Source organism: Lepidochelys olivacea (assembly GCF_965140295.1).
Source record: "Lepidochelys olivacea isolate rLepOli2 genome assembly, chromosome: 10".
Classification (NCBI taxonomy): Eukaryota; Metazoa; Chordata; order Testudines; family Cheloniidae; genus Lepidochelys; species Lepidochelys olivacea.
Window position 1 is genome coordinate 32,155,583 of NC_140420.1, and position 277,885 is coordinate 32,433,467.

A 277,885-nucleotide genomic window follows, 5' to 3' on the forward strand; every position below is an offset into this window, starting at 1 on the left:
TGGTGACAACAGTTCAAGAAAAATGCTGATGAATTGGAGAGGGTTCAGAGAAGAGCAATGAGAATGATTAAAGTATTAGAAATATAACAGAGACAAATCGGTATGGCTTCTCTAAAAGAAACTTATGTCTTTCCAATCTGTTAGAATTCATTGAGATGGCCAGTAGAATAGTGGATAAAGGGGAAGTGGTAGTATAACTTATTTGGACTTTGATAGATTTCCTCTCAGGAGGTTGTTAAGGAGAAAAATTAACAATGGGATGAAAGGTCAAGTTTGGTTGTAAGTTAGAATTGGATGAGACAGAAAACAAAGAGTAGGAATGAATGGTCCTGGAGGTTACCACTGGGATGCTGGTGTCCGTAGAGTGGTGTTGTACAATATGCTTATTAACATTCAGTAAGTGGGGCTGAGCGGTGAGATGGCAAAATGTATAGGTAACGTAAAATAATTTAGGATAGGTAGTCAAGATTAGAAAAGACTGTAAGGAACTTCAGAGGGACTGTGGCTCATATAAAAGGAGCTGCAGAGCTAGAGAGAGTCAGTTTCTGCCTGGAGTTGGAGGAGTATGAATGGTTTTCCTGGCTGACTGAGGGAGCTATGGGACCATGGACAGAGCAGTTGCTGACAGGGACTGGGGAAGCAAGAAGGAGCTCCTGGCTGGCTGCTGGGACTGAAGATAGAAGAACGGTATTGTAAGGGTGAAGCAGAAGGTGAAGGTCCTGGGGCCAGTGGAAAGTGGCCCAGGGAATTGTAGCAGTATAGTGACTGGGTAAAGGGATGCAGCGGGTGGCTGCTATTGATAGGGCTGGGATCATAGAATCATAGAATATCAGGGTTGGAAGGGACCTCAGGAGATCATCTAGTCCAACCCCCTGCTCAAAGCAGGACCAATCCCCAATTTTTGCCCCAGATCCCTAAATGGCCCCCTCAAGGATTGAACTCACAACTCTGGGTTTAGCAGGCCAATGCTCAAACCACTGAGCTATCCCTCCCAGTGGGCAGGCCCAGGTCCTCTGCACTGGCCACAGGTGGAGTGGCCTTAATCCCAGAGAGGGGAGTTGAACCAGGCCCTGGAGAGGGGATTGGAGACCCCTGAAGTGGGTTAGTGATATTGAACTGTTTGGATTCTGATATGCCCCTGGAAGAGGACCTGAATTTCTTATTAACCTAGCTGGGGCCAGAAGGGCCAGGAGAGGGTGAAACCATTGCCTCCAGGGTGGAAACTCAGGGTACAGCTCAATATGAGGGCCAGGACTATAAATATTGTGAGACTGCTTAAAGACTGAGCGGCCTTGTGATAGGCCTCTGATGGACTGTCTACCCTGGAAGGGATCTGCTTCGTTTGTGTTTCACACGGACTGTGTGTGACTTGACCGGAGGGCTGAGTCACTGAAACCACCTGAGAAACCATCACCAGGGATCACCCCAGGTTGAGAGAGGTGCAGATGCACACCCAGCCAGGGTGCGCTCATGAGAGGTGAGTGCCATCCTGGTACAAAAACCTAACAAAGTTATGTGAATGAGCAGAATGGTGGTGAATGCAATTCAATGTAATGTATGGAACAATCTGAAGGATTTATACACACAGATGGGCCCTAGAATAAAGGTAAGAACTCAGGTAAAAGATGAGCTTCTTGGGATTTGAGAGCTCAATGCATACATCTACCCAGTGCATCCTTCACCTTCTGCTTCACCCTGCTTTAATGATCTGAAAAGTTGGGGGATTAGCAGTGTGTGTGTGGGCGGGGGGGGGGGGGGAAACTTGCAGTTGGCACAACATTATTTAGGTTAATCATGAGCAGACTGGACTGTAAGGAAATTCAGGGAGACTTGACCCAGCTGGGAGAATGGGCAACACGATAGCAGATGAGGTTCAATGTCAATAAATACAAAGCAATGCACATTGGAGAGGGAAATGTAGAATCCTCATACACCTCACAGGGGTCTAAATTAACTGTATCAGCTCAGGAAAGAGACCTTGGCATTGCTGTTGTGAGCTAAATGGGGACCTCTGCTTTACGAGAAGCTGTGGTCAACAAAGCAAACACGATGTTAGGATGCATAAGGAATGGGAAGGAGAATAAAATAAGTAATACTATAATGGTTTCAGATAAATCAATGGAGCAGCCCCATATGGATACTTTGTGCAGTTCTGGTGCCCTGATCTCACACAGGAAAGAACAGAACTTGAGGGGTTCAGAGGATGGCAACAAGAATAATCACAGGCTGGAGAAACTCTAGTGAAGAGAATTTGAAACTCCTTAGAGAGGAGTCAGATAAGAGGGAACAAGATAAGTCTATAAAATTCTTACTGGATATTAGATTGGGAGCTTCTATTCTCCCTGTCTCATAACACAAGCGCAAGGGGACAGTCAATCACTCTGAAAGGTGTGAAATTCAAAATTGATAAAAGGCAATACTTTGTCACACAACGTGTGATTAAACTGTAAACCTCACCACAAAATATCATTGAGGTCAAGAACCCAGCAAGATTCCAAGGGACTATTATCTGTAGTTAGTGAATAAAACTGATTGTTTCTGGTTACCATGTCCTTTGAGATTTTAGAAGCTCATCCTCTCACACTGAGGGCTTGTTGACACTTGAAATGCTGCAGCTGCAGCTCTATAGCACTTTGGTGTGGACACTACCTACACCATCTTGAGAGGTTCTCTTGTTGGCATAGGTAATTCACCTTCTTGAGAGGTGGTAGCTAGGTTGATGGAAGAATTCTTCCATCGATCTAGTGCTATCTACACCAGGAGTTAGGTTGGCTTAACTACATCGTTCAGGTGTGGATATTTCACATCCCTGAGTGATCTAATGTTTTATCTTAGGCTAGCCCTTAGTTTTTATTCATAGATTGGAAGAGGAAAAAGCATGAAAGCTTCTTCTCAATCTCAAATTGTCTTAACTTTGAGTGAACTAGTCATTGAACTGAATAAACTGAAATGAAGAAAATCTTTCTGCACCTACAGAAGAGGCTAATGCTTTCAAAAGCTGGCTTAGCACATCAGCAAACTGTTTCCAGGTGTGTAGCCAGCGACTTTCACCAGTTATGTGGCTTGACTTTCTTTAAAAATGACAGCAAGCATGGACTGCTTAATATTATTTTTTATATTAATTTAAGTGATAATAGTTTAGACCTTAACATAAGTTGTCAATTTCAAATTGTATTTTAAATAGACTATTTAAAAAAAACTGGATTTTTTTTTAGATTAAATACACTTTTAATTAAAAAAAAATCAATGTGTTTTAACCACACTGGGTGTAGGTGAAGTTGACCAAAGCAAGTGTTGGGTTACTGCAGGTCTTGAGAGCATAATAGCTGCTTACTTCGAAGGAATATTTAATGAGTTAGGTAATCAGGAGGCCAAGAAGGTCTTGACTATCTTCCTGCTGATGGGAAAGGCCCAGGTCAGAATCACATGCTGTGCCTGTAAGGATCTGGAGATCTTCTGGGACTTCTTCATGCTTGAACAATTTGCATTCTGTGATCTGGAGAAAGGTCATGTGTGTGATCAAGAGGCCATCAGGTTCTTATCTACTCAAGCTGTGTTGTGTTCTGGGATTGTGCATGGGTGTTCCAGGTTATCACCGCTGTTCAAGACTCAGAATGGCATTACCAGATGTGCCTTTGGATACTATGGTGGAGGAGAGGAGGGATCTCTTGGCCTCGTCTGTAATTGTGGCACAGCACAAGAGGAACTCCTCACACACTATTCTCTCACATGGTTAGTAGTGTTGCTGCCACCAGTATCTGAGTTTCTGTACTTCTTGTTTCCACTGACAGTGGCTGTTGAACCCAGGTGATGTGCAGGTCTGGTGGGGACCTGTTGCTGCCAATGGCTGTGGACATGTGTAAGGTGGGGTGAGCCTGAAATGAACAGAAATTCAATGGAGCAAGCCAGAATAAAGCCCACAATCTCAGTAATGTAAGCTAGTTAAGGGGGCTTGATAGATACATGGCAGAGATGGTTTGGTTTGGTCAGTATCAGTTTGAGTTCCTGGCTCCCGTTAGTCTCTGGCTGCTGCTGTCTGAAAAGTGGCCTGCTGGTGGTTTTTCTGTGTGTGTTTATGTTCAGGTGTCATGGGTTGTGCTGTGTTGCCAGACTGCTGGGTTTTAAAGAAATGCACTGTCCAAGACACCACTTTTGCTGGAAGCCTATCCTATTAGCGGGCAAAGACACTGCCTCGGTCCAGGGCAACTCCCTGTTCCTCTGAGCGGCAGAGAAAATCAGCACAAACAGGATCATCACTGATATAGAACTGTAGAATCATTTGGCTGGGAAGGGGCCTCTCATGGGTGACACAATTCATCCCCCTGCATCTACACAGGACTTAGGCCATTATTCCTAAGACATCCCTGAGACATGTGTATCCTGTCAATCTGGAACAGCTCCCGAGTTTCCACATCCCCACTGCTAGCTCCTTCAGTACCTAAACTGTTCTGACACCCATTACATCTGCTTGCATTCTGTATCTGATACCAAAGGGCTCTTCAATACAACCTACAGAGCCCCTGGCAGGGAGCTGTTGCCAGCTATCTTCTAACTGGAAGTAAGATGCAAATATTTAACAGTGAGGGTAATTCACGATTGGAACACCTTATCTGGCTGGGGTGGGAGGGGGAGTGCAGGGTGGATTCTCCATCACTGGAAATCTTTAAATCAAGATTAGATGTGTTTCAAAAGATACATGCTAGTTCAACCAGGAGTCATTGGGTTGGAATCCCTGGGGATGTTCTGTGGCCTGTGTGATTTAGGAGCACAGACTGGCTGGTCACATAGGTCCCTTATGGCCTTGAAATCTATGAACAAACCCTCAGTAACTTCATCTGTACGTGAACCAATGACCATGAACTCCCCTTTCTGCACTTCCGGGCAGTTATCTCACTTAGCCTTGCTTTCCTCTCATCCAGACTGAGAGTACTCTTGTTTCTTCACCCTTCCTCACAACTTTTGTTTTTACAAACTTTTTATCTTTTATGCTTTTGTTATGCGTACTCTCTCTGTCTGTCTTCTTAAAAAGAGATGCCCAGCACTGCATGTAAGGCTTCAGCTCAGGTGTGACTGGATGGATGGTGAGGAGGACTCATTACTGGCATGCTCTTCCATTGCAGTGCAGTCACTGGCAGCAGGGTCTTAGTTAAACCTGACCTTCTGTGTCACACTACAGCAGCGTGGAAGATACTGTTTCACCACAACTGCAGACTGCAAGCAGGGGGCATACTTCTTAAGTTTGTTTGGGTCAAGCTGCCCATTGAGAAGATACTATGATACAACGGCACATCCCACATATAAAGGGAGGGAGCTACCACCAGAGATGGCTTGGGTTGGGTGTCACATAGTTGGGTCATCCCCGTATTGCTTCTGTCTATACCAGTTAGTTTAGGGTTTTAACTGGTAAGGGTTTAGTTCCTTTGTATTAAGTGGCCAGCAGCACTTACCCTGGCCTGCCCATGGTCAACGATGCAGTAGACCCATCCTGGGGCAGTTCAGACCCCACCCCATTGAAAATGGAGCTGCTTAGTTTCACTTGGCAAACTTCATGCGCACTAGGGAAGTGAACCTAACCTGCCCCCACCACCCATTTCTCTCGGGGAGTTTGTGCTGGGGCCCAGTGATTTTACTGGGAAAGCAAGTGCTGAGCAGCTCGTTGTCCAAGTCAGCTCTAGCAATGCCCATGAATTCTCACTTCCTTCTCTAGTCCAGCAATGCAGGCTTCTGTCCATCCCACTTCACTGCCCAGTCTGTTCCCTCTGTCCCCAGACCATCACTCTGCCTGGAACTCACTATCTGTCTGCACCCCAGAAACTCTCCTCCCTCCAACCCCTTCCCCCTCTGAGAGTTCATCACAAAGTATCACTGAGGCCAAGAGCTTAGTAAGATTCAAACAGGTTGGATCTTTCTCTGGGTAATGAGGACATCTGCAGCTACAGTGGAGAGGTTCAAACAGCATATCAGGGCATGAGCCAACCCCCAAGTGAAAGGGTGGAAAGCAAGTTGGTTATTCCTCTGAAGCCTCTGGTGCTGACCCCTGTTGGAAATAGGTACTGGGTTGCCTGGTCCTGGAGTGTCCCAGCCTGGCAATCCCTATCTTAGTGCTTTCTAGATACCCACAGGCTTAAGCAGGTAACATCCCTAGCCTTTGTGATGCACCTGCTCTCCATGCATTGTTGTCAGACTCACAGCAAAGAGGTCTTCCCTTCCTGGGCTAAATTGCCAAGCGCTGCCTCTCCTGCTTCCTCTATTACAAGCCATCTATCAACTGTGGTGTTCCAGAGGGACACAGCCAGTGGAGAGGACACTGTGGAAAAAAGCTCAAGGTACAATACAACCAGCTCACCAGCCTTGACCTCTCCAGTGCCACCAGAGTACTGAGAAGCTCTGCTAAGGCCTCTTCCATCAAACACACCCATCCCCTGGTTGGGCTTGGGCCCTAGTCAGGCCCACTCAGGTCTGTCCAGCTGAGGGCAGGGAACTTGCTGCAGCTATACATATAACTGCTGCTCAGAGGTTGGCCCTGTGGGACCTCAGGGATGTTGGGCCCCAGTTGTGTGGCTGTCTCAGGACTGGGATGGCTCCCTGCCAAGGGAGGGGCGGCACTGAGCAGACACATAGTGACTAGACAGGGTGTTGGCATGCGGGGGAGCACAGCCTAGTTCTGGGGAAGTTTTAGAGCAGGGGTCACTCACACACATCCTCTGTTGCGTGGGCAGGGAGCGCACACTGCATAATCCAGCTCAGCCAATGCATTCAGCCGCTACAAGCAATCAGTGGTCAGGTGGCATCAGGCTGAGGGGCCAGAGGCAAAGCCAGAGGCGCTTACGCTTCAGCGCTGAGCAGAACACTGGCTGCCATCCCCTATTTCCATAAATACATAACACCTCTCCGACGAGGCCACAGTCATCGGCTAATCAGCTTGTGCCTTGCCCAAGCAAAGCATGACACTGGCTTGCTAATGAGGAGCAGCAGAGTCCTGCCCCTCTGTTCCCAGAGCCACGCAGAGGGAAAGGAAGGAGCACTCGGGGATCAGCAGAGAGAAAACCCTCCACTTATGGGAAATATCCTCAGTGCAAGGACTAGGGCAACCGCCCTGAGCTGGAAAGGCAGCTGCTCTTGTATAATACAGGCTGTGGCATCTGCACTGTGGCACCAGCATGCATCTGGGAGTTGCGGGGGAGGCGCAGGTGGGTGAGGCACTAACCCTGGTGTGGGGCAGGAGCCCTCAGGCTGTAGTCGGGACACTTGCTCCCTTTTAGCAGACACTGCTGCCTGTGTTCTGTACCTGCTGGGCTCAAAGAGGATGCAGATCACAGGATAAATACATGCTCTCCTCCTCTGAGATACAGCCACCTCTGGGATGCAGTGCAGCAGCGACATCAGTTACCAGTGCACCGTGGCTTCAGCTGGGAAGGGAACCAGAGCACTGTATTCACACAGATATAGCGCGGGGACGTACGGCGGGAGAAAGCAACATCCCAAAGTGGCATTTGGCCAGGGTTCTGGAGCTAACACCCCTGCCCTGGTGAAAAGTGCTGTGGGATCTCTGACCTTAAGCATGTCTCTTAGGACAGACAGTAGCCCCTAGTGCCATGCTGAAGCATTGTGCCCAACAACACTATTTCCTGCAATTCTTGGCTTTTCCCTGGAGGTCTTCCAGGCATGTGCTGACCAGAACTGGCCAAGGTTGGGCTGTGAGAGCAGGCTGGGGTGGCACCGAGAGGAATATTCTCAGAGTCCTGCTTGCTAGCTTTCCCTGGGACACTGCATGGGGCCCTCCCACCTGAGGTATTGCCCTGCCAAACCCCACAGTATTTTCTCAGAAGAAATTCAACTTTTTACTTTTAATTTTCCCATCACCTTTTCTATGATTCTTCTTACTCCTTTCTGCACCTCTTACTGCAAGCCACTGGTCCGAGCACTGTCCAAGCTGTTAGCTCCGGGTTGCTGATTCATTAGAATCTCATCCTCCCTTTAATGGATTTGGAAGGGTGATAGTTAAAACTCTTGCCTTCACTCCTTGATATGGCAAGACTGGCGCTGTGTGTCTTTCACGTGGCTGCAGCATAGGGCAATGCTAATAGCGATGCTATATATCATACCGAGTACACATACCGAGTACACATGCTATATATCGTACCGAGTACACATACCGAGTACATATGCTATATATCGTACCGAGTACACATACCGAGTACATATGCTATATATCGTACCGAGTACACATGCTATATATCGTACCAAGTACACATACCGAGTACATATGCTATATATCATACCGAGTACATATGCTATATATCGTACCGAGTACACATACCGAGTACACATGCTATATATCGTACCGAGTACATATGTTATATATCGTACCAAGTACACATACCGAGTACACATGCTATATATCATACCGAGTACATATGCTATATATCGTACCGAGTACACATACCGAGTACACATGCTATATATCATACCGAGTACATATGCTATATATCGGACCAAGTACACATACCGAGTACACATGCTATATATCATACCGAGTACACATGCTATATATCGTACCAAGTACACATACCAAGTACACATGCTATATATTGTACCGAGTACACATGCTATATATCATACCGAGTACACATACCGAGTACACATGCTATATATCGTACCGAGTACACATGCTATATATCATACCGAGTACACATACCAAGTACACATGCTATATATCGTACCGAGTACATATGCCGAGTACACATGCTATATATCGTATCGAGTTGACACAGGTGCTGAGTTGACTCCTGAGGACGTTTGTCACTGGCTGACCATGTCTTTCCAAGAAGCAATAACGTCATCATTAGCAATTATTCATCTGCTTTAAACTTTGGGCTCAGACTGAATAAAAAGGCAGGTGCCTTTGGCTAGACTCTTCAGTTCATTGTGGCGCTCTAGGGTTGCAATGCAGGCAGCTATTCACGTTGTGTCACTGGAGAGGCCTCCAAGCGGCTGGAGCGTACCAGCAGCCCTGGCCCTTACTGCGTGAGCTATCTGAACCTCTTTCGCTTTGCAACTCTGGGTTTCCCATTTCGTGCCAAGGCAGAAATAGTGCAAGAGCTTATCTCTGAATACTCCACAGTTCTGCTCCTCAGCCTGGCCAGATGTGGGCTGTTTCCCCTGAATGGGCCTGGAATATAAGGCAAAAACCCGCTGTCAGAGCTCAGTGTTTCTGGTGGGACTGGCTGTCAGGAATGAGGGAAGATTCAGGCCAGGGCTTATCAGGCCAGATCCTCAGCTAGCATATATGAATGCAGATCTATTGCCTTGAATGGAGCAAGGCTGACTGACACTGCCTGAGAACTACAGCATAGATGTCAAAAGCCCTGAAACCAGAGTGCAGTATGGAGTGACCTATAGCAGGGGGGACTGGAATCTCACTTCTGCTCAGTCCAGCGGCCACAATGCTTGGAAGGTCTCACAAGAGCTTCTGGGATATGCAGAGCAGTGAGACATCTGGCCTCTCAGGCCATCTCTGGCACTGCCGTTAGAGTTAATTAGTCTCCTGGGCCACTTGACATTTACTCAGCAGCAACAGTCAAATGGAACAGGGGTTATTCCTCATAAGCAGACAAGGCACTTTAAAGACAAGCCAGTCCAGCCATTTTCTAAGCCCAGACTGTTCCATGGGCTATAGGGAAAGGGAGCTTTGGAAACATGCATGGGACTGAAAAGGGCAAAATCCAAAAACTGGGGAGCGGGGTTTCATTTTTTTGACAAAAAGTTAATTTCCCACAGAAAAGAGAAACCTATTTTTAAAAAATCATTTAATCCAGAGCCCAATTTTCTGTTGGAAAAAGTTTTGACAGAATTTTCAACCAGCCCTAGTTCCAATGGTTAATGACGCTCACCGTTAAAAATATGCACCTCGTTTCTAGTCCAGATTTGTCTAGCTTCAGCTGGCAGCTATTGGGTCTTGTTACACCTATGTCTGCTGTATTAAAGCATCCCCTGCTCTCAGAAATCTCCTCCTGATAAACGGCGATGAAGTCACCTCTTAGTCTCTTGGGTCTAAATCATCTGAGTGTCTTCAGTCTTCCACTGTGTGGCAGGATTTCCAGCTCTTGAATCCTTCTAAAAAAGAAAAGGAGTACTAGTGGCACCTTAGAGACTAACCAATTTATCTGAGCATAACTTTCGTGAGCTACAGCTGCTAACTAGACTAACACGGCTGCTACTCTGAAACCTGAATCCTTCTATTAGCTCTTTTCTGAATCCTTTCTTTTCTGAAGAGTGGATGCAGTGTTCCTGTAATGGCCTCACCATGCTGTATACAGTGGTAATAACACCTCCCTACTACTGCTGGGTATTCCTCTGCTTGAAAGTCCAAGTATCCATTATCGCCATAGCTGTCATATGGCTCTGGGAGCTCATGTTCAGCTGGTTTCCACCATGGCTCTTCTCAGAGTCGCTGCTTCCCAGGATACATTCTCCCATCCTGGAAGTGTGACCTGCATTCTTTATTCCAAGACGTGTGACCTTGCACTGACATGTATTTAACATGCATGTTGGTTAAATGAGCTCACCTTAACAAGCAATCCAGACAGCTCTATCGAACTGCCCTGTCCCCATCATTAGTCCCACTTCTCCACTTTGTGTCATATGCAAGGTTTACCAGGAGTGATTGTACAATTTCTTCCAGATGGTTGGTAAAGATGTTGAATAGCGCTGGGGCTGGGGGCCTGCCCTAATGAGCCAGAAGCACACTAATTATTTAGCCCTTGACAGCTAAAAATGTGCTGGGTGCCATCCAGATACCTGGTGCTCACAGGCTGACTAACACATGGTGCAACAAAGTGGGGACTGCTCAGCAGGGTAGAGCTGCGGGAGAAAGATGGACGCAGCACCAGCATCCCTGGTCACTCAGCAAAGGCACCTGCGTGGTAGGGGGAGGGGTTGGGTTTACAGCCTACATTATATCTGTACAGCAGCTGTGGCCTGGGTGGCTTCCCTCCTCCAGGCAGCATGTACAGGGGGGCCTGGAGGAGCCTGGTGAGCTGGTTTGGGGTGAGCATTCCTTGCCCAGGAGGCTGGATGGGAAAGGTGTGATTGGTTGGGAGAGAAGCAGATGGATGAAGCATCAAAGCTAGCACCATAAGCGGGGTGGGTGGGGCAGCAAAGTGGGGCACTAGGCCACAGGCAGTATATCACAGGGCCTGAAGGCAAGGAGGAGAAGCTGCCTTCAATGAGGGGGAGCCAATGGAAGGATTCCCACTGCCGCGATACACCCAGTGAATAAGGATTGTAATAGTCGGGGAGAGAAGGTGAGGGCCTGTGAAGGCCGAGGGGCTGTGCAGGATCTGGTCACAGCCTGGATGTGAGGAAGGTGGGAGAGGGAGAAGTCCACCCCTTGGCCTGACCGTGGCTACTCCAGTTTACAGCAGGCGAGATGGGAACCAGACCCTCAGGCCATGCTGGGAGTGTGGGCTGAGAGTCAAACCCAGCATCTGGCTTTTACTCACTGGAAACCCCAGTGCTGGCTTGTTTGGGGCACATCTGCCATTGCAGTCAATGGCCAGGTGTGCCCTGGGCCCCAGGATCTCAAGGCAATGCCTGTTCATAACACTCACTCATGCTGCAAGGGCAGGGCTCCTTAGGGTGGGCAGGGTAAAGGACATGGGGGTCTGGGACAGACTCTTCAGGAGGTGATTGACTAGAAAAGGGCTTCTCCACAGAGGGCCATCTGAGGAAGGGGCATGTGGGAGAGATTTCCCATGAGGTGATCATATGGGTGAGGGAGCTGTTTGCACTATCTTGGGTAACGCATGCCTGAGAGGCTGGTGAACCAGTCTGGGGGGTTCTAGGCATTGCAGGGGGAGTAGCTATTGGGAGGAAGGAGACTTGGGAAGCAGAGAGGGGGCTAGCTAGAGGGGGGGAGCACCCCAGGAGGGGGCAGATGGTGAGGGGGAGGCATCCCGACACTGGTATCTGACATGCCAGGCTCCCCATTGGGAGGGTCTAAAACTTCATAAAGGCATCCCTGCCCTGCCTGCTGCAGAGCAGAATAATGGGCAAGGTCACTGGGGATCAAATTCTTGGGAATTTAGTTGTGTGCAGCTTCCCCGTTCCGACTGGCTGGATTCGTCCAAGCACCGGGTAATTGGCTCTTCTCTATGTGACAGAATTTCTCTCCGGAGGATCCGTGACATTTAATGAAGGAATCGCAGCTTAATGTCATCCAGCTGACTGCACAGGCCACCCAGCCCTCATTTCAGTCTCTGGATTGCAAGGGGCGTTCTCCAACTGAAGCAGGAACAGCGTCCCGTGCAAATTAAACCCTGCTGACTGAGGAGCAGAGTGTGTGGAGAGAGCACTAGGCGAGGCTGAGAATGGAATGTGTGCTAATGTCCTTTCTCTTGTGTCTCCTTCCTGCACGGGCACCGCAACAAGGCCCCCCCATGTTGGGAAGCACTTAGCCAGGCTGCAAAGGGCACCTGGAGCCAGAGGATGCTGAGAACTCAGGACACTGCCCATCTTGGAACACTTTCCCCCAGCACTGAGATGCCACCTTGGGCCATGGCTATGCTACACAGACTCTATGGGCATAGCTACAGCACCATAGCTATGCTGGCATAACCCCATATTGTAGATGCCACCTACAGCGACAGAAGAGGTTTCTTTGTTGCTGTAGGAATGCCACCTCCCCAAGCAATAGTAGCTAGGTTGACAGAAGCATTCTCCAGTGACCCAACTGCCTCTACACTGGAGGTTAGGTTGGCTTACCTATAGCGCCTGGTGGAGGGGGGATTTTTCAGCCCTTCTGCCCCCCCCCGAGTGCCCTAGATATATCCACCTAAGTTTTAAGTGTAGACTAGGCCTTAAATTGGGTGCTCATGGAAATCCTGCAGACCAGCCAACCCAGAGGGAGAGCCCAGCTTTGTAACCCACTAGGATGCTGTCATTAGAGCTCCATGGCAGCAGGTCTGTGATTCTCCGATAATAGACATTTTCACTCTAAGCTGCTATTTCCAGGCTGTTCTCAGTTCTTCTGAAATGCTGGTGACTTACAGCTTCTTTGTGAGGAAGAGCAAGCTGCTTCTCATGCTCCATGGAACATCTCTGCTGCTTTCCTGACCCTGCTCTCACACAGCTATATCCATGACAGGAAGGGACCTAGCAGAGGTGTGTGCATGGCCTACAGAAGGAGAGGGACATGACTTATCGGGCTCTGGTAATGGAAGAACAAGGGGCAGCGGATTGAAATGTGAGGGGGAAAGTACTTTTTCCACTTAAAACATAATTAACGTGTGGAACCCACTGCCGCGAGATGACCTCAGGGCCAAGGGCTTAGTGGGGTTCAAAAATCTTGTAGGCACTTCTGTGGATAATGAGAACTAGTTTGGCTGCAACAGAGGGGATCGACATATATGAGAATCGGAGAGCTGTTCGCTCCAGGGCATGAACCACCCCTCCCTGGTGAGGGTGGGGAGACACTGCCCTAGTTGGCAGGTTGTATCAGAACCTTAGGGGGTTCCTGCCCTTCCTTTGCAACGTCAGGTCCTGGCCACCATCAGTGCCAGGAGACTGAGCCGGATGGCCCCTGGTCTGACCCAGCTTGGTGTTTCCCAGGATTGTCCCCTGTAATGGGAGCGTTGCTGCCCTTGAAAAATGCCAGCGGAGAAGGCAAGTTCGTAAGGAGTGAAGCAGACCCCATGCATGTGACAGAGCCCTGCTCTCCCCTCCCCTGCCCTGCACACACATGCCCATGCTGACTGTGCTGTGTGACCCCCCACTGAAGTCATGGAGATTGGGTACAGCAGGAAGCATACACTATTAGCCAGCACCTGGGCTGGAATGATACCCCACCACCTGGACTCTCGGGGTTGCTGCATGGTGTGCAGCAGGAAGCACGAGGTGCTTGGCTCCAGTGTGAGTGCAAGGAAGGCTAGATACCATGGTGACTGGTGTCTTCGAAAAACGCGGCTGGACAGTTTTGTGCAACTCCATCTTTGACATTTTGAGAAAATTAGTGAATGAACAAACTTGAACATTTGTAAATAATTGATATGACCCATCAATTTAGGCCAGAGCTACATTAGAAACTTTTGCCAGTACAGTAATGTCAGGGAGGCGGAGTTCTTACAGTCTTCCTGTACTGGCAAAAGGAAGATGATGCTAGTGTTGGAGTGTACCAGAGAGTTTTATGGACAAGTGGTGGTTGTTGAAATTGTGATGGAAATCTATGAGGGAGTTTAAGTCACCTGTCCAGAGGATGAAAATGTCTCTGATGGTTTTGTGGAGCATTTGTCCAAAATTCTTCTTCGAGGTGACCTATGAAGATAGTGGCATATTGGGGACACCACAATCAGCTGCAGCAATGGAACCCTATAGACAGCTATGTACAAGAAACTCGTGGCTTTCCGCTCCTAACCACCCCAAACACACCAAGAAATCTGTGATCTACAGCCAGGCATTCAGATACCACAGAATACATTCCGAGGAGAAAGTCCGGGATATAAACCTTAACACACTCAAAACTGCCTTCATCAAACAAGGACACCCCACCAGAGAAATAGATGGCATCATGGAAGGGCCACCCCAATACCCGGAGAGAATCTGCTTCAATACAGAAATAAAAACCCCTCCAATTGCACACCCCTAGTTATCACCTACCAGCCCACACTGGAACGCATATGCGGTTTCATCAAACAACTACAATCCATACTGGATGGTGACCCCATCCTGAAGGAAATCTTTTCTGAACCCCATCTTCTGGCCTTCAAACAACTCCCCCTGCCCACCCCCAAGATTTCCACAGACCAGGACATGGCAACTCAAAGCAGCACCAGACACTGCCAGAAAAACAGATGCAAAATCTGCAGACATATCTCCACTGCTACAATGATCAACACCCCCCACAATGCATCATTCAAGATCCATGAGTCCTACATATGCCTATCACAATGTGTGGTGTACCTCACTCACCCAGTGCACTAAATGCCCCAATAACAACTATGTGGGTGAAACCAGACCATCATTATACTCTCGAGTGAACTCCACACAGGAAAATCATAAAAGACAAACACACCCTGTCACCTCTGGGTGAACACTTTTCACAGAGCGATCACTCTGTATCTGACTGATTAGTCCTCATTCTCAAAGGAAACCAGCACAACACTTTCAAAAGACGAGCCTGGGAGCTTAAATTCACAACTCTGCTAGATGCTAACAATCACGGTCTTAATAAAGACACTGGATTTGTGGCGTATTATAGCAATCTGTAACCCACTAACCCCCTTTTTGTCCTATGACTGCAGGGGTGTTAACAGGTCAATTCATCTGGAATGGTCCCTTAGACTATGTACTATCAATTTGACCTTGCATTTAGCTGTGCCACTCTGAGTACCTTTCCCAGACCTGAAGAAGAGCTGTGTAACTCAAAAGTTTGTCTCTCTCACCAACAGAGAGAGACGTTCTTTCGAGAGAGAAGGTAGGTGAGCTAATATCTTTTACTGGACCATCTGTATTAGTGTCATCTAGTGACTCCCAGTAATGTTATGTGTGTGACATTATCCTTGTGCCCAGACTGTCTTCACTCAGGGCAGGTCTACACTTAAAATGCTGCATTGGAGCTGCACCGCTGTAGTGCTTAAGTGAAGATGCTCCTTCGCCAAGGGGAGAGCTTCTCCCATCGGTGTAGTTAGTCCACCTCTGTGAGAGGCAATAGCTATGTCCACGGGAGAAGCTCTCCTGTTGACGTAGCCCTACATTGGGGGTTAGGTTGGTTTAACTGCATTTCTCAGGGATGTCCATTTCTAGTCCTAGTTCTTGCAATCGCTTATCATAAGCAAGCATGGTTGATACCTTTGACTGTAGATTTGTAGGTTTCAGGGCCCAAAGGGACCATTCTGACCAGCCAATCTGAGTTTCTGCATAACACAGACCAGAGAACCTCTCCCAGGGACTCCTGCATCAAGCCCATAACTTCTGTTTGTGCTAAGATGGATCTTTTAGAAAGAGACCTTCAATCCTGATTTAAAGATTTCACGTGAGTGAGACTCCCCATGACCTTAGACGAGCTGTCCCAATGGTTAATTATTTCCACTTCATTTTGATCTGAATTTGCCTAGCATTAGCCCATGTCTACACTACGGGAGTTATAGTGATGTAGCTATGGGGCTGTAGCAATGCAGCATAACCTCATAGTGTAGACGCAGCCTCCAGTGATGGAAGGCATTTTCCCATCACTGGAGGAATTCCATCTCCCTGAGTGATGATAGCTAGGACAGCAGAACTCTTCTGTGGATTCAGCTGTGTCCACGCTGGGGTGGACAGGGGTCAGGGGTGCTGATTTTTCACACCCCTCAGCATCGTAACTATGTCTACCTAAGTTCTAAGTGTAGACCAGGCCTCAGCTTCCAGCCACTGGGTCTTGTTCTGCCATAGTCTTCAAAATTAAAGAGTCTTCTGTCATACTCCTCTGGGCTAGGCTCCAGCGTAAGAGTCGGGACCAGACCAAAACTGGCTCTTTAGGCAAAGACTCTTGTATGGTCTTGACGCCTTTCTCCTAGGCCTCAGACCACAGCAACCTTTTTCGTAAGGAGTTATGGAGACCAGAATGTCACTAGACCCTTTTACAAACCTCCGGTAATAATTAACCAGACCCATAAAGGCTTGGACCTGTTTCTTGGTTTGTGGGGCAGGCCAATTCCAAATGGCTTCTATCTTGAAGGCTCAGGGCAAACAAACCCACTGCCCACCCTGTGTCCTACACAAGGTACCTCTGCAGCCCCTATCTTGCATTTAGACACTTGGGCAGTGAACTTGGCTGCTTTAAGCATCTGCAATACAATTCCCACATGGTCAGCTGGTCTACCCAGGGTGTGGGGTAAGGGTCTGGCTCAGTGTCACTAGGGCCTCAGGGCCAGTGTGGAGGCCACAGGAACCCGCATTGTGAGTCACTGTGACCCTGCAGTAGCGGTCTCCAGAGCCAAGTAATTGACTGGAGAGAGAAGACTGATTCCAGCACACTTCTTCTTAGATCAGCGTCTTCTGTGGCACATAATTTGCCTTCAAAGGGCTCCCTGACACCCGTGGTTTGAGTGTGGTCCAGCGAGTCCGGCCGCTCTGGGGGATAACTCCAAGGAGGGTGCTGGGGAGTGAGGCACATATATCTCTAAGAAATGACCCCAGAGTGTCTTCTCTGAGGTGCAGGAGATTCCACATGTGCAGGATTAATTACGTTACGGAACTGAGCCTGAGGAGAGCTGAGAGCTCTCAGCAGTCTTGCAGGGCACTCAGCAATTCACATGATCAGGCCCTTGCTCGCTCATTGGCTATCATGCGGACCCACTTCCGCTCTCATTGGCTGTCATGCAGACCCCCGCTCCCCATTCCTTCCTATTGGCTGTCACACATTCCTACCTCCTCTTCCATTGGCTGTCCAGTGACATCCCTTTGGCAATCACTGGACCTGTGCGTGGGGGCTAAGGAGGCTGGGAGGGTATTTCAGGTAAGTTTAGCATCTTTTAATGCAGCCAAGCACCGGTGACCAGCCAGTGCTCCATGGGCCACTCTGCAGGAGCTAGCACTGGCTGGCCTAATTCAGTGCTACGCTCTGCAACCAACCACCTGGAGCAGCCGAAGAAGGGAACATGTTTAAAGGGCTGGGGAGAGATTGAACGGAAGGGTGATAACATGGGGCTTGTCTGGGGGCCAAAACAGCCCCGGATGTGAACTTCCCTGAATTTGGGGGGTTGCAGTTTGTGCGCTGAGTCCCCCTCCCTGCAGAGTGTCGCAGGCTCTCAGAGATCTAACAGCCTGCACCTCTTCTCTTTACAGAGCAGCAGCACTGGGAAGCAAAAGGACAGAATCCCACGCCCCCACTCGCCGAGATGAGAGGCAGATGTTACAACCCAGGGATGTGGCAGGAAGCTGCAGGACCCTGGTGGAGCTGGCATGCAGAGGGCAGGCCTGCCCCAAAGGCTGTAAGGTGGGTGGAGAGAAGGCCCGGGCCGTCACAGAAGCAGGCCTGGATTCCTGCCTTTAATGGTAGCTGGCTGCTCTGACAGCATGGCCACCTGCAGGTGGCAGCAGCCAAGAAGGTGTGTGATGATTTGGTCGGTGTGGGCATGTGCTCCTTCAGGCAGTGTGTTCCTTCCCACCCCATAAGTCCAGTGCCTTTGCAATGTGAGCAGCACAGGACTGGCTGCAACAACTGTGATGGCCAGGGAAATGGAGCCGGGAGGGGTGTCGGGGATTTTACATGCAGGCTCTGGCCTTATTATTTTGGCAGCGCCATTCAGTGCCCACCATGCTCAGGATGCTGCTTCCAGCAGAGTGTGTGAGAGCCCGGACAGATGGAGGCAGGATGGGAGGAGAACCCACTGGCTGTTCCCAGCCTAGAAACATGCTCAGAAAACTGAAAATGAGGCTTGCGGCTGAACAGGCCCCATTATCCCAGTGCAATAAAGGGGGCCCCAGCCCGCCCCAACAGCCAGTGACGCTTGGCACACACCTATGCAGCTCAGCAGGCTGACTGTGGGGAATTGCTCTGGCCTTTCACAAAGGAGGAGTGGCCAAGGCCAAACCTGGTGGAGGCCAACTAAACCACAATGTATGGTATAACTGCAGCAGGGGCTGTGGATTGGCACCCACTCGTGCCAGTCTAGCTAGTGTGCATAATAAAAGGAGCACTGACAAGGCAGCACAGACTTCAGGGTGGGCTAGCAACCCACAAGGTCCCCAGCAGGCGTGCTCTCAGGCAGCTAGCCCGCCCTGGCATCCATGCCGCCACACCTTCGCTGCTATTAGTACCCGCACTACCTAGATTAAAGCTTGTGTGAGTGCACCTAGCCTTCCTACAGTGACATGTCCATTTGCAGTGTAGCGATTCTTTTGCACTCTTCTCCAAGAGCAGGGACCATCTGGCAGTTTTCAGTTTTCTTTTGAAAAACACCTAGAAAATTCTTAATAAAAACTCTGTTGAAAGAAGAAAAGGAGTACTTGTGGCACCTTAGAGACTAACCAATTTATTTGAGAATGAGCTTTCGTGAGCTACAGCTCACTTCATCGGATGCATACTGTGGAAACTGCAGAAGACATTATATACACAGAGACCATGAAACAATACCTCCTCCCACCCCACTCTCCTGCTGGTAATAGCTTATCTAAAGTGATCATCAAGTTGGGCCATTTCCAGCACAAATCCAGGTTTTTTCTCACCCTCCGCCCCCACCCCTCCCCCAAACTCACTCTCCTGCTGGTAATAGCCCATCCAAAGTGACCACTCTCTTTAAAATGTGTATGATAATCAAGGTGGGCCATTTCCAGCACAAATCCAGGTTTTCTCAACCCCCCACCCCCCTCCAAAAACCACACACACAAACTCACTCTCCTGCTGGTAATAGCTTATCCAAAGTGACCACTCTCCTCACAATGTGTATGAAAATCAAGGTGGGCCATTTCCAGCACAAATACAGGTTTTCTCACCCCCCCCTTTTTTTTTTTTCAAAAAACACTGTTGAAAGACACATTGTTAAGGCTGCAAAGCCAAGCACTCAAATGTTAAGAAATGACAGTAATTGTGGCCCACAAACCTAATTCAGGCCCCTGGTGCCTGGCCATTATGCCCCAGCCTAACATGCTGGTTTTGCTCAGAACTCTGTCTCATGCAGTGCACAGGACACACTATTCACTATTCTTTGTACCTTCAGCAGCCAGCAGATGGCCCAGTGAATCAGGGCTCAGTAGGGACTGAGGTTGCTGCCTGCAGGACTCCAGCCTCATTCACTGCGGAAATTGGAACGTGGGACTGAGGCAGGGCCACAAAGGACAAGAGAGGACAGTTCCCTGGTTAAGTCACTGGAGTGGGTGGGGACCCAGGAAACCTGGGTTCTGACTCTGCCACTGGTCTCTTATGTGATTTAACCAATGACTTCAGAGGTGGCCACTAATTTCTATAGTGCCCAAATGAAGACACCTGAGGTCTGATTTTCAGACATGCTGAAGACTTAAGCCTGCAACTGAACTCACTGCGAGCCTCAGATGCCCAGCATCTCTAAAAAACCAGACTGTGAGGGTATGTTCACCTGCCATCAGACAGAGGAGTTAAGGTTGCTGGGTGGGCCAGTGAACTGCCGAGGCTGCACCTGGAGGAGGAGCCAGGGAGCAAGGAGGACTGAGTAAAGGGTGAAGCCAGGAACAGGTGGGGCTGGTAGAAATCCAGGTAGCTGAGGGCAGAAGGGGGCTGCATGGAGGAGGGCTGCAGTCCGTCTCTCTGAGGCTAGGGTGAGCAGGGGGTGTGGCCCGGGGGGAAGGGCATGCCCACAGGAGGCATGAGAGAGGCAGTGTAAGAAGCAGTCCAGGGAAAGAGCAGCAAGGTTTGGGACAGTGCAGACCTTAGCCTTTGGTTACAGGGTCCCCGGGCTGCAATGCAGGGGCGGGGGGGCGGGGAGGCTGAGTTCCTCATCCAGCCACTGGGGAAGTGGCACAGTCAGGGCAGTGCAATTGGAGACGGCCTGGGATAGTTCATCCTGCAGGGGAAGGAGGAAGCACACATAGTGACCTGGCTGGAGGGCCAAGTCACAACGAGGGGGTGCGCTGAGTCCCCAAGAGAGAGCGGACAGAAGGGGCTGCCAGACCAGGTGGAGCTAATCCCTGCAGCAGCCAGGAGGAGGTGCCCTAGCAGTGAGTGGGCCCCCTTATGCAGACCTAAGACTGGGCACCCAACATTAGTGGCACCTCTCAGAGCCTCGGTTCCCCGTCTGCCTTGGGGGTGGGCTGTGAGCAAGGCAGGTTGGGAATGTTCTGATGAAACACGTTTTCATTGGAAACTTCCGTGTCAAAACTGAAACTGTTCACAAGAAAGGGACCAGCTGCTGAATCTGCCAATTTGACATAAAAGAGAAAACTCTGGAGCTTTATGGCCTGGCAAATAGGTTGGGGAGAGTGTGAAACGGCAACCCCATGAAACGCACAGGCTGTAATTAGAGAAATGTCATCCAGGTCCTGGGGGGTGGCCAATGATACCCTTAAAGCCCTTTTGGAAGGAATTGCCCATAAAAACAATAAACATGGATCACAGAAGATGCTGTGCTTTCAGCAAGGGCTTTCTCCGCCTGGCATTTCATTCACTCAGCAGCTGCTAGCTCCTGGCCACTCTCAGGACGTGGGGTTTGCGACCACAAATGTGCCGTGGCACTGCTACACCGTGGCCTTATGGGACAGCTGTTGTGCAAAGGTCCTTATATACTGGAGTGTTATTAGCACACCTGCCTCTGGTGCAAGCACAACCCCTGCTGTTCTCGTGCAGGGTCCTCACACAGCTCTGCAGATGCCCCTCAGTCCCGACCCACAGCCCCCTGCTGTCCCAGCCCTGAGCTCCACACTAGGGTGACCAGATGTCCCAATTTTATAGGGACAGTCCCTATTTTGGGGCCTTTTTCTTATGTAGGCTTCTATTACCCCCCACCCCACCCGCCGTCCCGATTTTTCACACTGATCACCCTATTCCCCACACACAGCTCTGCTGGTGCGCCTCGCTTCTGACCCCAGCCTAGGCAGACCACTCTTCCAGTATTAAACTAGATAGCAAGGTCACACTGGTGGGGGTGGAGCAACGCACTCTTCAAATGGTGCTCCTCCCCCACGTGGTGTGACCTCACACACACACTGTCTGTGAGGCCACACCACATGGGAGGCACCATTTTTAAGACCTAGCACCACCTCAGGTGTGCTCCCCCATTCAACCAGCACTAGCTCCCCTCTGATCCGCTATGAGATCTCTCACTAGTGGTGTAGGAGTTGTCCCTTCTTCAGCTCCTGCCCTCTCTCCACGTCTGCCCCCTCTGGTCCGTATCTCCTCCCACCCCTGTTTGCTGTCACTAAGGTCTGCCCTGCCATGCTCTGAGAGGAGTTCTGGGGTACAGCTCATGTGAGAGACACTGTAAATATACAGGTGTCCTGAGACACCTGTAGAGAGGCCAGGTGCTTTCCAAATCCAGATCAGCCTCAGTCCCATCCTGGAGCAGCCAGTTCCACATCGTAGCTACTGTTCCTTTGTACTTATTACGAATGTGTGGCCTTTGCTACTGGCTTTCGTATTGTGAGGCAGACCTCACAGGCCATCCCAGATGTCCTCTTTCAAAGGATAGGATCTCAGACCCTTTCACCCTCCCTGCTCTGGCAGATCCCCCACCCCTCAGCTCTGCCTCTGCAGCAGGTCGCCACACTCTGTTTCCATCCCCAGGTCCGGTTCTGTTTCTGCTCTTCTCTAGGCAAGCTAGTGCATTAAAGAGAGGGGCATATCTAACAAGCCCTAACCAGAGCAATGCATCATGATGGCAAAGGGCTGGGTGGTAGGGAGGAGCTGGGCGGCGGCAGGGGTGGTTGGGGTCTGCTTTGTTCTGTCATGGCTTTGTAGTGCCCATTCCAATCCGAAGGTCACCAAGTGTCCCTCTCACTCAGGGCCACAGGAATCACCATCCTGGAACAGGGCAGCACCCTGCTTGCCCAGCCTTGTCCCTTGCCGTGCTCATTGCTAGCTATATCAGGGGAGCTGGAAGCTTAGCAAGCCCATAATGGTGTAACGGGGCAGAGAGGAAGTTTCCCCTGAACCCTTATCAGACAGTGAGTGACTTGTGCCCAGGACAGCAGGGTTATGGCCTTTTCCAAGTGTGTTTTCATCCTCTCTGATAGAACTCAAGATGGTCTTGATGCCCATTGAAACGTCCAGTGCCCGTTTGAATCCTCAACTCTTGGCCTCCATGTTCCCTAGTGGCTGTGGGTTCCACAGGCTAACTGTGTCATGGGAGAGTGGTTCCTTTGGCCAGTGTTCTGCTGCCTCTCGCTGTCCCCTCATTGGTGTGTGATTTCTGTGTTGCCTGGCAATGATGGCTGCCTACTGTCTGAGTGAAGGGCGGGGACTCGGGGCTGTCCATCTAGAACAAGGAGTCACGTATTTTCTAGTTATTAAGTTTTCATATTTTCATTTTAACTGAATTAATAATGTCTGCTGAGGGGTGCAGCATCGCATTGTCACTGATTGGCTGGAATGCCTGGCGTGTGACAATCTCTCATCAGCTGATGGCTAGAATTCAGAGGGGGCAGGGAGTGTTGACAGTTGACTGGCTAGAATGGTGGCAGAGAGGTGTCTCTGCCTGGGAGAGTTTGAAGGTGGCCTTTTCATTCCCACTGCCACAGGGTGAGTGGCTGGCTTCACTGAGACATGGGGCAGGCATCTCTTCCCTTCTTTGATGGGCTGGAACTGGCTTGTCCCTCTGCAGTGAATGTGGTACCAGAGCCTTTTCTTGAATTCGGGAGCTCTGCCCTTTAGGGTGTGTCTCTGCAGCCCGCGACAACGAGCCTCCCAGCCTGAGGCAGCAGACCCCAGCTAGTGCTAGCACTCAGAACTAGCTGTGTAGACGGTGTTTGAAGTTGTGGCTCGGGTTGGTGTTCAGGATCTGAAGCTAGAGAGCCTGCCTCCCAACACCACAGGCTGAGCCTCATCACTCCTATAAGGGAAGAACTATCATTGTTCCCATACTACCGATGGGGAAACTGAGACACAGGGAGGTTGAGTCACTTGCCCAAGATCATTCAGAGCTGAGAACAGAGCCCTGGGCTCCCTTTGCTCTGTCCTGTGCTTTCATCAACAGCCATCATGTGGAAGGTGACTGGGGCTAGCCTGCTGCTTGTCTGGATGGGGTAGACTCTCCTACCTGACACTGAAGCGCACCCCGTATCCCCGAGAGACCTCATAGCAGCTGACTCCCGGCCTCGCCCTTTCAGCCAATGCCTCCACATTTGGCATCAGAATATCCCAAATGGAATTGTTTTGCTCAGCTGATCCCAGGTGCCACATGAGGGGAATAGACTGAGGTCACAGATCTCAAACTGAGGCCTGTGTGTTCTCAGCCAGCTGTCACATCCTGGCCACCACCTGAGGTCTGTTGAAACGGGGTGGCCAAGGAGCTAGCAGAACTATAGCTTGCTATCTTTTTTTGTAATGAAATGACAAGTTTGATTAATAAAGATAATAGAGTTGATGTAATAAATTTAAGACTTTTGTAAGGCATTTAATTTGATACTGCACAACATTTTGATTAAAAATACTAGAAAGGTACAGAAGTCACATGGCCTATAATAAATGGATTAAAAAATGGCTAATTGATAGGTCTCAAAAATTAATTGTAAATGAAGAATTATCATGGAGTGGGTGTGTTTTCAGTGAGGTCCTGTAGGGATCAGTTCTTGGCCTTACACTATTTAATATTTTTATCAAAGACCTGAAAGATAACTCAAATAATCAGTGTGATGTGGTGTACCTGGGTCTTTGTGGCCCCCTGCTGGAGGCTCTATGGTCTTACCACACCCTGTCCCAGAAAGTAGCAATGAAGATGAGTCCTCCAGGCCCGCCTAGAAAGGCTGCACAGAAGCAGCCAATCAGAACACAGTAGGCTCAGATAAAAGGCGCTGTAGGGACTGAGCCTGGCTGGGATCAGAGCAGCAGGGATGGGGACTTTTGGCTGGTCACAGGAGTGTGAGAGTGCTAAAGTGATGGGTTCTAGTGGTATTCTGCACATAGTGAGGAAGAGGATCTGAGAACTTCAGCCCTGAGGTCAGGGGGAAGAGAAGATGGGGCCTTGGGAAAAACCTCAGGGATTAGCAGCTGTGAACTGGAGGCAGCAGTATGTGGCTGCTGTATGTAGGGTCCTGGGGTAGTGGGTGGGCCTGGGTTCTGCCACTGATGAAGTGGCCTAAGCTCCAAGAAGGGGACAAGGCTTGTTTAGAAGCCAGAGTGAAGGGTAGGATTTAAATGGCCCAGAGATGGGACTGAAGATCCTGGTGAGGGCTGACAGTTTGTTGAACTCTTTGATACCCTGGAAGGGATTCATTCATTTTGACTGTGTGACTTGGCTGGAGGACTGAGCCACCAAAGACCTACCTAGTGAGGTTGGCAACCTACAGGGGGTGCCAGGAATAGGGGAAAAAAGATTGCAGCACCACACCCAGCTGATAGGAGGCACTCATGAGAGGTGAGTTTCCCCCATTACAATCACTGATAAAGTTTGCAGATGACCCAAAAATTGGGAGTGGTAAATAATTACAAGGACTGGAGAGCAATATGCATTTTAATATGGCTAAATGTATACATATAAGAACAAAAAGTGGAGCCCTACTTACAGGATGGGAGATGCTATCCTGGGAAGCAGTGACTCCGGAAAAGATTTGCGGCTCATGGTGGATTAATCAGCTGAACATGAGCTCCCATTGCGGCACTATGGCCAAAAGGGGCTAATGTGAACCTTTGATGCATAAACAGAGGAATCTTGGGTAGGAGCAGAGAGGTTATTTTACCACTGTATGTGGCACGGGTGCAACTGCTCCTGGAATACTGCATCCAGTGCTGGTGTCCACAATTCCAGTTAATAAACTGGAGAGGGCTCAGAGAAGAGCCATGAGAATGATTAAAGGATTAGAAAGCCTGCCTTATATAGTGGTAGACTCAAGTTGATCAGTCTATTTAGCTTAACAATGAGAAGGTTAAGAAGTGACTTAATTACAGTCTATAAGTACGTACATGAGGAACAAATATGTAATAGACTCCTTTATCTAGCAGAGATGATCCAATGGCTGGAAGTTGAAGACAGACAAATTCAGACTGGAAATAAAGCGTACATGTTTTTTTAACAGTGAGAGTAATTAATCATTGGAACAATTTATCAATGGTGGTGGTGGATTCTCTGTCACCTGAAATTTTTAAATCGAGACTGGATATTTTTCCAAAGATTTGCTCTAAGAATTATTTTGAGGAAGTTCTCCAGCCTGTGCTGTACAGGAGGTCAGACTAAATTATCACAGTCATCCCTTCTGGCTTTGGAATCTATGAATAAGAAGGGTTTTTTAATGTATATCAGGAACCTAAGAAATCCTAGCAGTGGCCTAGGCCTATTACTAAATGGAGATGGTAAAATTGTTAATGATGCAGAAAAAGTGGACGTGTACAATAAATATTTCTGCTCTGTATTTAGAAAGAAGCAGGATCATGTATCACATGAGAATGAGTACGTACTTTCCAGTCCATTAGTAACAGGAGGGTGCTAGACAACGTCTACTAGGACTAAACATTTTTAAATCGGCAGGACCAGATAACTTGCACCCAAGAGTCCTAAAAGAGTTGGCTACGGAGATCTCCAGCCCACTGATGTTAAGGTTTAATAAATCTTGGAATACCAGAGAAATTCCAGAACACTGGAAGAGTGCTAATGCTGTGCCAATATTCAGAAAGGTAGCAGGATGACCTGGTAACTATAGGCTAGTTAGGCTCAAAAATCTCAGGCAAAATAATGGAAAAGCTCATATGGGATTCAATCAATGAAGAACAGTAATCATTAATGCGAATCAATGTGGTTTTATGAAAAATAAGTCTTGTCAAATGAACCTGATTTCATTCTTTGAGATTACCAGTTTGGTTGATGAAAGGTAACTGAAGAGATGTAATGGACATGGTTTTTTGGTGAGGCATTTGACTTAGCAGTGCACAACATTCTGAATAATTTAGCACTGTACAGTATCCGTAAAGTGCATATTAAATGGCTAAACTGGCTAACAATGATCTCAAACTAGTTATCAGTGGGAATCATCATGGAATGGAGATGTTTTTAGTGGGGTTCTGCAGGGATCAGTAGTAGACCCTATGCCATTCAAAACTTTTATTCATGATCTGGAAGTAAATATAAAATTTACAGATGGCATGAAGACTGGCAGAATGATAAATATAATGATGGGAGGACAAGGCAGTCAGAGAGAGCAATTGGGATCAATTGGTTACCTGGGCCCATTCAAACAAAAACATGTTTTAATACCAACAAATGCAAAGTTATACATTCAGGAGCAAAGAATACAGGCCAGGCCTACAGAATTGGGGGCTGCATCCTGGAAGCACTGACTCTGAAAAGGATTTAGAGCTCAGTAGGGACAAGCAACTGAACATGAGCTCCCAGTGCGATGCTGTGGTGAAAAGGGTTAATACGATCCTTGGATGGCTAAAGTGGGGAGTAAGGAGGTGATTTTTACCTCTGTGTACAGCATTCTGAGACCAATACTGGAATAGTGTATCCAGTTCTGACATCAACCTTTTAAAAAGAATGTTGAAAAATGGGAGACATGCAGAAAAGAGCCACAAAAAATTATTCAAGAACTGGCGAAAATGTCCTAGAGCAGGGGTAACTAATTATTCTTTGTCAAGGTCCACATTTCTTGGTTTAGGAGTAGTCAAGGTCCAGACTCCAGAGGAAATAACATAAAACATGATGATGATGATGATAATAAAAAGATTTCAAGGTCTGTTCAAAAGCATCCGGCAGTCCAGCTTTGGCCCGCAGTCTGCTTATTGAACAACCCTGGCTCTTGAGTGATCTGTTGAGTTTATCAAACCAGAGATTGAGAAGTGACTTGATTAAAGTGATAAGTACCTTCATTGGGAGAAAATACCAGGTACAAAAGGGCTCCTCAGTCTAGTGGAGAAAGGCAGAACAAGAACCAATGGCTGGAAGACAAAGCCAAATAAATTCAAGTTAGAAATTAGGCACAATTTTTACATGGTGCAAGTGATTAATCCCAAGAACAATCTACCAGGGGAAGCAGTGAATTTTCCATTACACGATCACATCAAGACCAGATGCATTTCTGGAAAATATGCTTTAGATAAACACGAGTTATTAGTATCAAGGCTGATTTCCCCACTCCGGCACTTCAAGTGCAGAAGGTGGGGGCCCGCAGGGATTCTAAAAATTAATACTGGCCACTCGAGCCCCCAATTCTGTAGGCCTGGCCTGTATTAAACTCCCAGGGTTACAGCTTTTCTCTGACCTTGGATGGGTAGATGCTGCTACCACCCAAGTGCAAAAACCCCTTTGAGAACCCAGGAAGGCGCACTTGGGAATTCCTTCCTGTGGGGTACTTGCAAGCCCTTTCACCACCATCCCTCCGGGGAAGAGCTGAGAAAGAAAACAAAGGAAATCATCTGTTGCCACCAGCTAATTAAACAACGTGCACAAATCTCTTAGGACACAAAATCCAATCCTGTTCTTAAAAAAGGAAAGAAATACATTTGAACTCTCAGGCTAGTGCTAGATTTAAAAAACTCACTTACAAAAATTAAGCATCAAGAATAACCTTCTTGAGGTCCAGCTTAAAGGTTACAAGCAAAACAAAAGCATTTGGGATTAGCACAGAGGAGTCTACACGCCATAAAGAAATAAAAGAGAGAAACCTAATTGCGTTTTCCTAGACACTTCCTGATCTACTTACATATCTGGGGTTTAAAATGAGTAGTTTCTAGGTATGATCTGATGATTTTTCATACCTGGCCCAAGCTCTTACAGCCCTGTCTCTGCTCTCTAGGAGAACACAGACAGACAAAGGGGAAGTTCTTTCACAATTTTAAAAAAGTTCTAGCCTTCCCATTGGCTCTTTTGGCAGGTGCCCACTCCCTTCCTTTTACCTATGGACTTTTTAACCCTTTACAGGTAAAGCAAGTAGAGAACAGCTTACTAAGAGGATTTTATAGCTAGCTAGCTGGCTGGCTGGGTGTCCATAAAAGGGAGCTCGCCACACCCCCTTTCATTTATTACAGTTGGGGTCAATACAATAGTAGGCATAACTGGGTGAAATGCAAGGGCCCTGTGGTATACAGGAGGTCAGACTAGATGATCTAATGGTCCCTTCTGGCTTTATACTCTCAGGATATCTGAACTGAGTCATTAGATTCAATCTCTTCTCTTCCCCCCCCCCCCCCGCCACTATTTTTTTTTTTTAATGTACAAGCAATAAAAGCATCACCCAACCCCAAGGCACTACAGTTTTGTAGCTGAAATGTGCAAAGTTCAGGGCTCATTTCTTTAGGCTTGGAAAATGAAAATTGACAGGTCAGTTTCACGATTTTTAGTCAGTTTCTAGTCAACTTCACATTCTTATGAGCTAGCACAGTGCAGCAATACTGGGTTGCAGATGCTGCCAGGCAATGTTCGTTTAAAATAGCTGTTACAATTAGACTTCTTTTACAATAGCATGAAAGTCTGACAGGTTTTTTAATTTTTTTTTATTATTATTTATAAAACCTACATTTGGGACCAAATTTGACCTGAAAGTTCCCTTTAAACTATTACCAAAGGTTGCATCTGAGCAAAACTACTCCACAGCACCATCTAGTGACGCTGCGATGCACATCAGAATGAAAGTTCCAGAGCCTGCAATGTCACATTACATTCATTTGTATAGTCAAATGTAGCATCTCTGTAATTAAGAGTAAATGGGCATTTCTGTCATAAACCTGTTTTTATATTCCGCTATCAATCTAATCCTAGAACAGTACCTCATTAACCCACACTTCATTAATCCTCATACTCAGGGAGCAGTTAAAACAGGATCCACAGACCAGGGCTTGGGCTGTGGGGAGGTCCATGAACCCACAAAATTTGGATCCAGAGAAAGCTGGTATTTTCGCTCTTCCCCGACTGCATGATTTGTGCAACTACCCAGCACAGCATGAATTGCTAGTATTACAATCAAATGTATGCATCAAGACTCACTTGCAGTATATGTCAGCCCTCAAGCTTCATTTACGTCTCTGGAGTCTTTGTGCCAGTGAGGCTTGAGTGGCTGGATGGATCTGGAAAGCAAACCTGGAAGGGATACAAACACTTGCCAAGAAAATTCATGTTCAAACTCATGCAGATGTTTGCATACAGTTTTATAATCTAGCTACAGTAATCTCCTGACACACATAGGCTTTGCATGTGTTCACTATGTGCACAGGGTCAGGATGCTTGGATGCAATCTTAAGGCAAGTTAAACTAGGACAGTGATGTGAAATGCTTGTTGGCTGATCATTAGTATTCACCACAGGTGAAACTGACAGCACAATGCCCACACACCACTTATGTCCCATTTAAATCCTAAAAATAAGCCTTAAGTGGGCCTTGAGTGGCTCATAGAGCTTTGTAGGAGTGAATTTCACCCCAAGGCAGAAATTAACATGTATTAGAATTGGGCAGAAAATGTATACAATCACTTTTGTTGGCTTAGCATATAAAGGGGGGGCACTTGGGTTTGGTAGGGCCCTTGGTAGGTTGGATCCAAGCCTTAGTTAGTCTTAAACCAGACCTGCTCACACTCAGGATATGTCAACACAGTACACCGCAATACGAGGTGTGACAGCAGCAGTTGTAGACATACCCAAGCTACTTCTGATCTAGCTAGCTGGAGTAACAATAGCGCTGAAGCCTTGACAGCATGGGCTAACTGCTTGAGTATATACCCAGGGTTCCAGGCAGGCTTGTATGGTCTGCACTGCCATGGTTTCCCTCTATTGTTGTTGCAGCTAGTTAGATCAAAGCTACATATGCTGCAGTCACACCTCTGGTTGCAGTGTAGACCTACCCTATAATTCATCCAAAAAATCGGTGGCCTCTTTCTATTCCTTCACAAAGCTGCACTCTGCACATGCTGAAGTGAGATCTTATATTAATCATGAAGATGTCATTATCTTTAAAACCTGACTATTCCCCAGTATTTACTGTGGGTGTAATGAGTAATGTTATATGTAATTCAAACAAACTGCAAGTGTCTAATTAACTGAAGAAAGTACATTCTGGGATGCACCGTCCCTTCTCTTGTGGTATTTTGTCACCTATACCCTAATCCTGCAAACACTTAAACACATGCTTAATTTTACTCACAGGACTAGCTGCATTTAACTCAGTGGGGTTATTCATATGAATAAAGTTACATACATTCTAAGTGTTTGCAGGATCAGGAGCTTACTAACTTGCAAAATTCAGTAATTCACAAGGGATCTCCATGTCATTCACATGAATTAGTAAGCAGGTGTTGTAATATACATTTAGGAAACCCTGATTTTAATTGCAAACTTCAAGGAGAAAAGAATAAAATATCAAGGAAAAGTCCATTGATTTTAGAATGCAAATTTAGCTTTTGTTTCAAAGGGTAGAAAATCTAACCAGAATAGCTATGGTTTAAAGATTTATCTGCAAATGGTCTGGGTTTTTGTTTTTGTTTTTCTGTAAGTAACCTCCTGCCATATAACAACTGAGCTTGAGCTGGAGACCTAGATTGTGAAACTGACTAAAAACAGAAAGGGAAACTGACCAGTTTGACATTACTGTCTATACCTCTGAAGGGTAAAAGCAAAGGAACAGCTTTCTGAGTGAGATTTTGAAAGTTCTTTGTCTGAATCCTTTCAGGAGTTATCAATGAGACAGGGAGGGAAGACTCCAGTTTTTACAATTGGTTATTTTTATATTGACAGGTCTACCTTTTTAAGTGTGACACCCCCGAAGTATCCTGCGAAGCAGGTTCTCCCACTCAGATGTATTGATTTGTGAAAGGCAGCTGCCTCCAGCAAGAGCCAGTGAGACTTTTGCTTTATTCTTTGCCTCTGATCTGGGTTATAGCACTTAAAGTTGAAAGAGGAAGAGGCAAAGACGGTCTCCAATGAAGTGTTTGGCTTGAGTTTGTATTGAATTTGCCCTCCAGTGCAGAAAGAGAAGGCTGTGTGACTTTAATATTGGCTGCCTGTTTAGGGTCTGATACTACAGCTGCCCAGTGCTGACATGTATCAAAGATCCCCAAACTGGCTGGTGCTCATAACTTCCCCTCTGAACATCTCTATTTGCTTTCAGAAGTGAAACCTCTTGACAAGCTGTGCAGTCTCCCCCTTGTATATTTTAGTTGTGCTCAGGATGCCCAGACCTTTGTGCTTGCATTAGCAGAGGTTGCTTTTGCCTAAGAGACATGGGAGTCCTCACTGGGAAAGGGTCTAAAGGAAGGGATTCAGTTAGGCGTCAGGTGTATTTCTGCCAGAGAATAGTGACCAGTACTAATGTAACACTGACAGACCCCAGTCATCAGCGGGTGGGCTTGAACCTGGGACCTCTGGAGCTTAGTGTATGAATCTCTACTGCATGAGCTAAAAGGCACATGGCCCTTAGTTAAGGCTGTAGCAGCCTCATTAATCTCGAAGTGGTCTCCGTGCCACCAGAGGGGATAGAACACCTCACCCAGGAGGCGTATGGGTTACACTAAGATCAATGATACAGCAAATGGCCCCAGAATAATGCAGTCTCCAATGTGCAAGACCAGTACCCTGGGATGAGCAAACCTCTTGCTTGTAATGTTTAAGCATTAAAAAGGGAATCGATACAGTGCAGAGAAATTTCTGGCCCTTGGGCAGTTTGAGAATGATTGATTTCCCCTGGCCCTTTCATCTCCTTTACTGCACACAGAAAGGGGCATGCTGGTTTTTGCCAAGAAGCATGTTGTCCGCAGGTGTGTTTGCAGCTGGAGCCGCTCTGTGGGGGAGGGGAGCTGTTTTGGCTTTTGAGAAACCCAGCACAATATGGCTGCTCTAGCTGAACAAGAAACTGCAGCTGCAAATGTTGTAGCATGAGTTCTAGTGCACAGAAAGCTTTGCAAGCGTGCGTTTCAGCACACAGCAGCGCCTGGCTTCGGAGAGGATTCAGCCTGGAGCGAGTGTGTGATCAGAAGGGAAGCACTGCATTTTCTACCCACCTCACAGACAGGGCTCCTTATTAGGAGCAGGGCAGGCCGGGTGCCATGTGTAGGAGCCAACAGCAAGGAGACTGGGAACACAAAGCAGGCCGGGGGGCCCTATAGGAACCAGAGTGGCAAACATTGGATGGTAAGTGTGAACAAAAGGCCTTATGCACCACTATAGCCTCACTATTCCCCCAGCTTCTCTGGGGTTCAAGCAATAAGATCCTGCCTCTGCTCCCACTGCCTGGGGGGGACAGGGGGGGAATTAGTGATGTCTTGTCACCAATGAAAAATGTCACTCTTTCAGCTGTAAGGAGCTGGCAGCTATGAACATGCCCTCTGCCACCCCATGCAGTTGCCAGTTGCACAGGCGTTGCTGCCCAAACATCACCAAGCCATTCTCACAGTGGATGAGGGTGGGTAGGAAACTGTAGTGAGTTACTCCTGAGTGAATATCAGCAACTCCGCCTCACCACTGGCAACTCTCATGATACCGTCATGAGTCCCACAATAGTGCAGCACTCTCTTGGCAGCTGGCGATCTCCAGAGCAGCTCCTGGCAGCTCAGGATTCCTGCGGGACACTGCAGTTCTATTCTAGTCACTGGATGCCATTGGCATTGGCCTGCAGTTCCGGATGCTGTCCGCAGAGGCTGCTGCAGGGCTGGCTCCTGCTGGTGCTGCTCCCCAGCAGCAAGCTGCCTGTGCAGGACATGTCTCTGCTGCTGCCTCCATGGCCAGCTGCTACCTGCATGGCCCCATATAGCCCTGCCCTGGAGAGGAGAAAAGTGTGAGCCAGGAGCTTGTGCCTTCTCCATACCCCCAGCCCACTGTGCTGCCCAGCATCTACCTCACATGGCACTCCGATGTGGAAGCCCACCTGCAACCTCACCACCTGTCTGAGCAGTGGGCAGGCCAGGCAGTTGAACCTGCTGGCCAGCAGGGATTGCTGTCTCACCTCTTCTCTCACTGCTCCCTCTGCTCGGTCCCAGGCAGGAAGGACCCGCAGGGCAAGGGGTGGCAGTGGGGACAGGGCAAGGGGAGAGGCCCAATTTAGTGCCAGGCTCTCTGCCCTCCCATCTACAGCCAGTTACAACCAATTGCCCCAAGCAAAGATGCCCCTCTCAGCCACTACCCCCGTACTGCCTCCCTCAACACCCAAACCAGCACTAAAGCAGCTGCCGCTCCACACACCCCAACATTAGCATCAACCCAGGCCCCAGCCACCACCAACCCAGGCTCCAGCAGCCCCTCCCCCCATTCCAGCTGCAATCTCTGTGCCCAGCACCCCTTACCTGGAGTGACATTAACCTTCAACGCTTACCGGTACAGGGGCTGGCGCCTCGGGCGGAAGGGGTGGGGCTGAGGGTCAGCATCCCCCAGCCAGCCCATCCGCGCTGCCTGGCCAGTGTTGCCCGGGGCTCCAGCAGCAATTTAAAGGGCCCGGGCTTTGGCCACTGCTGTGGTAGCGGTGGCTGGAGCCCTGGACCCTTTTAAATCGCGGTCCCGGGGCAGCTGCTCCTTTTGCCCCCCCGCCCCCCCCAGTCAGTGGCCCGGGGGGGAGCAAAAGGGGCAACAGTGTTAAAGGGCTGCCACAGCGGTGCTTTAAGCAGGGTCCTTAAAGTGCTGCTGCGGCAGCACTTTAACGTCAGCTGAGTACGGGCCGGTACCAGCGGCCACTTTTTAGTGGTACACCGAACCGGCCCGTACCGGCTTACTTTCACCCCTGCCCTTACTGTCCCTCAGTGCATGCAAACAAGCACATCTGCCGCAGTCAGCTGATGAACACCCACCCCATCGCTGCCAGCCATCCAAGCATCTCCCTTCTCAGCTACCCCATCAGACACCGGCTTTCCCCAGCCACCACAGCCAAGGTCTGTGTAGCTCCATGCCCTGCCCCTACCACTGCTTTGGGCTGAGTGTGGTGACCTTAAACCAGAATTGTACATAATAAATTCATAGAGCTTAGGGCCAGATGTGACCATCAGATCATCTAGCCTGGCCTTCCGGATAGCGCAGGCCAGAGAACCTCGCACGCTTACCCCTGCCTAGAGCCCAATGACTTGTGTTGGGCCAAAGCCTCTTCCAGAAAGTCATCCAGTCTTGATCTGAAGCCATCCAGAGACCGAGAATTCGCCACCTCCCTTGGTAGCTTGTTCCAGTGCATAATCCCCTCACTATTAACATGTGTTAACATGGCCAGTTAATACTCTAAATAAAATTGCTTCACTTTTCCTATCCATCCCCTGAAGTATGTCATAATCCTCAACTCTGGGGCACAATTCAAAAAAATGTCTTTCTTTTTTTCATTAATCCAATATTTTTTGATATTCCTCTTTTAAAATTTTATGTATTACACTTTTGAATTCCTGATTACTCAAGAGTATTTCTGTGTCAATCTTTTCATTTCTTACAGCATTTTCAACTGCTTTGTCTGTCATTTCTCTTTAGGACCCATTTGTGTATATTTGACAAAAACAACTCGACTTTTCATCTATATACACTTCACTTTTAATACCTACTGTCTCTTTTTTTTACCCTTAAGTTTATAAAATGAATCTAAATCCTCATTTGGATATGTAACTTTCCATGTACAACTAATTATCCCATAACCAAGAGTTTTGATGTCATTTACTTTTTCCTTGTCTTTCAGCTACTGCCTCCACACTTGAACTTGAATGGTATGTGACATTCTAACATAGTGTGCTATAGTTCACCTATCAAATTCCCAGTAGTCCTGATATATTTGTTTGGTACTTTCATCATTGCAATTCTCATTAACTTTGGCCCAGAAAGTTAGGTCCTGTAATTTCATTGGTAATGTAACTGGCATTTCACTAGAAGTTAGCTGTAGCATGCATATAGGTGCTGTAATAAATGCACCACATGCAATTCAAAGTGACTGGGCTTTTATTAAATCTGATTTTTTTTAAGTTCCAGTTTTGATGCTAACCCAAAGGCGTGGCAGCTATAGTTAATAACCAGTTTGATTCAGGTTCTGTGTACTATCAGAAGCATTTTCTTATCCACCCCCCAATTGGTCCTAGCAAGACTTGTATGCAGATTAATACTTGTGCATTTATCTTTAACATAGTTTATATGATCTTTCCAAAGCAATTTAGTATCAGATATTACCCCCTAGGAATTTAAACCTTTGAACTATATCTATTCTCCATACAGATACAGTTTACATTCCTTTGTAATTTTCCTTTTTGTAAAGATAAATCCTTTGGATTTGGCAATGGAGAACTTGAACCCCCATGCATTGCCCCAATCAAAGGTCTCTCCTAACTTTTGTTTGATTCGCTTTTCTGCCACCTCAGTATTCCTGTTCCTAACCCGCACAGCACAATCATCTGCGAATAGGGTGACACCTGCCTCTGGCACTTACTCATTTTGAGAGATCATTTATCAAAATAAATAAGGTTGGGCTGATAACACTTCCCTGTATTATATATCGTCAATATAACTTTCCCAGCTCTGACCTGCATGGTCCTTTTACTCAAAAAGTCTCTACCCATACATTTCCCCCCCCCCCTTATCCATAGTGTACCTACTTTGTACAACAAGCCTTCCCTCCAGAGCATGTCATACACCTTTTCAATATCTAGAAAGACAGCTATCCTGTAACCTTCGTGCCTCATGTATTTCATCTTCTAATTTAGCAGTGTGATCAATAGTGCATGTTCCTCTCCTAAAACCACCTTGTATCTTATCTATAATGCCATTTTTTCCCAAGGGCAACCAATCTTCCATTCACCATTCTCTCCGCAGTTCTACCCAGACAGAACATAAGGGCAATAGGTCTATAAGCATCCACTTGTTTGCCTGGTGCTCATATTGGAATTACTTCTGCATGTTTCTATCCTACCAGTATCACTCTTCCCCCCCACCCTTCCATATAGTATTATATAATTACAAGAGAAGCTTCAAACTGCCTTCAGAGAGAGATTTAAACATTACTGTGCATATATTATTTTAGCTGGGGATGTATTCTGGCTAATGTCAATAGCTCATCTCAAATTCTCACATAAAAATCCATTCATTCAGGACAGTATCTTTACCTCCCCTAAATAATAGTTCATGACTCCCTTCAATGAATTGTCTTTTACTCTAGCAAAAACCTGCACTTTGATTTTCATCATTACTCACCTTTCGGAAAGTTTCTGTTAAAACTTCTGCTTTCTTGTTATCAGAACTTCTAAGAATTTTATTGGTGCCAATAAGAACTAGGATGTGACTATTCTTAGTCTGAATTCCATTCCTTTTTTTCTAATTTGCCTGTATATTTCTGTTGTCTGGTTATCTTTCTTTATCTACCCACAGTACTTTCTCCAACTGTTTTTGTTTTTTGTTTGGTAAATCTTTGTGCTATTGCCTTATCTTTAGATTTTTAGTATTTTCCATTTGCAATGTCTGCTGTTATAAATCCCAGGTCTAAGAAAGAAAAACTACCATCAGTTGCATTAAATTTAGTTGACATGCCATTGTTTAAAACCACTAGATTGTTTTCATCAGTGAACTTCTCTAAGCATGTGCCATTGTTATCAGTTGCCTTATTGCCCCATCATTTATTATTATTGTGGTTAGATGTTAATAGATGTTTGTCTGTGCGTGTGTGTTCCCTCTGTGTGCCGCCGCAGCCCTGCACAGACAGCTGGCATGGCAGACCTTGAGCGAACCGCCCAATGACTGCAAAATCTGTTAAGGGATGAAGGCACCCGGCCAGGTTTATTGTTGACGAAGCACGGTACTAGTATCCCGCAGACTCTACCGGACCACTAATACATGTATGCCTGTAACAATGGACCAGCTCAGTGAACAGTGGGACTTTCTGTTCCTCCCTAGGCTAGACAAAGATACTCCCTCTGAGATAAATCTTTATACCCTGATACAAACAAAGTTACTGCCCCCGATGTAGCTAGTTATCACTTATCACCTTGTACATGTTGGTTCAATCAAAACAAATCTATTAAGTACTTTCATCCTGACCTTATCTTTTAGGAGGGGTCAGTGTGTTCCTGTTATTCTTGGGGAATGTTTTTGTAACATTCTTGGTATCGGGATGATCTGTTACCACTTGATATGCGGATGTGTGTGCGAGTGCTCCATGACTAATGCTACTTAGGAATATGTATTGCTGCAATATCAGCCCTGTTCTTGCCAGATTCTGTGAGCAGGTCTTGCCTCATACAAGGCCTCTAATAGAAAAGCTTATGTCTCAAGCTCTCTTCCTACCACTATTATTATTATTATTACTATATCACATATAATATAAGATCTTTTAGCATTCTGCACTATTTCTTGTAGCTCTGAACTTTCTAATTTCCCACATAGGTTATAGATATTATTAATCCTTAAAGAAAATATGATGTCTGCATTGGGATCTCAACAGCATTATATGCTAGGTTTGCTTCTTCATTCTCTATTGCAGTGGTCACCAACGATCGTGGTCGACTGGTCAATCCAGGAGACTCTCCCAGTCGATTGCGATCTCCGGTGGTGCAGCGGGGCTGCTGCTAAGACAGACTTCCTGCCTGCCCTGGTCCCACGCTGCTCCAGAAAGCTCCCAGCATGCCCCCCATGGCCTGGAGGGAGGGCAGGACTCCCTGTGAGCTGCTCCTGCCTGCAAGCACCGCTCCTGCAGCTCCTATTGGCCAGGAATGGGGAACTGTGGCTAATGGGAGCTGCGGGAGCGGTGCCTTCAGACAGGGACAGTGTGCAGAGCCATGTGCCCCCCACCCCCAGGGAATTACAGGGTCATGTTGGCCCCCTCCAGGAGTGGTGTGGGCCCAGGGCAGGCAGGGAGCCTGTCTTAACCCCGCTGCGCCACTGACCGGGAGCCACCTGAAGTGAGTGCTGACTGGTGGGAGCCCTCACCCCAACCCCCTTCCCGGAGCCAGCACCCCATATCCCCTCCTGCACCCCAACACTCTGCCCCAGAGCCCCTTCCTGCAACCAAACTCCCTCCCAGAGCTTGCACCCTTCACCCCCTCCTGCACCCCAACCCCCTGCCCCAGACTCAGTCCGGAATCCCCTCCCATACTGCAAACCTCTAGGCCCCAGCCCAGAGCCTGCACCCCTCCCCAACCCCAACCCCCTGCTCCAGCCCAGTGAGGGTGGGGAGAGCGAGCAACGGAGTGGGGGATGGAGTGAGTAGGGCAGGGCCTCGGGGAAGGGGGTAGATCCTGGGTTGCCCTTAAATTCAAAAAGTGATCTTGGGCCTAAAAAGGTTGGAGAGCTCTGCTCTGTGGCTATGTAGTTTAATCTTTCCCTTGCGAAACTACAAACCTCTTCCTGGTTTTTGGTTCGCCTAAAGGCGATGTTCCCTGGAATTTGAAAAGCTTGCTTTTCAAACACCCATGTTTCCTGGATACATATGACATTTGGTTTAGTTTTCATTTCCAGGATATTTGCTTTTAGTTCTTGACCACGTGCTATCAAACTCTGTGCACTCCAACAAAAGATTCAGATTCCCACACTAGTCATATTTTACCATTAACCTCACTGAAAACCACATGAATACAGTCCATTGCCAGATTGCGAACATACAGGTATTTTTTGGCTCCCATCACTATAATTTGCATGTTTGCTGATTTTTTTCCCCCATTTGTGATGTGCAATTTATCACTTCTATCATAAATGTGATAAACTTTTTTATTTTACGACTAGTAGATCATCCTTTTGCGGTATTTATCGTATTTTTATAGGGTGAGGCTCTATCCAAAGTTCCTCTTTTTTCTGTGCTGATTTTCTCTTCCTTCTCCACCTGATGCTTTTAGAGTCTCCTTACAGCTGTAGCATAAGATATGTTATTAATATTCTTTATCTCTTTAGCTTGCCCTGTTGCAATACACCCGTGCATGATGACTACTGCAGTTACTATATTTGAACTCTATCCTTTTCTATGAAATGTTCATAGGAATGCTCTCCCACACAGTTACAGCATCTTGTTTTCCCTTTACAAACGGCTGCTACATGCCCATATCATTGGCACTTACAACACCTGAGTGGGGGCAGGGGGAGATAGTGTAACTTTCTCAGCATCCCTCACTTACATGTAATCAGCTCTGCTGTTGGTGGCTTGCTTTCTCTTCCTCATTTACTAATTACTGTAGTCACCGATTTACTAACAATTTATCTTCTCCTATGCTTTTTGTTCTCTCATCATTGGGCAGTTCTAATGGCAGTCCATCGACTACCCCCTTTGTTTCAGTCAAATACTTTGGTAGCTGGCAACTTATTTTAACTTTCCCTAGTATTTTCATTGTTAGCAGTTTATCAGCTTTCTCTTTTTATTTTTATATTCAACTAAAAGAACCGCATGGTGCAACCTAGTGGCTTTTACTGTATTCTCTTTGCTTTTTTCCAATCCAGTCAGCTACTTTCACAGGGTTAACATCGCTGTCTTTTATTTCTTTGGCTTGGCTAGGGATCTTACAGTTATAACACTTTGGTTTATTTCCTTTCTCAGCTTTGCTTTTTTGCCAATATTGTCATCTGCTTCTACTCTTTTATTATTTGTTTCTCCTCCTCTCCAATAGACTCTTCTTCAGTTTCCAGAGTGACTTCGCTTGGAGGTCTGACATTAGCCCGGCCCCTTTCTGTTACAAACTTCCAGGCTTTATAATCACTACCCACCCCCTCCCCAGCTGGGCTTCAATATGGATTCAGCCTGGCTTTCTCTCTCTTGCAGGTGCTGCCAGGTATGTTAATTGGCCTCTCAGGCCCACATAAACCCCTTCAGGGCTTTTGTGGTGTACACACCCTATCCTATCTCCCCACAAAGGTTCTTATACACTGTAATCAAGTCCCCTTTCAATCTTCTTTTTGACAAGCTTTCACTGTAAGGCATTTTCTCCAGCTCTCCTGCAATTTTTCAACCGCATTTTAAAATGTGAACCAAATCCCTCCAGATCCTCCTCATTATTTTCCACACTGCCAATCTTTATGTCATCTGCAAACTTGATCAGCAGTGATTTCGTATTTATTTCCAGATCATAGATGAAAAGTGGAACAGCATCAGGTCTAGTACTGACCCCTGTCAAACCCCACTATCAACACCCACATTGCATGCTGACCCCTTTCACAACTACTTTTTGAGCTCTGTCAGTTAGCTGCCAGTTCTTAATCTGTTTAACATGTGCATACTGATACTGTATACTTTTTAAATCAGAATGCCATGTGGTGCTAAGTCAAATGCCTTACAAAAGTCTAAGTTATTTGTATCGATGTTACCTTTATCATCCAAACTTGTAATAGCTCGTCAAAGAATGAAATCAGAATTGTTAGACAAGACCTAGTTTTGATAAAGCCATGTTGACGGGCATTAATTCTATTCGTATCCTGTAATTCTTTATCAATTTAATCCCATATCAGTTTTTCTATTCTTTTTTTCACCATTGTTACATGCAAATTATCTAATTATGTAATTTATACTGAATGGCACACAGGCAGTTGCCCTAAACACCACATTTATGCACTCCATCCCTTTGCATCTCTTCATCTCCTAAAAGGAGAGGAAGCAGGGGCACTGTCCTGTGAGGGAGCTGGGCAGGGACCAGAGATGCTGTCCATTAGGAGGGAGAGTGCTGGAAAGGGAACTGAGCCCATTGGTGGGAAGGCAGTAACTGCAAGGCTTGGGATGGGGGGCAGAAGGGAGAGGTGAACAGGGCCAGTGGCCTGGTGGGGAGCAAGCTGTAGAAAGGGAAACTTCTCTGGGTAGAGAGGAAGTGGGGGGCAGTACTTGGGGGAAAGAGCTCCTGAAAGTCTCTGGAAGAGAGCAGGGAAAGGTGTAGGGTGTCTGCTCAAGAAGGGCCCTTCCTGCCAGTGAGAAATGCTGGATGAGGGGCCTGCCAGTTCTGTGTGTAGTTCTTGTATTTCAGATTACGTTTCCTGAAATGTGTGTACACACACACACACACACACACACTCATGCATGCACACTTATGCCCACACATACCTATACATGTGCACTCCCAGGCACACACATTTGCATACACACAAAAGGGGCGATTCCTCTGGGGAATTCAAACATCAGAAAACAGACCCTACACATCAAATCTCTCTGTTTCTAAGCCACTCATGATTTTTGAACTTTTGGGTTTGGCAGCACTGGAATGTGCCCAGACAGCTGGTTTGCGGAGTCAGAATGTGACTTTTGTATAGTCACTTTTCAGAGAAGAGTCACATTTTAAACAGGAAAAGCTTTATTCACCCTAGGGTTGCCAACTTTCTAAAGGCACAAAACCAAACACACCTGCCCTGCCCCTTCCCGAGGCCCCACCCCTTCTCCAAGGCCCTGCCCTCACTTGCTCTATCCCCCCTCCCTCCATGCTCACTCTCCCCCACCCTCTCTCACTTTCATCAGGCTGGGGCATGGGGTTGGGGTGTGGGAGGGGGATCAGGGTTCAGAATCCCAGCAGTGCTTACCGCAGCTCCCAGGAAGCAGCCACCAGATCCCTGCGGCCCATGGGCGTCCAGGGAGACTCCACATGTTGCCCTCATGTCCACAGGTTCCGCCCCTACAGCTCCCATTGGCTGGGAACCATGACCAGTGGGAGCTGTGAGGGCGGCATCTGCGGGCATGAGGGCAGCGCATGGAGCCTCTCTGGCTGCCCATGGGCCCAGGGGCTTCAGGGACCTTGTGGCCACTTCCAGGAGGCATGCGCACCTAGGGCAGACAGGGAGCCTGCCTTAGCCTCGACCCCCCCACTGTGCTGCCGATCGGACTTTTAACGACCTGGTTGGCAGTGCTGCCCGGAGCTACCAGGGTCCCTTTACAACCAGGTGTTCCAGCTGAAAACCTGATGCCTGGCAACCCTAATTCAGCCATGAGCACATGGTAACCAACAGAGACTTTACCTAATACCCTCAGCCCCCACGAATGAGTGATGGGCACATTCTGTACTTTTACAGAATGTGGTGCAGAACTCTTCCTGAGCCTGGAAACCTTACAAATTTAGCTGTGGTAACATATATTTAACCAATTGTTTTTTAAAAACTGTCTATATCTAGCTAGGACCTGGTTCCCATCATGCCTTTCTCAGAGTTATAGTTCAGGTTGTTTTTTCACATTGTACTCCCTATAGCGCCACCTCTTGGTGAGCTCACATGTTGACTCTGGCTACAGAATTTATTTCAACTGAGTAGGGAAATCAGAGACAATACCAGTCATGTTTTTTCAACCAGTTCTAGCTGGTTGACCTGAAAAGAGCGACTCCTAAAGCAAGTATCTACACCCCTTCATCCACTGACACACATGTAAGGCTTGGAATATTTTTCAAGCAAATACATGGCATTAAATCCTGTTGCCTACTGAACTTTGGGAACCACACCAGTATTTCAGTTTCAAACTAAGACATCCTTTCCCAGATTCAGCTCTGCAGACAGAGAAGTCTCTGAAGCGTGAGCCTTTCCTGGGCATTGTTCTGACCAGAACCTTTCCAAGGGTTTATTCCTGGTTTGGGTTACTCTGTTCAGAATAAATGGGAGAAAAAGGACAGACTATTTTACCCCCCTCACCCTTGGAATTTGAGTCACCCAACAAGCCAGCATTTCAGTCGAGTCACTTATACCCCTTTCAGTAGGGGAACAGAACCCACCTGCTTTCTGGACCAGTCACAGCTACTGATTGCTTCATTTCCACCTGTGTTCCCATCATGTTGAGCAGTGTACTGCATTGAGGCTCTGAGTGTTAAGGTGCTGTGTGAGAATTTTGACCCACTTGGGAGCAGCAGCTTGATAAGGCAGGTTGTGGTGGTGGAGGGAAGGCATGCAGCATGTCTGGCCCTACCTTTGTTGTGGTCGTTATGGAGAGAGGGGTGTATCTAGCGTTGGGTCCCAAAAGGGCTGAACAATTGATTTTGCTTATTAATATCGCTTTATAGGCATCAGTGGTGATAGTTATTCACATGACTGTGTGTGCTAGTTCCTGCAGGGGTCTGGTGCCTCCCAGGCCAGCTTCCCCTCCTGTCCATGGGCACAGCATCACTCCTTAAGGGGGGCATGGATAACACAGATTGGCAGCAGGGCAGGGCTGAGTAGTGGTGCTCTTGGATGACAGCCGGGCCCCTGTCACCAACTGGTTCCCATCTCCCTGGCAGATTCCAGCTCTCCAAGCCTCAGTGGGTAGCTGGCACCCCCATTCCAAGTTGTGTTGAGTTTGGGTTTTTTTGAGTTTTATGATTGTTCCTACAATCTAAACTATCATAAAAATAAAAGTGGGGAGAAAAGGAAAAACTAGTGTGGTTGGGGTTAGAGCTGATGGAATCAGGAGCCAGGCTGTCCACTGGGGCCATAGAACTGGCTCTGCTATGGGGATAAGGATCTCTTCCCCTATCCACTCCATCCAAACCCCCAGCCTCTTTCTCTCTCATTTGTGAAGCCCAACAGCTGAGTCTCAACCCAACTGACTTCCTCAGGTCTAGGAGGACCACTTCTCCTTTATTTTAACATGTACTGAAATGTATTAAAACTGATAAGTACCATTTTACACATTGAAGCTTACACTAATTGCATGATATGCTTGAGGGCAGTAGAAATGTGCACGAGAGAAAAATACATATGCTCAGGGAAATGGTGTTTTCTTAAAATGTCCCTTAAAATAAAGTGGTGTTCCTTATTTTTCACATAGTTTCCCCTTATTTCCATCCAGCAAAGGTGGATACTCTAGTCAGGTCCCCCAGAAGGGCTGGGCTGGATGAAGGGAATCTGGGCCTTTAGGAATGGCACCACATCAGGCCCTGTCTCCCCACTTGCAGTGACAGGGTTCCCCCAATTCTGCCCCCAGAGAGGCAGCAGCATGGGGCCCACTTCTCCATGCCTAGAAGCAGCAGCAGGTTCCCCTTCCCTTTGGGAGCAGCAGAGGTGGCAGCAGGGATGCCCCTGTTCTTGTCCCAGCACCTGAGGTGGGTGGGCTAAGCCGCTCAGAGCAGTGGGTCTTAGAGATAATATGGTGTATGGAGCAGTTCTTCCTCAGAGTTACTAGGTCAGGCTCTCAGCAGAGTCAGGCAGGTAACACCACATCAGTTACGCTTGCGTCCTGTTTACAAACTGTTCTACTGAACTAGGAGGGCTAGAAGTTAACTTTTTGTGTTTATGACATCTGAGAGTCTGATGTAATCACAGGTTTCAGAGTAGCAGCCGTGTTCGTATGTATTCGCAAAAAGGAGGATTTGTGGCATCTTAGAGACCAACACATTTATTTGAGCACAAGCTTTCGTGAGCTACAGCTCACTTCATCGGATGCATTCAATGGAAAATACAGTGGGGAGATTTATTTTCCACTGAATGCATCTGATGAAGTGAGCTGTAGCTCACGAAAGCTTATGCTCAAATAAATGTGTTAGTCTCTAAGGTGCCACAAATCCTCCTTTTTGCGAATACATACGAACACATTTATTTGAGCATAAGCTTTCGTGAGCTACAGCTCACTTCATCAGATGCATTCAGTGGAAAATAAATCTCCCCACTGTATTTTCCATTGAATGCATCCGATGAAGTGAGCTGTAGCTCACGAAAGCTTGTGCTCAAATAAATGTGTTGGTCTCTAAGGTGCCACAAGTCCTCCTTTTCTTGATGTAATCACATGACTCTAGGAGCTAAAGCCCTAGGTACTGGCCTTTTGTGCGTTAATCCAGCCCTGTAGACAAGGGCTTCCATCTGGCAAACCACAGAGGTACACCAGAGGGATGTTTGCTGTTGGAGAGTAAAGGTACAAACTGGGGCCTCTGATGATGTGACCTTCACTTTCCTGGTCCCTTCTTACTCATAGGGCCTAGGCTTGGAGGCGGGAGAAAAGGGTTGGACTTGGAGGCAGTTCCTTATTAGAAACAGGGAGTTTGCAGCTGCTGTAGGGGTAACTGTCCCTGTAGCATAGCAAATGGGAAGACAGTGATGGGGCTTTTCTGACTGGAGCCTGATGAGGTTACAAGGAATAAGGGGAGAAGCTCTTTGGGGCTTGTGGCGGCGACGTTACCAGAGTGCGGGGTTGTTTATTTAGCTTAGAAGAACCCCGCAAGGTTAGGTTAGCCTGTCCAGGACCACGGTTCAGAAAGGAGCAGCTGTATACGTTTGTCTTGCCAAGTTGGTAAATATCCTCTTTTAAAAATGACCCGGGAAACTGAGCTGGCCTCTGCAGAGGGCTGCTGCCAAATTTGGAAACGGCTTCGTTCCCTGCAGCTGGAAAGGGACAGGAGGCGTGCAGCCCGGCCTGCACGGAGGGCACGGTCAGCAGCTCTGGAGGCTCCAGGTTGCCTCTCTCCTCTCCTCACCACGGCGCTGCCCGCCCGCGGGGCGGGGGCCTGGGCCCTCCTGCGCCCCCTGGCTCGGGCTCTCCCGGCGCGGCGCGCTCCCCGCAGTACCGGGCGGAGGCGCGGGGGGCGCGGCGGAGCCGGTCTCTCCCGGCAGCGGCTGGGCTGGAGCCGCGGCGCAGGCTGAGCCGTGCGGGGCTCGCTGCTCTCCGTGTCGCCGCCAGACCGAGCGGCTGCGGCCATGGGGGTCCCGGGCCGCCTGCCTTGTGCTGCTTCCCCGCGGCCGCCGCCTGCGGCCTCTGGCCGCCGCCGCTGCTGAGCCGCATGGGCCGGGCCCCGCGCCGCGGCTGCTCCGAGCGGGTGAGCGAACGGGAGCGGCCGGAGCCAGGCCCCAGCCGTGCTGCGCTGAGGCCGCCGGGCCGAGCCGGGGAGGCCGCCGCATTGTGGGGCCGCCGGGACGGGCCGGCTCCGAGCCGGCGCTAGGCCGCCGCCGCTGGCGGGGGAGCGGGCCGGGCGTGCGGGATCCGCCCGCGGGCGCTGGGCTGCGGCCGGGCCGGCGGGAGGAGGGGGTCGGGGTCCCCGGCGGGTGGGAGCAGCCAGGCTTCCCGCGGAGCTCCCGCGAGGGTCCCGGCCCCGCGTCCTGCTCGCTCAGTTGGAGCCATGGTTCCTGTCAGTGCCGCAGCGCCCGACCGGAGCTGCCGGGCTGGCTGGCCCAGGGCTGCGGGAGCCTCCGAGCCCGGGGCACTGGCCAGCAGCAGGGAGAAGGAGCAGCCCACTCGGGAGCCCCTGGGCAGCGCGGGGGAGGATCATTATCCGGCCAGTTAGGAGGGATTATAGGGAGAAAATCCAGGGTCTGGGCACCAAGGCCTCGATCCGCCCCGGAACAGCACGTAGCCGTCGGGATCGGGGCCTCAGACTGTGCATGTGTCTCCGCACTATGTACCTGGGCTGTGCCCAGAGTCACCAGGCATGGCGATTTACAGCAGTGCCTTCAAGCTTTCCCCGGAGCTGAAATGCTCAGGGCTTCTCAGGGCTTGAGAAATGGAGCCTTGCTTGCAACTGGGAGCAAAATGGCTCGTGTGTCAGTTTCGGAGTGTGAGGTTCAACTCAATGAAAAGGTTAAAATGTTATGTTGGATGTTTAGGTGCTGGAAATCTTTATTGTGAAGATCAGATTATTTCCATGACTTCATTGCTCTAGTGATGGAAGAGAAACATACTGTAAACGGGGCATAGTATGAAATAAGAATACACTAAATTACAGGTGTTCAGGCAAACCTCAGAATAGCAACTGAATGTTTTGCCTGTTTTGATCCAGTAGTTGTAATGAGAAACTATCTCTTGGTCTCATGATCACAAAAAACAGTTGAAACACACAGTTATCTAGGAATTAAAATCAGTTAACCTAATTGTTTACCACTTTATTTTGTTTTGTGATGAGGTACAAACTGTTTGGTATCTTGAAGGCCAGCCCGGGCACCTTCTAGCTGTATTTTTTCAGCTCAGTTGGGAGCAACAGAAGTGGGAAAGTTGTCTGAAAGATGTATTCATTTGTGTGGGGTAAGCTTTGTGAGAGAGGCTTTTATTTCATAATTATTTTTCTTGGTATATTTTCACATGAAATTGAATAAGTCCATCTAAAGAAGTTATTTGTAAGACAGCTGCAGCTTTACAGCATTCAGGTCTTTGAGTTCACCAGTATTATTTTGTAACACAAAACTTTTGTTAGTGTCTTTAAAGAATTTAAGTCGTATTGATTTATTACAAAAGTAGGTACTAGAGGTAGTACATTTCTACTCCTGCCTCCATAAATAAACACCTTCTGCACCATGTTGATTCAAATTACTTTTAAAAATATTGTTTACTTCTCATCGTCAGGTGGTGACTAGAAATGTTCTCAGGGCCAGTAGCAAATAATGGTTGTTAGCTTACATGAAATGTCAGTAAATACCCTCCATTCCATGAAGTATAATGGTATATTTAGTAATACTGTACCATACACGCCATTTTTACATTATGCACATTTATTACAGGAGTGTAATTGAGAAATAATGCAAAATATCCTGGGAATGACAGTATATTATGATTATCTGTACATTATGATTTTAATTTCACTAAAGTATATTGTTCTCTTAACCTAATGAATGCTCAAAATGCTTGTCTGTTAAAAGTGCTAAGGCACTGTCAAAATGTCTCCAGAACTGGAGGGGAATTTCATGACAGTTGATTGTATTGAAAGTTGTCTATTCTTGATTTTAATGCTAATTGGAAGTTTTTTCAGAATATTTTCACATGCCCTGAAAGAAATTCCAAAACTATTATGGAGATGTGACTTTACCTAGTGGTTAGCTATGTTAAAATACTGTATATTTTATGACTTAAGTCTGGTATACAAATATACACATTAAAAAATTCAAGTAAATCCCCTATTAAAGACATTTGTATAAATCCTCTTCTAGGATTGGTCATCAGTTTGTTTAGCTACCTCAGTATTAGGAAGCTTAAAAATACTGGAGTACTCTTAAAAATAGTCCTGTGTTAGAATTTTTACCTGCAATATTTCTTAATGTTGTTCTCATTTGTTTCAGCAGAACAAACACATTCACTCTGGAACTACTGATACTGGTGTTTTGAGACGAAGCCTGTTCCGTCATTGTTCCTGTGCAAGCAGGCACCATAAAAATGAATATCCAGGGGAAAGGCTTCCCTTTGGATCTTGGGGGAAGCTTCACCGAAGATGCTCCAAGGCCACCGGTCCCTGGTGAGGAGGGTGAGCTAGTTTCTACAGATTCAAGGCCAATCAGCCACGGCTTCTACTCTGGTAAAAGTGACGTTATTAAAAATGAGACTTCCACAGCAACACCGAGGCGCTCTGATCTGGATTTGGGGTATGAACCTGAGGGGAGTGCTTCTCCAACTCCACCCTACCTGAAATGGGCTGAGTCGTTGCACTCCTTGTTGGATGATCAAGATGGGATAAATCTGTTCAGGACTTTCCTGAAGCAGGAGGACTGTGCAGATTTGCTGGACTTCTGGTTTGCCTGCAGTGGCTTCAGGAAGCTAGAGCCCTGCGTCTCCAATGAGGAAAAGAGGCTCAAATTGGCTAAAGCTATTTACAAAAAGTACATTCTGGACAATAATGGGATAGTATCCCGGCAAATCAAACCAGCCACAAAAAGCTTCATAAAAGATTGTGTCATGAAACTGCAAATTGATCCTGACATGTTTGACCAGGCCCAAACTGAGATTCAGTGCATGATCGAAGATAATACCTATCCTTTGTTCCTTAAGTCAGATATTTATTTGGAATATACAAGGACAGGAGGGGAAAGTCCTAAAATTTATAGCGATCAGAGCTCAGGATCTGGGACAGGTAAAGGACTGCCTGGATATTTGCCTACTCTTAATGAGGATGAGGAGTGGAAGTGTGACCAAGACACCGAAGAGGAAACCAGCCGAGATTCAGCCCCATCCAGCAGGCTTACTCAGAAGCTGCTTTTGGAGACAGCAACCCAGCGTGCCACATCAACCAGGCGATATAGCGAGGGAAGAGAGTTCAGGTACATTAGCCTGATAGAATAAAATTTCTAGCGTCTTGTGTCTGTAGAACTTTCATGAAAGCCGTTTGGGCTTCTTGAGGCTGTTGTAAATTTGGGGATGCATGTGGGACTGCGTAAGTGTCAGTTCTGGGGATGAATGTTACCTTTTCATTTGGAAATTTTGTTTGGAATGCAAGCTTTTTTGTTTTTGTTTTTTGAGGAGAGTCAGTCTGAAGTATCTGTAGAAACTGAGAACTGCGCTTGATAGATTCTCTATGATTTCTATTAATCACACCTGAAGTATGTTTCCATCAGCTCCTTAAGATGAGAGAGTGTCATTTGAAAGATGGAGGGCTAATGCATCAATCATGGCCATGGGTGGTCCTCTCATGTGCATTGAAGAATGATTCAAATGAGCTGCATTTCCAGGTTTGCATTTGGCCTGTAGGAGAGAAATGACAGTATTTAGTGGTTGAACTGTAGATTTTATATACTCATAATTAGGGTCCTACCAAATTCATGGCCATGAAAAACGCGTCACGGATGGTGAAATCTGGTCTCCCTCTGTGAAATCTGGTCTTTTATATGCTTTTACCCGATACTGTATGGAGACCAGCGTTTCTCAGATTGGGGGTCCTGACCCAAAAGGGAGTTGCAGGGAAGTCTCAAGGTTATTTTAGGGGGGTTGCGCTATTGCCACCCTTATTTCTGCACTGCCTTCACCGCCGGAGAGCAGTGGCTGTTGGCCGGGTGCTCAGTCCTGAAGGCAGTGCCCTACCAGCAGCGCAGAAGTCAGGGTGGCAATACCACACCATGCCACCCTGACTTCTGCACTGCTGCTTTCAGAGCTGAGCAGCTGGAGAGTGGCGGCTGCTGACCAAGGGCCCAGCTCTGCAGGCAGCGGTGCAGAAGTCAGGGTGGCAATACCACACCATGCCATCCTTACTTCTGTGCTGTTACTGGCAGCGGCTCTGCCTTCAGAACTGGGCTCCCAGCCAGCAGCCGGCTGCCCAGCTTTGAAGGCACCACTACCGTCAGCAGCAGCACAGGAGTAAGGGTAGCAGAACCGCAGCCCTCCTACAATAACCTTGCAACCACCCTACAACTCCTTTTTTGGGTCGGGCCCCCACAATTACAACACTGTGAAATTTCAGATTTACATATCTGAAATCATGAAATTTGCAGTTTTTAAAATCCTATGACCGTGAAATTGACCAAAATGGACCGTGAATTTGGTAGGGCCTTACTCATAATAGGGCTTTGCTGTGTGAATATGTAAGGGAATACTCAGTGTGACTGGTGACTACAAGTTCTTTGTCACTGGAGCGATGGCACCCATCATATTCCTCTCTACCAAATGGAATGCATAGCAATCCCTGGAAGTGATTTTTGATTTGGTCTTAAAGGCTTCTTGACAGTGGATTCTACCAGTGCCATCCAAAAGTAGGAGTTGCCAAATTTAGCTATTTATTTTTCCCTTATGGCCTTTCCTTTCATCCAAATCATTGTTTTTCATAAATAAGATACTCTATTTCCTGTCATTCCTCCCACGTCCTTCCAGCTAACACAGAGTTGTAAGTTCAGTTAAAATGCCAAATATTTATCAGGGAGTTCTCCAGGTTCAGTAACATGTCCAGAATGCGTTCTTATTTCTTTAAAATAAAATCACCTTGTTTTAGTACATCTTAGGCTAAAATTTGGCCACTTTGTGAAGGTTATAAAATGAAGCAGCTAAAAGTTTCCTGATCAAAGCTGCCCCAGCCTTAGGAGAAGGTATTTATGGATTTAATCTCACTCAGCAGTCCTTTAGTCTGGCAGCTGGAAATTCATCCCTCCCTCTGCAAAGCCTCAGCCCATTGCAGATGCTGAAGCATTTTCATTTTGATCCTTGTTTTCGTACAGATTTTGAGGAGGGAATGTTGAATGTGAAACTTTGAAAAAAGAGGGAATTCATGTGACTCCCTGCTGGTTTAATCAAGAATCTAAAAAACAAAATCCCACATCCTGGGACTTTCCTGTGGAGTTAATAAAAACCTTGAACATTTCTTGAAGTGGATTTTGATTGACCAGTTGGGTACCTACTATAAGGGAAGATTAGAACATTTTAAGATTTAAGTATCTTTTTATCTAAGTGATAAATAGCTTTTAAGATTGGAAATAACTGGTTTGAGGTAGAGTTTTCTCATTTCTAGAACAGGTAACAAAAGAGTATTTAGCAGTTCTGCACTTCTCAGATCTAATTTATGGAAAATACCGTGAATGTATTGGTTGAATACTTATTTTAAAACACCATGAAATAGTGGCACTGTGTAATAAGGTTTATAAAGTTCAGAGCTTTCATACTAAATCGGAGCAATATGAGATGGGATTAAACACAGGTTGTGCATCTGAGAAAAAATAAACAGGGATATTCATCTTTTGTAAAACTTTGTGCCCAACAGTCCGTCACTACGGCTACAGATTTTTCACTGTCAGGTGCCTCTTGGAAATTCTTGCCATCAGTGGGCACTTCAGTGAGATGCATTTCCATACCAGGAATTACTGAATGGGAATAACATTTTAAAAAACATTAATATATGTATTACTGTAGGTCCAGAGGATCCATTGTGCAAAGGGGATGTACAAATATATATGTAGACGTGATCCACTCTCCCAAAAAGCTCATAAGCTAAAAGTAATTTGATATCTTAATTGCCAATCCATCCTTGTAGAACAGGTCATCTAACCAAAGTCCTCCAGGGGTACAGCGTACCAACCGTTGTTTTGAGCGGTATTGTAAACATTAAGACCTTGCTCCTGCAAACACTTAAGTGCCTGAGTACTTTTCTCATCATTAAATTATTTATTTTTTTATCTGATTTTTTTTATTAAATCTGGATTTTTTAAATTTAAATAGGTTTATTTTTTAAAAAAAAAATCACAAGTATAATTAGGACAACCTATATTAAGGCCTAAACACATTATAATCCATAAAAATAATTTAAATGCTCTTTTTTAAATAAAGCAGTACGTGTTTGCTGCCGAGCTTTAAAGAAAGTCAAACCACTGAACTGGTGGAAGTCACTGGCTAAGCTCTACTGCCTAACAAACTGGAGTTTGTTAAAGTGATAAGTCAGCTTTTGACAGCAGTAGCCTCTTCTGCAAATGGAGAGAGACTATTTTCTTCATTTTAGTTTATTCAGCTAGTTCAGTTTGAGCAGTTCATTCTGGGATAAGAAACCAGTTGTGAGTTGTGAAAAACCTGGAAAGCTTGTTTTCCCCTTCCAATCTATGAATAAAAACTAGGAATGAGAGGATGAGATCTACTAGTTCTAAAATCTTGAAGGACAGGTTGAACAGAAACAGTCAGTTCAATTCACTAACTACAGATGAGACTGCCTACATTTAATAAATCAGTTTGTTTTAAAAAACTATTTTGATAAACTTTCTGATACACCATTTTGTTCTTAGGTATCCAGCACACTTAAGACACTCTTATTTAACTTATAACCCCCCCCCCAACCATTTTAAAATGTTTTTGTGTATTTTCAAGTGAATTTGAATTTCCATCCAAATAGAACTTGACACAAATAACAAGTAAAAAATTATCTACTAGATAAAAAAAGTATCATTCACTGTTTTTCTAACATAATAAAAATGTGAAAATTAAGAATCTGAATAAATTTTAAATTAAGCTATAGAATTACTTAAATGAGTACAGATATATTATTCTTTTGGTTAACAACATTTTTTTTTAAAACCAACAAATTTAGGGGAAAAGGGTATATTTAACTGCAAGATAACAAGTTTTAATGGTACCAACTAATGAGAAACAACTTTTCTTTAGGAAAATAACTGAAAAGTAGAAATGCAAAACAAGATTAAAATTGATGATTTAAATCATGATTAAAATCACTTCAATTTAAATTAGTCCACTTTGCTTTTCTCATGTGAGCAGTGCCTTTGAAGCCAAGTGGACTACTTACATATGTACATTGTTGTTGTATATAAAAAGCATGTGCAGATCAGGGCCTTTGGTTGTCTTCAACATTTTCACAATTCTTCTGGTTTTGTATGTAGGATAATTTCCAATTTGTTATTGAAAGAGCACTGATATTAGCTTTTTTTCTTTCAACCTCCTACATCTATAGGTCTGTTTAATCTTCCCCAAGTTTAACCTCTGCATATTGCTTGACTTCCATGGAAATTGAATAAAGAAGAATTTGTACAGTTAGAACTTAAACTATTTGTTTTTGTGAACATGCATTTTTAGTCAGATTCAAATCTTTGCAGCATAAGAGGCTTAAAGTGTTAAATTCCCCATCTCATGAAAATAAAACAAATATAAATATTTGCTCAGACCATTTCAATTAAGCCTGTTATTAGTGTGATATATTCCTGAAGGTGAGGGTTCACTCATGCGTAGTATGGAGAGCATTGTTTAAAATAAAAGTGTCATATTACCTACTGTGTTTTTGTATAGGAAGGAAAAGGCAAATAGTCATTGCACGTAGGCTACTGCAAATTAATTGGACATTGGTTATGGATCAGTGAACTTCAAAGAAGGTAACCTCAGAAGATCTCGTGCATTAATGCACAGCTTCCAAAACTGACACTAGCATGGTAGTGAGTGTGACTAAATCTTTTATTAACCTTCTTTTGAGATCCACTGATGGGATTTTTCTGAGTTATGAAGAACAGAAATTAAACTTTTGCCTTGCAGATTTATTTTGAAGTATTCTAATTAAAACCTGCACATTTTAAAGATTCAGAACTCTATTGCTAGTCATTAAGTTGCCAGGTTACATGTCACATTCTTCTTTTATGTGTGCAGGTTTCTTCTACTAATTACTTTATTTATCTAAATTTGGTCTAAGATCTCCCCAACTATAGATGCCCATCCAGAGCTCTGGGTGTCCTTGACTTGCACCATAAACTAGGAGTTACAAACTCCTCTGTTGAACAGTGAGGTGATACTTGCTTTACTAAATCATAAACTTCCAGCTACTGTTTTGTTTTGTTAAAGAATAATTAACTTTGTTTTAGAAGATACCTTACACACATTCACTTGGCTTTGTTTTGGCAGAGGTAATCAAGGGCGCAGCATTGTGTAACAACTGTTTTGGGTTTTTTTCGGAAAAAACAATCTAGTGGTGTTTGGTTTCTCCATTTTTTTAAATTTATTGAAAATTTATGTCACTCTGAAATGTTTCCATGAACATGACATGCATTAGAGAGGGAAAATAGGTGGAGTGATTGGTGAATGGAGGGAACATGGTTAAAGGTGAAATCTGCTGTCAATGGATATTGGAGAGTGGAAAGTTTAACTTGAGGGGGCTTGAATTGCTAGAACTGGAAAACTTGTGGAAGGTGGGCTCGATGTCTGATAACATGAAGTAGTTTTTATATGAAGCTGGCTAGCTAATCTTATTTTTCAGTCTTTGCAGAGTTGAATGCACTGGGGGGTGGTATTTCATTTCAAGTATAGTAAATGTGAAAGCTGCTATTTAATAGTGAAAACAATTGTGTGTACTGATTATCAAACTTCAGCATGTGAATTTATGTGACTCATCATAATCAAAGTTGAAGGAAATAATGGGAAACAAATGATTTGAGTGGATGGAAGTACTTATCTTTAACTCTTTAAAAGTAAATGTAAACATTGTCAAGTTAAGTGGTAGAATTGGACAGATCTGTGCTCATCTCAAAACATAGGAAAAAATTGGTTTCTTTAGGTTGTTCAAGAACAAATGTTCATTGAATAAAACTGTTGTTGAAGTGGAAGCGTAGTACAATGATTTGAAGAAGTTTGGTGATCTTGCAAGTAAGACTTTAAAATAGATATGTGATAATGTAAGTCTCTGCTCCGGGCCTTCCAGCAGCAATTCAATACCAGGTAAATTCAGAGCGGTCTCTGTTTACCTTCAACATCCAACAAATGGCAAAGATCAGTGGGTGATATGCCATAACAATAACTGAAAATCAAAGATGTTAACTTGATAAGTTGCAACCTTCTTCATTCTAACAACATTGCCTTAATTGTAGCACAAAATGATCAGTTTAAAGGAATAAATGAAGCACTTATCTTGGATATATCCTGCTGCAGGGTGACTTTATTAAAATAATCAATTTTAATCTTGTTTTGCATTTATATTTCATTTTCCTAATTTTTTTTTAAAAAGTTGATTCTCTTTAGTATAATTTGGCACTACTTATTATATTATAATATATTATAATATATTATCTATTATTATTATTATTATAATATATTATCTATTATAATATATTATCTATACACACTATTTAAGCAATTATATTTCTTAACATACATTTAGTCAGAGTTTTAATGTTTACTTATCACTTATTTCAAACTGCATTTGGATGGAAATTAGAATTCAATTAAAATGCACAAAACCAGCATTTTAAAATTGTTTTTTTATAAAAACGACCTTAAATGTGCTGGATTCTTTTCTTTTATACAGTTATCAAAGCACGTTCTTCTTATAAAACTGAGTTCTTAAGCAAAACAACTGTCTGTAGTTAGTGAAATGAATTGATTGTTTGTTTCTGGACCCCATGTCCTTAAAGATTTTAGAACTAGTAGATCTCATCTTTCCACGCTTTATTTTTAGTCCTAGATTGGAAGAGAAAAATAAACTTCCTTGCTTTTTCTCAACTCCCAATTGTTTTTTCAACTTTGTATGAGTTAGTTATTGAATTGAATTAGTTGAATAAACTGAAATGAAGAAAATAACTCTCTCTGCACCTGCACAAGAGGAGGCTCCTGCTGTCAAGAGCTGGCTTAGCACTTCAGCCAACTCTGGTTCCAGGTGCTTAGCCACTGATGCCCACCAGTTCTATAGTTTGACTTTTTTTTGAGACTTTGGCAGCAAACGTACTGCTTGAATATTATTTGTTTACATTAATTTAAATGATTTTAGTAGATTATAGTAAATGTAGACTTTAACATAGTTTGTCAAATCTCAATTTTAATTTTATGTAGGAGTTCTAAAGAGGAAAAATATAATTATTAAATAAAAACCTGAAATAAATAATCTAATTTTTTTTTTAAATCATTGATTTCTTTATTCATCCTGCTCCACTAGATAGATTTGAACTCTCAGGTCCATTGCTTGATGCTGCAAGTGAAGAAAGAGTACAAGTTAAATGAAGAACTAAAAACCAAAAATCAGCACTTAAATTAATGAAAAAATGTTTGGCTAATCATAAGAAAGAATGGTTTCAAGAATCCATACTAGGAAAATTTGATTTGATGTCTAAAAAGAAAACCACAGATTATGTTAAATTGGTGAAGATGCTATCCCGGAGCCTAGAGGAAATTATGACAGCCATTTGCTCAGACAATAAACATAAAAGTTTAAAAAATGAGAACTGCTCCGATATAAAGATCCTAAACTTCTGATTTATGGGTACAAAGTTTATTATTTAAACCACATTGTGAAATAAACAACACAGTTCTAAAAGCACTTACATAGAATATCAGGGTTGGAAGGGACTTCAGGAGGTCATCTAGTTCAACCCCCTGCTCAAAGCAGGACTAATCCCCAATTTTTGCCCCAGATCCCTAAATGGCCCCCTCAAGGATTGAACTCACAACCCTGGGTTTAGCAGGCCACACTCAAACCACTGAGTTATCCCCTTTACAGAAGGTCAAAAATGCTTTAAATCACCATTAACTTCAGAGTTGGTTGGTTTGTTGAAAAAGGAGGATAGATGCCATGGCTCCCCAAGGACTCTTTAGAAGATTCTGTATATTTGTATTCAAATGTTATCAGTGTTGAAATTTTCAACAAGCATGAGGTGGACTCTGATCAAAACAGCCCATTTTTTTTCATAACATGGTACTCTACTGATCGATATGAGACTTACAGAAACAATTGAAGGAGGTTTCAGAAGGACATAACAATTTAGTCTGACACTTCTCTTGCAGTTTTAGTCATAATCTGACTTGATTTAACCAACAGTGAAAAACTGCAGCTACACAGAGAGAAAGTTGAAAAATAATTCAGTGAAGCTTAGGCAACATAACTGATCCCAAATAAAAATGTCATAAGTTGAGCCCATATCAAGAAGAAGCTGAAGCGTGGCTGATGGAAGGTGATCTTGATGATTCTTCTCTGTTAGCGTTTACATTTTGAGACCCACATTTCTACCTCGACCTCCGTTGGCGAAGGAGTTTGTGTCATGGTTCATTGCACTGAAGTGGTGGGAAATTGTGGAAGTAAAAACCTAGGACAGTTGAAGTCAGAATTTTGACCATTTTTATAACCTGGATTGTGGTGCAGCCAGCTCAACGTTAATTTAACTTTTTTTTTTTTAGTATGTTTGGGTTGGTCTGGTTGAAACTTTATAATAGACTGGTTACTGAAAGAGCAAATAGTTACTAAAGGTATACCTGTATGTAATGGCAGATACAAAAAAGTGTTAGACCTCACGAGGGGAGCTGGTTTGTTCTATTCACAGAAGTACAAGTTTTTTCTTGGACAAGATGTTCCTTCTTTTACTTGGGGAAATAATATGCTTTGAAAGAGAATCACTTGGGGCCCTCTGCTTTGTGGTGTTTTTTGCAAAACCTTAATGGGTATTTTCCCAGGGAAAAAAATGTTTTGTTTGATTTGAGGAAAATCACAACCTTGACTTGTAGCCAATAATAGGCCACAACCTATGCATCAGAATCAAGGCCTTCCTGGCTGGTGAAGGCCAGTACAGTCAATTATTGCTGGAGATAGTCAGTGTCTCTGTTAGGGAGAGCATGGAAGCTAGCATGCTTCCTTTCTTCAAAAAAATCATCTTTTGACATAGACAGTCTAGGCAGCCATAGTCCAGTGTGGTGCCTTCCCTTTTGGAGTAAGGTTTTGACAAGGTTGTGGCACATTGGTTCTCATAGCATCTGGTTGTGTTTGATTATCTTAACCCTTGTACCCAGTCTGGGTACAGATCTAGGTTTGGTACAGCTCTTGTTGTTTGGTTGATGTTTTCTTAGCAATTAACAACAATCAGGGGTCACTGCTGATATAGCAGATATACCAGCTGCTCTCCATACTGGTGATCATGAGGCATTAGTGATTTGTCTGCAGTCTCGAGCAGGAGTGTATGGTGCTACCTGGTTTTGTTCTCTCATAGCTGAAAGGCCCCAAAGGGTTGTGTTGGGTAATTGCTTGTCAACTCCATGGGCACTCTCACGGGGTAGCATAGGATACTAATTTATCCTCCTTTATATTCAGTGTATATGTGGGATCAGTAGGGAGGTTAATGAGGAGACTTGGGCAGCAGTGCTTTCAATCTGCTGATGACAACCAGTTTAGTTTTTCTCAGTTGCTCCAGCATGTGGTGGCGATTGGGTCATGGAGCTGGCTGAGGCTCCACTGGACAAGATTGGGGTGATGCTGGTAGGTTAGGAGAAACAACTGCAAGTGAAGGTGGAGACTGTCTGTCTCCAGCATTGGGAGCATTCAACCACCATTGTTAAGCTGAAGGCATAATTTGGGGATCTGACTAGATCAATGGCTGGGTTTAGAAAATCATATAGGAGCTGTGCTCAAGAAAGACTTGTGCCATCTACACCTGGCTAGAAGAGTATCTCCTCCCAGTTGAGACGCCCGTCTGTACAATCAAGTTGTACTGATTGAACTAAAACCCATTTTTAAATTGATGTAGTTAAACTGATGTGAGCGCCTGCGTGGACACGCTTATATCAACAATTCAAAGTGTGTTGTTACAAGGTTTTGCTCAGGTTTGATGTTATGTAAACCTGAGCAGTGTTTATGTGTAGACATGGCCTTATTTATCAACTGAATTGAGGAAATAGTTCACCCGTTGTGTTTGGATGTGGATTGATATTTGGGTTTCTTTTTAGAGAGAGACACTGCAAACCTCTGGCCGTCTGTTTTGATAAGCAATAACAATGTTATCTCTCTCCCCCCAATGTGTACATTTTCTTGCAAGGATTGAATTGAATCTTATTCAGATCACAAAACTTACATTTTTAAAAACAAGTATTTTAAATAGAATTAAATTCTTAGTCTTCCAAAGAGTTTTTAGACTGGCTTCTTCATGTCTAGTATCCTTCACGCACTGAAGCTCAGAAATTGGCAATAAATTGATAAAGGATGTCTTACCTTTCATGGAGAAGCTTTGCCTGATTTGATACCTAGCTTCATGCACATTTCTAAGTGGTGTACATTTCTAGTGATCTGTCCACCCCAGCTTTCCCACAATTCTGTTGACATAAGTCCCATGGAATCCATTTGGGAAACATAGTTGGAGTAATTTTGAATTCTGTGCAATTTCCAAAAAAGATGGGTACTGAAAAGCTAAATGAAAATTGATCCAATCCCAGAAATCTGTGCTGAATATACCCAATAAGTGGGCCATATGGTACATTTACGTGCCTTGCAGTTCAACCTTAACTTCGGTTTATCTGTGTGGAGATGTTCTTTGTTGTGGCTCTATGGGGCTAATTTTCCCTGTGTAATTTCAGAATGCAGGACGTTCGTGCAGTTTTTGCATCTGTAACTCACTTCCTTAATCGGTTGGTTGGACTCTGGATGTATTAACTATCAAGTTGTGCTGCAAAGCCATAATTCACTAGGTTGAATAGGTTGTTGGGAGAGTCCTAAATCTCCTTGCTGCAATGGCTCTGCTCTTACCCAGCACCACCAAAGTCAGTGGAGATCCACCTGCGCACAGAGGCTTGCCTGCGTGGATCATCTTGCAGAACAGTGATTTCAGTGGGGATGAGTGGAGTTAATTTTGGACAGTTCTAATTTGCTTGGATTTTATTATTATACACATGTGTCCACCACTACAGATGAATGCATAAATAAATGGCATGGCAGTGACTAGAGGCCATTGCTCGTGTTTTGACATCTTCAGGGCAGATACAGATAGATAAATTTTGGGCTAAATACCCAAAAGCTTTCACCTTGTTGCTGTTTTGATTGCAGTTTATGTAGATTGCCATAGCTAAGAGAGGTAAAATCAGGGTGATTCATTTGTATCAAGCAATTGCTGTATATTTTATTTAAAAAAAAAACCTAAATATTTAGTGGGAAAAGAAAACTCTGGTTTGAAAAGTGGCCATTCATTTAGTGTAGAAAAGTGACATTTTAAGAAGACTCTTAACAGAGGTATCAGCACCTGAATTAGTTTATAGAAATATAATCACTGGATTATTAGGTTCATCCTCAAATCTTTTAAGAAATTACAATTAGTCATTGAAAAGAAGGAACCCCATGTTTTTTAAGCTACAGATAGGAGCTGTAGTAATGATTTAATTTGCAATCTGCCACTGAGTGCACTGGATTAGTTGGTTTCTCTATGTGGAAAGATTTGAAATTAGGTAGAAACTGAGGTTAATTATGTGTTCTAAATGGAATATGTGAAGACGACAAAGCAAGAACCCATACGATTTGATATGGTCTGTGAAGCTAAGCATAATGTTTCAGTACGGAGATATTTTTTTCTTTTGTTCAGCTATAAGGGTTTTAGTCACAGAAATTGAAATGATTAAAAAGCCAAATTGGTTGTATGTGCAATTCGGAACATCTCTCTGAAAGGATTTGACACTTATTTGGTGAGTGCAGACATACTAACTATACTTCAAACTAAAACAGCAATTTGGTTTTTCCCCTGCCCTGATGGACAGTATAAAGTGTGTTCTCTGTGTGCAAGTATTTCTCTGCTGTTGGTTGAGGGTAGTTACAATCAGTGGCTTATTATGAAACTCTTCAGTGACAACGGACTGTAAGAACTTTTCCAGTTTATTTTAATGGTGGTAATTTGGCAGTTAACCCATGTTTGGAGGAGCAGCTGCACTATTGCCTGTATAGGATATTAAACAAGTCCAACGTCATCAAGCCTAATGCCAGTAATTAAGCAATTACAGTCTACCTAGCATGAACATGCAGTTCTGTAGCCTGGGAAACTACAAAATAGGTACCTCTGCTGTAGCACCAAGCCCCCAACAGTATACAGCTATTTTAGTGGCAATTTGTTGACCAAAAAAGCATTTTTTGTTCTAAAAATGCAATATTTATATGTTATGACTTCAAAAATCATATCTCCAATAGTAGTAATTTAACAGACACATTTCTATTGCTATCCTAGCGTTAATATGACAAACCTACAGTTGCCAAAATTGGTGAAGTGAATTTTTTGAAATAAAGAACAGTAAATTTCTTCGTTTAAAGAGTCTGTCAACCCCCTTACACTTAATTGTTTGTTAGATGCTTAAAAAGCAAAAGTGTTAAAAAGACTCGTATAACGTTATTTTAAAACATGCTTTTACATTCAAGAGGATAAACTGCCTCACTTCCTGCTGTAAGCAGAATTTGCTCCTTGTCCGGCTAGACCGGGGCAGGCAAACTTTTTGGCCTGAGGGCCACGTCGGGTTTCCAAAATTGTATGGAGGGCTGGTTAGGGGAGACTGTGCCTCCGCAAACAACTAGGCGTGGCCCGGCCCCCAACCCCTATCCAACCCCCACTGCTTCTCGCCCCCTGATGGCTCCCCCAGGACTCCTACCCCATCCAACCCCAATCCCTGTCCCCTGATGCCCCCGCCCCTCCCCGAGGACTCCTGCCCCATCCACCACTCCCTGTCCCCTGACTGTCCCTGGATTTCCCGCCCCTGCCGGCCCCCTGCTGCCCCATCCAACCCCTCCTATCATTCCTGACTGCCCTCCCCCGGGACCCCTGCCCCCATTCAACCCCCCTGTTCCCTGCCCTCTGACCGCCACAACCCCTATCCACACCCCCGAACTCCCCTGCCCTCTATCCAACTCTCCCCCACCACTCCCTGCCCCCTTACCACGCTGCCTGGAGCACCGATGGCTGGCGCCCAGCTGGAGCAGGTCAGGCTGGGCTCTGCAGCTGCGCTGCCCCAGGAGCTCTCAGCCCAGAGCATTGCACCGGCAGCACAGTGAGCTGAAGCTGTGAAGGGGAGAGGGGCCGGGGGCTAGCCTCCCAGGCCAGGAGCTCAGGGGCCGGGCAGGAGGGTCCTGCGGGCCTTATTTTGTCCACCTCTGGGCTAGACATGTGAGAATCTTGGTCTCTGTCAACTACAATAGGAAAAAATGTTCTCTTAATTGAGGTCCTATATTTATCCTTCTTGAATCTTTCTTTGTCCACTACAGAGCAAGGGTCTCTCCAGTACTACAGTGAAACCTCGTGGACATTTCTGAACCTCCCTTTGCCAAGTCTGTATGTTTTAACAACGTTACAGTTATGTTCTGAGATAAATCTGTCTTATTCATCTTTCTGCCAGGATGAAACTTACCATGGTCCATTTTCCAGTAAGTCGTCACTCAGAAGTTCTGTAAAATGCTACCATCTTCTGCATAAAGCAATATGTCATAACTACAGCAGACCCTCTCTAGAACGCGCATTGCTAGAACGCAGATTCGCACATAGCGTGGTCGCGGCGACGGATCCCAAATTTAAATATTTAAATTGGGATCCATGGTAATGCTATCACGTGGCCCCCACTATAACGTGGCACCGCGCATGAATCCCAAATCCCGCGTTCCAGTGAGGGTCTGGTGAAAGTATTACTACTTACCATGTTGTCCCAAGTCTCTCTCTATTATGAGGCAATGAGTAGTTAAGGCTGCAAAGGTTTCTGTGTAAAGTTGAATTTGGAAAGTTCTTTAAAATACATATATGTAGTCAAATTGACTTGATATCAAGTCAGAGCCCAGAGCAGAGTTTGTGGTGCAAATTTAGGGGCATTTGGTTAAGGGGTTCCCGAGACGTAACCCTTTCTTTAGAATACCTGCTTTCTTAATACTTTTTGTTGCAGAGATTGGGAGCCTTTGGAACTATAGGTGGTATCTCAGAAAACTTGTATCATTGAACTGCCCAGCTGAAATCTGTTAGGCCTCAAAACACAATAATTCAAAAGTTATTAGACTTTGTTTCTGAATCTACGGAGTGGTGCACTGGGTTGCTGTGAGCAATGTATGGAACAGCAGCGCTGTGTGCAGACATATGGCTGGGAAGCACAGAGGGAAGAGAGCAAAGGGAGAGACTCTTCCCCCCCCCCCCCCCCCCACCATATCCTTTATACTCGGAGGTGTATAGGCCTGAGAGTCAGAAGACATACAATCAAATTGTCTCATCTTCCATTACGTTTACATCCTCCTTGTGTCAATGTTGGTGTAAAGGGTAGAAATTAACCTCTTCTGTTCCTCTCTGTCATCTGCTCCTGCTTCCATCTGCTCCATGGTGTTGAGATCAACTGTTCTGCCCTACCAATAAAGAGTTCTTCTTAAAATTTCTCTTGGTCTCCCATGTTTCTTCACACCAGTTGGTTTCCATTTGATGACTCCATGTGGGGGTCTGTATCTGGAGTACATGCCCCAAATATGACCAGCACTTCCTTCTGTTTCTAGTGGAGACAAGCAGTTGGATGGTGATTTCTCTGATCTCTTCATTGGTGTTTAAGTCTTTCCATCCAACACCCAGAATCTCTCATAGGCGCTTATTTTGGAAGATGTCTAGTTTTCTGTCTAGTGCTTTGGCACATCTTCTGCTATCATGCCCGTATGTTAGCACTGAGATTCTTGGGTTTTTTTCTGGTGCTGAATACCTGTCATTTCCATATCTTTTTTGAGTTTAGTGAATGCTGTGGATGCCATTCCTATCCTTGATGTCACTCCTTTCTTGAGGTCTCCATTGACTAGTCTGGTGCTGTCTGGGTAGATGAGCTTTTCTACTTTATTGATGTTTTTGCCTTCTAACATGATGTTGCTGCTTGATTTTCTCCTCTTACAACTTCTGTTAATATTTGTGCAATTCAGAAGCTCTTATTATTGACCAAAGCCTTATATCCCTATCCTAGAGGGAGGCAACTATCCTTCCCCACAATTTTACAGACAAGATAACTGAGAAGTTTCACAAGGTCACTTATAGCAGAGCTGGGGATAAAACCTAGGTCTCTGATATGGCAGAGGATCAAACCTCATCCACTTAGCCTTTTGAAATGAACCTGCCAAAGCTGAATTGCTCCAGGCAGTAATCACGTTTTTTATGATAGTCACTGTATTTAAATTCCATCATGTCAAGTGCTGGAAGAAAGATGAAGACAAAGATGTCGTGTGCTTTGGGCAATGGCCTGGGGTCCAGGAGGACTGGGCTCTGTCCAGCGCTTTACCATAGACTTCATACATCATGATGAACAAATCATTTAAACCAGATTATTTGGAGGTGGAGAGCTTAGGGGAGGGAGCTGCTTTTCCACCTGTTGCAGTGGCAACATATGAAGCCCCCTAAACAGGTTCCAGAGACAGATTTGGTAGAAATCCAAAAAACAGAGATGTGGAGATTGGGTTTCACTATCTTAGGTAGTTATAGGGCTCTCATCGTTGACACCTCATAATCATTAATGGGTGTTCTCCTCAGAAATATCACCACACTTTAGAAGTGGAGAACTGAGGCAGAGAGGGAGTAATTGACTTGCCCATGATCACACAGGAAGTTTGTGGCTGAGCCAGGAATCAAAGTTAGGTCTCCTACCTGCTAGGACTGTCTTTCCACCCCTATGTGTTACAGACGCAGTCTGCCTCACTCAATTTCCATTCTTGGGTCCTCTTCCCGTGTGAATAGCTGAGATTTCATGGCTAGGAAGAATAATTTTTTGTGGTAATGTCCTCAGAACTATTCCAATGTGTACTTCAGCCTGGCAGTCTCTGGCAGCTGGGGAATGCCCTGTCCCCTGAAGATCCCACCAGTTTTCTTTGCTGTCCCTCCCTGCTGCAGAGCTTTTCAGAGGGGAATCTCCAAACTTCACTTCAAATGTTCAGAAGAACAACTGGGCTCAGTCCTATTTCCGTCTAATTCCCAGCCGTGTCCCAGGGCTGCATTTTGATTTTTTGGGGTGATTGTCCCCTCAGCTCTGCTTCCCCTTCTGAAGTGTTTGCAGTGACTGTTGCCCCTGGAGGCTTGAGGGAGTGAGCTAAGCCAAGAAAAACCAGAGCCCGAAGAAAGAGTCTGTGTCTCCTGTTGTCCCCTTATTGAGTTTCTCGCTGGGGAGTTTGGCTGGCCCTGTGGGAAGAGTACAATTTCCCTCACAGCCCAGGACAGGTGGGGTTGCCTCAGACCCTCTCCCCTAGGCAGTCGGGGATTGGAAAAGCACAAGTCCATGGGGCTGGGTACGCTGCATCCGAGGGTGCTAAAGTAGTTGGCTGATGTGACTGCAGAGCCATTGGCCATTATCTTTGAAAACTCATGGCGATTTGGGGAGGTCCCAGATGACTGGAAAAAGGCTGATGCAGTGCCCATCTTTAAAAAAGGGAAGAACTACTACAGGCCAGTCAGCCTCACCTCAGTCCCTGGAAAAATCATGGAGCAGGTCCTCAAGGAATCAATTCTGAAGCACTTAGAGGAGAGGAAAGTGATCAGGAACAGTCAGCATGGATTCACCAATGGCAAGTCATGCCTGACAAATCTAATTGCATTCTATGATGAGATAACTGGGTCTGTGGATGAGGGGAAAGCGGTGGACTTGTTATTCCTGGACTTTAGCAAAGCTTTTGATATGGTCTCCCACAGTATTCTTGCCAGCAAGTTAAAGAAGTATGGGCCGGATGAATGGACTATAAGGTGAATAGAAAGCTGGCTAGATCATCGGGCTCAACAGATAGTGATCGATGGCTCGATGTCTAGTTGGCAGCCGGTATCAAGCGGAGTGCCCCAAGGGTCGGTCCTGGGGCCGGTTTTGTTCAATATCTTCATTAACGATCTGGAGGATGGCGTGGATTACACCCTCAGCAAGTTTGCAGATGACACTAAACTGGGAGGAGTGGTAGATATGCTGGAAGGTAGGGATAGGATACAGAGGGATCTGGACAAATTAGAGAATTGGGCCAAAAGAAATCTGATGACTTTCAACAAGGACAAGTGCAGAGTCCTGCACTTAAGACAGAAGAATCACATGCACTAATACAGAATAGGGACCGAGTGGCTAGGCAGCAGTTCTGCAGAAAGGGACTTGGGGGTTACAGTGGACGAGAAGCTGGATATGAGTCAACAGTGTGCCCTTGTTGCCAAGATGGCTAACGGCATTACGGGCTGTATAAGTAGGAGCACTGCAAGCAGATCAAGGGACGTGATCATTCCCCTCTATTTGGCATTGGTGAGGCCTCATCTGGAGTACTGTGTCCAGTTTTGGGCCCCCCACTACAAGAAGGATGTGGAAAAATTGGAAAGAGTCCAGAGGAGGGCAACAAAAATGATAGGGGGCTGGAGCATGTGACTTATGAGGAGAGACTGAGGGAACTGGGATTATTTAGTCTGCAGAAGAGAAGAATGAGGGGGGATTTGATAGCTGCTTTCAACTACCTGAAAGGGGGTTCCAGAGAGGATGGAGCTAGGCTGTTCTCAGTGGTACCAGATGACCGACCGAGGAGTAATGGTCTCAAGTTGCAGTGGGGGAGGTTGGATATTAGGAAAAACTTTTTTCACTAGGAGGGTGGTGAAGCACTGGAATGGGTTACCTAGGGAGGTGGTGGAATCTCCTTCCTTAGAGGTTTTTAAGATCAGGCTTGACAAAGCCCTGGCTGGGATGATTTAGTTGGGGATTGGTCCTGCTTTGAGCAGAGGATTGGACTCGATGACCTTCTGGGGTCCCTTCCAACCCTGATATTCTATGATTCCCTCGGCCCTTCTCTATGAGAGGAAAGAAGCCAGAAAAGGTTGCCCCCTCCTCTTCCCCGTGGGCTCTGGACGCTGCCAATGCCCATACAGAAAGGTGCCTCCAGCCCAGCTCCCTCCCCCATTGCTACTTGTATAGCAAGCCCCGCCCCCGCCCCATCCCTTTCCTCAAGGATCCCTGCTCGTATACCAGACTGAGAACTCCAGGGGAAACACCGATCCACCTGACTCACGTGGATCCCCTGCAGCAGAGGGGGTAGAGCTTCTGGGAACCCAGGCTTGAGACCCAGAAGGGCTGATGTGTGGGAGGAGAGACAAATAAGCCCAGTATCTTTGAGGCCAGGGAGATTGCTAGCCATTGGACATATTTTCAGAGCAGTCTCTGACCCCCTATTCTGAAACAGGGTTATAGGGACAAACTCTGGAAAGGGGAATAAATGAAATCAGCACTGCTTCCCCTGCTCACCTTTATGAAGTGCGTGTGGCACAGGGGGTAATCCTCAGTGCCTGGTTCCCATGCTCCCCCGCACAGACAGCAGTGTACCAGAGGGGTGCAAGAAAGACCAGGCCATAAACATGGTCCAATTCCTCTAGGTATGCCCCCAACCCCGTTCCCCACACACAAAGGGGGAAAGAAGGCCAGTATTCAAATCAGAGTTAGGGAATCAAGTAGCAAAATATATTTGTATGCATGCACACCCACCCCTTTCAGACCTTTCTGCCTGAATTGTGTGTGTAGGTTTGGACTCTGAAGAATCCCCACACCCAGGGGCGATGGACCAGCAGAGAGCCCCAGATGGGTAGAACCTTCAGCATAGCACCAAAGAGGTATGTGCTGCAGAGTTTCCAGCTACCCTCTGGCTTGGGTACACCTTCCCAGGTCACAGGCCCCACAATGCCTCCTGCTCAGGGAATAGGAGGAAGAGAGCAGATGCAGGCACAGCCCTGCCCCTTAGGCCAATTGTCAGCCCATAGAGGGAATCAAAAGAATGGCCTTCCTGCGCATGCCCTAGAGTGGGGAGGGAGAATAAGGCATGTGGAATCTGCTTGGGAACTGGCCCTGGTGCCAGCAAACTGCTTCCCTCTTCCCTAGCAGAGTGGCTGTAGCCCTCCATGGTTTCTGTGTGCAGGAGATTCCCACTTGCAGCACTACAGCCCAGGCTTGGAAGGGGAGGAATACTGCAACTCCCTGCACCAGATCAAACACAGAAGCAGCTCTGTGAGAGGTGGTAGCCAAGGCAGCTATGCATTTCCTCACAAATAGACCCACCCCAGGGAAGCACAGGAGACAGGCAGGGTCCAATGTACATGGAAGGATGCAGAAAGGAAGCTCAGGGTAGGTGTAAAGTGTCTCCCCTCACACCAGTTGTTATATGGCCATCTTTACATGGGCTCCTTGTACATATGGTCTGGGAAAGAGGTGCCTCCTAGGGGAGGACAGAGGTGGAGGGACATCTCAAGCTCCCTTCTCAGCCTCATTCAGTGACAAGCTCCCTGCTCGGACTCTTGGGGCAGCCCAACCCAGCGGAGCTCTTAGACTCTTTCGCAAGCCCTCAAGGAGAAGCAGAAGGGAAAGCAACCACCTGTCCAGCACACACACAGTGAAAGGGCAATGTTCCCCATCCCAGCTGTTGGGATGAGGCGTAAGAAGAGGAGAAAGCAGTGTGGGAAGAGGAGAATTCACCCAAGGAAGGGACATCCCAGATTGGCAGTCCCAGGAGACGGGTGAGTTGTGTGTACTGAAAAAAGGAGGATTCTTTTACCTCGCAACTTAGATGACCTAGACACTGTAATTGGAGGTAGAAATGCCAGCAGAGCAGGAGCTCAGGCTTGCTGCTTTCCCCGTATGAGCTGTTGCAACAGTTGCTTGGTCACCCTCCCACAGAGAAAAAGATACATAACGAGTAGTGCATTTCAAACAGAGATTCGCCCCCCTCAAGACAGTCAAGGCTTTGCATCACCCACCCTGCCTGACCTGCAAATGCAGAGGTTTTGCTAGGGAACCCCAGGGGCAATATTCCCATCTTCATGGTTGCTAGAACAATGACAATCCTGGCAGAAGGGAGCAGCCCTGAAGGAGCCTTTGGAGAGAAAAATTGCAGGGTCTCTGAAGATACTGTTAAAATCTTCTGGCTTTTCCCTGTAAATGTCTGTTTAGAGTGCCTATGCCTCCAGGAAAAAGAAAAGGAGTACTTGTGGCACCTTAGAGACTAACCAATTTATTAGAGCATAAGCTTTTGTGAGCTACAGCTCACTTCATCGGATGCATACAGTGGAAAATATAGCGGGGAGTTTTTATATACACAGAGAACATGAAAGAATGGGTGTTACCATACAGACTGTAACAAGAGTGATCAGGAAAGGTGAGCTATTACCGGGGGTGGGACGACGACACGACATACCTTTTGTAGTGATAATCAAGGTGGGCCATTTCCAGCAGTTTACAAGAACAGTGGGAGGGGAAATAAACAAGGGGAAATAGTTTTACTTTGTGTAATGATACATCCACTCCCAGTCTTTATTCAAGCCTAAGTTAATTGTATCCAGTTTGCAAATTAATTCCAATTCAGCAGTCTCTAGTTGGAGTCTGTTTTTGAAGTTTTTTTGTTGAACAATTGCCGTCGTCCCGTTCCCCCCTCCCCCCCCCGCCCGACCTGCTCTCCTGCTGGTAATAGCTCACCTTTCCTGATCACTCTTGTTACAGTCTGTATGGTAACACCCATTGTTTCATGTTCTCTGTGTATATAAAATCTCCCCACTGTATTTTCCACTGTATGCATCCGATGAAGTGAGCTGTAGCTCACAAAAGCTTATGCTCTAATAAATTTGTTAGTCTCTGAGGTGCCACAAGTACTCCTGTTCTTTTGACGGATACAGACTAACACGGCTGCTACTCTGAAACCTATGCATCCAGAGTGGCAGTAAGATGGCGTCGGAGATTCTGGAGTCCCCAGGAATGTAAGGACAAGCAGTCTGAACTAGCTAGGGTGCTCTGGCTGTTTGGTTAGGCATGCCCTTTCATCTGCAAGGTCATATTCAGTGTGATCAAAAATAGCTCATGCTGTATTGCCTTGTTGATCTTAGCCCAGGAGGGTCCAGTGGCTGAAGCAATGAGTGATAGAGCAGATATGTGCCCTAAAGTGAAATGATCTACTCTACCTTTCCAGGCAGGCTCCTACTTGTGGAGATGCTAGAAAAGTTCTAACAATTCCAAATAATCTGGTTCCGCCATGGGAGTGGCCTATGGGATGAGCCACAGGCACATAGTTTAGCAGCACATTCAGAAGAGCGAAGTCCTACTGCCCACTCCAGTGGCCCCAGATCAGTATAACAGAAAAGGAAGGTTTAACTGCTACAGAGCCTTGTATCCTTGGAGAAGATGTGACTTTTATCTTCAGTCACCCTGCTGCAAGGTGTCTAAACAGGAAGGCATACAGGAAACACTGAGCCATCTACTTTGGGTTATAGTCATCATACTGGTCCTGGAGCAGCAGAGGGGCTAAGGAATTCAGTCTGTTGCCATCCCAGTGACAAAATGAGGACGGCATTTGAAAAGGGTCAGTGCCTCTTTTAGCATCTCAAGTTTCAATATGGAGCTCTTGAAATCAGTCAGTAGTTGCTGAATTAAGGCCAATTTCTGTGATCCTGGGGACCCCAGGATTCATTATGCTTCTGCATACTCAGCCTCCACTCCTATCAGAAGTACCTGCTGTTTGCTATAGTGGGCTTAATAGGTTAGTATTAGGTACTATCCCTAGGGCTGGCTGCAACCATGGGGACTCTTGCTTTTGTTTGCAGCTGAGTATATGAAGAGATGTGCCCTCCTGTTCTTGAATGACTGACTCATCAGAGCCAGATTGGAATAGACAAATCAACCTGCTGGTCATGGAAATCTGCAACATCTTTGAATCACATGGAGGGATAATAAAGAGGACGAAGAGCAGTCTTCCCAAGATCCTCTAATCCTGGAAGCAAGGTTAAACGCCAGGAATGGGCATGAATCTCTTACTTACAAGAAACTGATCAAGCTGTGACACTGGATGCAAGCTTCATCACACCACAAGAAGTGCATTGTTTGCCACTGTCTTGAAGTTGTTCTTTATCCCCATGTTTCACAAGATGGTTGCAACTGTTTCTGTTAGCACAATAGAAAACAGAATCAAACTGCTGCAAATGACTAGTGTCTCAAGAAAAGTATGATGGTGTCTGATCACAGGAAACCTGGGGAAGGAGGTATCCCCTGAGCCATTGAGAATGGAAAGTGTTTATTCTAGATTTTTGGCTTAGAGTTGGGGCGCCCACTAAGGCAAGTCAGGTGGTCCCTGGCAAAGAGAAAGTGATCCACAAACAGAATGGATACCAAAGTCCTCAGATTTGTACTATTGCACTTTCACAACAAAATAAGAACACCTCTGCAAGAGTGAAGTCAGACATTGCTACAGGGCAAGGGGGTCTGGGAACCAAGATATGACCAAGGGAAATACAGCTACTGGTTTCTTGGACAGAGTGAAATCTCTCAGCCTGTTGGCTGTTCCTGTGAGAGGAAAGCTGAAGTGTATGAAAGACTGGATGAACAGGATGCAACTGAGTACAGCATGTACAGGCAGCATACAGACAGACGTGATGGTTTCCGGGAGAAACAAAACACTAACAAAATCCTCCAGCAGGTTCAAGGAGCCCAGATCAAGAGTAACAGATGCATTTGTACTCCCTTGGAACTTTGGGATGGTATATCATCCTTCCTCCCTGGCCCATGCTAGACAGTATTGCAGAAGATTGCCCAATCTCCAGGAATCTTCTTCCTTGTAGCCTTGGACTGGCAATGGAGGCTGTAGTTCCCAGAACTAGTGACCGTGTCCATTGCTAGGCTAATCAGCTTCTGGCAGTAGAGGACCCACTGTGATAGGTTCCAGTGTCCTGCAAAGACTTGGAGCGTTTCAGATGATACTGACTACGCTACATTCTGGAAAGGCCTCCATGACTCCATGTACCATTTGTGGGGAAATAGAGAAAATTCTCTGCTTGCTGCAGATTGACTGCATTCAACAGTTAAAGAAATTCTTGAATTCTCTCAGAATGCTTGGAGATGGGCCTTAGTGCCAACTTTAGCCTCCCAGGGCCTGGTAGATTGCCTTTCTCAGAACAATTCTATCTTGTCCCCTGACCTGACCTAACCTATCAATTTTGATTCCAGTATTCTTTTGTTTGTAGATTTCAGTGCAGAGACCAAAATTAGGCTTGCAATGGAAATTTGGTTGTGATCTGTATTCTTTTTCCATAATAATAAACTCTACTGTGCTAACCACTGTGCTCACACTCGTATACACCATAGTGAATTTTACACATACAATCTGTAGCTCAGAAACTGGGCTTCCTGCTGCCTGAATTACTTAGCTAGTTATAGCTTTGAGGGCGTCCTCTCTACAGTGTGTACGTAGGTGGGCACGGGTAATTTAGTAACAGCTGCACAGTTGGTGTCAGTAACTGAAGGTAAAGTGTAGAAAGTTTTCAGAATGATTCATCCATAATTTTAAAACATTTGAATTTATTCTTAAGCTTTGGGGGGGAAATTCTTGCAAGCCTGGCACTTACAGCTTGGGATGTTTATACACTTGAGAAAATGGCTGTCTCAGCAGTTTAAGGTTGAGTGCTCCAGATATAAATCCCTTCTAAGGTAAATCTTACCCACATTTGTCTTCACTAGCTTTTTCCTTTAAAATTTCCACTGGTGCGGCTCCACCAGCCAAAGCAACAGTGGAAGCGCTATGGTAGACAGGGGCTCTGCAGCATTTTAACCAATGTTCCATCTAAGCCAGCTCTGTGTGGAGTTAGGTAAAGGGATGGTAAAAATGCCAGTAGGTGACCTACACAAGTGACCTTGTTCGTACTGCTGGAGAAACTGCAGTTGTGGTGGGACAAGCCTAGTGTAGCCAGAGTCCACTGTGGCTGAGTTACCTGTTGCGTTATGATCTCCTAGTTTTATTTCATTCCTATTTTCTGAGACTACACTAGGATCTGTCTTTGTATGAGCTATAGTGGCAGTGGGCAAGGGAAGAGCATTAAGGATATTAGAGGAGTCTACTTAGAACCTGACAGTTTCAGAACTCCCTCCCACCCACCCTTCTTGCCCCTTTCAAGGATATAGAGAGTGATGCAACATCTTTCCTCTCATTTATCCAGGCGTTGAAGTACTGTCTAACACAGAGATGGGCAAACTATGGCCCGCGGGCCCCTGAGCTCCTGGCCTGGGAGGCTAGCCCCCGCCCCCCTACGGCTGTTCCCCTTCCCCCGCAGCCTCAGCTCATTGCGCCGCCAGCACAATGCTCTGGGCGGCGGGGCTGCAGAGCCCCAGCCTGACCCGGTGCTCTGTGCTGCACGGTGGCGTGGCTGGCTCCAGCCGGGCAGCACAGCTACCTGTCCTTGTGCGCTGGGCGGCGCGGCTGTATCGCTGCCAGCCACCGGTGCTCCAGGCAGGGCGGTAAGGGCTCAGGGAGCAGGGAGGTGGTTGGATAGAGGGCAGGGGAGTTCGGGGTGGTGGTCAGGGGGCAGGGGTGTGGATGGGGGCAGGACGGTCAGAGGGCAGGGAACAGGGGGGTTGAAATGGGGTGGAGTCCTGGGGGGAGTAGTCAGGAAGCGGGGGGGGGGGGTTGGATGGGGCCGTGGAGGCAGTCAGGGGCAGGGGTTCCCTGGGCAGTCAGGGAGAAGGGGTGGTTGAATGGGGCAGGGGTCCTGGGAGGGAGGGGTGGAGTCAGGAATGAGAGGAGGGGGCAGTCAGGGGACAGGGAGGAATGGATGGGGCAGCGGTTCCAGGGGGGCCATCAGGGGACAGGGAATGGGGGGGGTTGGATAGGGGTCAGGGCTGGGCCACGCCTGGCAGTTTGGGGAGGCACAGTCTCCCCTAACCGGTCCTCCATACAATTTCGGAAACCCGATGTGTCCCTCAGGCCAAAAAGTTTGCCTGCCCCTGGTCTAACACCTAGCAAAGTGAGATTCAGTGTCTTGATTTTTAATTCTCTAAAATAGTCAGAGGCACGAATCCACATTGTATCAGGGTGGATTGAGTTAAGTCAGTGATTTTAATCACAACTTAAATCAATAATCAGGCAGCCCTGATTTTAAAGAATTGATTTTAATTATGTTTTGCATTTGCACTTTTTAGTTCTTTTCCTAAAGAAAGGTTGATTCTCACTGGTTGGTAACCAGTGAAACATGTTGATTTGCGAATCATAGGTCTGGAAGAGACCTCGAGAGGTCCTCTAGTTCAGTCCCCTGCACTCACAGCAGGACTAAGTATTATCTCCTAGACCATCCCTGACAAGTGTTTGTCTAACTTACTCTTAAAAATCTCCAGTGATGGCGATTTCACAACCTCCCTAGGCAATTTATTCCAGTGTTTAACCACCCTGACTAGTTAGGAAGTTTTTCCTAATGTCCAATCTAAATATCCCTTGCTGCATTTTATGCCCATTGCTTCTTGTCCTGTCCTCAGAGGTTAAGAAGAACAATTTTTCTTCCTCCTCCTTGTAACAACCTTTTACGTACCTGAAAACTGTTATCATGTCCCCTCTGTCTTCTTTTCTCCAGACTAAACAAATGTAATTTTTTCAATCTGCCCTCATAGGTCATGTTTTCTAGACCTTTAATCATTTTGATCACTCTTCTCTGGACTTTCTCCAATTTGTCCACATCTTTCCTGAAACATGGTGCCCAGAACTGGACACAATACTCCAGGTGAGGCCTAATCAGCGCAGAGTAGAGCAGAAGAATTAGTTATTGTGTCTTGCTTACAACACTCCTGCTAATACATCGTAGAATAAGGTTAGCTTTTTTTTTTTTTTGCAACAGTGTTACACTATTGACTCATAATTAGCTTATGGTCCACTATGACCCCCAGATCCCTTTCTGCAGTACTCCTTACTAGGCAGTCATTTCCCATTTTGTATATGTGCAACTGATTGTTCCTTCCTAAGTGGAGTACTTTGCATTTGTCCTCATTAAATTTCATCTTCTGTACTTCAGACCATTCCTCCAGTTTGTCTAGATCATTTTGAATTATAATTCTATCCTCCAAAGCATTTGCAACCCCTTCCCAGCTTGGTATCGTTCATAAACTTTATAAGTGTACTCTCTATACCGTTATCGAAATCATTGATGAAGATATTGAACAGAACCCAGAACTGATCCATGCAGGACCTCACTCGTTATGCTCTTCCAGCATGACTGTGAACCACTGATGATTACTCTCTGGGAATGGTTTTCCAACCAGTTTTATACCCACCTAGTAGCTCCATCTAGATTGCGTTTCCCTAGTTTGTTTATGAGAAGGTCATGTGGGACAGTATCAAAACTAGATAGAGCCTTTACACTAAATTTGGTGCTTTTTGTTATTCATAGAATATTGGGGTTGGAAGGGACCTCAGGAGGTCATCTAGTCCAACCCCCTGCTTAAAGCAGGGCCAATCCCCAATTTTTGCCCCAGATTCCTAAATGGCCCCCTCAAGGATTGAACTCACAACCTTGGGTTTAGCAGGCCAATGCTCAAACCACTGAGCTATCGCTCTGCCCTAGGCTAACCAGGAGGCTATGCTATATCTGTACACATTTATTTAGCAATTATATAGCTTAATATCCATTTATTCAGATTCTTCAAGTTTACATTGTTTATTATGTTAGAAAACCATGAATGATGCATTTGTTATTTACTAGCTGATTCTTTTTTTTTCTTGTGGTTTGTGTCAAGCTGTATTTGGATAGAAATTGGAATTCAATTAAAATGCACAAAACCAACATTTTAATTTTTTAATTAAATAAAACTGTCTTAAATATGCTGGATATGGAAGGAAAAAAGTTTAACAAAACTGCTTTGCATTTAAGACTAATTGATTTATTAAACTTAGGAAGTATTATTTGTAGTTAGTGAATTCAACTCATTTCTGGTCAGGATGTGTTCTTCATGATTTTAGAACTAGTAGATCTCACCCTCTGACACCTATTTTTATTCATAGACTGGAAAGAGGAAAACAAGCTTTTCTGCTTTTTCAACTCTCAACTGTTTTCTTACCTTTGTATGAATTAATCATTGAAGTGAATGAGTTGAATAAACTGAAATGAAGAAAATATTCTCTTTGGACCTTCAGAAGAGGCTACTGCTGTCAAAAGCTTGTTTAGCACTGCACCAAACTTTGATTCCAGGTATACTACCAGCTCGGGGGTTGGACATTTTTTTTAAAACTTGGCAACAAATATGTGCTGTTTAGTATTATTTTGTGTTTAATTTAAATGATTGTAATAGACTATAAGATGTTTAAGCCTTAATGTAGGTTGTCAGTTTTAAATTTGATTTGAAATAGGTTTCCTGTATTTAATTTAAATTTAAAAAATCTGATTTAAATAAAAAATCCAATTTTGTATTTCAAAACTGGTTTTCGTTCACTCTGCAAGGCTTTTGCAAATTCTTCTATCCATGTGCAATTGGCAGCTTTTTCTCTGGGGAAGGGACTGATGTGCCTGTTGCCTCCTGACTGAGCTCCAACAGTGCCATTCTGTATGTGGCTGCATCTGACGGAACACTCAGCAGCTTCATCTGGGGCAGAATGCAGCTGTCTGCCCTCTTTGTGGGGTTTCCCATAGGGGACATATTGCTTGTGTGCCATATAGCCTGCTGACACTTTTGGTTCCCAATTCAGGGGTGAGGTGTTGACCTGTAAAGTTCTGAATGGTTAGGATCTGCCTCTTTCCCAGTGATTCTGCAGAAGTTCTCATAAGTTGAGCTGCTTGAGCTATCTGCTCCCAGTGTAAGAGGGAGGAGCCAGTAAAGGGCTGGGGGCTTGGAAACATATCATGTCCCAAACCCAGTGTCTTTCAGGGCACATGGCAAAGCCCATCTACTTTCCTGGAGAGGAGGGAGCTGACGGGAGAAGTGGTTCAGTTTGGATCAGTCAGGTGGGTTTTAATACAGACATTTCTTTGTCCTGGCAACATCAGTGTGGAGATGAACTATGCTTTTCTCCGCTGCGCATCAGGCAGGTGGTATCTCACTAGGAAAAAGAATTCTGGCTCCAGTTCCACCTCCTTCATCTCTCTCTCAGTTGTTTTCTGCTTGTCCAGGAAGAAGCAGGTGGCAACTCTTGCTTAAGGCACCATTTAGTTCTGGGGTTGTGTAGGTTCCAACTTTTCTTCAGGATCAAGAAGCTCAGAGAATTGGCCTAGAACAACAGTAACAGCCTAAGTAACAGTAGCACCAGTAACTTCTGGCCAGGAAATTGGAGTGGTGTACCTACTGCAGTGACCTTCTCCAATCCAGGCATCGGCCTATGTTTTGACAATGCCCTTTTTCTTTCCCCATAGTGATCTACTGGGGACCAGTGTAAGCCAGCATCCAGTCTCGATTGCCCAGTCAAAACTTTGGACTTGCTGCACTGGAGCAGTTGATGCTTCTAAGCTGAATGAAGTGAAGCTTCGGAGGGTATGTCTACACTGCAATCAGACATCCATGGCTGACCTGTGCCAGCTGACTTGGGCTCGCAAGGCTCGGGCTAAAAGGCTGTTAAATTGTGGTAAGACGTTAGGGCTTGGGCTGGAGCCCAGGCTCTAGGACTGTGGGAGGGCCCAGAGCTCAGGCTGCAGCCCAAACCCAAACATTTACCCTGCAATTAAACAGTCCCTTAGCCCAGGTCCCACAAGCCCAAGTCAGCTGGCATGAGCCAGCTGGGGGTGTCTGATTGCAATATAGACATACCCTGTGAGTGAACTCTGAGGGAAGTCACTTGATGATTCTCCATCCACGCTTTGGCTAGGCAGTACTGCCTAGACTTGACCCCTTTAGCTAAGATTGCAGAGTTGAGGGCAGTCCTTCTGCCTTAGCCTTGGAGCAATCTTTGGGGAAAAGCCAGGATATCCCCCCCACACACACTTGAGACATACTCTCTCCTCCCCAGTCTGCCATGGGTCTGCTGCAGAGTTTACTTAGGTGTTGCCTCTGACTCCACACACACAAACCTGTGACCCAAGTTTGGTGGTGCTTGGTGGTGGACCCAAGCTAGCTGCCTCATCGGTGGCTATAGGCTAAAACCTGAATGAGCCTTCCACTTGGGCTGGTACCCTGCCAGCTTTGCAGTGAGGTTGCAGACTAAACCTGTTGAGTGCTGATAGGCCTCCAGTGCTTTCCCACAATTCCCCCACGTGCCCAGAAGAACAGACAAGTTCTCCTACAATTTGCTGGGACAGAATCAGAGCAGCTCAGCTTCTGATGCACAAAGAATTGTAGGATATATGTCAGCAGTCCTGCAGACACGAGTGAGTGCATTACCAACAAGAGTGCACAGTAGCTCAGGCATGGATTTGCTGTGTGGCTGCTCACACGCAAGCTAGGCTGACCCAGGTGCTGATCACTCAAGTGAACTGCAGTGAAGACCTACCGTGTGATGGCTTGCTTTCTCATCCTCTGGTGATTCTGCTAGTCAGAGCCATCAGCCAAGCTACAGGCAAACCCGACTTCCCTGTTGTTTGCCGTCTGTGGCTTGGCAACAGCCAAGCCCTCTCAAGTAGCCCATCCTGGGTGTAGATTTGGGTGTAGCATGTAGCCTCAGGTAGTGCAGAGTAGGCTAATCCTTTGATTTCACAGCCTTGGAAGTCATCCTGGGAGCTGAGCCTAAGGAGTGAGCTAGGAAAGAGCGTGGGACTGGAGCCAAACCACTTTTTCCTGATGGGACAGCAGAAGCAGGAACACCCTATTGTCCACATTGGTGTTGCCAAGCCACAGAAAGCAATTAACTGGGAAGAAAAATTTGCCTCTTCTAAAATCTGAATGTTATATGTATTTTTGGGGAGCACTGTGGGTAAGCAAAAACAGGACTAGAAGAGCAAGCACCTGAAATCATAAACCTTCTATAGTTACCTTGCTAACTACAGATCAGCCAAATTGTTTTGTCATATGACATTACATTGTCTACAGATAGACTTTATGTTCCATTATCAAGCCCAAAGTTCATTTTTACCACCATCAAGATATCGAGCCTTCAGCATAGAAGACCAGTAGCTCTAAAGTCAGACATCATTCTACTTAAAGTTGTAGGAAGGAACGCTGTTTCTAGGAAGTTGCTTATTATATATACAGTGGTTGTGGGAACAGAATTTGTAAAGTATCATTTTCCTCCTTTGGAGGGGTCAGTGTATAGAGTACTGGATCCAGAGTGTAAATTTAGATTGCAAGGATTGGTCTCCAAGTGTCTTCCCAAGTTGTTCATCCTCTACAGAAAATCCTTTTGCCTTCTGCTTTCTTTCCCTTCCTCCCCTCCCCACAGACTGTCATTCCCAGGCAATGGGTTATATTGTTAATAATCCAGTGATTTTTCACCTGCCGATGGCTTAAATTTTAGTTTACAAATTCCAAATAGGACGTGTGCAGAGGGGGAATATGGAAACGAAAGGCAGGACTTGGCAAAAGCAGCTATAGAAAAATACGTTGTTAAAGATGGTTTGTCTCAGCTTCCCAGCCACTTCTCTGCATTACTACTGTTGGTGCTTGAGGCTTCTGCAACTGATACTTAGGCCCCCTCTTTAGAACGTGTAATGAGGAGAACCTTTGAATTGGGGTTTGGAACATAGTGTGCAAATACTGGATAGCTCCCCAGAATGCATTAATGCTTCACGGACGATATAGAGCAACTTGTTCCCTGTCTGAAAGAGCATACAGGCTACATTTGAGATGTGATAAATTGAGAAAGTAGGGTGGGGATGGGTGCCAGAAGGACAATGGCTGATAGCAACATGATCAAATGATGCCTTAATTTATGCCACTCCACTCCATCCCTTCCCTACTTCCCCATCATCTCACATCTACTGTTTAGACTGTGCCCCCTTTGGGACAGGGAACTTGGTGTTCTACACCTTCCGTGATATACCACTACACCTTCCGTGATATACCAGCCCACTTCTGTGCCATGGTTACCAAGTGAACTGCACCTCTGCCTCCTCCTGGTCTCTGAGCACACTGCCTGTCAGGTCTCAGGCTCCTAGCTGCCACCTGTCTCTTGGGGTGGAATCACACGATTCTCCCACTCTCACACAGGGCCCTGACACTAATGGGGAATGCCTCAGCAGGTCTGAGTTAGGCCCTGAGCCTGCAGTTTGGTTCCCTCCAGGGCAATGACAATGGTAATCACCAGTGACCAAACAGCCTCCTTAAAGCTTTCTCCTTAGAAGACAGTGTCTGATAAGTGAACTCACCTTCTCCTTAAAAGCGCCTTTTAACTCTCTAGTGATGAAGTGAGCTGTAGCTCTCACAAGCTTATGCTCAAATAAATTTGTTAGGCTCTAAGGTGCCACAAGTCCTCCTTTTCTTTTTGGGAATACAGACTAACATGGCTGCTACTCTGAAACTTTTGATCTCAAGTTCCCAGCCTGAGAAAACAAGCTTGCATGTTCCTTGGAGGGATCCCTTAAACTAATAGCTTGCCCTGTTGTTTTTCAAGCAATGATTTATCTAGAGCTATTGTGTTGCTTTACTGTTTGCTCTTCCCTTTTGTTAAACTAGATCAATACAATCATAAGTGCATTCTAATAACCCACCATGTAACTTTAGCACACTAACCAGGTCACTTACAATACTCATAGCATTATTACATATTAGTATTCATACATTAATACATAGCAGCTTCTCATCTGTCACATGCACATCTTGGTGTTTCTGTCAGATTCTCTCTGTGTCACTGTTGTTGACTCACAGTGGACATGGTAGAAAGTTGCAAGTTGGAATGCACACAAATGAAGTGGACACACGTGAAATACTAGCTGGTGCAGTGATAGGAGAAAGGGTGCCATTGCCTGTAAGGGCTGAGAAGCAACAATTGATATCTCAAAGGGACGCTGTCAGATTTTAAAATAATATTTTAAAATTATTTCCTTCCCTGTGACAAATTAAACTATTAAAAAAAATTGAAGATATAAATGTCCTTTAAACACTACTGTTTATGCTTTTTGTTCACAATTTGAATTTCTCACTTCTTGGACAGTGAAAACAGATATTTAATGTTTTGCTTTTCTAGTATGTTTTTAGTACATTTACTTCCAGTTTTCATGCATTAGCTGGGTGCTACCGTATTGCGGGTTACAAACACAGCACGTAAATGTTTGTTAAATAACATTTCCATTGGAATTTATAAAAACCATAGAAATATTTCTCTTGCTAGTTGTTTTATAAAAAGCTGTTGATTAACAAAACCCAATTTTGGGGCTAAATTTGACTGCATACCATTCCTTTAAAATCATTGGGGCTAATGTAGAAACTGGGTACTATCGAAATGAGTGGTTTCCCATTAATATGGATGGATTCATGTTAGGGGACAATTTTTGGCTTGGTGCATGAATTAACAGCTTTTCAAATCTTAAATATCTGATATAAAATCTGGCAGCCCTATTGCAGAACAAAAATTCACTTCTATGAGAACAAAGTCACTATGACTCTCACCTCCCAGGAGAATGGTGGTATGATTCAGGGATTATGAGTTGACTGAATAAATACAACACCCCATTTTGAAACTGACAAAGTTACATGCCAAGATTCCCATGCGGCGTTCTAAAGGGCAGTGTTTGAAGGCTTGTGTAAATGACTCTAAATTACCTGCAATTTGTTGGGAGTTGCCATTTCTAAGTGCTTATTGCCGCTGTGGATATCTGAGGAAGCACTTGAATATCCTGAGCTTGTAAAGTATAATTGGCCATTTTTTAATTGTTGTCCTCCGTGGAAACAATATAATTACCTGTAGTGTATAGCTTTTTGTTTGCTAGCGCCACAGACAGGAAACCAGGAGAGTCTGCTTGGGATGAGTTTGGGCACTCAGTTATGAAAGGCCGTTTATAAGCGCCTCATCTTATTAACACTGGGCCATTACATAGTGCTTTGCAGCTTTCAAAGTCCTTTACATAACTTAAATGTCTGTCAATGTCAGTGCATGGATAACTGTCTCATGCTTGATTAAAACATTCACTGTTGACACGAGTGAAATCTTTCAAGATGGCGGCATCTCCTTTTCTTACTTCTCCTGTAATGGGTGAGGCATCGTGCAAAGAGAGCAGTTCTGGCACAGGCTGGAGAAAGGCTATAGTGTGATTGGTCAGACCCTCTTACTGATGTTCACTAAAATTGTAGAGGGAAATAAAGTAATGCAGAAATCAGCAGCTTCAAGGGAGCCAGGGAGTCCAGGAATCTCTCCATGGTACCAGGGTGGGGAGAGGGCACAGTTTGGGGCCTGAAAAGGGGCTGCGGAGAAGGAATCTGAAAGCCGTACTGCAGTTTCACAGAAGGGACTTCCCTGCCTCTCCCTACAGCCATTGCAGCACTATTAGCCGTACTACTATTGACCAAAAGCTGTCAGCGGTGCTCTGGGAGTTACTGCTATTTGAGGCAGTGCTAACTTCTCAGGTCTTTTCCTGTGGCTTGCCGGCAGTCTGGAGGTGGGATGAGCATGCTAGTCAGTGTGGTGGCTCCTCTTATCTCTGGCCTTGTCTGCTGCTTTGGCCCCGTGGGTATTATTCTGCAGGCAGGACCATCCTGCTTTAGTTACTTTCCCCTCAGTTTAGGCTCACTTGCCTTTTCCTTCGGCTTTGCACCCATCCTGCATGCAGCAGTAAGACGCATGTGTGCCATGATTAGCTAATATGCCCTAAAGAAGGGGATGTGCATGTTATTTTAATTGAATTCCCAGACCTATATGTTACTTTTAAAACACTTTTGGAACGAATACCTCCTGGTTTTGTATCAACCGCTGCTTGTGAAGGTTTAATGCAATTTCTGTTTCACTCTGGCCTTACTTACACAACATTTCTCTTGAGCTTTCCTCTGGTAGCGAGGGTGAAAGTGCTGGTGTAGACTGGCTGCTCGCATTGTATCCTGCATGTCCTCTAGATTGGATCTGACCGGCACAGTTACTGGAGAAACTATAGGGGAAATATGGAGGGGGTGGGGGGAAGAATACGCTCGTGTAGACAGCCTGTGTGGTAAACTGTCAGGGCTTAATGTTCTGAGGTAATGAGTAAATAAAAGGGAAGGTAAATAAAAAATGAAAGTTAAAAGCTGTCTCATTCTCTGCTGAAGCAGTACTGGACGCTGTGCCAAGAAAGGCCGTTTTATGAATGGCTCTGCTACCAAGCCTGTGGATTTCCGGAACATTTCAGTTGAGTTTTTCTTCTAACTTATATTTTTTCTTAAACTAAGTGAGTAGGTTTAAACATCCCTCTGTTTCTTTTGTCACTAGAACATGTGTTAAAAGTCACGGCCACATGGCAGCATCTGCTGAAGTGTGTGGATGACACGGATACCAAGTTGGAAGGGAGCAAATGGAGAGCAGTAAAAGAAGTCCCCTTTGAGGAATTTTTTTAAACAAAAACTTGAAAGTAAAAAAAAAAAAATCCCCTTTTACTAAACGAAAGACATGTAAACATGCAGTCGCTTTGGCTTTAGTTTTATTTCTGGTCTGTTACGCCATAGCTAGGGAATGGTGTGGAATAGCTCATGGGGAAGGGAGTGAGTCAGCTCACTCAACAGTGAATCTATTGAAAGATTTAAGGAGCGGTATTGATGTCTGTCTGGTCATTGCTGGGGCTTAGCTAGAAGGCTATAGGCTTCAGGAGGGGAAGGTTAAAATACCTTGTGGGGCAGAGGGTTAAAATGGAGACTCAAGTCCCAGAGCATTTTACTTTGGTCCATAAAATGTTAAATGTAAGAGTGCCGCACACTTTGATACCCCAGGCCATGCTGCCCTGAGCCTTCTCCAGGAAGCATACGCCATTCACCTCCTGTCTCACTTCACACTAGAGGCCAGCCAATTTTCAGCATAACACACAATCTTAACAATTTTATTGCTTAATTTAGGCCATAAAGTGCCTTTGATGTGTTGTGCAATGCAAAGTTCATTCTGGGTGGAGTAGCTTTTATACAGTGTTATAAAAATAAATAAAGTGCCTGGCAGGAGTTTGAAACCCCATGGCCAGTCCTCTTCTATCCACAGATAAGTTGATTGTTGAGAGAGAAATCTTGCTTAATATCTAACTTTGGGTAATTTATTTCTTCAGCAGCCTTTCATCTCCAGTACATACTGGGTTATCTGGGATTTCTAATCTGATTGTTTTAAACTGATCAAAGAAACCCAGAGAATACAGTTTATTTTCCCACTGTTTGAATAGAATGATGTTTGTACAGTGCATTACATCACCTGTTCCTGCTGCTCCTGAATTGTACACCAAATGTTTGTGGTATAAATAGAATGCATAATAGACTTGTAGGGGGCCATGAAATTTGTCCCACTTATGCAGTAAAACAGAGGTAACTAAATGAATACTTTCTTCAAAACCTGGCATGCACTAACATAGACTGGGAATAATTTAAATAATTGGTTTGTGAGCAACATTTAGCTGAAATTAGGCCTTGTAGAGGGACTGTCCTAACAATGTGCCAGAATTTGCAGCAGGGAGGGAGGCAGATTCTTGTAGTTTAAATTGCTGAGATTCTTTCCAGGCTCTGCCGAGAAAGATTTCAACGTTCTGAGCTTTGAATACAAAATGAAAGCCCTGTGCTCTACTAGCCGTAGTATCTATGCAAACACAAATTGCTTACTCCTGGACAGTCACAGGGAAATTGTGTACATTTCAAACCATTGGCATTACATCTTTAGGGTGGGATTTTCAAAAATGCCTAAGGGGATTAGACCCACAACTCTCATTGTCGTACAGTAGGACTTGGGCTCCCAACTTCTTAATTGGTTGTCTACACTATAGCCTGTATAAACGTGTTAAAAAGGTAGAGTGGAAATTCCCCAGATATTTGCTCCAGGACGGAAATATTTGTTCTTTACCCTTGGCACATCCTTAGTTAAACCACAAATGTTGTACCCTGGAACAAGCATCTGGGGAGTGTCCACACTAGACTAGCCTTTGCAAATGTGTTCAGTGCTGTGAGTTAATTGGCAAGGTAAAACCCTCCAGTGCAGACACACTGTACATAGGCACCTTGCACATCCCCTCCTTAGCAAATATGTTGCATTTTATTTAGAAGAGATCTGAAGTATGCCAGAGGGTTGAGTTAAACAATTTAAATGACAAATGGCAGTTTTATCTTTAATAATTGGCACAGAGTACTTTTTAATTTTGAAGTGCTTTGGAGACCCTCTCTAATAGTGTATACTTATAGTCAGAAATATTGAACATGCAGAAATAGGGCTTGACAAATTTCCCCAAACATCCAGTAGCAGAGCACTGAACATTCTAATTAAAGGTAAACATGCTGAAGATGGGACACCACACCAAGGAAGTCCGGGGTAACAACCTAGTGAGAAGCCCTGTCCCCTGCCATCTTAGTTCCTGGGAGGGGGGAGGATACTGGAATTTCTACCACTGTGTTGTCCCTGGCCCGTCAGTGTCACAGTCTCTCTGGTGGGCCTCTGCCAGTTTACCAGCTGGAACGAAAGCACCATTTAAACTCTAGTGTATATCCCCAGCCAGGGTAGCGAGCCAACGTTTAAAGCACCACCAAAACAACTAAATGAGTTGCAATTAACACCTTTGGTTATTCTGGTGAAAGTCTGCATGTGAACACCCGTATTTCAGAACAGCCATGTCCTATTTCAATTTTGCTTAAGATGGTTAAAAGAAAAAAGGATGTCCAATTGAACTAGGGCATCTATTCTGAAATGTCTGTCCACACACAGACTTGTACGGGAATAACCAAAGGCGTGAATAATAGCTGAGTTAGTTATTTCAGTGCCCTCAGAGATTCCAGGTGGGATGTGCACAATTAGAAAAAACAGAGTTCTAAGCTGAGCAAACTTAGTCTGGAATTCTTTGACACATGATAAGCAGGGACTCCCCATTTTTCCAGACCATTCTTAGTCACTTCTGATGGCACAACCATACTTTTAGCCTTTAACAATATTCAGAGGGGCTGCCAAGCACAAATTTAAAGAGATATCACCTCCCTGCATTATCCTCCTGGTTTGCAAGACTACAGTTTAGCGCATGGGCATAAATCCTGCTCCAGCAGTACTTGGGAGCCCTTGGGTCCAAGAGGCTGTGCAGGAATAGCACCTGCTGTGGGAAGAAGTCCCTCTTTCTGACAGCCTGTCCCAAGTTGTGGGGGAGGGATAGCTCAGTGGTTTGAGCATTGGCCTGCTAAACCCAGGGTTGTAAGTTCAATCTTTGAGGGGGCCATTTAGGGATCTGGGGCAAAAATTGGGGATTGGTCCTGCTTTGAGCAGGGGGTTGGACTAGATGACCTCCTGAGGTCCCTTCCAACCCTGATATTCTATGATTTTAAGTGTTCTCCACTAACCCACAAATCCCACTCCCATGCAGTCCTTGATAGAAGCTCTGCCCCTTTGCTCACGTCTCTTCCACTTTGGGGTAGCTGTGTTCTTGGAAGTGCTGCTTTCTCAGCCAGCTGCTGCAAAGGCTGCTAGGAATTAAAAAGGGAGGCAGAGCAGGTAAACAGAAGGACAAGAAAAGAAAGTGGCTTCAAAAGAAGCCGGGGAGTAGTCACAGGAGTCTGACTTTTTCCGGCAACAGGCGTGATTCCTACAGAGCTGCCTGCACACACCGGCCTGCAGGTAAAAACTGCATCAGGATTTATACCCATGCACACCTTAAGTCTCTGCATTGCAAAGCAGCGGGGTAAGGCCAGTTTCCCTGAAGGAGCAACGTTCCCTTTTCTTCTTTGGTTACACGTATTGTTTTATTAGTTTTGGGGTCGGAATCGAAAAGTGTTAGAGGATGTCTACACAGCCACGTTAAAGCGCTGCCGCAGCTCTCCCAGCACTGTAATAAAACCACCTCTGCAAGGGGAATAGCTGCGAGCGCTGGGAGCACGGCTGCATAGACAAGGCCTTAGACTCTGATGCAATGTGCTGTATGTCTCCGTCACGTCGGTTGGTCTGAATGTCGTGTAATGTGCCTCAGGTATGAATTGGAACACTAGTGATATATATATTTTTTTACACGTATGCATTCCTGCTATGTTCAGCTTATAAACAGTCACGGGGGTGCCCCACTGCCTAAAAAGCAGATTTGGGTTGTAGCAGGGGTGGTCAACCTGAGCCTGAGAAGGAGCCAGAATTTACCAATGTACATTCCTGAAGAGCCACAGTAATACGTCAGCAGCCCCCCTCATCAGCTCCCCCATGCCTATCAGCACCTCCCCCTCCCTCTCTGCACCTCCTGATCAGCTGTTTCGCGGGGTGCAAGAGGCTCGGGGGGGGGGGGTTGTGGGGAGGAGTAAGGGCACGGCAGGCTCAGGGGAGGGGGGCAGGAAGGGGTAGAGTGCAGGTAGGGCCTGTGGCAGAGCCAGGGGTTGAGCAGTGAGCACCCCCGGCACACTGGAAAGTTGGCACCTGAAGCTCCAGCCCCGGAGTCGGTGCCTATACAAGGAGCCACGTTTCTGAAGAGCTGCATGTGGCTCCGGAACCACAGGTTGGCCACCCCTGGGTTGTGGGAAAAATGAATGCTTTACATAGGGTTACTCTGTTTGAGTTCCAATAGGAACTGTAAAGCAGAGGCTTGGGCTAATTCAGGCAAGTGCTACAGGATCACACTAAGCTTCTTATAGGTGGGTATTGGAGTTAAGATGTCTTAAAATTAGCCATTTTATTGCTGTCATCAATAAACAGCATCATAAATAAACGCTGGATGTAAACTTTTACAAATTCTTGTGGTTTTAATCTAAAATGTTAACAAAGGAAAAATTTTAAATAAATATAATTTGAATCTGAAAGTGGTGCTCTAAACACAAAGTATTTGCTGATATAATAAGCTGAAGACATACCTATAATATTAAGGACATTTGGTTAATTGCTGCTATTCCCTTAATTCAGCTCGCTCCATTTGGGCCACTCTGCCCAAATGAGGTTGCACTTTTTGTAATGTGTACATGGTGCGTGTACTCATGTTAGTCAGAGATTTAGAGATTTATAACCCTGACCTACCTGTTGTTGTGACCCTTTAATAGAGAGAGGACCTAATGTTTTTCAGTGGGTGGGCTCAGCAGGGCCCACCTGAGTATGCTGTGGCAGCTTCAAGGGGTGCCTGAACCCTACATTTCAGCATGCAGCTGTCTGTGTTCTTTTAACAAGTCCTGTTGTATTTTGTAACTTTACACAGTGTACTTCACTGTGGCCCTGGATGGGGCCCAAATTAAGAAGGAAATGTGCATTTGAAGACGAATTGAAAATGGATTTCTTGAGCTACATACTGCAGCTAAACTGAAGTGTGTGTACCAGCCCATCGCTGCAGGGCAGTCAGGAGAGCCCAGCCAGGAGAGCCGCCTCCCCAGCTGTCCCTTGAAGTACTACTCCAGGAGTTGTTCTGAGGACCCTGGGCTGCTTCCCTGCTGGGTCCTGGGAGCCCAGGGAGCACTGAGCAGGAGTTCAGCTGGCTCTGCCTGAGCCTGGCAGGGCTCCTAGCAAGGAATGGGCGGAGTGCTGAAACAGACTAACCTGACTTAACCACATGAGGGGAATCCCCAGAAGAGGATTTATGGGTGGTTCTTGTTAGCACACAGAAGCAGAACAGGGCAGAGAATATGCCCCTTATACTGATTGGGGCCTCTTGACCTTTGGGAACATGTTTGTCAGGATGAAAGGTTTGGAGATCACTGGTCTGTATTTACATTACTTAATTTCCCTTAGACAAGGACTTCCCGAGTGGGGATGGGAGTTCAAACACTTGTGGTTGTGTAACCAAAGAAATCAAAATAAATATATAGGGAGGCTTTAGTGTTTGACATTCCGAAAAAATGTTCTAATGGAATGAAGGCTTTTATTGGAAGGGTGGGAAGCCCAGTTGAAGACCCACAGAGATGTGCATGGATTTGCATTGGCACATCTTCAGAATTTTTGGGATTCAAATGAATTGTGCAACAGCAGTGTAGTGGCCTGCAAAATTGGATCATTTAAACTTCAGCTGCTTTTGCTTAGATGTTGGTTTAAAAGAAATCTGAAACTGGATCAAAATAATTTTTTTGCTCTAGAAGTAAAAATAATTTAACATTTCATTTTGTGTAACTAAAGTCCTTCCAGCCAGACCCAACTTCTTCCTGATCTACTGTCAACCAGCTCTCCCAGTGGCAGGCTGAGTTTTACCTGTAGCTGGCTGAACCTATAACTGGGCAAGTGATGTTGACAGAAATAGGAAAAGATTTTGAGGATCTAACTGTGACAGATATGGCAAGTTCCTGCAATAGCTTTGGGAGATGTCACTTTATTAAGTTTCTGTACCATTGTGGGCCACAGATGGTCTGTAATTCCATGCAGGAGGCTGACCACAGCTTGTCCAGGAACTAAGAACATTTTGGGGGTGATCAGGCAAATTCCCTCAGGTTGTAACACCTCAAGAGAAGTACCACCACCCGAAGAGGTTCTCGTATACTGGTTCAGACTGGATTCTCCAGAGACTAACGGACAAAGAAAGGACTTTTGGATACATAGACCGAGTTTAAGCTGACTCGGGCTTCTTTCTGATCCAGCAAATGAATAGGATCTCAGGTCCAAGGCCCCAGTCCTCCCTGGGAAGGGTGGGAAAGACTTTGGCTCACTGAGGCCCTATAAGACTTTTATGTGTGACATCTGGTAAGCTTTTTGGCATACATATAGAAACTCTTATTTTTGTGTGTGTCTTTTCTGTAATGCTTTCACCGTAAGAATAAATATGCTTGCATACAAAGAGCTATGTAATAACTTGTGACTGTAAGCAATTATAGCTGTTCATAGCCTTTGAAGAGAAAACACAGTACAGACACTGGCCTGTTTAGACCAGGGGTCTCAAACTCAAATGACCACGAGGGCCACATGACGACTAGTACATTGGCCCGAGGGCCACGCCATTGACATGACCCCCTCCCCGCTGTTCCCAGCCCCGCCCCCACTCTACCCCTTCCATGAGGCCCTGCCCCAACCCTGCCTCTTCCCATCCCTTCTCTGCCCCCATTCCAAACCCTTCCCTAAAATCCCCACTCCAGCTCCGCCCCCTCCCTGCCCCCAGGGGTTGCAGGAGATGTGCAGGGTGCGGCAGGGGGTTGGGGTACAGGAGCGGTGTGGGGTGCGGCAGGGGGTTGGGGTGCAGGCGGTGTGGGGTGCGGCAGGGGGTTGGGGTGCAGGAGGGGTGCGGGGTGTGGCAGGGGGCTTGGCAGGGGGTTGGGGTGCAGGAGGGATGCGGGATGCGGCAGGGGACTCGGCAGGGTTTCGGCTGCAGGAGGGGTTCGGGGGGCAGGCTGCAACCCGGCACGCACCGGGGGGAGGGCAGGCTCCCTGCCTGCCTGTCCGCCCTGCCTGCGCGCCACTCCGGGAAGCGGCCAGAACCCGGGGGAGAGGGGGCAAAGGGCTCTATGTGTTGCCCTGGCCGCTCCTCCAGGTACCACCCCCGAAGCTCCCATTGGCCGTGGTTCCTTGTTCACGGCCAATGGGAGCTGCGGGGGGGTGGTGCCTGGAAGCAAGGGCAACACACAGCCCTCTGTGCTCCTCCTTCCCCAAGTTCCGTCTGCTTCCCGGAGCGGTGCAGAGGCAGGGCAGGGAACCAGCCCTGCTGCCGGTGTGCGCCAGGCCGGAGCTGCTCTAGGTAAGCGCTGGGGGGGAAGGGTGCGCTCAGGGAGCTGGCAAGCCGCAGAAAATAAGCCTGCGGGCCGCGTGTTTGAGACTCCTGGTTTAGACCATCTGGCTTGCTGGGGATATCAAGGTATAGGTAGAGAACTGTGCAGCCTGGCAAAACGCTAGTCAGGGGAGAGAGATAAGGGTCTCTGCTTAAGACAGGTGACGCCTCAGGAGCCGGGAGCCTAGAGCAGGTGTATTTAATGGACCACAGAAGGGAAATGCAGTTGCAGTTGCCCTGAACTCTGACGCTAGCTACCACCTAGTATCACCCAGTATGGAGGGATCTGCCCTCCAATAATCAAGATAATTCCAAGCCTGTGGGTCCTTCTGGGTTCTCAAATTGTGATGACTTTTTTCCATCTCAGGATGGCTGGGAGGTTGCACCCCTGTCCTTTTTACAGTGATCCACACCTTCATCGCTTCCGGGTTGAATGTGTGACGCATCATAGTTTGGAACGAGCACATCAACCTTAACAAAACTTCAGTTTGGCCCCGAATACAGCAGTCTGCCCACTCAGCAAGACTAGCTAGCTGCTGAGAGTACATTGTGCAGGTGGTATATTCACTACTGTCGCTCCTCTTAAAATTCTGACTCAGATTCAAGGTCAGAGTTCCCTTCTCTAAGGCCTTATACAATATTGGCCCCAGTACTGAATAGACTGCCTCTCCATGGTCACAGTTTCCAGGGATAGCAATGTCCTTCCAGAATGATGAAACTCTCAGTCTTAGGGTCAAAGTCATAAGAGTTGAGGACAGAGCTTTCCTGGCAGCTCTTCCAAAGGGAGTTAGAATAGTCTTAGGATCTCCTTGTGCTCAGAGCAAAGCCTTCTTTAGCTTGGCTTTCCTGCAGTGCTAACAGACAACGAGGGAGAGGAAAATGGGAGGAGAAGGGAGGGGATGGCGGTAATGGTGGGCAGGACACTAGACTAGGAGAGGGACTTTATACTTTTCTTATGTTAACTGTTGCAAGGTTTTCACCATAAATGTGTAGACAGAGTATTGGCTTAACACCCATCTGGTTCTATGTCCCCACTTTTTACATGGCTTTAAAAGCTTTTTCCAAAGGTGTTTGCTACTGTGACTGCTGTTGGCATCATGTTTGCTACCTCACACTGATTACTTGTAGCCAGCTTTTCATTCTTTCTCTGAGCTGATCTAGCATTCCTCCCAGCCAGCAGATAAGAGACAGCTCAGAATCTTTTGGTGACATTCCTTCATCAGTAAGGTTCTAGCCATCCCTCTGACTGTGGTAGTTTCTCTCTTTAGCAAGTGAAGGAAATGTTGCCCTTGCAGGCTGACTGTTTTAGAAGAGAAAAGAAGTAGGGCTTGGAGACCTAGAGACAACCCTAGTCACATTTGTGTGCAGCTGCCACTGCAGTAATACAGGGGGCCCTTGGTGCCATATGCATCGATTCCCTTCACTGGTGCCAAGAACTGGAAATGACAGTAGTATCAAAGGGAATGAGGGTGTATCTAAAGAAGCAGCTTGACACTTCGGTTCTTGTATGCCCTGAAGAGATCATTGCAGTAGTTGTGCCATCTTCATACTGCACCCAGGTCTAAACCCAGTTTGATCAAGGCTAAGGAAATGAGGAGTCCAGGTATTGCCACATCCTTTCCCCTAACCTTGAGCAGAAAAGGGAGATTAGAGACTGGGTGATGATTAGTAAGTTTATCAGTGTCAAGAGATGGTTTCCTGGGCCTAAGTAGTACTACTTTAAAGAGGCCTGTTCTGCTTAATCAGACTGATGCGGCACGGGGAGAGTTAGAGGGTTAATTCAACAAATGGACTCTGGGATTCAACTCACAATGAATGAGGATGGATGGCTGTCGGTTTAGCCTCTGGACACTCATGTTGCAGAACCACCACCCAGTCTGGCACAACTGGCAGCCAAATCAGGGAGGCTCAGAACTGGAACAGCAGGGAATGCTGCAGGTCAGGACTGAGGAGTGCTGTGAGAGCTTTGTGGAGAAAGCATGTGCAGCCCCTGGCCTTGGCTACTGCTACAGCTTGTCTCCTCCCATTTCCTGGTGCAACCACACCGATGTGTCACTGGTACCGGAGAGGTTTCCGTTGCGGGTAACTGGCAGCAATTATGAACTTACAGACTTTGGGTCAAAAATTCTGGTAAGCAGGGTCTGTTCCTGCATCAGGGAACATGTTCTGTGCCCAGTTTAATTCCCTTTCTCTCAAGGGAGAGCATCCTGTATGCAGAGAAGCTGTGTAAAGTGCAGCTACCTTGTCCGCCGCCTTACGAACACGCTCATTTATTAATGTTTGTTTAAAGTTATGTAGTGACTGGACAAATGAAAACTCTACAGGCAGATCTGTTTTGTTACCTGAGAAACAATGCTGACATTTAAGAGCTGCTGGTTTTAGTTGCAGTGATTACAAATGAAACTAATAAATATATTTTTCAGTTCTGTTGTTCAATATGTGAATTTTATATTTTCTTGGAGACGTAAACATAAATGTAAAAGGAAGAATTCTATTGTCCTAGAGATGAGAAAGACAAGAGATACTGGGTGTGTTCCGTGTTGAGGTATGCGAGTATCTCTTCTGTCATGTCATAGCAAGATGTTTCACAGTCACACACTCATGCATGGGTTTTTTATTTGTCTGTTTGCTCACTCAAATCCATGGGCTGACTCAAGACAATAATTTTGCAGGCTGCTGCATTTCTTGAGTCACACAATGACGTTTTTCACACACGTTTATGGATGGATATTTTCATCACCTTTGCCCTTATTCTGTCTGGGAAAAGGTTGCGACTCAAGTTACGGGCTCGACTCTATTTTTTTCACTCCACATTTTTTTTCCTATTAGCAAGAAATCTTAAAATCTCCCCCATTTATTATATAGGCAGAGTTGGCAGCAATACCTGTGGTTAAGGTTGCCTAACACTTCCCATTATATACAAACCCTGTTTTCAATTGCTTGTAACTTTACCATACTGTAACTGATCAGGCTGCAGTTTTCCATGCTAGGTCTCTGGCTCAGACTGAAATATTTTGGAAAATTTCAGCAAAAACAGAAGTTATGGGAAAATATATTGTTTGCCAATGGTTAAAAAAACAAAACCAAAACCTTACAACTGTGGAGAAGCTTCAATTCCTCCACGCTTTGAAGCAGGCACTAGTAATTTGCCAAGTTGAGTTGCCCTGGGGTCAGAGAGGTGCCTTTTGGTGTCCCTATGAAAATTTACTCAAATTTAGCTTGTAAGCCTCTGGGAACTGCTGTTTGCACATATTTACTAGAGACTCGTTAGCGTGTTGCAGTCAACATCTCTGAAAGTTCCATTTTTACTGAGCATGCTCTAACAAGGGCTGAACAGCACTTTCTCTGCAGTTATTCTTCCCATATACTGAGTGCTGCTGTGGGACCCAGCACTGGCACTGAGAGCAAGGAGATTCTCTCTTCTGCTCTCAGTGCTTCCTCTACTGGTGCCCATGCAGCAAGGAGGCGAAAGCAGCAGCCTGAGTTGAATGGAAACTGGGAATAGGGACAGGTTGAGTGGGCGGATGGGAAGAATAGGAGTGGAGGAGAACAGCAACACTGGGGGCAGGGTCAGAATGGGACAGTCTGGGAGTGGGACAGAGGCAAAAGTCTATAACTACTAAAGAACATTCCCCTCCACAACCAGGAATAGAACCCAGGATTCCTGAGTTCCAAAATTCTTTTGTCCAGCAAATAGCAGTAAACCTCCTGGTACAGGGTATGTTATTCCCTTCCAATGACTGGTCCACATAGAGGATAACAGCCTACTATTACTACTCTGTAAGCCTAAATGGTAGAAGTCTGGACTGTGGATCTGAAAGTCCTAATCTTGCTGATGACCAATGTGGGAATCACTCTAGTTCCACATCATGGAATTTGTGTTATTAGGGTTTTTGTGGATTTTTTTCAAACGGAAATTGCATACAAAAATATTTAAAGCACGTTAAAGTTGGCAAGTCAAGCACTCAAAAGTTTAAAAATATGAGAATTAAGGTTGCCCGTTCAATCTTAATTTGGCCACCTTTGTGCCTATGCATTGTGATACAGTCTTTAATTACACAATCATGTATTATTTTTTCCACAGAACCCCTGCCTCAATCAGTATGCAGGGTGGATGGTGCTGAAGGAATGAATCAGGGTTGTGTAGTGGCTGAGGCTGTTGTCTATAGGACCTCAGCCTTGGTTGTAGAAGTTGGAAGTTGTGTACTGAATGGGGCAGAGGACTGCAGGAAGAGAAAGGATGACCCTGTGGTTAAGGCAGGTGATTGTCATCCTGGAGAACTGAATTCTGTCCCCGCTTCTGCTGCAGAGTTCCTGTGTGATGTAGGACAAGTCACTTAAACCAAAACTTTTCACACTTATTGTGTGTTCCTCCTCTTCTGGGAGCTCAACTTGAGAAGCACTGTGTGTGCACAGCTATGGCTGAAGTCAATGTGAGCTGTGCTTTATAAAAGGCTATATAGAATTAGACCGTAAGCATCTCAAGTTGGGCACCCAAAATTAGTGGACACTACTGACAATTTTAGCCTTACAATGTGTGCGCCTTGGATCCCCATGTGTAAAATGGGGAATAATAAAACCTCCCTGCCTTACAGGGATGTTGTCAAGGAAAATACATTAATGCTTGTGACGTACTCAGGATCTATTGTGGTAAGTGCCGTAAAAAAGCCCGAAAGGAATTGAGTAATTCTGTGTTCAGTGCAGGCTTTGGATGATGTATGGTGACCAAGGTGTGGAGCCACCCACTGAATGAAATGTATTAAAAAAATATCGAATACTTGCCTGTTCAGGGAGCATCATTCATCCTGTACCCTGAATGAGGCAGGGGTTCTATGGAAAAAATAGTATGTGATCATGTAATTAAATAGGGTACCATAATGTATGTCCACAAGGGGGTCAAATTAAGGTTGAAGGGGAACGAGAAATCAGCACTTCCTAACTCTGGATTGCTTGATTTTGCAACCGTGATATTATTTTAACATAGTTTTTGTATATAGTATCTAAAATTAATATTTTACAAGTAAATATTCAAAAGTACAAAGAATAAGCAGAAGAGTATTTCTTCCACCACTGCTTTTCCCTAAAATACTCAACAAAAAGAACGCCTGTATGTATCACACACACATACATGAATCAGTTGTGATTTCTTGTTTTCTGCACATGTGGCATTCAGTTATCCATAGTTCTTGTGCTCCAGGCCTTGCTTAGTCATAGCTATTTCTATATCTTTTCTCCCTCCCACAGTATTTCACTGCTAGTTATGATCACCTGGATTGGACTTCGGTGTATGTCAGTGGGTCTGCCTGGCTGTGAAAATTTGGTTTCCCGATCTCTCTCCTCCAGTGTCTAGGGATTGTTGTTCAGAATCCAATTGTCTGTACGGGGGCAATCAACTCACAAGGAAGAATGATCAGTAAAGCTTCACTTTAAATTCACTGCATTACATGACACATCCCCTGCCCTTCAGATTGTAGAACCAGACAAAAATCCTTCCATCAGAACAATGGCTAATGCAGTGGTCCCCAACCTTTCTTGTGGGAATAGCGTATTGCTATTCCCAGAAGATTGTGGCGGGTGCCCGACACCCCATCGCCGAAATGCCGCCGAGAAATGGCAACGCTTCTCGGCGGTATTTCAGTGGCAGGGTGTCCTGCGGGCGCACAAAAATGCCCTGGCGAGCACCATGGAGCCCACGGGCACCGTGTTGGGGACCCTTGGCTAATGTATTTGGAACAAATAGTATGTTTGTTGTACTGTCACTTCTTTCCTTAAATTGTGGCATCAAACGGCTTATTTTAATCACATAAAGATAGATAGGAAGAAAAAGCTCACATATCAACCTGGTTTACTATGTGAGAACCAAACTAGGAAAGCCCAAGAGTGGAGAGAAATGAGGGTAGCTGTCAAAATAGTTCATTAAAGCATGGAAGCTACAAAGTGTGTGAAGGGCCTGAGAAAATAACAGTAGGGAACACAGAACCTGCTTAGTTAGTGAACCATTGACAATAAGCCCAATGCTGGACCAACACAGAAGGGACGTTAGCTGTATGACTGCCTTCATTTGAGATAAGTGCACTGGCTTCATAATGTTGTGACATAAACATAGAAGGAACTTCATCTCCTTACATGACTATTCCCCCCATATCCCTTCGGAGAGTCCTGGGTGTTGTAATGTACTGGCATTCTATCTTTACTGTTGTTTTAACTGCTGAAGGAATTGTGTGTGGACAGTCATTATTTTCCTCACTTAGTTATTTTGGTCTTTTTCCAGTTTATTTTCATATCCATTTACATGAGGTGAGTTAGTTCTAGGTACCTTGAACTGCTTAATGAATGCCTGTGCAGATGTGGTCAAGTTCAAAAACTAGGCATTTTTTCTAAAGTTCCTCCTGTTTTGTAGAGGTTTATAACTGTTACGTGCTCTATTTTCATACTTTGATGGGCTAAGGATTTGGATCTCTTGCAGTGTAGAATTCTTTACAGAGATCATATTTATATGTTCCAGGTATACCAGGGAGCTGTTGAGCATTGTGCACCATTGATAAATGTGGAATATTCTGATGTCATTGGAATCAGTTTAATTTTTATAATTTTTCATATATATTTTACTATGTGTTTTTGCTGGCATTGGTGATTGTGTTGTGAAGTGTCCTGCAAGAAACCTGCAATTACAACCAGTGCTGGGATTTTCGTTTGTGAATTGAATTTAGAGTGTTCCTGCTATGCAGAAAGCATGTATTCGTTTTCTTCCAGCAAGGATGTTTGTGTTAATGCTTGGGCACCTTTGCAAACTGGCTGGAAGAACATTGCAGCTACCTCAAGAGTTCTCCTGTCTTGTACTTCTAGATGGAAGGTGAGACTAAGCAGAGCTAACTGAGGGTAGGGCCAGGGTATGTATTGGGATAAAAGGCATGGGTGAGATGGACAAAGGTTTGGACTCAGATGCTTGAGGCCTTGCACCATCTAAAGAGAGAATATTCTTGTATTTTTCTCCTTTTTGGAATGAGATCTGTTGTTGATATCCTTGCCAGAATAACTTCCATATGCACAGTTACTACTTTGGGGTGTCTCTTTTGAGGTTGTCTGCCATTAACATGAGCTGAAATTGGAAAACATTTTCAGCCCACGATATTTCTTCCAGATCCGTTTTTGCCATATTTGTCTCCAGTGAATACTGCTTCTACTACTTCTCCTGTGGTTACTCGTCATTCCACTCTCTTTCCAGGGGCCTGTAATTATTGCCAGTCCCTAATAGACCTTTTCAACAGGAGACTCCTTAGCACCAAGGATAAGTCTGTTGAAATTTGAAAAGGGAGTGTCAGATTCCCAGCCCCCAGCAGAGACCAGAAAGACACTTGACTATGGTCTGTGTTCAGTGTGGGCACTGAGATATCTTAAGAGTTGGGCTCTAAACGCCATAGTAATTAAAAGCTTTGTGTAGCTTGAAGGTGTTTTCAATTGATCTCCATCACCACTAATTAATTAATTACCTGACCCCAATATCGTCGGATGATTCAGTGTTGGGAACGTGTGGAGTTCTAGAAGACTACTCGGAAAAGCCTGGTCTGTGATACCAGCTTAGGGTTCATTTACACAGCCCGCAGCAGTGAGCCTCCTGGCCCAGGGCAACAGACTCACACTGGCAAAGCTTGTGCTCTAGAAATAGCTCCATAGACGGCTCTTTGAAGTCACAGCTCGGGCTATGAACCTTATCCCCTCCCTAGGCTTCAGAGCCTGAGTTGCAATTTCAAACCACTGTCCCCACAGCTATTTTTAAAACGCTAGTACAAGCCCCCCTAGCCCAAGTCTATTGACCGGGGCTGGGAGGCTTGCAACCATAAGCTGTGTAGATGTATCCTGAGAGACCCTGCATCTCTCCTTGAATGAAATCCAACAGTTGCAATCAGCTGAGATGCTTGATCTAACACTGTGTGGCTGGAGGCAGGGAATTCTCTGGACTCTGAAATTTCCTTACCTGATCTCTCAGAGCCTGGATTTGGGGTGACCCTAAGGCATCCTGCAGAGCTTATCAGTTTACTAGGCTTTTTTGGAGCTGGGAGTGAGGTTGAATTAGGCTTTGAAGACCAGTTTAATGCAGTGGTTTGGAATGTATTTTAGGGGGGAGAGAGAGGTCATTTGACCAACTGAGATTTTAATTATTGCACACGGCCTGGAACCTGGACTCATAATAAATAATATAAAGGGCATCCAGCAGTTCTGCATCTCTTAAAAGAAACCTGATGGTTAAAACGGTACCAAAAGTCTACTAGCAGTTTTTTATTTCTTTAATGTTAAAGCACTTCAAAGATTTTGGTGTGGAAGTAGCAGTGAAGTACATGTGTTCTCATTACTCCTGCGAGTCCTTCATAGAATGTGTGAGCTGCGTGTTACCTTGTTCATACCATAATAAAAGTGAAGACAGTGCAGTATCTTTCTTAATCAGATTCATTTGGACCGCGAATCTCCTAAAATCATTTTCTCTTTGAAGAGATTGTATAAATAGGACTATCCGTGCTATGCTGAGTTCCCCAAGAGTCAAAGTCAAGCAGGGCATTCAGCATTTAATTTACTTCAGACCTATCCTCTTTACCTTTCATATTCCCTGAAAATTGCAGGTCACTAGCTCGTGCTCTTTGCCAAGAATGTCTCTTCTACCATGGAAGCCTGCAAGTCCATGGAGCTAATCTGGCAGAGGAAAGAGGTTGGATAAGTGCTCTTTAAAGTTTTCCCAAAATCATACAATATTATAGCGGAGCGACAGCAGTTTAGACTGAGTGTTGCTTACTCTTTAAAAGGCAATTGTTCTAAGGTCCCTAAAATCCATATGTTCACACAGATTGTCTTAACTTGTATTGTGCCTCATGGGGGTGCAGGATAGGATTAGTGGTCCAGTTTCTTTTGCTACCTCTGGCATTCAAAGTATGGCTCTGATCTTCCTCAAACTGATATTGCCCTTCAGGATATGTCTGAGCTAGTGCACGCAATATTGGAAAAGGTAGTGTTGATAACATTTGGAACTCTTAAGTCAATGCAGGCTAAATGGAGGTGCCTTAAAGAGTGCAAATGCAGCAAGACATGGGTCAGAGGGTTTGTGGGCACTTTGTTGTCACAGTAACTGTGTGGCTCAAGGGGACATGCTGTGATCATTGAACCTGAGCTGCACCCATGCACTGAGAGTTGGAGCCCTTCCCTTGGCAGTTCTCAGAGAATGTTTTGTGCGCATATTAGATGCTCTTGCCTCCGTGCTGCTGTGGAACCAGCATTTCTGGTGTAAGAGTGATAATGTAAAGTGCCCTGAAATCCACATGCAGACCTGGTTTTACTTTAGAAGTATTGTCAAGGAAGTTAGCATGAATTACGTAGCAGGAAGATGAAAGATATTAACAAGCAGTGAGGATAATGGAATCCTGTTTCATGTCCTTCAGCTTTTTTATGAACAATGGGAGTGAGTGCGATTGAAGCAAAGCAAGTTGCTGGGTCATTTGGTCAAGAGGCTCCTGACATACAGCCGTCTTAACGTGAGCTGCTAATAATATTTTCAGATTCTTATGACCTACCACCGTAAAGGCAGTGGGAATGCGTGCTGGAATTCAAATCCTTGGAACACAACACACAAATAAAGGCACATTCTCTTAGGACTTCTTCGTGTCTGCTTATACTGTATTGAATGATTCCCAGTGGCTATTCCCAACTCCAGGGGCAGAGTTAGTGCAGGAATGGCCTGTACCTTAGCTTTGTATTTCCTGGTTTTCAGAAATTTAATTTTGTATTACCTTAACTCTTAATTTTCAGAGGTTTGAATATAGCTGAACTTAGAACAATCATAGAATATCAGGGTTGGAAGGGACCTCAGGAGATCATCTAGTCCAACCCCCTGCTCAAAGCAGGACCAATCCCCAATTTTTGCCCCAGATCCTTAAATGGCCCCCTCAAGGATTGAACTCACAACCCTGGGTTTAGCAGGCCAATGCTCAAACCACTGAGCTATCCCTCCTTGATGTTCTGGAAAAGTACAAGGCACAACCAGGCAACTTAATGGTATTGATAGATCAATGAAAGGATGAATTAAACTTAAACTCTGCATTAATGAAGATTGTGGACATTTAAAAGGCACTTACCTGACCCTCTTTGACTGCTTCATTCTCTAGCAGACTTGTATGGTACTGGTAGGTGCAATGAGATGACCCCAAGGTCATGTGTGCTTGACCCATTATAAGAGAGTTGGTAATCAGTGTCTTAAATTCAATGCTGAATGTTTCTATTGCACATGCTATTTAGGGAACACAATATATTATTCTGTTTTCTCAATGTTATTTGCCAAAATTGATTTTTAACAGTATTCTCACAGTGCTCTGACTTCTGTTGGATTAAATCATTTAGGGCAGGTCTACTCTTAGAACGGTGCAGCGGTGCAGTTTTAGTGCTTTGGTGAAGATGCTATTACGCCAACAGGAGAGTCTCTTCTGTTGGTATAGTTAATATACCTCCCCGAGAGGAGGTAGCTATGTTGACAGGAGAAGCTTTCACTGTCAACTTAACACCATCTACACTGGGGGCTATTTGTGTATAATTGCATCCCTCAGGGGCGTGGATTTTCACACCCTTGAGAGACGTAGTTATACCAATGGAAATTTATAGTGTAGACCTGGCCTTATATGTAATTACTTTTCTGTTCCCAAAACAACTGTTAAAATTGAGCGAAGGTTAAGAATATGTATCAGTAATTTAGAGAACAATACATTACCCAAATGTTGTAATTATCCCTAAAATAAGCATTATAAACCAAAGCGATTCAGAGTTCAGGTTAAATTTATAAGAAATCCAACATGTTAACATTTGGAAGTGCACACTTAGTGCACACAAACAACCTTAAGTTTGTCCTACACTAAAACCACTGGAACAGATTACCAAGGAATATGGTCTCTTGAAGTCTTTAAATCAAGACTCGATGCTTTTCTAGAAGGTTTGCGTCATATATCCATAGATTAATAGATTCCAAGGCTAGAAGGTACCCTTGTGATCATCTAGTCTGACTTCTGTGTAACACAAGCCAGAGAAAAAAGAAAAGGAGTACTTGTGGCACCTTAGAGACTAACCAATTTATTTGAGCATAAGCTTTCGTGAGCTACAGCTCACTTCATCGGATGAAGTGAGCTGTAGCTCACGAAAGCTTATGCTCAAATAAATTGGTTAGTCTTTAAGGTGCCACAAGTACTCCTTTTCTTTTTGCGAATACAGACTAACACGGCTGTTACTCTGAAACAGGCCAGAGAATCTCCCTGAAATAATTCCTAGAGCAGATCTTTTAGAAAAACATCCTGTCTTGATTTAAAAATTGTCAGTGATGAAGAATCCACTGTGACCCTTGCTAAATTATTCCAGTGGTTAATTATTCTCACTGGTAAAAATATACAGCTTATTTCCGGTCTGAATTTGACTAGCTTTAACTTCTAGGCATCGGATGTGTTATACTTTTCTCTGCTAGATTGAAGAGCCCATTATTAAGTTTTTGTTTGCCAAGTAGGTATTTATAGACTGTAATCAAATCATCCCTTAAGCTTATCTTTGTTAAACTAAAGAGATTGAGCAGTTTGAGTCTATCATTATAAGGTAGGCTTTTTAATCCTTTAATCATTCTCATGGCTCTTCTCTGAACCTTCTCCAATTTATCAACATCCTTCTTGAACTGTGGACACCAGAACTGGACGCAGTTTCCAGCAGTTGCACCAGTGCTAAATACAAAGGTAAAATAGCCTCTCTACTCCTTAAAATTCCCCTGTTTATGCATCCAAGGATTGCGTTCTCCCTTTTGGTCACAGTGTCGCTCTGGGAGCTCGATGTACCTGATTATCCACCAGGACCCCCAAATCTTTTTCAGAGTCACTGCTTCATAGGATAGAGTCGCCCATTGTGTAAGTATAGCCTACATTTTTTGTTCCTAGCTTTAGACATTTACATTTAGCCATATTAAAGCACTTACTTTTTGCTTGCACCAAGCTTACCAAGTATTCCAGATTGCTCTACATCAGTGACCTGTTCTCTTCATTATTTACCACTCCCCCAATTTTTGTGTCATCTGCAAACTTTCTCAGTGATTATTTTATGTTTGCTTCCAGGTCATTGATAAAGGTGTTAAATAGAGTAGGGCTAAGAACTGATCCCTGCAGAACTCCGCTGGAAACACACTTGCTCAATTGTGATTCCTTGCTTACAGCTACATTTTGAGACTGATCAGTCAGCTAGCTTCTAATTCATTTAATATGAGTCATATCAACTTTATATTTTTCTAGTTTTTTAATCAAAATGTAATTTGGTATTAAGTCAAACACCTCAGAAATCTAAATATATTACATCAACACTATTTCCTTTATCAAACAAACTTGTAATCTCATTAAAAAAATCAAATTAGTTCGTTTCTCATAAACCCATGTTGATTGTCATTAATTATATTAGTATCCTTGAATTTTTTTTAATTGAATCCAGTATCATCCTCTCTCTTATCTTGCCCAGGATCAATGTCAGACTGACAGGCCTGTAACTACCCACATCATCCCATTTACTCTTTTAAAATATTGATACGTTGGCTTTCTTCCAGTCTTCTGGAACTTCCCTAGTGTTCCAGAACTTATTGATAATCGACATTAATGGTCCAGCAAGCTCCTCATCCAGTTCATTTAAAACTCTTAGCTGCAAGTTATCCAAACTTGCTGATTTTAAAAAGTCTAACTTAGGTAACTGCTGATTAACATTCTCCTGAGATATAATTGCAATGGAGAGAGTATTATCATCATCATATGATGAGACTATGTCATGTTTTTTCCCAAATACACAACAGAAATGTTTATTGAACAGTTCTGCCTTTCTGCATAATTGTTGATAATTCTGCCACTTCCATCTAGTAATGGAGCAGGACCATTGTCAGTATTCTTTTTGTTCCTAATATACTTATAAACTCCTTCTTAACTCTGCTGGTCATAGATTTCTCCTTGTGTCCCTTGGCTTCCCTGATCAAATTCCTACAATTCATAGCTTCTGATTTATATTTATTACTATCAACTTCTCTTTCTTCCATTTGTTATTTGTTATTTTTTTGTTATTTTTTAAAGCTGCCTTCACTTCCCCTCTAAACCAGGTTGTTTTTTTAACCAGCACTGCCTTTTTCCTTGATTGTGGCTTTTGGGGTGTATTTAGTGAGGTGTTCTCAAACAATTCCCAATTATCATTCATATTTTTCTAATTAAATTATTCCTCCACACTGATTTGGCTCATAATTGTTTTCTTTGTGAAATTGACTCTTCTAAAGCACAAAGTATATATATTGCTGGTCTCAGTTTTATTGTGAGACCATTGCACATTATAAATGTGATGAAGTCATGATCACTTGTACCTCAGTTACCATTCATTTTTATTTTTGTGATCCGTTCCAGTTTATCTGTCAAGATGAGGGCTAATAGTTGGATGCAGCACTTTTTGAGGTAGGAAACTGTCATCTATAATGTTTAGAAATTCCAGGTATATTGAAGTTCTCCATTATCATGCAGCTTTTGTTTCTACACACTATAGGTAGGTGCATAAGGAGCCAGTCATCCTGTTCCCTAGTGTGATTTGGTGGTCTGTAGCCGACACCAACTAGTACCCCATTTTGTGCTTTATCTATTAGGACATTGATCCATAAGCATTTAAGAGCATTTTCTCTTGAGTTGTCAGAGTCTCAGAAACAGGTAATCATAGAATCATAGAATATCAGGGTTGGAAGGGACCTCAGGAGGTCATCTAGTCCAACCCCCTGCTCAAAATAGGACCAATCCCCAAGTATGCCATTTCCTACATAGAGTGCCTCTCCTCCTTGCCTTTTGCCCGCTCAATCCTTCCTAAATAGGTTTTAACCATTCATTTTAACATGGAACAGGTCCTTCCCATTTTCAGATATGTAGGCAATAATTTTGTCACCATTTACAAAGTTCCTCAGTTTCATAACTGCAATGCACCAGACTTCCCCAGGAGACTGGTTCAAAAGCTGGAGAAGAAACTAGTACAGGGTAGAACTTAAAACTAAACTGAAAATGTAAAGTGAAAAATCCTGGGGATTAGTGGAGGAACTGCAAATAATTAGAAACAAAGAGCAACTGGGATGTAGGTGTGTGTGATGTGCATGAAGAGCTCTGTGTAGCTCAAAAGCTTGTCCCTCTAACCCACAGAAGTTGGTCCAATAACAGATATTACCTCCCCCACCTTGTCTCGCTAATATCCTGGGACAGACGCAGCTACAACAATGAGGCATCCTTCCTTTTGAACAGTATTAGTATCTTCCAACACTACTCTTCACACTGATGCCAGCTCTCCCCGCCAATTTTCTTCTCTGCCTCCCTAGTTCACAGCAGCTACTTAGACAATTTTTGTATTATTCCTCAGTTCTGACTCTCAAATGGCAGAATGTAGCAACCCAAGACAATGTCTGCATTGCAGAATTCTCCAGTGAACAAACATCCATCCCTGTTGTAACTGCTGAACTTTACAGTGCTCATGTGCAAATCAGCAGACCTTGAGACATATTTTTGGTATCCAGTTGCTGGCACTCTGAGTCTCAGTAGGGTGACCAGATAGTAAGTATGAAAAATGGGGACGGGGGTGGGAGGGTAATAGGTGCCTATATAAGAAAATGCCCCAAATATTGGGACCATCCCTATAAAATCAGGACATCTGGTCACCCTAAGTCTCAGCGACTGCCCTAGCCCCACTCTGCTGGCTCTGCAGGAGGAGTTGCAGATCTTTTTTGCTTTTCCCTTCTCTTGCCCTCATCACCTGGCTTCCTGAGGGTCTTGAGGACCATACCTATGTGCCTAGCAGTTCCACATGGAAACAAGTCTTTATTCTTTTGCTTCCCCTCTGCTCTCTGCTGCCCTGCTCACATACTCCTCCAAGGGTAGGATACCACTCCAGTGTCCCCATCCAGGGCTTTTTGTGTTCTGCCCTATGGTCCAGGCAACCTAGCTTGTCCACCTGTGACCAGGATGTCATGCACCAACACTGACCACTCCCATGGTTCTTGGGCCATTTCATCTCTGCTGGCTCTCTTCTATCTTTGCTCCATAGACAGGTGGATCATGACCAAGACATTCTGACAGAACAGTTAACCTCTTAATTTCTATATATTCCACTCTATGCCTGAGGTCCTCATGTTTCCAAATGAGGAGCTATTCCCAAGGTTGTGGCCTCTTGTTTGGATCCAGAGCTCCTGTTTGATCATCCACTTCTACTACCACCACTTCTGGGCCTGCTGGTGCCAATTTGAAATGAAGGGTTGCTGGTGCTGGTGTACATCAGCCTCATTCACGGATGGCTGAAATTGTTTCTTCCAATCTGGTTTGGTTCTGCTGTGGGCAGGTGGGTACTAGAAGCTGTCCGTTGGTGATATTCAGCAGAGTTTTGTTCTTTTTCAGTGTTTACCAGATAGCTCCTCCAATCCTCCCTCCTTCCCATCATCAAGTCGATTAGAGACAAGTTTTTGCTCCAAGCAGTGCACATCTTATTCAGTATTGGGGCAGTTCAACTTGTTTCCTGAGAGGAATGGCGCTGGGGAACGTGTTCACGGTAGAAAAGGGGAAAATGTATTTTTTCTACTATCTTGGACTTCTCCCTTCTTAATACTTTTGTACAAAAGGCCAGTTTCAGAATGGAGATGCTCACCTTTCCATTATCGCCCAACAACTGACTGTGCCCAGTGGGTTTGAAACAACCTATATGTGCCTATTTAGCTACAGCAGCATTGGGGCCTTCATTTTCTCCTGGGCTGAAAATTTGCAGCATTTGACTCCAACCTGTTAGCGTCCCATCTGCACCATGGGACACGTGTGAGAAGATTCGGAGCATTGTCAATGGCACGTGAGAGAGGAGGAGATTCAGATTTTTATTCTCTGGATGAGCTGTTGATGAAGGTAAGGTCCTTCAGATTCACCCAGCTGGATCCTGGGCAAGTCCCAACAATCCTCAGTGCTCCTGGTTTCATCATGAATTGAGGTAGGAGCTTTCTTGTCCCTTCCCAAGACCTTGTCCATCTGGGGACTCATTTCTTCAACAGCCAGGTTCTCTTTCTTGAAGCTAAGGCAAAGAAGTTTGTCCCTTGGACTCAAGGCCATCTGGACCCTCACCAAGGTGAAGAAAGCCAAGTTGAATGTTGAGGCAGACTGACTCAGTGTATACACCATTTTCCAGAGAGAACATATTAATAGATTCCAAGGCCAGGAGGAACAGTGTGGTCATCTAGTCCAGTGGTTCTCAACCAGGAGTACGCGTACCTCTGTGGGTACACAGAGCCCTTTCGGGAATACATCAACTCATCTAGATATTTGCCTTGTTATACAACAGGCTATATAAAAAGCACCGGCGAAGTCAATACAAACTAAAATGTCATACAGACAACTTTTTTATACTGCTCTATATTCTATACAATGAAATGTAAGTACAATATTTTCATTTCAGTTTATTTATTTTATAATTTATATGTTAAAAATGAGAGAGTCAGCAATTTGTCAGTAGTAGTGGCTGTGATACTTTTCTATTTTTATGTCTAATTTTTGTAAGCAAGTAGTTTTGAAGTGAGAGTTTTTAAGGGAGCACAGGCAGCAGCCCCAGTTGGGAGTGGGGACCTGTGCCTCTCCTGGAGATGGAGTTATTAGGCTGGCATAGAAGGACACTTACATCGGTGGGAACAAGGCTGTAGTGTGTACACTGACTTAATTAGGTTGATGTAAGCTGCCTTACGTCAACCTAACTCTGCAGTGTAGACCAAACCATACTTACCAATTTTTTCCCTAAGCCCTTATTTTGTTAAACAGAACTTTGGCAAGCAATAACTAAGGATTGGACAATCACTGACTGGCTATGCCAGGCCTCTCCATATCTTCCCTTGGAATAGATGGGGGAAGGGAAATACTTGCCATTTCAGAGAAGGCAGGGCAATCAACAATACTGAAGGCAGAGTGTTACAAGGTGTCAGACTGAAGTTATAGCATTGAATGTTCTTGCTAGAGTCCAAGAGACTATTCAAATGACTTCCAGAAGAGAGTGTTCTTTTTATTGTATCCCACTTGATTTGTATCTGAGCTGGTAAGCTGGGTCCTGAATCCAATGAGGCACTGATTTGCTCTGCTTAGGGTATGTCTACACTACGGAATAAGGTCGAATTTATAGAAGTCGTTTTTTTAGAAATCGGTTTTATATATTCGAGTGTGTGTGTCCCCACAGAAAATGCTCTAAGTGCATTAAGTGCATTAACTCGGCGGAGTGCTTCCACAGTACCGAGGCTAGCATTGGCTTCCGGAGCGTTGCACTGTGGATAGCTATCCCATAGTTCCCGCAGTCTCCACTGCCCATTGGAATTCTGGGTTGAGATCCCAATGCCTGATGGGGCTAAAACATTGTCACGGGTGGTTCTGGGTACATATCGTCAGGCTCCCTCCGTGAAAGCAAGGGCAGACAATCGTTTCGTGCCTTTTTTCCTGAGTTACCTGTGCAGGCACCATACCACGGCAAGCATGGAGCCCGCTCAGGTTACTGTCACCATATGTCTCCTGGGTGCTGGCAGACGCGGTACGGCATTGCTACACAGTAGCAGCAACCCATTGCCTTCTGGCAGCAGACGGTGCAGTACGACTGGTAGCCGTCCTCGTCGTGTCCGAGGTGCTCCTGGCCACGTCGGCTGGGAGCGCCTGGGCAGACATGGGCGCAGGGACTAAATTTGGAGTGACTTGACCAGGTCATTCTCTTTAGTCCTGCAGTCAGTCCTATTGAACCGTCTTATGGTGAGTGGGCAGGCGATACGGACTGCTAGCTGTCGTACTGTACCATCTTCTGCCAGGCAGGCAAGAGATGAGGATGGCTAGCAGTCGTACTGTACCATCTTCTGCCGAGCAGCCATGAGATGTGGATGGCATGCAGTCCTTCTGCACCGTCTGCTGCCAGCCAAAGATGTAAAAGATAGATGGAGTGGATCAAAACAAGAAATAGACCAGATTTGTTTTGTACTCATTTGCTTCCCCCCCTCCCCTGTCTAGGGGACTCATTCCTCTAGGTCACACTGCAGTCACTCACAGAGAAGGTGCAGCGAGGAAAATCTATCCATGTATCAATCAGAGGCCAGACTAACCTCCTTGTTCCAATAAGAACAATAACTTAGGTGCACCATTTCTTATTGGAACCTCCGTGAAGTCCTGCCTGAAATATTCCTTGATGTAAAGCCACCCCCTTTGTTGATTTTAGCTCCCTGAAGCCAACCCTGTAAGCCGTGTTGTCAGTCGCCCCTCCCTGCGTCAGAGCAACGGCAAACAATCGTGCATCTGAGTTGAGACTGCTGTCCAGAGCAGTCACAATGGAGCACTCTGATGGGGCTAAAACATTGTCGCAGGTGGTTCTGGGTACATATTGTCAGGCCCCCGTTCCCTCCCTCCCTCCGTGAAAGCAAGGGCAGACAATCGTTTCGCGCCTTTTTTCCTGAGTTACCTGTGCAGACGCCATACCACGGCAAGCATGGAGCCCGCTCAGGTAACCGTCACCCTATGTCTCCTGGGTGCTGGCAGACGCGGTACGGCATTGCTACACAGTAGCAGCAACCCATTGCCTTGTGGCAGCAGATGGTACAATACGACTGGTAGCCGTCCTCGTCATGTCCGAGGTGCTCCTGGCCACGTTGGCTGGGAGCGCCTGGGCAGACATGGGTGCAGGGACTAAATTTGGAGTGACTTGACCAGGTCGTTCTCTTTAGTCCTGCAGTCAGTCCTCTTGAACTGTCTTATGGTGAGCAGGCAGGCGATACGGATTGCTAGCAGTCCTATTGCATCATCTTCTGCCGGGCAGGCAAGAGATGAGGATGGCTAGCAGTCCTACTGCACCATCTTCTGCTGAGCAGCCATGAGATGTGGATGGCATGCAGTCCTTCTGCACCGTCTGCTGCCAGCCAAAGATGTAAAAGATAGATGGAGTGGATCAAAACAAGAAATAGACCAGATTTGTTTTGTACTCATTTGCCTCCTACCCCGTCTAGGGGACTCATTCCTCTAGGTCACACTGCAGTCACTCACAGAGAAGGAGCAGCGAGGTAAATCTAGCCATGTATCAATCAGAGGCCAGGCTAACCTCCTTGTTTCAATAAGAACAATAACTTAGGTGCACCATTTCTTATTGGAACCTCCGTGAAGTCCTGCCTGAAATACTCCTTGATGTAAAGCCACCCCCTTTGTTGATTTTAGCTCCCTGAAGCCAACCCTGTAAGCCGTGTCGTCAGTCGCCCCTCCCTCCGTCAGAGCAACGGCAGACAATCGTTCCGCGCCTTTTTTCTGTGCGGACGCCATACCAAGGCAAGCATGGAGGCCGCTCAGCTCACTTTGGCAATTAGGAGCACATTAAACACCACACGCATTATCCAGCAGTATATGCAGCACCAGAACCTGGCAAAGCGATACCGGGCGAGGAGGCGATGTCAGCGCGGTCACGTGAGTGATCAGGACATGGACACAGATTTCTCTGAAAGCATGGGCCCTGCCAATGCATCATGGTGCTAATGGGGCAGGTTCATGCTGTGGAACGCCGATTCTGGGCTCGGGAAACAAGCACAGACTGGTGGGACTGCATAGTGTTGCAGGTCTGGGACGATTCCCAGTGGCTGCGAAACTTTCGCATGCGTAAGGGCACTTTCATGGAACTTTGTGACTTGCTTTCCCCTGCCCTGAGGCGCATGAATACCAAGATGAGAGTAGCCCTCACAGTTGAGAAGTGAGTGGCGATAGCCCTGTGGAAGCTTGCAACGCCAGACAGCTACTGGTCAGTTGGGAATCAATTTGGAGTGGGCAAATCTACTGTCGGGGCTGCTGTGATGCAAGTAGCCCACGCAATCAAAGATCTGCTGATATCAAGGGTAGTGACCCTGGGAAATGTGCAGGTCATAGTGGATGGCTTTGCTGCAATGGGATTCCCTAACTGTGGTGAGGCTATAGACAGAACCCATAACCCTATCTTGGCACCGGAGCACCATAAGTACATAAACCGCAAGGGGTACTTTTCAATAGTGCTACAAGCTCTGGTGGATCACAAGGGACGTTTCACCAACGTCAGCGTGGGATGGCCGGGAAAGGTACATGACGCTCGCATCTTCAGGAACTCTGGTCTGTTTCAAAAGCTGCAGGAAGAGACTTTATTCCCAGACCAGAAAATAACTGTTGGGGATGTTGAAATGCCTATATGTATCCTTGGGGACCCAGCCTACCCCTTAATGCCATGGCTCATGAAGCCGTACACAGGCAGCCTGGACAGTAGTCAGGAGCTGTTCAACTACAGGCTGAGCAAGTGCAGAATGGTGGTAGAATGTGCATTTGGACGTTTAAAGGCACGCTGGCGCAGTTTACTGACTCGCTTAGACCTCAGCGAAACCAATATTCCCACTGTTATTACTGCTTGCTGTGTGCTCCACAATATCTGTGAGAGTAAGGGGAAGACGTTTATGGCGGGGTGGGAGGTTGAGGCAAATCGCCTAGGCTGCTGGTTACGCGCAGCCAGACACCAGGGCAGTTAGAAGAGCACAGGAGGGCGTGGTACGCATCAGAGAAGCTTTGAAAACCAGTTTCATGACTGGCCAGGCTACGGTGTGAAAGTTCTGTTTGTTTCTCCTTGATGAAACCCCCCGCCCCTTGGTTCACTCTACTTCCCTGTAAGCTAACCACCCTCCCCTCCTCCCTTCGATCACCGCTTGCAGAGGCAATAAAGTCATTGTTGCTTCACATTCATGCATTCTTTATTCATTCATCACACAAATAGGGGGATGACTACCAAGGTAGCCCAGAAGGGGTGGTGGAGGAGGGAAGGAAAATGCCACACAGCACATTAAAAGTTTACAACTTTAAAATTTATTGAATGCCAGCCTTCTTCTTTTGGGGCAATCCTCTGTGGTGGAGTGGCTGGTTGGCCGGTGGCCCCCCCACCGCGTTCTTGGGCGTCTGGGTGTGGAGGCTATGGAACTTGGGGAGGAGGGTGGTTGGTTACACAGGGGCTGTAGTGGCAGTCTGTGCTCCAGCTGCCTTTGCTGCAGCTCAACCATACACTGGAGCATAGTGGTTTGGTCCTCCAGCAGCCTCAGCATTGAATCCTGCCTCCTCTCATCACGCTGCCGCCACATTTGAGCTTCAGCCCTGTCTTCAGCCCGTCACTTACTCTTTTCAGCCCGTCACTTACTCTCTTCAGCCCGCCACCTCTCCTCCCGGTCATTTTGTGCTTTCCTGCACTCTGACATTATTTGCCTCCACGCATTCGTCTTTGCTCTGTCAGTGTGGGAGGACAGCATGAGCTCGGAGAACATTTCATCTCGAGTGCGTTTTTTTTTCTTTCTAAGCTTCACTAGCCTCTGGGAAGGAGAAGATCCTGTGATCATTGAAACACATGCAGCTGGTGGAGAAAAAAAAAGGGACAGCGGTATTTAAAAAGACACATTTTATAAAACAGTCGCTACACTCTTTCAGGGTAAACCTTGCTGTTAACATTACATACATAGCACATGTGCTTTCGTTACAAGGTCGCATTTTGCCTCCCCCCACCTTGTGGCTACCCCCTCCCCCCTCCCTGTGGCTAACAGCGGGGAACTTTTCTGTTTAGCCACAGGCAAACAGCCCAGCAGGAATGGGCTCCTCTGATGTCCCCTGAAGAAAAGCACTCTATTTCAACCAGGTGACCATGAATTATATCTCACTCTCCTGACGATAACACAGAGAGATAAAGAACGGATGTTGTTTGAACGCCAGCAAACATACACTGCAATGCTTTGTTGTACAATGATTCCCGAGTACGTGTTACTGGCCTGGAGTGGTAAAGTGTCCTACCATGAAGGACGCAATAAGGCTGCCCTCCCCAGAAACCTTTTGCAAAGGCTTTGGGAGTACATCCAGGAGAATGCCAGGGCAAAGTAATCCTTTCACATGCTTGCTTTTAAACCATGTATAGTATTTTAAAAGGTACACTCACCGGAGGTCCCTTCTCCGCCTGCTGGGTCCAGGAGGCAGTCTTGGGTGGGTTCGGGGGGGGTACTGGCTCCAGGTCCAGGGTGAGAAACAGTTCCTGGCTGTCGGGAAAACCGGTTTCTCCGCTTGCTTGCTGTGAGCTATCTACAACCTCATCATCATCATCATTTTCTTCATCCCCAAAACCTGCTTCCGTATTGCCTCCATCTCCATTGAAGGAGTCAAACAACACGGCTGGGGTAGTGGTGGCTGAACCCCCTAAAATGGCATGCAGCTCATCATAGAAGCGGCATGTTTGGGGCTTTGACCCGGAGTGGCCGTTCACCTCTCTGGTTTTTTGGTAGGCTTGCCTCAGCTCCTTCAGTTTCACGCAGCACTGCTTTGGGTCCCTGTTATGGTCTCTGTCCTTCATGCCCTGGGAGATTTTGACAAAGGTTTTGGCATTTCGAAAACTGGAACGGAGTTCTGATGGCATGGATTCCTCTCCCCATACAGCGATCAGATCCCGTACCTCCCGTTCGGTCCATGCTGGAGCTCTTTTGCGATTCTGGGACTCCATCATGGTCACCTCTGCTGATGAGCTCTGCATGGTCACCTGCAGCTTTCCACGCTGGCCAAACAGGAAATGAGATTCAAAAGTTCACGGTTCTTTTCCTGTCTTCCTGGCCAGTGCATCTGAGTTGAGAGTGCTGTCCAGAGCAGTCAGAATGGAGCACTCTGGGAAAGCTCCCGGAGGCCAATACCGTTGAATTGTGTCCACAGTACCCCAAATTCGAGCCAGCAAGGCCGATTTAAGCGCTAATCCACTTGTAAGGGGTGGAGTAAGGAAATCGATTTTAAGAGCCCTTTTGGTCGAAATAAAGGGCTTCATCGTGTGGACGGGTGCACGTTTACATCGATTTAATGCTGCTAAATTCGACCTAAAGTCCTAGTGTAGACCAGGGTTTAGTGTATATCCTCCTTCTTTTTACTGTTTTGTTGCCTGCTTGTAGAGGTTTGCCTGCCTCTCCTAATGTATAATGCTGGTGATTTCAGAAGTTAGTGAGAAACAAGGTTAAGAAACACTCTCATCATCATGACTTTAGGTAAATATATTATCTGAAAACCTGGATCCTGTTAGAAAGGTTCCTTGCTGTCTGGAAAACAAAGTGCTTGCTTGCCTGGTTTAGTCATTAAATGAATCTGTGGCTTGGTTGAGACTAGCAGTAATCACGAAAAGCTGTTGAAATCCCAGGACCAATTTGATAGTTTGCAGGCATCTGTATTTGTAAACAGAGTGGCTGCTTTCTTTAGAATGTGAGCAGACCATGTATAGCCCTGTGCTTCCTTCCCTGTCCCTCTGTAGTGCCTCAGTGACAGGCATTTGGAACTAATTTGTTTCAGGGAGCCTCTTTCACCCATCAGCCCTCACTGAGCCTGCAGACCAGACAAGGGGGATGGTCTCTTCTTGAGGGCTGTGCTCTGCAAAATTCTGTGAAGATTTTCCAGAGCTGGAGATCAGGGAGCTGCTTCCAGCTGTTTATTCATCTGCATTTCTTCAAGTGCCTTTCCTGAAATCAATACAGAGAAGAGTGAAGGGTTTAATTGCAGCATTTGCTTGCTCGGCATGTTTTCTGGAGGCTTTTAACACTTGGTTTTTCTTGGATGTATTTGTATGTTTTCAACTTAAAAACTATAACTGGATATAAGGACATTCCGATATCATACTCTCTTTTTTCCTGGATGGCAGGAACCTTTCTGTTTGGATCCTTAGTCCTGGGAGTGGTTCCTGGGTGGGTTTGAATCTTATCTCCCCCCGCAGCCCTATATGTACACACACCCAACCCCCAGAAATATAAGCCTTTCAACTAAATGCCCGATACAAAGACTCCTGTACTTTTTGTGAAGGTGTCACCAGGAGGTGCCATTTTATCTGCCAGCTGTAATTTAGGGGATGGGGGACTGGGAGGAAGGTGCTGTCTCATCTGCCCCGTGGGGAGGTGTCATTCCCATGTGTTCTCTTGAAGGGCTGACTAGGTTTGCGTGTTGAAATTCTAATGCAATACCAGCCGCACTAATTACATGTAATTTCCCTTTGATAAGCTACTTACCAAGCAAAGGGGAAACATTTCTCCTGGATGAATCTGTTTAAAAGCTCTGCTCGGTATCACAATTTATTTTAAGGCAAACATCATTGATGTGAGGCAGGAAGGCTGGCCACAACGTTAGTCTTTGGTTTTCTGCAGGTTGAATTGATTTGCATTTAGTTCTTGTTTACAGTGTTTTTACGGGTAGTGAATTTATAGTTAAGGGCCTTCTGAGATGTCTTGTACTACTGCCTTTTTATATACTTGTAATAACTGTAAAACCGTTTTCTGCAGTCTGTGTCAGAGGGAAGCTGACCTGGTGCCTCTGCATGTCCTGCAGGCAAGGAGAAGCAGTTGCAGGCAACTATAAGTGATATCTGTCTGCCCTTGGGTTCATATACCGCCCCTCAGAAACATGTTATGGCTATCTAGCTTTTCTAAGGTATCTCTCGCTGTGGTTTCTGATAGTCAGTCATGTGTTCAGGTATTGAAATGTCTTTTCATGGCAGCCTGACCTTATATTTTGCTGTTGCAGTGGGTCTCTTTGCCAGTTGCATGGCCTTCATCAAACAATGTCCCTAGAGGGGCTAGGAGATATTTTTAATACCACTGTTGGTATAAGAGACCTACAGTGGTGGATCCTGGGAATTCCTTCTGTGACAGTTGTGAAGACCCTGTTGGCCAGTTCCTCTGTGTAGTAATCTTAGAGGTCACTGTGACGTTTCTTTTGTATGACACCTTCCCCTGGTGCTGGTAGGTACGGTGAGTACTGCTTCCAGAATGGGGGACACTGGCAAACCTCACGTTTCCTTTTTTCATTATGTTAGCATTTTAAACTGTTGCTCTCAGTTAACTGTGTGGTAGATGTTACAGGAGACATTTAATGTAAACATTTTTAATCTCTCACAGAGATTACACAGAAGCTATGTTTTTAAAATGGCCAAGTGTTCCTTGCAAATCCAACCTAACTTGTCCAAATGAGTGTGAACAGATGCCATATATCTCAACTTTAGTAAGGCTTCTGATACCATCTCGCATCACCTTCTCATAAGTAAACTAGGAAATACAGTCTAGATGAACCTGCTATAAGGTGGGTGCACAACTGGTTAGAAAACCGTACTCAGAGAGTAGTTGACAATGGTTCACAGTCAAGCTGGAAGGGCATATCAAGTGGGCTTCCACAGGGATGTGTCATGGGTCCGGTTCTATTCACTGTCTTCATAAATGGTTTGGATAATGACATACAGAGTACACTTATGAAGCTTGTGGACAATACCAAGCTGGGAGGGGTTGCAAGTGATTTGGAGGACTGGGTTAGAATTCAGTGTGATCTTAAAAAACTGGATAACCAGTCTGAAATAAATAGGATGAAATTAAATAAGGACAAGTGCAAAGTACTACATTTAGGAAGAAATAATTGCACACATACAAAATGGGAAATGACTGCCTAGGAGGGAGTACTGCAGAAAAGGATCTGTGGATTATAGTATAGATTACAAATTAAATATAAATCAACAATGTAATACTGTTTCAAAAAAAGCGAACATCATTCTGGGATGTATTAGCAGGAGTGTTGTAGGCAAGACCCGAGAAGTAATTCTTCCACTCTAGTCAGCACTGATAAAGCCTCAACTGAAGTACTGTGTCTAGTTCTGGGCACCACACTTCACGAAGGATGTCGCCAAATTGGAAAAAAGTCCAGAGGAGAGCAACAAACATTATTAAAGGTCTAGAAAACATGACCTGTGAGGAGCTATTGAAAAAACTGGGCTTGTTTAGTCTAGAAAAGAGGAGACTGAGGGACACATGGTAACAGTTTTCAGTTTGTAGAAGGTTGTGATAAAGAGGAAGGTGATAAATTATTCTCCTTATCCACTGAGGACAGGACAAGAAGTAATTGGCTTAAATTGCAAAAAGCAAGATTTAGGTTAGACATTAGGGAAAAACTTCCTAATTGTAAGGATAGTTAAGCACTAGAACATTACCTAGAGAGGTTGTGGAATCTCTGTCTTTGGAGGATTGTAAGAACAGGTTAGACAAATACCTGTCAAGGATGGTCTAGATAATACTTAATCCTGCCCCAGTGCCGGGGACTGGACTAGATAACCAATCAAGGTCCCTTCCAGGCCTACATTTCTATGATTCTGTGATTGTCGGAGGCCGTAAATTCAGAGACATAGAACAAAATGTTATGCTGCTTTGATTTGAAACCCTTTTCCTAAGACCAGTGTTGCAGTTGATAGACGGCCAAAAATACATGTATTCTATCTGTTTTGGGTTTTTACTGTAACTCATTTATTTTGCATTTAAGTATTAAACATATGAGATTTTTGATCCTAAGCATACAAGGGAAAGGTGTGCAATCTTTCAGAGGAAAAGCTGAATTTATATTCTGTAGTAGCAAGATTAGGTTTATACAATTCTGAATTAAAACCTGTATCTGGGTAAGTAAGATGCAAACAGTCTCACTTCTGATGATCAAAAGGACTTGGAGTTAGTATGTATAGGGACATAGTCAGTTGAAATCTCTGGAAAGTTTTTTTCCAATTTCTTTGCAACTTTGTAGTCATATCCTGTTTTCTAAAATTCTCATTTATGAGTAGGTTAGGGATATATCAGCCATCCCTGAAATATTTGGGATAATCAGGTCTTTAAAGGAAATTGCCAACTTTAATGGACAAATAAATGTTAAGTGCTGTAAGTCAAATTATGCCATTTGTATTTTAAGAAAAAATATTTTATTATAGGTTAGATGAAAAGTGAAATACTCAGCCCAAAGTTCCATTTCAAAGGAGAATTTCCAACATGCTTCTAAGTATTTTCAGTTTTTCTCTCCTGCACTGCAGTGTCTTTCCAGCTCTTTTACAAAATCCATGCCACTCTTTTCACATGCACTTCTGTGCACAATGAGGCATTTATGATGCATGTTGCAATTGCAGTTTGCAACCTAGTGTGCATGAATGGATGCATCATCTGTGATGTGGGTCTTCAAAACTGCCATAGTCACAGCAGTACACAGGAGTCAAAAGACCTAGAAACGCAGATTGCTAGAGCCCTGTGTCTAGGTTCTTTAACTCTATTTTAATACCTGCCAGCAGCAACTAACACTCCTTATGTGCTAGTTCACGCTACAAAGTCTTGGTCAGGACAGCTCTACCAGCAAAGTCTCCTAGTGGAGATGCAGTTTGTACCAACCAAAGCAGTTCTTTTGGCAGGATAGTTAAACCACCTCCCCGAATGACATTAGCTTTCTAAGCCCTGGTCTACCATACGAGTTTAGGTCGAATTTAGCAGCGTTAGATCGATTTAATCCTGCACCCGTCCACACAATGAAGCCATTTTTGTCGACTTAATGGGCTCTTAAAATCGATTTCTGTACTCCTCCCCGATGAGGGGATTAGCGCTGAAATCGACATCGCCTGGTCAAATTTGGGTTAGTATGGACGCAATTTGATGGTATTGGCCTCTGGGAGCTATCCCACAGTGCACCATTGTGACCACTCTGGACACCACTCTGAACTCAGATGCACTGGCTAGATAGACAGGAAAAGCCCCACGAACTTTTGAATTCCATTTCCTGTTTGGCCAGTATGGCGCGCTCATCAGCAGATGTGACCATGGAGTCCTAGAATCGCAAAAGAGCTCCAGCATGGACCGAACGGGAGGTAGTGGATCTGATCACTGTATGGGGAGACGAATCCGTGCTATCAGAACTCCGTTCCAAAAGACGAAATGCCAAAATATTCTAAAAACTCTCCAAGGGCATGAAGGACAGAGGCTATCACAGGGACCCGCAGCAGTGCCACATGAAACTTAAGGAGCTTAGGCAAGCCTACCAAAAAGAGGCAAGCGCCCGCTCGGGATCAGAGCCCCAGACATGTCACTTCTATGATGAGCTGCATGCAATTCTAGGGGGTGCCCCTACCACTGCCCCACCCCTGTACATGGATTCCTGCAAGGGGGGTGTCTCACGCAACAGGGATGAGGATTTTGGGGACGAGGAAGATGATGAGGAGGGGGAGGTTGAAGATAGCGCACACCAGGCAAGCGGAGAAACGGTTCTCCCTGACAGCCGGGAACTGTTTATCACCCTGGAGCCAATACCCTCCCAACCTGGGCTCCCAGACCTTGAAGGTGGAGAAGGCAGCTCTGGTGAGTGTAACTTTGTAAATATAATACATGGTTTAAGAGCAAGCTTGTTTAATGATTATTTTGCCCTGAAGACTTGGGGTGCATTCGTGGCCAGTACAGCTACTGGAAAAGTCTGTTAACGTGTCTGGGGATGGGGCAGAAATCCTCCAGGGACATCTCAATGAAGTTGTCCTGGAGGTACTCCCAAAGCCTTTGCAAAAGATTTCTGGGGAGGGCAGCCTTATTGCGTCCTCCATGGAAGGACACTTTACCCCACAGCAGGCCAGTAGCTTGTAGTCTGGAATCATTGCATAAGAAAGCATGGCAGTGTGTGGTCCCAATGTTTGCTGGCATTCAAGCAACATCTGTTCTTTATCTCTCTGTGTTATCCTCAGGAGAGTCATAGCATTCATGGTCACCTGGTTGAAATAGTGGAATTTTATTCAGGGGACGTTCAGAGGTGGCCGTTCCTGCTGGGCTGTTTGCCTGTGGCTGAAAAGAAATCATCCCTGCTGTTAGCCACGTGGTGAGGGGAGGGGTGAAGCGATCATCCCAGAGAATTGGGGTGGTGTGTGTATGCGGGCTGTGGGGGAGGGTTAGTTGGGGTTGTGCTGCACGTTAACCCGAAAACATCAGCCCCTCCTTTTAAATGGCCAGTGTGTCTTTTTCAATTTTAATCTCCCTTTTTTTCCTCCCACAGCTGCAAATGTTTCAACGCTGTGACTAGCATCTCCGTCCCAGAGGCTAGCGCAGATAAGAAGGCGAAAAAAACGCACTCGCGATGAAATGTTCTCTGAGCTCATGCAGTCCACCCAAACTGAAAGAGCCCAGCAGAATGCGTGGAGGCAGACAATGGCAGAGTCCAGGAAAGCACAAAATGAATGTGAGGACAGATGGCTGGAGCAAGAGGAGAGGTGGCAGCAGGATGCAATGCTGAGGCTACTGGAGGATCAAACTGATATGCTCCAGCTTATGGTTGAGGTGCAGGAAAGGCACAGACCACCACTGCAGCCCCTGTGTAACTAACCAACTGCCCTCCTCCCCAAGTTCCATAGCCTCCTCACCCAGATGCCCAAGAACTCGGGGGGGCACTCCGGGCACCCAACCACTCCACCCCAGAGGACTGCCCAAGCAACGGAAGGCTGGCATTCAATAAGTTTTGAAGTGCACTGTGGCCTTGTCCTTCCCTCCTCCCCTCTGGGAATCATCCCAGACCTGCAACACTGTGCGGTCCCACCAGTCTGTGCTTGTTTCCCGGGCCTAGAATCAGCGTTCCACAGCATGAGCCTGCCCCATTGCCACCAGGATGGCCAAATTGCCGGGGCCCGTGCTTTGAGAGAAGTCTGTGTCCATGTCCTCATCACTCTCATCACCGCGCTGCCGTCGCCTCCTCCCCTGCTTTTGCAGGTTCTGGTTCTGCATATACTGCATGATAATGCGCGAGGTGTTTACAATGCTCATAACTGCCGCGGTGATCCGAGCGGGCTCCATGCTTGCCGTGGTATGGACTCTGCAGGAGAGCAGAGTGGCAGCAGAAGCGGCCCTGCAAGATCACCAAGAGAGCAGGAGAGTGGCAGCGGAAGCGGTGGCTGATGAACTGCGAGGTGGATTCAGGAGAGCAGGAGAGCAGACTTTCAGCGGAAGCAGGAGCCCATGAGAGACAACATGGAGAAATTCGCTATCGAGACAAGACCGGGCAAGCAGAGTGGCAGCAGAAGCGGTAGTTCGATGACGACGGTTAGCAGTCCTACTGCACCATCTGCTGAAAGCAGTATGGTGCCCGCATGGAAAAAAGGCGCAAAACGTTTGTCTGCTGTTGCTTTCACAGAGGGAGGGGCGACTGACGACATGTACCCAAAACCACCAGCGACAATGTTTTTGCCCCATCAGGCATTGGGAGCTTAACCCAGAATTCCAATGGGCAGCGGAGCCTGCGGGAACTGTGGGATAGCTACCCACCGTGAAAATCGACGCTAGCCTCGGTACTGTGGATGCACTCCGCCGACTTAATGCACTTAATGGGGACTGTATAAATTGCTGTATAAATTGACTGTATAAAATCACTTTCTAAAAATCAACTTCTATAGATTTGACCTAATTTCGTAGTTTAGACATACCCTTAGCAAAAGGGCTCTTACCAGAGTGAGCTGTGTAGAGACTGGGGGCGGGGGGGAAGGTTGCTGGCATGACTGTTGGCTGGGTGTGATTTGCTTTTCACACTCCTAGCCAACAAAGCCATGCCAGCAAAACTTTTTAGTGTATACCTGGTCCATGCAACAGTTACAAGTGTACCGCCAATGGGAGTTGACAGCTTTGTTTAGATTATTGGAATATAGGAGGAAGAGAGCGCTCATCTGTGTGCTGCTTTTTTTGTTCATAGCAGAATATATAAATGTGCAAACGGGGGGAATGTCTTTTTATTAGCTTTTTAAAATAACAGTCTGTAAACTTAAATTCCCTGACATCTGCAGAATGTGAAGAATCCTGCTTATACCTATGGATGACAGTCTGCTGTTCCCTTTCAAACTTTCTAGGTATTTTATTTTTTTGGAGGATAAAATTTTGATTGGATGCCTTTTTAGTGTTGTGTGGAGTGATTTTATTGTTTTCCTTACATGCGACACTTTAAGTTAACTTTTCGATTTCCACAGAGACCAGAATAACCTGTCCAAAGATGATCTGCTCTTCTAAGGAAGCCACTTCTGCCTAAAACCGCTGCTTTTAGCCTGACACAGTGATAAAGTTCACACACACACACTGACATCTGACCACACAGTCTATTGAGAAGAACTGTGGATTGAGCAACTCTGAGGATTTGCTGTCAGATTATCAAATCAATCCCCAATTTCAGCCTTTTGATTAGACTCTTTGAAACACAAGTGTAGGTTAAATCCAGGTGGGAGGAAAGTTAGTTAGCTTTGCTTCTTTGTAATCTGTTTCACTTTCAGCTGCAAAAGATACTGGTGCAGTTCTTGTGAGTTCTGTAGTGCTAGTCTCTCAGCACTCAACACAACGAGGCACAACATTTAGTGCCTGAGAGACCAGCCTTTGTTTTATAATATATTTGAATACTAAACCTTTCTGTTCACCTGATAAATAAGTAACCTTTTTCACTCTTTAATGCCAAAACATCCTTGTAGATTTTATTCTAATCTCTTGCTTAAAGGCAACTCCACCATTTGGGCGTTATTGTCAGATAATTCACAGCACATTATATTTAAATATGCCTAGGGAATTGCTCAAGGTCATGTAGCATAGGGTAATGAGTGCACATTTTTATCTGGCTGACTATGACAGTAAAATTTAGCACCACATGAAGGATTATTATATGCTGTCCTGGCTTCTTAATGTATCTAGCAAGGAGCTTGCTGGGTTTGATACCTCAGTACAGAACTAAGACTGCTGTGAAAATCTGACTACATGGGACAATTACCCACATGCTTGGTGGATGTAAATATCGTAAACAAGAGAACTCTGTTTTAATATTTGTTGTCAGCCCAAGAATCAGCAAGCTGTCATTTCTAAAGGCACCCTTTTTCAGGAAGGAGGGAGGCACATGACAATGTGTTCATCTAAAGCTTAATTTTTCACAAAATTACAATTATATGGGGTTAGAACAGCTTTCTCTGAAGGGTTAGCTGGAGAATTATTTCAATATGGGCCACATTTTCCCAATTGTGAAGGCAGTCATTACATTTCTTTAAGCTGCTGCTTTTTGAGGGGGAGGGTAGGAGGAGAGTGGAATCTATCTGTCTATCTAAGGAGAACCAAACCATGTGTAGAGCTGTTGTATCTTTCTCCCAAAAGACAGTCAATTAAGGTATCCCCTTGAGAAATTGGAATGAAGAAGGGGTAGACCACTGGTCCCTTTAGAGCAGGGGTCTCAAACATGCAGCCCACGGAGTTATTTCCTGCAGCCCGCCATAGCTCCCCTCACCCCCCGCCTCCGCTTCCCCCGAGCGTACTGCGTCCCCACTCCTCCGCCTACCTCCCAGAGCTTCCTGCCACCAAACAGCTGTTTGGAGGCACTTAGGACTTTCCAGGAGGGAGTGGGGAGGAGCAGGGATGCAGCATGCTCAGGGGAGGAGGCGGAGAAAAGGCGGGGCTGGGGCGGACCTCATGGAAGGGGTGGAGTGGGGGCAGGGCTCGGGGCAGGCTTTTGTATCTTAGTATGAAAAGGTGTCAGTGATGTGCTTTACAAATAAATGGGTAATGAACTATGAATCAAAAATGTAACATGCTCTTCAAACAGACTGAAGTATTGGTGTTTCACAAATATGACAGACTGTGTCATTAGTGTTTTGAAGTGGAAAAGGCAATTATGTGCTGAAAATCTTTAGCACAGGGCTTGAAACATTTACTAGTCAGAAGGTTTAACCAACTAGCCAGAGGCTGATATGAAAGGTAGATAGGAAACATCGAGATTCAGGGTAGATTGCAAGGATTCTAACTCATGTGTTGTTCCTAGACCCTGCTCAGGGGTTCTGTTTTTTATATTAATCTCTATCAAGTAGGTGACAGCAACTATGAAGTTCTCTCTTCTATCCTTTGACCGTTAAAAGAGAGAAGGAATGTTATTCTCCCACCCTCAAGTTCCTAATTGCTGTGAAGGGAAGAGAGGTGTCTGAGCTATTTTGCCTGGTCCTCCTCCTCGTGTCTGCTGAAAGTGAAGGGGACAGGAGAGGTCTCTGTTACTTTGCACCTTTGCCAGCTCCCATTTTTGGAGTGTCCTTCCCTGTTGCTTGCTCCAGTGCCTGGCTCTGCTGTGTTAGGATATAGATATTTAGGCCTGTTTGTAAAGGCCTATACTCTAATTTTGGTGTATCCTTATCACTTAGCTAGTTATAGAGGTATAAAAGAAAGAATCAAAATCACTGTCTGCCGGTGTAAGGTCCTTCTCTTACTGTGACAGTCTGAGGCCCTGTTCTTAGGCTAAGGCCTTTGGCTAAGCAGCAGAGGCAGCCATAAACTGGGAAGCGAATGCTCACATCCTCACATTCCAAACTAGTCACATTGAAAGAAGGTGCTATTGGGCTGTTAGGAATACAATCCTGTCCTGATAATGCCTGTCGCCTCCAGAGAAAGGAAAGTGCCTAGAAGATGTAAAAGGAACCTTAGTTTGATAGCATCCTGTCTGGCAAGAACTCACTTATCAATAGCTGGGATGTGAAATCTTCATTTCTGTGTTCTATCACTGTAGTCCCCACTTCCCTATTGTTTGTCTGTGTAATCTCTGTCTGGTTCTGTGATTGTTTCTGTCTGCTGTATAATTAATTTTGCTGGGTGTAAACTAATTAAGGTGGTGGGATATAATTGGTTGGCTAATCATGTGACAATATGTTAGGATTGGTTAATTAAATTTCAGTAAAATGATTGGTTAAGGTATAGCTAAGTAGAACTCAAGTTTTACTATATAGTCTGCAGTCAATCAGGAAGTGAGCGGGGGAAATTGGAATAATGTTTTGCTAAGGTGGGGAATGGGAACAGGGAATGGGGGTGGGGGAATTGAAATCATGTTTTGCTAAGGGGGGGGAATGGGAACAGGGACACAGGTAAGGCTCTGTGGTGTCAGAGCTGGGAAGGGGGACACTAAGGAAGGAAACTGGAATCATGCTTGCTGGAAGTTCACCCCAATAAACATCGAATTGTTTGCACCTTTGGACTTCGGGTATTGTTGCTCTCTATTCATGCGAGAAGAACCAGGGAAGTAAGTGGGTGAAGCAATAAGCCCCCTAACATGCTGCTCCTCAGTGCTTTCCAAGACAGCCACAGCCACATGAAGCTGGTTGTTTTTCTTGATAGTTTCACAGCTGCCCATAGAGGGTTCTCAAGTGTAGCCATGAAACAGGCTAGAGGCTAGTCAGTTTCTCTTCTGATTCTAGGGTAAATTATGAGCAACAGTAGAGGCACAGGGACTGCTTGCAGGCTTGGGTAGACAGTACTGCATTGGTCCACAGATGGAACGTTATCTTTGCAGCCTAATGTTGGGAAACGTCTTTTTTAAAAAGAAAGCTTAAATTCTGCAGAAATTGGTAGCATAGAGGCCCCTCATCTTCAGGGGAAATTTCTGACTTGCCTATAGCAAGTGAGTTGTTTCAAACCTTGGTTAGAAATAAGAGGTGTTATAAACGGAAGCAAAGAGGATAAACAGGTATTTCATGTGGGCTAATAGAGCCCTTGAGTGACATTGCAGCAAGGAGCTGTGAAATCTGGTTGTGCTGTGTCACCTGTTTGGAAAATATTGTCTTTATTTTGCTGCCTTCTCTTTCCACCAGTGTCCTCCTGTGTTAGGCATATTAGGTTCTTTGCGATTAGAACAGCATTGTCTGGTTAGGAACAGGGTCTTCAGGTGAAGGTGGCATACACCAGCCCTTCAGGATCTACATCCCTGGACTGTGATGTTAGAAGGGCCTTCCAGGGTGTTGCCTGCCAATGCTAGAAGAGACTAGCCCTCGGAAATGCAGCCAGCCTTACCAGCATGTTCCAGAATGTATTTGGCTGACACTGTGTTTACAAACACTTCCTGCTGGGTTACAGAAAATGTAAATGTTTCCAAAGCACCCTACTTGGTAGATCATTTGGGGCTAGAAGGAATTCTTTTCCAAATTGTGTTCTCTTACTCTTTTTATTAAAAGCGATAGCAGTGTGTTTGGTAGAAATCAGCAGAGGACCAGGAGAGGCCCGGAACTCAGTAGCAGGGCATTCTGCAAGTCAGCCCTGAGATGCACTGACAGAGCTATGAGAGGCCAGGACTGGAATAGAGTAGAGGATGTGATTGCAGTGCTTCGGTGAAAGTGAATTGGCAGAGGTCCTACAACTAAATATCAAGTGGTAGAGGTGTTGGGAAGTCCTGGATAGTTCTGAGTAGTCAGGACTCCACAGCCATGTCTACACTGGAAAATTATGTTGACCTAAGTGATGTCAGCAATACAGCTGCTGCAGTTAGTACATTGCTTGTGCATGTGCATACTTTGTTCCTTGTGCCGGCGATGCGTCTCTCCCCAGGAGCACTTGTATCGATGCAGAATGCAGCATATCCCACTGTGCAACTCGCCATCATCCAGCGCAGGGTGTTTTGGGAAGTTTTTGCAATGCTTGATGGGGCCAAAACGAGTCACGCAGGGGTGACAGGGAGTCAGCTTCCCGTAATACAGTGTTCTCCATCCCCTAATTTTATATGCATCCCATAATATTTTGTGCTTTCTTTTCAAAATCCCCACAAACCTGGGCGTCCCTCCTCGCTCTCCGCCATCTCAGTCAGCAGCATGGTACGTGCACATCTCTGCACTATTGTCATGAGTGTTGTAAGCACAGGGTGCATGACCCTGCAGAATTTGCAGAGCTACAAGAGGAGCAGATGGGAACATGACAATTCCTTGGAGGCTAGATTGCTGTGGGACATAGTAAGAAGCAATTAAGAATTGTTGGTGACATTCATGGAGCAGCTGCAGATGGTGAAGCGCTGTTCTAGGCCTGAGAAACAAGCACTGATTGGTGGGATTGTGTTGTCATGCAGGTTTGGGATGATGAGCAGTGGCTGCAGAACTTTTGGATGCCCAAGGCCATGTTCCTGGATCTGTAGTGCCAAACTCACCCCAGTCCTCCAATACAGAGACACCAAAATAAGATCCACACTGACAAAGGAGAAGTGAGTGGTAATCGCACTGTGGATAATTGCAACTCCAGATTGCTACCGGTCAGTCGGAAATCAATTTGGAGTTGGGAAATTCCCCACAGGGGCAGAGCCATTAATTGCCTCCTGCTGCAGGACATAGTGGATGGATGTGCAGCAGTGGAGTTCCTGAACAGTGGGGGGTGATAGATGGCACACGTATCCCTATTTTAGCACCAGCACACCCTGCCATAGAATACATCAACAGAAAGGGCTATGTTTCTGTGGTGGATCACCAGGGACGTCTTACTGACATCAGTGTGGGCTGGTCAGGGAAGGTGCATAATGCACGCATCTTTAAGAACACAGGACTGTTTAGAAAGCTGCAAGCAGGGAGTTTCTTTCCCAACCAGCGGATTACCGTTGGTGATATTTAAATGCTAATAGTGATCCTGGGAGACCCAGCCTACCCCTTACTCCCATGGCTCATGAAGTCGTACACAGGCCATTTCAACAGCACCAAGGTTCGCTTCAGCTACAGGCTCACCAGATGAATGTGCCTTGAGTCATTTGAAAGGTCTCTGGAATTGTTTACTTACAAGATTGGACCTCAGTGAGAAAAATATCCCAATGGTTATAGCTGCCTGCTGTGTCCTGTATAATGTCTGACGCTAAGGGGGAGAAGTTTCTGCTGGGGTGGAGGTGGAGTGACTGTCAGCTAAATTTGAACAGCCAGATATCAGGGATATAAGAAGAACTCAATGCACAGCTATACCGCTCAGGGAGTCTTTGAAAGACCCTGTTAATAGTGAGTTAGACTAGCGTGTGGTGGTGTAATGTATTCTCCCTGGCCTTGCTCTTTTGCAACCCGGTATAAATCTTGTAGCGTTTGCTCTGTATGCAGGAATATGACACTGTCAGTGCACGTATAAATATTGTCTGTGAATGGTGTTCTGGGTTCTGTGAAAAAGTGAAGTGGCAGGTAATAGGTGGGTGTCAGACCTGCTCAGCACCAGACAGCACATGTTGTGAACTAATAAAGGTGAATTTTGTTCCAAAAAATAGAATCTTATTCTGTAACATGAATCAGGCAATTAAAAAAAATATGAAAACTTCCTAAATTCTGTTCCCTTCATTTATTAAGGGGAAAGTACACTTAATTTCAGGTACATGTACGCCAACTGTGGCTTTCACGGGTCAGTGTATGTTGTGAAGCTGTGATTGTCTTTAATGTCCCCCCCGGGTGGAGCGGTAAGGGAGGTGCACGGACTCCTGAGGCCACATGGAATGTTGAGGGGAGTGTAGGGAGGTTCCAATATTGAGTTCTCTAATGGCTGCAGAGGGAGGTGAGGCTGGGATTGTTGAACCTGCAGGTCTGCCAGAGTCTGCAGCATCTCTGTTAGCTCTCTGAGAAGCACAAGCATTTTCCGCTGCACGTCCCTCTCCTTTTCCTGCGCCTTTCTCCTCTCTGCTCTGTCCTTCTCCATGCTGTCTGAGGGGTGATCCTCCAGGCCCTAGGCTCATTCTCTGATGCAGGATTGCAGGATCTCCTGGAACATGTCCTCCCGAGTCCTCTTCTTTCTCCTCCTTATCTGGCTCAGGCGTTCTGCAGGTGTGGAGGGGGAGACCCTAAAGGCCACAATGGCAGCAGCTGAAGATATATCACACATAGGTACCACTGTCAGTGTATTCACGACAGAAATCAAAACTTAAGATACTGAATTCACTCCCCTTGTTCCCCCAAACTTGTAAGCACTACAGTATCACTTCTTCTTGGGATTGATAGAGCACGCGCCAGTCACAGCACCAGCTGTGGTATTATGTCCCTTGCGGGGGGTTGGGGAATAGCTCACTGGCATGATTCTAGTAATATAGGCCAATGGCACTGAGTACTGGCAGTGTTCCACAGACGGTGGTGATTTTAGCTGATATCTCACCCCGAGGGTAACAGAGGCAGAGAGAGCACAGCTGTTGCTGGCATCCCGATGCTGCCTGGACCCGTATGCTTCTAGCCTGCATACTGCAGTGGTGCCTGCTGAAGTAATCGCTGAGTGGCGTGGGGAAGTGTCCTTCTGTGGCAGAAGAAATCAGGCAGAAACCTTTGGCAGAGGATTGCTGAGTACCTCCATGAAAGTGTCCTCGAGATCTCTATGGAGGATTCACAGGACATCCCAGTGCACATAAACAAACTGCTCCACGTGGCCCCCTCTGCCTTGCTCTAAAGGGAATGAAAAGCAGACAGCAACTCTGCCTCTCTTGCAACTCCACTGCCTCTTTGAGCACAAGTAAAATAGAGTAAATCAGCAGATGTGTCCTGCTACTTTGGGGGTTCCAGCCCTGTAATTTCAAAGCAAACAGCACCCTTACGAGAGGTTCCTTCCCCTGCATCAGGCTCACCCATGCTGGATTGTGGGGACTGCCTGGACTGTGGTGGAGTCAAAAACATGTCCTGGTTTGCTATGCAGCTGGATGCCCTGGTCGCCTGCCCCCCATACTCCTCCTCCTCACTGTTCCCAACAGAGGCCTGTGACTTGGAAATATCCACAGAGCTCTTGGGGGGCAGGGGGAGGTCTTCACTGAGGATGAGCGTGGAGCTCTTTGTAAAAGCGGCAGGTGTGTGGCTCAGCACCATATCGATCATTGGCCTCCTTGGCCTACTGGTTCACCGGGCGCAGCTTTCACGCGGCACTGCTGCAGATCCCTGTCGTCGTCCTTCTCCTGCATCCCCTGAGCAGCCTGTTCATAGGTGTCCACATTTCTAAGGTTGGATCAGACCTGTGCCTGTGCAGCCTCTTCACTCAACAGACCCAGGAGATCCATCACTTCCCGTGTTCTCCACGCAGGAGCATGCCTGCAGTGTGTAGCTGGCATGGTCAGCTGGGCAGTTACATTCAATAATGGAGAGCTGCTAGGTGCACTCACCAAGCTGGCCAACCAGGAAAAGAATTTCAAAAATTTTCAGGCTTTCAAGGGGAGTGGCAGCTTCCTGTCTAACTGACCACTGGGCAATGGAGTTCTCAACAGTGACCAGAATGGTCAGTGTGGTGCATTGTGGGACAGCTCCTGGAGGCCAGTAACAGTCTGCGTAAGTAATGCAGTGTCTACACTATCGCTGCATCGACCTAACTACACCGACCATGACTCTGTGCTGCTTGGTGAGGTGCATTATTAACTCAGTGTAGCGGGGCACTTACGTTGCCGGGAGCCAAATTTAAGTGAAGACACATCGACAGCTAAGTCAATGTAAGCTGCCTTGCATCGACCTGACCATGTAGTGTAGACCAGGGTTTAGCCACTCACATTTAAGCTCCAAAGTTTAGCAAAACTGAAGTAGTGAGAGCATTGTACACTTAGTTTGCACTATTTTTGTCTCTGCTCTAGGAGTGGAAAATAAGTGATATTTGGAGAGTGGAGAATGGCTACAGGAACACACAAATATTTTTCTTCTCCGTGAATATTGCTGTCATATAAGCAAATGCATTTGATAATATCAAGATCCTGCATTCGTTGCCTAGAGTGAGAGGTCTCTCTCATGATCATCTTAATCCAAAGAAATACAGTTTCTGTCTAGTTCAGTTTAATATTTAGAAGTAGAATATGCATTTAATCAAGGTGAGGGTGAGGGCTGCCCTAGGGAGATGTTTACTGATTTCCCAAGATGTCTTTGGCACATGCAAATATTCTGTGACCATCAACCGTTGGAGAGGGGAGAGACTTGATCCAGATGTCATAATAGCCACTGCAGCAATCTCCCGAAGCAGAGACACTCGGCCAAAACTGACTGCCTCCTACATCTCAACTGTGTGCCTAGAAGAGCATATGGGCCAGAAGCATCCCCATTGCTGAGTCCTACCACCTTCATTCCTGCCATGCCATCACAGCTTGAATTAAGGATGGTATTCTCTGCTTTGCAAAGTTTGGTTCATTGGATCCTTAATCTTGTTTTAATTGTTCAGTATGTGACTGTTTTAGAAATTGAACAGTGGAAAGATTGAAGTTTAAGTGTTTGGTATGTCCTTATGAAATTGTTGCAGTGTTTTCCTTGTGCTGCGGAGATAAAAGTAATTTCAGAAATCAAGAGAAACTTTTTGTTTGAATCCTCTTCCTTCACTCTCCTGTCAGAGGGGTAGTATAAGTTTGCATTTGGTGCATAGGTGTCTTTAACAGAAATTTAAAATCAGTGTGAGTGAGTTTGTACTCCTTAGGTAGCAGTATCTCCTTGAATGAGAAGAGGATCAGTTCCTCATTGTTAGACTGCATGGGTTTTTTAGTTGTGGTTGTTTTTTTTAATTCGTATCTGTTCCAAGTGTTCTTCAGAGGCACAGCATGAACTGTTCAACCAGTGATATGGTCCAGCTGAAGAGAGTTGTCAGGGCAAGAGAACGTTTAGAGAAGGATGGAGTGCAGATGAATTCCTCAAAAGTAACGTCACCTGTTATGATTGCTTTGAAATCCTATACTCTTTACTTATGCTTACCCAGAGTTTACATTCACGTTTGAGTATTATAGGCCAGAGCTAAGTTGTAAGTAATCCCTCCTGTATACATGCTTAAGTGCATAATTTTAACTAAACATAACAGTTGGGACTAACCCCTTTTCTGTATTCTCAATGGAAAGTTCACAGCTGTGTACATTTTAATAGGAGGTTGCTTATCTTCTTCAGTCCTCTGGAACTGAGTGGAATCAAAGACACCCATCTGTTTGGCGTCATCCTTTTGGAATTCCTTCCACCATCTCAAATGGATACCCAAAGAATTCCTCTTAAGTGTTCTGCGGGGCTGCAGAGGTGCGGACTGCCTTTTGTCTTTCTGTATCAGTGCCAAGCAACTCTTTAATTTTACTTTTATTTGGGTGTTGTTCTACTGAAAGAAGAGGGAGGGAGAGTGGTGTTGGTTCTCTCCTTGCCCAGTACAGGGACCTCTCTACTTTCAAACAGTGGGGCTCCAGGGGCCATGAGAGAAATGTTAGGAGTTTTTTTTCTTTTGACTTTCACACTAACTGTGTGACTAAGAGAGGGAGCTGAGAGTTTGTATCAAGCGAATGAATGAATGCAGTGATTGATGTATCTCTCCAAGGCAGACTGGAACCGTCCCTTCTGCAGCTTGCAGACGTGGCTTCCTTGCTCAACTAGAGGAGTTGCTAGGAGCATGGAGAGAGACTGAGTGGCACTCTCTGTTCTTATTGACTCTGCGGGTGGTACATTGAAATGGATCCCAAATTCCTGCAATGCTGCTAGCGTGCTGGATGGAAAGCCCACATTAATGTTAAGTGTTGTTATTGGTCCAGCAACCCTCTTCTGCCAGTCTCCTACTCCTGCTTTTTGCCTCCTCTCTCCTTAAACGCTTTTATTCCTTTTTGTTTTCTGCCTCCTTAAACCTTTTCCTCCACCCCAGAAACCTGCTTGTGTTCTTGCTCCTGCAGGTAGTGCTCTCCTAGCATCAGCCATCAGACGAAATGATGCCTTTAGGTCGCTGCAGGAGTGATATCTCAAGCTGAACCTCTGCTGTTTCTGGAAGTGCAGGGAGTATGGGAGCTGAAGGAAAGAGAGACTAACTTCTCTCTTTCCCACTACTCTTCCCCAAGTAGTGGTGGCAGAGAATTATTATTCCTGTGTTACTTCCGCACAATGCCTACGCAGCCATATCAGAATGTGTCATGATGAAGCTGGTGAATATTGCTGAGTTGCTTTTCCCGAGGATGTACTCTGTGCAGGAACAGCAGGGTAGCTGCGATCCTTCCCCTATAGGGGAATTGTGTGAACCTGTGTGGGGAATATGGGGTTCCTACAACAAATTCAGCCCCTGCCATTTGCAAGCAATGGACAAAATTGAGCATTTTAACTATAAAAATAAGTTAAGGGCTTTGTTTCTCTCTTGCAAGCTAGTATGTGGCAATTATTGTAGTATCCATAGGATTAATCTGGGAGGTTTATTCTTTTCCTTCTCTTGGGCCCATTTTACATGACCAGCTGATGTGAAAGAGGAATCGATTAATCAAATTGTCTTTTATAAGGCATACTGTCTGTAGTAGTCCCCAAATGCATTATAAACGGCTGCACTATGTTTAAATGTATTGCTGGAAAATTCTGATGGCAGCCAAGGGAGTACCTGGCAAGAGAGTCCACTAGAAGGTGGTGATACATTTTAATTGGGTTACCCAAAAAAAGCATCCATCTCTTTGCCCGTGGGGAAGGCCTGACCTATCCATCGTTCTCACTCCAGTGTAAGAAGTTATTTCTGCCTCCATAGTGCCAACTGTCATTTCAAACTTGACAGAAGGATTATTCTCCGTGGTGTTTCTTTACTATTCAAAACTGACCATTATTCAGGGGGCAAAAATGGAAAATGTGAGTTGTGACATTGTGACTTACTATGTCTTGCTGTTTAGGACAAACTTGTTCAAATTATTTCCTTGCCCTAGAAACCTGTTCTGAGACCTAATGGAATATAGAACTAAGGTTTTGCCAGCGCACATTTAAACTGACAACCGGAAAGGTTGCTTGCTAGGGAAAGAGCAAGATGGCCTGCCATCTCAAGGGAGGGCTTAGAGTGAGAGAACTCATGCCTATGGATTGCCAGACTCCTGGAGAGGACTCACAGGACTCTCTCTACATAAAATAGCTTACTGAGAACTGAAAAACTCTGGGACTAAAAACTTTGATACCAGCCTTAAAAATTCTTCACAGCCTACTTGCTTGAGAGAGGCTATTTTTTGACAGATGAGGGAAATATTAGTTTTTCATTATCATAGTAACAGATAAATAGATCTTTATCAAGCATTCTTAAAACTACAATACACATCTGGGGAAGTGAGGAAACTGGTTGACAGAGCGAGACAGGTACCCAGAAGTCACCTACTACAGGACGAGTATCAGAGAGGTAGTCATATTAGTCTGTATCCACAAAAGCAACGAAGAGTCCGGTGGCACCTTAAAGACTAACAGATTTATTTGGGCATAAGCTTTCGTGGGTAAAAAACCCACTTCTTCAGATGCATGGACAGGCCCAACAAGGAAAATAACAGAACACCACTGGCTATCACGTACAGCCCCCAGCTAAAACCTCTCCAGCACATCATCAGTGATCTACAACCTATCCTGGAAAATGATCCCTCACTCTCACAGACATTGGGAGGCAGGCCAGTCCTTGCTTACAGGCAGCCCCCCAACCTGAAGCAAATACTCACCAGCAACTACACACCACACCACAGAAACACTAACCCAGGAACCAATCAGTGTAACAAACCCTGTTGCCTACTCTGTCCTCATATTTACTCTAGTGACACTACCAGAGGACCCAACCACATCAGCCACACCATCAGGGGCTCATTCACCTGCACACCTACTAATGTGATATATGCCATTGTGTGCCAGCAGTTCCCCTCTGCTATGTACATTGGCCAGTGTCTACGCAAAAGAATAAATGGACACAAATCAGACATCAGGAATGGTAACATACAAAAGCCAGTCGGAGAACACTTCAATCTCCCTGGACATTCAATAACAGCTTTAAAAGTAGCCATTCTTCAACAAAAAAACTTCAAAAACAGACTTCAAAGAGAAACTGCAGAGCTACAATTCATTTGCAAACTTAACACCATTAATTTGGGCTTGAATAGGGACTGAGAGTGGCTGGCTCATATAAAAGCAATTTTCCCTCTCTTGGTATTGACACATCCTCATCAATTATTGGGAGTGGACCACATCCACCCTGACTGAATTGGCCTTGTAAACACTGGTTCTCCACTTGTAAGGTAACTCCCTTCGCTTCATGTGCCAGTATATTTATGCCTGTATCTGTAACTTTCACTCCATGCATCTGAAGAAGTGGGGTTTTTACCTGCAAAAGCTTATGCCCAAATAAATCTGTTAGTCTTTAAGGTGCCACCGGACCTCCTTGTTGTTTTTGTAGATAGAAAGATCTTGTGTCTTGGCTGGTAAATTTGCATGACAGTTTGTTACTAATTCCAGAATAGTCCTAGAATTCATGCAGTGCCATCACTTTGTTTTAGTTGCCTGTAAATAAAATGGCCTTTTTTAAACAATACATTACCACTTGAAATGGAAGCTTTCTAGTTCTGAGATGTATAAACAATCTGAGATGCCATGTTTAGATGTACGTGCATGGTTTATCTGCCAAATACCATTGCTTTCAGCATATATGTCAGCAGTAAAAGAGAAAATACAGGTTATACTAGTTATACCCTACTCTGTAGAAAACTCAAAGGAGTTTAGTAAACTGGGATGACACAAAACATATGTCATAGGAGAAGAAAACTTTATGAAATCGCTCTCAGATACGATACTTAGTGTTTCTTTGTGCTATTTTATGTGTAGAACTAGGGACACAATCATATAGTCATGGATTTTTGGGGGGACCCCCTGTATGGGAGGAAATGGGGGGCACACACAACCCCTGGCAGGGGCAAGATTAGGGGGAGTTGCAGGGAGTCCCTGCAATAGAGGGGAATGGGAGGGTGGCCCACAGGAAACTGGAGGGAGTGGGATGCAAGGAGCCCCTGGAGAGTACAGTTGGCTCAGCTGACACACGCTGTGCATGTGTGACCTCTGTAGGTGCAGTTCAGATTTTCCAGTTTTGGCTACTCCAGTGATACTCAAACCTCAGTGGTCCAGGAGCCAAATTAGCAACAAACATTACCCAAAAGAGCCATGGTAGTGTGAATTCATTGTTTCATTTACTATAGTGCTATTCATATTTAAACAGCATGACAGGAGAAATACTGAGTTTATATATATTTTCATATTCATTCGCACAGCAAAGAAGTTAATAACAGTGGAAGTTGGTAATAGAATTGGTTAATAACATAGTAAAAGCATCCTGATTGGTTAATAAACTTTGGTTAATAATTAAATGACACAGTGTTTTAATATCATGTGCTGCAAGGAGCCACAGGAGTCACATTAAAGAGACACACACAGCTCACAAGCTGCAGTCTGAGTCTCACTGGGCTACACTTTTGGAAATAAGAGCACTTGTTTGGGTGCCTAAATATGGATGTAGGAGCCGATGGTTAATGACAAATGTCCTGTGAAGCCCAATCTTGGGCAGAGCCCTGGTCTGTTACATCTACATCTGACAGACTCCATTAAGTCTGTGAGACGTTGGCAGCACCTGTCTTGTCATGCTAATGAACTGAGCAGAGGTGCAACACAGACAACTTAAATTGCACACTGTTGGTACTGAAGTGATAGTTGCCAGTGCCCATTGGCCCCTCACCAGGCAGGCAGAGCTGCCTTTCCCTTTTTTTTGCCTTAGTGCTCCATGCTGTCAGTGCTAGTCGCATGTGACTATGACTCCAAACTGCTGGCATGTCTGTGGAGATCAAAATGTGAACATAAGAACGGCCATACTGGGTCAGACCAAAGGTCCATCCAGCCCAGTATCCTGTTTACCGACAGCGGCCAATGCCAGGTGCCCCAGAAGGAGTGAACCTAACAGGTAATGATCAAGTGATCTCTCTCCTGCCATCCATCTCCACCCTCTGACAAACAGAGGCTAGGGACACCATTCCTTACCCATCCTGGCTAATAGCCATTCATGAACTTAAACTCCATGAATTTATCCAGCTCTCTTTTAAACCCTGTTATAGTCCTGCCTTCACAACCTCCTCAGGCAAGGAGTTCCACAGGTTGACTGTGCGCTGAGTGAAGAACTTCCTTTTATTTGTTTTAAACCTGCTACCCATTAATTTCATTTGGTGGCCCCTAGTTCTTATATTATGGGAACAAGTAAATAACTTTTCCTTATTCACTTTCTCCACACCGCTCATGATTTTGTAGACCTCTATCATATCCCCCCTTAGTCTCCTCTTTTCCAAGCTGAAAAGTACTAGCCTCTTTAATCTCTCCTCATATGGGACCCATTCCAAACCCCTAATCATTTTAGTTACCCTTTTCTAAACCTTTTCTAATGCCAGTATATCTTTTTTGAGATGAGAGGACCACATCTGTACTCAGTATTCAAGATGTGGGCGTACCATGGATTTATATAAGGGCAATAAGAGATTCTCCGTCTTATTCTCTATCCCTTTTTTAATGATTCCTAATATCCCGTTTGCTTTTTTGACTGCCGCTGCACACTGTGTGAACATCTTCAGAGAGCTATCCACGATGACTCCAAGATCTTTCTCCTGATTAGTTGTAGCTAAACTAGCCCCCATCATATTGTATGTATAGTTGGGGTTATTTTTTGCAATGTGCATTACTTTACATTTATCCATATTAAATTTCATTTGCCATTTTGTTGCCCAATCACTTAGTTTTGTGAGATCTTTTTGAAGTTCTTCACAGTCTGCTTTGGTCTTAACTATCTTGAGCAGTTTAGTATCATCTGCAAACTTTGCCACCTCGCTGTTTACCCCTTTCTCCAGATCATTTATGAATAGGTTGAATAAGATTGTTCCTAGGACTGACCCTTGGGGAACACCACTAGTTAACCCTCTCCATGCTGAAAATTTACCATTTATTCCTACCCTTTGTTCCCTGTCTTTTAACCAGTTCTCTGTCCATGAAAGGATCTTCCCTCTTATCTCGTGACAACTTAATTTACATAAGAGCCTTTGGTGAGGGACCTTACCTGGATTTGTGCTGGAAATGGCCCACCTGATGATCACTTTAGATAAGCTATTACCAGCAGGACAGTGGGGTGGGAGGAGGTATTGTTTCATATTCTCTGTGTATATATAAAGCCTGCTGCAGTTTCCACGATATGCATCTGAGGAAGTGAGCTGTAGCTCACGAAAGCTTATGCTCTAATAAATTGGTTAGTCTCTAAGGTGCCACAAGTACTCCTTTTCTTTTTGTTTCTACTTATTAACCTATGTTCTTTGCAGCTCACCTCTCATTGCTACCTCTGCTGCCATTACTAGAAGATCCTTTATTGTATTTAATATGAAGAAAACCAATAAAATAGCTGCAGATTCTTGCTGGTTCAGACTTAATAACCTGAGGTAGTAGCAGAAATTAAGATTGTCATCTGAATTGTATTGTATTTTATTTTTTTCAGGCATGGGCCGTGGAGAGAGCCAGTTAACCCTTACTATGTCAACACAGGGTATGCTCTGGCACCAGCCACCAGTGCGAATGACAGTGAGCAGCAGAGCATGTCTAGCGATGCAGACACCATGTCGCTGACCGACAGCAGTGTGTAAGTAACTTACCTGGGACGGAGACTGAGCATGACATGGAGTAAAGTGGGACATTGTGTATCTATTTCCTGGCTGCTGGAATTGACTGCAGATTTAATTTCTCGGATTCCAGGCTGTGGCTTTGGTTACATAAAGAGATCAGTGCCCTAGATGCTGGAATGACTCATTCTGGGAAGGAATATCTAACTGTTAAGTAGCTGACACGGGATATACCAGGCATGTGACCAATCTAGCTCCAATGCATTCCTGTTACGGTTTCCTTTTTAGCTGTATTGCTTTGTTGTTACCTGTGGAGACATGGACTATTCTGGTCTGATGGACTGGGAATGTTTGTAATCTAAACCAAGTAATGACCAGCAGGTGTTTCTGGTTTTAACAGCCAGCGACTGCAGGTGGGTTTGCGAAGTGAAAAACAGAGATCAGCTTCTGGTAAGATGCTCCCCTCATGGACAGAATCAAACAGGCTTCCAGCTATGCTGTTTGCCACTTGTTTTATCTTCTGAAGATTCCCAGGTTTATTGCAAATACAGTCCTTTTAGACATCTGATTACCGAGATAATGGCACCGGCGTGTCACCCAGTGATCACTTTGTTGGAGTACAATTCAGGGAACTTCTTGGGCTTTTTGTCAGAAGCTTGGGGGGAATTCATTTATCTGTAATCATACCTTCCATGTTTAATAATATTCATTTACATTTGGCTCACAAGAGGGAGGAAGGATCATGCAAAAGCAGTTAGGACACTAGTCTGGGACATGGGAAATTTGGGTTCAAGTCCCTGTTCCACCACAGACCTCCTGGGCAAATCAGTTATCTGCTCTGTGCCTCAGTTTCCCCACCTGTAAAATGGGGGTGATAGCCCTGCCCTCCCTCCCAGGGGGGTTGGGAAAATAGATACATTAAAGATTGTGAAGTGCTTATGTAGATACATAGCTGGTACTTACTCCAGACCAGGCCATTTGATTGATACTGGGTCATATTTATTCATGTGTTCTCATTCCAGTCCCCAAATTGTCAGTAGAAAATGACATTGTGTTACATGTACACCCTGTCATGCCCTGAATGTCACCTCTCTGCTAAATATGCAGACAGTTGTTTTTGACACACTATGAAAATTATGAAAACAACGAGGAGTCCAGTGGCACCTTAATTTAACAGATTTATTTGGGCATAAGCTTTCGTGGGTAAAAAAAAAATCCCACTTCTTCAGATGCATGAAGTGAAAATTATGAATAGTCAAGTTCCAGGTTTGTTCCTTCCGTTTATTTTTAATAAGGAAAAGGGATACGTCACTTTGGAAAATAATTGGATTAAGCCACCACAAGTACTCCGTAAGAGACTGGCGAAGGGATACTCAGAAAAACTAACCAGTTAATGGGTGTTACTTAAAATGGTGTGCACATCCAAGGGTTCTTCAGAGGATACTATAGAACTGTAAACAATTGTTCTTCTATGAGTATGTGTCTGTGTGACAATTCACTGGTCACAATTTTGGCTTGTCACCCACCATTGCAGTCATACTTGGTCTTCTCACTCCTGACAGTATCTAAGTTTCTCAAAAGCCCACGTTATAGTTTCCCACTAGCAAGAGAACTGATGCTCACGTGGGACCTTAAATTAGTTCTTCTAAACCTCATGGAGTTTCCTTTTGAGTCACTTTTAGACTGCTCCTTGTACGTTCTTGCTTTCAGAATTGTCATCAGCTAGGAGAGTCAGTAAGCTCCAAGTACTTAAGGTTGAACTTCCACAGAGGCAGAGTGGTACTGAGACCTCATCCTAAAGTCAGCTCCAAGGTGGTCTTGAAATTCACTTGGCTTCCTGTTTTCTTGCCAAAATCCCATTCTGCACCAGGAGAAAAGAAACTTCACACGCTGGATATTTCAAGAGCCTTACTTTATTATTACTGATAAAACTAAGCTTTTCAGACTTTTGTCAACAAAACTGTCGTGTAGATGAGGCCTTAGAGAAAAGCACATTAACAAGGGTTAAAAGTGTGTGGCAAATTGCAAATAAAACCTCTACATTCAGATATACTTTTTAAATTGAGTGAGGTAGGGTAAGAGAGAGTAAGGAGGAGGGGGGATTAGAAATGAGTGGGTTTGCTGTCTGGTGCACTAGAAGAGGAATGTAATACAATGGAATACTAAAGTCCCTAACCCCCAATAAGGAAAACCTCTACCTTTCTTCTCTCCTAATAAGGAAAGTAAAAAAATCTTGTTCTAATAAAATGTGTGGAGTCTCCAACAGGAAACAATGGCTTTAAAAGCTGTGATTTGGCATACTGTGCAAAGGGAGGAGAGGGTAGAGCAGCCAGAATATCGGTTTAAGTTTTTGAAGTATCCTTTTTCCATAAATGGCTTCTGGGATTCTATCAAAGCGAAAGTGTCTCCTGAATTGCTAGAGAGAAAAAATCTGAATCAACATGATGACTGAGAATGCGTAGCTAAAGATATAGGCCATGAAAAACAACACGTGAGTGTAGGTTACAAAAGAGAACTGGCTGTACAGTAACAGAGAACATTGGGCATGTGCAAGCTGTCATTCCAATCCATCATTCAGATGAAATGGAGGGACCCTGAAAGGTGTCAGTTGCAGCAATCTTCTTACCAAATGCCTGACACTGCTCAGAGGATGCGTGGAAGGTGGTGAATTGGAGGATTGAGACCTTCATGTCTTACGAAAGCTGCTCTGGTGGGTGGAATGTCAGACAGATATCAGTCTGGCCAAGTCAGCTCAAGGAGAGGGAAGCATTCAACTTTACATTGATTCCAAATGACTAAGACTGAGTGAAAGCGTAGCAACGAGGTAACTGAGTGTAGTTTTGAGTGTAATCTTTCAGTACACAAAACAAAGAGGAGAAATGCACAAATAATGAGAATTCCAGGCTGGGAAACATAAGTATTTCTTTACTAGCATCGGCTTAGTGGACAAATCTGCATGGACAGCGTAAGGGACTAGGAGCAAATAGATGTGCATTCTTATAGGACTGGCTGCTTGAACAGTCCAATAATAACTGTAGGCTCCCGTGACAATGACTGAAAAGAAACTTGTATCTAAGCAAGTGCCTCCACGTGCATGAGTCTGATGCATGGACTGCCTGAAGGGTCACTTTCCAGCAAGGAGAATAAGTTAGACTTCCAGTCCATTGTGTGGAGGACTGGACCTTGTGTCCCTGAGTCATAGGGATAGATTTTAAGTCCAGGCATTATGATCATTCTGTCTGACTTTCTGCATCCCACAGGCCAAAGAACTGCTCCCAGCAGTTTCTGCATCAAACCTGTCATTGAGCTAGAGCAGATTTTTTGAAGACATCCCATATTGATTTAAAGTCTCCAGGTGAAGGAGACTCCACAATGTTCATAGGTAAAACTTGCAGGGCTCATTCCAATCCCCCATATTCCTCAATTGTAGAACCCCTGGAAGAGATTGTTGGAAACCACAGACTTCTTTTTCATGAGTGGTTAAAGTGAACTTAGAAACCATCAGTGTTTTAAAGAGCTTTCATTTTTTTTCTCCAAATGTGTATTACCATGCATGTGTTTATGTTAAATTTCAACTGCCATTATATGGCCTCATCACCTAGCTTCGTTTTAGGTTCTTATGAGTTCAATATAGTTTAGTCCTGATTAACCTAAATAACCTAAGTAAATAACCTATATAATCCTATCTCTTCTAATTTTGCCACCTTGCTGTGCTCACCCTCTTTGAGATGATTCTAAATTAGTAAATTATGCCAGTTCTTGTTCAAATAGATAAACCACATCCACTACACTGTTATACTCCTTCCCTGCAGAAAATTCTAAGTCTTTTTTTGTCTCTTCCAGTTTCTAACCTCATGAGGGAACTTTACCTCTCACCTTCAGACCACTTAATTCCCTGAAAGATGATTTGTAAAATAAAATAAAAAATTCGGCTTGTGCTCTTTTTTGCTTCCCAGTAATGGATAAAGAAGAATAAAAGCATTTTTCAAAACATTGGTTTTATGCTTTTTCTATATTAGAAATGCAAAGCCTCCATCTTAGAAAAAAGAAAAGGAGTACTTGTGGCACCTTAGAGACTAACCAATTTATTTGAGCATAAGCTTTCGTGAGCTATAGCTCACTTCATCGGATGCATACTGTGGAAAGTGTAGAAGATCTTTTATACACACAAAGCATGAAAAAATACCTCCCCCACTGAGGTATTTTTTCATGCTTTGTGTGTATAAAAGATCTTCTACACTTTCCACAGTATGCATCCGGGTGGGGGGAGGTATTTTTTCATGCTTTGTGTGTATAAAAGATCTTCTACACTTTCCACAGTATGCATCCGATGAAGTGAGCTGTAGCTCACGAAAGCTTATGCTCAAATAAATTGGTTAGTCTCTAAGGTGCCACAAGTACTCCTTTTCTTTTTGCGAATACAGACTAACACGGCTGTTACTCTGAAACCCATCTTAGAAAAGAAACCCTGGGAATTCTCAAGCAAAAGAGGGTTTACGAAATCAATCATTGTGTTAGTAAATGACAGTACTGTAAACGTGAAAGTCGTCTGAGCAGTTTACTTGGTGTCACTGTGAATGCTGAAAACTGCTAAGCCTCACAGAGGAAGTACTGATTTCACCTGATGTCTGGGGTGTCATTAATGTTCTGTGGGATCTGATGCTGCCAGTTGCGTCAAAGCAGTTCCCTTCTCCTGTGGTACAGTGAGACAATGGATTCATGCCACGGCTGCACATGTATAGGAACAACTGTTTGAGGGTTCAAGAGAACAATTTCTTTCAATACAACTGATGAAACTCTGTAGATGTGTGGTCTCTTCTGCCCAACTTTTAACATTGCTGCAATGAGCGGGAAGGATCCATGCATGAGGTCTGCCTGTTTTGCTTTCCCCTGACGGTGTGTGCTCCAGGTTGGGGGGGGGGGGGATTTAGCAGCTTTTCAACAATCAGGTCTTGCAGCAGGGTTGAATCGGCAGCACTGTGCTGATGCCTGAGCTGTGACAAAAAAAATACTGTGGCCTTGTGCTTAGAATCCAACCTATTGCACCCCAAGCCGCTTGGACTCGTCGTTCAACTCAGTGGGAAGCTTTTGTAGCAAAGAGGTTGCCAGTGAGACTGAAAGAGGAACTTACTGAAGCTGTGAAAGTTGTGAACTTTATTATAGGTGAGCCTAATGCCTAGGGTGACCCAGATGTCCCAATTTTATGGGGACAATCCTGATTTTTGGGTATTTTTCTTATATAGGCTCCTATTACCCTCACATCCCCGGTCCCATTTTTCACACTTGCTGTCTGATCATCCTACTACTACCTAATGGACTATCTGATGAGAAGAAAGGAGCATTCTTCTTTGAATAGTGTCCCTATGGGTGTTCCACTTCAGGGTGCGAGTGCGCCTCTCGAGCCTTTGAGAGGAGATTGTCATTCAGCAGTGTCCATTCGGCCTGCCCTGTGCCGTCTCAGGCTGGAGACCAAGGCTATATAGGGATGTTGAGGTGAACCACCCTCCGTTCCTTCTCAACTGCCACAGCCTGAGATGGAGACGTAGTGTAGCCACCTTTGAGGAGACCTCAGCTTTCTATTTTTCTATAGTTGTTAAGATACTAACTATAGTATAGTTAGTTGTTAGTGTAATTATAGTCAGTTAAGGAGTGAGAAGATTGATTTTCTCATCTCTCCCCACTCTGGGAGACTTACTTTTCCTGGCAGGGTATGCCTGGCTACCCAGGTTTCAAACTCTGCCTCTTCTGCTGAGCGGCTATCCCTGTGAGCGATGGGCACTCTGTGTATCCATTGGTTGGGAGAGTCTAACTTCCTGCAGGTTGATGTGGTAAATGAGGGGGTAGACAGCACTGTGCTGTCCACCCCTTGGACAAAGATCAGAAAAGACAATGGCTTTGGACTAAAGTTCCTCTTCATCAGGAAACCTGCAATTCAGGATGGCAAACTATCAGGTGCTCATGGCCAAATACGATTTTACAAATGGTAACAGATTCACGGCCTTTATTGAGCATCTGCTGTAGCAGCATAGGGAGCAATTCCAGTCTATCACCTCTGAGTGTCAATTATTGGCCAGAACTGCTCTTCAAGGCTGTGGATGCTGTTGCCAGGTCCATTTCCACGGTGATGGTTATGCGCAGGGCATCATGACTCAAACTCTTGATGTTTCCGAGAGAAGTACAGAATGCTGTTGAGGACCTCCCTTTTGATGATTGTAAGCTTTTCTCAGAGACCACTGATGAGTTCTTGCACACACTGAAGGACTCTGGGACTACTTTACAATCCCTGGGCATAGCTACACCTACACATAAGAAAAGGTTTAGTAGGTCACCTACCGCCCAGAGATCACACCCTGCTCACTTTTCTGGATTCCATAGACCCTCTGAACCCCCCCTAGGAAATACATAGATTTCAGAGAAAGAGGTCCACCCAGCTGCCCTCCACAAGCACAAGCACCCAGCCATCTTCTAAGCAAATTTTGATGGCTTGGTCAAGGGTTCGAATTCTCCCACACCTCTGGCTTTACAGCTGCACCCATTGGCCCACCTCCCCATCTTTGGAGACCACCTTTCCCATTTCCAACATGCGTGGAGGTGGATCACTACAGACAAGCGGGTCATAGAGGTCACAACATCAGGCTATACTATCAGTTTTATATCACTCCTTCCTTTCTACCCCCCTTCCCTGTCCTTATTCAGGGACCCCTCTCACGAGCTTTCACTGAGACAAGAAGTGAACTCTCTCCTTTAGATTAGGCGCAATAGAGTCGGTCCTTCCTTCTAATACGGGCAAGAGGTTTTACTCCGAGTATTTCCTTATGCCAGAAAAGAACAGAGAATGGAAACTGATCTTAGATCTAAGACTTCTAAAAAAGTTCATAAAGTCTCAGAAGTTCAGGATAGTGACTCTTGCAGCCATAATTGCTTCACTGGAGAAAGGGGAATGGTTTTCAGCCCTTGACCTACAAGATACCTATTTCCAGTGTAATGATACACCCATTGCACAGGAAATTCCTATGCTTCACTATAGGCCAGGATTATTTCCAATTCCAATTGCTTCCCTTTGGCCTTTCCTCAGCCCCAAGGGTGTTCTCAAAGGTCCTGGCAGTAATGACTGCTTATGTCTGACAAGAAGTGATCCCAGTCTTCCTGTACCTCAATGACTTGCTACTCAAGGGCTGCCCCTACATCTATCTGTTGGAGCTCAGGGCTGTCAGGAAGGCTTGCCTTCATTTCCAGCCCCTCCTCAGGGGCAAATCAATCAGGGTCCTGACGGACAACATATCCTCTGTGTTCTAGATCAACAAGCAGGGAGAAGCAAGATCCCCCCTCCCTGTGTGCCGAACCCAGGAAAATAGGGAAGTGGTTCATAGTTCATAAATTCAAAATTTCAACAGTCTGCTTCCAGATATTCAGAACACCACAGCCAATGTCCTCATCAGACACTTCTCACAGGACTATGAATGGAAGCTAGACGTTTAAGTTCTCCACAGCATGTTCCAAAATAAGGTGGGGGGGGTCTCTTGGCCACCTCCAGAAACAGGAAGTGCCATTTTTTCTAGTCAAGAGTGGGTCTGGGCCACCACTCCTTGGGAGAGGCCTTTCTTCGATCTTGGAAGAAGGGTCTGTTCTGTATGTTTTCCCCAGTGCTCCTGGTAGTAAGAATGATGAACAAAATCCAGCTGGTCAGGGCTAAATTATCCTTATAGTGCCAATCTGGCTGAGGAAAGCTTGGTAGCCATACCTGCTTCATCTGTGTGTCCATCCACTGCTCAAGCTCCCAACTTCTTCTCTCCTCTCCCAGGATGCCTCAGGGTATTGTTCCATGATGGTTTAAGGGGTTAGAATCCTCCTGCTCCACAGAAGTATAGCATGTATTCCTGAATAGTAGGAAGAGGTCAACCCATACTACTTACCTGCCAAAATGGAAAAGATTCTTGTAGCCGCTGCCAGAATCTGTGCCCCTTTCACTCATCCTGGATTCCTTGTTGATCTGAAAAAATTCGGGTTATCAGTTAGTTTGATCATGATCCATTTGGCTGCAGTATCACCCTTTCCTCCTCCAGGAGAAGGATTCTCCATTTTTCCTCTCCTGGTATCCTCTAGGTTTGTTAAGGGTTTGGAAGATCTCAAACTCCAGATTAGAGACCCCATCCCAACCTGGAACCTTAGCTTGATACTTAGTTACCTTCTGAGACCTCCATTTGAACCTATGGCAACCTTCCCTCTGCTCCATTTATTTAAGAAGACAACCTCGTTAGTAGCCATCACATCAGCCCGGGGAGATTGCAGCCTGGATGGCAGATTTCCCCCTTAACAGTATTCTTCAAGGGCAAAGTGTCATTACATCCACACCCTAAATTTGTGCTTAAGGTTCTGTGAGAGTTCCACCTTAAGCAATCCCTTCATCTACCTGTGTTTTTTGTTTCCCCCCCTCCCTTCCCCTTCCCCCCCCCCCCACAAGCTACATAGCTCTCTACAGGAATCCTGTTTTTATAGCCAGGATGTTAGAAGGGTGTTGGCTTTCTACTTAGATAGGACCAAGCTATTTTGAAAATCAACTAGACTTTTAATCTTCATGTATAGATCCAAGGATCTCCGATCTCTGCTCAGAGGCTGTTAGATGAATATCTGGATTTATTATCATGTGTTATGATGCTGCAAGGCGTTCATCCCCCCGGAGGATGATAGTGCATTCAACCAGATCAAAAGCCACATCTGTGGTGTGTGACGGGGCAAGGCCAGATGGCTATAGAAAAGTAGTGGGAGATAGATATATTAGCTCCAGGCTAAACAAATCCCTGGTACCAGGATAAGTGAAATGGAAGCTGCTCCAGGTCAGTTAAGACACCTGGGGCCAATTAAGAACTTTCCAGAAGGCAGGGAGAATGCTAGGTTGATTGGGACACCTGAAGCCAATCAGGGGCTGGCTGAAACTAGTTAAAAGCCTCCCAGTTAGTCAGGTGGGTGCGTATGTCAGGAGCTGTGGGAGGAAGCTGCGCTGTTGGAGAGACTGTGTAGTACATACCATATCAGGCACAAGGAAGGAGGCCCTGAGGTAAGGGTGAAGTGGAGCTTGAGGAAGTGATGGCTGCTGTGGGGGAAGTAGCCCAGGGAATTGTACATGTCATGTTTCTAAAAGGTCAGCTACCATAGGTGATACTATTAGGGTCCCTGGGCTGAAGCCCAGAGTAGAGGGTGGGCCCGGGCTCTCCCCCCCAACCTTTGCCCCTGATTAATCACTGAGATTGGGAGACAACAGAGACTGTGCAAGGAAGGGTAACTTCTCCTCACCTCCCTTGCTGGCTTATGATGAAAATGGCTCAGTAGACTGTGACCCTTGTCTCTAGAGAGAGAAGGGTTACGTGGAGGGTCACTGTGAGCCTCTGAGGCTAGCGAAATCCGCCAGGAAACGCGGGACCCACAGAGGCAAGGACAGAGCTTTGTCACAGGTGTTAGTTAAAAATATGCCGGTATCTGAGATATATAGGATGGCTACGTGGGCCTCGGCACATACATTTTCAAAACATTACACTTTAATCCATGCTGCCAAATCTGATGTAGCACTTGGTTCTGCAGTACTGTCTTCAGTTCTAGACTCAGTTCCAAAGCTCCCTTCTTCCTCTGGGGATGCTGTTTGGAAGTCACCTGAAGTGGAGCAGCCAGAGGGACACTGCATGAAGAAGAAGAGGCAGTTACACACTTTGTTCAGTAATTGTAGTTCTTCGAGATGTATGCCCCTATGCGTGCTCCACTACCTGTCCTCCATCCCCTCTGCATCAGACTGTTCTCTATCGGACTTTTGGGTGGAGAAGTAACCTCAGGGTGGTTTGCCCACACACCACTATGTAGTCTCGGTGTCCAGCACGAGGAGGTGAGAGTGCATGTACAGTCCGAACCGACACGGCTAACTGAAAATCCCTGATCAAGGGTTTGAGAGGTGCATGCATGCCTGAAGTGGAGTGTATAGTGACACACATCTCAAAGAACTGCAGTTACTGCACAGAGTAACGCACTGGCAGTCCTCTTCTACACTGAAGTTTACTGGCTTTCACGTGGCAGAATTTTGAATGAAGTGTCTGAGCTCAGATGCACAAAGATTTTCATTGCCGAATTTGGCTCTGCCCTTTCTTAATATAGCAGTGATCAGTACTTGCTTACTCTGAATGCATCTGTCCAGGAATGGGATATGTCATGGGTTCTCAACCTGGCAGTCACGAACAGGTTGCAACCACCTTCCCCTTCCCATATTGCTAAATGGGAAAAGAGGTCCTTTGGTGGTCCTACTATGGAAAAGGTTGAGAGCCACTCGCTTAAGGAATAAGTTTGGTACAAATCCTCCTCTCTTGATACCTCCATCTCCAACAGCACCTCATTTGGCCAAAGCACAATTGGAGTTGCAGCTAACAAGGAAAGTGAAGGGTAACAAGAAGGGTTTCTACAGGTATGTTAGCAACAAGAAGAAGGTCAGGGAAAGGGTGGGACCCTTACTGAATGGGAGAGGCAGCCTAGTGACAGATGGTGTGGAAAAAGCTGAAGTACTCAATGCTTTTTTTGCCTCGGTCTTCACAGACAAGGTCAGCTCCCAGACTGCTGCACTGGGCAGCACAGTATTGGGAGGTGAGCAGCACCCAGTGATGAAAGACCAGGTTAAGGACTATTTAGAAAAGTAAGTCCATGGGGCCGGATCTAATGCATCTGAGGGTGCCGAGGGAGTTGGCTGATGTGATTGCAGAGCCATTGGCCATTATCTTTGAAAATTCATGGTGATCGGGGGAGGGTTCTGGGCGATTGGAAAAAGGCAAATATGGTACCAATCTTTAAAAAAGGGGAAGGAGGAGAATCTGGGGAACTACAAACCAATCAGCCTCATCTCAGTCCCTGGAAAAATTAGGGAGCAGGTCCTCAAGGAATCCATTTTGAAGCACTTGGAGGAAAGGAAGGTGATCAGGACAAGTCAACATGGATTCACCAAGGGCAAGTCATGCCTGACCAACCTGATTGCCTTCTATGATGAGATAACTGGCTCTGTGGATATGGGAAAAGCGGTGGACGTGATATATCTTGACTTTAGCAAAGCTTTTGATATGGTCTCCCACAGTATTCTTGCCAGCAAGTAAAAATGTATGGATTGGATGAATGAACTATAAGGTGGATAGAAAGCTGGCTAGATTGTCAGGCTCAACAGGTAGTGATCAACAGCTTAATGTCTAGTTGGCAGCCGATATCAAGCGGAGTGCCCCAAGGGTCGGTCCTGGGGCCCGTTTTGTTCAACATGTTCATTAACAATCTGAATGGTGGGATAGATTGCACCCTCAGCAAGTTTGCGGATTACACTAAAATGGCGGGAGAGGTAGATACGCTGGAGGGTAGGGATGAGGTTCAACAATGACAAGTGCAGAATTCTGCACTTAGGATGGAAGAATCCCATGTGCTGCTACAGGCTGGGGACCAACTAGCTAAGCAGCAGTTCTACAGAAAAGGACCTGGGGATTACAGTGGACAAGAAGCTGGATATGAGTCAACAGTGTGCCGTTGTTGCCAAGATGGCTAACGGCATATTGGACCACATTAGTAGGAGCATTGCCAGCAGATCGAGGGAAGCGATTTTTCCCCTCTATTCGGTACTGGTGAGGCCACATCTGGAGTATTGCACCCAGTGTTGAGCCCCCCACTAGAGAAAGAATATGGACAAATTGGAGAGAGTCCAGCAGAGGACATAAAAAATTATTAGGGGTCTGGGGCACATGGTTTACAAGGAAAGATTGAGGGAATTGGGCTTATTTAATCTGCAGAAGAGAAGAGTGAGGGAGGATTTGATAGCAGCCTTCAACTACCTGAAGGGGGGGTTCCAAAGAGGATGGACCTTGGCTGTTCTCAGTGGTGGCAGATGACAGAACAAGAAGCAATCGTCTCAAGTTGCAGTGGGGGAGGTCTAGGTTGGATATTAGGAAAAACTATTTCACTAGGAGGGTGGTGAAGCACTGGAATGAGTTACCTAGGGAGATGGTGGAATCTCCATCCTTAGAGATTTTTAAAGCGTGGCTTGACAAAGTCCTGGCTGGGATTATTTAGCTGGGGTTGGTCCTGCTTTGAGCAGTGGGTTGGACTAGATGACCTCCTGAGGTCTCTTCCAACCCTAATATTCTATGATATTATGATTTGCACTGTCTGCAAAGAGCAGGTGCCATATTGCTCCATCGTCCTTCATGGAGAAGACCGAGTGAAGAATTCTTGGCAGTATTCTCACCTCCTTATTGGTTCCATTTACTCTCTGGTAGTGTAGTGGTCCTACTGACTCTCACTGGTTTCCTACTTTCAGGATACTTGTTTTAAAGCACATGTGTTTTATGTAGTTGACTATTCGCTCTTCAAGTTCTCTCTTAGCCTTTCTAATTTCCATTTTAGCTGCCACAATGTGTTCCATCTGCTGGATGGATTGTTTTTATATTTGAGTAATCTCTTCCCATTTAACCATCCTGTATTTTCTTGACTTCCCATTCCCCTTTTCTTTCAGTTTATGCGTCCCTTCTGTGACTCTGTTATGACATGCTAATGCTGAGTTTCAGGATTTTAATTGCTATCAAGACTTGGTACTTGCTACATTTCATGTTAGGAACTGGTATAATTTCTATGGCTCATTTTAAATAAACAGACATGACTACATGGATTTAAAATGTTTTCATTCAATTAGTGTTCTTCAAATTGGGCCGCATGCATTATTATCCCAAACATGAACTACAGAGACAAAATTTTGACCTTTGGCTTACAAAATACCCAATATAGATTCAACATTTGTTTTTCATTATGTAGTTCCGAAGTCTTGCTGGCTATCATTACCTTTTATATGGAATTCCAAGCTATATACCTTCTGAGTTTCAAAGGAGTTTCTGCTGAATTGCGAAAGACAGCCAAAAATGAAACTCAACCAAAAGCAGCCTCTGAAAAAGGGGCTTCTGCTACTGGACTTCCATGTATGAATACTTTGAATTCAGGCCTACCCTAAACAAAACTCTGCAGTGAAAAACTCAGGTGCTGATTGGGGAGATTTGTAGTGCACTGCAATTTGTAGTATTAACCAAGCGCTCTAATCGAGAAATCTAACATCTTATTGAAGGCAATAGCTAAACTGGATATAATGCTTGGATAGAAATCTCCACAGCCTGGATCCCAATGGAGAATGCATGCCTGGGATAATCCAAGAGAGCCCCAGAGTGCTAATAACAAACTAATAGAAGTGTGCAGTCAGGGAGAACACCACCTAGTGCAAGACAAAATCTTGAGTAGTGTCAGCCAATTGTCCACAACTCAATTGTAAGCTTTAACAGTCTAAGGAACAATCATGGAAGACCATTCTGGAAACCCCTTTGTATGCTTTCCCCTCACAGGCTGCACACACAAGCCAGTTATAGGAAACTGACAGCAAAAAGCTAAGTAATTTTATTAGATTCAGCCTTCGGAGTTAAGTAGTAGCAGTATTATAGTGCTTTGAAAATTTTGCCCATGGTCTCTTAGTACAAACCCCATCGCTGCTGACCATCTTTCAGATTCAGGATGTAATTGCAGACTTTGTCAAATATTCTTGTGCTATGCTGGGATGTGCTTACTGTATATATAACATATACTTCTGCAGTCTTTTTGCTTCTTTTAGGGAGTTCCCTTTCACTTGGCTGTAAATGCATTGCTCCCAAATGGATGCAGCACTGCTGATGGCTTTTTAGCTCACCTTTGTCATATGAATTCCTACATCCTTCTAGGCAAGACAGCTTCAGACCTTTCTAATCAAAATTGCTTTTATAAGCTGATCAGTAGCTATGTTATTTTAAATGCTTGATGTGGTGAGTAGGTGCAGAGGAGGCATCATGTAAAGATAATAGCTAACAATAGACTTGGCAATAGGCACAGGCCATTGAAGCTAAGATTCTCCCCCATTGGCTTCTCTTGAGCTTTCCCCTTAAACTACTCTGACTTTCCTCAACGCAGCATTTTGATATGGCCAGCTCCTAACCTGGTTATTGTGATAACCTTGGTTTGGGCCTGTTTAATAAAGACTTCACTTGAAGAGTTTCACATCCTCCCCGAGAGCCCTTTCTCCTCTTCATAGAATCATAAACCACAACAGGGGAGCTCACCAGTTGATGTGGCCTCCATTGTGCCTTTGCAGCAAATCCACAAGCTGCTGTTTAGTTGCCTGGCATGGTGTCTGCTTGTATAACACAGAGGAGAGGACTGTTACATCTAAGAGTGTTAAGAATGGCCATACTGGGTGAGACCAATGGTCCATCTAACTCAGTATCCTGTCTTCTGACAGTGGCCATTACCAGGTGCTTCAGAGGGAATGAACAGACAATCATCAAGTGAGCTATCCCCTGTCATCCAATCCCAGCTTCTGGCAATCAGAAGTTTAGGGACTCCCAGAGTAAGGGGTTGCATCCCTGACCATCTTGGCTAATAGCCATCGATGGACCTATTCTCCTTGAACTTACCTAATTTTTTTGAACCCCGCTATAGTTTTGGCCTTCACAACAATTTAACCCTGGCAACAGATTCCACAGGTTGGCTGTGCATTGCATGAAGAAGTACTTCCTCATGTTCGTTTTAAACCTGCTGCCTATCCATTTTATTGGGTGACCCCCTGGTTCTTGCATTATGTGAAGGGGTAAATAATATCTATTTCAGGTTGTATGATCTGCAAGCTTTGACACCTCACGGTTTTCCTGATCATTTGTTAATACGTTGAACAGCAGAGGTCTCGGCCCAGCTCCTTTTGGGACCCCAATATTTACCTCTTTACGTTGTGACCTTTTAGCCCTACCCTTTATTTTTCTTGTTTTAACCAGTTACCAATCCATGAGAGGACCCTTGCTCTTATCCTGCTTACTTTGCTTAACAGCCTTTTGGTGAGGGACCTTGTCAAAGGCTTTCTGAATTCCAAATATACTATATCCACTGGGTCACCCTTGTCCACATGTTTGTTGATTGCCTCAAAGAATTCTAACAGATTGGTGAGGCATGATTTCCCTTTACAAAAGCTGTTGACTTTTCCTCAACCTATAGTGTTCATCTGTGTCTGATAATTCTTTTCTTAACTCTTGTTGCAACCAATTTGCCTGTTACTGACTTACAGTAGACTTGCAGACCTGTCATTGAGACCCATTTTTTAAAAAATTGGTGTTGTCTATCTGCCTGTTGTCTGGTACAGAGGCTGATTTAAGCAGTAGGTCACATACCAGTTAGCAGTTCTGCAATTTCATGTTTGAGTTCCTTCAGAACTCTCGGGTGAATCCCATCGGGCTCTAGTGACTTACTACTGTTTAATATATCAATTTGTTCCAAAACCTCCGCTAATTCCCCCAATCTAGGACAGGTCCTCAGATTTGTCACCTTAAAAGACTGGCATATGTGTGAGAATCTCCTTCACATCCTCTGCAGTGAAAACTGATGCAAATAATTCATATAGCTTCTCCGCAATGGCCTTGTTCTTAGTGAAATTTTTGTTAATTGTTCTTCGACATATATCTGTTCTGGAAGGGAGCAGTCCCTTATTTTGTTGTTGCTTTGCCTCAAGGTTTTGATCGTATTCTCCTTACAACATCTGTGTTGAGTTTACACCGTACAGACTGGAGTTTAATTTACCCTGATTCCACATTAGCAAAAGAAATCTGCCACCAGTAGCCATTCCAGAAGTTGATGCCTGTATCTATGATCCCCGAAGGGTGGAGTGAAGCATACAGGATATAGCTTTGTACATACGGAATACACATCCATTTCATGTTTCCTCAGCTGAACTGTTCATGGCTTTCACAGTATTTGATGTGTGAAATATCTTTGGTAATGGTGCTAATTATGTCACCTACAGGGTATATAATCTAATTGGAATTTATCTGCACTAATATAAACCTCCTCAAAGTATGCATGAAGTAATATTCTCTGGAATATTAGGAACACAGTGGCAGCATGCAGCAAGCAGTAAACTTGATAATGACTGTGTCTGAACTGGGCATGAAGACAGTTGCATGAGGTATCATTATCTTGGACTGTGTTAGATAACAAGCATGGTCAGATGCTGGCCCACATGTATGTAAATGTTAAATAACAGTCATAATATATGTGGCATCAGAAATAAGACTCCTGGGTTAAAATCATGCCCTCTACCTAGTGAGCTGGAGGAGCAGCTCCACAGGCTTGACAGAGAGGAAAATGTGATTTTTATTCTTATAATTTGGAGCTCAGTTTAGGTCCCTGGGTACCACACAATATTTCCCTCGCTATTTAAATATTGTCCAGGGACAATAGAGTCTTATGTGATCATCTCTTAGCTTTTGCTTACATCCAAAGCCTTGACCTTCATCATCATAATCAGACCATATTTTCTACATTTAGGTAATCAGTTCCACTCTGGTCAAAGTTAGTAGCAACTGAAGTTGTTGCCATCTGGTGGCGGTTCAGTGAACAGAAGCTGATTTTCCTAATCCATTTCCTAGTGTGCAAGTGACTGGAAACACATTATCAAAATTAGCCCCTTTGCTGGCAACCTCAGGAGAGAGGCCATGACGTGGACTTGGTGTTAATAGATTTATTCATGAGCCCCTTCCCTTTAGTTCAGGATCAGTGGCCTACTTTCCCTACACACTATGATTACATAATGCTATAGCAGCTGTTTACACAGAAAAGTCATATTTGGCAAAGGGTTTGCAGTGTATTTAGCTGCTTCTAATAAAATGTAGTGACTCGGAACAAGGAGGAACCAGTGACCAGCTAGCTCTTTGGCTAAGTACTGCACTAAGGGTCTCTGCGCCCTTCTCGTCTTGTCCTGGCATAGATCCATAAATAAGGCCATTCTGATAATCTAGTCTGACCACTTCCTGTGCCTGTGTATTACAGGCCAGAGAGCCCTACCCGATAATTTCTGCATCTTTAAGGCCATAAAGCCTTAAAGGTGGTCCCTTCAGGTGAAAGGGATGAGGCCCGTGGATGGAGTGGGCAGAGTGCAGGGGAAACTTTAGAGGTGGAACTTTCTCTTTCCTTGATCCTCCCCTCGGTCTCCCTCTTGGCCCCCTGCCCCTCACAGTTCCTCTGCAAAGGTTGGTGAGAATGCTGCCTGTTGTGGGAGATTGAGAAGGCATTTTAATGTTTGTTTTTTTTTAACCCAAACTTAAACAATTGTCTAGTGATAACATTCTACATAGTGACAAGTCTGATGCCATCTTCCTCACCTGTTGGTTATGTAGCAGCACCTACTATTTGGTCATCAGCAGGGCAGAATGCAAGACTGTCAGCATAAAAACTGCAGGTCGTCTTCACCTGAACTAAAGGAGTAATTCCATTTACTGGTGGCAGGCTCTTATCCTCTATATGGAGTAGGCACAAAGAGGAACAGGGTTCACTTAGCCACTGTATTATAATAAGACCACATCAGCCCCATATTAGAGTCCCTTTGCTGGAGTTCTTCTTTAGCATATTAAATTTACACTCCTCTGCAAGTTCCTGCCTAGTTCTGCCTTGGTCCTCAAGTCGGATATTCTCTGTTTCTGTTTTCCGTCTTGCCTCTCTTGCTCCTCCATGCCTCAATGCTCATTCGTTTCCTTCTTGCATTTCCCATGCCTCCTTCGATGTTGTTTCCTTCAGAAGGAATGACCTCCCAGCCTCCATAGATGCCAAACCACCACCCTCTCATTAAATTCCTCTTAGACTCGCAGTTTTGCAAAGCCTACAAATTCTAACCAAGAGTGAATGTGCCCTTCCCAGCCCTTTGTCGCATTAAAAAAGGAATGTAATTCTCTTCTCTGGGCCTTGTTGCGTGTGCAGGTTTATCTGTGGGCTTGTCTACAGCATAATTTCCACATCCGCCAGATGTACATGCACTAGCTTTGATTGAGCTACTCGCTAAAAATAGCAGTGTCGCTGTCATGACCTGGGTAGCGGGAAGGGCTAGCAGCCCAAGTATGTACCTAGGGTCTCGGATATGATTGTGCCAGGGAGGCTAGCCCATGTCGGTGCCACGGCTACACTTAGGGTGACCAGACAGCAAGTGTGAAAAATCGGGACGGGGTGGGGGGTAATAGTCGCCTATAGAAGAAAATGCCCCAAATATCGGGACTGTCCCTATAAAATAGGGACATCTGGTCATCCTAGCTACACTGCTATTTTTAGCACACTTCCTCTGATCAAAGCTAGTGCATGTATGTCTTCCCAAACTGGAGTTAGGCCTCCAGATGCGGTGTAGATATGCCCTGAGTCAGTGGTTTCATTTGTAAGGTCCCTTCCTGGAAAGGGAAAAGGACAGGCATTTGTTAGAGGTCAGGAGTATGGCTCTGTTTCTAACCAGAAAGTACTTGAATTTAGGCCAGCAGATACGTTGCTTATGTTGCCAGGTGGATGTCCAGCGCCACTGTTGCAAAGGTGGATGAGATACCATTCCACTGAAATATGGAAGGCAGAGCAACGTTCTTGCCTAACCAAGGTAAAAGCTGTCACTGCACTTGAGTCATTGTTTCCATCGGTGAGAGGAAGAGAAACTGCACATGAATAACTGAGTTTAGGGTAGCAGTTTTGTCCTCTGGTCACCCTTGAAAACATGACATGCTAGATTCCATTTCCTCACCTGAGGGCGTTTAACCAAAAGGTTTGTAAGAAGTTCCCACCCCTCTGCTTGCTTCTGTGAATGAGGGCTGACAAGTCAAATATTCATAGTTGTGCATTGGTAGAAGTGATGGTTCAGAAAATGGCATCTTACCTGCTGATTTGCTTCCTGCCTCTCTCATGGCCAGTGATCCAAAATGGTCTTAAATTCTTATCCTGGAAATTTGTTAGCAGTTTTAATTTAAAAACCCCAAATAATTATCCCAAGTGTATAGTTAATGGATTGGACTTGGAAGCTATCTACTTGGGAGAAAAGGAAAATAACCTGGGAGCCCTGGCTACAGGCCAACAAAAGAATCCATCGTTACCAGTTGTGGCTGCCTGTCCGTCTTGAAAGGAGAGGAAGCCCCAGCGTTTCCAGACTAGCAGATTAGAAATGTATCATTAAATAATTATCATTGAAAAAAAAGAAAAGATAGTCACAAACCCTCTCACCAGCTCTCCTCCCTGTTAGTCCAACAGCAGTTCTTTTTGGTACCAGCAAAGATCATCCAGTCAAACATGTCAATTCAGTTTTATAAAGTTACTTAAAAGCAAACTTGCTGCAAAAGAAAATCATGGACTACTTTTTAACATCTCTAGCTATTGAAAATATCTCCAATAAAGTTACCTGACAAAAGGAAAACAAAAGTATGGTGTTGGTTTTCATTGCTTTCCCCATCTATTGAATGAGGTTTTGTTGGGATAAAATTAAAGTGCTTATCTTTTGAATTTGCTTCCTCTGGTTGAGTTGGCATAGTGCATTGAATGAAGGAATGTTCCGAGTTCAGAGGTGGCACTGGGGAATCTAGTTAAAGTGACATCAAAGGCAGCACAGCAGGGCTGAACATGTGTTTGAAGCTGGATAGATTAGAGGCCATTATCAGCCTTTCACTACTGTGCTCTGAACAAAAGTCTGCTCTTTCCTCTGGGACTGGTGTTGCAGAGAATTTAAAAAAAAAAAAATCCTTGTAGCACCCTACCTGCCAACATAATGCTACGTTTACCATGAAGGTTTAAGCTGCTTAGAATACACGAGTTGTACTCTGCTACAGTGTTTGGTGTTTAGCCATGGGCTCACCACTGTTACATATTTACCCGACCTTGACTTTATAACAGAAATAGATAAAACGATTCCATACAGAAAGCATCTTCTGTAAAATTGTCAGTATTTCTATTGTCATTTTGTCTGGAGAGAGCTACATTTTGAATGGACATTGATGAAACTGGTTTATTTAACTAGAGTGGTTCTAAATTTATTTTCCACTTGAACATTCACCATTAAAGAAAAGGATGCCCTACAATGAAAGCCATCACAATAGCCTGTTGTTATAGCAACACTTCCATGTTATAAGTCTCAGAAAAACACTTGGCTCTTTGGATGATGTTTCTGACTTGGTGCAGTATAGGTAGTGTTCTGAGATTTGTGTTTTTCTTCTATTACATTACTTGCAACCAATAAGCAGAGTCATAATTAGCCTAAGTTTCTGTTTTGTCAGTTGTCTTCATATTAAAAAGCACTTGTCATTAATCATGTCTGTTTAATCGAATTTCATTTTGAGTTTTTTGGTTACTCAATAAAATTCCATTCACATGAGGTAATTGAGTCACACTAGCAAATCTGTAGCAATCCTGTATGCCCACAGTAATAAGGAAAGAGAAGAATCCTCTGAGGACAATGTGAATTTTAGTCACTAACATTTGAAAAAGATAGGTTTCAGAGTAGCAGCTGTGTTAGTCTGTATCCGCAAAAAGAACAGGAGGACTTGTGGAACCTTAGAGACTAACAAATTTATTAGAGCATAAGCTTTCGTGGGCTACAGCCCACTTCATCGGATGCATAGAATGGAACATATAGTAAGAAGATATAATCCATGTTAGTCTGTATCCACAAAATTAGCTGGTATATGATCTTCTTACTATATGTTCCATTCTATGCATCTGATGAAGTGGGCTGTAGCCCATGAAAGCTTATGCTCTAATAAATTTGTTAGTCTCTAAGGTGCCACAAGTCCTCCTGTTTTATTTGAAACAGAGAGCAACTGAATTAAGTGCCTATTGCAATAACTGTTTGGTAGCAAACATAAGTTGTAATACAAGTCTGCTCTTTTATTGTTCCTTGAACAGTTTGGTAGTTGTAATTCTTTGGTTGTTCAGGCTTAGTGTACAGTAAGCAGTCTGTTCTCATTGTCAAATAGTGTGTGAAGGGAATGCAGGAATTGGTAATGTGACAGTTTTAAACAGCTTTGTTTTATGCAATACTTGGAAGCAACTATAAAGAATATATTTAGCAATTTTATTTAACCCAATAATAAATACAGCTGGCCAGTGTAAATGTGAATTATCGAAACATTGCGAGTTGCATTGTGACTGGATTACTTGTGCTGCTTTTCAGAATGAAGCCGTGGTTATTTGTTGTTAGAGTTGCATAGTATAACAGTTGTAAAGAGAAGTTGTGTGTGTCTAACAAAACAGTGTCTAAGAACTAAAAACACTACCTCAGCGAGTTTAATCTGTATTTCAAAGATTTCAAATTCATTGCTCTTGCTGTGTCAGGAGAAACTATAATAACCTGCAAAAATTAAAACTCCAACATTCCTAAATGGGTATTTGTTTTTTCCCCTTGATTTCTTTCTAAAGAATCCAATTACATTAGGCTATAAACCTGTTTTCTGTGTTTTATAATACAGTCTCCGTGGGTTGGTGTCCTCTCTGAGCACCACTTTTATTGTGTTTTGTATTTGTATATTTGTCAAACTAGGAATAGTAAATAAGCCTCTGAAATAGTATGGATGTGTCTTGGTGAAAATGAGAGTACAATTCTTGGGGGATTTTTTACAGTTGGGCAACCGCCTTGGGCCCATCTGTACTAAACCAAAAATGATTTACCACCAGCAGTGGTAGCAATGGTTGTTTTCACACAACACACAGTCAACCTGTGGAAGTCTTTGCCAGAGGATGATGTGAAGGCCAAGACTATAAAAGGGTTCAAAAAAGCTAGATAAGTTCATGGAGGATAGGTCCATCAGTGGCTTTTAGCCAGGATGGGCAGGGATGGTATCCCTCGCCTCTGTTTGCCAGAAGCTGGGAATGGGCGATAGGGGATGGATCACTTAATGATTACCTATTGTGTTCATTCCCTCTGGGGCACCTGGCATTGGCCCCTGTCAGAAGACAGGATACTGGGCTACATGGACATTTGGTCTGACCCAGTATGGCCATTCTTATGTTCTTATTATGGTCTTAAAACGTGGTGCCCGCAACGCATGTAAAAGATACTGTGTCAGCACTCAGTATGCCCCCAAGTATGATGCCAGCAGCAGGAGTAGAGTCAGTGTGTGACAGGTATGACAATTTCCTGTAAGACCTTTAAAAACCTCATTGGATTAAATTTAAGTATCTTTGGAATCCATTGTATTAAATACAAAACTTATGTATTATTTTGAGTCCAGGGAAGTGTTCGGAACTTCAAAGGATTATATTGAACAATGAACCAGACAAGAATGGACTTTTGGACATCATCAAGTGGTTTGCCTGGGGGCCTCTAGGTAGAGGTGAAACCAACTCCCCACCTCTGATTATGCAGAAGCCCAGCTTTTTCAAGCTACACCCTGAGGAGGGGACCATTATCTACCAATTACGTGTTGCCAGAATCTGAAGATCAAAGGCCCAAGCTTTGATCAAAAGGAAAGACTAAACTAATCATGGGTGTGCTCATTCTGACCTAAGGCTGTTATGAACTTGTAACCACAGAAAAACTCGTTGGCTTGGTTTGAAGGACTAACTCCTACGAGAGCCCCTGCTTAAGCTTATTATAAGTGTGTAGGTTCTTGTATTGTTTTCTCTGTAATTTACTGAGGAAATCTTGGAGCCACTGGCAATAATATTTGCTAACTCATGGATGATAGTAGAGGTCCCGGAAGACTGGAGAAGGGCTAATGTAGTGCCCATCTTTAAAAAGGAGGAGATGGAGAATTATAGACCAGTCAGCCTGACTTCGATACCTGAGAAGCTACTAAAGCAATGTATAAAACTCAATTTGTGAATACCTGGAGGATGAAGGGGTAATCACTAGAAACCAGCATGGATTTACTAAGAGCACATCATGCCAAAGCATCTTGATTTCCTTCTTTGACAGGGTAACTGGTTTGGTGAATACAGGGAATGTGGTGGACATAATATACCTGGACTTCAGCAGGACTTTTGACACAGTGCCACATGACATTCTGATAAGCAAGCTGGAGAAGTGTGGGGTTGGCAGAACTGCCATTAAGTGGATACATAATTGGTTAAACAGCCACAAACAAAGAGTAACTACTAATGGAATGATGCCAGACTGGAGGGAGGTCTCAAGTGAGGTTCCACAGGGATCTGTTCTGAGTCCGGTGCTGTTTAACATCTTTATTAATGACCTGGATGTGGGAATAGACAGCAGACTGATCAGTTTTGCAAATGACACAAAGCTGGGGGATAGGGGAGGTTGCCAACACTTTGGAGGATAGAGCTAAAATTCAGAGGGATCTTGATAAATTGGGGAACTAGATACCAAAATGAAATTCAACAAAGACAAGTGTAAGGTGCTACACTTAGGGGAATTAAAACAAATGCATACAAATACAGAATAGGGAATAACTGGCTTGGCAGCAGCACTGCTGTGAAGGATCTGGGAGTTGTGACGGATCCCAACCTCAACATGAGTCAGCAAAAAAAAGCAAATGCAATTTTAGGTTGCATTAATAGAAGCATAGCATGCAAGTCACAGTGCTATCACAGGAGGCGATAGTACTGCTCTACTCAGCACTGGTTAGGCTTCAGCTGGAGTACTGTGTCCAATTTTGGTCACCAGTTTATAGAAAGGATGTAGAAAAACTGGAAAGGATCCAGAGGCGAGCGACAAAAATGATCAAAGGGATGGAATGTAAGCCATATGAGCAAGGGCTGAAGGAACTGGGTATGTTTAGTTTGGAAAAGAGGAGATTGAGCGGGGGACATGATAGCAGTCTTCAAATATTTGAAAGGCTGCCATAAAAAAGATGGAGAAAAGTTGTTCTCTCCTGCCACAGAGGGCAGGACAAGAGGCAATGGGTTCAAACTACAGTATAGCAGATTTAGATTAAATCTCAGGAAAAACTTCCTAACTCTAAGAAGAGAAGGACAATGGAACAGACTGCCTAGGGAGCTTGTGGAAGCTCCTTCACTGGAAGTTTTCACAAGGAGGCTGGATAGCCATCTCTCTTGAATGGTTTAGACCCAACAAATCCTGCATCTTGAGGGGTTTAGACTAGGTGACTCTTGCAGTCCCTACTCACCCTATGATTCTCTGATGCTAATGCTTTTTTTCTTATGAATAAATGTGCTTGCTTAGACAAGCTGGGTAGTAACTTATGACAGTGGAAAAATATGCTCTTTATAGTCTCTGAGGAGAGAGCAAAACACAGACACTGGCCTGCTTAGGCAGTCTGGCTTGAAGGAAATAACACAGTATAGGCAGGGAACTGTACAGCCTGGATAAACCCCAGTCAGGAGGGAGTGAGATGTGGTTCTCTGTCCAAGGAGGTGATGGCTTGGAGATGAAAGCTTACAGTGGATGCCCTTGGTGGCCCATAGAGGGGGAATACAGGTGCAGCTGCCCTGAACTTTGTGACGGAGTTCACCACCACAGAGCTAGCTGTGCATTGCCCCTCCTGCACTGGGACTCACAGTGCAAGTGTGGATCAAAGCCTCTGCCTAGCTCTGTTACATAGTGCTTTGCCCTGCCTTTCAGCAAATTCTCTGTGCTCTGTATGCTGCTGCTTCTCTCTCAGTGGCAGCCAAGGCATCTACTTGGCTCCTCTTGACTCTGCCTCAGATGTGCAAAGCCCCAGTGCAACCAAGGTATCAGCTAGGCTGGTCTCCGCCGTGTTGGAGAAACATCTTGTGTAATGAGCAGAACACGCTGAATTAGATATAAACTAGCTCTGTGTGCTACATTATTCACAGCTTAAATTACAAAACATTTATTAAACATTAACAAATATTAGGATCAAGGGCCAGACATTTTCTGAGTAAATGAGTCATATACACTAACATTATAACCATTCAAAAATAATTGGGAAAATAACCAAATATACTTAATTGCAGCCACTGACTCTTTCTTTATTGTGCTCTGCATTTCCCCTGCTCATCCATGAGCTGAAGGAGAAAACAGAAGGGAATTAGTGAAATGACACAGAAACTCTTTAAGTAGCTAGACCAGTCCCCTCTTAAACACTGAACAACAAATTTACAGCCACCTGTCTGAACAAATGGCTAACCTCCTGAGCATTGGCACAGTATGGGTGCAAAAATGGAAACACATGCAAATAATTATTTGATGGAAAAACTAAACATTCACAATGGCTGTTTACTTGCAGTGGATGAGTGGACCAGCTCTAGTCACCACCCACATGTGGCAGTGTCCTCAGAGCAGATGGGTGGGTTCAGAGGCCACTGGGCAAGGGGAAAGGAGGAACACACTTACTGTCATGCACCATAGCACCTGAATGTGGGAGATGAGGCTCCTCAGATGCATGGTAACAGAGCTAATTAGAAACTGTTCTTTGGAACTTTCAGCAGAACCCAACCATGCAGTAACAATCCATAAATTTTAAGGCCAGAAGGGAACATGGCAATCATCTTGCCTGACCTCCTGCATAGCACAGGTCATAAATTTTCATCCAGTGATTCCTGGGTCAAGCCCATAACTTCTGGTTGAGTTAGAGTATCTTTTAGAAAGATATCAGTGATAGGGAATTCACCACATCCCTTTGGAAGCTGCTCCAGTGGTTAACTACCCTCAGTATTTAAAAATGTGTCCCTGATTTCCAGGCTAAGTTTTCCTCACTGTAGTTATCCTTGTACTGCCTTTTCTTCCTCCTCCTCCTCCTCTCCCAGACCAATCTGTGGTCTACTCACTGTATTACAGCAGAGCATCAGCTGTGCTACGCTGAAGGTTAAGACTGGCTGTTTAAAGCACAACTCTTCTAAGTGCTCTAAGATCCACCTGGTTACTCAGATTGCCTTGAAATTTGGTGTGCCTCCTAGCGGCATGGGGTTTGGTTACTGATGCAAATTTGGAGCCATATGACCAAGGGATTTCCAAATTATAGTCCCCTTTCTCCCCCCCAAAAAGCCACCCCAGTTTTTCTCTAAGTTCACTTGTTTTAGCAATCTCTATTTTTTGTACATAGATAGCAAACCAGGGCTGAGATAATTACACCAGGAACTCAAACGCTCAAGAGTTACCCTAAAAGAGTGCATGCCACCCACTAGCCCTTCGAGGGAAATCAAATTATAGAGTTGTTAGCCAAAGAGTTTGGTTCTCTAGTTAAGCATGCACGAAGCAGTTCTAAAGCTCCCTCCCCAAACAGATTACACTGTGCATGTGCAGAGATGGAGGCTAAGGCAGTTGGAAGCTATCTATGAATCATGGGAACTGAATAGTTCAAGGAGGAATGTTACAGCCATTGAGCCTGAGCAACGCCCGGTCACTGTGAGCTCAAATCCAGCCATAGGCAGAAATCTGAAATACAGAAAAGAGGCTTCTTGCTACCACCTGCCTCTGTCCAAGGGTTTTTGTATTTTGGGGAGATGTAATCGGACGACAGCAGAGTATTCAGAAGGCACAGACATTATTTTTTAAAAGAAAATAAATTACCCATGCAGATGTTCTGTGGGAGGGGAAGGTGATCAGGGCTGTCAGAGGTGGCAAAGAGCTTTGGGGTGCAACAAGGAGATGGATGATTATGAGAGGGGAAGAAATAGGGATGAGTTGGTAGGAGAGCAGTTGTGGATCAAGGGATGGAAAGGAGTGGGGCATAGGTGAAGTTGGAGGAGTGGGATGGGATACTGGAAAGGGAGACATGGAGGTGAGTGACAGGAGAAGGGCAGGGAGAATAGGGGCAGTACTGCCTGTCAGCCCTACATTTTCTTCATAGATTCCGAGCCAGAAGGACCATCGTGATCATCTAGTCTGAACCCTTCATAGCACAGGCTAGAGAACTGCCCCGAAATCTGGAGCAGAGCTTTTAGAAAAAATCCTGTCTTGATTTAAAAATGCCAGGGATGGAGAATCTCCCTCCCCCCCGACCCCGCCCATGGTAGTGTGTTCCAATGGTTAATTACGCCTTATTTCCAGTCTGAATTTGTCTAGCTTCAGTTTCCAGCCATTGGATCATGTTAGACCTTTCTCCACTAGATTGAAGAGCTCATCATTAAGTATTTGTTCCCCATGTAGGTACTTATAGACTATAAACAAGCCACCCCTTAACCTTCTCTTTGTTAAGCTAAATAGATTGAGCTCCTTGAGTCTACCACTACAGGCAGATATTCTAATCCTTTAATCATTCTCATAGCTTTCCTCTGAACCCTCTCCAGTTCATCAGCATACTTCCTGAATTGAGGACGCAAGACCTGGACACGGTATTCTAGCAGTAGTTGCACCAACTGCCAAATACAGAGGTAAAATAACCTCTCTATTTCTGCTTGTGATTCCCTTGATTATGCATCCAAGGATCACATTCGTCCTTTTGGCCACAGCATTGCACTGGGAGCTCATGTTCAGCTGATTTTCCACCATGACCCTCAATCTTTTTTAGAGTCGCTGCTTCCCAGGATATGGTCCCCCATCATGTAAGAATGGCCTACATTCATGGTTCCTGGTTATATATATTTACATTTAGCCGTATTAAAACACACATTGTTTGCTTGCACCACAGGCACCGGCTTCCTCCTTTCCCTGGGGGTGCTCAACTCCCACTCAGCTCCAGACCCTGCCCCTACTCCACCCCTTCCCTCAAGCCCCCACCCCACCCCTTCCCTCAAGCCCCCACCCCACCTCTTCCCTCCCCCCACCCTCCCCCTTCCCACCCAGTTCCGCCCCTTCCCACAAGTGCACCCCATCGCGCTCCTCCCCGCCCCGTGCCTCCTGCACGCTGTGGAACAGCTGATCGCGGAGGGCAGGATGTGCTGAGAGGGAGGAGTTGATTGGCAGGGCCATCAGTGGCCGGGAGGCGTGGGGGGGTACTGGTTGTTGGTGGGTGCTAAGCACCCGCTAAGTTTTTTCCATGGGTGCTCCACCTAGACCAAAACAGAACCAGATCGCTGGCGTGTAAAATTAAAAGAGTTTATAGAGAAATTTTTAAACCAAGTGCTGGGGGAAAGCTAGCAAATGTGGATGAGCACATGGTTTGGTTGGAAACATCTCTTGGGGTGAATTTATTAAAGGGGGAATTCTATATCCTGGGAAAGATGATAGGAAAGGAGTGAATTTTGCTGAACTTGACATTCTGGAAGGGCAATAGATACAGCCAGGGAACCTGAACACTGCATTAATGAAATTTTCTCATTTAATTTCTAGTGTTTTGAACAGAAAGAGAAATGTTGGTAGGAGTTCGTGGTCATATAGGCAGATATAGTTATAAGAACATAAGAATGGCCATACAGGGTCAGACCAATGGTCCATCTAGCTCGGTATCCTGTCTTCCAACTGTGGCCAGTGCCAGATGCTTCAGAGGGAATGAACAGAACAGGGCAATTTTGAGTGATCCATCTCCTGTCGCCCAGTCCCAGCTTCAGCCAGTTGGAGGTTTAGGGAAACCTAGAGCATGGGGTTGCATCCCTACCATCTTGACTAACAGCCAGTGATGGAGTATCCTCCATCAAACTTATCTAATCCTTTTTTGAATCCAGCTATACTTTTGGCCTTCACAGTACCCCATGGCAACTAGTTCTCCAGGTTGGCTGTGCATTTTGTGTGAATAAGTACTGCCTTTTACTTGTTTTAAACTGCTGTCTATAAATTTCTTAGGTGAGCGCTAGTTCTTGTGTTGTGTAAATAACACTTCCCTATTCACATTCTCCACACAAGTCATGATTATATAGACCTCTGTCGTCTCTTTTCTAAGCTGAGCAGTCCCAGTCATTTTAACTTTTCCTCACATGGAAGTTATTTCATACCCTGATTCATTTTTGTTGCCCTATTCTGTACCTTTTCCAATTCCAATATATCTTCTTTGAGATGGGGCAACCAGAATTGCACACAGTATTCAAGGTGTAGAAGTACCATTGATGTATATAGTGGCATTATGATATAGGGGCATTATGATTGTTTTATTATCTATTCCTTTCCTAATGGTTCCTAGCATTCTGTTAGTTTTTTGACTGCCACTGCACACTAAACAGATGACTCTTCGATCTTTTTATGTTATTAACTTGTTTTTTTGTTTGTTTGGTTGAAGAGCACTCCTTGGGCCTACCCTGAGACCCACCTTGTAAACACTGAAAAATAAAACCTGAGTGAGGAATAAAATCTCTCTGGAATGAAACTGATTTACTCCAGGCCCCCTGTACTGCCTGGAGAGGTGAAGGAGGCGCCTTGCCATAATACCCAGCCAATATGAAGATACCTGAAATCCTCCATTATTATTGTGTTTTTTGCCTTTTCAGCCTCTCTAATCTGCCTGAGTATTTCACAGTCACTGTCACCATCCTCCGTCAGATGGTCAGTAGTATAATGCTACTGCTGTACACATATTGTTCAAGTATGGAATTTCTATCCATAGAGATCCTATGGTAGAGTTTGAGTCATTTAAGATTTTTACTTTATTTGACTCAATGCTTTCTTTCACAGGTAGTACCACTCCCCCACCAGTGCAACCTACTCTCTTATTCTTAGATATGTTGTACCCTAGTATTACTGTGTCCCATTGATTATCTTCATTCCACCAAGTTTCCATGTTGCCTGTTATATCAATATCCTCCTTTAATGCACTCAAGTTCACCCATCTTAGTATGTAGACTTCTAGAGAGAAGAGGTGGTATCTTTTATTGGACCAGCTTCTGTTGGTGAAAGAGACAGGTTTTTGAAAGCTCAAAAGCTTGTCTCTTTCATCAACAGAAGCAGGTCCAATAAATGATATTACCTCACCCACATTGTCTGTCCAATATCCTGGGATCAGCATGGGTACAACACCACTGCAAACAATGATGGAAAATGTTTAGACTTCTAGCATTTGTATATAAGCACATATACATTTTGTCACTATTCAGTTGCTTGTCTTCATATGTTATATTTAAGTGGCACTCTCTTACATTTGACTGCTCCTCACTAGCTCCTATCTTCCATAACCAGCTCACTTGACAAGTGTACAAGGAACCTTTCTCCTTCAGTTTCCTCATCTATGAAACAGAGATATACCTGCTTCAGAAGGGAGTTATGACGCTTAAATGAAGGTAGTGTGCTTTGAGATCAGCTCATGGAAGGCACTAAAGTGGCGCATATTGTCGTTTTGTCCTGGCAGAGATGGGATCCCACCGTACAGACTCCGAAAGCAGCATCGCCGAGAGATGCAGGAAAGTGCCAAAGCAAATGGACGTGTGCCACTACCTCACATTCCTGTAAGTAGCAATACTCTGCCTGTCGAGAAGTTTATCTCCCAGTACGAGAGACTGAAGGTGCACACTTAGTCAGCAAAAGATCAGGTCTCCAGGTGGTATGGGAGTATAGTATGGGAGTCACAGGGGAGTGCATTGCTTTTTAAAATGGTGGTCCAGTGGGCTCTCGAGAGGCAAAGTTGAATAGTCCACTTCAAAACTGTTACGCCTACTCAACACTGGATTTTAAAATGCACAGCCCTTTAAGGTAATTGGTGAATAGTTGCCTGTTTGAGGATCCAGGACAGGGGTTGGGTTGTTGGGTAAGATGGCTGGGCTAGCTACAGTTGCAAGCTCACATATATTGTGGTGGCAGGCACCTCACAGTAAGCACTTTGGAGCTAATTTTGGATATAGTTCTGTAACATGTAGCTCCTACCCATCTAGCACAAAGTAAAGCTGAGCAGAGAAATAATGTAAATTTAGGGGCAATTTAGGGATCTGGATTGGTGGCTATTTGACAAATGTCATGTCTCCAACTGGTGTTTCTGTCCAGGCAGCCCATCCTGATGCAGAGGACCACTATTTTGGGATATAAGATAGAAAGGTGGGCTCCTTTCTTGTCTCTAGTTTTTCCCCGGTTTCATCAGGCAAAGAGCGTGGTCTTAGACCCTTAGCATAACCCTTTGGATTCTGTAGCAACTTCTGCACATTTGCTGATCCCTGTAAGCTTTTTTTCCCCTGAGCGAGAAGTTACATGTGACATGTCATGTTTAGCAGAAAATAAAGATACTACTTTCGTCCTTGGGCAGCTGTGCTCTAGCACAAATCAAATTGAGAAAATGTCCCTGTCCTCCGAGAAATTATTTCACTTAGCATAGTCACTCTCATCCTGCCTGTTCAGAAGCAGTGCAATGCAGGCAAAATCCACGCTTGTTTTAATCTTGTGTTTTAAATCTTTGTTTTGCCTTTTAAATTAGATTATTTTCCTGATGATTTAAGAGGGTCTCCTGAGCTTTGATCATTGGGTTGAAAATAAAAGCCCTGGCTATGGAAGCTTACTAGCCACCGTTGTTCAGCCTCTTCTCCTTTCACATATTTGCTTTCACAGTGTGGTTGCTGTCGAAAAGACTGGCTGGGTGCCTTTTTATTTCCCGCTGCTGCCGTTTTTACTGTAAGCATTGCTTTGTTAGAGTTGAAATTTGAAGGCTTGGCCTTTTTTTTTTTTTTTCAATTGCCGAACAGCGGGAACCACTGAGTGAATATTCTTTGACTTCAAAGCCTGTCAGCAGCTTTACCTTTTGGATAAAAATAATAGTGGCTTTCTATTGATCAAGTGTACTGGCAACGCTTCAGTGAACCGCAGGTTATAAATTCTGAGTGTGGCGCATAAAATATGTATGGCAAACTCTGCCTTAACGAACTTCCATCTGCCAGATATTTCTTTTGTTGAGATGAATAAGTGTCATTCCAGCAGTGGTTACTCGCAAGCTAATTAGTTTTACTTAGCATGAAATTTTATTGACTTTTTTGGGAAACAGGTTTTTTTTTAAAAAGGCAAGGTTTAAATTGGACACCTGCTGCTTGTAAACGTTTCTACTGTAGTGCTTATCAGCATGTTCTTTGAGAATTACCTGCTCCTTGTAAATTTCACACAGACACTCCACAAGGAAAGATACAGTTTTCCTATTAAGTTTTGTGCTTTAATTTTAAGTCCCAGGGGAGAAGATATTTCATTGCATATTTATATTTGAGAGGACTGAGGAAGCAAGTTAGTTCTAGTCTCTCTCCAGGGAATAAGAGTTTAGTTCAGACACTGTGGCACCTCCTGCCTGCCAATTACTGGCATGGAATTGGCATAGACTTCAGAGAGGCACTGCTCTGCCCTCACTTTATCCATCCACTGTGAAACGAGAAGGTAATTAGACAATATGTTTTAGCACACACCAGTGTGGCATTTTATAAAGTTCGGTTTTTAAAATTAAAATTAAATGCAGGTGTGTCGAATTAAATCTACCCAATTAACTTCTAAGTGGATACATTTTTCCATTGTTGCTTTCCAAAATCAGTCACTGCTATGTAGTATGACCTATAGTTAAAGTAATCCCTGCACCTGTCTAGACCTGATCTGTAGCACACTCTCGGACAGGCAGTAATAACCCATTGACTTCGGTGGAGGATTTCACAACAGGACACAAACCTTATCAGAATAGCCAATTGCTATAATGTAACTAATTCAGATAGTTCTTGCAGAATGCATTGCGTAATTCCCTTATTATGGTATAGTCGCCTTTACCAGGAAGGAAGCTGTGTTCACAAAGTCCGCTAGGGACCTCACCATTCATTTACCAGTGAAGAGTTTAGCTCAGGGGTGGGCAAACTTTTTGGCCCGAGGGCCACATCTGGCTGGTGAAATTGTATGCAGGGCCATGAATGTAGGGCTGGGGCACAGCGGGTTCAGGTGCAGGAGGGGTGCGGAGTGAAGAAGGGGGCTCAGGGCAGGGGGTTGGGCCGCAGGAGGGGTGTGGGGTGCGGCAGGGGGTTGGGGTGCAGGAGGTGTGTGGCAGGGGGCTCAAGGCAGGGAGTTAGAGGCCTCAGAGCAAGAGGTTGGGGTACACGGTGCAGCGGGGGCTCAGGGCAGGGGGTTGGGTGCTCAGGTCAGGGGGTGCGGAGTGCGAGAGGGAGCTCAGGATTGGGATGCAGGGTGCAGGAGGGGTTCAGGGCATAGGCGCTGACTTCCCCTCTGCCCCCTGGGTGCTCAATGCCCCCCTGGCCCCGCCCCCACCCATCCTTGCCCCTCCCCAATTCCACCCTTTTCCCCCAAGTCCCCACCCCTGCCCCGCCTCTTTACCGCCTCCTCCCCCGAGCTCGCTGTGTCCCCACTCTTCCCCCTCCCTCCCGGAAAGTCCTAAGCGCCGCCAAACTGCTGTTCTGTGGCGGGCGGGAAGCGCTGGGACGGGGAGGAGCGGGGACTTGGTGTACTTAGGGGAGAAAGAGGAGAGGAGGGGGTTCCTGCCCTGGCCCCGCACCGCTCCCGGCCCTGCACCGCTCCTGGAAGTGGCCAGCATGTCCAGCAGTGGCTCATGGGGGTGGGTTGGGGCATGCAGCTCCCCATTGCGCTCCCCTCACCTCTGGGTATCATCTCTGAAGCTCCCATTGGCTGTGGTTCCACGTTCCTGGCCAATGGGAGCTGCATGGGGTGGGGCCTGCAGGTGAGGGCAGCACAGGGAGCCCTTTCCCCACCCCCGCCAGGGGCCGCAGGGATGTGGTGCTGGCCGCTTCTGGGAACGGTGCGGGACAAGAGCAGTCAGGGAGCCTGCCTTAGCCCTGCTGCACCACGGGGCTGGCAATCCTGCGGGCCGGATTGAAAGCCCTGACAGGCCAGATCCAGCCTGTGGGTCATAGTTTGCCCCCCCACCCCCACCCCCCGTTTAGCAGCTTCTCTGATGGGTGCTACACAAATGTGAAATTGATTATAGAGCCTTTTATAGAATCATAGGACTGGAAGAGACCTTGAAAGGTCATCTAGCCGAGTCCCCTGCACTCATGGCAGGACTAAGTATTATCTAGACCTCCCTGGCAGGTGTTTGTCTAACCTGCTTTTAAAAATCTCCAGTGATGGCGATTCCACAACCTCCCTTGGCAATTTATTCCAGTGCTTAACCACGCTGACAGTTAGGAAGTTTTTCCTAATGTCCAACCTAAACCTCCCTTGCTGCAATTTAAGCCCATTGCTTCTTGTCCTATCCTCTGAGGTTAAGAAGAACAATTTTTCTCCCTCCTCCTTGTAACAACCTTTTACGTACTTGAAAACTTTATCATGTCCCCTCTCAGTCTTCTCTTTTCCGGACTAAACAAACCCAGTTTTTTCAATCTTCCCTCATAGGTTATGTTTTCTAGACCTTTAATCATTTTGGTCACTCTTCTCTGGACTTTCTCCAATTTGTCCACATCTTTCCTGAAACGTGGCGCCCAGAACTGGACACAATACTCCAGTTGAGGCCTAATCAGCGCAGAGTAGAGCAGAAGAATTAGTTCTTGTGTCTTGCTTACAACACTCCTGCTAATACATCGTAGAATGAGGTTTGTTTTTCTTTTGTTTTGTTTTTTGCAACAGTGTTACACTGTTGATTCATTTAGCTTGTGGTCCACTATGACCCCCAGATCCCTTTCCATAGTACTCCTTCCTAGGCCGTCATTTCCCATTTTGTATGTGTGCAACTGATTGTTCCTTCCTAAATGGAGTACTTTGCATTTGTCCTTATTGAATTTAATCCTGTGTACTTCAGACCATTTTTCCAGTTTGTCCGGATCATTTTGAATTTTAATCCTGTTCTCCAAAGCACTTGCAACCCCTCCCAACTTCGTATCATCCACAAACTTTATAAGTGTACTCTCCATGCCATTATCTAAATCATTGATGAAGATATTGAACAGAATCGGTCCCAGAACTGTTCCTTGTGGGACCCCACTCATTATGCCCTTCCAGCATGACTGTGAACCACTGATAACTACTCTCTGGGAACAGTTTTCCAACCAGTTGTGCACCATATAGGTTGCATATAGTAGCTCCATATAGGATGCATTTCCTCAGTTTGTTTATAAGAAGGTCATGCTAGACAATATCAAAAGCTTTACTAAAGTCAAGATATACCACATCTACTGCTTTCCCCCATCCACAGGGCTTGTTACCCTGTCAAAGAAAGCTATCAAGTTGATTTAACACAATTTGTTCTTGACAAATCTATGCTGTTACTTATCACCTTATTATCTTCTAGATGTATGCAAATTGATTCCTTAATTATTTGCTCCATTGTCTTTCTGAAGTTAAGCTGACTGGTCTGTAATTCCCCAGGTTGTCCTTATTTCCCTGTTTATAGATTGGCATTATATATTTGCCTTTTTCCAATCTTCTGGAATCTCTCCCGTCTTCCATGACTTTTCACAGATAATCGCTAATGGCTCAGATATCACCTTAGTCAGCTCCTTGAGTATTCTAGGATGCATTTCATCAGGACCTTGTGACTTGAAGACATCTAACTTGTCTAAGTAATGTTTAACTTGTTCTTTCCCTATTTTAGCCTCTGATCCTACCTCATTTTCACTGGCATTCACTATGTTAGCCATCCAATCACCACCAACTTTCAAACCAAAACAAAGAAGTCATTAAGCACCTCTGCCATTTCCACATGTTCTGTTATTGTTTCTCCCCTCTTTCTTCTCCCCCCCTCCCCTCCCCCAGCCCATTGAGTAATGGGCCTAGCCTGTCCTTGGTCTTCCTCTTGCTTCTAATATATTTGTAGAATGTTTTCTTGTTACCCATTTTCTCTAGTTAGTTTGATCTCATTTTGTGTCTTGGCCTTTCTAATTTTGTCCCTACATACTTGTGTTGTTTGTTTATATTCAGTCTTTATAATTTGACCTAGTTTCCACTTTTTGTAGGACTCTTTTTTGATTTTTAGATCATTGAAGATCTCCTGGTTAAGTCAGGGTGGTCTCTTGCAATACTTCCTATCTTTCCTACCCAGTGGGATAGTTTGCTCTTGTGCCCTTAATAATGTCTCCTGGAAAAACTGACAATTGTCTTCAATTGTTTTTCTTAGACTTGCTTCCCATGGGATCTTACCTACCAAATCCCTGAGTTTGGTAAAATCTGCCTTCTTGAAATCCATTGTCTTTATTTTGCTGTTCTCCCTCCTACCATTCCTTAGAATCATGAACTCTATCATTTCATGATCACTTCCACCCAGGCTGCCTTCCACTTTCAAATTTGCAACCAGTTCCTCCCTATTTGTCAAAATCAAATCTAGAACAGCCTCTCCCATAGTAGCTTTCTCCACCTTTTGAAATAAAAAATTATCTCCAGTACATTCCAAGAACTTGTTGGATAATCTGTGCCTTGCTGTGTTATTTTCCCAACAGATGTCTGAGTAGTTGAAGTCCCCAATCACCACCAAGTCCTGTGCTTTGGATGATCTTGTTAGTTGTTTAAAAAAGGCCTCATCCACCTCTTCTTCCTGGTTTGGTGGTCTGTAGTAGACCCCCTACCATGACATCACCCTTGTTTTTTACTCCTTTTATCCTTACCCAGTGACTTTCAACAAGTCTGTCTCCTATTTCCATCTCAACCTCAGTCCAAGTATATACATTTTTAATATATAAGGCAACACCTCCTCCCTTTTTTCCCTGCCTGTCCTTTCTGAGCAAGCTGTACCCTTCTATACCAATATTTCAGTCATACGTATTATCCTACTAGTTGTGTTAGTTTACTAGCATTTTGAGTTCTTCCTGTTTATTCCTCATACTTCTTGCATTAGTATACAGACATCTAAGACACTGATTTGATTTCTCCCCCCCAATCCCCGTTCTGTCTTGTCTTTCCCTTATCCCTGCTATAACAGGCCATGCTCACCCAAATTCCGACCCTTCTCCCAGGTCTCCATGTTTTTGACTTACCTGGGGGCTTTGGTCACCTGCTCCCTTCAAACCTAGTTTAAAGCTCTCCTCACTAGGTTAGCCAGTCTGTATCCAAATATGCTCTTCCCCTTCCTCGATAGGTGGACCCAATCTCTGCTTAGCAGTCCTTCCTGGAACAGCATCCTGTGGTCAAGGAAGCTGAAGCCCTCCTGGCGACACCATCCTCTCAGCCAGGCATTCATCTCCAGGATGCATCTGTCTCTGCCTGGGCCCCTACACTTGACCAGAAGGATTGAAGAGAACACCACCTGCATTCCCAACTCCTTCACCCTTACTCCCAGGGCCACTTCTGATCTGCTGAGGGTCATACCTTGTAGTATCATTAGTGCCCACATGGATGAGTAGCAGGGGGTAGTAGTCAGAGGGCTGGATGATCCTCAACAATCCCTCTGTAATGTCTCGGATACGGGGCCCTGACAGGCAGCATACCTCCCGGGATCCCAAGTCAGGGCGACAGATGGGTGCCTCCATCCCCCTCAGAAGAGAGTCACCAACCACCACTATCCTACATTTCCTCCTGGGAGTGGTGGCTACGATCTTCCCAGCCTTGGGGGTTCATGGCTTCTCCTCCTCCACCTTTGGGGGTGGTTCCTCGTCACTCATTGCCGGGGCAGCATAACAGTTTTCCATCACCATGGTGGGTGGGTTGGGAGTAGGAATAGAGCACTGCCTGCTGCCAGAAGTAACCAGCTGCCAGTGTCCTCCCTGTGACAGAGCCTTATCCTCCTCCCCGGGTGGTGTGACAGCAGTCCTCAGCCTTGCATGTCTCCATATGAATACTCTCAAGGAATTCCTCATGGGCATGGATGCTCCTCAGCCTAGCCACCTCCTCCTGTAGCTCTCCCACCTGCTTCCTGGTGGATGATGGTCCCCCCAGCCTGCCTTTCTGTGAATGGGAAAGGCAGGCCACAGACTGCAAACGCACACCAGGATCTGGGTAGTGGCATCCGTGGTTAGGTTGTCTATCTGAACACAGGCACAGGTGGAGACAGGAGCAGCGTTATGACAGCACCTTTGTGATAAGGTGTATAAAGTACAACCTATTAAGATTACCTGATGATGCTAGAGAGTCAGTTTACCAGCATGAGCTTAGAAATGGCCAAGCTAATCAGAAATGGTGAATCCGCACAAGGGAGTTTTATAGGGCACTTGAAATGAGCTCCAGTAAAACATTCAGTCCAACCCATGCCATCCTGTGTTCTACCTAGTCCACACATTTTACAGTGTCTAGAAATGCTTTAGGAGTTTAGTGTTTTCTTCTGTCAACCAGCTTCTTGCCACTAGAACGGGCAGTGGGTTTGTGTCTCACCTGCCTCTCAGGCAGGCAGTGATCCATGAGATAGAATCTTTGGGCCCAGTTCCTCCTCTCTCCAGCAAGTGCGAAGACATTTTTCAGTTCTCCTGTTTCTCAGGGAAACAGCTGCAGCTGTTATGTCTCTGAAGACGCTCCATCTCATTCTTGGACTCAAGTGGAGCCCTGGAGCAACATGGAGAATGAGAAGGGCAAGTGTATTCCCAGAAGAAATGAGGAAACACACAGGGAATGCACTGCCCATGCCGGTGCATTGCAGGCCCCCGTAGCAGGCCTGTTCTGTGTGAAGGGCCTGGCCACCAGCCCACGGCCAAGTAGATCCACTGCAGCCAGGTCACAGCGGGAGCAGCCCTGCGTCAGACAGACATCTCTGTCAGGTGTCGACACTCAGAGTGGGAATTCACCAGAATACATTTGGGGAACCAGCACTCCGACAGGAACTTCCAGGAGGACAATTCCATGGACGTGTAAGGGACCCTTTCCTTCCAGAGCCCCCCAGAAAACCCTCAACTCAGGGGCCTTTACCTGGGTCCACAAGTCCTTGGCAGTCTTTTTGTATGCACCTGTGAAAGACCGTTCCATGATATTCTCCAGGAGAGCTTGCTGCAGCCTCACCAGTCCCTTCCTCAGTCATCTCTAGGGACCTCTTTGCAGCTCCCCACAAGCAGGAAATTACAGCTCTTCACAGCATGCCCCTGAGAGACCGGGATCACCCAGGCAAAGGAAGAGAGGATCTGATCCTGACCTTCCTCCAGTTGCCAACTCCCCAGAAAACCCTCACAGGACGGCCCATACATATTGGAAGTAACGGCTTCCATACAGTTCCACTGTGGAGCAGAAAATGCGGGATGTTGAGAAGGGGTCACTCATCTTTGAAGCATGTCCTCCCAGTTCACCCTGCAGTTGCAGAAATGTTCACCTTGGGATGTGTCTCCATTACCTCCGAATTCTATATCTTCAGAGCCCTGAGAAGGGACAAAGTGTCAGGACTGGATTCTGCGTGTCCCACCCACCACCCGAATGTCCAGAGGATCTACAAACATCCATCTACAGTCTCTAGCGATCCCCTCCTAATACACTGTCACCCATGGCTTCATGATCCAAGCCATCAGACCTTCCCCTGGAATCCAGTGTCAATCTTCAGGTTCTCTTCAACCAGTAGGTAGAAGGACAGTCTGGAAAACCCTTGAGCTGAAGGTATCCAGATGGCCACAGCCATCTAATCTTCCTGTGCTTTGTTGTTGCTTACAGATATTCAGTCAGAAACAGCTATCTGCTCAGAACCCCTCAGAGTCTTTTGGTTGCCCTGCTTGGCGGCCCCCCTGAAACCTGCTTGTGGCCCCTCAGGGGGCCCCAGACCCCTGGTTGAGAACCACTGCCTTACAGCAGTGAGACTCGACTATATGGCACAGGATTCCATTAGTGCAAGTGCTAAAATCCTGGGATTCTTCGGGCCTGCCTGCAGATGGAGGGGGCACATCTGACCTTGCTCTCCTCTCTAAGGACCCCACATTGTTGTGAGACTCCTTACAGAGATCTCTGAGAAGATAAACCCTTTTCCCACTCTGCCAGCCCAAATCATCCTCATCTTCCTCCTCCCCCTTAGGACCAAACGAGTCCCACTTCTTCACCAGAAATCCCAGGTGAGGCAGAAGCACAGTTTGAATAAATCCAGCTGTATTTCTTTCACAAGTCAGAATGCAAGCTGAAGGACTTTGTGATAGGAGCTCGGAGGACTGGTGGCCTAGAGGTTAGTGCACCTGGCTTCTGGCCTCTCTGTCAGGTGGTAGGGGTGCCTGCTCCTGACCTTCAAGCCAGAACTCCTCAGCCTGCCACCCACCTCCAGGCCTAGGCCCTTAAGGGGGTGTGGTAGGGGACCTGGGCCCTCCCTTTCCACTGGGTCCCAGCCCAGGCTCCTGTGGGAAGCGACTCCAGTAGCATGCTCCCTGCAGCAAGTCTGTGTTCACCTGCCTTCCTACTTACAGTCTCTTCAGGTTGGGGTGTGGCCCCTCTAGTCCGCAGTCACCTTATGTCCTGTGTTGTCACCAGTCCAGACCTGCCTCCCAAAGGCATTTGGAGAACAGCACCCCATTGCATCACTCCTTCCGTTGGTTCATGTAGATCAGGCACTTTCTTCCAGGAATCCCTTTGGGTAAGAATTACATGCTGGCTGCAGAAATCCTTCAGGAGCATTGGGTCTACATGCTATTGCAAACCTACAGTGCAAGAGAAGGGAGGGGGATAGGAAAGCTGTAATGGGCCAGAATACTTGTAGCCCATGTCATTTAGCCATTGATCAGCTGTACTTTCCAGCACAGTTTCAGTCACTGAGGCCAATGAGCAAAGCCCATTGCTTCAATCTTTGACATGGGTTTTTATGTAATAAAAGGTGTTCTCAACTTGTTGCTTCCATAAGAGGAGCTCTGGCCTCCTGTAAGGGCTATGTTAAATATAACCTTCCTTTTCCTGACTCCCACCCCAGCCTGTGCTGGGGCAGAGCAGAAGCAGAGTTTGGATGCACTTGTAAGTCTTGCAGATATGCATTATTTCTATCATCCTTACTGAACTGTAGATTAACTCTCGTGTTCTGCATGAGAAAGAAACATGAAGATTTCACAGAGATTTGCATTATTTCTATCATCCTTATTGAACTGTAGATTAATTCTCGTGTTCTGCATGAGAAAGAAATGTGAAGAGTTCACAGAGATTTGGTCTCTGCTCCTCAGTCAGTAGGATTCCCAGGGAGAAGTGTATTTCTGGTATCCTAGCCATTCTTTATATACGTTATCCTGCATATGACAGTGTCTATCCGGCCTTCTCACATTTTGGGGGAAGCACTGGTGCCTCGACATTCCCCTGCCTAAGAAGAACCTTCACAGGACTTAGCCCTCATGGGGCGTAGAAAGGCCAGAAAGAGACGCTAACCAATCAGGAGCCAGCAGGTACTACTTCATCACTGGGGCTGGGACAGGAGAGGAGCTCCTTGGTCCTAGCCCGGAGCCCTGGCTCAGGTCAGGGTCCTTGTTTAAACATGGGGATCAAGTGGTTACTGTGTTTATTTACAAATTTAAAGGTGCAGACTGCCAAATTTTGGAGTTTACCTGTTAAAGGGCTGGTGCCGAGTATACTGCATAAGTCCTCCTGCTCCAGTGGGCCAACACACCTGCTGTTTTGCTTCCTTGTTTCCTTGTGTTGTCTCTGGTTGTAGAAAATGTACATCTCCCTCTTCCTTTTTCATGTAACAACATATTCTGTCTCCATGTGACTGTACTTTCCGTCTTGTTTTCAGCATTCGTGAAATCTTTGGTTGGGATAAGTCATTTCACATGGTCATCAGAGCAATAGAATAAAGGGTAATGGAGAAAATGCAGCAAATGCAATTGTTGTCAGTTTGATAGCTCGGTACGGGGCATATCACTGTTCCATCGTTCAGCTCCCCAGGTGCAGCATATTTTGGCATAGGGAAAAGTAGAAAAAGTAGCCCTCTTCTACTCCCTGTGGATAGGCGTCTCTCTGCCCCATGGAACAAGCAGCAAATCATTCTTTTACCTGTCTTGTTTCCTTAGCAAAATGCTCCTTTAGTCTTTCTTCCCCATCCTTGTCTTACCATCTGGCCAGCTCAGGACAGCATGCTGCCTTTTAGAGTTATCAGAAAATGTAAGGCTGGAGCTGTTTTCTCTAGTTAATATCAAATTATATCTATCTTTTTGCACTTTATAAAATGACAAAATATGACTTTTTTGAGGAGACTAAAACAGCAGCCTTTGCGTGACTTTGAAGAGAACTAGTTGCAGTTGTGTTGTGTCATTATTCCAGTTAGAGAGGATGCTTCATGGGAAACAGTTGCATTTTGTGCTTGGGTTAAGTAGCACAAACTCTGTGGGATGTAACTGAAAGGAAGATCCCAGCAGGCGAGAGGCCAAAAGAGTTCACCCTTTTTGGCCTCATTGGGCCAGGCTTACATGGATAAGTAACCTTCACCAGCCTAGATTGGTGGGTCTGGGACAGAAGCCAGGTATGCATGTTAGAATCCCCTGGTCTGTTAAATGAAAAGATGGTAACTTTTCTGCTACAAATTCCTGATGTTTCAGCCCTTTCGTAAGAGTAGTATTACATTTAACTTGTATAAGCAGCAAGGACTGAGCACTGGCATGCCTGCAACAGAGTTTGGTTATTCAATGATAACCACATCCCTGGAGTTTTCATTCTAGAAAATCACTTCATCATTAAGGAGCTGTGTAGATGGGGTGCGGAAGGAGGTCCCAGAAAGCAGAGCAGAACTCTGGTTTCATCAGTGGAATGCTGTTGGCATGGACCAAACTATCCCTTTGGGTTGTTCACCAGCCAACCCAAATTCTACCCTCCTAGCACAGCCTGATCACTGGTAGGACAATGGCATGCCAAGCTGAGATAGGATTCCCTTTAAGATTTTAAAGTTTTGGCTTCAGTTTATTGCTCCTTTTGCTAACCGATGGTGTGTTCTTCCTTCAGCGTACATACCGAATGCCAAAGGATATCCATGTTGAACCACAGAAGTTTGCTGCAGAGCTGATCAATCGCCTGGAGGAAGTACAAAGGGAACGTGAAGCAGAGGAGAAATTAGAGGAGCGCCTTAAACGTGTTCGAGCGGTTAGTAGTAGCCTCAGAATCTCTGGAAAATGGGAAATACAGGTTGTCTGAATAACTTGCACTGTGGGAATCCTTCAGCAGCAGGTGTATTGAGTAACACTACATTGTCATAGGTCATGATGCTGCTGAGCCGTATGATGTTTCACGAGAGCTTAAATGACCAGGTGGGACACCTGGGAATGTTTTTTTAGTGATGAGCCCTGGATTAGCCAAAAAATCATAGCAGGCTCTTAGCTCCATGGCAGGCTGGGAATGGGAGAAAGTCGGGTCAGTCCTATGTGAGACATTTTGTCAGAAAGCTCAGAGAGTTCACGGAGCCCCTTTATACTTCTGGTGTTCTGTGTTCCTAGATAAGTGTAAATACTATTTTGTAAGTACAGGATGTTTGGCTGAGTGCATCAGTGTGTTACTTAAAATCACAGTCTGCAACTGTATAGCTAGAGTCCTAAGCAAAATTAGTTTGTGCATCTCAGTTCCTAGAGGATGACTGTCCACATACTAAAATCACCACCCCTCAAAACCAAAGGGCTCCCCTGTTGGCTGCCTCAGCTGAGTGTCCAAGGACTCAATGGCATCTGAAACTATCATTTTACCCCTAAGGGTGGCATGTTGGCATCAGGACAAAGAATGATGCCAGCTGGTGTGGGGCAGGCTTGAAGTACCACTGCTCGCACTGTGGTTCTGTAGTCGGGTTAAGTGTCCAGGGCTGTCAATCAAAGATGTTTCACCAGCATAAATATGAATTTTATGAATTTGTCAGAAATTTCTTTTTGAGATGCTAGTGTAGTGGATTGGAATGTCTGATGTACATTGTAACTGATCCAGACGTAGATGGGTAGGGGATTTGAATGTCAACACAAGCGTCTATCCCCATATCTACTCCATGCTTAAATAGCTTGCTTTAGTACCTGTGAGTTGGCAGAGAGGAGTTGATGATGGTGACTTACCTGGTCTTTTCTGCCTAGATTCTAGGTGCTAACTTCTGTGCTAACTTCTGCTCTTCCTGACCTGCCCCCGACAGCTCTTTACCACTGGCTGATGCCCCTCAGTCCTGACTTGTGGTACTCTCTGTTTGTATAGTCCTGGACCTCTCTGCTCTCTCCCACATCCACACCATTGCCCAATGCCTTCACTTGCCACTCTGGTGTATTAATTTAGATGGAGTAAAGGGACCAAAGCGTCAAAAGTGCTAATGTGACCCTGAAACTGTCCAACATTACCTGTAATAAACAAGGCTCAGGGTTTGGTATACAGAGCCCTAAGCCTGCTTAGTGCCATGGCAAAAATGCCATTAAAAATCCTTTACCCCTTTATTAGGGTAGAGAAAAGAAGGAAACATTAAATCAGTTGAAATGTAAGGCTTTCATTTTAACCACATTCCATCTTCCCTTTCCCTTTAGCAGGAGAGAGTCTTTAAGGGGGAAAACCTGGTCTGACAGTCTCTTCAATTATATTAAACATGGTAATAACTGTCCTTTTTAGAAAAAAGAGCACTTAGATGAGATGGGCTGGAGCTTTTGTCGTTGCTGCTGTTGTGAAAAGTCCAGTCACATTTCCTAGAAGACAAAATGAGACCCATATGAGAACGGCAAAGATTAAAAATGCAGCTTCTGTCTCTGGTGTTGACTTTCACTTGCAACCTCACTGCTGGAGAAACACAAGGCTAGCGCACTGTTTGGACAATTGGTTACCTTTTCCAGTCCTGCAGAAGGGCTCAGTGAAGCTCAAAAGGTAGTTTCTTATACCAAGAGAAGTTGGCTCAGTAAAAGATGCTCCTCACCCACCCTGTCTCACTGCAAGACCTGGCAAACTTGTACCAGCCCCCGGCTATTTAGGGCATTGCTTTTAGCTGTGACTGGTCACAGCCTACAGCAGTGCTGCAAAAATGCAGTCTTGGCCAGCTAAACCTGACTCTTATGAAACAGAAGGCAAAAGGAGAGGGATAGGAAAGAGAAGAAATAAGGTGGGGAAGGAAAAGAACACCTGGGGGGTACAAGAGTGACAAGGCCTCACTTCCCAGATGGTGGTTGGGATTCAGCTGGAGCCAGTGAAGGTGGCGATGTCATTTGGCTCCCTCTGTCCTGCCTGGTCTGGTCAGGGTCTCTCTCAGGATTAGGATGAAGAAGGACAAACAGTGTCACCATAGATCCCAAGAGTTAGTGGGGCAGCAGCCAGAATGGTGAAGATTGCTCCTTCTCCTGTTCTCTTGTCTTTCATGCCCTCAGCGTCATAGTAGCCAGCTCCCCTTCAAGTCTCTGTGTGAGGGCGCCAAAGGGAGTGATGGGCAGAATAACCTATCTTCTCCTTATTTGGTTCACCAGTTAGGCCTAATTTCCCACGTGCCAATTCTGGTTCACTGATTTGTGGTCCCACATGTTCACCAAACATGATTTTAACACAATCCTTGAATTATATGAGAGGGCCGTTTTGTTTGGACTAATTCAGTCTTTCTGACTCCCTTTTGCACCTTTTCCCATTCATTATAGGTTATTGTGGCAGTTTGTTATAGGTTATTGTGGCAGTTTATTAACTTTAATTTACAGTTCCACAGTTAGGCTCACAAGTGGGGTAAATCTGTGGTCCCAATTACTACATGTTGTCCCAGCCCTCTGCCTCTGCTAGCAAACGCTGCCAGCAGCAGTATCAAAATCAGCAGATACCTATCTGCTAGAGCAGTGGTTCTCCAACTTTAGCAACCCAAGGACCGCCATTTTGATTTAAAATTTGTTGTGGATCCCCAAGTGCCCTGCTGCGCCCCAGGCCTTGCCCCCACTCCACCTCTTCCCCCAAGACCCCATCCCTGCCCGGCCTCTTTCTGTCCCCTCCCCCGAGCGTGCCCCGTTCCCGCTCTTCCCCCTCCCTCCCAGCGCCTCCTGCACACCGCTGAACAGCTGTTCCCCGGCATGCAGGAGGTGCTTGGGGGGAGGGGAGGAGTTGATCAGCAGCACCTGCAAACCCCCTGGAGTACTCTTGCAGACCCCTATTTGAGAAATGCTGTGCTAGAGAACAGACTGAAGTCTGTTTAAGCAAATTTTCTTTTTGACTTAATCCACATTTGAGCCCAGGTCTCGAGGTAATGCTGTGTAGTAAAATCGGTGGTACTCATATAGAACAATGTATCAGATGGTCAGTGCGTGGCATTAGGGATACAGAATAACTAAATATAAGCCTTTTTAGGTTAGTACTTAAAGTGCAGGGACTGCTGGTATCTTCAAAAGGAGAGCTTGAACCCTGATGCACCACAGTTTTTGGGGGCAGGGATGTCAGAACTGGAGGCCTCCTCTCAGTGCAGATCTCTGGGGTGGCTCGCTGAACGGGGCCAAAATTCAAAAAACAAATTGCAAAGCCTCAAGCACAGTCATTGGTTCAGCACAGGGCTTAGAAACATTTCAAAAGGTACTGAAACAAAAATAACTTTTCAGACCCTTCACCAAACTGCCTGCCGTTCCCTTTCCAAAGCAGCGTCAGTCAATGAATACAGGAGAAAGGAAAGTGAATTTAGAGTCACGTGATTTTGTTAAGGGAGCACAACCAGGTAATTTATATCCACCATTTATGGGTTTTTCTTAACATTTAGAAAAACCAAGCACTGGACAGTCTTCATCAATCCCTTTAAATCCCCAAGAAAGCGTTCTTTGGATTGTGCATTCCCCTGTGTCAGAGGCACTGAACCTTTCCAGAGCCACTGTACCCCCTTCAGGAGTCTTATTTGTCTCGTGTACCCCAAGTTTCACCTCACTGAAAAAACTACTTGCTTACAAAATCAGATATAAAAATACAAGTGTCACAGCACGCTGTTACTGAAAAAGTGCTGTCTTCCTCATTTTTACCATATACTTATAAAATAAATCAATGGGAATATAAATATTGTACTTACATTTCAGTGTATAGTATATAGAGCAGTATAAACAAGTCATTGTCTGAAATTTTAGTTTGTACTGCCTTTGCTAGTGCTTTTTATGTAGCCTGTTGTAAAACTAGGCAAATATCTAGATGAGTTGATGTACCTCCTGGAAGACCTCTGCGTACCGCCGGGGTACATGTACCCTCGGATGAGAACCACTGCCCTATGGTATTTCCAGCCCAAGTATTTCAGTGTTGTGCTGCTGAATGGCATCTAGAAAGTCAAATGCGCTATTGACAGACTGATCTAGCTTCGCTGTCTGACCTGAGTGAAATGTGGAAAGCAACCAGCCACATCACCAGTGAGAAGCATATCTGTGTTTACAGTTCTTTCCATGTTAATGTAAAGCATTGCTAGGAAGGGAACTTCCTTTAGCATCATTTTGCTCAGTGGCATCCCCGATTAAAACAAAAAGCACAAATACATCAGGGGAATCCTTTCAGCTCAATCTGTGGTCATTTGATAGGTAAAAAGGAGAGGAAATGAGATATTGCTAGTTCTACAGATTGTCAGTGTGTGTTTCTGCTCCTAGATCAATGGACAGGGCTGTGCAGACTTCCCTGGGTTGTAATGTCATTGCAGATGTGTTTTTTAAATGACTTGTAGCATTCTAAACCTGATTAAAGGAGCCTCTGAAAATATTGTAACCACCAGGCCCCATCTAGTGGGCACACCAGACCTGATTTGCATTATTCTGTGTTTTGGAAAGTGTAGTCTGCAGAGGCTGTGCTGTCTCCGAGCTTCATTCCCAGCAGCACTGAAATACCTGCTTTAGAGCTCACACAAAGAAAGGGCTTGGGCGTGTGCCTCCCAGAACTGTTTTCCTTTCATGCACCAAGACTCCATCACATCAGCTGCTTGCTGAACCCTAGATTGTTTCTGTGCAAAATCCAGCTGTTATCCTAAGCAGATAAGAAGACACGTTTTTATAATTTTATCTTGCAGCTAGTGAAGTCAAAATTAACTTGGGAGTAAAAATGTCCCAAATAAAATATAGGGATAATTTTTCAAAAGTAGGCACTTACATTGTGTAGACAAAACCATAGAAAATCATTTGGTGTTGGCGTCCGGCTGTGTATTTTCATGATGTATTTAACTACTTGCTTTTTGTGCCTGCTGTTGAAAATGTGGCTCTTAGTTTATAGAGGTTTCGATGCATAAACTATTGTGTGTGTACATTCACATGCATGACATTTTTTTACCATGGAGCGAAGGTCACTGGCACTCAGCCCTGCCCTGTGTTCCTTGCCGCCCTCCCAAAACTCAAGTGCTGGCAAACCGGGAAATTCAGCCAGGGAACAGCAACAATGTTAACTCAGCCCCTGTGATCCTGCCCTAAGAACTCCTCACCACTCCCTCAGTGTCTGCCAAGCAGCAGCAAGTCCCAACCAGGTCACTGGTGCCACCCAGAGCTCAGTTGGGGGCTATGAATGGGAGTGCTGCTGGGAGCTGTGCCAGGCACAGATACAATGGTAGGTTTGCTTAGGCACGGTCAATTGCTGTTACACTCCCAGTGTCTATAGCAGAGGTGGGCAAACTACAGCCCCTGGGCCGCATCCGGCCCACGGGACCCTGCTGCCCAGCCCCTGAGCTCCTGGCCTGGGAGGCTAGCCCCCAGCCCCTCCCCTGCTGTTCCCCTTCCCCCGCAGCCTCAGCTCACTGCGCCGCTGGTGCAATGCTCTGGGTGGCGGGGCTGCAAGCTCTTGTCAGGCAGCGCAGATGCAGAGCTGCGGCCTGACCCGGTGCTCTGTGCCGTGCAGTGGCATGGCTGGCTCCAGCCAGGCGGCACAGCTGCCTGTCCTGGTGCTCTGGGCGGCACGGCTGTAGCGCCACCAGCCACCGGTGCTTCAGGCAGTGTGGTAAGGGGGCAGGGAGCGGGGGGGTTGGATAGAGGGCAGGGGAGTTCGGGGTGGTGGTCAAGGGGCGGGGGTATGGATAGGGGTCAGGGCGGTCAGAGGGCAGGGAACGGGGGGGTTGAATGGGGGCAAGGGTCCCGGGGGAGGGGGCAGTCAGGAAGAAGTGGAGGGGTGGATGGGGCGGAGGGGGCAGTCAGGAGCAGGGGTTCCAGGGGCGGTCAGGGAGAGGGGGTGGTTGGAAGGGGCAGGTGTCCTGGGAGGGGGCAGTTAGGAGTGAGAGGAGGGGTTGGATGGGGCAGCGGGAGGCAGTCAGGGGCAGGAGGGCTGGGGGCCGTCAGGTCAGGGAGGGGTGGATGGGACAGGAGTCCGGGGGGGCCATCAGGGGGCAAGAAGCAGGGGGGGTCGGATAAGGGGGCGGGGACCGGGCCACGTCTGGCTGTTTGGGGAGGCACAGCCTCTCCTAACTGGCCCTCCATACAATTTCAGAAATCTGATGTGGCCCTCAGGCCAAAAAGTTTGCCCACCCCTGGTCTGTAGCCATCTCCACAGGGACAGCGTTAAGGCTGCGGCTGTGTTGGGTGGGAAGGGTCCCTCTCATTCAGTGTTTGAACTTTGAGAATGACTCTCTCCTGCAGTGGAAGGGGGTGAGGCACACAGGGCAGGGCTGAGCGCCAGCCACCTTCACTCCATGTCAATGTAGCTTTCTTGTGTGTGACTTCCTGTTGTTTTGGAAAATGGTAGTGGTGTGGGGGCCGTGATTGAGGGACAGGTGTGGATGTGTTCCTGGGTACCCCTCCCAGCCCCTCATCTCCCAGCTAAAGTCAACACCAGGGCATAAGGGGAGCCCCAATCTGCCTACCACCCGTATAGGGGAAGCGGGTTCCCCCTCAGAATTCCAGCCCCCCATGAGCAGCACGATTGAGGGAACAGAGAGAGCCCCATAATCCTTTCCCCACATTGGAACATGTGGAGACTCATACCATGTTCCGGGAGCATTACCCATCATCAGCTCCACCCAGTCTTGTGCTTTTTTCCACGTGACATGCACCAAGCTTGCTTGTTCTCAGCTTCCCATGTTCCAAGCACTATGAAACTCGTTGCCGGAGGATGTTGTGAGGGCCAAACCTATAACAGGCTTCAAAAAAGAATTAGATAAATTCATGGAGGATAGATCCATCAATGGCTATTAGCCAGGATGGGCAGGGATAGTGTCCCTAGCCTCCATTTGCCAGAAGCTGGAAATGGGCGACAGGGGATGGATCACTTCCTGATTACCTGTTCTGTTCATTCCCTCTGGAGCACCTGGCACTGGCCACTGTCGGAAGACAGGATACTGGGCTAGATGGACTTTTGGTCTGACCCAGTATGGCCGTTTTTATGTTCTTTGTTCTTATGATACACCCATTGCACAGGTAAATTCCTATGCTTCACTATAGGCCAGCATCATTTCCAATTCCAAGTGCTTCCCTTCTGCCTTTCCTTGGACCCATGGTCGTTCTCAAAGGTAAGTGGTGGCTTACCTCTGACAAGAAGTGATCCTAATCTTCCCGTACCTCAACAACTTGCTACTCAAGGGCTGCTCCTACCAAGCAGTGCTATCTTCCACCCAGATGACACTCCCTCTATTACAGAGGTTTGGTCTGCAGCTGAATTTAAAAGAAAAATCTATGTAAACCTCTAAAGTTTATAGGGGCACATATAGGCTCATTGACAGTCAGAGCCTGACTTCCCTTAGGCAGATTTGTAACATCCGGTCTAGTATGGGCAATTCAGGGGAGCCCTGGGACCACAATAAGAAACTGTCTACAGCTGCTGGGACATATGGCAGTTTGCAACTTTTTTGACCAGTCACGCAAGGCTATGCCTCCGCTGCTTCCAGGGCTGGCTCAGAACGATCTATTCCCCTGTCAGACGGCACCTTGGAGGGACAGGGGACAGAGGGAGGAACTCCCTAGACTCAGGGCAGATGGACAACTCAGGAAACCAGTCTCCACATCTATTTCAGGGCTATCTCCACGGTCTCCACATCTATCACAAGGAGCTCAGGGCTGTCAGGAATGCTTGCCTTCATTTTCAGCCCCTCACCAGGGGCAAATCAATCAGGGTCATGACAGACAACGTACCCTCTATGTTCTCGATCAATAAGCAGGGAGAAGCAAGATCCCGCTCCCTGTGTGCCGAACCCATGAAGCTAGGGAACTGGTTCATAGTTCATCAGATCCAAATTTCAGCAGTCTGCTTCCAGATATTCAGAACACCACAGCCAGTGTCCTCAGGAGCAGCACTTCTCTCAGGACTACGAATAGAAGCTAGACGCTCAAGTTCTCTACAGCATATTCCAAAGATGGGGACTGGCAGATGTAGGTCTCTTGGCCGCCTCTAGAAACAGGAAGTGTCCTCTTTTTTGAAGAAGGGTCTATTCTGTGCATTTTCCGCAGTGTCGCTGATACCAGGGGTGATGAACAAAATCAGACAGGAGACAGACAACATTATCCTGTTCTCTGCTCCATTTATCTGTGAAGACGACGTTTTTAGTAGTCATCACGTCGGCTCATAGGGTCGGGAGATTGGAACCCTGATGGCAGATCCCCTCCGTGATGGTATTCTTCAAGGGCAAAGTGTCTTTACATCCACACCCTAAATTCATGCCTAAGGTTCTGTGGCAGTTCCACGTTGACCAATCTGTTTATCTACCTGTGCTCTTTCCAAAGCTGCACAGCTCTCTGTAGGAATCCTGTTTCCATACCCTGCATGTTAGAAGGGTGTTGGCTTTTTATTATGTAGATTGGACCAAGCAATTTAGAAAGTCATCAAGGCTCTTCATCTTCTTTGCATATAGATCCAAGGGGTCCATGATCTCTGCTCAGACTATCAAGGTGAATATCTGGATGTATTATCACATGTTATGATATCAGGCGTTCATCCTCCCAAAGAGTGGTAGCACATTTGATCAGATTACAAGCAACATTCACAGCATTACATAAGAATATGCTGGTATCTGAGATATGTAGGGCTCTACGTGAGCCTCAGTACATACGTTTTTAAAACATTACACTTTAATCCATGCCACCAGATTCGATGTGGCACTTGGTTTTGCAGTACTGTCTTCAGTTCTAGTCTCAGTTCCAAGGCTCCCTCCTCCCTCGGGGGATACTGCTTGGAAGTCACCTGAAGTGGAGCACCCAAGGGACACATGAAAAAGAAAAGGAGGTTACTCCCTTTGTGCAGTAATTACGGCTCTTTGAGACGTGTCCCCCTTTGGGTGCTCCACTACCTGGTTCGGCTGAAGGTGGTTCCACCCACACACTCCTATGTAGCCTTGGTGTACGGCACAGGGAGCACGCATGGTCTGAACCGACACTGCCAACTGAAAATCTCTGATCGAGAGCTCAAGAGGCGCATGCGTGCCTGAAATGGAGCATCCATAAGGGGACACATCTTGAAGAACTGCAGTTACTGCACAAAGGGAGTAATCTCTTCTTCTCAGCTTCCCTGTATGCCTCTTACATGCATTGAGTCTGCCTGTTCTCAGCTTCCCCATGCCTTTCTCAGGGAAATTCCTGATGGGGAGGGGAAGGGATCACAGGCTCCCCTCCTCCTACCCCACTCCTGCTGCTCAGCAGGCTCAGAGCTACTGTCTACAAATATGTAACATCAAACACAGCACTTGCCTCCACAACCCTTGTGTCCCCCTCCTGATGCCTCCTCACCCCAAACAGAGTGTGATTGTGAACAGGGCATCCCCATAGTTCTTAGATCAGGTCCCTGGAGATGCCAGATATACTACAGATGAGGAAACTGAAGCACAGAGAGAGAGCTCAAGCAACTCGAGCCAAGAGATGCAAAGCAAGGAGAAGAAGGGTAAACAGGATGACCCACGTAATTATAGGCCTGTCAATCTGACATCAGTCCCGGGCAAGATAATGGCGCAAGTGATACAGGAGTCAACTGATAATGAATCAAAGAAGGGTTATATAATTAATGCCAATCAGCATGGATTGATAGAAAATAGATGCTGTCAAACTAACTTGATATCTTTTTTTGATGAGATTGCAAGTTTGGTTGATAAAAGTAATAGCACTGATGTCATATACTTAGACTTCTGTAAAACGTTTGAGTTGGTACTGCATGACATTTTGATTAAACATGTAGAAAGTTATAAAATTATCATGGCACAAGTTACATAGATTAAAAGCTGGCTAACTGATAGATCTCAAAATGTAACTGTTAAAGGGGAATCCTGATTGAACTGGTGTGTTTCAAGTGGGGTCCTACAGGATCTGGTTCTTGGCCCTATGCTATTTAACATTTTTATCAATGACCTGGAAGACAAAACCGTCATTGGTAAAATTTGCAGTTGACACAAAAATTGGGGGAGTGGTAAATAATGAAGAAGACAGGTCACGGGTAGAGAATGATCTGGATCACTTGGAAATTGGGGCACAAGCAAACAAATGTATTTTAATACATCTAAATGTGATATACACATCAAGGAACAAAGAATGTTGGCCAACCTTATAGAATGGGGGACTCTGTCCTGGGAAGCAGTGACTCTGAAAAAGACTTTTTGTGAGTCCAGGGATAGATAATCAGTTGAACTTGACTCCCAGTGCAACACTGTGGCCAAAAGGACTAATATACAATCCTTGGATCCATAAACATAGGAATCTCAAGTAGGAGTAGAGAGGTTATTTTACGTTTGTATTTGGCACTTGTGCGACTGCTGCTGGAATACTGTGTCCAGTTCTGGGGTCTACAATTCAAAGGGATGTTGATAAATTGGAGAGAGTTCAGAGAATATCCACAAGAATGATTACAGGATTAGAAAACCTGCCTTATAGTGTTAGACTTGAGGATCAAAGGGTATGTCTACACTACGAAATTAGGTCGAATTTATAGAAGTCGGTTTTTTTGAAATCGGTTTTATATATTCGAGTGTGTGTGTGTCCCCACAGAAAATGCTCTAAGTGCATTAAGTGCATTAACTCGGCGGAGCGCTTCCACAGTACCGAGGCAAGCGTCGACTTCCGGAGCGTTGCACTGTGGGTAGCTATCCCACAGTTCCCGCAGTCTCCGCTGCCCATTGGAATTCTGGGTTGATATCCCAATGCCTGATGGGGCTAAAACATTGTTGCGGGTGGTTCTGGGTACATATCGTCAGGACCCCGTTCCCACCCTCCCTCCCCCCGTGAAAGCAAGGGCAGACAATCATTTCGCGCCTTTTTTGTCTGCTGCCAGCCAAAGATGTAAAGGATAGATGGAGTGGGTCAGAACAAGAAATAGACCAGATTTGTTTTGTACTCATTTTCCTCCTCCCCTGTCTAGATCACACGGCAGTCAGTCACAGAGAAGGCGCAGCGAGGTTAATCTAGCCATGTATCAATCAGAGGCCAGGCTAACCTCCTTGTTCCAATAACAACGATAACTTTGGTGCACCATTTCTTATTGGAACCCTCCGTGCAGTCCTGCCTGAAATACTCCTTGATGTACAGGCACACCCTTTGTTGATTTTAGCTCCCTGAAGCCAACCCTGTAAGCGGTGTCGTCAGTCGCCCCTCCCTCCGTCAGAGCAACGGCAGACAATCGTTCCGCGCCTTTTTTCTGTGCGGACGCCATACCAAGGCAAGCATGGAGGCCGCTGAGCTCATTTTGGCAATTAGGAGCACATCAACCACCACACGCATTATCCAGCAGTATATGCAGCACCAGAACATGGCAACGCGATACCGGGCGAGGAGGCGACGTCAGCGCGGTCCCGTGAGTGATCAGGACATGGACACAGATTTCTCTGAAATCATGGGCCCTGCCAATGCATGCATCATGGTGCTAATGGGGCAGGTTCATGCTGTGGAACGCCGATTCTGGGCTCGGGAAACAAGCACAGACTGGTGGGACCGCATAGTGTTGCAGGTCTGGGACGATTCCCAGTGGCTGCGAAACTTTCGCATGCGTAAGGGCACTTTCATGGAACTTTGTGACTTGCTTTCCCCTGCCCTGAAACACATGAATACCAGGATGAGAGCAGCCCTCACAGTTGAGAAGCGAGTGGCGATAGCCCTGTGGAAGCTTGCAACGCCAGACAGCTACCGGTCAGTTGGGAATCAATTTGGAGTGGGCAAATCTACTGTGGGGGCTGCTGTGATGCAAGTAGCTCACGCAATCAAAGATCTGCTGATATCAAGGGTAGTGACCCTGGGAAATGTGCAGGTCATAGTGGATGACTTTGCTGCAATGGGATTCCCTAACTGTGGTGGGGCTATAGACGGAACCCATATCCCTATCTTGGCACCAGAGCACCAAGCCGGTGAGTACATAAACCGCAAGGGGTACTTTTCGATAGTGCTGCAAGCTCTGGTGGATCACAAGGGACGTTTCACCAACATCAACGTGGGATGGCCGGGAAAGGTGCATGACGCTCGCATCTTCAGGAACTCTGGTCTGTTTCAAAAGCTGCAGGAAGGGACTTTCTTCCCAGACCAGAAAATAACTGTTGGGGATGTTGAAATGCCTATATGTATCCTTGGGGACCCAGCCTACCCCTTAATGCCATGGCTCATGAAGCCGTACACAGGCAGCCTGGACAGTGGTCAGGAGCTGTTCAACTACAGGCTGAGCAAGTGCAGAATGGTGGTAGAATGTGCATTTGGACGTTTAAAGGCGCGCTGGCGCAGTTTACTGACTCGCTTAGACCTCAGCGAAACCAATATTCCCACTGTTATTACTGCTTGCTGTGTGCTCCACAATATCTGTGAGAGTAAGGGGGAGACGTTTATGGTGGGGTGGGAGGTTGAGGCAAATCGCCTAGCTGCTGGTTACGCGCAGCCAGACACCAGGGCGGTTAGAAGAGCTCAGGAGGGCGCAGTACGCATCAGAGAAGCTTTGAAAACCAGTTTCATGACTGGCCAGGCTACAGTGTGAAAGTTCTGTTTGTTTCTCCTTGATGAAACCCCCCGCCCCTTGGTTCACTCTACTTCCCTGTAAGCTAACCACCCTCCCCTCCTCCCTTTAATCACCGCTTGCAGAGGCAATAAAGTCATTGCTGCTTCACAGTCATGCATTCGTTATTCATTCATCACACAAATAGGGAGATGACTACCAAGGTATCCCAGGAGGGGTGGTGGAGGAGGGAAGGAAAATGCCACACAGCACTTTAAGCACAGCACTTTAAAAGTTTACAACTTTAAAATTTATTGAATGACAGCCTTCTTTTTTTTGGGCAATCCTCTGTTGTGGAGTGGCTGGTTGGCTGGAGGCCCCCCCACCGCGTTCTTGGGCGTCTGGGTGTGGAGGCTATGGAACTTGGGGAGGAGGGCGGTTGGTTACAGAGGGGCAGCAGTGGCAGTCTGTGCTCCAGCTGCCTTTGCTGCAGCTCAACCATACACTGGAGCATTCTGGTTTGGTCCTGCAGCAGCCTCAGCATTGAATCCTGCCTCCTCTCATCACGCTGCCGCCACATTTGAGCTTCAGCCCTGTCTTCAGCCCGCCACTTACTCTCTTCAGCCCGCCACTTACTCTCTTCAGCCCTCCACCTCTCCTCCCGGTCATTTTGTGCTTTCCTGCACTCTGACATTATTTGCCTCCACGCATTCGTCTGTGCTCTGTCAGTGTGGGAGGACAGCATGAGCTCGGAGAACATTTCATCGCGAGTGCGTTTTTTTTTCTTTCTAAGCTTCACTAGCCTCTGGGAAGGAGAAGATCCTGTGATCATTGAAACACATGCAGCTGGTGGAGAAAAAAAAAGGGACAGCGGTATTTAAAAAGACACATTTTATAAAACAGTCGCTACACTCTTTCAGGGTAAACCTTGCTGTTAACATTACATACATAGCACATGTGCTTTCGTTACAAGGTCGCATTTTGCCTCCTCCCACCGCGTGACTACCCCCTCAACCTTCCCCCCTCCCTGTGGCTAACAGCGGGGAACATTTCTGTTCAGCCACAGGCAAACAGCCCAGCAGGAATGGGCTATACTGAGTGTCCCTGAAGAAAAGCACCCTATTTCAACCAGGTGACCATGAATTATATCTCACTCTCCTGAGGATAACACAGAGAGAGAAAGAACGGATTTTGGTTGAATGCCAGCAAACATACACTGCAATGCTTTGTTCTACAGTGATTCCCGAGTATGTGTTACTGGCCTGGAGTGATAAAGTGTCCTACCATGAAGGACGAAATAAGGCTGCCCTCCCCAGAAACCTTTTGCAAAGGCTTTAGGACTACATCTAGGAGAACCGCAAATGCCAGGGCAAAGTAATCCTTTCACATGCTTGCTTTTAAACCATGTATAGCATTTTAAAAGGTGCACTCACCAGAGGTCCCTTCTCCGCCTGCTGGGTCCAGGAGGCAGCCTTGGGTGGGTTCGGGGGGTACTGGCTCCAGGTCTAGGGTGAGAAACAGTTCCTGGCTGTCGGGAAAACCGGTTTCTCCGCTTGCTTGCTGTGAGCTATCTACAACCTCATCATCATCATCATCTTCTTCGTCCCCAAAACCTGCTTCCGTATTGCCTCCATCTCCATTGAAGGAGTCAAACAACACGGCTGGGGTAGTGGTGGCTGAACCCCCTAAAATGGCATGCAGCTCATCATAGAAGCGGCATGTTTGGGGCTCTGACCCAGAGCGGCTGTTCGCCTCTCTGGTTTTCTGGTAGGCTTGCCTCAGCTCCTTCAGTTTCACGCGGCACTGCTTCGGGTCCCTGTTATGGCCTCTGTCCTTCATGCCCTGGGAGATTTTCACAAAGGTTTTGGCATTTCGAAAACTGGAACGGAGTTCTGATAGCACGGATTCCTCTCCCCAAACAGCGATCAGATCCCGTACCTCCCGTTCGGTCCATGCTGGAGCTCTTTTGCGATTCTGGGACTCCATCATGGTCACCTGTGCTGATGAGCTCTGCATGGTCACCTGCAGCTTGCCACGCTGGCCAAACAGGAAATGAGATTCAAAAGTTCGCGGTTCTTTTCCTGTCTACCTGGCCAGTGCATCTGAGTTGAGAGTGCTGTCCAGAGCGGTCAGAATGGAGCACTCTGGGATAGCTCCCGGAGGCCAATACCATCGAATTGTGTCCACAGTACCCCAAATTCGAGCTGGGAACGTCGATTTAAGCGCTAATCCACTTGTCAGGGGTGGAGTAAGGAAATCGATTTTAAGAGCCCTTTAAGTCGAAATAAAGGGCTTCACTGTGTGGACGGGTGCAGGTTTAAATCGATTTAACGTTGCTAAATTCGACCTAAAGTCCTAGTGTAGACCAGGGCTCAGTCTATTTATCTTAACAAAGATATTATTAAGGGGTATGTTGATTACAATCTGTAAGTACATACACAGGGAACAAATATTTACTAATGGGCGCTTCAGTCTAACAGATAAAGGTTTAACATGATCCAGTTGCTGGAAGTTGAAGCTAGACAAATTCAGGTTGGAAATAAGGTGTAAATTAACCACTGGAACAATTTACCGGAGGTGGAGAGGGATGGATTCTCCATCACTGGCGATTTTTAAATCACTTTTGGATGTTTTTCTTAAAGATCTGCTCTAGTAATGATTTTGGGCCAGTTCTCTGGCCTGTGTTATACAGGAGGTCAGATTAGATCATCAAATGTTCCCTTCTGGCCTTGGAATCTGTGAAGTCTGCACTCGAGTCCTGGGCAGAACCTGAGTCTCCTGGTCCCTAGTCCATTCCAGTAACCAGAGCCCCATTCTCCTTCCTTATGCAGCCCCTTCCTCGCACACTGCACTGATGTACTGTCAGGTGACCATTTCACTTCGCAGATGCATTGCCAAGGGCAGAGTGGCCCAGTGAATGAGATTTGGTCTGCTGTATTATACACCGGGGTCCTGATTTGATCTTGTGCAACCTCAGTCATTTTAGCTGCAAACTAATACCAAGAGCCGTGAGGTGCAGAGGAATATTAACAGCTGTCAGCAGAAGACAAGACTTGAATTCATAGTCTTTGGGTACCCTGGCCAATATACCTTCCACCAGGCCACAGAATAATTTGTAAGCCATTCACGTTATTTCAATGGCTGAACTGGCATTTGCTCATATCTGTGATGAGCCTGCTCCTAACTGGGACTAGCCTGAGCCTGCACAGGCCACCATCGGGCCAATCTCCACTTGCTCCGCAGAACCAAACAGACCAGCTAATAATCTTGTCTGGTTGTTTGGGGCCAGGACTGGGTGGTGTACACTGACTACAGGAGAGCTCAGGGACAGTGGCATCTGTTTGATTCTCCCCTCTGATCTCAATATGGGCATGAAAGGTTATAAGAACCTGTCATTTTTTAAAAGCTGGTTCTTGGCCGAGTGAGCTGAGATTTGCACTGCATGCTCTCGTGCTGCTCATGGTGGCACGGCAGCACTTACACTGCTTCAGCCATAACTGCAGAGTCGCTCCCTGGGAACGTGTGTTCGAGTGTAAATGTAATCCTAAACGGCTATTGCTGTTAGGCTTTCAGTGCTGCCTCTTCCGGCTGAGCTCCTCTGGGAAGGAACCATCCCATCATGAATGTCAGAGAAGCAGCTCATGAGTTGTGAGGTTTCCATAAGCCAGTAACAGCTGTGGTATCCCCATGCTAGTGCTTTATGCATTGTCTCCCTCTCATAGGATGTATTTTTAATAACCTGCATTAGCTACCTCAAGTGTCGCACTTCCCTGTTAGGGTTATTGTAAATGTAGAGGAAGGACCCCTTTTCTTCCTGTGAACTACCAGTGTGAACGCAGCATAGCTCATCAGGACATGTATGTCCCATTGCGCCACCTCCAAGGTCGGGCATGGTATTCTGTGTGTTAATGTTCTGCATGTGGTCACTGTCCTCACTAGCTAGGCCTTGTTCTATGACCCTTACAAATTAGACTTGTTTGGCGTTCAGTCTTGCCAAGCCCTACAGTGGGTGTGTCTGTATTGAAATGGCCCTTCCCTGACCCAGCTGCAGAGTGCAGGCTGGGACTGTCTTGGAGAGGGAGTCAGGGACCTGCAGCTCAAGGGGAGCTCAAGGGAAAGGAGGGTTTGAATTCTCTCCTGTGCTGACAGCCCCTCCTACTCTGCTTAGCTCACACATTTGGTACATGACTCCACAGTCAGTGGAGACCTATTTTCCTAGGTTGCTTTCAAACACAAGCGTGTTAGTGATGATTGCAGGATATGTGAATGGAGTCGTGGGGGAGGACTTAGTGCAGGATGGAATGAATTCCCAGGTATTCAAGAGCAGGTGCAGCAGAGGCAAGGGTGATGTGGGCGCTGGGCTGGAGTAGGTGGCTTACCAGCCTTTTCCCCTCTCTAATTAATGGGATGCGCTTCCTTGCCTCCGTTGTGAAGAGCGCCCGTGTGACATAAATGCCTGACACTAGTGAGGTCGGTTAGGTTTTATACTCTCAGGTATGGTGTGGCAAAGAAATCTTGTATTTCTTCCCTTGTTATATGCCAAGCACTTGTGACTTTGAAGCTAATTAATTGGGGGCGGCGGATGTCATCTGCAAGTGGGCAGTTAAAGCAGATGTGAGCCAATGTGCTCTGGCAGATAAAGCTCATGCTATGTTTGGCAGGCCAGACAGCTTCACTGAGCATCCTGCTCTGCAACTCATGGCTTACTGTCCCTGATAGGAGAGGGGAGGGGCAGATAAAGAAATTGTTTAATTCTCCTGAGTAAGTAATAAAATAAAGGCAAGATCCTGACTTCCCTATAAAGCAACTTCATAAGCATCTCAGTGCATCTTGGAGAATCAAACCATTTATCAGCTTCAAAATTCCTGGCTGCCAGCAGTGGAAAGTTTTCCTTCTTACTGGCATGCTCATGGGTTCAAATGGAATTTGGTGTTTTAAAATACAGTTATCAACTGCTCTCCATGATCCACTCGCAGACTGGCACAGTGAGTATTTGAGTTATAATCCCGTTTCTTCAGACATGTGAAGTATTTTGCCTTAGGCCTCAGAGGTCATGCATTTGGAAGGTAGAGCCTTGATTTCTGAAACCTCTCACGCTGCTGTCATCATTAAATTATCTCTCGTATCCTCTGCTTTTGTGTGATCAGCACTGCTTTTCTTACATTTTGAAATAATCATCTGAATGGTAAGTCCCGAATCTCTCCTGTGGATAGCCCTGCCATTTCTTTCCATTTTCCATCACTTGTTCCTATAATTTTTTTTTTCCTATTCAACAAACGCTTTTATTGTCTATCCTAGAACTCTTCCATTTTATCCAGTTTGCTTTGATTTGATACTTTATTAAATGCTCTTTGGGAACTATGCGTAAAAGATGTAGCTGCCTTTCCTTTGTTGGTCATTACAGTCATTTCTCCAAGGTACTCAGCAGTTTAAGCAGGAACTGTCTTCTCCTAAATATAATCAAATTATGGTTTTCAAGGATTTCCTTCTGTACATCCCAGCTGTTTGTTTATGATATGGTCAGAGAAACACACACACGCTGATAGTTGTTTGAAACAAGCCTATCTTCCTGTCTGCCCCTAATATGATAGACGACCTATACTTGAAGTTTCTCCTCTCTTTCCATTTTCCTGCAGGAAGAAGAAGGTGAGGACGCAGACATCTCTTCTGGTCCTTCAGTCATTAGCCACAAGCTGCCTTCTGCCCAGGCCTTGCATCACTTCACTCCTCGTTACTCCGAGATGGGTTGTGCTGGGATGCAGCTGCGAGATGCTCATGAAGAAAATCCAGAGAGCATTCTCGATGAACATGTACAGCGAGTAATGAAAACGCCAGGTTGTCAGTCCCCTGGACCAGGCCGCCATTCACCTAAGCCCCGGTCACCGGAAAGTGGCCATGCTGGAAAGATGCAAGGGACAATACCTCCAGGGCATGGCAAGCATGCAACAAAATCAGGAATGAAACTGGATGCAGCTAACTTATACCACCATAAACATATCTACCACCACATTCATCACCACAGCGTGATGAAACCGAAGGAGCAGATTGAGGCTGAAGCCACTCAGAGAGTGCAAAACAGCTTTGCTTGGAATGTAGATTCACATAACTATGCAACAAAATCCCGGAACTACACTGAAAGCATGGGCCTGGCTCCCAACCCTGCAGATTCCTTGGGCTACAGGTGAGTGCAGGACCAGTGGGAGTCCTATAGCCATTGCTTTGTAGAAAGGTCACTTGGGAATGGACTGCATCATGCAAATAAATGCGCAAAATGGGCTTGGGTCCCCGCTTGTAGCAGAGGTGTGGAATTCAGGAGTCACTCTGGGCTGTTCTCTGAGCATGGCAGTCCATGTTGGGACAGGGTGGAGTGCCGCTCTTCTCCTTGGCAGTCCGTTTCCTTCAGCAGTGGATCTCTCCACAGTCGTTCATGCCATCCCTTATCAGTTCTGGGGTATGTTGCTGCAAAGACTCCCTTTAAAGTTGCCCTGGAACTGCAGCAGCTATAGTGCACGGGTGCTGTTTTGCTCCTTTACTAGTGGTGATATTAATGTTGTATCTAGGCGCTCTCTGTGTGCTGTACCTAGGATCTCTGTGTGCTGTACCTAGGCTCTCTCAATGTGCTGAAGGTGCCTAAAAGTTGGCTTCTCCTCACCTCCTGCATTCACAGCCCCCAAACTAATGGCTTTGTTTCAGGGCCTTGTTAATGGGGAGTGTCAATGCAAGTGCGTAAGAGCCCTTCATAATTCAGGACCAAAGGGACTTGCTGGAACTTCCTGTCCCTGTCTTGCAAAAGTAACCAAGATTAGCTAGGTTGACCTAGCCCTCCATCCCAGCGTTCAGTCTGATAGGGTCAGGGCCGCCGTTTCTCAGTGACGGGGCCATTTCTTGGGACCATCTGCCTGAGGACGATCACTGGAGGATCTAAAATTTCTTCCTGTTCCCACCTCTCTTTCTGCTCAGGTGCAGGGGAGAATGCAGTGATGAGAGTTTGTTACTGTTCCATTGGGCCGGGTTTTGTTAGTTACATTATTGTATTATTCTTGTAGGCATCATCCAGATTTCATTCTGACCCCGCTGATGGGTGCTCAGTAAATCCCCTGTACTAATAAATGTCACAGTGTGGAACTAATTGAGAGGGCTGGCTGCAAGCCCCAGGTAGTAGGAGCTTTGGTGGGCAAACTGGCTGAGTGGGCCTGGAGAGTCACTAACTCCTCCCTAGGATGGGAGGTGTGGGGCACAGAATAGAGCAGCCTAAGCAACACAGCTCCTTTGATAGGAGGAGGAGCAGAGAGGCTGAAGCTGCTGCATTTTCCCCAGGAGGAAGGGGAGGAGAGCAGTTGTGCTTCCCCTTTAAGGGTAGGGTAGTGGGGGCCAGAGAGCAGAGGGATCGGGGCAGAAGCGCAGAGGAGCCCACAAAGCAGAAGTGGGGGAGGGAGACCAGAACTGATTCATTTGGAGGAGGGGGAGGGGGTGGGAGGGTGGAGGTTGATGATGGGCTGGCATGAGCTAGTTCTGCAGGACTCTGGAAGAGGGCTGCTCGAATACTCCACCAGGACAGGTTGGTATATAGTCCTTGGGGGGAGTAGGTGTTGAAGAGTCTAAAAGCCCTGCACTGTTCACATTGCAGCCTGGCAGCATCCTACAGGCACGGGCTCTCAGGGATTGCTGCGTTTCCTGGAATCTAGCCCTGATGTAAAATAAAGAGTGAGCTCTTTTGGTTGCAGAGAAGCTTCACAGTGTACTCAAGACATAAGCAGAGAGCCTATGGGGAGACCAGGAAGGAGTTTCCCCTCTGGGGTATTACTCAGTCATTTGCCCTATTCTGAAGCATCAAGGAGAACACTGGACTTGGTAGGCCTGGGGTATCAGACTCTCGATGAGTCCGCAGTCTGATCTTGTGTGGAAGGAAGAAGAGACCCAGACTTGGAGCAATGCTCCGATCTGGAGTGGCAAATCCTATTCTGGGTGGTATATTTCAGATCCAGAACTGGCCGGATGGTCTAAGATTGGGCTATGTTGCCATGTTGAGGCTAAGAGTTTGGCATTTAGCCCAGTCTTTCACTCCCTCACCAGGATGATCTGCCAAGCATTGCATCTAGGGCTGTCAAGTGATTCAATCGCGATGAATCGCACTGTTAATAATAGAAATCCAAAAATATTCAAATAAATGGTAGTTTTCTACATTTTCAAATATATTGATTTCAATTACCACACAGAATACAAAGTGTACAGTGCTCATTTTATATTATTATTTTTAATTACAAATAGTTGCACAGTAAAAAACAAAAGAAATAGTATTTTTCAATTCACCTAATAAAAATAATGTAATGCAATCACCTTATCATGAAAGTTGAACTTACAAATGTAGAATTATGTACAAAAAAATAACTGGACTCAAAAATAAAAATAAAACAATGTAAAACTTTAGTGCCCACAAGTCCACTCAGTCCTACTTCTTGTTCAGCCAGGAGTGCTGTAGCTATTTTTAGAAATCTCACATTGGTACCTTCTTTGCATTTTGTCAAATCTGCAGTGAAAGTGTTCTTAAAACTAACAACATGTGCTAGGTCAACATCCAAGACTGCTATAACAAGAAATATATGGCAGAATGTGGGTAAAATAGAACAGGAGACCTACAATTCTCCTCCAAGGAGTTCAGTCAAAATGTAATTAACACATTTTTTTGTAACGAGCATCATCAGCATGGAAGCATGTCCTCTGGAATGGTGGCCGAAGCATGAAGGGGCATACGAATGTTTAGCATATCTGGCACATAAATGCCTTATAATGCCGGCTACAAATGTGAACACATGTGAACGCCTGTTCTCACTTTTAGGTGACTGTAAATAAGAAGTGGGCAGCATTATGTCCCATAAATGTAAACAAACTTGTTTGCCTTAGTGATTGGCTGAACAAGAAGTACAACTGAGTGGACTTGTAGGCTCTAAAATTTTACATCGTTTTGTTTTTTGAGTGCAGTCATGTAACAAAAAAAATATGAATTTGTAAGTTGCACTTTCACGACAAAGAGATTGCACTATGGTACTTGTATGAGGTGAATTGAAAAATATTCTTTCTTTATCATATTTACAGTGCAAATATTTGTAATCAAAAATAATATTAAGTGAGCACTGTACACTTTGTATTCTGTGTTGTAACTGAAATCAATACAGTATATTTTAAAATGTAGAAAAACATCCAAAAATATTTAATAAATTTCAATTGGTATTCTATTGTTTAACAATGCGATTAACTTTATTAATCACAATTAATTTTTTGAGTTAATCTCGTGAGTTAACTGCTATTAATTGACAGCTGTAATTGTGTCACATTGCTGTGATCCCTTTGGCAATGGAAAGTCCCCTGGCTCCAGAGGGCAGCCATGCGCAGCCTTCCTTGCGTGACAAGATAATCATCACAGTGTAGAACGGGTGAGAGGCCTGGCATCCTTGCGACTTAAACAGGCATATACACTGCCTCAGCCCTTCCTAGTTTCATGGCATTTAAGACCAGAAGGGACCATTAGATTATCTAGTCTGATGATCCAGGCCAGCCAATTTCACCCAGTTAGTTATCCCTGCTTTGAGCCAATAACTTGGGTAGACTAAAGTATTTCAGTCCTCTGGAGACTAAACTGTTGTGTTGCACAGGCAGATGACAGGCAAGACCAAGATGCCACCAATGCCCAAGGCCCCTGCAGTGGTAGCGAATTGGTTAGGTGGGATATATCCGGGTGATCCAGGCTCCAGGCAACTTTCAGCCTAAAGCACAGCCTAGTCTTTGATTTAAACTACTGAAAACTGGTGGGTTGGATCACAGGGCAGAGGTAATTCCACGTATCACTGGGATATCCCCAAGCTGTGTTGCTGAGCTTCTGTAAACCAGTTCAGATTGTGGGGCTGTCATTCAGGGGCATTGAGCTGCCACCTGAGTGTAGCTAGAAAGCAGAAGTGTCCCAAGTCTGCCACTTCTCTGCTGTCTGGGAGTTCAGATGAGTAGCTAATGTCTCAAGCCTTCTTCTTGCAGTGGCAAAGCGAGTCTACTTTCAAAAAGAAATGTCAAGAAGACCGATTCAGGGAAAAGTGATGGTGCCAGCTATGAGGTGCCCGGATCTCCTGAGGACATGGAGAGGAACCAGAAAATCCTGCAGTGGATCATTGAAGGAGAGAAGGAGATCAGCAGGCATAAGAAAACAAGCCATGGGTAAGGGCTTGGCAGAGTAGAGCCTGCATACCATTGTACAGCAGCATTCCTGGGGGCAGTGGGAAGAGGTGTGAGAGCACAGTTATGAGGGCTCAGCTCTTCGGGAGCCCTGCATCTTGTTCGGGCACCCCATGTGGGGATGGCCGGAGTCTGTATTGAGATGCCACAAGTTCATGACAGGTGTGTGGGGTTTGGTTGTACAGACAGGGTGTTTTGACTCCGAATAAAATTACTAAACGCGTTCTCATGTGCCTAGCTGTATCGAAGCGCCAACAGCCCTAGCTGAGCCTGGTTACAGGGGTTCTCAAGAACCACTCCTCAGACATGGAGGGCTGGAAGCAGGCGCCCTGGCAGTGCCAGCAGGTGGCTGTGTTCAGTTCCATGCCCTCCAGAGTCCCAAGAGCTCTGGCTTACCAGGATGCACTAGCCCTGGAATATATTCAGCCCTTTAATGTGTGGGCAGAAAAGAGACTTTCCCAGAAGACCCTTTCTAACTCAGCAGATCTGCTCCCTGTCTGGCTGGATTCAGAGTTGTGGCTGCTTGGCTTGCTGGCAGCACTCAGCCGTGACTTCTCCAGCCAGCCCTGACAGCCAGCAGTTTCGGGAGCTGGATACTAGTCCGGCTGCACACGATCAACAGAATTATGAACTAAGTGCTGACTGCACATGTGGCCAACTTAAGCTGCACCCTGGCAGTGCAGGATTGGATGTTCTGGGTGTCTACTGTACCTGCAAGAAATTCCAGCACTTGGCTTTACCATGCTAGTCTCCTTTTTGCTCATTGATAGTCTCTTGTTTTCCTCTCTCCCCCTGTAGTGGTGCCCACAATTGTCTGGCTGCATAGCATGTTAATGAGACTCGAAGTGCCAGGCCATGGCAAGTTTGAGCTACTGATTATGAGTCACCCTGTGCCACTGGTTCTGCTTGAGAAGGACCCTCACTGTGCTGCAGCGCTGACTGCACATGGATATGCCAAAAAATAGTGACAGACACAAGGCAGAGGAGATAATATCTTCTACTGGACCAACTTTTGCCAGTGAAGGAGATATGCTTTCGAGCGAGAGAGCTCTGTGTCAGCTCGACAACTTGTCTCTCTCACCAACAGAAGTTGGTCCAATAAAAGCTATTACCTCACTCACCTTGTCTCTCTAATATCCTGGGACCGACACAGCTACGACAACATTGCAAAATATAGTGAGCAAATGGGATACATAGCCTGGAAATGGAGCCATCACTTACCAGTGCATGCTCTATGGAAGTCTATTAGGAGAATTTTGAAAGAGAATATTCTTTGAGTAGTGTCCCCGTGGGTGCCCCACTCGCCTACCATTAGAGACTTTCATTAGTGGTGTCCGTTCATCCCACACACTCGCTGCTGATATCCTCATGCCCCCTCCCGCCCCCCAGCTATCTCAGGCTGTATGGGCAAACTGTCCCCAGTTCCTTCTGACCCACCACAGCCTGAGACAGAGCTGAGCATGTCTTCATTGTGCGTGCCTCAGCTGCTTGCTGACTTAGTTCTGAGTTTGTTTTACTTTAGCTGCTTAGTTTGGTAGTTAGTTACTGGTTATTTGAGAGAGTGTTTTATTTCCTCCAAGGAAATCCTCCATGCAAGGGGCATACCCCTTCTCCAGGGTTTAAACATTGCCTCTCACTTAGAGAGGCTATCCCAGTTAATGACAGACACTCTAAGTGCATTCGCAGTCTAGGAGAGTCTCACATCTTACAGAAGTGTAACTTCTGTTTAGCCTTCAAATCCAGGGCACTGAAGAACCGGAAAATCAAGTCCCATGTAAAACTAAGCCCCCATCTACAGCAGCACCACCTGTGAAGTACTCAAAACCCTCAGTACCATCCTACAGGGACAAGCGTGCTGGGCCGTCAATACTGCAACGCCACTCGGCACCACAAGACTTTTGGTACCCGAAGGACTTACCGGTGACTGCTGAACGAGAGTCTCTGTTTCGTGCAGGTAACAAGCATCTCTTGGTACCAAGAACCACTTTGTCTCCGGACCCTTATACGTCCCGGTACCATCACTTCCTCTTTCGCTCAGTGCTCCCCCGTTAGAGGAAGAAGAGATCGATGATGGAGACCTACCTTCAGTATTATTGATATGTCTCCAGGGTTCTGGGTACCCATATAAGAACCCCCTTTTTCTTGAGCTGTCTGGTTTCTCCAGAGAATTCCAGAATATGGTAGAGGATTTCCCATTTGATGGTCTGAAGTTGTTCACAGAGAATACCAACGAATCGTTGCATACCCTGAAAGACTCCAGGGTCACATTACATTTGTTAGTTATCTACACTCTGCAAACAAAAGAAAATTCAGTAGATGACAAACGACTCGAATATTCCACCCGATGCAATTCTCTGGTTTTCAGAGATCAACGGAACCTCCAAAAAGAGACGTAGCCTCCAGAGATCCTCTAACCCACCCGGCACAAATTCATAGCAGGCTTCATCTTCAAAGCACCAGTTTTGACAGGATGATGTAGGGTTTGGACCCTCCCCTCTCTTTAGCCTGTCAGCTCCAGTGATTTGCCCACCTCCCCCCATTTGGAGACCAACTCTCCCATTTCCGACAAGCATGGGGGTGTATCACCTTGGGCAAACGGGTGCTGGAGATAATATCATCAGGCTACACCATCCATTTTATCTACCTCTCTCCTCCTCATTCCCCTTCCACATCCCTCTTCAGGGACGCGTCTCATGAGCTCTTAACAAGACAGGAAATAAACTCCCTCCTTTGTTCAGGAGTGATAGAGCTGGTCCCCACTCAACACAGGGGAAGGGGCTTCTATCTGAGGTACTTCCTCATGCCAAAGAAAAATGGACTTCAGTCAAAAACTGTCTACATCAACTTCTACATCACATAGCAACTTGCACTTTTGTGGCAGAACATGCAAGATTACTCTTCACTGTTTCCAGGGGTGCCTTAGATCAGTTTACTCACCAACCAGACAGCCTAGATCAGTGGTTTTCAATCTATGGCCATGGATCCCAGGGGATCCACAGACATGTCTAAGATTTCCAAAGAGGTTCACACTTCCATTTGAAATTTTTAGGGGTCCACAAATAAAAAAGGTTGAAAGGTTGAAAACCACTGTCAACAAACAGGTTCAGTTCCTCAGTGGGTGAAATGCTCCCTAGACTGGTGGCAGGCTCATTGCAATATAGGCACAGGAGTTCCCTTCCTACAGCTGACACCAATGGTAACCACAACCATGGATGCATCTCTGTTAGGATGGGGCACGCACCTCAATGCTGTCACAGTATAGGGCAGATGGCTACCCCAAGAAACCACCCTCCACACCAGCCTGTTGGAGCTCAGAGCAGTTAGAAATACCTGCCTTCATTTTCTGCCTCTCATCAGACACAGGTCTATCGGAGTCATGAGAGACAATGGGGCCTGCATGTTCTGTATCAACCAGCAGGGAGGCGTGAGATCGCCTTCCCTGTGCACCAAAGCAATAAGGTTATGAAACATTGCATAAGAATTCTAGCAGTATATCTCCTGGGCAGGGAAATGTCACAGCCGATGCTCTCAGCAGGTATTTTTCCCAAGACTACGAATGGGAGTTGTATTCCCAGTTTCTTGTTGGCATAGTTCAGGCTTTGGGGTTTCCAGAAACGGGACAGCTGCAGACAAAAAATGCCATCTGCTCTGTTCAAGAGGGGATTAGGTCGCAATTTCTTAGGGGATGCCTTTCTCCTCACTTGGATGATAAAGCTGTTTCATGCTTTTAGGACTATTTAGAAAAGCTGGATGAGCACAAGTCCATGGAGCCGGATGCGCTGCATCTGAGAGTGCTAAAGGAGTTGGCAGGTGTGATTGCAGAGCCATTGGCCATTATCTTTGAAAACTCATGGAGATCGGGGGAAGTCCCGGATGACTGGAAAAAGGCTAATGTAGTGCCAATCTTTAAAAAAGGGAAGGAGGAGGATCCTGGGAACTACAGGCCAGTCAGCCTCACCTCAGTCCCTGGAAAAATCATGGAGCAGGTCCTCAAGGAATCAATCCTGAAGCACTTAGAGGAGAGGAAAGTGATCAGAAATAGTCAGCATGGATTCACAAAGAACAAGTCATGCCTGACTAATCTAATTGCCTTCTATGACAAGATAACTGGCTCTGTGGATGAGGAGAAAGCAGTGGACATGTTGTTCCTTGACTTTAGCAAAGCTTTTGGCACTGTCTCCCACAGTATTCTTGCCAGCAAGTTAAAGAAGTATGGGCTGGATGAATGGACTATAAGGTGGATAGAAAGTTGGCTAGATTGTCGGACTCAACAGGCAGTGATCAATGGCTCCATGTCTAGTTGGCAGCCAGTATCAAGTGGAGTGCCCCAAGGGTCGGTCCTGGGGCCGGTTTTGTTCAATATCTTCATAAATGATCTGGAAGATGGTGTGGATTGCATCCTCAGCAAGGTTGCAGATGACACTAAACTGGAAGGAGAGGTAGATACGCTGGAGGGTAGGGATAGGATACAGAGGGACCTAGACAAATTAGAGGATTGGGCCAAAAGAAATCTGATGAGGTTCAACAAGGACAAGTGCAGAGTCCTGCACTTAGGACGGAAGAATCCCATGCACCGCTACAGACTAGGGACCGAATGGCTAGGCAGCAGTTCTGCAGAAAAGGACCTAGGGGTTACAGTGGACGAGAAGCTGGATATGAGTTAACAGTGTGCCGTTGTTGCCAAGAAGGCCAATGGCATTTTGGGATGTATAAGTAGGGGCATTGCCAGCAGATTGAGGGATGTGATCATTCCCCTCTATTCGACATTGGTGGGGCCTCACCGTGTCCAGTTTTGGGCCCCACACTACAAGAAGGATGTGGAAAAATTGGAAAATGTCCAGCGGAGGGCAACAAAAATGATTAGGGGACTGGAACACATGACTTATGAGGAGAGGCTGAGGGAACTTATGAGGAGAGGCTGAGGGATTGTTTAGTCTGTGGAAGAGAACAATGAGGGGGGATTTGATAGCTGCTTTCAACTACCTGAAAGGGAGTTCCAAAGAGGATGGAGCTAGGCTGTTCTCAGTGGTAGCAGATGATAGACAAGGAGTAATGGTCTCAAGTTGCAGTGGGGGAGGTTTAGGTCCGATATTAGGAAAAACTTTTTCACTAGGAGGGTGGTGAAACACTGGAACGCGTTACCTAGGGAGGTGGTGGAATCTCCTTCCTTAGAAGTTTTTAAGGTCAGGCTTGACAAGCCCTGGCTGGGATGATTTAGTTGGGGATTGGTCCTGCTTTGAGCAGGGGGTTGGACTAGATGACCTCCTGAGGTCCCTTCCAACCCTGATATTCTATGATATTCTATGCTTTTCCCCTGGTGCCTCTGATTCTCAGAGTTGTGAACAAAATCAGACAGGACAAGGCCAGAATTATCCTAATAGCCCCATGGTTGAGGCAGGCATGGTTTTTTTACCTGCTTCACCTAGACACTCCTCTACTGCTCTCCCAGGATGACGATCCACTGCTGCATCCCAATCTGAGCATTCTTCGCCTCAAGGCATGACTCCTTGATGGTTCATGGGGTTAGTCAGCTTGTTCTGCAGAGGTACAACAGATATTTCTAAATGGTAGGAAGGAGTCTACCAGAAATGCTTACTTTCAAAAGGCGGAGATGATTTAGTGACTGGTGTGAACTCCAGGGAGCTGTTCCCAAATCCACCTCTCTTCCGCTTGTTCTGGGTTACCTGCTGCAATGAAAGCAATCTGGACTGTCAGTTAGTTCTCTCAAGGTTCGTTTGGCCACCTTACAGCTTTTCATGCCACCATTGTGGAGTTCTCGCTGTTTCCTCACCCTACAACTGTAAGGTTCATGAAAGGTCTGGAAAACCTTTCTCCACAGATGAAAGTCCCCACCCCAGTTTGGGACCTTAATTTTGTTCTTAATAATGTCATGAAACCCCCTTTTGAGCTGCTGGCAACCTGCCCTTTACTGTATTTGTCTATCAAGACTGCCTTTTTAGTGGTTATTACATCAGCCCTCCGAGTCGGAGGGATCAGGGCCTTCATGGCAGACCCTCCTTTAACAGGGTTCTACAAGGACAGGGTTTCCTTACTGCCACACTCCAGGTTTCCTCCTAAAGTGTCTTCTGAGTTTCATCTCAATCAGATCATTTACCCACCAGTATTCTTCCAAAACCCCAGAATTCCCATCTGGAGACTGCTTTCCGTGCTGTAGATGTTAGCCATCAATCTGGATATGACTAAATCATTTGTAAATCTAGACTGTTTGTTTCATTTGCAGACAGATCTAAAAGGCGTGCTGTTTCTGCCCAAAGGCTATCAAAATGGATTTCTGGGGGTATTACTGCTTGTACGCTGCTGCCAGCATTCCACCCTGTTCTGGTGTGGCAGCTCACCCTGCGAGGTCTCAGTCTAGATGTAGGCTTTACTTCAAAATGTCCCGGCATCTGAGATCTGCAGACCTGCTCCGTGATGGTCCAGGCACTACGCCTGAGTCGGTGCCTCTAGGTCTGATGCAGCAGTTGGCAATGCAGTTCCAAAGCTGCCTCCATCTTATGGGGATGCTGCTCGGGAGTCACCTGAATTGGAGCACCCATGGGGCACTACTCGGAGAATAATAACCTGTGCATTGACTGTAGTTCTTCGAGATGTGCCCCCTATGGGTGCTGCACTGCCCGCCCTCCTTTCTCCTCTGCTTCGAAGTTTCCTTCGGAGGCTCAGCAGTGGAGAAGGAGCTAAGGGCAGTTCGCCCATGCAGCAAGGGGCATGAGGATATCTGCAGCGTGTGCATGGGCTGAATGGACACTGCTAATGACAGTCTCCAATCGAGAGCACGCGAGGCACCCAGAGGGGCACATCTCGAACACCTTACTGCACAGGGGAGTGACCGCTCTTTTTTATCTAACTCCTATTAGTTTTATTTACATGGATTGGATGTCTCATATGACTCATAAAATAGGTCCCAACCATACGTGACCCCAGGTCCCATTTTGTAGGAAGCTGGTTGCTCTCCCCAGTGGCCTTGAAAAATTCCATCTCAGACGGTTCCTTGGTACCCCCCTAAATCCTCCCTAGTGCTGGAGCTGGATGTATAGTATTCTCCATTCCCTCCTAGCGGGGTGACAGTGCAGAAAGTGCCCAGGGTGGCTGGGCGATCGCTGTGTCTAGTCGGTGAAGCACTGAGAGCCATCAGGGGACATGCCTGCATGGGTCAAATGTTGTTGTGTTTGTGTGTGAAGCTCCTCAGGTGCCAAGAAGCAGCTGGCCCATGATATGCCCAGACCTCTCTCCATCGAGCGCCCTGTCGCTGTGCACCCCTGGGTCAGTGCCCAGCTCAGGAACATCGCCCAGCCTTCTCACCCGTTCATTCAAGATCCTACCATGCCGCCCAACCCAGCCCCCAACCCTCTGACGCAGCTGGAAGAAGCACGCAGGCGACTGGAGGAAGAGGAGAAGAGGGCTGGCAAACTGCCCCCCAAACAGAGGTGAGATGATTTAGTCTGGTCGGGTGGAGAGGGGAGGGGAGGCTGTTCTGAAGCAGAACCTAGAGGCGAGGAGGGAAGGACACGGTGACCCACTCAGCTGGTCCTGCTGCAGTTATCAGGATCTACCAGACAAAGGCGAGTGGCAGGTGGTTAGAAAAGAGCACGTTTTGGAAGCCATAGGACACTGCATGTTCTGTAACACCTCATCCTTTCAACAGCAGGGAGCATCCCAGGGGCCTAGGAGCAAAAGCCAAAAACTGCCTCGAGAATGGGGAGCAGGGCCTTTAGATGGTGGGGCTGGAAGGGATCCCCTTGCTCTAGGCACAAGGCAAAGTCCTGTTTTAGTTCCTGGAAAGGAGCTGTGTGAGCAGTTCCTAGAGCAGTGCCTGGGATGGGGGCTCTACAGGGTTGACCTCTCTCACTGCCCCAGCAGTGTGTACGTGGCTTCTGGCGGGGAGGAGCTCACTTGTTTTCATGAGGTCTGCAGTGCTTAGTTGATTTAAATGGGGGTGTGATTTTTAATGGCCTTTATTTTCTGTGGTGCAATGAAGGGACTTCCTGAAGTTGGCAACTGTAAAACGATCACTTTTTGTTGGTGTCCTTAAAAGTCGAAATGGCAGGTGGTTCTCGTGGCAGGAACAGAGAAGGGAGAGGCAGAAACACTTGGTTCTACCTGGTAGAACCTGGTAGAACATGGTAGAACCATGGTAGAACCTCAGAGTTACAAACACCTTGGGAATAGAGGTTGTTCGTAACTCTGAACAAAATGTTATAGTTCTTTCAAAAGTTTACAACTGAACATTGACTGAATGCAGCTTTGAAACTTTACTATGCAGAAGAAAAATGCTGCTTTTAACCATCTGAATTTAAGTGAAACCAGCTCAGGTTCCTTACCTGGTCAAATCTTTTTTTTTAAACTTTCCCTTTATTTTTTAGTTGTTTACGTTTAACGCAGTACTGTACTGTACTCCCCACTTTTTTTGGTCTCTGCTGCTGTCTGCATACTTCTGGTTCCAAACGAGGTGTGTGGTTGACTGGTCACTCTGAGGTTCTACCGTAGTTCTGTTCTGGCACTGATTCACTGTACAGCCATGTTCAAGTCACTTTGCCTCTCTGTGACTCAGTTTCCTCATCTATCAAGCAGGGGTAATAGTCCTGTCCCTAATGTACCTTGCAAGAGAGGTGTGGGATTAATCAGCATTTACGTAAACATGTTGAGCTCCTGAGATGAAAGGCATTTGAGAAGTACAAGATAATTAATGCTAGTGTCTGAAAGCCTTTCATTGCCATGAAATACCTTTTTAAATGGCAATTGCAAACAGCCGCTCATGCAGTGTTCCAGAGACATGAAACTTCAGTGTCTGCCTACTTAGAAACTTAGACATAATTTTTCAAAGGCAACCTCTAATTGCCTGGTTTCAATTATTTTCTCATGTAACTGCCCTATGGCCGACTCAGAGCAATGTTTACATGAGGTTTAGATTGACAAGTTGTAATTAAAGGGCATTCCCAAGTAGGCTAAGCCCCAAATATCCAGCCTGCCTATAAACTGGTGTGATCAGATAGGGATTGTCCTCTTGGCTCTGAAGAGCATTTCAAAGAAGCACCCACCCTCCCAGAAATGTATAGACACAGACACATGGCCTATATACAGATTCCCATGCTACCTGCAGAATTAAAATAATATAGCAAGTATAGTAAACAACATTCTCTGTAGAACCTACATGGTGGTGTGTGGTGTTTGTTATTGTGGTACTCTAGGACAGGAGAATAGGCTGCATAATCAGCTGCATTCTCAGGGCTGTGCTGCTGAGCTTAGTCGGGCAGATGCTCACACACAACAAGCAACCTCCCCAAATGGGTGGGCATATTGCCCCTCTGTTGAGGACACAGGAATGAAACAAACCTGTCTATTGCATGGAATGTGCCAATAAGGATGGTTTCATTTCTGGTTTCTGAGAGAGTCTTGGAAACTGGAGAGAATAATACAGCTGTCATAAAAGGCAAAGGTGCCTGTGTCCTTTGTGGGTAGCCTGTTTAGTGACCTACGAGAATGCATGCAGGAGTCCTTGGAGGAGCTAAGAGTTCCTATCAGTAGAAATGTCCCTGCTGAATTGTATTGCCTGGAGAAACCCTGATGCTCACATGGAAACATGTTTGGGCCAGTGTCCCCTTTAGAGTCCATGCCCTTGTAGGACTAGCAATCCAGGGGACTTGAAAATAAGATCTCTGGGTAATGGGGTGTCCTCATTCTCTGAGGGCGGGAAGGTGAGATACAAAGGCTGAGATTCAAGCATATGGAGAAAGTCCCAAGAAACCAAGTTAGTAAAGGATAGCTGTTGGCTAGGGACAGCTAGCTCTAACAGGAGGTTGTTTCCATGCAGCATTGTACACCCCTTCAGGGACGCTGGCCCAGCCTCATGGCATAGAATCATAGATGTATAGGACTGAAAGGGACCTTGAGAGGTCATCTAGTCCAGTCTCCTGCACTCAGGGCAAGACTATGTAATAACTAGACCATTCCTGGAAGGTGTTTGTCTAACCTGTTCTTAAAATCCTCCAATGACAGAAACAATTGTGTATTAACTATATTGATTACCTAAGAATTCCCAGCTAACACTCTAAGGTTTGGTAGGTTCTTGTCCCAAGATCAGGCCCAGTATTACTAGAATCACTTGGGATCCCTGGCGTCCACAGTTGCAACATTTGCACTTAGCAAAAACGTTCTGGATTTGCAATAGTTTTATTAAAAAAAGAAAAGGAGTACTTGTGGCACCTTAGAGACAAACCAATTTATTAGAGCATAAGCTTTCGTGAGCTACAGCTCACTTCCTCAGAAGCTTATGCTCTAATAAATTGGTTAGTCTCTAAGGTGCCACAAGTACTCCTTTTCTTTTTGCGAATACAGACTAACACGGCTGTTACTCTGAAACCAATAGTTTTATTAACACAGATAGCAAAGGTACAAACACTCCAACCCAACGAGATAGAGAGAACATAGAATGAGCATCTGAGCAGCCATATACTCACTCCATCCATTGCAGAACAACCTGAAGTGTTAATCATTATTTTCCATGTCACCATCACCCGTGGTCATTGTCTTGGCCTGTCCCAGGCATGCAGGCTGTGATACAGCTTTGATAATGTGTTATACTGACTCCACTAAGTCTAATGCGTATTCAGTAGCATTTCAGCCCCTCTTCCTTATTTGAACTTCCACACCCCACTAATGTTGGGGTGCCCTTCTCCCATAGATTACTAGACCTTTTACCTCAAGCTTATTAGCACATATGTCAATTAGTTACCATGGTGTTTTTGTGGTTGGACTGACATCTGATGTCCGCAGAATCCCCAGAATGCTCGAACCAGCTTTATCTGGCACATTGCAGTATCTATTTTCTAAATATCCAAAGTTTTATCGCACTTCTTATATCCTGAGGTGTTGGGCCATGGCTATCTTGTGATAACCTAATCTGGGGTCATTTTATTGGTTAGCTGCTTACATCAAATTGTTCTTTGCCCCTGAGGCCTTGTTTGGCTACATTAAAAATCTTACCGGCCTGAGGCTTGTAGGCTTTTGCATTACTTCCTTAATCCATGCCTATATCACACCTGCCTGTACCTGTAGACTACGCCTTTTAAAATGCCATTCACTTCAGCGGGGAGCCACTGCAATGGAACCAAAAGCCCAAAGAAACAGTGGAGTTTGGTAGAGACTCATTCTTTGCTTTGGGAAAGCAGAGAGAGCTTCCCTACAGAGACCCTGCCTCGGGGGACTCCAGGGTCCGCCTTTGAAGCAGGAGGGAGGGCACAAGGAACAAGTTGGCCCTGACCATTCTAAGAGAGCAAAACTCTTTGACCCCTTCTAGGAAGGTTAATTTCCCTGTCAAATTGACCGTATTCTTCACATGTTTACCTTCTCTGTAAGCTGTCCCCTCCTTCCTAAGGGACCCTCCAGAAGCCTCACAATCTCTTATGCTGTCTCCTAAAAAAACCTGGCTGCTCTAGAGAAAGGTGAGCAATGTCACTCGGCAGCATTCTAGCCACCACTGTGTTCTGGCTCTGGATGTGAAGCGTGTGTCTGTACCCAACTGTAATGACAGCCAAACCTTCCCGCAACAGAGATTAAACTCTTATAGCTGGACAGGCCCTGCTCTCCCTATGCGGAGCCCTGCTGCGGGAGGTGCAGGCTTCCTTGGGAGCTGTTCTGAAGCTGTTAGGTGTTGGGTGCACAATGATCCCTCCCCCTCCTCCCCAGTTATTAAAGACCCCAGACCCAGGGACGCTCTTCTCTTTCTGCCTGTACTGATGTCTCTGAACCATTTCTCTCACCTCCGGTGCACAGCCAGTTTCTTTAGCTTGGTCCCAGTGAGATGTAGGCAGCCCTTAGGCAGGTGGTGGTGTGTATCAGCTGTTCAGACTGACAGCTTCTGCAAGTGGCACACTAGTTTATGCCCAGCCCAAGCTCCCCATCCAGCAGACGTTCTAACGTGCATTTGATGTGTAATGAATGCGGCCATGGCAAGGGCAGACACTCAGACCTCAGGCTAGTCCATTTGCTCTGCCTCTGCCCAGGAGTAACACAGCCCTTATAACGCTACCCAGGCACAGAGTCCAGTGCAGAGTAGCAACAGCCTTGGTGCCATGGGCCTTCCTTCCTTCCCTGTCGAAACGGCACCTCTTTCACGTGTGGCTCCAGCATGATGCAACTAGGCCGCTCATCATAATAGCCTGTTAGATAGTCACAAGGGATGGGGAACAGGTAATAATGAAGTGCAACTGCAATGAATCATCTTAGTGCAGCATTAAGACATCCTCTTTGCTCTCAAATAGCATTTCATGTTCAGAACAGAAGTAACACTCGACCACTTGGAGCTGTGTACATGGAGTGTAACTCAGCGTCACATTTCCAAAGCTGACAGTACTGAAAAACCACTAGCTCAGTGGGGCTGGGAGCCCTATAGATGCATCCGCTGGGGAGGAGGATGGAGCATTGTGATGGAGTATTTATACATTGTCCTTTTGAACAGTCCAAGCCAGCAGGACAGTCAATAATGGCACATTGGACAAAGGTGGGGCTCGGGAACCTTCCTTGGAATGGTGAAGGGCTGGTGCAAAGGGTTCGTGAGAAGAAGTCTGGTTTATTATAGGGGTCAGAGATTACAGTACTTACAAACAGCAGCCCCTGAGCTGCAGTTTCAGGAGGAAAGCGTATGTTGGGTACGTTGATCACCCCAATAAAATGTTCTGCTCCCAAAAGCAGCAGCTCTGAGACTTTTGATCTTGTTCCACAAACAACAGGGTTCCTCACATGCTAGACGTTCTGATCATGGCTCCTGGAGTGTTTGCGAAGAAGCACCTTGTGCTGCAGTCTTTCTGGTTTGTTGCCTGCTCTTTGTGGTCCTGGAGCAGGCGTGTCACAAGGAGCTGCTTCTCTATCAGGGTTGCTGCCCCAGAGATGAGAGCGCCTTCTGTGCCCAGCCAGTTTGGTCAAGCCATCTTTTCTTTTTGTAAGCTGTTACATTTTGGATGGATGTTCAGTCAGGACACCAATCTGTTTTTTTTTTTCAGAAGGTCTGTATTTAAGGCTTGTTTATAGCTTTTAAAATCAATTAAGGTTGAGGCAGAGAGATTCTGCATAGCTGGACCAAACCCTGTCCTGTTAAAGGGTACAGAGAGGAGGGGTGCACAGCTGACTTCAGCAATTCAAGCAGTGTTTCCAGCATTCATTTTTCTCTTGGAAATCAAGTCAGAGAGCGGGCGAGACACATTGCACAGGCAGGTCTCTTGCTGTGTGTAGCAGAGGTAGATCTCATGTGGAGTTTAGGAGCGTTCTTGTGGGGAGGGGGAATGATTGACTACTCCAGCAATCTATCTGCCTGGCTGTGAGTAAGGGCTGGGCAAGTGCTTTGGCAGCGTGTGCTGGGATGCCCTGATGCAAAGAGCTGGTGTGTGAGTTCCTGACCTTCGCACCACCAAGGAGTTCGGGAAAATGGTCCTTGCTCGTACCCTGGAATGCCCCATTGAGTGAGCTCCTTGTGCCGGTGCCATACTGTACTGTAATCTTTAGCAGCAATGGAGGGTAGCCACGTGTTTCTAGTTTGAGATTGTTCTTTAGATCCAGTGTGGTTGCACTTCTGTTAGGCCAGCTTGTATTCCAGTGCTGAATGCGGTACCCACTGTCCCTGACCTGTATCTTGCCAAGTCTGAGTAGGTGTCACTGCTCTTCCTGTGTTCTCTGTAAACCGTTGTCTGTTTGTCCCAGTGCTGGCCGCCCACACTGCTTTGATTTATGGCAAAAGTTGGGGGGGGGGGTTGGTGGTTTCTAGGCCCATAAAAAGTACCAGAGTCAGCGTTCCTAGGCATTAGCAACCCGTGCCTGTGCTTTGGAAAGGAACAGACGCTCTCCTAGCCGTGCCTAGAACCCAAGCCTGTTTTCCATGGCGTTGGCATTTCTTCCTCCCTTCTGTTTTGAGAGGTCCTTGGAGTAAGGGAGGCACCAAAGACGTGCTCCAGCAGGGCACAGCATAACTGTCGGATTCTGTTGCTTCTCCAAGTGGGAACATGGTTTACAGGCGACTCAGATGGGCCGAGAAGGGTTTTAGCCAGCGGTCATTCCCCTCCCCTGCATTCCCCCCAGCAGAACTGCAGCAGCCCCTTTCTCAGCTCTAGGAAGAGGGGACGTAGGATCTCTTGAGTTTCCCCGCTCTTAGCATGTTCAGTTAACAGCCATTTGTGAGAGAGCCGTGGCCACCTGCGTCAAGCTGCTGCCATCTCTCCCATACTCACGCTGCCCTGATGGAGCAGGGCCCTGGTGGGCTAGCAAGGCTGCCGGCGTTTGTCTGTGTTCCTCGGCGTTCTCGTTCCCAGAACAGACTGAGCGCTCTCTGTCTCACAGGATGAACAAGAGCTTCTTTACCCATCACTATTGTGGGCAACATGGATTAAGCCTGTGGATGGCATCTGTAACTTGCATAATCTGTAGCACACAAATGCACAGCCCAGGCCTCCGAGGCACACATCTCAGCCATCCCTGGAGCTAGGAGAGTTGGGAGACACCTAAGGAGTGGGAGGTTTTCCACACCTCTTTGATTAACTTTTGGCTCAGAATTTGCCTGACGGTATGAACTGTTTTTACTTTCATTGGAATGCGTGTTTTTCCCAAGGATGGTTCCATTTTTGAATGCTCTCCTAGCTACCGGGCAGCCTATGCTTTGTGATGCGGCTTGGAGAGGCTGTGAAGCTGTGCTGGCAGTGGGGGGCCCCGGGTGCTTAGAAACCCTGCACTCTTTTTCACAGGCTCTTCTGAGCAGAACGTGTACCAACAACAGTTGAGCTGCACTTCACACCTCAGGGCTTTGAAAGGAGGCAAGAAGTGTTTCCCCTGCCCAGGTTTTCCATGTCGATCTTTACATAGGCATGTCATAAAAAAGTCACTCTGCATGTGAGCCAATATTTAAAGGTTAAGGTCTCGGTTATTTCCAAAATAGCAAAACTGGGGTTAACTCATGTGCTTGGCAAATTCTGTTTTTATAGTGAGTTTCCAGTTATATAAATATAAAACCATCCTTTAATCCAGTCCACTGTATTGTAATTTTCAAAGCTGCCAAACTTATATGGATTTCAGAGCAAAAGCTGCCTCTGGCTAAGCCCACACATGCCAAGTGGTGAATTTGTCTAAACTTTATGAATGAGAAGAGCACAGCTGAAAGGCGTTATAGAAGTGCAAAGCGCTATTATTGCCCGGCGTATCCACCTTTGAAAATAGAGTTCTTTGAGTTGTGATGCGACAGCCAGAACCATAGCACCAGCTAACTCAGTACCCTGGCTTGTGCGTAGTGAACACTTTAAGAGGTTCCAAAAATAATAAGATTGAAAATGTGCCCCCCACGCCGGGAGCATGACCACCTGCTTTCACTCCCTGCTTTCACTTTCACTGGCATGCGGGCTTTTGGGGGGACTGTTAACAAAATGCTACCTAGGATTTGTCACACAGCTCCCAGGGGCCTTGCCCTGATTGTGTAGCCTCCAAACCTCCAGAAGTGCATTCATACACACAGCTGCTTTGCGGATTCAGGGGAGCATGTGCTCCTCCCCCTGAAACCTTTTACCAGCTCCCAGATTGTGTAAATTCAAAACCACTTGCTAAATTAGCTGCTGATAGCAAGGGGGTGCCCCTCTATAATAATGGACTGAGTTATCTCTTTGATTTGCTTCTTTTGAGGATGTTAAAACATCCGAAAAGTTGTCTTGGCAATAAGAAAACAAGTCCTGCCCTCAATAAGTCAGTCTGCCTTATGCATTTCTGTATGTAAGAGTAAGAGAAATGATCCGGTTTGTGTAGACTAATGAAACACCATCCTGATCTGGAGCAGACAGGCTGGCAGTGGCCGTGTGTTTATATTGTAACTGTGGATTCAGGGCTGTCCAGGGAGCATTCCCCACGGACTTACACGGCTAGCGCCAGGACCCAAGAGAGAGGGATTCTGCAGATTGCTCAGAAATCATTGCTGTCTCTCATATGGAAAGGAAATTTCTCTTCTTGCTTTTTATTGCGCTGGAGGGGGAATGCACAGCAGATTACAAACTACGGCAGCACTAGATTCCCTCTTAGCAGACTCTGAATGCCCTGCTGTGCTGATGCGCCGCGTGGCCAGTCCATGATTTGTAGGAGGGTGTAGAAGCGTGCCACCTGGGCTCTGCAGACACAGATTGCCTCTGGAGGCGGCGCAGTCATCAGGAATCACGCACCTGTCTGTCTGTACAGGTGTCCCGTGCTAGCAGCGCTCCCGCTGGCTCCTGCAAAGGGACACTGAGCTCCTGCCCTGAGAGCCGAGAAGGGCTTGTTAGCACAGCCCCCTCCCTCTCATGCTTGTGGGAGCCCATGAGCCCTCTTCCTCAAACGGAGTGGTGGGGAGTGATTGAAATATGCCACAGCTGAAGTAGAACCTGCATCCTCTCTCCCTAGCAGGAGCCCCATAGGGTCTGTCTGTCAGCCTGACCCTCCGTACCTGTATCTGGGACTAGCAAGCTGTGCTAGCAACCCCATACTGCCCTGATGGGCTAAGCATGCTCATGCAGGTGAGCTCAAGCTCACCTTTGGAGAGGATGCTCCTCATAATACTTCACTGGTGACTAGCCCCTGTCATCCAGGAGTCAACATGACTTTACAAATATGAATCAGTATTAAACCTCAGCACCCCCTCCTGGCAGGCAAGCATTATCTCCCACTCTCTGGAGAGCCAGGGGCTGAGACGCGGAGAGCTCCAGTGGGTTACCAAGGTCACATTGCACCGTGAGTCACTGACAGAGCCAGGGATCAGCCCCCCAGGCTCCTGGCGCCCAGCCCCACTCCTCATTAGACCCCGTTCCCTCTGTTACTAGGGCTAGGGTTCTGCAGCATGGGTCCCTCTCCGTCTGTATACAGACAGTCACTGGGAGACTGGGAGTCTGCTGGGAGAACTGGGGCATGGGCTCTCTTAGATAAAGCCAGCCACTGGTTACAGCAAAGGGGCTCTTCTTCCCAGGGCAGTTCTTGTGTGTTCTCGTGTGCAGTGGCAGAGGGCGCATCCCGCCCTGGCCCCATGACTGATTCCTGTGCTGTCAGGGAGGATTCTGTGTTTCGGTTCCCAGTGCCTATCCGTGCTCTGCTTTGCTATCACCCTGGCAGAGCTGGAGCTGCCTCAGGGCCAGTGGCTGGGCTCCAAACACCTACATTTCACAGCAGGGCAGCCTCTGCCCACTGGTGGGCAAATGAGGAGCTAGAGACAGTGGCTGTGCGCTTGTGGGGCTGGGCTCCGGGCCAAGCCAGCTACCAGAGGGGAACGAAACCTGCATCCCCACTTTATCCATCCTCCTCTCAGGCAGCCAGTGTCAAACTTCTCCACAGCCCAGGCCCTTGGAGGGCGCCCCCCTCCCCAGCTCTGGGAGGGACAGGACCAGCTGATGGAGTGTCCTGAAGAAGGACCCCAGTTTTAAAAAACCAAACGCCATCCACCCCACAAGACAGAACGGCTCTGAGTGAGGGTGTTCCCTCCAGGGCCTGCTCCGTGCTGTCCAGGCCTCTGTGGGCATCGGTTCTTCCCTGACTGACTGTCGTGGGCCGGGCTGCTGAGTTTCTGCTTCCTCCAGGGCAGTCCAGGAGGCAAAGGTCGGACCTAGGATGTGCCTTTTGGCCCTGGCTGATGCTGGAAATGAAGAAATCAGTCCAGAGGGGGAGAGGCATTCCCCCAGCAGGCCAGCAGTCAGCAGAGTCCCCCTGTGGCCTTCCTCAGTTCCTTTGCACATGTGACGGCTCAGTGGAGCAGGAGACTCCTAATGGGACATGTCTCCCATTTCACTGGGGAGCTGGGAACCAATTCCCTGACCATGGGACTCCAGGAGCCCACCAGTCCCGTGTCAGCTGGTCCCCAGGAGCCTGCAGTGAGCACTAACTAAGGCATACTGATGTCTTCCATTAACCCACATCTCATGTTCCCCTGTGGCAGCCAAACTCCTTGGAGCCTCCAGCAGCGTCTGCCAGAACGAGCCACCAGGCCCGATGTCATTACTTAGTGGGAATGTTCTTGTTTTTCATGGCAGGTTGAAGCCCCAGAAGAGACCAGGCAATGGCGCTTCCCAGCCATGTGAGAATATCGTGGTCGCGTACTACTTCTGTGGAGAGCCCATCCCTTACCGCACCTTGGTCAAGGGGCGCGTGGTGACGCTGGGACAGTTTAAGGAGCTGCTCACCAAGAAAGGGAATTACAGGTAAGACAGAGGAGAGACCTATGGTAAAGTCCATTCAGCTCAGCCTGCTCCTAGGTCTCTGCTGTCCACACACGGCCACGTTCACCTTTTGGCTCTTCCTCCCCTTTGCCCCTAAGGCGGGTGTCAGGGCCTCCCTCTGAGACTGCAGCACTAGCTCTTTACTGTCTACGTTCCTTAGTACCGTGGATGTCATGGGATCTTGGCTCGCAGTGATTCTCCAGAGACGGAGCCATGCAAAGTAGACGAGGCAAGGGACTGCCCTGGGGAGGTGGTGTTTCTGAATCAGCCGGGGACGCTGTCTCGCTGCAATGCCAGGATGCTAAACCTAAAGCAGCAGGTGTCAGTGGGAATCATGGGGGTGCGAAGGAGACTAAGGGGACAAGGCCCCTCCTATCCCAGAGCAACCTCCTCCCCCCCAGGCCCTCTGCATATGGTGGGGTTCTCAGGTATGTGCTCCCAGTATTTCAACAAGGGCCCTTCTCTGAGCCTGTACTGAACCCCATGTTCCAGCAAGGCAGGGACTGCTGGGGGGTGGGGAGGAGCTGGGAAATCTTTCCCAATTTTAAAAAGAACAGTTTTCTCAACCCTTAAGCAAGGAGGGAGGCAGGATCATCGGGCAGAGAGCTTGCGGTTCAGAAAAATAAGCAGGCTCAGTCTCTGAGAAGCATACGGCTAGTCCAGCGCAGGGCCGTTGGAGGGGAGAGCGAGTGCCACGGCAGTGTAGGCTAACTCAGGGCAGGGGCAGAAGTATCGTTGAGTCCTAGGAATATGGCATCCCAGGCAGAGATGTGCTAGCAGGATCCAGAGAGAGCTGAAGTCATCCATGCTACCAGCGAGCAGGCAGTGGTGTGAGTGCTTTGCCCATTTGTCTCTCCCAGCAGAGACAGATTAATGAGACAACTGCAGGTGATGCGGTCAGAGGTGCTCTCCCTGGGGCTCTGTTCTGTGGCACTTCCTCCTGCAGTGCTGCAGCTGTCATTAGCCGTGAAGCACAAGTGAGAACACCCAGTGGCTAAGGAGGTTTCTTGTGTGTGTATTCTTTAAGAGGCAGGTAAAATGGCCTGCCAGGAGCTAATTTAAAGAAGGGTGGATCAGGGCAGGAATTCGGCCTTGGCCCTGAACATGTGCGTACTGTGTGTTATTGAAGTGACGAGTTACGGGTATTTTAGGGGTTTGGTTCCAAGCTACGCTTGTGCCGTGCTGCAGTCCAGATGGGACAGTTCAGCTGCTGAACTCTTTGCAGCCACGTGATCAGGGCAGACAGGGCAGTTTGGCCTGAGCGTGTTTTTTCGAGAGCAGGGTCTGGCTTTGAAGAGTGTTACAACAGCAATTGCTGCAAGCAAAAACCTGCTTGTGTACCAAGCCAGCAGCCCCCACCAGGCCCCAGACTCTGCTCAATGGAGGGCTGCCTGGGCTGCACGCCAGTTGCATAGAGGCCAGTTGCATTGTAGGACCTGTAGCCTCTCCGAGCCATAGCTCTAGCCTCAATAGGAGAGCAACTTTGGTCCGTACTGTGGGACTGTTTATGGGGTGGGCTGAAGGACCCAGCTGGTCAGCCTCTGATGCTGGGAGTATAGTTGGTGTAAGGGCCACTCCCACTGTATTTGTACTAGGATTGGCGATGCCTGCCTTGGTGAGCCAGCCATCACCTGCAAAGCTTATCAAAGGAACATATGGCTGGTCCTTGAGTCCAGTCCCTGCTATCGCAGGCACCTGTTATCTCTGCTGCCATGCTGCTTCTGTAGGGGAGGGTTTGGTGGGAGGGCAAGAGAGAGGCTTTTAGTTCTGGCTCTGGAGCCAATTTGGGTGTTATGGACATTTATTCCTGTTTATCACATCCACCCCCCAGGGCACTATCACATAGGAATTAGGTGTACGGCATGCTTGGGTTTGAGTCAGTGTGTGGCTTCCGAAGCCTATTAGGGCCCATGGCTGGGGCTGGTGCAGCCCCTGGTGGGTGGGACCCTGCAGGGTTCTGGGCTGCTGCCAAGTGGGTGATCCGTTCACGTGGCCACCTCTGCTCTGCAGGTATTACTTTAAAAAAGTGAGCCATGAGTTTGACTGCGGAGTGGTGTTTGAGGAGGTGCGCGAGGACGAGGCCACCCTGCCCATCTTTGAGGAGAAGATCATTGGGAAGGTCGAGAAGATTGACTAACAGGAGAGCCAAGAGGCCTGGGAAAGATTTTGGAAGTCTCAACAGTCTAGAGCAGATCCAGAGTTGGTGCTCTGGGAGGCACAGATCCCTCGGTGCTGGGCTGACCCAGGCTGAGGGAGGCACCTCGATCCCTCCCAAGGACTTCCAGGAGCTACACGTTGCCAGTGGGAGGAGTTCCACCACACAGACTTGCCGGTGGGATCCCCGCCGGGCTCCCTCTCCAGACAGAATATTACGTGTATTGTAGCATTGTACAGTTGAATTAGAAAGTGTAATATGACTTGTTTACTAAAGCTGCATATTTTTGATATATTGTAATAAAAGGAAAATCTTTTCAATGTCACAGTGCTCTTATGTAAATGTAAGACGTACAGGTACTTCGGAGCTCACCCAGCGTGTACAGCCATCTGTCCAGCTCGGCATGGAGCCTTGCCTTCATCCGACCCTCCCCGTACCCTGACAGTGGATGGCTTTTAGTTGATGCTACTGTGTGTGTGAGGTGGAGAACTCCCTCGGGGAAGTCCACACAAGCTGCTATCTCAGATGCTGATATGGAAGCCGACACTTTGGCTGGCTCACACTGACAATACGAAGGCCAGAGTAGTGCGGGGTTGAAAACCTGGGTTTATGACCTATTAACAAGCCACTTTTAATCTGTTTACCTTGCCCATGTTTTAAGCTACCAGATCTCCTAGGAGTTTTTTCTCCAAGCGTTCTTGTGACTGAGTAAGCATTGGAGGAGAGGGCTTGTATTTAGGAGCTCTTAACACCGTGATCTTTTGTTAGAGCACCTACTGCGGCTGGTTGTTGCTGGAGTCCATGAGTGTCTGGTTCCTGCAACTCGGATGCATCCCAGTGAGTGTTAGCTACAGTCCAGCCAGGAGGGGGCACCCTGGAGCACGGAGCACCAGGATTAGGGATGGGATCGGCGGGTTCCGTTTTAGTGAGAGCCTTCTTTGTGAACTGCCGTCTCCTGCTCTTTTCTCTGCAGATAAGAGGTGATAGTTGGAGAAGTCTGATGACACCTGCTCCCAGCCATAAGCCTTTCCCAAGCACATGCTTTGCCGGAGGTCTCTCATCATATGTAATTAGCAATCAGAGAGCCCTCCATTCACGCCTCTTAGAAAGTTGCACCCCGCCATAGGGGTTGTTGGCTGTAGATCATAATAATTTGTTGTGCTGTGGCCATGGCATGTCGGCCCTGCCAATGCTGAGACCTGACGTGGAGACTTAGCCAGAGCGAATGTAGTGCAGAGAGAAAACCACTTGGAAACTTGCAGTTTCTGTTCCACGCGGCCAGGAAAGGAGAGAAATCTCACCATGGACTCTGCAGGTCGATCTCTTCTGGTAGCACTGCTGCTAATACCTGAATCCTCTGAGAAAGGGCGCTCTGGAGAGACTGATGAAGGCGCTAATCCCCAGGAGCCGAAGGCAGCCTTTGGCTGTATTTGTGGCCACGCGGTAAAATAGAGCTGTTTCTGCATGTTTCCCCCTCGATGGGCACATGTGGGACCATTTATCATCAGTAGAGCTGCCCAGGAATCTCCTGGGAGGTTACACCCCCTAAGGAGAGCAGTCACCCTGGCTGCAGAGAAGACAGGACCCTCAGGGAAGGGTCCCAAAGGGCCAGTGTTTATTCAAAAGCAAGAATGCTGGGGGCTAAGAATCTAAAGCGATTGTTGTTTAAATGTGCTCCCCACGGAGCACGCCAGACGGTCCAGGACATAGCCCTGAGTCTGCTGCTTCTGCCAGCAGCTGTCTTGTCCCTGCACCATTCTGCAGGCCTCTCTTCACCGACCCACTGAGCTCCCTTAATCCGCCACACTGCAGATCATCCCTTCACCTGAGTCAAGTGTAAATATTTGTCAATTAAATCACCCAGTGACCCAGACCCCCTTCAGATACCAGCCCATGCCCCACCTGCAGATCAGTGGGCCTCTGTGCTGGTCCATTTCTGCCCCACAGTAAGGATGTGAGGACTTTCACATCAGCACTGACTCTGGCCATGGTTGTTCTTCTGTTGTGTTCTCAGCTCTACTCTTTCTGTTGGCTGCAGCGTTGCTAGACGCAGGCGTGGTGATGACAGTAAGAGGTGATATAGTGGGATAGGCCTGCGTGATTGTGTATCCACACAGGTAGGTTTGCCTCTCAGTATATTGTATATGTCACAGAGTGCCTTTTGAACACGGTTCTGTAACTTGCCTATCACTATGTGAAGTCCAGCAAATGAGAAGTTGTTTTCATCCAGGGAACTGCATTACAAACATTTTTCTTCTTCTTTTTTTAAGTTCAGCTCATATTCTGTGTCTGGTGAAATTGTTAATGTACCCAACAGCCACAGGTTTTCCATTTGCCCTTGTTTCTGAAGGGTTCCACTGTAAATATGTACATTTTCTAACCACAGCGTCAGCCGCCAGCAGCATGCCTACAAACGGTGTCTCCTGAGCATTTTCATGTGCTGACTTGTACAATTATCTTTTAAAAGGTACTTGGATAATAATGAAATAAAAAACCCAACATCCAACTGGCTGCTGTTTTCCTTCCTTCTCTGGAGAGCTGAGGTATGCGAGGCTCAGCAAGATCTGCCCCAAGGGACACAAGCTGAAGTAGGTAGCTGGGATGGTGGCCGTGCTGGTAAGAGTCAATGCAGGTAGCAGCAAATGGACAGGACTCAGAGAGGGCGTATGCCTCAGGACCTGTCTGTGAAATGCAAGCTATCTAATCTAGGAGGGCCCCATTTTGCAAGCTGCTTTTTTACCCCTCCCTGGTATGCAGCCCTTCACAGGCGCTTGGTCCAGGTGCATAGCATACCTTAGTCAGTTCAAATGGCGGAGGGAGTTTAAAGCAGGCATAATTGGAATTCGGCCAAGACCCCGGGGTTGGCGGGCCTGCCATTTATGCAGAGTGTCAAGGACTTTTTTTAAGAAAAGAAAATGAGCACAAAGTGTCACTGCAAATGGACTGCTGCCCTATCTGGGTTCCTATTGCCCTGATCTCCCTGTGTTCAGCAGTGCTCTCCATTCCTAGAGAGACCCCTTCCTGACCTGCGAAGTTTATAATCCCACCCCCGGGGTGACAGGGTGGGTGCAGTCAGAGCACCGTCTCGTGGGGGGGTGGGGTGGCTGGGGATTGCAGGTCACAGCGAGGAGGGAGCACTATTGCTCCTGGGGTTGTGAAAAGAGAGTGAGTTTCAACGAGGAGTTTGAAAGGAGAGGCTGAGCCCTGCTGGGATGGGGCGGTTGTGCGGGGTGCTGGGGCAGCAGGGAGAAGTGAGGCTGGTGGTGGGAGCAGGTCAAAGGGGAGGAATGGTGGGAAAGGACACCAGAGATGCAAGTCAGGCCGCATGTTGAAAGCAAAGACCAACTCGAAGCTGGTACGGAGGGTGAGAGGAGGCAATGACATGTCCAAGCAGCGGGTAAGAGGCTTTTCACTGCTGTGGGCTGGAGGGAGGCAAGATGGGATGGTTGAGAAGGGGAGAAGCATAGAGCCATTAGGACAGAGAGGGAGGGTGGATGCACAGCAGGATTAAATCTGTTACAGCAAACATGGTGCATGCAGGCAGCTCCCTAGGACCCCTTGTCCTGGGCTGCTGGAGAGATGGTCCGTGCTAAATGGGAAAAGCAGCAAATGGCAGGTACGAAGAAACCTTTACAACGGAGCGTAACCGTTGCAGAGATGACTGCCTGAGTCTGAAGAGAGCCTGGAACAATCGCTTGACGAGGTGTGGCCAGCTCCACTCACCTCACTGCAATAGTAACTCGATTGCCTAGTGATGATTTAAACATTAACTGTTTCATTCCACATCTAAGGAAGGAGCCGCAAGGGGGTGGGGGGCTACACAGATCTACATAACTCATGGAGAGCAGCATCTGAGCTGATGCCACCACTTATCTCCTCCCCGTCAAGGAGCTGAGCCCACAGGCACAATGAAGCCCCACCAAGGAGAGCCCAGTGGTGCTCAGAGACCAAGTGCTCATAGCAGGGGCAGCTGCACAATCTGCAGTGAGTGGTGTCCCGGGTGGGTGGAGTTTATTTTGTGGGTGGGGCCTGGAAGAGAACAGACCCTTGGCCCCTCCCTCATCTGCTTCTGGGTGAGAGTAGCCATGGCGAGGCAGTCAGGAGAGGGGAGTGGCTGGCTGGGGTGCGACCAAGCAAGCTCCAGCCCCCTGCACTCATCCCCAGAGGCTCCTTTGCAGTAACCACCTGGGAGTGGCCTTGTTTATGAGATCTAGCCCACAGAAAGCCAAGGACTCCTGGCCCAAAGCCCTTGCCTTGGGCTGGCTACTCAACGAAAGCAAGGGATCCATGCTGCAGAGTGTGGTGTCCAGGACCTGCCTGGGCGTGTGGAGAGCAGTTCCTCCTGCAGTCCTGACTCAGGAGTGGTGCCCCTCTCGACTCGCCAGGGCTAGAAGAGGAATGGGCTGGGGCCTTGTCCCTCCCCAGTCCCTAGGCTGATGTTACGGGAACAGGGGGCGTGCATCCAGGCAAGCTGGGCCCCAGCGGCTCTGGGACACCCTCTCCCCAGGCCAGGTTCCCTCTGGTGGAATGTGTCTGGCGGAATCCACCAGGCAGGAGCCTTGCAAGCACTTTTCTCCACTGGGGGCTGTGGAGGGGTCAGCTGGACTCAAGCTGTTTCTGGACTGAGGCTGGGGTGATGAAACATTTTGGTCCTGAGATGCCACACTCTGCCAGGCTTCCTGTGGGTAGGGGGACCAGAGTAAGCGGGGATTGGCACATTCCCAGAAGGCTAGAGCCACAAAGGGAGTCAGACGCAGCATTGCAGCCCCACACCCCGGGGCCCTGTCACCTAGGAGATTCACAGCGTGAGCTGGATGTCTAGGCTCCCTGTACCATGCACAGGGGGGAGAGAGGGGCCTAAGAATGGGAGTCACAGAAACCAGCGGGCAGCACAGGGAGCTGCCAAAGCTAGCCAGCGGGAAATGCTGAGGAGAGGGACCCCGGAGAGACAGTCAGGTGCCTCTCCACTTGGATTCTCAGCCATGACCCTTCCTAGAGCTGGGCACCTGAGCTGGTTTTCATGAAAAATCAGAGGTAGACCTCACCACCTTGTCTGCCCAATAGCCTAGTGGTTAGAGCACTCGGCTGGGGTGTGGGAGACCTGGGTTTGAATCCCTGCTCTGCCTGTTTTGGAGCAAGGACTTGATGCCTGATCTCCCACTTCGCAGCTGACCACTGGCTACTCGGTGGTGGAAGCTATACACACATCCATGTGCTCGCTGGGGGCAAGATGGGCAGGGGAACTTAGTTTGGGAATCCTGCCAGGGCTCAGGTAGGAGCAAGGGCAGCAGGCAGCTTGTTAGCTGAGGTCACTAGGTCTTCAGCAGCTTCGCACCTGCTGGCTGCCATAAACAGAGACACCGTCTGGGTTTCAGTGTCAGCTGAGAGGGGGGTTGTGAATGTCAGTGGTGCCTAAATGTTGGACTCAGGCACATAAGCAGTGCTAAATATGTGCTAAGGCTGAGCCCCTGCGCCTCTGGGCTTGGCCGTTCAGAACACTGGCACCTCTGGGCTTGCCGCATCTGTTTTGAAAGTAAATACATTGCTTGACCCCCAGCACTAATTAAGCACCACACCTAAGTCCCTTTGTGGCTCTAGCTTGTTTTGGCACAAGCAGAGGGTAGGTGCCAAGGATTAGGATGAATCTGAGGAGCCAAATCCTTGCCCAGTTCTGCAGCCCCGAGCAGGTTCAGGTTTGCAGTTGGTGATTAACCCATGCTGGCATTAGCCCTCAAGCTGCCAGCCATGCGGGCTGAGCTTTGGGTGGGAGGCCAGCCATATGCCTGCTGAAAGAGTGTGTGCTGTTGGGGGGGGCGGGGATAGCATTGGTCTGACCCAGCAGCTGGCGTGGAGCGAGCACCTCTGCACAGAGGAGCCATGGCCCAAAGTTGGCTAGTCCACCTTGCCCATGTAATGCTATGATTAGACTTAGTCAGGGCACATGCTTAGCTAGAACCCTCCTGAATCATCAAAATCCTCACACATCCTTAGCCAGTGCCCAGTTCAGCCCTGCCGAGCGTGAGAGCCGGCTAGATCACAAGCTGAGAGCATGGCCCTCCATCCCATCCGTTTCCCTCCATCCCACTAAGATGACTCCTTAGCAAGCATCGTGCCTGGGACCATGCCTTGAGGACAAGCTCTGGGCTGAAGTCCTTGGGCACAGCCTGTGCCAGGCTCTGCCCCCTTTGGGAAATGGTTAGGAAGGATGGGCCATTGGAGAGGGAACATTCTCAGTCTATTCAGAGCACTGCAGACTGAGCAGCAGCATCCCTGGGCTTCCAGGCGTGGGCTTTTGGACCACACTGCCGGGAGGTTGCTAACTGGGGAGATGGCGGGGACCCACCTACCCCTTCCAGGTGATAGCTGAGCCTGGAGTCTGGTTGGTTCTAGAGCCGTGCTGCGAGGCACTTACCGGGCTGGCACTCCGCTCAGTGCACAGAGCCCATGTGTGTGCTTAGGAGCAGGTCTGGGAGCTGGGCTGGAGTCAGCTGCTTTGTTCCCTGAGCTGGTCACTGAATAGGCCGGTCTGGGGTGGGATGCGCGGCTCTGCGAGTGAAAGCTGCAGCACTTATGGCCTCTTGTGAACCATGATTGAAGCTGGTGCTTGTCACAGAGACTGAAGCCAGTGGCCTGGCTGAGTTGGTGGCTCCATCCCTGCAGTCTGAAGGCACTCATGCTCCTTCCCTGGGACACTTCCACCTGAACTCCTGCTGGCTTTAGAACATCTGTTGAAGCAAAGGCCGCTCCTCTCTGAGGGACTGTGATCCCTGAGGGTGCTTGGGGTGGCAGGAGAGACCTAAGCAGCCCAGAAAGGACTGAGTCATGGAGCATGCTGGCGTGAGGGGGCGAGCAATGAGGGCACCCCGCACAGGTGAGAAATTCCTCTTAATCCTGGCAGAACTGGGGGGCTCCTTGTAACCCTTCTCCGCCCTGCAAGCTGTCTCACAAAGCACTAGCCACAGCCTCTTGACTGCCTACTTGTGTTTCTGGAAACAGAGCCCCATCTAGTGCTCAGAGCGGCAAGTGCTCTTTCTCTGCACTGGGAATCTGATCTCTCCCCAAGGCCCCAGGCTCCTCCAAAGGGAGCCTGGTCACTGCAAGGGCTTCTGGTGCCCATGTTGATTTGTGGGATAAGATGGAAGGAGTTTCAGTCACGTGTTGGACTGTTAGGCTCAGCTATAAATGCAGAAAACTCAGTAATGGGGGATTTCACCTATCCCCATACTGAGGTGTCACCTCAGGACAGGATTCAGAGAGAAAATTTCTAGACACCATTAATGACTGCTTCTTGGAGCAGATAGTCCTGGCACCTACCAGGGAAGAGGCAGGTCTTGTTTAAGTCCTCAGTGGGGCACAGGATCTGGTCCAAGAGGTGCCTATAGCTGAACCACTCAGTAATAGTGACGATAATGTAATTAAATTTAACGTCCTTCGGGGGGGAAATGAGGGGGGACCATATACCAGAAAAACCCACCATAGGAGTATTTAATTTCAAGAAGGGGAACTACACAAAAATGAGGAGGCTAATTAAATGGAAATGGAAATGAAAAAGGAACAGTCACAAGAGTGAAATCCCAGCAAGCTGCATGGAAACTTTTTAAAAACACCATAATAGAGGCTCAAATTAAATGTATGCCCCAAATTAAAAAGAATAATAAAAGGACCAAAAAATGCCACTATGGCTAAACAGCAGAGTAGATGAGGCAATTAGAGGCAAAAAAGCATCCTTTAAAAATTGGAAGTCAAATCCTACTGAGGAAAACAGAAAGGAGCATAAACTCTAGCAAATCAAGTATAGTTAGACAGGCCAAAAAAGAATATGAAGAGCAACTAGCAAAAGACACAAAAACTAATGGCAAAAAAATTCTTTAAGTATATCAGAAGCAGTTGGGCCAATGGACCATCAAGGTGCTAAAGGAGCACTCAAGGAAGACAAGACTGTTGTGGGAGAAACTAAATGAATTCTTTGCATCAGGCTTCACTACGGAGTCTGTGAGGGAGATTCCTACACCTGAGCCATTCTTTTTAGGTGACAAATCTGAGGACCTGTCCCAGATTGAGGTGTCAATAGAGGAGGTTTTGGAACAAATTGATAAATTAAAGAATAATAAGTTACCAGGACAAGATGGTATTCACCCAAGAGTTCTGGAGGAACTCCGATATGAATTTGCAGAACTACTAACTCTGGTATGTATCTTATCGTTTAAAACAGCCTCTGTACCAGATGACTGGAGGATAGCTAATGTGATGTACATTTATTAAAAAGGCTTTAGAGGTGATCCCGGCAATTACAGGCCAGTAAGCCTAACTTCAGTATCAGGCAAATTGGTTGAAACTAGGGTTCTCAAGTGATTAAAAAAATTAATTGTGATTAATCGCACTGTTAAACAATAATAGAATACCATTTATTTAAATATTTTTTGATGTTTTCTACATTTTAAAATATATTGCTTTCAATTACAATACAGAATACAAAGTGTACAGTGCTCACTTTGTATTTATTTGTTACAAATATTTGCACTGTAAAAAAAAAAAATCTTATTTTTCAATTCACCTCATATAAGTACTATAGTGCAATCTCTTTATCATGAAAGTTGAACTTACAAATGTGGAATTATGTGCAAAAAATAACTGAATTCAAAAATAAAACAATGTAAAACTTTAGAACCTACAAGTCCACTCAGTCCTACTTCAGCCAATCGCTCAGACAAACAAGTGTAGTTACAATTTGCAGGAGATAACACTGCCCACATCTTGTTTACAATGTCACCTGAAAGTGAGAACAGGCGTTTGCATGGCACTGTTGTAGCCGGCATCGCAAGATATTTACGTGCCAGATGCGCTAAAGATTCATATGTCCCTTCATGCTTCAACAATACTTGCATCCATGCTGATGATGGGTTCTACTAGATAATGATCCAAAGCAGTGCGGATCGACACATGTTAATTTTCATCATCTGAGTCAGATGCCACCAGCAAAAGGTTAATTTTCTTTTTTTGCTGGTTCTTGTTCTGTAGTTTCCACATTGGAGTGTTGCTCTTTTAAGACATCTAAAAGCATTCTCCACCTCTTGTCCCTCTCAGATTTTGGAAGGCACTTCAGATTCTTAAATCTTGGGTCGAGTGCTGTAGCTATCTTTAGAAATCTCACATTGGTATCTTTGCATTTTGTCAAATCTGCTGTGAAAGTGTTCTTAAAACGAACATGTGCTGGGTCATCATCTGAGACTGCTAGAACATGAAATATATGGCAGCATGCAGATAAAACAGAACAGGAGACATAAAATTCTCCCCCAAGGAGTTCAGTTACAAATTTAATTAATGCATTATTTTTTTAATAAGCTTCATGAGCATGGAAGCATGTCCTCTGGAATGGTGGCCGAAACATGAAGGGGCAAATGAATGTTTAGCATATCTGGCACATAAATACCTTGCAATGCCAGCTACAAAAGGGCCATGCAAATGCCTGTTCTCATTTTCAGGTGATATTGTAAATAAGAAGCAGTCAGCAGTATCTCCCGTAAATGTAAACAAACTTGTTTGTCTTAGCAATTGGCTGAACAAGAAGTAGGACTGAGTAGACTTGTAGGCTCTAAAGTTTTACACTGTTTTGTTTTTGAGTGTAGTTATGTAACAAAAAAAATCTACATTTGTAAGTTACACTTTCATGATAAAGAGATTGCACTACAGTACTTGTAGGAGGTGAATTGAAAAATATTATTTCTTTTATTATTTTTACAGTGCAAATATTTGTAATAAAAAAAATAACATAAAGTGAGCACTGTACACTTTGTATTCTGTGTTGTAATAGAAATATGCAGGAGGTCAGATGAGATGATCATGACGGTCCCTTCTGACCTTAAAGTCTATGAGTCTATGAACAAATGGTCAGTTTTCAGAATGAAGAGAGGTAAATAGTGGTGTCTGCCACAGGTCTAGGCCCAGTCCTGTTCAACATATTCATAAATGATCTGGGAAAAGGGGTAAACAGTGAGGTGGCCAAGTTTGCAGATGATACAAAATTACTCGATAGTTAAGTTCAAAGCACACTGCGAAGAGTTACAAAAGGATCTTGCAAAATTGGGTGACTGGGCAACAAAATGGCAGATGAAATTCAATGTTGATAAATGCAAAGCTAATGCACATTGGAAAACATAATCCCAAATATACATACAAAATGATGGGGTCTAAATTAGCTTTTACCACTCAGGAAAGAGATCTTGGCATCACTGTGCATAGTTCTCTGAAAACATCCACTCAACGTGCAGCAGCAGTCAAAAAAGCAAACAGAATGTTAGAAACCATAAAGAAAGGGATAGGTAAGACAGTAAATATCATAATGCCACTATTGAAATCCATGGTACGTCTACACCTTGAATACTACATGCAGTTCTGGTTGCCCCAGCTCCAAACAGATATTAGAAATGGAAAAGGTACAGAGAAGGGCAACAAAAGTGATTAGGGGTATGGAACAGCTTCCGTATGAGAGATTAAAAAGCTTTGGTACTGTTCAGCTTGGAAAAGAGATAACTAAGAGAAGGGGCTATGATAGAGGTCTATAAAATCATGACTGGGGTGGAGAAAGTGAATAAGGAAGTGTTATTTGCTCCTTCACATAAGACAAGAACCAGGGGTCACCCAATGAAATTAAGAAGCAAATTAAAACAAAAGGAAGTCCATCTTCACACAACACGCAGTGAACCTGTGGAACTTGTTGCCAGGGGATGCTGTGAAGGCCAAAAGTATAACTGAGTTCAGAAAAAAAATAGATAAATTCATGGTGATCCATCAGTGGCTATTAGCCAGCATGGCCAGGGATGCAACCCCATGCTCTGGGTGGTCCTAGCATCTGACTGCCAGAAGCTGGGACTGGAGGACAGGGGCTGGATTACTTAATAATTGCTCTGTTCTGTGCATTCCTTTTGAAGCATCTGGGACTGGCCACTTTTGGAAGACAGGATACAGGACTAGATGGACCAGTATGGCTGTTCTTATGTTCTAAGAGCCCAGACCAGCTCTTCTCAGGGCTCCGCAAGGAAGGGTATAGCTCAGCTGGGCTTAGGGGCCCCTGAGAGGGCAGGGCCTGCACTGTGGACCGCATCAGGCAGCCTGTGCAGGAGGACATCGCTACGTGGGGAGCTGGAAGCAGAGGCCTGAAGAATCCATGAGAGCTGCACACCTCTCGCTGCTCCTTGGCTCTACACCCACTGCCCCCCCAGCCTTGTGCCAAAGGGCTATGCCTTGCCATGGGGTTCAGCCTCCTCGCTGCCCCGGGCTGAGAAGCACATATTCTGGGAGTGTCTTCAAGCCAATTGTGCCTCCCCAGGGCTGGCTCAGCCCATTCCGCATCCCCCAGCCTGGGCTTGGCCTCCTGGCAGCATCTCTCTGGGCTTTGCTGTGGTGGTGCTGGGCACTGGTCTGGCGCTGTCCCTGTGATCTCATGGCCCACCTGGGGCTGGGGGTTCTTCCCATAGCACATGGACAGGAACCATGGCTGCTGTTCAGATAATATGGGGCTCCTGATCTCCCCTCCCCACCGACTCCCTCCAGCCTGAGCCCTCCCTTGACTTTTGCCCGCCTTTCTGACTCCCCATGCTCCACTGACCCTTGGGCTCCCCCTCAGCTAGATGCCAAGCCCTTGGGCAAATCAGCTGCCTGCCCCAGCTCAGCTCCTCCTGCAGGGCCTGCCCCCCACCAGGCCCCCTGCTTGCACTACTGAGCTGGGCTGCAAGGGCCCTGCCTCCATGGAGGGAGAAGGAGGGCTTGGGGCCAGAGAAACAGCTGGGCAACTTTACATTAACTGGCCCTGGAGTCCCTTGAGGACGGGGCGGAGGGCATATGTGGTTACAGCACCTGGGAACATGAACAGAAAGGCCACGCTGGCTGCCGCTGGAAAAAAAAATCCTGCCACCTGGGAGTTCTATGCCGAGGTTGAGTGAGGCTTAATTTTACTTAGAAATCGCTGTAAGCCCTGGGAGATGGGGTCCCGCTGCCAGCCTTGAGCGTGGCAGGACTCGTGCTCTCAGCCCCGGGTGGCTGATCCACTGCTAGCATGGGATGTGGGCGGGGGACCCCACTGCAGCCCCCCCCCCCAGGCCTGCGGAGGGTGAAGAACCCTAAGAGGAGCAGAGGTGAGGCTGGGAGGGCTGAACTATGGCCGGGGGACTGACGTGAGGAGGGTGAGGGCTGTGCGGATGGTGGGTTCTGAGTAGATGGGTGGGAAGATGAACTGAGGGTGGTGGGGGTCGATAGGGTAGCGGGGGCTGAACTGTTGGGGTGGTGATGGGGGCTGGGGAACTGAACTGAGGAGGGGGCTGAATTGAGGGGGGGTTGGGTGGGGACAGAACTGATGAGGGTCTGGGGGACAGCATTCATTGCTGGGCAGGAGAGGGGTAGATGTGGGGGTGAGAGCTCCTGCTGCAGGGGCCAAAATCACCGTATCCAGCACATTGGGAGAATGGGTAACACTAATGTCACACGCGCATGCCCTGCAAACGGGCAGCGGGGCAGGGGTTCAAACAGCAAGAGACTGACCTAAAACACACACTAGGATCTTTTAAAAAAAATCTCATGATTTTTGGGGGTCCGACTCATGGGGCTGTGGGGACCTGCTGGGAGACCAGCATGGTACCCAGGCGAGAGCTCATGCTGCAGGCTACAGGGGGATAAGCCCCAATCTTACTGCAGCTGATGGAGGCCCACCCTTAGCCCAGGGGCCCTCCCTGCTGTAGGGCTGAGGAAGGCCCTGTGGGCCACGGGACAGCAGACACATTTCTCACAGTGCCAGCGTGCCATCCATGCATTGTCCCATTTTCTTCCCCTGTGGGAGATGTGCTGGGAAAGTATGCAGCTGGGGTTGAAGCTGGAGACTCACACAGGTTTTCATGTTCCTGGTTCTGCCACGTGCCCATCCCCCACTCGCCCAACCCCTGCTGTTGCCCTTGCTTGAGATTCATCAGGAGGTTCATGGTATCTGAGGGGTTCTTCAAGCCCCAGCTCCAGGAGGCAGGTGATGCCATAGGCCTCAGCTTTCAATAGCACCATCCAGTGCTACCCTCCTGGCTGCAGGGCTGGGACCCCACACCTGCACCCGGCAGCGGAGACAAAGAACCACCACAGCTGGTTGTCAGGTCTCATGACGTTTATGCCAATCTCACGATTTTGGGGCACAGGTGTTTGGTGTTGGTGTCACTGCCTGAGGGAGCTGTGGGCGACCCTTGGCATGCTGGGCCTGGCTTCTTGGCCATCAGTGCTGCAGGATGGGGTGGAGGCTGGAGCATGTAGGGGGCATGGAGGATGGCCCTGTTCCTGGCTGGGGCTGCTCTGCAAAAGGAGGAGGTGCCAGGCCGCACCCGCCATAGGCCTTGCCACAGTTTGGAGAGCAGCTGCTGCCTGAGGCAGGGCCCGAGAGGCCAGGCCAGCCCAGTGCAGGGTCAGTCCATGCCCCAGGTGCCCGCTCTCAGGGGTCCCAGGGGTAGGTGCAGGGCGGGTCTCATAACTCGTCTCTGCTTTCAGGGGCATCTGCCGGGCGTGTCCCATTTGTGTCCTTGGGCTCCTCTGGGCTCTCAGGAACCTGGGGAACAGCAGGGTGGTTACCATAGAAGCCACTGCCCCCAGCAGGCCCAGCATGCATCAGAGGCAAGGCCAGGACCCCATGGAGAGGGGCAGGAGAGACATAGCTTGCTCCAAAGTGGGGAAGGGCATGAGGAACCGTGGGGGAGAGGGTGTGAGGGACCCTGATCTCCCCGGTGGGGGAGGGGTACGAGGGACCCAGCCCTCTGCCCCATGGGGAAAGGGTGTAAGGGACCATGTGGGAGGGACATGAGGGACACATCTCTTTCCATGGTGGGAGAGTCACTGGGGCTGGGCGGAGCCGGCTGCTGCAGGCTGACGGGCTAATGGAAGGTTGGTGGGTTGGGTTGGTCCAAGTGGCCTCCTTGCTAAAGCAACAGCCTGAGTCAGCAGGCTTCCAGCTTCAAGGGGTGGCAGGGTGGAGCCCTGAGACTCTACTAACCACAGGCTGCGTGTCCTCCGCAGGCAGCGTCCCACCGTTCTCCAGGAACTTGGAGAAGGTCTCCAGGTCTCTGGCACTCTTGTACTCAATCATCTGGTGCAGGCAAAGGAGAAACATGAGACACTGATGTTGCAGGGTTGTCTCTTTGCAGGCTGAACTCCTAGGACCTCCCTGCAGGCAGCCTAGCCTGCCTCTACCCACCACCCTCCATGCTTGGCCTGGGCCAGCCCAATCTCCTGCCTCTGACATTGCCAGCACCAGCTTCTCCTGAGAAGTGCAAGAACCCCCAGCAGAGAATTTGGGGCTAGCCCAGCCCAGGAAAGTCTCCTCCTGACCCCATCGGCGAGTGGCTCCTGCCCAGAAGCAGGAGGGGTTGGAGCTCTGCCAAAGCACTATTATTTTAGTCTGTCTTCTTATAACCCTGGAGGGTCCCGTTACCCAGAGAAACACCCAGGCCCTGTTGGAATCCTACAGAGCTCTTGGCCTCAATAGCATCTTGTGGCAGTGAGTTCCACAGGCTGTGTTGTGTGAAAGAATATTTCCTTTGATCACTGTTGGATTTGTTCCCTTCTGGGATCATTGATTGTCTCTTTCTTCTTGTGTTACGAGACAGGGAGCCCAGACGCTCCCAATCTACCATATCTAGAGCAGTCAGTATCTGATAGTCTGTTACTCTGTCCCCTCTTATCCACCCTCTCTCTAAGGGAACAATCCCAGTCATTTCAATTGCTCCTCACTTTCTCCAGCCTCTGATCCTTCTCATCGCCCTTCTCTGCACCCCTTGAGCTCGGCCATATCCTGTGTGAGTCGGGGGACCAGTGCTGCATGCGGTATCCAGATGAGACCCTAGAATGGGTCCTTGCTGTCACCCAGCACAGGTCCAGGAGTGACCCACCTCCTGCACCCCCATCCCAGTGGGCCCTTCCCATCCCATCCAGACAACCTACCTTCCTGTCTGGCCCAGCAGGGAAATAGTGCAGCGTAGGGTAGCCATGGATGGTGAGATTCATGATTTCATTGGCTGTTGCATCCAGCTTGGCGATGATGATGTTCTCATGATCTTTATACTTCTCACCCAGCTCCTCCCAGACAGGTGCCATCTCCTTGCAATGTGTGCACCAGGGGGCATCTGTCATGACAGAGAGGGGTTGCTTGTCTGCTCTGCAGGGAGCATCCTGGGGGCAGAGCACTGGGGCTGGGAAAGCAGCTCCAGCAACCGGGCCAGGAAACTGGCAAAGTCAGCAGGGCAGGGGCACACAGCACAATCTGGCTGGACCAGCTGGAGTCTTTGCCCACCACACACAGCAATGCTGTAGATGCTTGGGAGTGACCCAGGTGCTTCAAATGATTTCTCTCAGTGCGTGGGGTCATGGCTCCTCAGGGACAGAAGGGCTTGGAGGAGACCAACAAAGGAGCTGGATGGCCTGAGTAAGGGAGGTTGGCCAGGGCAGGGTGGAACACACTCTGCAAACACCTGCCAGGTGCCACTCCCCTTCCCCCCGGGACGAGGGGATTTCCCTGGAGGTGAGACGGCGCAGACAGGGAATCGCCTCCCCAGGGAAGAGAAGGTCACCTGAGACAGTGAGCTCTACCCTTGACACACGCTAGGAATGTCCCCTCTGCCCTGAGGAGCTGGACTGAGTTGCCCGGATCCTCCAGCTCCCATGTCTAGGCAGTCTCTTGCCAGTACAGCTTTGTCTGGTGGCATACGGAGTTGGTGCTTGTGTCTGCACCGGGCCCTGGCCGAGGGCATCAGGCAGGCCTGGGGGCAGGGGAGGCTCAGACTCGCTCTTGCTGATACTTACAGAACTTCACAAAAACATTCTTGGTCTCGTCGTAAGCCACTTGCTCAAAGTTCTTGCCCACGAGGACTTTAACTGGATGCTTATCCCAGTCCTCGGGGACCTCCTCGCTCATGAGATGGGGCTGCGGAGAGAGGGAGAGGCTGTGTGGGCTGTTTGGTAACTCAATTCCGGAGAGTGCTGCGAAGAGATGCTACAGCTGCAAACGTCTGGGCCGTGGGTGTGTGTGAGCCACACGGGCTTGCACAGGCCTCACACCCAGTTCCCCGCACCTGGCCCTGCAGCGCTCACGCGGCACTCAGAGGGGGGGCGCTCAGCATGCCTAATACAGTAGACACCGCTCGCTGCCCTCCAGGCTGAGCATTTCTGTGCAAACTTCACATAAAGGGGAACGTCTGCATGAATGGTCAAGAAGGGTCCTTTTGATTGATCCAGCTGCATCGCTCAAGGGGGGTCTAAGAACCAACCCCCTGGAGCCAAAGATTCAGATCTTGGCATGGGCAACTCAGCTCTCGTCCTCCTCTGGGAAGTCAGGGGAGTCCCCTGGTATTTGCTGGCTGGGAAACCAAGATCTGCTCTGCAGGGCTGGGTGAGAGCCCAGCAAGGACTCTCTGTAGGGGACGGGGTGCAGTCTTCCCCCAATCTTCTCCCCTGCTCAGGTGCCCCTCTCCCCCCAGAGGTGGCTATATCTCAGTGGGCACTACACAGCAGCTGGGAAGTGCTCTGCATTAAAGGAGCTAGGGCTGGGATGGCAGCAGGTTGGGGGCACAGGAGGAATGTGGCCAGGGCCCCCAGGTTGCCCTCACTTAATCTGGTGGTGGCACGTGGCCTTCAGCTCTCCCAACCCCCACAAATGGCAGTGCTCCCCTTCCTGCTGTCAGGAGGGGTGGGCTGGGCCTGAGCCCTGGGCATGGCTGCTGTGCGCACCTGGATCTTGCCATCAAGCACGGCCTGGGCAAAAGAGCCCACGGCCTGGGTGGTGAATTCATCTGTGGCCATGCGGTACTTCTTATTGGTCTCAGTGTTGATGAAGCGCAGGGTGGGGGCCTCATGGCTCTTGAGGCCAAAGTACTGCAGCACTTGGGCGCCTTCCCCATTCACGTCGATTAGCACGAAGAGAACCTACAGTGGGGCACAGACGTAGGGCAGCCGCACCCCAGACCAGCCCGACCATGGCCTCCCCAGCCCTGGGACTGAGCCCCAACCCAGACCAGCCCGATCGGGCCCTCCCCAGCCCTGGGACTGACAGTCCCCACCAGGCTCCCTCACTGCTCCCCAGTGCCTGTGCTGGGACTGAGAGACCCCCCCCCCCATGCTCTCCCACAGCCCCGTGCTGGGAGCGAGAGCTCCCACACACCCCCTCGCTGCGCCACAGAGCCTAGGCTGGGACTAGGAGCCCCCCGAAGGGCCCCTCACTGCCCCCAGTGCCTGCGCTGGGACTGAGGGACCCCCCCAAGCCTCCTCACTGTCCCACAGAGCCTGTGCTGGGACTGTGCGCATCTGAGCCTGTCCTTTCCCTGACACCCTCACTCCCCCTCTTGGCCACTCTGGGCCAGGATAGGAGCCAGTGCTCCAGCCTCTGCAAGGCATAGGGCCCCTCCTGAGCCAGCCTGGCCCAGAAAACGAGCCACTCCCATTCCCAGTGCTGGGGCTGCGAGACAGTGGACGCCAGGGCTGGGATGAGGCTCTCAGGCTTAAGGAACTCGACCACACGCCCAGCCAGGCTAGCCCACAGTGCATGCATGTGATGCCAGCCACGTGTTGGTGTCCCACAGCCCTGGCAAGAGACCTGCCAGCTGGGAGCAGCCTGCCTGGCCTGGCCAGGCCAGGTGAGTGGGGCATGCTGGGCTCAGAGGCTGCAGCTCATAGGGTCAACGCCCCACTGCCAGGGACATGACTAGCTGGTTACCTGGCCCCTGAACAGGGGTGCGGCAGCCCGGAAGCTGCCCAGGATCTCCAGGTGGGGCTCCAGGGTCTTGTTAATAAACAGCAGCAGATGGTTGAGGATTTTTGCCCCAAATATCTTTGGTGAGTTCTAGGGAGAGAAAGAGGGTTTGCTGGCCAGTGGAGCGGGTGGGAAGGGTCCCCACACACATGCTCCTGCAGCAACTACCGCACAGATCCAGGGCAACAGCTGCAGCCCCAGGGTCCTGGGAAGGGCTGGCGGGAAAGGCCTAGTTGTCTAGACACTCTCCATGAGTGTTTGTCTGCCCATGCCAGTGTCCCGCAATCCACACACACACACACACACCCATCCCGGCTGAGCAGTGAGCAGTGTGCCCTATGCCAGCCCTGCCCAGTGCCCTGGCTGCAATCCACACAGAAACCCCTAGATGTGAGCCCCTCATTTCCCACCACACACCCCAGCTGTGATTCCCCCTCCACATCCGGCTGTGCAGCACGCCATGTGCCCTAGGCCAGCCCTACCCAGTCAGGGCCGGCTCTAGGTTTTTTTGCCGCCCCAAGCAAAAAAATGTTTGGCTTCCCCCCACCCCAGCCCTGGGATCCCCCCCGCACCCTCCTGCCACCCCAGCCCTGGGCTCTCACCCCCCCCCAATGCCTTCCCCCATCCGCACCCCCTGCTGCCCCAGCACTGGGCTCTCCCCCCACCCGCACCCCCTGCCGCCCCCAACCCTGGGCTCCCCCTGACCAGTGCTGACTCCGCCCACTCCCCCCTCACCTCCAGCCGGTCCGGCACTGGCAGGGTTGGGGTAAGCAGCCAGGCTCCCAGGCCGTGCCTCAGCCCAGGGTCCCTCCAGCCGGGGCTCCCGCCCCCAGGACAGGCCGGGACTGGGGAGGGCAGAGCCGGGGGGACCACCCTGGCGGGGGCTGAGGAGCCGGGGCAGGGTAGGCCCAGAGGGAGCGGAGCCCCAGAGAGCGGGATGCGGGCTCCGCATGACAGTGCCCTGGGAACCGGTCCCCGCTATGGCCCCATGGCTGCTGCTGCTCCTGGCCGCCCTGCTGCAGCCCCTGGGTGGCTCGGGCTGTTTCGCCCAGCCCCGGCTGTGGCACTGGGGGGCGGCCGCCCTGTGGCACCTGCAGGCGGCTCCGTGCGCCCCGCGGGGCAGCCCCCAGCCCAAGTGTCCCGCCCTCGGAGCCCACCCTGCCCAGCCACAAGGTGCGGGCGCTGGTCCCCGATGCGAACCGCAGCAGCCCCAGGGCACCCACCGCGCAGGACACACTGCTGCTGCCAGGGCTGGCTCTAGGCTTTTGCCACCCCAAGCAAAAAAAAATGGCCAGGATGCCGCACCTGAAAACGTGCCACCCCCAAGCACGTGCTTGGTTTGCTGGTGCCTAGAGCCAGCCCTGTTCCCCAGCTATAATCCCCCCCACGCATACACAAACACCCCCACCCTCCCCCACTGTTCAGAGAGCAATGTGCCCTAGGCCAGCCCTGCTCACACACATCAGAGGGCTGTAATCCCTCCACCAGCCCTGCCCTGCAGTGCACTGTCCGTGTAAAGCCCTCTGGGATACAGCCTGCTGGGTCTCTCTGGGGCTGTTCTCATTGGGGGGGGGGGTGTCTCACCTGACTGGTGAACTCCATCACCAGCTCCAGGCTGTGCAGGACAATGAAGCGGGAGAGCTCCTCCTTGTTCAGGCCCAGCTCCGCATCCAGAGGGAAATCCACCCGCTTTTCATCAAACTGCAACAAACCAAGGTGGGGCCGTGACACACACCAAGAGCATGGCGCTAAAGGTGGGAGAGGCTGGGCAGGGCCCCAGGCTGCCCCTGCACTAGCAGGGCACCCCATGGGGCCATGTCCTGCTGGGGCAACAGTCTTGGGAAAATGCCCTGCCCTGGCCATTACATTAGCCCCTCCTACCAGGCCTTTCCCATCCCAACGTACCCGCCTTGTCACCTGCTGGGGCTAGTGCTCATGCCCATCTCTGGGTGGTCCATCTCTGGGTGGCCCAGAAGAACGGCCCTACTGGGTCAGACCAAAGGTCCATCTAGCCCAGTATCCTGTCTTCCAACAGTGGCCAATGCCAGGTGCCCCAGAGGGAATGAAGAGAACAGGTAATCATCAAGTGATCCATCCCGTCGCCCATTCCCAGCTCCTGGCAAAGAGAGGCTAGGGACACCATCCCTGCCCATCCTGGCTAATAGCCATTGATGGACCTATCTTCCATGAATCCCCATGTCCCTGCTGGGCTGTAGCTGGAGTAGGACCAGTGCCAGGTACCCTGCCCCACCACCTCTCACCTTCTTGAAGAGGCAGACGGTGTCGGGGGTGACGCTGTATTTCTGGAAGAGCTCTGTCCTGTTGGAGACCCCAAAGGTCACGTCCACAGCATCACTGGCAACTTCATAAAAGCCCTGCGCAGCCTTGCTCTGCAGGTCCTGCGAACACCCCGGAGGCCCTGAGCTGGTCTGGGGGGAGGGGCACTGCGCTGCCCACCCAGACCAGCTCCCTGGCAGCCCACTGGTGAAGAGCACCCTCCATTTAACATGGCTCCCACAGCCACAATGCCATGATGCTGGCACCACGAGGACAGTGCCCTGGCCCCTCGCCCATGAGCTGCTCCCCAGCAGGCAGGGGGTGAGACTTGGCTGAGTGTGCAGGGCTGGCCTGTGGCGCTACTGGGGCACCAGGGAAGGGGAGGTGCTCACTCCTTTGAGAGGTGAGTACTGGGGGGGCAGTTGCTGGAGGGCCCTCCCACAGCATACACACAGGGCTGGCATTGGATCATGGCACCTCCTGGCCAAGCTCAGGGCCTCCAGGGCAGGGGGACATTGTGCTGTGGGCAGTGGCCCTGCCAGCCAGTGGGGAAAGTCCCCACCTAGACACCCTGGGCAGCCACCGCCCCACCCAGCTCAGGGGCATGCTGAACCCAGGCTGCCCCAGCTCCACACCCGGCAGCTCTGCCAGGCCCCATGTCCTCCGCTCCTGCCCTCCAGGCCCCGCACCTTGAAGAACCCGACAACGATGACGTCCTGGGATGTGATGAACTTCTGGGCACTGGCCTCATCCTGCAACAGCTCCGCGCTGGGGCCAGCCTTCCGCCGCATCCACCGCACGATGCCCTCGGCGTCCCGCTGCCCTGCGCACAGCACCACCGCACGTCACCTGCCTGAGGCGCCCCCCCGCACCATGGCACACAGCCCTTCCCGCACTGCAACCCACAGCCGCCCCCTACACTGCAAACGCCTCTCTGTAGCCCTCCTCTGCACCACACAGCCACAGTCCCCCCGAACCCTGGCCCACAGCCCTCCCCACAGCCCCCCCTGCCCTGCAAATACACACACCCAGCCCCTCCTCTGCACCACACACCCATACAGTCCCTCCCCTGCACTCTTATCTACAGCCCCAACACACCCCCTCCCCCACACTGCAAACCTATACTCACACACACACACATTGCAAACCCATCCCCTCCCGCACAGCCTCTCCCCTGCACCCCCACACTGAAGCCCCCCGTGGTCCCTCCCCTGCACCCAACTCCACAACCCCTCCCACACACCTTGATCCACTGCTCCACACAACCCCTCCCCTGCACTGCAAACCCACAACCCCTTCTCCACACCACTGCCCCACACCCCAAGGCTGTACTGGGTGAGGATCCCGTCCCAGCCCCACCATGCTTCAGAGCAGGGACCCCCCCAGGGCAGTATCAGGCTGTACCTGTGAAGTCTATGGGGTGTGTGCGATTCCCGTCTCGGAAGAGCTTCAGCACCGGGTACCCTGTAACGCCGAACTCGGCGCTCAGGTCCACCTCCTCCGTCGCATCCACCTTGGCCAGCCGCAGGCCCATGGAGTCATTCTTCAGGATGCCAGCGGCACGCGTGAACTCAGGGGCCAAGGCCTGGCAGTGCCCGCACCAGGGGGCATCTGCGAGAAAGGGGAAGGCTGAGTGGATGAGACCCCCCCCCCGCAGCTCTGCCTAGAGCAGCTCCCAGCATCCTACCCTGGCCCACCTCATATGAAATCCTCCTGGGGACTCCACCACCTCATGCTCTGCTGCCCCACCCAATCTTGGGGAGATCAGGACAGAGTCCAGCAGGGGTCACTGTCACAGCCTGGGGCCTGCTGGGGGCTGGAAGAGGGATGGCATGAGCACCCAGTGTGGGGCAGGGGGCTTCGCACAGACTCGCCCCTAGCACAGCCTGGGTTTGCCCAGCCTGGCCCAGCTGTCACCCCTAGTTGGCTACTGGTTGTTGTTGGCTCTGCCGGGAGGGCAGTACCCATCTGACAGCCCCCTGGAGGGCTGGGTTCCCCCGGGGCAGAGTCGGGGCTACGCAGCCTGCTTCAGGGCCTGGAAGCACAAACCCACCCGGTCCTGCCTCTCATTCCCAGGTGCTCTGCCCTCTCTGCTGGCCCCCTATGCTACCCAAGAGGGCGGGACGGTGCTGCTCGGCAGGGCTGCCAGGGGGATCCCATGTCATTGGGTGATGTGTTGGCTGGTCCTTCCTGCTGTCAGCCACGCTGTGAGGTGAGGGACATGACTGCGCCTCCAAGGCTCCCTTGCCTCTGCCCCGCCCTGGGGTGCTTCGGCTCCTTTCCATGGAGAGACTCAGCCTGGCACCACACGTCCCCTCCTTCCCCCATGGCCCTGCTCTGGCCCCAGTTCACAGCAAGGCCTGGGGACACTCTGCAGCTGGGCCCATTCACCGCACCTGTTCCGTGACTCGGGACAGGCCCCTCAGGGCTATGAGGCTTCCCTGTGGGGGGTCACAGACTCCCAGCAAAGGTGACCCCCCTCCCCCACCTCCAATTGCTTGGCCTAAAGAGCAGCCTGGGCCTGGCCCCAGAGGCAGCAGGGCCCAGCTGGGCTGCCCTGGCCCCTTCACACACAGCCAGTACGCTGGGACCCTGTCCGGCTGGGTCGCCCATGGAGCCATGCTTGGGAGTGCCGTGCCACACTGTGAGCCAGGCCATGCAGGCCACTTCCCGGCCTCTGGCTCTGAAGCTAGGCCTTGTGGGCAATGCCCGCGTCCAGCCAGAGCACAGCCGCAGACTGTCCCACCTGCAGAGCAAGCACAACCTGCCAGCCAGCACGCATTTGCGCAAGGAGCTGCCAGTGGAGCTGCTTGAGGCAGTGACTGGTGCAGAGCCGCCAGCAATAAATGGTGGGGACGAGAGCTCTGCATCCAGGCCCCGGGGAGAGCACTGCTGCCTTTGCGCCCAGGCCCTGGAGAGAGCTCATCGGGATCTGTGCCCAGGGAAGAACATGGCAGGATCTGCACCCAGGTCCTGGGGGAGCACGTTGGGATCTGCGCCCAGGGGACAACACATCCGGATCTGTGCCCAGAGAGTGTGTGTTTGGAGCTGTTCCCAGGGGAGCCCCTGGCAGGATCTGCGCCCAGGGGCAGGGGAGAGGAGTGCAGGCTCTGCGCCCAGGCTGTTGCTTGCCTGGGTCTAATCACAGCTCTGGCTCTGTGGCTTTGCTTGTACCACTCTTCTGGCCCCCCGGCTCCTGTGGCCCCTAGGGAGTCATTGGGCCTTGGGACCAGCTTTGCCTGCACATTAATGTTTAACCGGCCAGTGTCTCCTCGCTCAAGCCAGGACACCCTTCCCGTGGGAAAGCCACCACCTGAGCTCTGCGCTGAAGGACAGCCAAGCACGGGGCAGCCACTGTTTGCTCTCCCTGGCGCTCAGAGTACAGATGCCCAGGGTCCCACTGGCAGCTGACAGGGCCAAGCACCTGCGCTGACAGCTGCAACCATTTTCCCCTTAGCAAGTGCTCCCGAGAGCCAGTGACCAGCAGGGCATGCACAGGGCTAATCCCAGAATAGAGCAGGCATCCTTGGGGGCCCTGAACCCAGGGCTCCACGGCTACTCAGCAGCAGCGCACAGGGTTTGCCGCGAGCCCAGCTGGGCAGCTGGCTGGGGATATGGCCCATGCTGCTGCTGATACCCTCTGCCTGGCCTGAGCTGTGTCTCATCCCTTTCCCCCAACTTACAGAACTCTACCAGCAGCAGGTGGTGCTCATGCAGGGCTCGCTCAAAGTTGTGCTGGTGGAGAACCAAGACATCCTCTTCCTCCAGGAGCTCATCAGAGACAACATCCTCTTCCTCCTCCACCACCCCCTCCTCGACCTGGGCGTCCTTGTCTTCTCCCCAGGTGGGCGCCAGCCAGGCCAGCGACAGCAGCAGGACCACGAGCAGCGGGGACTTGGAGTAGCCCATGGTGACAGCGCGGAGAGCAGGCGAGCAGCGCACCAGCCACCAGCAGGAGAAGGTGTTCTTGAGGCGACGGGGGAAGATAAGGGCACGGAGGAGCGGGTGGCGCCTGGCCCATGGCGCTCGTGTCCCTTTGTTACTGGCTGATCGGCTTCAGATAAGGTGTGCAGCCAGGAACAAGCAGGTGGCTGCAAGAGCTGTTTTCCAGCCCAGTTCTCAGGCCCAGGCTGGGGACTGTGAATAGCGGAGGCCAGCGACCTGCACTTTGCCCTGGGGCTGGGCAGTAGATTCCCCAAGCACCCTCCCTTGGGCACAGCTCCTACCATACCGGCCCCTAGGGCCTGGGCTCTGAGGCCTCCCACACCAGCCCCAGCACAAGGAAACGGCCCCAACAATGGGTTAGTGGAGGGTGGGCAGCTGCCAGCCATGCCCTTGTCCAGCTGGCTCCCAGGGAACCTGCCTGGGCTGGGGACAGGAGCAGGGCATTGCCAGCCATGTGCATAGCACCGCACATAACCCAGTACCATGCCCCCTGCATTGCTGGCTGCCCGGCCAGCTCCAAGACATGGCACTGTTTGCCTGGCAGCAGTGCCCTGGGCCTGGGTGGGGAGAGGGGCAGCCGTGTCCCAGGCCTGGCCAAAGAGACTTTCCCAATAGTGTCAGCTGTGGCCCAGGCAGAGGGCTTTAACCTATGGTAGCAATGAGCAGGGCCTAAGCCGGGGGTACATTGCTGGAGGGAGGGCGGGGGGTGACAGCAGGATGGGCAGCTGTCAGGGGTGACAGACGGGTACCCTCACAGGAGAGCGTAGGTGGTACATTCAGCCTCACCAAGCCCACGTGTCTGGGTTGCTCTGGGCAGCAGAGGTCCTGGGGTGCCAGTTGCAGGTGGCGCCTGCGCCCAGGGTGCAGTGGAGCTGGAGCTGGCTGATGGCTCAGGGTGACGCTCCCAGCCGTTTACTCCTGCGGTGCGATTCAGGGGCCCTGCAGGGACGTGAGCAGGCTCCCTGAGCTGCTGGGAGACCGCACCAGGTGCAGTGGGGAGCCACCGGCAGCAGAGCCCACAGCCGGGGCAAAGGGCCAGCTGGCACCAAAGAGAGGTGCTGCAGCACAGCCGGGAGTGACTAACAGAGAGCGGCTCGCCCCTCCCTGCCCCGCTGTGAGTCTGTGGGGAGCCCAGCTCCCCCTGCCCCCAGTATGTTTGTAGGGGGAAGAGCAGGAACCCCTCCCTTCAGTCCCTGGAGGGGCTCTCCCTGCAAGGAGCCTGCGGGGAAACTTGGAGCAATACCAGGGCCCACTCAGTGCAGCGCGCCTCTCAGCCCGGCAGGGGCCGCTCCCGCTGGGACCCCCAACAGCACAACTCCTACTAGCCACACAGCCCTGCCCCAGCCGGAGCAGGAGCCGTGTGTGCGGAGGCCAACAGCATGCCCCCAGGTAGCCCTGCCAGGCACTAGGAAGGGACAGAAGTCATGTGCCAATCAGTGGCAGTGGTCAGAGGCTCGGCAGCCAGGACTAGGCCCCTGCAGAACAGCCCAGCCATGGCTTCCTCTGCACTAGACTTCATCCTGCTGCTCTCCCAGCCCCTGTGCGCAGGGCAGCGTGGGAAGCCGACGGGCACAGAGCACCACCACTCAGCAGTTGCGTTCATAGGAGTAGGAGCCCAGACCAGGGGCTGCAGGGCCCTGAAGGGCAAATGGCACTCTGGGGGGGAGCCTGGAGCAGGGCCCCCCCTGGAGTATTTGGAAGCACCAGCCAGGGTGCAGGCACTTGGAGGAACTCAGCCCTCCTCTGCCCTGAGTTTGCAGGTTGTGAGGAGGCCCGGACTACTCAGGGGTGGGGGCTGTCCCCCCAACACACACACACAGGAGAGAGCACAAGGGGGACAGAGACGCTGCGAAGGACCCAGCCACGCTACACAAGCAAACGCAGCAGTGGGACGTTGTGGTAGCGGAGGGGCGGAAGCCAATAAAGCCAATAAACCTGGCCTCAGGTGCAGAGCCAATCCCAGGAGTTGGGAATGTGGCTTGGGCCAGCTGGCACCCACACACACTTGGCCAGCGGCCGGGCAGAAGACCAAACCCCAGCAGACCCCACCCTGAGGACACATCCTTGGCATCCCAGAGGCAGGGATCAGAGCCACGTACGCCCTTCTCTATAGACTGACTGTGAACCTTGCACTCCCTGGCACCATCAGCACAGATGCCCCTGTTCACCGCTGGTAACCAAGGGGAAGGGAGGCAGTGTTCTGTGTTATAAACAGCGCCCCTATCCACTCAGCTGGTGTGTGAATGTGTTGAAGTGGGACTGTTCTTAATGTTTCCTCTGAATAATGTGGGGGTGCCTCAGTTTCCCCCATGCAGTTCTTAAGTATCTAGGTGGTGGGATAAGGGTGTATGATCATTGCAGAGCCCTAGAGGGCAGGTGTGTGCAGGGGTCTGGACACAGAGAATGGTCAACACCCTGTTTCCTGATAACTGATGGCCTGGCCCTTCCCCCCTGCGAGGTGAGAGCTAAAGGGTTGGAGAACAAAGGAATCAAGTGACCTCCTGGCCCGGGAAAGGGACAAAGCCCAGGGGAGGAGGGGTTGGAGGGAGTTTCAGTTTGGGGCTGGCTGGGACATGGAATGAAGTGCAGACGTGGTTGTCTGGTTCACTGTCCCCCAAAATGGACCCAGCTGAGGGGTCCGGTTCTCTGCACCTGCAATCTCTGTTTTAGACCATGTTCCTGTCATCTAATAAACCTTCTGTTTTACTGGCTGGCTGAGAGTCATGCCTGACTGCAAAGTTGGGGTGCAGGACCCTCTGGCTTCCCCAGGAGCCCCGCCTGAGCGGAGTCGCTGTGGGAAGCGCACGGAGGGGCAGAGGATGCCGAATGCTCCGAGGTCAGACCCAGGAAGGTGGAAGCTGTGTGAGCTGTGTGCCCTGGAGACAGGCTGCTCACAGGAAGGTGACTGTCCCAGAGTCCTGACTGGCTTCATGGGGAGCAGTTCCAGAGCATCGCCCAGGGACTCCGTGACAGTGAACAAAGCACAGGCGTACACGGGCATAAGTCAAAGAGAGGGCGGTTACGTTTAATGGTAATGACCAAGAGCACAGCCAGGGGTATCAGCGGGACAGGTGAGGAAGGGCAAGTACAGCCGCGTTCGGGGCACCCTTCAGGACCACGCTGGCCCAGCACAGAGCACGGGCCATGGGGCCAGCAGGCGCAGAGTTGTGAGCTGTCACAGCCCCTTACACAACCGGGACACCCTCACCCAGAGCTACAACCCATTCACTCACTACAGCACCAGCGGCGGAAATGCTGGACAGAGTAAGTATTCAAAATACCCCCCAGTAATGAAAACTAACCCTGAGTCCAATCCCCAAAGGGTGAGCCCACCTTCATGTGAATCAAATACAAAGGGCCCTGGGCTTCGTTAGAGGCTGGGGCTGGTTGTGTGGCAAGGGGAGAGCTTGCAATGAGTGGAGTGAGGCAAGCTGGCATGGCCAGAATGGGCAGCACAGAGCTCCAGGCTGAGGGTGGCACAGGAGCTCCCGCCGGGATGTCAAGAGGCAGACAGACGGGGACTTCACATACACAGCCATCACTGGGGGGGGGCTGGGCTAAGCCAGTAAGCCCTCCGGCTGCTTCTCAGCATGGCACAGACTCAGGGAGCTCCCCCAGGGCACCACAAGGCTGATGCAAGGCACCCGGCCAGCAATGCAAGGCTAACGCTGAGACACGAGACCTCCCCGTGGCAAGGGGGAGGGGGGGATGATCTTTGGGAGCAGCTGTCTGGAAGAACCTTGTGAAAGTGGCAGGAGGCCCTAATACCCGCAGCTGGGGGCACAGTGAGCCCTGTGCCACGCTGAGGGGAGCTGGGCTCAGCACCAAGAGGGGCCCGCTGGGCAGCAGCAGAGTCTAGTAAGGACAGGCGCAGAGCGGGGAGTAGGCAGGGGAGGGACTGACACAGACACCTGTTTGGGGTAATGTACTATGGTGGGGGACGCGGCTGCAGAGGGGAGAAAAGCACTAGAGCGGGGGGGCATGGTGCCCTGTTCGGCTGCCTGACTTGGCGAGGCCCGAGAAGTGGCCCCAGAGCCGCTGTGTTTGCAGTAAGGCTCGTTTGCCCCTAATTCATGTTAGAGTCTGGATGGGGGAGGGTGGGGAGGAGGGGAGGGCTTCAATCCTTCCAGTCCTTCTTTATACAGAGGTGCCACTCCCAGGAGAGATGGTCCGTTCTGTCGTCATCAGTGAAGAAGGATTTGATGTGGTAGGTACCCCGCACCAGCACACCCTTGGGGGCCTCGTCCAGGGGGGTCAGGAACTCGTACTCCTCAGCACGGGGCCCATAGCTGCCCATCATGTAGACGTCTTTATCCACTGGGCAGAGAGAGAGAGGGGGAGCCGTCAGCATGAAAAGGGGTGAATGCTCTGGGTCAGGCACTAGGTGGTAACAATGTGTGAGGGGGAGCATCAAATGCCTGTGGTGACTTGGGGCCAGGGGTGGGACTAGAGCGCTTGACCAGCGCCAGGAGTACCCCCACCCCATATCAGACTGCCGAGCCCCACATGACCAGCTGGGTTCCCCCTCCCACCCCACAAGGAGCCCCGGGCAAGACCTGGAGACCAGGCAGGCCGAGGTGCAGACTCACCTTTCAAGCCTTTCCTGTAGGTGTGATGCAAATATTTCAGGCCACAGACAATCTCCTTGTTCACCTGCAGGGCAGAGGGGTCAGGGTCAGGGGGACACCTCCTGCCAGGGCCTCGCTCCCTGTGCCTGCAGGAGGAGACCTCCCTCTGAAGACCCCATGGAGAGCAGCCTGGGGAGAGCTGCAGGGCAGATGTCAGTGACCCTCCCTGAGCTCTCACCAGGGAGGCATCTGATACACAGGGGCTCTAACTGCCCTCAGGTCCTGCTCATTTGCTGCCCTGCCCCCCCTTTTCCCAACCCAGCATGCGAGCCTCCAGCTCAGCCTGGCTCTCATGCAGGAGAGCGGTATGCAGTCCGCAGTGCAGCGGCACATACCCAGCAGCGTCACTGTACCAGGCATCTAGAGTTCCTAATTCCCACCATCACAGGCTGCACCGACCTGCCTTCACCATGGGGCACAGGCAGCAGGGCATGTTCCAGAGAGTGCCAGCGGCCAAGTGCCAGGCAGTGCCAGTCACGACCGGTCATTCTGCCAGAGGAGACGGCGCTCACTGACCCACATGCAGCAAGCGAGTGCACCAGGCCCAGCCGGGGTCCACAATGCCTGCTGCAGGATCAGCTCACCTTGAAGGAGATCTTCACTCTGTAATCCACCCCTTCCTTCAGCACAAATGACTGGCTCTTCAGCGCCTCCAGATCCCCTGCGCCGGCGAGAGGAGAGCCGTCAGCCTGCCTGTCCCTGGCCCCCTTCTGCCAGGGCCCAGAACCCACCCCTCCCCAGACACATGGGCACAGACAGCAGGACAGCGTCCCCTTGGGATTCCAACACCTAGGAGCAGGGACGGACTGAGGACAAATGGGGCCTGTCTCCCCATTCACCCCATAACTCCCCTGAGGGCAGGATCTCCCGAAGGAGCAGGGGTTAGCCTGCAAGTGGCTGCCGGGTTGTTAAGCTGCTTCCCCCCATCCTTGCTCCAGCCAGGGGGCGCGCTGGGCTGGCCCTGCTCACCTGTTAAGTCCATGGTGATGGGCCCTGGGGCCTGGTCACACAGCAGAGTCAGTCTCGTCAAGGTGACGTTAGCCACGCTGGGATCTAGAGATGGCAGGAGGGGCAGAGTCGGTAGCTGGGCACGGCTGTTACCCGACCCCCACCTCTGGCTTTTCCAAGAGAACACTGCTTATTCTGCCATCCAAACCTTTTGCTTTAGCAGCTTCTTGCAGACAGAGCTGTCCCACTGCCTGACTCCAGGCCAGGCTTCCCTTACAGCTGCTGCCCGCTGTGCCCCCCGCCCCCCGAGCCCTGCAGTAGCTCACCAGGCCCCTGCCCTATTCCAAATGGGGGAGCTCCCATGCCTCTGGTATCATTCATATCACTAGAATAAACCAATACAACAAATCCATCTGTAGCAATCATCGTGAATGTCATGAACAACATGAATCCAACACATCTATTCCAGGGACCTTCCACTAGAGTCCCCTATGCCTCTGCCCAGCTTGTTCCCTGGGGAGGGCAAGACTGCCAACAACCCCAAGAACTAGAGCCCACCTCCCCTTCCCAGGACAAGGGCTGCCCTGCCACAAGCCTCTGCTCAGAAAGCTCAAACTAAGCTGCGGCCAGCACCTTCCCAGACTTCAGAGGCCATAGCTACCCTCCTGTAGTGCTCCTTGTGTCTGATCAGCCAGGCCGCACTGCAAGCCACGACCGGCAGGCCCATGACCAGAAGGGCAGCTGCTGTCTGCCCCATCCAGTGCCAGGCAGGGGTGGTCCTTAAACAGGCAGGGTTAGAGGACCATCGGCTAAACGGCTGCTTCAGGGGTAGCCCAGCCCCTCTGACTGCGGGGCAGAGGAAATGCCAGCTTCCTAGTGGTGGGCAAGGCTGCCCAGGTCTCTGGGGTTGCAGCGAGGGGGCTGTGCAGAGCTGGCCGCTAGAAGAAGGGATTGTTCAGCGGCGCAGCCTGGCCTAGCCAAGGGATAGGCCCGTGTTGTCTTATGGATTCATAGGAGGCTCCATTAGAATGAAGAGTTACTAAGCCACAGGCGAGCCACAAGCGCCTAGCTGGCTGCAGGGCAAGCTGCTCTAGAACAGCGGTTGCCAAACTTTCCCAGTCGCAGCCCCCATCTCATTCACGGAATTTGTCGCCCCACCCCTTCCATTACTTGTAATCTGAAACTGTTTTTCACGCGGGAAGGTGGAGGGGAAACAGAGACCCCAGAGGTATCACACCTCTCCTGCCTGCCAGGCCACAGAGCCTGGCACAAACCCTGCCAGGAGGGGAAATGCAGCCGCAGGACCATCTTGTAAACTGGCTTACAGAAGCCCTGGCACTGCAGAGCCTGCTGAAGGTGGGGGCTCCCTTCCCAGCCCGGGGCTCTCTGACCAACCAAGGCAGAACATGTCAGGCTACCACGGCGCCAAGCCCAAGAGCACAAAGCAAGCCCAAGGCTGGCACAGCATGGAGGGGGCACAGTTAGCATCACCACGGAATCGAGAAGAGGATGGTAATGTGGGCCGGGAGAATTCAACCAGGCCTGTAGCGAAGGAGGAAAGGCGAGAGATTAACTGGGAACGGCCCCTCCTTGGGGAGCCAGCCTCCCCCTTCCCATGGTGGCCAGCCTGTTGCAGCAGGGGCTCCTGAGAGCAGGCCCAGGGAGGGCAGGTGAGCAGGCCCTCATGCCCAGGCCTGGTGTGCTCGTTGCCCAGGCCCTAGCCCGCCCCCCGACAACATGCACATTTGGATACGCACCTGCCCTGCATCAGCAGCTCCTGCTGATGGCCCAGACAGCCTCCTTCCCAGGACACGCCAAGCCTGGCAGCCTGGGGCGCTCCGTCAAAACGGACCGAACTCCATTCTGCTGCAGTGCTGGGCTGGCAGTGCCCAGTGCCGCGCCACCCCCAGGCCAACTTGGCCAGGCAGGTGGCCAAGTCACTGCCCCAGCCCCTGTCACACTCAGCCATGGGATACTTGGCCAGCTCAGGGCACGTCCCACAGCGGGGGCACCAGCTCCCTCTCCCAGGGCTGATACAGGCTGCACAGCCCCTGCCTGCCTCAGCCAGAGCCCCTGGAAGACTACTCTAGAGCTAACCCTAGAGATGCTGCCTAGAATTTTGGCCCAAACCCTCCGCCAGCCATGGAGGTGTGTGGAGCACTGGGCTGTGCAATGGATACAGAGGTGCTGTGCAAGCCAGGCTGGCCATCATGGTCTAGGGCCTAGGCAGTGTCACTAATGTCAGGGAGACTGTGATGCTACACCCAATAGTATTCAGAGAAATATTGTTAAAATATGATTATAGCATATCTAAAATGTATTTTATGCAAGATGGATCATGTGAGATATCACTGGAAAGGTTGATTTACTGAATATGATTATGCTATTTGTATGCATGTACTATTTCTGTATCTGAAGTTAGGAATATTGACTATGTAACAATTACAAGGAGTTTACACCTGGGGAATGCCCACCAGACAGAATGCAATCAGTCTGGATGGGCCACTAGGAAGAACAATAGGTCTTTGAAGATGCTAATCTCCCACCTTCCTGAGAAGCTTTCCTGGGATGCTACAAATGCCTCTGACTCATGGCTGCATTGGCACTGCAAGGTCATGTGATCACATCACTTGGTACCAGATGATAGAATATCAGTATTTTTCCACTGGGTCTGTGGGTGGGGAACCACACTGGAAAACAAAGGGTTGCCACCCTATGTAAAACCTATGTAAGGCCCGGGAGTGACTTAACCAGGGCTCATTCTTTACTGAATCCCCACCCAGGATGACTGCGGAAAACATATAAAAAAAACAAAGACAAAGGGGGCCAGGGGGGAAGCTGAGCCCAGGCTGGAGAAGGTGTCTGGCCTGTGAAAGAAATGCCTAAAAGAACATTCAGGAATAGAAATTACTACTTGTAACCAGTTTCTTTAGTGTATTAAGCTTACATTGTGGTTTTTGTTTTATTTGCTGGGTAATCTGCATTGATCCATTTGCTAACCCCTTATAATCACTTAAAATCTATCTTTTGTAGTTAATAAACTTGTTTGTGTTTTCTCTAAAACCAGTTTGTGGAATTCATAAATGGGGGAGGGGAAGGGGGCAAAAACCTGTGCATATCTTCCTCCACATTGAGGGAGGAGGCAAATTTCATGAGCTTACACTGTATAGTTCTCTGTGCAGCGCAAGACAATATAATGTTGGGGTTTGCACCCCCGGGAGGGTGTGCACTTGAGTGCTGGGCAATTTCCTGGCTGAGTCTTCCCATGCAGAGCTGATTTCAGTGTCTGTCTCTCTCTGCAGATAGGTGTGTCCCTACCTGTGTGTGTGCTGGAGGAGGCTTGAGGACCTGGCTCAGCAGGACTGTGTAAGGAAGCCCAGGCTGGTGGAACAGGGGAGCTCAGTGGTACCCCAGTACATTAGGTGGCACCCCGGTGGGGGGGTTAACCCATCACAGAGACGATGTGGAGAATCCAGCCAGAGGGGGGGCACTGGGGTGCAGAGCACAGGAGGGAATGGCAAAAGGAATACTGTGCAAATGACAAAGTGCCTGGCCATCAGATATGCTGATTAGGGCACTACCTCATTTGCATGCCATCTCCAGATGTCTGGCTGCAGGCAGAGCCAGGTTGCATCATGCCCAGGGCACAGATACGGGTGTCAGGATCCTGCCAAAGGCAGTCAGGACTAAGGGTCAGAGCAGGGGAAAACCTAAAGCTGGGAGCAGCCGAGGAGTTCTCAGTTAGGTTCCAGGCTGGGGTCCATACCAAGGATCAGACTCCGAGTCAGTGGGGCTGAGGTCAGACGAGGGCGGGTGCCCACACATAATTGATGGCGCCCATGCAGGTACAAAGGGAAGCCCCAAACAAGGGGAAATGCACCAGCTGGCAGGAGTGTTCTAGTGTGCATCCCTCACCTTCTGTACAGTGATTGGCTCTGCCATGGCCACCATTATTATTCAGCTGGGGTTGGGAACGCGGCAGTGCTGTGGGGCTGCAGTCAGGATCAGGGTCCCCTGTGCTAGGCGCTGTACAGACTGAATAAATCTGTGCCAAGGTATGGCTGACCCCGTCTATTAATTCTCATTCTTACCAGCTGACTGTTGTAACAAGGGAACTGGGCAGCTCCTGTGTGCCCCAGACCCCGGGCCCTTCCTATCCCCACCACCGGGCCTGAAGGCAGTGAGAAGACCCTCACAACAGCAGCAGTGCCAGCTCCCTACCCAAGCAGATGAGTCTTTAGAATTGCAGACATCCCCTTCCTGGCCTAGCGGGGGCCCAGGAGCACCCTCCACCCCCCGCCCAGCACAGCACTAAACTCAGGGGCTGTGGGTTGCCCTGTGGGGCAGGCAGAAGGAGCCCTGATCTTCAGGGGATGATCCCTGGCTGGATCCAGCACATTCCAACAAGCCCAGTACACAGTAGAGGGAGACTGTTGCCTCCAGAGCCAGGGGGCAAATGCAGCCACCGTGAGCTGGGAGTGCCGCCCTGTCGGCCCCTATTTCCCAGTGTTGACACTGCACTGGGGGGTTCACTTCTCCAATCTCCCCCTAGCCCAGCCAAGAGGAGCTGGAGCTAACCAGGCTCCTGGCTGCTTTGGCCCTCACCTCCTTTGTGTTATTTAAAGCACATCTGTGAACTGCTGTTTATCCCCTGTGATTAGAAGCCTGGCCCTCCCTGCACTGATGACTCAGCCTGGAGTCCCACCTAGCAGCGCTGCTCGCCAGCCGCTCTGCCCTCCCCTAATGCTGTAATTCAGCAGCTCCAGGCCTGGGTGCTGGCTCCAAGACAGACTGAGCGTGTGTGACCACAGGGGCTGCCACTTCTCTTGCCGAGCAGCCTTTGCCAACAGCGCCCAGCCACATTCAGCTCTGGTCTTTGTTGCTGCTATGAAGGCAGAGGGGGCCACAGGCGGGTGAAGGGCCCCAGGAGAAGATGTGAACTCCAGGCACAGCACAGCTAATGCAACACTCAGGGTAAGGGTCAGGACATGGAGGCTGGCTCCTACAGGCACTGCCCCATTGCAATGGCCGGAGGGTTTTGGATTGCTGCTCCCCTCCCACACATCTCCACTGGATCCGTGACAGGGGTGCCATCTTCTACCAGAAGGCAGGTGACATGTTCTTGGCCCCCCTCCTTTTCTCCAGGGCACAGAAGAAGCGGGAGCCGCGATCCATCTCCCGAAGGAGACGGATGCGGGATCGAACAAAGGCACCCTGGGCCCGATGGTCCTCGAGGGCCCGGAGCTCCTCCCACTTTTCCCAGCATGCTCTGCAGAGGGGCGGATCCTGGCGAGTGCTGGCCAGCTAGAGTAGCTGGGGAAGGCTTCACAGGGGAATGGCCTAACTTGGGTGAATTCAGAGAAACTGAGCACCTGGCCTTTCCTGCTTCTCTGACAAACAGAGAAGGCCTGGCTGGGAAGGGCTCTCTCCTCATTGGCTTTTACATTATAAATTCAGGCCTTGTCTACCCTGTTTTTCCTGAAGACCACAGCCTCGCCTTCACTACACAAAAGGTGCCCTAACACTTGTATTACAGGCCTAGCGTAGACTGGGCAAGCTGAACCCTAGGTTTCTCCAGGACATAACACATGTTAGCTGGTGAAGGCAACTACAACTTCCCTAGACTACACTAGGCGTGTAACGCATCCGGACTAACATATGGTAAAAATACCCATTTTTCCCCACGGAGTCCAGTCTGCCAGCAGCACCACAGGTGCCATGGAAATGGAACAGAACTGAGAGCAAATGAGATTTCCATCAGACCTGTCAAAACTTTAGTAACAATTTCTTTTGGGCGACACCCCCTGTAACGCTCTCTCCTCTGGTATTTATTGGGTGCTCTTCATTAATTTGTCAGCACCACCAGTTCATCTCCCACTTCCCATCCCCGAGTCTTCCAAGGAGATCTTCAGACAGAAATATCAAGCATCTCCTGTTTTAAGGTACAAGCGCTTGATCGTGAAGGAGTCCAAGCGTGGCCATTATAGACAAAAGAATGGCCACAAATCCAGTTGTTCCTTTAATAAAACAAAATGGAGAATTTAGCAAATTAACTTTTCTTTGAAGAGAAACATACTGCGGAGAGAGCCAGACTGACTGGCTTAGACGACCAAAGAATCAAGTTCCTCACTTGGCTAAGCAGCAGCTAAGGGGAAAATGGGAACAGCCTGCAAACGGGTGCCCTGTGAGCACCGGGGGCCAGTGTGACGCAAGGCACAGAGCGAGGTGCAAAGGGAGGAGATCTGGAACACGCACGTCGCACAAGGCATTCTGGGTTCTGCCAAACACTACACGTTGCTGATGCCCCGCCGGAGAATTACTCAGTCACAGACTGAGGCAGCAGCTCTGCAAAACATTATCCAAGGCCCAGCACACCTCCAGGCCACTCAGCTCGGAAATCAGTTCAACCCTCAGTGGAAGCTAAGACACAACAGAGAAACGCTGTCCCACACTGCCCTGCTTTCCAACCACTACTGCCCTGGAGCGGCTGCTGGGCTGGAACAGGGGAGAGCTTAACTGAGTTACAGCCACGTCTGTGCAACATTTTAGCTCTGCTTCAGCTTGCATTATAGCTGCTCCTGTTGGAGCATCATACAGCATCACCCTGCGCCAGCTCTGTACTATCACAAGTGTTTCCCACGTTCCAGTCAATGACTGGAGAATTTTCCATCAAGTGTACCCAAATGGAGCCCTTCACTAGGTGTGAGGTGGCCAGGGGGCTGGCAGGGAAATTGGGGATTGATGTGTGCGCGCATAGGAGAGTCTAAACACGCCAGGTATTCTGCTTGGAAACAAATGCCTGCACCCTAGGTGGGCCCAGACACACGCAATGCTCATCTCAGAACAAAGCGTTCTCCCAAGAGACCAGGTGGCACTCCCACGGCCTGGGACAGTTAAGACTAGACTGGACGAAGGCCTGGAGAAAATGCTGTCAGGAACAATCGAACAGTTGGGATCTAACGGCGCTTCTCTGCCACTAGCGTCCATGCTCTGCCGGTGCAGAGCAGCGTGCAGCGAACTCCCTATGGGGCTACTGAGGAGGTCAATGGTGCACAGCTGCTCGCTGCCCATCACCAGGGTGTTTATTCGCGCTCTTCCCAGTCTGCGTCATTGCCTGCAACTACAGGGGACGCCTGGCTGTGTCACCACTTGGGCCATGCAGCCGCGCAGACCAGGGCCCGTCACTCAGAGGTGAGAACAGAGAAATGCTACATCCTCGGCAGCGTTCAGACGCACAGGACTCCCGGCTGGCTAACTCAGCGAATCGAGCTCCCCACTTACCCTCATGCCACAGGAGAGGAGCTGATGTCAACTGCCAAACTAGGGCACAGGAAGCAGGGGGTGGGGAATAGCCAGCAGCCTGGGAAGGTGGCAGGACAGCCAAGCCCCCGTACAGTGGTGACAATGCAGCACCGCACTGCAGTCCCCACCCAGGGCACTGTGTGTGGGTCTAGGCCTTAGGGTAGGTGTGAGCAAACTTTTTGGCCTGAGGGCCACATCTGGGAATAGAAATTATATGGCGGGCCATGAATGCTCACGAAATTGGGACTGGGGTGCGGAAGGGGGTGAGGGCTCTGGTTGGGGGTGCAGGCTCTGGGGTGGGGCCAGAAATGAGGAGTTCAGGGTGCTGGAGAGGTCGCTGGGCTGGGGAGGGAGGGGGGTGACGGCTCCGGCTGGGGATGAGGAGTTTGGGGTGGAGGAGGGTGCTCTGGGCTGGGACCGAGGAGTTTGGAGGGCAATCAAGGCTGGGGCAGGGGGTTGGGGCGTCAGGGGAGGCTCAGGGGTGCAGGATCCAGGGAGTGCTTAACTCAAGTGGCTCCCGGAAGCAGTGGCATGTCCCTTCTCTGGCTCCTATTCGGAGGTGCGGCCAGGCGGCTCTACACGCTGCCCCATCTGCAGGTACCGCCCCTGCAGCTCCCATTGGCTGCGGTTCCTGGCCAATGGGAGCTGCGGTTCCTGGCCAATGGGAGCTGCAGGAGCGGTGCTGGGAGGGTGCAGCATGAAGAGTGAAGCCTCCTGGCTGCCCCTACGCATAGGAGCCAGAGCGGTGCCATGCCACCGCTTCCAGGAGCCGCATGAAGCGGCTCCCGATCCTGCTCCCTGGCTGGAGTGCTGGAGTGAGGCAAGCCCCAGAACCCGCTCCCCAGTGGGCGCTCGAGAGCCCGATTAGAATGGCTGGTGGGCCGGATCCGGGCTGTAGTTTGCCCACCCTGCTTTAGGGACTCCCAGAAGGAGGGTGTCTCCATCTTGGTCACCTACAAATGAAAGGTACAAGGTCGCTCCATAACTGTTACAATGGAAACTACCATGGCGATAACGTAACCAAGTAGACTGCAGTACAGATCTGACACTGGACAGCTGTTACAATTCGGAGGTGGGTGGAAAGCTACCAGCATCTCCTTCATAAGGCTAGGGGCACAGACCGGCCCCTCGGGAAGGAACGGGCTGAGGCAGCACCCCGACAGAGGGAGGTGCAGTGACATACCTGCCCTCCATGCCCACATGGGCACAGCTCACAGCTCTGCATGCCACATGGCAACTCCCCACCGGGGACAGACACCAGACCCAGAGGAGACTTTCCGCATCCCCCGCAGCACAACCCTGCCCACGGGACTCAGCTGCTCTTCCAAGTTTAGAGCTGAAAGGAGCCAGGTAAGGAACTTTCCACATGGCTCCTCCTCCATTGGTACTGCCCCCGGGTGAGGATTAAACAGAGACCCCCTACCCCACCGAGAAATCCCCTCCCATCCTCCCACAGACTGGGCCGGGGCCTTACCAACACCCACTGGGATGGGCCCCAGCAGCACCCGCTTGTATTTGTTCAAGCTCTCATCGTCCTTGTCCAGCTGCTGGATCTCCTGGAGGGTCTTCTTCTCCGGGGCCCTGTACGCCAGGTCCACGTCATCCATCTCCTCCTCCACGGGAGGCGTCACACCGTCCTTGTCTGCCATGATATCTGAGGGGAGGAGAAGCCAGTCAGAGCAAGGAGGGACCCACAGCCTCCTACGGGAGAGCCCCACGGCCGCTCATCCACCAACCAGGTGCCCATCCCTGGGGCTGGACACACTGGTGTTAGCTGAGGGGTGGGAAAGGTACCCTCCCCAGGGCACCTGAAGCCTGCTGGAGAGAGGAACGGTGCCAGGGAGAACAGGGGTGGGGAGTGGCAGTGCCAGGGAGAATGGAGGTGCGTGGGGTGGGATGGACAGGAGTCTAGAGGAAGCAAGGGGCCAGGTTTGCCCCTTCCCCATGGCAATTTTCTGCTCACACCCTGTCCCACAGGAACAAAGTCATCACTCCAAGAGCAGCCTGGGTGGAGGAGACAGCCTAGTCCTTGGAGCTCCACTCTGTACCGCCCCGCCTCAGCCCCAGCCACCCCCCATGCATTGCAGCCACCGGCAGGTCTGTGTATTGCAGCTGCAGAGCCATTCTCCACCCTCCCTTGCAAGCGCTGGCCTCACCCGCAGTTCATGGAAGTGTCGGGCAGGGCAGCCAGAGATGAGTCCCGAGTTCATTTGTTTGCTTTTGGCTGCACCAGCAGCTGATCAGCCCATCAGCACCCTGCCTAATCACAGCAGGGCCGCCAAGCGGGGCGTGGCCATACACACCCTCCCCCATGGCCACCGAGCGGGGTGCAGGCCCCCCCATCCTGCATGGCCACCTAGCAGGGGGCCAGACCCACCCCAACAGTCCCACATGCCCCAGACAAAGCACATCCCTCAGACCAAGGGATAAAATGCAGCCACCAGCCTCAGCTGCCAGGACAGAGCAGAGCAGAGATGGTCCCACAGGAAGAACCACACAGGCCTAGAATCATAGAATATCAGGGTTGGAAGAGACCTCAGGAGGTCATCTAGTCCAACCCCCTGCTCAAACCAGGACCAATCCCAAATAAATCATCCCAGCCAGGGCTTTGTCAAGCTGGGCCTTAAAAGCCGCTAAGGATGGTGATTCCACCACTCCCTAGGTAACCCATTCCAGTGCTTCACCACCCTCCTAGTGAAATAGTGTTTCCTAATATCCAACCTAGAGCTCCCCCACCGCAACTTGAGACCATTGCTCCTTGTTCTGTCATCTGCCACCACTGAGAACAGCCTAGCTCCATCCTCTTTGGAACCCCCCTTCCGGTAGTTGTAGGCTGCTATCAAATCCCCCCTCATTCTTCTCTTCTGCAGACTAGATAACTGCAGTTCCCTCAGCCTCTCCTCGTAAGTCATGTGCCCCAGCCCCCTAATCATTTTTGCTGCTCTCCACTGGACTCTCTCCAATTTGTCCACATCCCTTCTGTAGTGGGGGGACCAAAACTGGACACAATATTCCAGGTGTGGCCTCACCAGTGCCGAATAGAAGAGAGCCAGGCTAGTCATTGACCAGACCCTGGGAAGGACCACATGCAGTTCCTAGTGACGCCCCAAGAGCACGCTGCAATCCCCCTTGGGAGGGGCCCGAGCTGGGCCATGAGCTAGGATCTAGTCACTGCAGATTGGGATGAAGGAATTTCCTCACCCCAGTCCCACGTCCAAGGGCCCGGTGTGCATGGGAGACCTGAGTGCCCACGCGGCGGCTCTCCCCAAAAGTGATGGGAAGGGGCCACATTCCCCACAGCTCAGCCTTGCAGCCAGTTTGTCAGCCTACAGGTAAAGTCTCTCTCCAGCTGCTGGCCCCTGCCGCCCCCGGGCTCCGCATCATGCCAGGCTCTCGCCAACTCAGCACCACCAGCAAGGGGGTCTGCAGGGTAAGCGACGCCTCCAGTGATACCCAGGCTGCTCTGTGGCCTCAGGTGGCAGCACAGGGTCACTGCAGTGTGCGGGGGCTGACAGGGACCGCAGAGCCCCAGCACGAGGGACGGGAAGAGCCCTGAGAGACTCCAGCTGGAGGGGATCTGAGCGCCCAGAACCTGGAGAGCCGCACAGGACTGCCTAGTGTCACCCAACTCCCAGCCTCGTAAAGAGTCGGTGCCTCGGTCTATCACACTGTGAGACCGCCGCACCTCCGGTGCCACCCCAGCCCCAGAGCCAGGCAGGATTCAGGCTGCTGCATCAGGATCTGACGTGGCACTCCAAGGGGATCTAGCCGTCCATGCTGCTGTGAAGCCTAGCTAAGGCTCAGAAGCGGGGAGGAGTCACCCTCCCCCAGCCCAGCAGGGAGCACTCACAGGCTAGTTAGCACCTCAGGGGTGCTGTGCCTTGCACTGGGGGGCCCAGGGGTACTTCTCAGCAGGACAGGCACCCAGCCCAGGCACTCTGGAGCAGGCTTGTTTGAGACACCAGCAGCCCCGCGGGTGCCCACGCTACACATTTGCCACCCTGTTTAAATAGCAAACATTCAGTCTCCTCTTCAGAATGGTACAGCAACGGGAAGGTAGCTGGGGAACTGGCTCCAACCTGACGTCGTGTGACCCAGAGCCAGGAACACCAGTGAGGCCAGTTTGCAGCAAGCAGCGCCCAAGCGCCAGGTTTGACAGTCTGCCCTGATCTATTATTTGTATTACCATACTCTCCAGCCATGGACCAGGAGCCTATTGTGCTAGGCGCTGTGCATTATTTATTACATGTATTACGGTAGCATCCAGGAGCCCACTGTGCAAGGTGCCGCACTTTAACTATTAGATGCATTATGGCAGCAGCTAGGTGCCCCAGCCACGGACCAGGAGCCCACTGTGCAAGATGCTGTACAAACAGATCTAGTCTCCTGTGTTCCTGAATCATCCAAGAGGAGTTTAGCACTTCCTTGAATTGATCCTCTCTTTCCAGGTACTCAGCAAGTTCTGCAAATAGTCCCCAGACTACACAGCACAGGGGAGTGATTCACTGCAAGTGTCCCGCCTACACAACTCCAGCTGCGCTGGTCAGCTTTGACCGGCCCCATGAGGATCCCGTTCCACCAGCGGAGCTTAACTCAAGAGTCAGTTTGCAGGGCCAGTGCTCTCCTCAATGTGCCCCATTTGCTGCAGGCTTCCTCGCCAGTGATTTGTAGAAGAATCCCAGGGTGAAGTGTGTGGGGGTCCCCTCCCAGCTGAAACACCCAGTGCAATTGTGCAGAGAGGGCTGGGCAGCCAGGCTTGGCCTTTGCCCTTATAGCACCGACATCGAGCCATTCCAGCAGAAACACTAGGAAGGCTGAGCTGTGACAACGTACTGACCAATCCCTTCACCAACAACCCATCTGCTTGGAAGCAGGGAAGTGAACCGTTCAAGACATCACAGTTCCCACCCAGCCCACCCACGCTTACCAAGCACAAAGCACTGCATTTGACACATTGCCTTTGCAGGTCGGCTTTAATTTAAGCTCTGCCAGCTGTGACACGACAGCCCTAGCCCTGCGCATCTGTCTGATTTTACAGACTCAAGACATTTCATCAACAAGCTGTGAGCTGCTCAACTGACCTTCTCACCCTTCGTAGTTCTCATTCACACACACAAACACCTAAGGTTGCCAGGAGAACCTGAACGCTGTATTTCCAGACATCTGTGCAATCGAAAATCTGAGTCTTCAATCCACATCAATTAACAGCTTTTGGCAGACACAGAAAGCGTGTAAAACCTGAATTAATTCCACTAATTAGAATCTGGTTTTTGTTTGTTTTTTCCCCCCCAAATTTCCCATAAGCGAAGCAGGTACCTAGCACCACTCAACAGCCACTCCATGCTAAGAGCTGGGAGCATGTACGTTGTTAAAGGAGAAAAACCCGAGACAGATGCATGGGAGATGCCTACATTGTACAGCCGCTTGGAAAGGAAAGTGAAATTGGCTCAGCATTTTCCTCCAGAGGCTTCACTCCTGTATATAGGATCATAGAATATCAGGGTTGGAAGGGACCTCAGGAGATCATCTAGTCCAACCCCCTGCTCAAATTGTCATGGTGCCGGTCACATGCCCTGCTAGACCCTGACCATTTAATTTCCTACTGGATTGGTGACGGCACTAGCTCACTAGTCATACCCAGTCAGACACTGCCTGCAGCCATGCCTGGGGCACCAGCCCTGTGGGGAAGGACCTGGACAGATGAAGAGCAAATGCTGCTCCCCTCTTTACACGACTTTTGAGGACAAAGAGGGGCTCATGCAGATACACACAGCAGTGACAGGGAGCCTGCCTGGACTTGGATTTAGTAGCACACAGCAGAAAGCACAAAATCCCTTCTACTTATTTCAGTCAGGAGTAGGAGCCCATTGCACCAGCAGGACTGGGAGAATGGGAGGATTACCAGTGCCTGGAGGGGACCTGGGAACTCCAGCTGGCTTTAGCCTTAGGCCAGCAGCTTGGGCAAGCTGCATTTACTTAGGGAAGTGTCGGAGGCAGAGCTGGAGGCAGTGCTGTGCCCAGGACAACCCTGAGCCTGCCTACTTGTGGAGAGACGAGGTGGGAGAGGGAATACTGTTTACTGAGTCAACTTCTGCTGGTGAGAGGGAAACTGTCAGGCTTCCACAGAGCTCTGGGTCTCCTCACCCCCCTTGTCTCTCTAGTATCCTGGGACCGACCGGCTACGACTACACTGAGTGCTCCTGGGCTGGCAATTGGTGCAGCTGGGGCTAGAGCATGGTGGGAGAGTGGGAGGACCCCTGCTGAGGGGTGCCCGAACGCTGCGATTTAGTTCCTTATGACAAAGGGTGAGCCTGGTTTCCAAATGAGCTCATCTCACAGGCGGCTCCTCCCTCCCCTACCACCTCAGACCCACCTGCATGGATAGCTGGGCTACGGTCTGCCCAACCCCCTCTTTCCCAGTGACATAGGAAAGCTGCTAGCCTGGCTGGGTAGGGCCAATTGCTGCAGCCTCTGGTCTAAGGGCTCTGCCAGGAGGCTGGGGTGCTGCTAGGACTCAGAACGTGGGGGTGGGAGGACAAAATCTCTGGATTGAAGTCTGAGCCCAAATACCACTGCTGCTTGCCGCCCAGCACCCTGCAAATCCCAGCACACACCCCCACCCCGTACCCTCACAGCTGCTGTGACCTGCTGTCTCAGTCAGGGGGAGGCCCCTCCCTCCTGCTCTGGTAAGATGCAATCAGGCAGCCAAAGAGTTAATAGTGCAGCACCTGCAGGCTGCTCTTGCAGCCAGGTGGGTGGTTGCTTGGTAACTGTACCTGAAGGGAGCTCTGTGGAGCCTCCCTGGGGGTGAGGAGGAGAGCAGCTGGGCCCCAGGGCGGGGCAGGTGAATTGCTCCAGATCATGCCTGTGCTGTGGGCTGGAATCCTTGCTCAGGTAGGCCGGGGGAGCTCTGGGGGGCCATGTCCTGGGAGGGAATTTATCACACACAGCTGCTTTGCCCTCTAACCCCTCTCAACATGGCACGAGTGGGCAGCAAAGGCCTCTGCTTGCCTCCATGGGGGCCAGACAGAGCCCTTCCCAGGGGCTGCTGCTAGCCACGAGAGCCCATGCTGCAGGCCTGCAGCGCATGGCCCAGGGCCTTTCTGGGGCAGGGTGTCTACTGGTTAGAGCAGGGAACCGGGAGTTCTGTCCCCCACCTGCACAGTCACTAACCTGCCGTGCTGTAGGTGCCACTCTGTGGGCATGGTGGTGTCACACCAGAGCCGCACTGCCCCTGGACTCTGTTCCCCCTTTAACCTCTTGGGGAAGGGCTCGGGGGTCACGGGGCGGGAGGGGACGTCAGGGCTGGGAGCAGAATGACGAGTGGCCCCTTTGTGCTGCTGATGCTGGTGGCTTCTGGGCTGCAGAGATGCAGCTTCCAAGCAGCCACAGGCAGAGCAAGGCTCTCTGCCATCGCCAACCTGAGCCCCAACACCAGGCGCGTCTGCAAGGCCGCAGGCACAGACCGAGGGCCAGGCGGCAAGTCGCACACTCCAGCTGCGGAAATGGCCAACAGATCGTTCAATTCACTGCACCAGCCCCCGCCAGTGGGCCTGGCATAGGTGCTCTGGGGCCCACCACTGGAGGGGAGAACACACAGGGCGCCGCTCACTGTGCGCACTTTGCCACTCAAACCCAGGGCTCAGTTACTTCAGCTGCCATGGCCTCTCCTACTGCGAGGCGCATGAGAGGGAAAGCCGCTGTCTGCTCCCTCTCCACCATGGATGTGGGAAGGGTCGGGGGCTTGGGCGAGGCTCTCAGGATTGGCCATTGCACGGGAGGTGAGAGCAGCCCTCAGGAGAAGCAGCTGCCACGCTGGGAGGGGGGATGCTGCAGAAAGCTCACGATAGAAACCCTGGGGTTCCTGGCTGTACATGTCACACACAGCCAGCCCCTCCCCTCCCCCGGATGCGCCTCTCACTCAGCCTGGTGTAAATCAGGAGCACCTCCAGGGAAATGCAGGCCGCTGCTCTCGCAGGCAGGGTGAAGGCATTGGAGAATCAAGCCCCAGGAAAGCGCCCCAGCATGCAGGCCCCCAAGCCAGGAGAACAGGGTTGAGAGCAGCCCAGGAAGCAAGTACATGACATGATCCTGGCAGCTGAAGCCAACCGGCCCCAGGTTTGCTGCTGGCACCTGCTTCCCTCGCACCATGACCCAATCTGGCACACTTCTCCCCGCCCCAGCATGCCCACTGGCACACCTCTCCCCGCCCCAGCGTGCCCACTGGGACCCACTCGCACACTGGGAAACATTGGCACACGAGACCTGCTGCCTGTGGGTGCAAACACTCCAGAGCATTCCCAAGGCCTGGCAGACCCATCATGGATGGGTGGGTGGGTGAGCGGTATTCTGGGCACAGCTCCAGGTGATGGGTGCTGGGTGGGGGGCACTGGCTTTCCACAAACACCCATTTCACCAGCCTCTTCCCTTGGCCTACAGCTAGGGCCTGGAGAGGGCTGCTGCTGTACCCTCCGCTCTCCAGGCAGGCTCCAGCCCCCTTCTATGAGCAGCCTCTGACCAGCAGCAGGGAAGGGCACCCCCTCACCGCCCTAAACCAGAGACTCAGCCCAGCCTCGGGGCTTGCAGGGAGAGTCCAGGGACTTTGGGCTAGGTCCCTTCCCAGCCCCTTGGGCCCTGGCAGAAAAGAGAGCCGTGGGGTCCCTGAGAGAACCCCAGCTGGCTCCCCAAAGCCAACGGGCCAGGAGCAGGCTCTGCTCCAGAAGTGCCTTTTGTTAATGAGCTGACAGTGCTCAGGGCTGGGGCTCCCAGGGAACAAGGGCAGCTTTGGGCCTGGCTGCTACTGGGTGGTACACACTCAGGCTGAGAGAAGCACATGGAGCTGGGCTTGGCCCCTGGGGGAGACTGACTCCGTGGGAACCTGGCAAGCCGGATGTGCTGGGGGATCAGCTCATTGGAACAGTGTAACTAAGCATCACCTGGCAGGAGCAGAAACACCTCATGGGAACCCCTCTAGGGCCCACAACCAGAGCCCCCTCTGCAGCCAGCAGCCCTAGGCTCTGCCCCCACTGGGCACCTAGCACGGATCACTGCACAGCCGGGCAAAGACAATGTTGAGCCTGACCAGCTGGCATTTCACACCCACTCTGCCCAGGTGTAAATGACGCACCAGGAGTAAGGCAGGGGGACTGGCACCTGTGTGGGGCACAGCGTGTGGTGGGCTGCCTGGCAAAGGGTGCTGTCAGCAAGCAGCCCTGGCTGAGGCAAGGGAGAGCAAGCGCTGGGCATCATCACAGAGCCAGTGCCCTAATGACTGCCCGCTGTGGCTCACGCCTCTTTCATGAAGCACACGTTAGGTCTCTGTGGGACTTGACACTGGACATCAGTGGGCGAGGCTGGGAGCTAGGACGAACCCCACCCCCCAACACAAAGCACCACACCAAGGCTGGAGCTCCTTCCCGCAGCCTAGGTAAGCTCCTCCGCCAAATCAACACCCGACAGGCAGCTGAGAGGGAGAGCGAGGGCTCCACACGTGCACCCTCCCCCACCCCAATTCCTGTCTACACCTGTGAGTGCTCCAGCAGAAGCAGGGCCCGGTTTGTGACAGCAGTAAGGTACAAGCTCCTGGGAAAGCCCCTGCTGCCCTCCAGGCCAGCAGGCCCCCATGCCCTCAGACGTGCTCACTGAGATAGAGGGGCCATAGCAAACAGCGCCGTCCTGAACAAGTGCCCCTTGCTGGGGGTGCTGCTCAGCACCAGGGCACAGGATGCAGCCCCCAGTGCCCTGGAGTGGGTCCTGCCCCCCTTATAAAGCAGTCAGCACCCAGACTCCAGTACAGGGCACACACCAGGCTCAGAGACCTTAGGCAGAGAGCAGCCCAGCACAGCCCCACCCCAGGCATGGAGAGGGAGTTTGTCAGCAGCTGCCTCCTCTGCCCTCAGCTAGCTCCCTGCCAGGGGGCTCTCCCAGAGGGGAGCAGCCCATGGCTGGGAGATGGGGGGGATCCTCTGAGCCCCTGGTGCCGCACGCCCTGTTCCTTGCTCAGACCAGTTTCTCCCTCCCTTCTCCCTGAGTTTCGCCTGCGGACCCTCACTTCCTCACTGAAGTCATAACACTGGTCTTGTGACATCACAGCCTGTTGCCATGGAAATGGTTGTGATGTCCCAAATCCCTGAGGGGGGGGTCCAGTGGGGGGTGGCCTGGTTGGAACCTGGAGGAGGGGTTATAGATATGGGGGGGGGATGTTTCCCCCAGGCTACCTCTCTGAGATTATGGTCACAGTGGCACCTGTGGAGTGCTCCCAAGGCAGAGATCACCTGGCTCCACTGAGGGGACGGCAGGGGGCAGTCCCAGGGACAGACTGAGGGAAGCTGGGATAGTCCTGCTCAGACAGTGCTCTGTGCCTGGTGGCTCCCCCTTCCACACAGGGCCCTGCTCCCCACCCCAAGCCAGGCTTCTCATGGGAGGGAGGTGTCATCACAGGCCTCTGGGGCAGGAGCAGGGGAAGCTGCTCCCAACCCGAGCCCTGGAGCAGGGAACAAGCCGAGGCTGTGCTGAGAGAGCGGCTGGGACAGGAGTCCTGGCTCTCTGCTCCCAGTGGTCCGAGCTGGAGCAGATGCTGGGGGTCAGCGAGCCAGCCTTGCTCCAGAGGGTTTGCAATGGCCCTGCCGGCTGCAGCCAGTCACGCCCAGCTCTGTGGAGCCTGGCTTGTCTCTCTGGATTGACAGTGGTGGAGCTGAACTCAGGTCCCAGCCCACGCGCCCCGGGGGGCCCTGCCAGCCCTCCACCATCAGCGCTGAGCAGCACCCATCTGAGCCTGCAAAACCTTCCTCCCAGCAGGACACGGGGGACTTTTGTTCTGCTGGAGGCTGAAGCCACACCAGGGACAACAAATGGGCCAGCTGGCAGCGACCCATCAGCCCCCTACCTCAAGGGCTCAACCCATGAGGACCCCTCCTCAGCAGCAAATCCCCCACCAGTTCACACACACAAAGAAGGTCCTGGTGCTCACCGTGGACACTGGACCCTTCCTCTCCCTACCACCTCCCATCTGCTCCTCCCAGCACAACAAAGGCTCACCCAGCGCTTGCTCCAGCCCTGCCAGGCATGCCCCTCTGTGCCCACACTCAATATCCTGAAAGGACAATGGAAAACCCAGACAAATCTATACAACTGTGAGAGCAAGAGGACAGTGAACCCCCAGTGCCCTGGAGAGACCTTGGGCAGAGCAAAGGCAGCCTGGTTGCAGCTGAGCCACCCCCTGCCCACCCTCAGCCCATATGCCCAGGCCGCAGGGAGTTGGCACAAGGGGGAGGGGCGCTCTGCTGGGGGCCGCTGGCTATGGAGAAGCCCTCGCACCTCAGGGCAGGGCACTGGCCAGGGACAGCTTTGGGAGTAGCTGACTGGATAGGTAGTTACCCACACAGTGTGCACACTCCCCAGCCCCAGCCCCAGCCCACACACACACACACACACACACACACACACACGACTCCTGCACACCCCATACACCCCCTGCTCTTGCACACAACCAGACACACCCCAGCTCCTGGCCCCTGCACACACCCACACTCCCCTCTGCCTGTGCACAACCCCTGTGCACACCCCCTGCCCCTGCACACGCGCATTTGCACCCCCCTCCACCCATGCACACACACCAGGGCCCTGGCTCCTATACCCCCCCGCACACAACCTCACACGTGCTACACCCCCCAAACACACACCCACCTCAGCTCCTGCACACCCCCGGCCCTGGCCTCTGCACACACCTACACTCCCCTCTGCCTGTGCACACCCCCTCCGCCCATGCACACACACCCCGGCGGCCTGGCCCTTGCATACCCCCAGACCTGGCCCCTCCATACACCCACTGTCCCTACACACACCCCGGCGGTCCCTGCTCACCCCCACACCATTGCCCGTTGGGGTGCCGGCCCCACAGCGCTGCCCCCGCGGAGAAGCCGCCCGGCCCGGCCCGGCCCGGCCCGCTCACCTCGGGCGCACACCGCCAGCCGCAGCAGCTCCAGCAGCTGCCCGCCGAACTCGCACGCGTCCGAGCCCAGCATGGTGCCGCCAGAAGGGGGTCGCGCCGCCGCGGGGAGGGTCACGGGGCCATGCGAGCCCCAGGCCGCCAGCCCGAACCTGCTGCGGGGGAGCGGCCAGTGGGCGAGCCGCGCCGCGCCGTGCCGTGCCGCGCCGACCGGAGACGTGCGGCCGCCTCCCCGCGCCGCGCCGCCCCAGCCCCAGCCCTCAGCAGCCACCAGACCGCGATGAGCTCATCGCCAGCTCGCCGCGCACACCCGCTCCCCTGCGGCCCCTCCCGGGGGATGGCGGTGGCTGTGCCCAGCTGCAGCCCGGGGCAGGGGCAGGGACAGCCAGCCGGCCGGGAGGCCACCATCCAGCTGGGCTCCTCCCCTGTGACTGCGGCGCTGGCTCTGGCCACTGGGTCGGGCTGCCCGCGCCCCGGCTGTGCCGCCAGTCGCCTGGTGGGCAAGGGGAGATGGGTTCAGTTCTCAGCTCTGCCTGGCTTGGTGCAGAGGCCGGCACCCCCTTCCCAGGTGAGCGCCCCGATCACCAGGTTAGCTGGAGAGTCTAGGGGGACAGGGGACCATTGTGACCATCTGGTCTGACCCCTGTCTGACACAGGCCAGAGACCTGCCCCGGAATCCTTCCTGGAGCAGGACTCTTAGAAAAGCATCCAATAGTGTTTTTAAAATGGTCAGTGATGGAGCCTGGTGGTGGTAGATTCTCAAGTGGTTAATGACCATCAATGTCTCTACCTAAAAGAATCAATGGACACAAATCAGACGTCAAGAATTATAACATTCAAAGACCAGTCGGAGAACACTTCAATCTCTCTGGTCACTCGATTACAGACCTAAAAGTGGCAATTCTTCAACAAAAAAACTTCAAAAACAGACTCCAAGGAGAGACTGCTGAATTGGAATTAATTTGCAAACTGGATACAATTAACTTAGGTTTGAATAGAGACTGGGAGTGGATGGGTCATTACACAAAGTAAAACTATTTCCCCATGTTTATTCCCCCCCCCCCCCCACTGTTCCTCACATGTTCTTGTCAACTGCTGGAAATGGCCCACTTTGATTATCACTACAAAAGGTCGTGTCCCTCTCCCCCCCCCCCCTGCTGGTAATAACTCACCTTACTGGTAACACCCATTGTTTCATGATCTCTGTGTGTGGGCGGGGACTCAGGGCTGGGGGTTGGGGTGCAGGGTGGTGCTTACCTCGGGGGTGGGGAGCGGGTTCCCCAGAAGCAGCCGGCATGTCCCTGCAGCTCCTAGGTGGAGGCACTGCCCCTGCAGCTCCCATTGGTTCCCAGCCAATGGGAACTGCAGAGCCAGAGCTTGCAGTGCGGGCAGCGCACTGAGCCCCCTGGCCTTCCCTCCACCTAGGAGCTGCAGGGACATGCCAGCTGCTTCCAGGGAGCTGTGCGGAGGCTGGTAGGGAGCCTGCCAGCCCCGACAACCCTCCCGCCCCAGCACCAGCAGGGGTCCCAGGCAACCCCCCCCAGCACTCATGGCACCCCCAGACCAACCCCCCCCAGAGCACCCTCGACTCCCCCAGCCCAAGCTTTAGTTAGGGGTATATAGTACAAGTCATGGACAGGTCACGGGCCGTGAATCTTTGTATACTGCTTGTGACCTGTCCACGACTTTTACTAAAAATATCTGGGACTAAAACGTAGCCTTAACTATAAGTCAGGCTTTCTAATCCTTTAAGCATTCTAGTGGCTCTTCTCTGCACCCTTTCCAATTTATCAACATCCTTCTTGAACTGTGGACACCAGAACAGGATGCCAGGTTCCAGCAGCTGTCGCAGCAGTGCCAAATCCAGAGGCTATAGAGTCAGTCTCTCTCCCCCGATGAATATTTAATTTATACAAAGTGGAGCAGCTGCAACAGGAAAAATTGAGCGAGACCAATAGCTGAGGAGCAGTTTTGAGAATGTCAGTGATGCCTAAAGGGGCAGTTCAGCATCAAGTCCCTTTGCAGTTACACAGGTCCAGCTTCACAGTCATTAACAAACAGCTAGCACCCCGAATCCTCCTCTAATCACTAGGTGTCACTGTCCTCCCAGAGATGGGACTAGAACCCAGGAATCTTGGATCTCCACTGCTGTAACCATTGTCTGAATGCTTCACAAATGCTAATGAATTGACGCTCACAACCCCACTGGATCATTACCCCCATTTTACACAGTGGGATTAAGGCCAGCACAGGGCATGCCAACTCCTTGCTCCCTTCTGTGCACTGGGGATCCTGGCTGCAGAAATGCTCCATCTCCTTTGCCAGCCTCAGCACCCGTCTGCCCACTGCAGCCCTCGATGCGGAAGGGGCTGACTCCTGTGGCCAAGGGGGGTTCTATTTGGCCCCAGCGCACACTGCTGCATGGCAGGTGGTTTGCAAAGAAAGCCAGTTCGGAGCTCTCCAAGTGCACTAGGGAGCTGCTGGGACATGGCTGAAACACATGCTTCTGTCCAGCTTCTGTCAAGGACAGGTTTCAGAGTAACAGCCGTGTTAGTCTGTATTCACAAAAAGAAAAGGAGTACTTGTGGCACCTGAGAGACTAACCAATTTATTTGAGCATAAGCTTTCGTGAGCTACAGCTCACTTCATCGGATGCATACTGTGGAAAGTGTAGAAGATCTTTTATACACACAAAGCATGAAAAAATACCTCCCCCCACCCCACTCTCCTGCTGGCAATAGCTTATCTAAAGTGATCACTCTCCTTACAATGTGAATGATAATCAAGTTGGGCCATTTCCAGCACAAATCCAGGTTTTCTCAACCCCCCACCACACACACACACAAACCCACTCTCCTGCTGGCAATAGCTTATCTAAAGTGACCACTCTCCTTACAATGTGTATGATAATCAAGGTGGGCCATTTCCAGCACAAATCCAGGGTTTAACAAGAACATGGGGGGGGGGGGGGGGGAGTTAGGAAAAAACAAGGGGAAATAGGTTACCTTGCATAATGACTTAGCCACTCCCAGTCTCTATTCAAGCCTAAGTTAATTGTATCCAATTTGCAAATTAATTCCAATTCAACAGTTTCTCGCTGGAGTCTGGATTTGAAGTTTTTTTGTTGAAGAATTGTAACTTTCATGTCTGTAAACGCGTGACCAGAGAGATTGAAGTGTTCTCCAACTGGTTTATGAATGTTATAATTCTTGACATCTGATTTGTGTCCATTTCTTCTTTTACGTAGAGACTGTCCAGTTTTACCAATGTACATGGCAGAGGGGCATTGCTGGCACATGATGGCATATATCACATTGGTGGATGTGCAGGTGAATGAGCCTCTGATAGTGTGGCTGATGTTATTAGGCCCTGTGATGGTGTCCCCTGAATAGATATGTGGACACAATTGGCAACGGGCTTTGTTGCAAGGGTAGGTTCCTGGGTTAGTGGTTCTGTTGTGTGGTATGTGGTTGCTGGTGAGTATTTGCTTCAGGTTGGGGGGCTGTCTGTAGGCAAGGACTGGCCTGTCTCCCAAGATTTGTGAGAGTGTTGGGTCATCCTTCAGGATAGGTTGTAGATCCTTAATAATGCGTTGGAGGGGTTTTAGTTGGGGGCTGAAGGTGACAGCTAGTGGCGTTCTGTTATTTTCTTTGTTAGGCCTGTCCTGTAGTAGGTGACTTCTGGGAACTCTTCTGGCTCTGTCAATCTGTTTCTTCACTTCCGCAGGTGGGTATTGTAGTTGTAAGAATGCTTGATAGAGATCTTGTAGGTGTTTGTCTCTGTCTGAGGGGCAAATGCGGAGCAAATGCGATTGTATCGCAGAGCTTGGCTGTAGACGATGGATCGTGTGGTGTGGTCAGGGTGAAAGCTGGAGGCGTGTAGGTAGGAATAGCGGTCAGTAGGTTTCCGGTATAGGGTGGTGTTTATGTGACCATCGTTTATTAGCACTGTAATGTCCAGGAAGTGGATCTCTTGTGTGGACTGGACCAGGCTGAGGTTGATGGTGGGATGGAAATTGTTGAAATCATGGTGGAATTCCTCAAGGGCTTCTTTTCCATGGGTCCAGATGATGAAGATGTCATCAATATAGCGCAAATAGAGTAGGGGTGTTAGGGGACGAGAGCTGAGGAAGCGTTGTTCTAAGTCAGCCATAAAAATGTTGGCATACTGTGGGGCCATAAAAATGTTGGCATAGCAGTGCCGCTGATCTGAAGGTATACATTGTCCCCAAATGTAAAATAGTTATGGGTAAGGACAAAGTCACAAAGTTCAGCCACCAGATTAGCCGTGACATTATCGGGGATAGAGTTCTTGACGGCTTGTAGTCCATCTTTGTGTGGAATGTTGGTGTAGAGGGCTTCTACATCCATAGTGGCCAGGATGGTGTTATCAGGAAGATCACCGATGGATTGTAGTTTCCTCAGGAAGTCAGTGGTGTCTCGAAGGTAGCTGGGAGTGCTGGTAGCGTAGGGCCTGAGGAGGGAGTCTACATAGCCAGACAATCCTGCTGTCAGGGTGCCAATGCCTGAGATGATGGGACACCCAGGATTTCCAGGTTTATGGATCTTGGGTAGTAGATAGAATATCCCAGGTCGAGGTTCCAGGGGTGTGTCTGTGCGGATTTGATCTTGTGCTTTTTCAGGGAGTTCCTTGAGCAAATGGTGTAGTTTCTTTTGGTAACTCTCAGTGGGATCAGAGGGTAATGGCTTGTAGAAAGTGGTGTTGGAGAGCTGCCGAGCAGCCTCTTGTTCATATTCCGACCTATTCATGATGACAACAGCACCTCCTTTGTCAGCCTTTTTGATTATGATGTCAGAGTTGTTTCTGAGGCTGTGGATGGCATTGTGTTCCGCACGGCTGAGGTTATGGGGCAAGTGATGCTGCTTTTCCACAATTTCAGCCCGTGCACGTCGGCGGAAGCACTCTCTGTAGAAGTCCAGTCTGCTGTTTCGACCTTCAGGAGGAGTCCACCTAGAATCCTTCTTTTTGTAGTGTTGGTAGGGAGGTCTCTCTGGATTAGTATGTTGTTCAGAGGTATGTTAGAAATATTCCTTGAGTCGGAGACGTCGAAAATAGGATTCTAAGTCACCACAGAACTGTATCATGTTTGTGGGGGTGGAGGGGCAGAAGGAGAGGCCCCGAGATAGGACAGCTGCTTCTGCTGGGCTGAGAGTATAGTTGGATAGGTTAACAATATTGCTGGGTGGGTTGAGGGAATCATTGCTGTGGCCCCTTGTGGCATGTAGTAGTTTAGAAAGTTTAGCGTCCTTTTTCTTTTGTAGAGAAGCAAAGTGTGCATTGTAAATGGCTTGTCTAGTTTTAGTAAAGTCCAGCCACGAGGAAGTTTGTGTGGAAGGTTGGTTTCTTATGAGAGTATCCATTTTTGAGAGCTCATTCTTAATCTTTCCCTGTTTGCTGTAGAGGATGTTGATCAGGTGATTCCACAGTTTCTTTGAGAGCGTGTGGCACAAGCTGTCAGCATAGTCTGTGTGGTATGTTGATTGTAATGGATTTTTTACCTTCAGTCCTTTTGGTGCGATGTCCAGACGTTTTTCAAACCCACCTGCCTGGGGTATGGCAGCCCCGAGAGCCCTTCATGCAACGAGATTAGGGCTGCCAGGGTGGGCCATGCACCTGTTGGAGTCACAGCAAATACCGTCAGCTGGGCTGTGTGCTGTCAAAGCCAACTCATCCCTGGGCACAAAAGTGTCCGTTCAGCAGCATAGCTGTGTCTCCAGCGCCTGGGATTGTCAGGGCCGTAGGCAGGCGTGGCCAGTCCAATACCAGTGTGCCAGGAGGGAGTCTGTGAGAAGCCAAGTTGTGCTGTGACCACCAGCAGCCTCACCCCAACA

At 48.0% G+C, this 277,885-nt stretch overlaps 3 protein-coding genes across 7 annotated transcripts; 1 reads left to right on the forward strand and 2 right to left on the reverse strand.

Moving 5' to 3' along the window:
- Positions 1 to 45,953: 45,953 nt before the first annotated feature.
- Positions 45,954 to 225,719, forward strand: AXIN1 (axin 1). 5 transcript variants are annotated; one of them, XM_084642291.1, is made up of 11 exons: positions 45,954 to 46,173; positions 47,254 to 47,372; positions 48,401 to 49,372; positions 137,454 to 137,594; positions 167,511 to 167,607; positions 179,864 to 180,001; positions 198,274 to 198,818; positions 202,664 to 202,840; positions 210,058 to 210,303; positions 220,885 to 221,052; positions 223,081 to 225,719. In XM_084642291.1, the coding sequence occupies exons 3-11, from the start codon at positions 48,495 to 48,497 to the stop codon at positions 223,205 to 223,207; spliced, it is 2,517 nt and encodes an 838-aa protein (XP_084498417.1). In that variant the 5' UTR covers positions 45,954 to 46,173; positions 47,254 to 47,372; positions 48,401 to 48,494; the 3' UTR covers positions 223,208 to 225,719. The 5 variants fall into 5 exon arrangements, with proteins under 5 accessions (XP_084498417.1, XP_084498416.1, XP_084498418.1 ...); XM_084642290.1 differs by having other exon boundaries at positions 48,404 to 49,372; XM_084642292.1 differs by lacking the exon at positions 47,254 to 47,372.
- Positions 225,720 to 236,360: 10,641 nt separating this feature from the next.
- PDIA2 (protein disulfide isomerase family A member 2) lies at positions 236,361 to 247,231 on the reverse strand. The gene is made up of 11 exons (XM_084641888.1): positions 246,947 to 247,231; positions 244,668 to 244,874; positions 243,953 to 244,086; positions 243,248 to 243,385; positions 242,571 to 242,687; positions 240,951 to 241,076; positions 239,969 to 240,163; positions 239,045 to 239,165; positions 238,187 to 238,368; positions 237,240 to 237,332; positions 236,361 to 236,798 (listed from the first exon to the last, which is right to left on the reverse strand). Exons 1-11 carry the CDS (start codon positions 247,170 to 247,172, stop codon positions 236,718 to 236,720), a joined length of 1,620 nt encoding a protein of 539 aa, XP_084498014.1. The 5' UTR covers positions 247,173 to 247,231; the 3' UTR covers positions 236,361 to 236,717.
- A 2,977-nt stretch (positions 247,232 to 250,208) lies between these two features.
- On the reverse strand, positions 250,209 to 272,453 carry ARHGDIG (Rho GDP dissociation inhibitor gamma). Its single transcript, XM_084641121.1, has 6 exons — positions 272,037 to 272,453; positions 261,561 to 261,740; positions 252,806 to 252,889; positions 252,421 to 252,497; positions 251,798 to 251,861; positions 250,209 to 251,525 (listed from the first exon to the last, which is right to left on the reverse strand). Exons 1-6 carry the CDS (start codon positions 272,107 to 272,109, stop codon positions 251,326 to 251,328), a joined length of 678 nt encoding a protein of 225 aa, XP_084497247.1. The 5' UTR covers positions 272,110 to 272,453; the 3' UTR covers positions 250,209 to 251,325.
- Positions 272,454 to 277,885: the final 5,432 nt, after the last annotated feature.

Bases quoted from the DNA above. Each gene is read 5' to 3' on its own strand.
- PDIA2 (XM_084641888.1), bottom strand. From the start codon at position 247,172: ATGGGCTACTCCAAGTCCCCGCTGCTCGTGGTCCTGCTGCTGTCGCTG. The intron at 243,386-243,952 runs GTGCGGGGCCTG...GGGTGTTCGCAG, and splicing joins TCGTTGTCGGGTTCTTCAAG to GACCTGCAGAGCAAGGCTGC. The intron at 241,077-242,570 runs GTGAGACACCCC...TTCTCTCCCTAG, and splicing joins TGATGGAGTTCACCAGTCAG to AACTCACCAAAGATATTTGG.
- AXIN1 (XM_084642291.1), top strand. From the start codon at position 48,495: ATGAATATCCAGGGGAAAGGCTTCCCTTTGGATCTTGGGGGAAGCTTC. The intron at 137,595-167,510 runs GTAAGTAACTTA...TTGTCCTGGCAG, and splicing joins TCGCTGACCGACAGCAGTGT to AGATGGGATCCCACCGTACA. The intron at 180,002-198,273 runs GTTAGTAGTAGC...ATTTTCCTGCAG, and splicing joins GCCTTAAACGTGTTCGAGCG to GAAGAAGAAGGTGAGGACGC.
- ARHGDIG (XM_084641121.1), bottom strand. From the start codon at position 272,109: ATGCTGGGCTCGGACGCGTGCGAGTTCGGCGGGCAGCTGCTGGAGCTG. The intron at 261,741-272,036 runs GTGAGCGGGCCG...TCCTCCCCTCAG, and splicing joins GCTGGCGGTGTGCGCCCGAG to ATATCATGGCAGACAAGGAC. The intron at 252,498-252,805 runs GTGAGCAGGGCC...TCGCCGGCGCAG, and splicing joins CATCACCATGGACTTAACAG to GGGATCTGGAGGCGCTGAAG.